Source organism: Capra hircus, chromosome 26 (assembly GCF_001704415.2).
Source record: "Capra hircus breed San Clemente chromosome 26, ASM170441v1, whole genome shotgun sequence".
Taxonomy (NCBI): Eukaryota; Metazoa; Chordata; class Mammalia; order Artiodactyla; family Bovidae; genus Capra; species Capra hircus.
Window position 1 is genome coordinate 20,404,241 of NC_030833.1, and position 288,358 is coordinate 20,692,598.

Consider the following 288,358-nt stretch of genomic DNA (forward strand, 5'->3'; position numbering starts at 1 on the left):
AAAAACTTGGATACACGCCCATGTTTGACTGAACCTCAAGCTCGCCACATCTGTCTGGTTGCAGACACCAGTCCTGGCTCCACTGCTTCCTAACTTGGTGGGGTCCTGGGCCCACCTTTCCATCTCTTTCTGTTTCTTCAGTTGTAGCAGGATGATTCTGTGACTGATTGGCAGTGCCTGTGATGGACACAGAGAATGACATGAAGAGAGGAATAATAACACTTGTGCTAGCCCCTGTCTGAGGGATTAACTTAAATTCCCCACTCCCACCTGTCCAGGCTGTAGCCATTAAACCTTTAAAATAAAAGGTCAGTTGTCTCACACAGGGGTCCAATAGGCTGTGCCCAGCACAGCCCCCTATACACTCCAGAATGGTTCAATCTCTATTCAGATCCCAGAGTGAGCTTCCTGCAAAATATACAGCAACAGCTCCCCACTCCCTCCAGCAACACACATGACCATTCAAATTCTGGACCCAACCTCCCCCCTATTCTCCTCGGCACACGACCTTTCATACCTCCTTGCGTCTGTACATGCTGTTCTCTCTGCCTGGATCTCATCTTCCTTTCTTCTTAGGCCTTAAGACCCAGCAATATGTCACCTTCTCTGTGAAGTGAGATCCCTCCAGACTGACTCAGCCCCTCCATCATCTGTTTGCCCACAGCTTTGTGTACAGTTCCTTGTTGCAGAAGCACACGTGTGAACAGACAACTCAAGAAAAGCATTTTGTAAACTGCAGAGGACTGACTACTGGGCAGCTCCTGGTTCCTGATGAATTAGTGAACTCCTCCAGTGGAGAAAATCACCCTCTTTGCTCCTCTCGGTCTAGAAGGCACTGGTTCCTCCTCTCCTCCTTAGAAATGTTTTCTGAAATAGATAAGCTCTGTCTCGAGCTCCAGTGGTACCAACTTCAGGCACTTCAAACCCTAAGTCCTGATGTTCTTTCATTCACGGCTGCCCCCAAGTGATTCAGAACAATCACGTGTCTCCTTGAGAAAGAAGGTTACACAGGGCCCCAAAGTGGGAGATGGCTGGATTTTTCCCATGTGAACGAGTGACACAAGATAGGAAAATAGAAATGGACAGAGGACTCCACCCCACGGCTGATTGGCCTCACTGAGCTAAAAAGGAGAACGGGGTTTTACGACCCAGGCAAGAACAACAATGAATTGGCTTGTGGGGAGGAAAAGAGATGGAATTTTCTTGAGCTAAAGGGACTAAAAATAGTGTGAGGTTTTCCAAGAGGCTGTCGTGGTACTTCAGGATGTGGCTACAAAGCATTTACTTCAACAGCAATTGGCAAGCTCAAAGCCAAGGCCATTCCCCGTGACAGTCACAGTGCTGGTGACAGGCTGCTCACTCAGCTCCAGGGACCAGCAAGAGCTACACCGCTCCCATCTCCCCATCTTCTCATGGGTGCTCCCCCTGGAATTCCCTCCCTTCTCCCCTACACTGAATATCATCCCCCCAAGCCCTGAGTTGCAGCCACTCCTCTGAGCGGCACTTCTCCAACATTTTCCACCAAAGCACCCCCCAGAGCAGAGAAGAAACTGTAATGGAAAGTTGGAGTGGGGAGGGGACGGAAAGCTGAGAATTGCCTGTCAAGGCCTCCACAAGCATGAAATTCCCTCCAAATCTGTTTTATCCTAAGAATGTACAAAAGAACTCACTCTTCAAAAACAAAAGAAAAATAGTCCAAGTTTCACTAAGTGTTTAAAAATCAATTTGTTCTCTGATCTCACAGTTATAGTGTCACCCCAGAAAGGAGAGCTGTGTTTACCTGTGACATCAAGAGCTCAGTGTGGCCCGTGTGTGGTACCCCACAGCGACAGAACAAGAGCCTTCACTGAGGACCTCAGCCTCAGCCCTCCTTCAGCCATTGAAGTAAATCATCCATCCAACTGTCCTTTCATCCATCTGTCCTTTCATCCATCCCTCCATCTGTCCTTTCATCCATCCCTCCATCTGTCCATTCATCCATCCCTCCATCTGTCCATTCATCCACCCATCCATTCTTCCATCCATCTATCCATCCATTCATTCGTTCAACAGGCCTTTACTAAGCTTGTTTTAAATGCCTAGAACTAGTGATGAAGCCAGGAGGGTCGCAGGCCTCCAGGAACTGTCTCATAGAAGAAACGTGAGATGAGGCATTTCACAGCTCTGTGACAAGTGTCCTACCAGGGAAAACCAGAGGTTTGGGGAACAGGGGGATAGGGATTGGAAAAGCCTTCATTCTAGGGAAAACACAAGCCAATCTGTGCCCCAGCCTAACAGCTGAGATCCACGTGTCCTTGGGAGTCAGTGAACCATTCCGTTTCCTGGCCTGTGAACTGGGTATAATAGCTTCACACGGTTTTCACCGGGACTAAATGAGTTATTCAGTGCAAAGCACTTCCTCCTAAGTGTTCAATAAATATGATATATTAAGCTGAGGCCAGAAGAATGGATGGAATTGGGCTCAGGGATGGGGCCGAGATAAAGGAGCAGGGAGAAAAAGAGTGTGTTCCAGACAGAGGGAACAACATGTTTAAGAACAAATATTCAATAAATATTTGAACTCATAAATTCTTTAAGGGAAGTGAGAGTAATACAATCTCCGTAAGCCACGTCCTTTATCTATTGTTCCCCAGAATGAGTGTTTACGTGTTAGCGTGAGTGTGAGTGTGAGAGTGTGTGTGAGTGTGTGTGTGTGAGTGTGTGAGTGTGTGTGTGTGTGTGTAGCTGGGTAGCACCACAGCCAGGCAGCCACAGGCCAGCCCACTGCATTTTTCTAACCAGGTCGTCAGATTCTTAGGGGCAGAGATTGAGTCTTCTCCTGAAGTCTCATAGCCCAGAGCCTTTAACTCCCCTGGTTTCTCAGTGTCCCTCTCTAACCCTGTTGGGGGCCCCCACCATTTCCCTAGTGACTGTTTAGAGGCCAGGGGCCTATTATGGTGGGGAAGGGAGTATGGATGCAAATAATGTGTTTGACTGATCACCACCTGCCCTCCTGCAAAAACAGATGAAGTTTGAAGGATCAGTAGGCAGCTTGAACTTAAATCCTGGGAAGTCTCTCCTCTGCCCCTTCATTCTGCTCCATCACCACCACTTCCATCCTGGGGAAAGGCCTTGGCCGAGAACACTAGAGAGAGCTCATGGATGACATGAGAAATACAGGCAGGGGGGCAAAGAGGCTTGGACTTTTGGTCAGAAGGCCTGGACTCCAGTCCCTGCTCTGTCAGCTGACCACCCTGTGACCTGGGGTGGGTCTCCTGGGACTCCAGTCCAGAGAGCACCCTGGGGTCCCACACAAACTGGTTAGGGGAGCAGGGGTATGCAGTAGGGAAACCAACCATTCTGGCTTTCCCAGGACCGAGGGATTCCCTGGGATTCAGGACTTGCCTGCCAAGGCCAGGAAAGTCTCAGACGCACGGGGATGAGATGGTCGCTCACAGCCTTGGTTCTCCCTCTTGTTGCGCCTCCTCCCCTCCCCAGACCCAAGTCACACGTCAGCACAGAGCGGCCTCTGAGCCCTCTGGCCCCACGGCTGACCCACGGGACCCTATCTATGCGGGAGGGAGGCAGAGGAGGAATGAGACTTCCGAGTTGCCTCCATCGGGTTTCCACAGGTTGGCGTCAGTCCATTGCTTGAGACGGGAGGGTGGGTAGATTCTCTTAGAGACTCAACGTACGACCAATCTAGTCTAGCCAGGTGACCGCAGCCCTGACATCAGGGAAGGCTGGTCCACGCCACTCTCCAGAGTCTTGGGGAGATGGGATTCATGACAACACCAGCTGGCACTGAGCCCTCTACTCCTCCCCACAAGAGCTTATTGGGCTCATCAATCTGAGGCTGACCCGGTTAGTCAATGCAGGGGCGAGAGGCTGCAGGGTGGTCTCAGCTGGGCCCCCACCCCACCACACCGGGAGCTCCAGGAGAGCCCCCCGGGCCTCTGCTCAGACCCGCACGGGCTGCCCTGCCGTGGAGATCACCGCAGGCACCCTGCCGCCCTATCGGAGAGACATGCTGTGTTTTCAATTACAGTCCCCGTTTCTTTCCTGGTTCGGGCTTGAATGCCAGGCTATATTAGGTCATGCCGAGCCGGCCCTGTTGTGCTTTCTCATTAGCCATATCACATCGTATTTTTAGGGGCAGCCAAGACTAAGACAATGCCAGAGGGCTGCTTTTCTTCCTGAGTCCCCAAACACTACCTCCATAAAAAGATTATACTGGGAGGTCTAAGGGGCCCCGTGGCTGCTGCTGCAGACATCAGAGGCACCGGCTCTGCGAAGAGAGGCAAGTGACTGGATGGACCAGAGGCAATGAGGGAAGTGGTCCCTCTGCCTGTCTTTTTGTCCACTTCAGCCACCTACCATTACCACCCTAAAGCCACGTGGAGTTCCCGGTTTCTCGTACCCTGGGACAAAAGGACAGAGATCCAAGACTCTCGTTAGGACAAGACTGCATTCCCCAGAGCAGCCTCTCCTGTTCCTCCCATCTTTTTGCAGACCCAGGGCACTGCAATGTGAGGTTCCCATACTCCAGGGTCTTCCCTGTCCCTCACCACTACTGCAGGAACATTAAAGCTTGCAAAGCGCTGCTTCCTCCATAGACTCATCTGACTTACCTGTGAGGGTGGTATTAGGATACCTATTTTACAGATGGGGAAACTGAGGCAGTGAAAAGGGAGGTGATGTGTCCAAGCCACAGAGGAGTAAGTAAAAGGGTTGGCCTCCACATGGCGCCAGGGGCTCGGCTAGGCTCAGAGCCAGACCCAGATACCCATTTTTGTCCACACACTGGAAACCAGGGAGGGCCATTGTTCCTCAGTTTCCTCTCCCTGAAGCTCACTGCCCACCTGCAGAGCGTGAGGGGGTCCCACAAGTGCCAGCACTCTCTACACCTCACTCCCAGCCCAGCTTCCTCGAGCCAGGACAGTCACCTTCCAGGGGGCTGAGGACCAGGGAAGCAGAGAGAAAGCAAGTCCCGCCTGTGAATTTCCACTTGTCTCTGCCCTCTGTCCCCATCCAGGCTTAGATCAGTCTCTCTCCCTCCTTACACACAGACACACACACACACGTGTGTATACAGACACGTCTGGGATCCAGCATCCGAGAGAACCCCATGCCATCTCAGGTTGGAGGGGGAGAGGCAAGCCTGTTCCTCCAGGGGACTTTGCAAGGAGCCAATGCGCAAGGCCAGAGGTGAGGGGTGGCCCCCAGGGAGGGTACAGTGGTCATCATGGGACCGAGATAATAGGAATGAAGGCCCATTTCAATGCAGCCGCTTTGAGAACAGGCTTCCCTGGTGGCTCGGATGGTGAAGAATCCACCTGCGATGCAGGAGACCCAGGTTCCATCCCTGGGTTGGGAAGATCCCTTGAAGGAAGACATGGCAACCACTCCAGTTTTCTTGCCTGGAGAATCCCCATGGACTGAGGAGTCTGCTGGGCTATAGTCCATGGGGCTGCAAAGAGCTGGACACACTGAGCGACCAAGCACAGCACACACAGCTTTGAGAACAGGGCTGGTGCCTTCAAGATTCCTTCATCCATGAGATCCTTAGGATAAGACTGCAGACAGAGAGCAGCAGGACCTCCTCCAGATGTGTTCCATGCTCTCTGAGCAAGCGGGGCCAAGGCAAACCATTTGCCCACAGCTCTTTGGCTTCCACTCCCTTCACATCAATCACAGGTCTGGGTCAGGACAGAAACCACCCAGCAGAGCTGGGTGCCCAGGGAAGGGCACCAGACCAGCAGGTCAGTCCACCTCGTGTAAGTGGCTGCAGTCACTTTTGCTTCCACCTCAAGCCATGAATCCAGGCTGACTCTTTCGAGGCACAGTGCAGCCCTGGGGCACCTAAACGCACACTGGACCACGGAGCAGGCGTTTAGCCTCCCTCTTTCACTGGCCACGACTTCCTCCCTCTTCTGGCTACTCCCCTCCCACACCCAACTTCTGCCCTCAGACTCTTCCTTCACATTCAGTGGCCACTCCCACCCCACAGAGAGCAAAGGCCCAGGACCAAAAGGCCCTACTAAACACCTTCTACATGCCGGGGCTGCGATAGATGCTGGGGGGGGAGAAGGATTTGCAGAAAACTGAAGCAAGTCTTAAGCCTACCCAGTGGTTTCAGGCTAGTTTGAGAGAAAGTAAAGGCTCAGAGACCCACCCCCTATGAAACCAAATAACAGGGCAAAACAAATATCCAGAATTCATCCCTGTACTTGGTGGAAGCAACACAGAAAAAGATCCTAAGTGAGAAAAAAACATGGAGGAATTTTAAGAGTTGGTGAGACCCCAGGATATCTAGGAAAGAAGAGAGGACTGTGGTTCCCAGACACTCCACTCCCTCTGGAATCAGCGTGTAGGGAACACAGGTCTGCAGACCCCAGTGTACGTGCTCTTGACCACAAGGCTTCTTCATTTTTCACTGGACTCACCTTCACACATTATTGGCACTTACAGGATTCATGCCCAATCACCGTTGCACAGTTTTGAAGGCTGATCATCTATAAAAATGTGAAAAGAGGCAGAACGTAAATGCAGAAAGTTGGAAACCCAAACGGCCCATGCTCTCAGCTCATATCGTTTCATTTTGCCAACTAGATCAAAGAAGAATATCCTCAAAACTCAACACACAAAAATATACACGCATTCCAACAACTTCAAAATCTTTTTCCTGGAAGGCTTACCCATGAAATAAATCACTGGGTGGCCATAGCTCCTGTTCAGAAACAGTCAGGATGTGGGTCATGAACTCAGTTGCCTTCAGTGCTGATGACTGGGTTGCAGCATTTGCTCAGCCAGGGAACTGTTATGAGAACACCTGCTCTGTCCTCTTTTATCAACACATGGAGAATAAGCTGGATCCTGGAAGCCCAGATTACCAGGAATCTTCCACCTCCTACCCTCAGCATAGAAGAATTCCAGGAATCAATGGATGATTGAAAGTTCCTCTTCACTCATCCAAGGAGCTGTGCCAACTCGTCTTATACATTCAACCTGTTGGCTCCCATAAAACAACAAACAACAAGTGGGTTATAGGCTTCCAACTTTCAGACAAGTTCAAAGAACTGATTAAGGCTATTGAAAACCAAAAGCAATGTTATCAACACAGTTTGGATTAGATAGCTGATCCTAACACAAGGACCAAGTGACACCCAATTAAAGAAGCAAAACAAATAAATGCCCTTCAAAGTCAGGCAATCAGGCAACCTTCGAAGACAGACAGAGAGAACATACTTGTGGACACAGTAGGGGAAGGAGAGGGTGGAGCAAACTGAGAGAGCAGCAGGAAACATACATATTACCATATGCAAAATAGAGAGCCAGGGGGAATTTGCTGTGTGATGCAGGGAGCTCAGCCCAGTGCTCCGTGACCACCTAGAGGCAGGGAATGGGAGGGAAGTTCAAGAGGGAGGAGACACATGTATTCCTGTGGCTGATTCATGCTGCTGCATGGCAGAAACCAGCACGATATTGTAAAGCAATTATCCTCCAATAAAGTTTTTTTTTTTTTGATGAGGTGACTTTGACCCAAAGGTCACAAGGCTGGCTCCATTAGGATTTTCTTGGTGGCAGGTGACAGAGAACCCAGTTGAGATTGGTTTAAATAAAAGCAAGGGAATTTAATTGCTTATGAAAAATTTTTTTAAGTCTGGAGGCAGATCTTACTTCATATTCATCTGGATTGAGGGCTAAACCGATGTCATCAAGATTCCATCCCTCTCAGACTCCACCATCTACCATAGCGAACCCAGGTGATAAGTGAACTCAGCCAGTCCCAACAATACTAGCAAAAGTCTTCTGTCTCTGATGGGTTCAGAGGTAGGACCATGACTACTGTGTTCTGAATATTTGCATCCACTCAAAATTTGTATGTTAAAATTCTAACCCCCAATATGATGGTATTCAGAGCTGGAGCATTTGGGAGGTGCTCAGGGCCGAAGAATTGATGCTTTTGAACTGTGGTGTTGGAGAAGACTCTTGAGAGTCCCTTGGATTGCAAGGAGATCCAACCAGTCCATTCTGAAGGAGATCAGCCCTGGGATTTCTTTGGAAGGAATGATGCTAAAGCTGAAACTCCAGTACTTTGGCCACCTCATGTGAAGAGTTGAGTCACTGGAAAAGGCCCTGATGCTGGGAGGGATTGGGGGCAGGAGGAGAAGGGGATGACTGAGGATGAGATGGCTGGATGGCATCACTGACTCGATGGACGTGAGTCTGAGTGAACTCCGGGAGTTGGTGATGGACAGGGAGGCCTGGCGTGCTGCGATTCATGGGGTCACAAAGAGTCGGACATGACTGAGTGACTGAACTGAACTGAACAGGGCATGAGAGCAGAGCCCTGATGAATGGCATTAGTGTTTCTCTAAAAAGGACCCTGAAGAGTTCTCTTGTCCCTTCTGCCCCAGGAGGATACAAGCCTTAAGCCCAGAAGAGAGTCCTCACCCAACCACGTTAGCCCCTGGATCTTGGGCCCTCTGGCCTCCAAGTCTGTGAGAAATAAGTTATTGTTGTTTACAAACAACTCAGTCTGTGGTGTCGCAGTCCACGTCACAGCAATGTGAAGGGACTAGGACAATGACGGTGATGTGCAGAAGGTCAAACAAACCCCAGGAAGGGCTCGGACTTGGAGTCTCACAAAAGGTACCCTACATCTACTGCCTCTCTCCACCTTGCTCCCATGGTCCTACACCCCTCCACTCCCCCACCATGGGAACTGCCCAGGTTCAGCGGTGCACATGAGCCCAGCAGAGAGTGAGTCACCCCTGTCAACATCCTAGTAAGGCCCCAGGGACTGGGTCAGGGAGGCATGCCCAAGACATTCTGCACATGTTTCTGGGACAGAGAGCAGGCATCACTGTCACTGAGTAAGTATCAACAAGAGAAGCCAAGACCCAGAGGACAACAGCATGTGCCCAAGCCGAAACAAAATGAATTGAGAGTCAGTGACCACGTTGGCTGCCAGGACAGCCAGCAGTCAGACACCAGGGCATAGGCAAGTGAGCTGCAGTGAGTGGTTCAGGACCAAGCCTGTGAACAGCGAGTACAGCCAGAGCTGCTTGTGGGTGAGCAAGCATGATGATAGGGAGGCCCAGATCCTGCCAGGTGCAGACTGCATGACAGAGAACCCAGAGCAGCTACTAATCCGGGCCCAGCGTGACCCAGACTTTGAGGCTTCCTCTCGCAGTCTCCATGGAGAGTGGCAGGGAGCAGCTGAGTCACCCAGAGAGCAAAGGCAAGGCTGGTGTCTCTACTGCACACACAAAAGACCATTGGGATGTGATTGGGAAGCACTGAACCATGTGAGCTGATCAGTTCTGAGCATTTTTCTGGTCCTTCCCTGCCAGGTCAGGGCCAGTCTTAATGAGCCGAGACCACCTTTTGTGTTTGGGCTAAAAGCTGGGGCAGGAAAACCTACCCCTACTAACTCCACTGTCCCGAGTACAGACAAACTTCTAGATCACCATTCTGTTTTAACCTGTCTAAAATGGGTAGTTAGGCTCAGCTAGTAAAGAATCCACATGCAACGCAGGAGACCCCGGTTCAATTCCTTGGTTGGGAAGACCCCCAAAGAAGGGATAGCCTACCCACTCCAGTATTCTTGGGCTTCCCTAGTGGCTCAGGCAGTAAAGAATCCGCCTGCAATGAGGGAGACCTGGGTTCAATCCCCAAGTTAAGAAGATCCCTTGGAGGAAAGCATGGCAACCCACTCCAGTATTCTTGTGTGGAGATCCCCATGGACAGAGGAGCCTAGTGAGCTACAGTCCATGGGGTTGCAAACAGTCGGACACGCCTGAGCAACCATGCACATAATGGTTATACACACACACACACACACACACATATATTTGCAGAATGAAATGGCTAGGCCACAGTACCCAGATATCTGATTCAGCAGTATCCAAGATGTCTCTGAAAAGGTGTTTGGTTTTTTTTTTAAGATAAGATTAACATTTAAATCAGTAGACTTTGAGTAAAGCAGACTACCATCCATAATGTGGGTGGGTCTCACCCATCGGCTAGAGCCTTAAGGGAAAAAGACTGACCTCCCCCAAGCAAGAGGGTACTTGGCCGGCAGACCACCTGCCAGGAGCCAGCACGGGAGATACCATCCATGACAAGGTCATGCGGAGAGGCCTGATGGGCAAGGCGAGTCAGGTCTCAAGGGGTCCTCTGTCTGAGCATCTACCCCAAAACCAAAATCTGTCTGTTTACTGTCTGCTATACTATACTCTTCTGACATAACAGGGGGCTATCCCCGAAAAAGTTAATTCAGAGCTCCAGTTAACAGTCTCCTGCATATAAAAAGAATGTCTCAGTTTAAACCCCTTTGATGACTTTCTAACTTATCTGACTGGTCTGCCCGGACTTTACGACTTGTGGATTGCTTACAGCCCCCAACCGTGAGAGGCACAAAGCTCAAAACATCTTAAAGATATAGAGCCTTTTAGAGTTAAGAATTAGTTGGTGAAGAGTTTGTTGAGTTAATGTTTGTCGCCAGGCCTCCATACCCTTTATCTTTTAGGCACCTGGGAGAATATTAATCAATGTAATCAGGATGCAGAAATAGGAATATAGTAGTTTTGATGTTAGCAATACTAGACTTTTGAGTTAATTAATTTTCTCTTTGTTATAAATCACTGTACTCCATTTCTTGTTATAAATTGTTGTATCCTTGCTATGTAAGAATGTAACTTTATTTGGTGCTTTCTGAGAGTGGCACCAGACTTTGGGAAGAACAACACTATTACCCTTATCAGAAAAGGGCCGTAAAATGTTAATTGGCCTTCTGGCCAGAAGATGATGTAAATCACCTAAGACTTGTATATACAACTAGGTATGCAGAGAGAAAGCCTGGTCTCGATAAGAGTCAGGGCAGTTGACACTGCATAATTTTGTATTATCCATTGATCTCTAAAATCAAGAGTATATAAGCCCTTTCCAGACAATAGAGGATGGGCCAGTCACTGGACTGGTTTCCCCCGTGTCTTTTCTTACTCTATTTTTTTGCTGAATTCCCATCTGGGGTGTGGAGGCTCGCCATGTATACTTACTTGCCCCGGCTTCTAAGATCCATGAAAGAGGGAGCCCAAGGCGGGGCACCCTCCGCTACTCAAACGGGCGCCGGTGGCCTAACGTAGATGGTGCAAATCTCTTGTCCTGAGGTTTTATTAGTTCTCCACGTAAACCAAGTTATTCAGCATCTTTTCTCCACTAAATTTTCCTACTATACTATTTCCTCTTAATTTCTTTTATATTTCTAAATAAATAAGTTTTTCCCGCCTACTCCATCTCCCCTTTGAATTACCCTGGATCCACCGGGCAGGACCCTGACAACCACCTGTGAACTCAAACTGCAGCTCTTCGATGGGCCTCCAGCCTGCCAGCCTACCCTATAGATATTGACCTTGCCAGCTTCCACAATTGTGTGAATCAGTTCTCTGAATTAATCTCCATAGATAGGCAGCTGTATTGTGCTTAGTCACTTCAGTCATGTCCAGCTCTTTGCCACCCCATGGTCTATAGCCCGCCAGGCTCCTCTGTCCATGGGATTCTCCATAGGTTGGAGTGGGTCGGCATGCCCTCCACCAGGGGATTGTCCCAACCCAGGGATCAAACCCAGGTCTCCTGCATTGCAGGCAGATTGTTTACCATCTGAGCCACCAGGGAAGACTAAGAATACTGGAATGCGTAGCCTATCCCTTCGCCAGGGGATCTTTCTGACGCACAAATCGAACTGGGGTCTCCTGCATTGCAGGCAGATTCTTTACCAGTTGAGCTACCAGAGAAGCCCATAGATAGGCAGATATATAGGTAAATTCAGATACAGAGACACACACATACAAACATCATACCGGTTCTCTGTGTCCGGAGAACCCCGACTCATACACCATCTCTCTGGGTTTAAAAGCTGAAACCCTTTTTCATATTCCCAAGCACTCATCCTACTGCCAAATGAGAAGTATATAGATATATAAAGACAAATGGATAGATAGACAGATAGATAGATAGATAGATAGATAGATAGATAGATAGATAGATATTGGGTTGGCTGAAAAGTTCATTTGGGGTTTTTTGTAAGATGTTATGGAAAAACCCCAATGAACTTTTTGGCCAATTGGTAGGTAGGTGGGTAGGTAGATAACAGATAGAAGAATGGCACCCACTCCAGTACTCTTGCCTGGAAAATCCCATGGATGGAGGAGCCTGGTAGGCTGCAGTCCATGGGGTTGCTAAGAGTTGGACACGACTGAGCGACTTCACTTTTACTTTTCACTTCCATGCATTGGAGAAGGAAATGACAACCCACTCCAGTATTCTTGCCTGGAGAATCCCAGGGATAGGGGAGTCTGGTGGGCTGCCATCTATGGGGTCGCATAGAGTCAGACATGACTGAAGCGACTTAGCAGCAGCAGCAGATAATATTAATAGAGAGAGAGATACAGTACTGCCCTCTGTGTCCTCCCATCACATCACACATCATTCACTCACTGTATCTGACAAATGATTACTGGGTACCTACTATGGGTTTCAGGTGCCGAAGATTCAGCAGATAACATAGCTCCTCCCCCTTTGGAACTTAAACTCTCAAACATATAAACCATGATAAACATGTAGAAATGAAATGATAGCCAGGCTGTGACATTATGGGGAAACGTAATATTTTACCCATTTCTCAGAGGACTGTGAGGTTCTGGAAAATGAAACATGTCCAAATTGATACAGACAGCCAGAGATGGAGCCACTGTGTAACTCCATGTCTAACACCAGTGTCCAAGTCCCTCTTATCCAGGTGCTGGAGAGGTTGGGAGAACTTTAGGTGAGGGGATGCTGAAAGAGGAGAGATCATTCCAAAAGCAAAATATCCACATTTCTCATGCTTTCCTCTTGGTTTATGTCTGAAACTCTTCTGACAAAAGTTCCCCCGTGAAGTGGGTACAGTAGAGTTGGTGAAGACACCAGTCTTTGGACCCAAGCCATCTGAGCAAGAAGAAAGAGTGGTAGAAAGATGCTCCCTCAGAGCCTTGGAGGATGGGCTGGGCTGAGGGCAAGCCCAGGAGCAGCCTCTCTGATTGGCAGCATGGTACCCTCCCCACATACCCCTACTGGCAACCTTCATGAGCAGGGAGGGATATCGAAAAGGAGTCAGATCTGAGGTTTAAGCCATGAAATAACTGTTGCCAAATCCCAGGTTCCTCCCACTACTAACGTTAAAGAGTGCTGGGGTGTAGCTTGGTTTTAATGTTTAGATGTGATTTTGCTAGGCAGCCAGGGAAGGATGGTGTGGTTTCCCACTTGTAGGAGAAGCAAAGTTATGGAGATAAGGGCAGAGTGCTATCATCAGAACACAGTAAACCAGCCTGGAGGGCAGCAAGGCAGGAAGGAGCACCAACCTGGCCACCAGGAGACTTCGGTTTCAGAGCTGCTTCAGGAGAAACCATCGTGGTCACTATGGATCTGGTCTGGGTCTTGAAGTTCGTCCAGTCCTACCCTCTTGCTCTAATAAAGAACACAAGGTCTTCCTTTCATCCGGCTGGAAAAAGAGAAAGCTAAGAGCCTGACATGTCAAATTACCATCACAAATCTCCCTAAAACAGTAGTTCACCACCCAAACCAGCCAGCCCAGCCCAGCTCAGCTTAGAGTAGCTTCACAAGCGAAAACAAGCCTCCAGCTTCCAAGCTGGAGCAGAAAAGACTGGCAGTATTGGTTTCTATGGGCTTCCCAGGTGGCACTGTTGGTAAAGAACCCACTTGTCAATGTAGAAGACGTAAGAGACAAGGGCTCAGTTCCTGGGTCAGGAAGATCCCCTGGAAGAGGGCATGACAACCCACTCTAGTATTCTTGCCTGGAGAATCCCATGGACAGAGGAGCCTGGTGGGTTATAGTCCATAGGGTTGCAAAGAGTGAGACATGACTGAAGCAATTTAGTACACACACATTTGCCTCAGCCCTACATGAGCACTGGCCTGGGCAATTGACTAAAATGCTAGCAACCATTATCTCCAAGTTACAGGTGGGGAAAACAAGGTTGGTCATCTGTTGAAGGTTAAAATCAAGGGGAGGTGCTGGAACCAGGATTATAATCAGATCTTCTGACTCCCAAGTCTTAACTTTAAAGTGTCCTTCTCAGAAATCCCAGCTGTTTCCTCCAAGACCCAGACTCGTTCTCTGGGAACTTCTGGGAGAGACAGGTCACTGGCAAATAATAAGCACATGTTGAAAGCGTAAGGACTAGATTCCAAGCAAATGATCAGGTATGGAGTATCACAGGGAGGGGTGCACAGGCGCCAAGAGTCTGCAGCTGAAAGTGCCTCATGGCAGGCAGAGTAGACAGGTTTGCCAAGCTACAGGTTTCCTGAACTTGCAAATAGAGGGCTTTTCTCCTGGAGTGGCCTGGTTAAGCCTAGTGCAGGAATGTGGTGGGGGCGAGTCCCAGATTTCTGGATTATCGAACCTTCTGATCCCAAGCAGAATCCACAGGGTGCTGAGGGCCTCCAACTCACATGCTCTCACATTGCCAATGAGCCTTTGGGGGCTCAGGGGACACACAGACCTCTATACTCATGGCCTCCACTAATCCTGATTGTGGTAAAGACAAGGCATGTGTGTGCGTGCAGTTGCTCAGTCCTGACTCTGCGAACCTATCGACCGTAGCCAACTAAGCTCCTCTGTCCATGGGATTCTCCAGGCAAGAATACTGGAGTGGGTTGCCATGCCCTCCTCCTCCAGTGGATCTTCCTGACCCAGGGATCAAACCTGCCTCTCTCACGTCTCCTGCATTGGCAGGCAGGTTCTTCACCACTAGCGCCACTTGGGAAGCCCCAGGCTGCTGAGGTTCAAATCACGTGGGGAGTCAGACCAGGTCCTATGACCAGATCTACAGCCCACCAAGATGGACTGAATTAACCCTTCAAGATGGTTTCATGTAATCAGAAACAGGAAGCTCTGCGCCTGGGACTCACCCTCTAGAGATGGAAACCCACAGAGGGTAGGGGCGGTGGCGTACAGTCTTTTGCCGGCGAAGACTTCTCCGATATCCCAGTGTCTGGGTCTGCACCATCTGCCAGTGCCTTCGGGTGACCTCAGGGGACGCAGGAGCCCTGGACTTTCCAAGCTCCTATCATCCCTTTGCTACTGCTCCTGAGACGACTCACCCCATCAGTCCCCACCCAGCAGCCAGAATATTGTTCCAAACGAAAACCCTCTGATCACTCTCATCCTCAGCTCCGAATCCCTCCAGAGGCTCTGCATTGCCCTCGAGATGAGTCTTTCCAAGTGGCTGTGTGGCCTGGTCCCAACCCTCTCCAGCCTCTTCACCTTCGGTCAGTCTCTCAGGACATACGGTCCAAGCAGGGTGGACTTCATTCAGTGACCTGAACAAATGGTGCCCCTCTCTCACCCCCAGCCCCTTTGCCAGACCTACCTGCCCATCCCTCTGTTCTCATCCAGCGGCCATTTGTTCTTGTTTAGTCATGAAGTCGTGTCCGACTCTGTGACCCCATAGACTATAACCTGCCAGGCTCCTCTGTCCATGGACTTCTCCAGATAACAACACTGGAGTGGGTTGCTGTTTTCTCCTCCAGGGGATCTTCCCAACCCAGGGATTGAACCTGTGTCTTCTAAATGGGCAGACAGATTCTTTACCTCGGAGCCACCGGGGAAGACTCCTCTGGGGCTAATGGCATGAAAAAGCATCCTGAAGGTGTGTATCTGTGAGCAGGAAGGCCAAGGGGTGCCCTCAGGTGCTGCTTAAGGAGCAGCCATGTCGCCAGTGTACCCAGGGCACAGATAGGGTCACTGACCTGGGCCAGTGCCCACCCCTCTTCACCGAAGCCCCAGTCTGCTGGTCATCACTGCCAGGCAGCCCAGTGTCTGCTTCTTGGCCACCTAAGCTGGGCCTCACAGGCATGAGGCCAGTCTAGAAAGCGTTGGTCAAAGGGTGCCTGGGGCTCTCTCTCACCGAATGGGCCAGCTGGTGGTGTGTGGGTCTGTGTGTCGGTGTGTGTGCCCAGTCTGATCTGCTCATAACAAGCCCAACACACACCCTCCCGCCCATGAGGTCTGCCCAGCGGCCCACAGAGCTGGCCATGGACACACTGAAGAAACGAGGTACTGGCCTCCCACCAACCTGTCTCCCCCAGAGTGGCATCGCTCAGCCTTTCTCAGATGGTGGGTTATGTGCCGGATGGTGCCCGCCTACCCCGTGCCTACTGCCTCTGCCGTTGCCCTCCTGCTCTGAGCCCGGGCCAGTGGCCAGTGCATGTGCCTGGGTTGAGGGCAGAGGAGGTGCTATCCCCCAGGCTCTCTCCATGCCCACTGGCTACAGTGACCCTGACCAAAGGCACCTTCCAGACATCCTCCCTGCAAACTGCAGCTCTAATATTTGAGTTGCAGCCTCTCCCCTCAGCCCCCTGACCCCTGGCAGCTCCAGGGTGTCACTGCCCATTGGTGCTTTAACCCTGATGTGCCTTGTACTGAGTGCCCTCTTAATCCCTCATCACTTACCTTCTCAGCGCACCATCTTGTTTTTCTCAGATGCAGATTCAAAGAGGGCCAAGTTCCTGCCCTTGAGCAGAACTGAAAGAGCCTGACAGGCCACTCCCAACTGGCCTTCCACACCCTCCTGAGCTCCCTGGGGTCAGACTCCCCTTCCACAGAGAACAGGACAGCGCTGCTAAGGAAACTGCAAAGAACCGCCTCTCCAGAACGGCCCACCCCTCCTCCCAGTCTCCTCCTCTGGCTCAGCTCCACTGCCTGGTAGGGGAGAGGGACTGCAGCATGGGGGTTGGGGTGGGGGGACACCTCACATCTGAGGCAAGAACAGGAGAGAGCAGACGCTTAAAACCCATCAACAGAAAAGTCTGGTGAGACCCCTTGGCCCAGCAAGATCCAACAAGTATTTCTGCAAACACCATTCACTGAGATGCTCCGTAAAAAAAAATGCAATTCTGCAGTCCAGGGAGTTTTGGAAACCTAACACACCATATCATCTCCTCTCGGAGAATCACAATCCACACTGGCATAGTCAAGGCTGAGAAGACCTAAAGAAAAAGTACCTGTTAAAGACTGCTTTTTGAAAAAAAAAAAAAGACTGCTTTTTGTCTTTGCTTTCTTTCTGGCCACACTGCACGTGGGATCTTAGTCCCCCTGACCAGGAATCAAAACCTTGCCCCTTGCATTGGAAGCATGGAGCCTTGACCACTGAACCCCCCAAGGAAGTCTCGAAAAGGTACCTAATAAAGGTCACTGAACCAGCATTTCATCAGCTATTAATAGATGATGTGGATGGATAGACAGAGAGGCTGAGGATAGATGGGAGATAGAGATAGAGATTAATTTTTATAGTTATATAAGTACAATGAAACACAGTTTTAAATAGCAGGGATCCAGACCAACCATTTTCATTTTATAAATGAAATCATGGGGGCTCAGAAAAGCTTTTACCCAAGGTCACACCACAGCACTAGAATCCAGGCCTCCTGATGCCTAGTCCAGGCTTTTTCCAACAGGCCTTGTTTCCTTTTTTTGCTTGACTCTAAACCCCAGGACTTCTGGTAATCAAAGAGATCGATTCTATTTTCAAGACAGACCCTGGTGTTTGTGATTAATCTCAGTGACTTCACAGGGCTTCCCTTGCAGGCATGCCCTCTGCTGAGGAAGGCGCCCTTTCCTGCATCCCAGACTCCAGGTCGACCATGGCGGGTGGCAGGGCCCAGGGCAGAGGCCTGCAGGTGAGGGTGACATTGAGCCCTGACACTGGATACTGGGTCCTGCCACCCTGGTGGTTCAGACAGTAAAGAATCTGCCTGCAGTGCGGGAGACCTGGATTCGATCTCTGGGTTGAGAAAATCCCCTGGAAGAGGGCATGACAACCCAACTCCAGTACTCCTGCCTGAAGAATCCCCATGGACAGAGGAGCCTGGTGGGCTACAGCCCATGGGGTTGCAAAGAGTCAGACACGACTGAGCAACTAAGCAAAAACAAAAACAAAATCTTTAACAGGTACTTTTTCTTTAGGTCTTCTCAGAGTCTTGGCTAGGCCAGTGTGGATTGTGATTCTCCGATTCACACACTCAGCTTGGGTTTGGGAAGTGGGCTTCTTGACAGGTGTTCCCAAATGGGAACAGACGTTTGACAGGACATCCACAGGGATGAAGTTGGAGACACAAAATCTGGGGACTGACTTAGTCCTTGGGGCATATATAGGCCTGGCACTGTTCCACAGGGCTCAGCTGCTAGAATCAGAGTTGCCTTCCCACCCATCCTCCCTAAGCCTAAGTCTTGGCATCTCTGACCTGCATCTTACTCCCTGAGCCCCCAGCTACAGCCATCTCTCCCACACCGCACATCCACAGCACAGAGGTGTGTGTGTGTGCACATGCTCACTCAGTTGTCCGATTCTTTGCAACCCTATGGACTATATCCTGCCAAGCTTCTCTGTTGATGGGATTTCTCCGGCAAGAACACTGGAGTGGGTAGCAATTTCCTCCTCCGGAGGAGCTTCCTGACCCAGGGATTGAACCCACGTCTCTTGCATTGGTAGGGGATTCTTTACCACTGAGTCACCAAGGAAGGAGCTGCCAGTGCCAGAGACCCGGGTTCAATCCTGGTCTGGGAAGATCCCCTGGAGGAGGAAATGGCAACCCACTCCAGTACCCTCGCTGCGGAGGATTCCATGGACAGAAGCGCCTGGTAGGCTATAGTCCATGAGGTCACAAAGAGTCAGACAAGACTTAGTGACTAAATACACACACACCAGGGAAAACCCTCCTCCAGCCCTTTAGCAGAGAAGAAATTGAACTGAGAGTTTCAGGAAAGACAGACCCCTGGGGCTTAGGCACAAAGGAGGCTGCCCTCCCCCAACTCCAGGCACTGGGTGGGAGTGAACCTGGCAAGACATGCTTCAGAGCCAAAGCCAGCGGCTTTTGGTGCCCCAACCAAAGTCATGTAAAATAGAAGACTTCACCACAAAAACAGACCCAAGGAATCAGGATCAGATATAGACAGGAAGCCCTAGACTGACAGGCTTATCTCCTCATCTTTAGACTGAGATCCTCAAATCCCCACCCCCACCCCAGACCTATTGGACTGTGGCTTGAGGCCCCTGCAGTGAACAGTGGTGCCTCCAGCATCCTAGCCTTGGCTCCAGCCCTCTCTCCCCTCCCTTCCCCAGGCCTCATCCACCTCTGGGGCCGCTCTGCCGCTGGGGTGGGGCGGGGAGGGCCTGCCCCACACTCCCCCTTTCTCAGAGAGCAGGGCCGCTTCCCTGAAGACAGAGCAGTAACATCGAGCAGTGTTTGTATCTGCCCCTGTGTCTGGGACACAGCCCAGTCTGGGGGCCTGTCGGGCTAGCCTATTGTCCAGCACTGCTTGCCTTTGGGGCAATGGGTGCCTTGAGCAAGCTGGGAGAGAGAAGGCTGCTGTTGGGGTAGAGAGCAGGGCACAGCCCCAGACCAGGCAGCCTTAATGCCTAAGGCTGTGGCTTCTGAAGCTCCAGGCAAGGGTCACTGGAGCCAAATGCCTGTCCATTGTCCTGTCTTCAGAGTCAGAGCATCTGATGCTGGAGGACACTCCCTCCCACCTCTAATAAAACCCCTCAGAAACATGGTCTTCCTCCTCCTAGGCCTCTCAAAGCCCAGATCCCTTCTAAGGGCTCTGCACCCTCCTACCCCTGCATACCTACCCTGACCCCTGTGTTGTGCTGTGCTTAGTCGCTCAGTCATCTCCGACTCTTTGAGACCTTGTGGACTGTAGCCTGCCAGGCTCCTCTGTCCATGGGGGATTCTCCAGGCAAGGATACTGGAGTGGGTTGCCATGCTCTCCTCCAGGGGATCTTCCCAACCCAGGGATCGAACCCAGGTCTCCTGCATTGCAAATGGATTCTTTATCGCTTGAGCCACCAGGGAAGCCCAAGAATACTAGAGTGGGTAGCCTATCCCTTCTCCACGGGATCTTCCCGACCCAGGAATCAAACTGGGGTCTCCTGCATTGCAGGCAGATTCTTTACCAGCTGAGCTATGAAGGAAGCCCACCCTCAACACACCCCCACCCCAAAAAAGTTAATAAGGAGATATTGCAGGTGCTGCCCAGGGGGAACACCTGGAGGTGAACTGATGATCTACTTCTGGGGCATCCAGAGCTGGGCTGCATGTGTGTTTTAAGTGGCTGGTCTTACAAACCCGTCTCCCCCCAGACTTGGACCTGTGGCTTGGGATTGCCCCTCAAACCCAGCTCCTGGGATGGTGACTCTCCTTCACCAGCACAGCCTTTTATAATACACACATGAGAACTCTTAATATTCCACTCTTGGTCAGTTGCTTCCAATAGAAGCTCACCCAGAGCTGTGGGACCCTGAGCAGGTCACTTCCTCTAAGAAGATGAGGGGTTAAATTCCTGGATTTCTAGACCCTTCCAGCTTCAAAGTGCCATCACCATAACCACAGGGCAAGGGTCTTAAACCCACCTAGACATAGGGACAGAACTCAATATTACAGGAATGCAACAGGAAGAATCCCAGCCTTTGGCCAGAGACAACTCAACTGATCAAATAATATGTGGTTCCGTTTAGGTTTATACCACAATTGCTTCATACACCATGCATGCATGCTAAGCTGCTTCAGTCGTGTCTGACTCTGTGCCCCTATGGATTGCAGCCCACCAGGCTCCTCTGTCCACAGGATTCTCCAGGCAAGAATCCTGGAGTGGATTGCCATGCCCTCTTCCAGGGGATCTTCCCAACCCAGGGACTGAACCCTTGTCTCGGGCATCTCCTGCATTGGCAGGTGGGTTATTTACCACTGGCATCACCTGGGAAGCCTATACCATACTATGGGCTATGTACCACATGTTGTATATTATTACATTGTTAGGTCTGGTACACATTTTGGAGTATATGGCATAATTTGTGCATCTACCACACTTGGGGGATGTATACATTTTGAGGAATAACACATGTAAGGGCATAGACGCTGCAGCACGCACAGACTTTGTGTGTATCTACACACTCGGAATATATCCAGTGCTCTGTAGATACAGCACACCTTCTGTAGAGACCCCACTGCTGGGAGCATTCTGCAAAGTGTTAGTGATAGAACTCCGGCAAAACTCTGGGGTGAAGAGTACAGACCCTAAGACCTGATCACCCTGCATGCAGTACACTCCCCCAACTGTGGTTAACCTTGAATAAATCTCTTGCCCTCTGAGACTCAGTTTTTTTTACCTGTTAAATGGGGATCATAACAGTCCCTACCCTCATGGGCTTTGGGGGACAATTAAATGAAACAGAGCTTATAACAGACTCACCATCGCATCTGGCAAAGAAGAAACAGATGATAAATGGCAGCTTTGTTACTGCTTGGCCTTTTAAAAGTGTTTTATAATGCATAAGTATTTTTTAATTTCAAATATACATAAATTCAGATGTTTCCAGAGTCTTAATGCTTTTGAAAACTCAGATAACAGACAGATCATTTAATTCATATTTATTTCACATTTGATCTGTAAACTTTTTGTTAAAAAAAATCCACTGTCATTAGCAACATGTGCTGACATTAATTTTTCTTTAGTGAAATATGAGCGCAGGCCTTAAAGAGTCTCTGTCTAAAACATCGGGCAACTTGGATGTAAACAAGGTCTCCGCCCTTCTCCCTTGACTTTGGGAGTTTATCAATGACTTGATCTCAACCAGAAAAACAGGGAGGAAAAATGGACAACACTTTGATACTTAAGAGCTCTTGGGGCAAGAACTGTACAGTTGGGCAGGCCCATTTGTCTCTTCACACTGTTTACTTTGGGCAAATTGTATCAGGTTTGCTTCTTCCACATAATTTCCACTTCTCCGTGTCTAAAAACAGCAGGTAAAAGATTTCCCACAGTCAGCACTCTGAAGGAGGGAGTGGTAACACATACATCCAAGATGGAAACATACATATTTTCCAAGCAGTGGCCCCAGAGGAAGGGAGGAAGGGGACACTGGAAAGAGAAGGTTTTAAAGTGCAGTACTGGAGTGAAAAAGGGTGCATCCGAGAATAATGGCTTTATACACAGGGCTGCTGCAAGGCAGAAAGGTTCATTTACTTCTGTCTTGATCCATCTTTGTAATATTTACATAGGACAAGGCAATTATGCTGTTAGGCACAGGGGTGGGGAAATGGACAGAAATGTTTTCCCCCTCAGGAAATCTCATCGCAAGTCCAGTCCCAAGGGACAGTCACCAGTTGCTGGTGAAAAGGACACAGAGAGGGTAATGACACCAGAAAAGGGCTCACTTTGCAAAGAGGCTCGCCCTGAACTAGACACAATGAGTCTGCCTGGAGAGCACCTCCAGTGGCCAGGATTCAAACATCAAAAGCCAAGAGACATTTGGGACCCCACCCCACCCCCAAGTACTATCAAAAATAGTGTATATTTACAAGGGGTGGGGGGACGGGAGGGCCTGCAGGGCTGCCCTGAGCATTTGTTTAAAAATAAGAGTTGGGGAAGGGGGAAAGCAATTAGCCAGGGCTGGGTAACCCCCACCCCCACCCCATCTGTTAACCCTTTGGGAGCCATCCATCCCCTCTGGGCTCTCGTGCTTGCTCTGAACGACTGTGACAGCTGGGCCCAGGGGAGGTGAAAATACTTTTAGGAAACAATACTGATTTGGGGCTGCCCAAGAACCCAGGAAGATGGCTCTGAGTGAGGAGCTGCCCTAACAATAATGAGGGGGTTGGAGTAGGGGTGTGGCCCTCCCAGCCAGTTCTTTTCTCAGGTAGGAGAGCGCAGATGCCCGCAAGAAGCGGCAGAGCTATCCTGGGGCCAAGAAACTAGGAACAGGCTGGTCCCGGGTTTTGGCAGGACCACGTAGACGCGCCCCCTGGGTCCCAGCTGCCTGCAGTCAGCGCAAGTCTGTTCTCCGGGAGCGGACTCCACACTCACACGATCCGCTTCCTGTCCCCCCGGCAGAGGATCTTCTTGAAGGCGCGGCGGAAGTCGTGATTGAAGATGGTGTATATGACCGGGTTCAGCGAGCTGTTGCAGTAGCCGAACCAGAAGAAGAACTTGAAGAGCGTGGGCGGCACGGAGCAGCCGATGGCCGTGAGCGTGTAGGTGAAGAAGAAGGGGAACCAGCACACCACGAACACGCCGATGACCACCGCCAGCACGAAGGTGAAGCGCTTCTCGCGGTTCTGCCGCCCGCGCCAGCGCGACGCCTTGGCGGCCCCGCCAGAGCGCTCCTCCGCGGGCCCCGCCGCGGGTGCCCCCGGCCCCGTCGCCCCCGGCCCGCGCCGCGGCAGGCTGTCCCCGGGCTTCACCTGGCTCGCCCGGGCCTTGCCCTTGGCCCGGGGCCCGCGCTCCGACCTGCGGGACCCCGGGGGCCGCTCAGCGTGCTCAGACGAGGAGCTCTCCTCTAGGTCCAGCGCGTCGGCGTCCGGCCGCCCTGCGGGCGCGGGCTCCCCCGGGGCACCATTGAGCTGCACCTGCAGAGACTCGACCTCGGCGCCCACGGGGCCCACGCCGCTGCGCTCCGGGCCCAAGCCGTTGGGCCTGCGCTCGGCGCCCCCTGGCAGCTCAGCGGCGGCGGCATCGGGCCCCCGGCGACTGGGCGGCACGCGGGTGCGGCGCTTGGCGATCTGGTAGATGCGCACGTAGACCAGGATCATGATCAGGCAGGGCGCGAAGAAGGAGCCGATGCTCGACGAGATGACGTACCACTTCTGGTCGTTGATCTCACAGCGCGGTTCGGCGGACGGCTGGCCACTCCTGCCTCTCTTCTTCTCGAAGGAAATGAGCGGGGGGAAGGAGATGACGGCCGAGATGACCCACACCGTGACGATAATGGCCTTGATGCGGCGCGGCGTGCGTTTCAGGTTGTACTCTATGGCCTGGGTGATGGACCAGTAACGATCCAGGCTGATGGCGCACAGGTGCACTATGGAAGACGTGCAGAAGAGCACGTCGAGCGCCAGGTAGATCTCACACCACGCCTTGCCGAAGTACCAGTAGCCCATGACCTCGTTGGCCAGCGAGAAAGGGATGACAAGCGTGGCCACCAGGATGTCCGCCGAAGCCAGAGACACCAGGAAGAGATTCTGGGGCGCCTTGAGCGCGCGGCTTGTGAACACAGCAATGATGACAAGCACGTTACCGAACACCGTGAACAGCATGAGCAGGCCGGCCAGGCACACCAGAGTCAGCGTCACCTGCAGGGAGTAGGGGGTGGCCCGGGCGCCGCCCCCCGGGGCCTCGGTCCCGTTCCAGCTCGCGTTGCCCGCGTCCGGCTGCAGGGAGCCCATGGGCGCGAAGCTGCCCTCGGCCAGCGGCTGCTCCTGGCGGAACATGAACGCGGGTGCCCACTCGCCTGGGCCTGCTGCCAGCTGCCTTCCGGCCCGGTGCCCGTGGGTCCTCCTCTTCCTCTCGCGCCCCGCTCGCCCCGCCGCACCTCACATGGAGAAGGGGCCTCAGGGAAGCCGGGCCCCGAGCTGGGGGACCGCTAGCGGCCCATGGGCCCGGCTCCCGCGAACCGCACCCGGTCCGCGCGCTTCGGGCGCTCGGGGTCGGTGCCTTCTCGCTCCCAGCTCCTAGATACAGCCAAGTTTTATTTCTAAGCGGCGGGAGAGAGTAGGTCTAACCGATGGGGAAAGAGATTTATTCTTCAAGAAGAGAGAACAAAAATCATCGGTGGCCTGATGACTTGGAAAGATAACAGGAAATTAAATATATCTGTTTATATATCTTTGACTCTTGAGCCTGAGCGAAAGCAAGAGGTCTTACCGTGTGCGGGGCCCGCCCCCAACCCAGGAGGCAGCCGAGGGGTGCTGATGCTGGCTTGGGGTCCTGCGTCTCTCTCCTTACATCTCCGAAGCGAACACCGACTCTCTCGCTTCCCCCAGACGCGGCGGGGCCGGCGGGGCCCGGGTTGGGGCCACGGTGCGGACTCTGCCGCCTCTCGGAGCGTCGCGGGACTTCCAAAGTTGAGTGCCCTGCTGGGGCTGGGGCGCAGCGCGCGGAGCTCGGAGGCGGCGGCGGCGGTGGCGGTGGGATGATGGGTGTGGGGGCCGCATGAAGGCGCCCCCGTCCTCAGGCAGACCCGGGCGGGTGGGCGATCGGCCCTCCAGGAGCCGAGACCGAGGCAGGAGGTCTCCTGGGCGTCGGCCCGGCGAGCTTCGGGCGCTGAGCGCTACGGGACAGGCTGGGGTCCGAAGGCAGCGTGAGTTTGGGGCAGGAGAGCAGGGCTGGGGAGAGAAAGGTGCTGGGGGTGGCCGGGCGGAGGCGCGCCGGCTGCTAGGCGTCTGCACTGAAGCCCGGGCCGCTGCTTCGCCGCCGCACTAGCCGTGGACTGGTTTTATAGCCCCAGGATCAAGCCGGCGTTGCTGAGCAGCCGGCGTCAGCCCCCACGTGGGAAACCGACCCTCCCCCGCCCCTTGCACCTCCCCTCCGCGGGTCTAGCGCCCTCGCCTAGCGCGGGACCCACTGGAACCCTGCCCCCTGGTGAGACGGGCCCTTTGGGGAGGTGGATACCCTGAGCGAGGGATTTAAAGGGCGTGCCCGGGGAGTGCCTGCTGGGAATTGGCCAAGCATCTCTGGGCGCGCCGAGCAGAACACATTGGGCACCCGGGAGTGGCCACATCGAGCTGAGTGGGACTTGGGAGGAAAGGGTGTTGAGGTCCCCCGGATGAATCGGGAGAAGCAATTACCGGTACAGGTCGCATCCGGAACAACCCCGCCCTGGGCCGGGCCACACTTTTTCTGCAAGTGCTCCGGACGGCGGGGCGAGTGGGGCTGGTGAAAGGAAGGCGCACGTTCAGATCCAACCCCTTTGGCGGAAAGGGAGGCACCCCACACACACACGCGCGGAGTGAGCTCCGCCAGAGTTAAGAGCTCCACTGTGGGGAGAAGCGGCCATTTGTGGTCCCAGCTGCAGAGCTGCTGCGAGACCCGAGCAGCCTGGGTCTGAACCGGCGCCCCCTAGACCACGGTGAGGAGGGGTCCTGGAGCGGAGGCGGCGCGCGGCGGCAGCGCGAGGGCGCACTGACACCTGCCGGCCGCACGCCGGCACCGCTGCGAGTCTACCCGCGGGCGCCCGGAGCCTACTCCCGCCCCTGAAACTGCCTTCTCTCATCTCAGGGCAAGTTTGGGTCCAAGCTCGGGGACAGAGAACCCAGATTTTTTATTGCACTTTGTCATGTTGCAGAAATCTTCCTAACGCATACACTCTTGTGTGGCTCCCTCTCCCCGGCGAGAGTGAGGCTTGGGCTGATGAAGACACATCAGGAAGAGGGCTCTGATGCCTGCAGAGCTGGCAGCCCACCCTGCCGATACAGGGCAACCCACGTTTCTCGCAGATCCCGGAGGCCTGGATCCTGCCTGACTGGTTGCTCTGCTCTGGTCTTCTCTGAACCATTGTGTCTTTGTTGAGGCCGAAAGCTAGACTTCGCCCCCCACCGCATCCGCATTTCAGATGCACGCACACCAGTCTTTCAGTAAGACGAGGATGCTGCCCAGAGAAAAGAGAATGTTTTCCACGTTCCCTCTGATAGGAATAGAATGGAGAGGGGGTGAGCGCAGTGTTCCTCTGCATGCTCGGTGTCCTGACATAGATTTTAACGGTTGCTAGAGTACCGGCTTGTGTTATCTGCACTTTTCAAATAAACAGTAGGCAGTTTAAGGGCAAGGCCCAGGAGGATGGGAACTGTCAGCAGGAGAGAGATGAGACCTAAAGAAAAGTTATCTTATTTAAGGGCCTACTAAACCAAAATACCTTATGTAGTCAATCAAGCTGGAAGTTCTAAGGATGGAACAGATTGCTTCTCTGCCCAGCAGGGTTCAGGCTCAGGACTGAGGACTAAATTAAGGACCTTGAGCATCAAGGCTGAGCATCACTTTCAACAGCAGCTGATGTCTACAGTCTCCGCCAGTGATACAGTAATCAGTGTGGTTGCTCTTGATGTAGATAGTCCTGAAGTCTGTGCTTTTCAAAGTATTTCACAGGTGTCCCCATGCAATCATCCTCCAACTGGATGATCTCCCTTTCCAGATTTAATTCTGGACATCAGCTGGTGTTGAAGGTGATGCTCAGCCTTGATGCTCAAGGTCCTTTCTAATCCCCTTTTCTGGAGCACCTGAAGAAAGTTAAGGCAATCTTTCCTCCCTCTGTTAAGTCCATTTTCCATCTTCTAACCAAGTCTCAGCTCTGCATCTCCTGAGAGAAGAGATATGGAGAGATTGCATGAGACTCAGTTGGAAATGTGGTCACACTCACCTCTGCACAGAAACTAGGAGCCCCAGACCTCAAGTATGAATGCTAAGAGAGACAAACATGAAAGCCCATGACAATCTGGGCTTCCCTGTGATGGTCACAGACCTTAGGGCCGGAGTTTTCATAGATCATCACCGCCTCTCTCCACACCAGCTGCTGACACACGTCTCCTTCCCATCTCATTTCAGGAGCAAAAAGGGAAATGAAAATAGAGGCCACAGGGCTTTCTTTTCTTGGAATCTCTGCTGCTAGCCTGTGTGTAACATCTCATGTCACATTCTCTAAATGCTTCCCAAACAGCCAGTCAGCAGGCAGTCAGCTTCTTAATTCCTGGGTTTGGAGTCTTTTTCTCCTAAAATGGAAACAGGCTTTTCAAGGAGCTAGGGTCTTAGAGTCCAATTCAGGACAATTATTAATAATAATGATAGCTGTCTTTTGTTGAGTTCCTAGTACACAACATGTCTAAGGCTAGCTACAGAGCCTCTTTATATGCAGAGTTCTTCCTCTTAACATATGTGTTTGTCTCTCTGTTGTGTTCAACTCTTTGCAACCCCATGAGCTGTAGCTCACCAGGCTCCTCTGTCCATGGAATTCTCCAGGCAAGAATACTGGAATGGGTTGCCGTTCCCTTCTCCAGGGGATCTTCCTAACCCAGGGATCAAACCTGGGTCTCCCACAGTGCAAGCAGATTGTCTGAGCCACCAGGATAACACATGTATCTATCACCAAAGGCTCTGGCTCCTTAGCTTGACACTCAGTGTTAGTATCTCTGAGCTTCAAAAGGCTATGTGGATGCTATTAGTTTTTTGATAGAAGATTTAGTGCTGTGCTTGCTGAGTGAGACAGCACTGAGCAGAGAGATATCCACAAAGACAATAATTTCTATCCAGGCCTGTATATCTGCATTGCTTGGGAAGGTGAAATAGACTTACTAGTGCTCCACCAAGGTAATTTTGATTCATCAGGGCTGTGATGGAATGCAGACTGTGTATTTTAACAAACCTCCTTGGGAGATGCTAACATGCACACTCAGTGAAGATTCACTGCTCTAAGTAATAAATAATAAATCTCATTGTGGGCAGGCGTGATGAGCAATTGCCTTGGGGGGGGGGGTGCATAAAGGTGGTGTCTAAGGAAGGGAGAGCTGCCAAGGATGGGCTCCAGATTAAGAATAACTGTCCTGGTTCTTCTGGGTCAGCTAGGAGGGTGTCATATTCTTCCAGGAACCAGAGGTGTCACAAACAGTTGAGAGCCACTGTAAAGATGGAAGTTGGCATTTCTGGCCTAAGGAGAAGTCACTCTAGGGCACACAAATGGAGGTCCACTATTATTTCTACTATTAATAAAAATACATACTACAGAGGATCTGAATAGACAATTTTCCAAAGACGGCATACAAAATGGGCAACAGGCACATGAAAAGATGTTCAACATCACTAATCATCAGAGAAATGCAAATCAAAACTACAGTGACTATCACCTTACACTGGTCAGAATGCCATTCTCAAAGTCTACAAACAATAAATGCTAGAGAGAATATCTAAAAAAGGGAATCTTCCTACACTGTTGGCGGGAATAGGAATTGGTACAACCACTATGGAGAACAGCAAGGAGGCTCCTTAAAAAGTTAAAATAGGACTACCATATGGCCTTGCAATCCCACTTCTGAGCATATATCTGGAGAAAAACCATAATTTGACAAGATAATGTACCCCAGTGTTCATTGCAGTGCTATTTACAATAGCCAGGACATGGAAACAACCTCAATGTCCATCAGCAGAGGAATGGACAAAGATGCGGTGCATATATACAGTGGACTATTACTCAGATGTAGAAAAGAGTGAAATAATGCCATTTGCAGAAACATGGATGGACCTAGAGATTATCATCCTAAGTGAAGTAAGTCAGGCAAAGGAAACAAACATCATTTGACATCACATATCACTTACATGTGGAATCTAATTTTTTTAATTATATAAATGAACTTATTTACAAAACAGAAACAGAAAAAAAAAAAAAAAAGCTTGTGGTTACCAAAGGGGGGAATGTGGGTGGGTGGGGGGGATAAATTATGTGTATTAACATACACATGTTACTATATATAACCAACAAGGACTTACTGTATAGCATAGGGAACACTATTCAGTATTCTGTAGAAACCTATATGGGAAAATAATTTGAAAAAGAATGAACATATGTATATATATAGCTGAATCACTATGCTATATACCTTAAACTAATACAACATGGCAAATAAACTATACTCCAATAAAATTTATATATACATTTATATATCCTATATGTATATATTACATATATGTTTAATATATAATTTACCATGATTTATCAGGTTGTATTGGTTTCAGGTATATGGCATAATGGGCTTCCCTGGTGGCTTAGACAATAAAGAATCCACCTGCAATGCAGAAGACCTGGGTCTGACCCCTGGGTCAGGAAGAGCCCCTGGAGAAGGAATGGCTACCCACTCGTGTTCTTGCCTGGAGAATGCCATGGACAGAGAAGCCTGGCGGGCTACAGTCCATGAGGTCGCAAAGAGTTGGACACGACTGAGCAACTAATACTTTCACTTTTTCATATAGCATAATGATTCGAGGCAGCATTATTTACAGTAGCCAAGATATGGACGCAACCTAAGTACCCATCAATAGCTGAATGGATAAAGAAGATCTTATATATATAATGGACTATTACTTATCCATAAAGAAATCTCGCGATTTGTGACAACACTGAGGGACCCTGAAGGTATTATGCTAAGTGAAATAAGTGAAAAATAAATTTTGCATGATTTCGCTTATAAGTTGAATCTAAAAAACAAATGTATAAACGTAACAGAAACAGAGTTATAGACACAGAGAAAAAACACGTGGTTGTCAAAGGGAAGGGGCTGGAGGAGGAGAAAAATAGATGAGGGAGATTTAGAGGTTCAGGCTTTCCAGCTACAAAATGATTCACTGGCATGAAATGTGTACAGTGTGGGGAATTTAGTGAAGAATAATGCAATATCTTTGTATAGTACATGGTAGCTAGATTTATTATGATCCTTTTGAAAAGTATAGAAATATTGAATCACCATGTTGTAAAACAGGAACTACCATAGCATTGTAGGTCAGTTATACTTAAAAAACAAACTCATAGGAAAAGAGATTAGAGTTGTGGTTACCAGAGATGGGGTAGAGAGAGAGAGATTGGATGAAGACATTTAGAAAGTACAAACTTCCAGTTATAAGATAAATAAGTACTAGGGATGTGCAACACGAGAAATATTGAATTGCTGTGAGTTATGTATGAAAGCTGCTGAGAGTGAAGCCTAACAGCGCTCCTCATAAGGAACATTTTTTTCTATTTCTTTAATTTTGTACCTGTATGAGATGATGGGTGTTCATCAGACTTATTGTGGTAATCTTTTCATGATGTATGTAAGTCAAATTATTGTGCTGTACATCTTAAATATATACAGTGCTATATATCAATTATATCTCAATAAAATTGGATCGATAAATACTGTTCATTAGCACTGACCCCATATCAGGCATAATGCTGAGCAGTTTATATACTCTATATTATTTTATGTAATTCCCAAGACCACCCTCTACTGTAGAGGTTATTATCTGCCTTGACAGATGGGGAAAATAAGGCTCGGAGAGGCTAAGCAGACAGCCTAGCTAACAGAGATCAGGATCGGACGTGGACCTTGCGTTTCCTGATTATAAGCCCAGTGAACTTCCTATGTCCCTTTCTGGGGACCTCACCCTCTACCACCCTGACAAAGCAGAGCCTGCAGAGGTTTATCAGACGTGAGAGCACCATTGGCCTGGCCCACCCTCCCTGTTTTCCTGTCCTCCCAGTTCATCTGTGGCTACTAGAGCAGGACAGTACAGGGCAAGACACGTTCCTTTGTCCCACCTCTGATGCCTGCGGTATTGGAGGAAGTGTCAGGCACACTGCATAAGACTGAGCATTCCCCAGCATGAGGGAGAGCTACCTGGCCGTGAAGCCTAGGAACAACTGGCCTCCCCTTGGTAGAATAAACTGCTCCTTCTCATAATACGTATTTTCTCCAGAGTTTGGGTGAGCCTTCATTGCCCAAGTTTACCTGTTCTAGTAAATGGCAACTCACTCCACTATTCTTGCCTGGAAAATCTCATGAACAGAGGAGCCTGGTGGGCTACAGTCCATGGGCTGCAAGAGTTGGACACAACTGAGAGACTAAACTTACCTACCTAGTAAGGGGAAAGTACTGTGCTGTTCATCTTGGCATTCCCATAGCATACCTAAAACAGGCTTTTTAACCATCAAATTTATGCAACCGACCCCTTGGGGATCCAACAGGACTCAGGAAGGACCTAGGCATTTACTTGTAGCTGGAACTTCCCTGATGGCTCAGATGGTAAAGCGTCTGCCTGCAATGCAGGAGACCTGGGTTCAATCCCTGGGTCAGGAAGATCCCCTGGAGAAGGCAATGGCACCCCACTCCAGTACTATTGCCTGGATAATCCCATGGATGGAGGAGCCTGGTAAGCTACAGTCCATGGGGTCGCAAAGAGTCGGACATGACTGAGCGACTTCACTTTCACTTTAACAAATATCCAAGTAATCCAGTAAATACCAAAATGTAAGACGCAGGAAGCGACAGTTAGAACTGGACATGGAACAACAGACTGGTTCCAAATAGGAAAAGGAGTATGTCAAGGCTGTATATTGTCACCCTGCTTATTTAACTTATATGCAGAGTACATCATGAGAAATGCTGGGCTGGAAGAAGCACAAGCTGGAATCAAGATTGCCAGGAGAAATATCAATAACCTCAGATATGCAGATGACATCACCGTTATGGCAGAAAGTGAAGAGGAACTAAAGAGCCTCTTGATAAAAGTGAAAGAGGAGAGTGAAAAAGTTGGCTTAAAGCTCAAGATTCAGAAAACGAAGATCATGGCATCTGGCCCCATCACCTCATGGGAAATAGATGGGGAAACAGTGGAAACAGTGTCAGACTTTATTTTGGGGGGCTCCAAAATCACTGTAGATGGTGATTGCAGCCATGAAATTAAAAGACGTTTACTCCTTGGAAGGAAAGTTATGACCAACCTAGATAGCACATTCAAAAGCAGAAATATTACTTTACCAAAAAAGGTCCATCTAGTCAAGGCTATGGTTTTTCCAGTAGTCATGTATGGATGTGAGAGTTGGACTGTGAAGAAAGCTGAGCACCGAAGAATTGATGCTTTTGAACTGTGGCATTGGAGAAGGCTCTTAAGAGTCCCTTGGACTTCAAGGAGATCCAACCAGTCCATCCTAAAGGAGATCAGTCCTAGGTGTTCATTGGAAGGACTGATGCTGAAGCTAAAACTCCAATATTTTGGCCACCTGATGCGAAGAGTTGACCCATTGGAAAAGACCCTGATGCTAGGAGGGATTGGGGGCAGGAGGAGAAGGGAACGACAGAGGATGAGATGGCTGGATGGCATCACTGACTCGATGGACGTGAGTCTGAGGGAACTCTGGGAGTTGCTGATGGACAGGGAGGCCTGGCGTGCTGCGATTCATGGGGTCACAAAAGAGTCAGACACGACTGAGCAACTGAACTGAACTGAACTGAACTGAAGATGTATTAGCATAGATATTTGATAAGTATTTGTATGATGAATGAAGGAAAGAAGTTGTGAATGAATGGATACAATTTAAAACTAAGTTACCCAAAATATAAGAAGTCCAGAAAATGGTGGCTAGATTCCAAAATAAGGATTTAGTTATCTTAACTAGTGCAAGATAAAAAAAACATAGATGCTCTCATTTTCTATCTCTAGCTCTACCTCCCTTTCTATCTATATTTTTTTCTGGAAAGGAACACATAAGTATTGGAAGATGACCTATTTATGACTACCAGCCAAGCAAATTACCAATACACGTAATTTAGCTTATACTAAATTATCTGTTTTTCCTGGAATTACATCTATAATTAAAGTGCCAGGTAACATTAAAATTCTTCTTGTGTGTGTGCACGTGTGTTCAGTCGTATCTGACTCTCTGCAACCCCGTGGACTGTAGCCCACCAGGCTCCTCTGTGGGATTTTCCAGGCATGAATACTGGAGTGGGTTGCCATTTCCTCCTCCAGGGGATCTTTCCAACCCAGGGATCGAACCTGCATCTCCCATGTCTCCTGTATTGCAGACAGATTCTTTACCACTGAGCCATGGGGGACTTCATCTAAAAAGAGCCAGAAAACTGGATTGGAGATGATATTAACAGCATATTACTATTTTTTGAAGACTAAGAAAAAACTACATCCTCCTTAGCTTGGACTCCTAGGCTCTCACTAATCAAAGTTCAGACACACAAACACAGGCCACACACCCATGCATATGGACTGTATGGGCACACACACTCACCCATCTGAACATGATGGACAGGTGGGGAACACAGTGTTCCCATTGCCACCCATGCCCCACACACAACTGGAACCAAATGCTGCGATCAGTTACTAACATCTGTCAAGTCACTAAATTGCTGACATGGTAGCGGGGAGGAGGGGCTGGCAGTCACTAGAAAAAAATCTATTGCTTCCTCTGAGATATTATTTAATTCTTCTACTTTCTTGCTGCCAGTGCTGGAGCTCTTTGCAAGCACATTGTTCCTGAAGGTGAATGGAATCCAAAAGAAAAGCATCACCTCCAAGAGTGTTGTTGGAAGGACTGGGCTTATTTACCACCTTCCATGTTTCTCATCACTGACTGTTAGATCTATCCTGCTATTCCCATGGAAACAAGTGTGAAGTCTGAGCATCACCTTCATCTTTTTTTTTCCCCCTAAGGTGCTAGCCCATCCTGCTTCCACCTGGAAGATGAAGCCAAGTGATTTCTGCCCCTAGTGGGCCTTCTGGCCAAGACCCAAGATAATAGTCTGTGCCAGGATCACCTCTATCTTAAGAATGCCCAAAAAGGTTTGGCTCTCATCTGGATCTTTGCTGCTGCCAACCCTGCAAGATAAATGTGCGTTTCCACTAAAACTTGACTGCTGAGGGTTGTGCACACACATGAAACTTACCACTACCTCCTGAGTTTTCCAGGTCAGTCCTCGCAAATAAGGGCTCTTTCACACCACATTCAGGTGCATTGTCTTGCCTGCTTTGTCCAAAAGCATAAGAAAAAGCACGCTTGAATCAGTTATGGCCAGTGATGGCTATTTATGGCACGTGGCTATTTATGGCACAACAGGTGAGCTAGAGCCTCTGGCCCTTGGGGATAATGGAGATATTTGTGACCAAACTTAATAACTTTTAAACTAACATTCACTAACCTAATTAAGTAAAGTGAATCAACCTTTCACATTTTCACAAAGAAACCATGGAAACCCCATGAACACACACATACACCACACACACACACACTGTTTAAAAGGTAATCTGGTCTTTCTGCTCCCTGGAAATGATTTCTTTTTTCCATTCTCCCTAGTTAATGATACCAGCAAAGCACAAGCTTTTCCCTCCTAAAGGGGCCCCTGCCTGCCAGCTCCAGGGAGTAAAGTCATTAGGAATTCAGGCTTTGGAGTAAGATAAACCTGGGCTCTGTTCCTACTTCTGTCATTTAATAACTGTATTAACTTACTTAACTTTCTGGACCTTGGTTTTCTCATACAGAAATGGGGAAAATAGTAATAAGCATCCCAGGCATGCTCTTAAGTGAATGTTTAATAAATGAATACCTGGAAAATATATAACACAATGTTCAGTATTTAATAGAGGTTTTGTTGCTGTTCAGTCACTAAGTCGTGTCTGACTCTTTGTGACCCCATGGACTGCAGCACACCAAGCTCCCTAGATGCTTGACATACACTAAGTGTATTTGTTTATTTGGCAAAACTTTCTCCTTTATTAACCTGATTCTTCCTCAGACAGATGCAACGATATTTGAAGATCTGCCCCTTAAATTTTGATAGTTAATACATTGGTGTGAAAAATAAGAATTAAAAACTAAATAAAAGTAGGAACATGTGACTTCACATTTTAACAGATATTTATTCCTTTTTGTGTATGTGAACAGCCAAGAATGGGGAGAAAGTCCCTTGCCTTAAGACTATACCAAACTGAAAAGCTTCTGCACAGCAAAGAAAGCCATCAACAAAATGAAAAAGCAACCTACAGAATAGGAGAATATATTTGCAAATCATATATCTGATAAGGGGCTAATATGCAAAATATATAAAGAACCCATACAACTCAATCACAAAAATTTAAATAAACACTCCATTTTTTTTTTAATGCACAAAGAGGATAAATAGACATCTTTCCAAAGAAGACATGCAGATGACCAACAAGTATGAGGAAAGGTGCTCAAAATCACTAGTCATCAGGGAAATGCAAATCAAAACTACAATGAGGTACCACCTCACACCTGTTATAATGGCTGTTATCAAAAAGAAAAGAAAGGGAACCTTGTGCACTGCTGATAGGAATGTAAACTAGTGCAGCCACTATGGGAAAAAGTATGAAGGTTCCTCAAAATATGAAAAATCGAACTGCATGTGATTCAGCAATGCTGCTTCTGAGTAAAACACTAGATGCACCCTCACATTCACTGCAGCATTATTTACAAAAGCAAGATATGGAAACAGTCTGTGTCCATCAATAGATCAATGGATTAAAAAAAAGTGGTATGTATATACGATGGACTACTACTCAGTCATAAAAAATGAAAGAAATCTTGCCATTTGTGACAACATGGATGGACCCTTACACCATTACACTAAGTAAAATATATCAGACAGAGAAAGACAAATACCATATGATCTCACATATTCATGTGGAATCTAAAGAAAACTCAAGCAAACAAACAAAAACCAAGTGCATAGATACAGAGAACAGATTGGTGGTTGCCAGATGTGAGGAATAAGGGGTGAACAAAACGGGTGAATGGGAAAAGGTACAAACTTTCAGTTAGAAAGTAAGTCAGTCATGATATGGAACTGGTACAAAAATAGAAATGTAGACCAATGGAGCAGGATAGAAAACCCAGAAAAAAACCCATGCACCTATGGTCAGTTAATCTGTGACAAAGGCAAGACTATACAATGTTGAAAAGACAGTCTTTTCAACAAATGATGGGAAAACTGGACAGCTACATGTGAAAAAAGAAAGAAAGAAAGAAATTAGATCATTCTTTAACATCATACATAAAAACAAGTTCAAAATGGATGAAAGACCTAAATGTGACACTGGACACTGTAAAATTCCTAGAGGAAAACATAGGCAGAACACTCTCTGATATAAATCAGAGCAATATTTTTTCAATCTGTCTCCCAGAAAAATGTAAATAAAAATAAACTAACAGGGCCTACTTAAACTCAGAAGCTTTTGCACAGCAAAGAAATAATAAACAAAATGAAAAGACACCTCACAGGTTGGGAGAAAATGATGCGACATACAAGGGATTAGCCTCCAAAATTTACAAACAGCTCAGGATGATTAGCTCATTTCACACGCGAGCAAGGTAATGCTCAAAATCCTTCAACCCAGGTTTCAGCAATATGTGGTGAACTGAGAAATTCCAGATGGTCAAGCTGGATTTAGAAAAGGCAGAGGAACCAGAGATCAAATTGCCAATATCTGTTGGATCATAGAAAAAGCAAGGGAATTCCAGAAAAGCATCTACTCTGTTTCATTGACTACACAAAAGCCTTTTGACTTTTCCAACAAACTGAAAAATTCTTAGAGATGGGAATACCAGACCATCTTACCTGCCTTTTGAGAAACCTGTATGCAGGTCAAGAAGCAACAGTCAGAACCAGACATGGAACAACAGACTGGTTGAAAATTGGTAAAGGAGTATGTCAAGGCTGTATATTGTCACTCTGCTTATTTAACTTATATGCAGAGTACATCATGTGACATGCCTGGTTAGATGAAGCACAAGCTGGAATCAAGATTGCCAAGAGAAATGTCAATTAACCTCAGATATGCGGATGATACCACCCTAATGACAGAAAGTGAAGAGGAACTAAAGAGTTTCCTGATGAAGGTCAAAGAGGAGAGTGAAAGAGTTGGCTTAAAACACAACATTAAAAAAACTAAGATCATGGCATCTGGTCCCATAACTTCATGGCAAATAAAAATGGAAACAGTGGCAGATCTTATTATCTTAGGCTCCAAGATCACTGTAGACTATGACTGCAGCCATGAAATTAAAGATGTTTGCTCCTTGGAAGAAAACCTATGACAAATCTAGACAATGTATTAAAAAGCAGAGACATCGCTTTGCCAACAAAGGTCCATACAGTCAAAGCTATGGATTTTCCAGTGGTCATGGATAGATGTGAGCTCCTGCTGCTGCTTCTAAGTCACTTCAGTCGTGTCCGACTCTGTGCGGCCCTGTAGACGGCAGCCCACCAGGCTCCTCTGTCGTTGGCATTATCCAGGCAAGAATACTGGAGTGGGTTGCCATTTCCTTCTCCAATGGATGTGACAGTTGGACCATAAAGAAGGCTGAGTACCGAAGAATTGATGTTTTCGAACTGTGATGCTGGAGAAGCCTCTTGAGAGTCCCTTGGATAGCAAGGAGATGAAACCAGTCAATCCTAAAGGAAAACAGTCCTGAATATTCATTGGAAGCACTGATGCTGAAGCTGAAGCTCCAATACTTTGGCCACCTGATGAGAAGAGCTGACTCATTGCAAAAGACCCTGATGCTGGGAAAGATTGAGGGCAGGAGGAGAAAGGGGCTACAGAAGATGAGATATTTGGATGGCATCATCAACTCAATGGACATGAGTTTGAGTAAACTCTGGGAGATAGTGAAGGAAAGGGAAGCCTGGCATGCTGTAGTCCAAGGGATCACGAGAGTCACACATGACTTGGCAACTCAACAATGCCTCTTTACTTCTGATAATTTTCCTTGCTCTCAAGTTTGCTTTGTCTGAAATTAATACAGCTACTCCAACTTTGATTAGTATTAGCATGGTGTATCTTTCTCCATCTTTTGCCTTTAATCTTTATGTATCTTGATATTTAGAGTGTGTTTCTTGTAGGCAACATATATTTGGTCTTTTTTAAATCTACTGTGACAATCGCTTTTCATTGGCAGTTGAAGTGATCATTGATATAGTTATATTAACATCTAACTTCATTACATTTTTTTTTGTCTTCCATGCCTTTTATGCTTTGAATGGAGCATTTTATGATTCCATATTCTCTTAAAATATAAAGCATATATTTAACTTTTTTTAGCTGTTGACCTACTGTTTGCAATATTTATTTACAACTAATCCAAGTTCCCTTTCAAACAATACAGATCACTTAATGGGTAAGGCAACTGCTTTATAATAGAGTATTTCCAATTCCTCTCTCTCATCCCTTATATATAATATTGCTGCCATTTCTCTTATCCATAATCTATAGTCTCCAAATATATTATTATTGGAACAATTATGTTAAATCAGTAAAGAAAAATGAAAGATTTTACCTTCATTTATTCCTTAATGCTCTTCCTTTGTGTAGATTGTTTCTGACCTATATTACTTTCCTTCTCCCTTAAGAATTTCTTTTAGTAATTCTTGCAAGGGAAGTACATTGGTGACAAATTCCCTAAATTTTAGTTTGTATAAAATCATTTCTTCTTTTGAAGGATAATTTCAGATACTACAGAACTCTCAGTGGTTTTTTTTTTTTTTCTTCCTCACAACACAAAGTATTTTACTCTACTCTCTTTTGAGAAATGCAAAAAAGCAAAATCACTGTCTGGGGAGGACTTACAAATAGCTGTGAAAAGAGAAGTGAAAAGCAAATGAGAAAAGGAAAGATATAAGCATCTGAATGCAGAATTCCAAAGAACAGCAAGGAGAGATAAGAAAGCCTTCCTCAGCAATCAATGCAAAGAAATAAGAAAACAACAGAATGGGAAAGACTAGAGATCTCTTCAAGAAAATTAGACATACCAAGGGAAAATTTCATGCAAAGATGGGCTCGATAAAGGACAGAAATGGTCTGGACCTAACAGAAGCAGAAGATATTAAGAAGAGGTGGCAAGAATACACAGAAGAACTGTACAAAAAAGATCTTCACAACCCAGAGAATCACGATGGTGTGATCACTCACCTAGAGCCAGACATCCTGGAATGTGAAGTCAAGTGGGCCTTAGAAAGCATCACTACAAACAAAGCTAGTGGAGGTGATGGAATTTCAGTTGAGCTATTTCAAATTCTGAAAGATGTGTGAAAAGAGCTGCACTTGATATGCCAGCAAATTTGGAAAACTCAGCAGTGGCCACAGGACTGGAAAAGGTCAGTTTTCATTCCAGTCCCGAAGGAAGGCAATGCCAAAGAATGCTCAAACTACCACACAATTGCACTCATCTCACATGCTAGTAAAGTAATGCTTAAAATTCTCCAAGCCAGACTTCAGCAATACGTGAACTGTGAACTTCCAGATGGTCAAGCCAGTTTTAGAAAAGGCAGAGGAACCAGAGATCAAATTGCCAACATCCGCTGGATCATGGGAAAAGCAAGAGAGTTCCAGAAAAACATCTATTTCTGCTTTATTGACTATGCCAAAGCCTTTGACTGTGTGGATCACAATAAATTGTGGAAAATTCTGAAAGAGATGGGAATACCAGACCACCTGACCTGCCTCTTGAGAAACATGTATGCAGGTCAGGAAGCAACAGTTAGAACTGAACACGGAATAGACTGGTTCGAAATAGGAAAAGGAGTATGTCCAAGGCTGTATATTGTCACCCTGCTTATTTAACTTATATGCAGAGTACATCATGAGAAAATGCTGGGCTGGAAGAAGCACAAGCTGGAATCAAGATTGCCAGGAGAAATATCAATAACCTCAGATATGCAGATGACACCACCCTTATGGCAGAAAGTGAAGAGAAACTAAAAGCCTCTTGATGAAAGTGAAAAGAGGAGAGTGAAAAAGTTGGCTTACAGCTCAAGATTCAAAAAACAAAGATCATGGCATCTGGTCCCATCACTTCACAGGAAATAGATGGGGAAACAGTGGAAAGAGTGTCAGGCTTTATTTTTCTGGGCTCCAAAATCACTGCAGATGGTGACTGCAGCCATGAAATTAAAAGACGTTTACTCCTTGGAAGGAAAGTTATGACCAACCTAGATAGCATATTCAAAAGCAGAGACAGTACTTTGTCAACAAAGGTCCAACTAGTCAAAGCTATGGTTTTTCCAGTGGTCATGTATGGATGTGAGTTGGACTGTGAAGAAAACTGAGCACCAAAGAATTAATGCCTTTGAACTGTGGTGTTGAAGACTCTTGAGTCCCTTGGACTTCAGGGAGATCCAACCTGTCTATCCTAAGGGAGATCAGTCCTGGGTGTTCTTTGGAAGGATTGATGCTAAAGCTGAAACTCCAGTACTTTGGCCACCTCATGCGAAGAGTTGGCTCATTGGAAAAGACTCTGATGCTGGGAGGGATTGGGGGCAGGAGGAAAAGGGGACGACAGAGGATGAGATGGCTGGATGGCATCACCAACTCGACGGATGTTGAGTCTGAGTGAACTCCGGTAGATGGTGATGGACAGGGAGGCCTGGCGTGCTGCGATTCATGGAGTCACAAAGAGGTGGACACGACTGAGCGACTGAACTGACTGAAATTTCCCTGCGATCTCAATACTCTGAGACAAATCTAGTAAGAGTTGTTTTGTTTCGCTTTGCATTTGTTGTTAGGACATAGTGAAAACTTCCAAGTTCCTTACATGCAGGACCAGAAAACAGAATTTTGGTTGTTTTTGTGTGTGTGTGTGTGTGCGTTTTATGGCATATATCAGCCTCTAATAGAAGTTTTACTATGTTCACCACTTGCCTTACTCCACTAGAACATGTTTCATTTACTGTGGTGTTTTTTTCACTAATATATCCTGCACCTACATCAGTGACTGGCATGTTAGTGAATACTCAAACATTTGCTGACTGAATGCCTACCATTTCTTCAAATCCAAGTCTAGGGTATAGAAAAACAAAGGAGCTTGAATATAGAATCCTCTGTCAACCACACCACAAAAAATAACTATAAGAACTTTAATTTGGATTTATACCTTGCAGGCTACCTGGTTCCAAATGGTCTTGGAAGCAAATGAAATGTGGTTGCAACACCTGTCACTCCATTATTCCCTTGGATTCAATTAAACTTATCAGGATGGCTAGCCAGGAAGCCACCTTTCTTAGTTATTACTCACAGAGCTCCAAGCATTCAGCTCTCAGAAAGCTAAATCTAGAAAGGGTAATGTGTTCACAGATAAGCATACATCACAAAGTCAACATGATTAAGAGTCAAAAGAACACTGTATTAGTAGAGGTAGTCCCTAGTTCCACTGCGGTATGTATTAGTTGACTTAACAACCTCTTTGGGTTTGGTTTATCTTTAAAATAGGTAATGTCTTACCTACCTGAAAGGGAATGGTCCACGTAATTTCTTTGAACCCCCAACTCTAAAGTCATTATTAATCCTTTATTTTGTCCAAAACAAATATTTTGTAATATTCACCTAAGATCAATATGAAAGATTACCTATACAAAAACAGTATCAGTTAAGTATATAAATTACACATTACAGACTTAAGACTGGTACTTGGCTTGTGGTTTGTATCCTACATTTGGTTTGAAAGGATAAGTGTGGGACTCAATCTAAATTATTCAAAATTCTGACTTACAATGTATGATTTTTCACATTAGTAGATTCTAATGGAGAAAAAAAATGTTTGATTTGGCTTTCTTACACATTATAGTAGGAAAAATACCAACTAAGAAGTTAGAAGACCCAGGCCCTAATTTCAATGTTGACCTGACACTCAATGTATAACTCATTTAATTAATTACCTTGTATATTCCTTCATCTTGAAAATAAAGATAATGGAGTCAGATTTACATAAAAGCTGAAGAGCAGCAAGGGAATAATGAAATTAGCTTACTTAACGTGACAGCAAACTGATCCTTACACCCAAGTATAACGACAACCAAGAAAGTGGGAAGCATGATTACCAGTGTTATTAAGATACAGAAGCTAAATCCTTAATAAAATTGAATCCTCAATAAAATTCATAGCCCATGGAATTGTAGTAATTCAAATTATTTCAAGATTCACTGCTGGAAAATCACAGCAGAGAAAAGTTATAAAATAACGGCCATGGCAGTTTGGTATAAGCAAAATCTTTTTGACGTTAAAATTTGCTTTAAAGATTTCCCTTGAAAGAATTATTTGTATGTTTTAAAATATTTTTAAAAGCTGGTGTTTGCTACCTGGTATTCAAGCTGGAGAAACGTAATCTTGACGAAGAGTGAGTGGGCTGTATGTGTAAGTGCACGTGTGGTATGCATATAAAATTTAAAAAGTAAACCCTAATACTCCTACATCTCACCTATGATAGCATCTAAAAATGTAATGACAAATTACATTTTTCATAAGACATAATTGGGAAAAGTAACATAGGCTGTTACTGTAGAAAACTACAAAAGTAGAAAAGCTTTGCTTTTTGTTTTCATCTGCAATCCAAATTAGGAGTTACTTAGAGTTCTTGACTGTACAGGGTTCAAGTTGACATCAAATATCAAAATGTGCAGATTTATTACTTATATCTACACTGATGTTCGTGGAAAGAAAAAGAAACCATCGAACATTTTGAGGGGAAATGGTAATCATTCCAAACCTAGGTTCATTCATAACTCCTTATGTTAATATTTTATTCTCTATAAAGCAGCCTATCAGTACTTTTTAAAAATGCAATTCGTGTTCTCAATTGCCTTAGGATAGCCTTAATTCAAGTAGTAACAGGAGGTGCTCTGGAGGTTGGAAAAATTGAACTCTCAATGAAATCAGCTATTAATTTTTTTTAAAGTAGATTACTCAAATAGGTGTGAAATTCATTAGACTGCAAGCACAAACGCAAAAATTTGTGTCTGTAGTGTGTGTTTGACAAGATATATGATAAACATTGCTTTGTGTCAAGAAACAGTGCTAGTTAAAAGGCATGGAACCTATAATAAATAAAAACATAACAGGGTTGAGTAAAACATAACCACCTTCCAAATCAAGGAAAAACCTGAGAACTTCTTTACAAATCAGTCACCTGCCTGAGTTAAAAGTGAACATAAAGTTCACTTCATTTATGTTTTCACCATTGTGCTTTCTCATATTCATAAATATGTGCTCACATACACATATATGTGACAAGTGTGATTGAGGAGTTAAATTTGTATTTTAATCTAAATTTAAATAACCACATGTGGTTGGTTAGTGGCACCTATTTTGGACAGTGCAGGGTCCTAGAAAAATAAGCATAGTAAGTAAAATGACACTGAAACAGAATACACTGAGAGGTTAGAAAAACTAAACTGAGTGAAATTGACTATTGTATTTCAAAAATACCATATTGTTTCCTTAACACTTTTACTACAGCTACTTCTCAATTTCTGCAAGTTCCTTCCTATCTGTGCAAAAATAATTACCACTTATGTGCTGGATCATGTTTCCAGGCCTGACTTCTAAGCATTAGATGTATCTTATTGCTTACTTGACATCTCCACTTAACATCCCACAGGTACTAAAACACATCTTCCCCTTACATCCAAACAAACTAAAAGAAATTAGCCCTCCTGCAAAGTTCCATAGTTTAGTAAACACAAGCAGGTACTTAAGTCAAAATCCTGGAAGTAACCTGTGATTCTCTAACCCACTTTTTCCAACCAATCATCAAGTCTTACTAACCTTTCTTCCTTAGATTTCCTTAAATGTTTCTTTCCATCCCCAATGCTACAATCCCAATCAAAGCCACTGTCATCTCATCCAGATTACTCAGCCAGCCTCCCATATGGCCGCTTGGCTCCTAGTTTTGATTCCCGCCAAAACCATTCTTCTCAAGGTAGTGAGTGATGTTTTAAAAACATGTATCAGAGAATGTTAAAAGATGACAGTTAGTCACATGGTACATGGGACTAATATTTATTGCCTTCCCCGATAAGTTTTCTTCAGCCAATTAAGTAGTTCCCACTGGGTAAGGTCTCTTTTACCCTTAGCATTTTCATTTTCATGAACATTTGAAAACATAATTTAATGTTCTTTAATAGCCAATGTTAAAACTTCTTCTAGGAATCCTATACTGTTTCTACCTTTTAATTACCAAGATATCTTAAAAACAGCATAGTTTTTTATGAAAGGTTACAAAACAGAACAAAAACTATTTTCTTCACAAAGGCTCAGAGAATGGGAGAATTACCTCATCGGTCAATGTCTTCACCACAAGCCAGTCTTCTTTACAAGATATATTCATTATATACTCTAATTGTTTTGTTTTTTAAAAAATCCCCCAAATCCTGTAGTTTTGGATTTTATACATAAATAATAAATATGAACAGTTAAATAACTATATTGAAGGTCACTATTACCATGAAAAATAATTTGCTGCATTTTTGTGCAGCTATTTTTGTATATCTTATACATGCCATATGCTTTACTAAAGTTTTCCAGAAGATTCAATGGTAGTGAAGAGTCATATATCTTAGCTGCACATTTTTGTGGTTCAATGACATTGCAAAGGCTGATTTCATGTCCAGCTTCAGTTAAACACAGGATTAGAACTTAAAAGATTCAACAGCAAAACATTTAAAAGTAAATTATTTATATTGAATACCTTACTACATAATGACTAAAAAAGTCAGAATTTTTATGTAGTCAAAATAAACAATATAATTCAGGTTGATTTTCTGAAGACTGTTTCTGCCTTTTAGCCTAGAATCATAACTCAGAATAGCCATGTATTTATCACAGCATAAACCATGTTAAATATCAGTGAAAGCTTGACCTTTACTAGAAGTCAAAATGGTTAAATATTGTTTTCAGGTATCATTTTTGTGTTCTATTCCTTGCAAACTATGTACTATGCAAATTATCATGTATTTAATTTAAAAAAATGTACAGATCTGATGTACAGATTAAAATAGAATCAAGAGACCATCATCATATAAAATACTTTGTTTCATAACTTTTTCTGAACTCTGTTAAAAATGAGTTTTGAGGTGAGATATGAGGTTCCAAATAGGAAAAGGAGTACGTCAAGGCTGTATATTGTCACCCTGCTTATTTAACTTCTATGCAGAGCACATCATGAGAAACGCTGGACTGGAAGAAACACAAGCTGGAATCAAGATTGCCAGGAGAAATGTCAATAACCTCAGATATGCAGATGACACCACCCTTATGGCAGAAAGTGAAGAGGAACTAAAAAGCCTCTTGATGAAAGTGAAAGACGAGAGTGAAAGAGTTGGCTTAAAGCTCAACGTTCAGAAAACGAAGATCATGGCATCCGGTCCCATCACTCCATGGGAAATAGATGGGGAAACAGTGGTAACAGTGTCAGACTTTATTTTGGGGGGCTCCAAAATCACTGCAGATGGTGACTGCAGCCATGAAATTAAAAGACGCTTACTCCTTGGAAGAAAAGTTATGACCAACCTAGATAGCATATTCAAAAGCAGAGACAGTACTTTGCCGACTAAGGTCCGTCTAGTCAAGGCTATGGTTTTTCCAGTGGTCATGTATGGATGTGAGAGTTGGACTGTGAAGAAGGCTGAGCGCCCAAGAATTGATGCTTTTGAACTGTGGTGTTGGAGAAGACTCTTGAGAGTCCCTTGGACTGCAAGGAGATCCAACCAGTCCATTCTAAAGGAGATCAACCTGGGGATTTCTTTGGAAGGATTGATGCTAAAGCTGAAACTCCAGTACTTTGGCCACCTCATGCGAAGAGTTGACTCATTGGAGAAGACTTTGATGCTGGGAGGGATTGAGGGCAGGAGGAGAAGGGGATGACCGAGGATGAGATGGCTGGATGGCATCACTGACTCGATGGATGTGAATCTGAGTGAACTCTGGGAGTTGGTGATGGACAGGGAGGCCTGGCGTACTGCAATTCATGGTGTCACAAAGAGTCAGACATGACTGAGCGACTGAACTGAACTGATAAAGACAAATATTAAAATAAATGTTTTGAGCCATATATGAAACATTCCCTTTGGTATTGGAATGAGGTTTTATGTGCTAGCTAGCTAGCTAGACTTATTGAAAAATAATTCCTACAAAATTGTGGAAAAAAATGATATAGATGACTCGTGCAAATGTTATTTGTATATTAAGCCTGATCAGAATGAAAGGTTAAATTCACCATATATATAATGCCAGAATGATAAAAAGTAAATAATACATGGAATCTAAATTATAATGGTAACTGATGAAGCATCTACAGATGCTGATTAATTAGATTTTTAGAGTAAGATCCTTTTTAAGGATCTTTTTAAGTACCTATAACAAACTGATTTTATTGTCATTAAAACATCATTTGTTAGGATTGTTAGGATGGAGCTCTAATAATTTGCATGAAGAGATCAAATCTCTCCACTCTCCCAACCTAGTGCCTTGTACAAATGGGGGAGGGGGGGCGGAATGCCCCTTCCTCAAGATTCTTTACTTCCATCTGTCAGAAATTTGACATAGTATCATGATTGTTAAAACAAGACACTTTACTGCCATCTGCTGAAAAACTGTCAGAATAAACATACAAATCTATGACATAACTAAATTCCCCTAACATGCAGCAGTGTTGTATGCTGCACAACATGCAACATTCATACTACTTTCAATAGTGGACACTATTCCTCCTACCAAACTTTAAAAGGCCTCAGTCTGAAATACTAGAAACTACTACCCAGTTGAAGTCTTGACCACAAACAGGTATTTATATTCAAAACAGTTTATATTTAGAATGTATACTATCAACAGGATAATACCAGGTGTGTAAAGAAAAAGTGTTTTAAAGGTACTAAGGACCAACCACAGTTCAAACCTTTTTTATATTTTAAAGTTAAAAATTAAACTCACAAATGTTTCCTTACTGTTGGCAGGTTTAAGAAGGCATTCTATTCAGTAACAAGTACTGATTATCTGTTTTATAAAATTATAATAATACTTTAATAAATAGTATTCAAGATACTCTTTTAGATATCAGATCAGTATCACAACTCTTACATATTTAAATTCTCAGAGATTTGATAATTAACCAAAGATTGTCAAGTGTATTCCAGTTACCCAAATTGGCTCTTAAAGGCTAAACTAACCAAAATAATAAGGCAAAAGTTTTAGCTAAAGATATGTGGTATATCTTCCCTGATGGCTCAGCAGGTAAAGAACTCGCCTGTCAATGCAGAAGACACAAGAGATGTGGGCTCAAATCCCTGGGTTGTGAAGATTCTCTGGAGGAGAAAATGGCAACCCGCTCCAGTATTCTTGCCTGGAAAACCTGACGGACAGAGAGCCTTTGATCTACATCCAAAGGGTCACAAAGAGTTCGACATAACTGAGTGATAATACATGGACTGGATGTGGTATATCATCTTATACCATCTTCCAGTATAAGCAAAAGGACATCTTTCTTCACAAGTTATTTAGTTAAATTTGAAAACTGTAAGAACGTATTCTTCTGCTTTTATGGGCTATGTCATTTGCTTTCATCTAATTTTTAATCATGCAAGAATAACCATATACCCTGGTTTTCCAGAGACATTTCTGATGTATGGTTATTGATAGTACCCCCTTTCCATTTCAAAGTGTCCCACTTTACACCCTTTAACCTTGACCCCTTCTTACTCATGCAAAATGACAAATTCTGCAAGCTGAAATCTGAACTCAATATGTATGAAGAGCTTAGCAATAACTGAGATGAAAAGCAGAAGTTACCAGAAAAGTTATCAGAGAAAGACTAGATAAATTATGATGTATAACAGTTTATCTATTTTAAATGATTCATTCATCTGAAATTGTCACAACATTGTTAACTAGCTATACCTCAATACAAAATTAAAAGTTTTAAATTCAGACTTTACAATGAGATAAATTACAAATATGCAAATATATTCATAGAGCTCATTCCAATTGCATCCAATTGCATCATCCACCTTTCAGTAAAAGTACAAATAAATATTTTATGTGTTTTTCCTCCTGCAAGAATTTCTATCATCTATTGTTTTCATTTGTATCCATCAAATCCATAAATTACTTAGCATCTCTCCCTTCTTTCTGTATGAAATAATCATTTGGGATTTTAAAAGTACTAAACTACCACAAAGGAATTTTTGACATTGTCACTGTCAGTTTGCTACTATCTATATTAACAAAAAGCAAAGTTTAGAGCAATATTTTTTTAAATGTAACATTCTATGACATTCTTTTATTTACTGAGCCTCACAGAGAGATCAAACCTAATTTCTTTCAAAGAAAGGACCATTGTTGGAGATGGCAATTAGTCCCACTGCAGTTTAGGAAATTACCAGCTTATATGTAGTCATTCAATAATATCCCGTATTATATTCAAACTATTTAAATATTAAATATCCTGACTGCACAAGGATAACTGGGAAATTAAGAGTCCATTTTAGCTTCATGTTAGAAGTAATGAAATCCACAAGCTCTCCAAGGTGACAGCCATTCATGTGACATACTTTATGCATCTTAAAAAAACTGTAATTCCTTAGCTATAGATGGTTTGTCTGTGACTTCTACATGTAGCGTTGTGATCACCTTGCATTTCTGTTATAAACTAACATAAATGAATATAGGGGAACAAAAATATTTCAAAAACTGTATCTATTTTCATTTTTAAGAAACAATACCCATTTTAAAAAAAAAGACATTCGGTTACTGCCTTTAAAGTTCAAGTTCCATTATCTTAAGATATAAACACACTTTGATATGAGATTTTTATAAAAACCACACATACACACAAGCTTCAGGTAGAGCTGTAATAAACAAATTCCTTTTATAAACACAATTTTAACTGAAAAGCCACAGTAGATGGAAAAAAAATAGAAGAAAGGATATTACCTGGTAAAATCCAGTGACATCTACAATAGTTTTACAGCACATTTAAGCATTCTACGGTTTTATATCTTTACCTGCCTTCCATTTCTTAGTTGCTCCTTAAAAAATTGCCAATTACGACTATAGGTTCAACTTCAAACTTAGTCCTGATTTTGAGTGCCAGGAAAAGCAAAACAACATTTCAAATTTCCACCTTAATGTTATAACCTCACTTCAAAAATGGTTTTATTTAAATTACAATGCCCATCTAAATAGAAAAAAAAAAAGAAAACCAAGCAGCAACATGTAATTATACATAATAGTTATTCCTTATATGGGAAGTGTTTTTTAGGATGGTATATCTAGAATGCACTTGCTCTGTGTCTCTTCAGTAATTAAATTGACTTAGACCAACACTATCAAAAGTAAGAGTACTGTAATAAGGGGCACACATTTACAATACTGCTAGCCTTAAAAGCAGTAAAGCAAAAGAAAATACACCAAATAGCACATGCATATCTCACAGAACTTCCACTGAACTATCAATGACTTTTATGCAATGTGCTCTTTTCTGTAACTGTATTAACAACTACCAAAAAAGGAAAGATGAGACTGAAATCAATGGTACTGAACTGAATTGTTTGAAGCCAGTGCCCCATTTGTGGGGAAAAGTGCATTTAATTCAGCAGCAATATAGCACAGTGTGAAGATATTGTGCTTAGACGCAGATATTCCAGAACTGAAAGATGTACAAGGCAAGTCAAGATATAAAACCATAGTACACTGTTAAATAACCTTGAAACATACATATTGCAGTGTTCAAAGAAAAACATTCATTTCATTGTACAAGGCTAGGGAGAAATCCTTAAAGTTACCTATCGTAGTTTATGATATAATAAATACATATCTATATAGCATTGTATATACATATATAGAATGTGTTTATGTGTGTTTATGTGTATCTTTTTCTTTTTTTGCCAAATTATTCTGTTAGTTTCTGTGGATCTGCGACTTTCAGGAATGAAAACTCCTTTGCACTACAAGATTCTGTTCCCCTAAGCTTCAGAAAAGATATTTATACTAGAAAAGGTATCAATACTTTCCCCCAACCCAAAGACTTACTTCAGACATTTTGCTTCACAATTGATCAGAGAAACACAATTAAAGGAATTCAAAATTTTTTGACTGTTATCTTTTCACTTTGCCAGTTGTTTCAACAAGCAGATATCTTTTAATATTTAAATCAGCTGATGCAAATTCTTTAGCAGAGGATATAAACAAGATTTTGCTGATCAAAACAGAGCAAATCAAAACCAAAAAAAAAAAAAATCCAGTGATTTACTCTGACTGTAAACAATATATAAAATTTAAATCTCAAATTTCAAAATAAGTTAAAAGAAAAATTCTACCTTCAGGGCCTGTAATACTAAAAAGATCTGACAACTGGTAAGGGGAAAATATATATGAAAAGTTCCAACAAAATTGCTTGCCCAGAATTTTTGCTAAGAAAAAGTATATCTAACTATACTACCTCTGGCCCTTAAATTTAATAATATCATAATTTGTTGGCAAATGTTTTAAGCAAACTGGCATATCATATTATACAACAGAAAAACATCCATCAAGTTCAGCAAAGAAAACTTATATAAGCTTTTTGTACAGAATTTAAAAAAATCTAAATGGCTATGATTCCTCTATTAGCAGAAACACATAAACATAGTCTTTATAAATCTGCCAAATATATCAATATCTACATAAATAGATACAGATATAGATATGAAACATTAATGGCAGTCTATTTTTGAACAGTGTGTGGGACCAGCAGATTTGTATCAGACCATGGCACGATATGGACCCTGCATCTTTAGGAACTGAATGATGAAAGAAGGACCCCCAGCAACAATCTGAGGTGGAAGATGGCTGAGTGGACAGTTCTCAATACTCATGATTGAAAGCTTGCTGCAAAGAGCCAGCTCAAAGGGAAGGCTATGCAGGTTGGGGTTGTCATTCAAATACAGTTCTTCTAGATTCTCCAGTGTACCTGTTATAAAAAATAATTTTAAAAAAATTAGCTATTATTTAAAAAGCTCAACTGAGCATGATCCTTATCCTGGGTTATCATGCATACTGAACACACAGTGCCTTTTACTCTCTTTTAGTTTTAAAACTCTCTACAACCATGGATCTCAAACTTTCCTTCTTATTGAAATAAACAAGAGAATTTTAAAAAGTGATATCCAGGTCACATGCTATTCCAATAAAAATCTCTTCCTTTATGTTTGGTTTTCAAGCTCAGTTTCTTTGAAAAAATATATACTATATCTCCAGAGACTCTGTTCAGGATAGCTTGGCATTCATGTATTTTAAATTCCAAAAATTATATAATCAACTTACATAGTAAGTGCTTATAATTACTCTCATGTTGAAGAAAATGTGATAATCTCTCTTAGTAATAAATTTCTCAAGTGAAAGGTTTTGTTACTTTGTATAAATCTTTTGCTAAGAGAGTTATTATATATTTGCCAGTAAGGCAAAAGTCAATTTATGTAATCTTTTAAAATTTTTCCTTAGACCATCTTAGGATACTCATACTTTACAGGCAAATAATCTCAAGCAATTGTATATGGCCAGCTGGATAAATACACTAGAAATAAGTAAATAAAGTTACTTTATGAGTTTCCAATTTTTAAATTTCAAAATTGTAATATTTGATAGTGGTATATAATAAAACTAATTAAAAAACAGTCACTAGATATTGGATTTGTTTACATTAAGATTTTATGTATTATTCAGAGCAACCTTACAGAAAGTTACTAGAATCCATATTTTATAGATAGGAACTTGAAGCTTAGGGAGGTTCTGTACCTTATTCAATCCAACAAAACCAGAAGCAAGTAGAGCCAGATTTTGAATTGGCTATTGTACTCCAAAACCATTCTTAACCACTAATCTGTAGTGCCTCTGAAACAGCATGGTATAGATGAGAGAATAACAAATGGGATTACTAATTTTAGTACTATGTGACTGTAACTGATTAAAACTCTCTGTAACATGAAGCAACTTGCACTGTGTAAAATTCAAGGTGTTCATATTGACAGTATGAAATAATGGATATGAAAACACTTGGAAAATTCTAAAGTAACTCAAATATTAACATTAATCAAATATTAATATCAATCCTAAAACCTCACAAGGGAAAGTTCTTTTGGCATAAGAAACTAATTTAATTCAAGCTTGTATAATTTTTAAATTTGGAAGAAAAAGAACTCCTCCAAATTAACGTTAAATCTACTGAAATACAAGTATGCTAAAACATTCTCAAATATTATGTTAAACTCAATTCCCCATGAGAAAACCTAATAAAAACTAACCAACTACTACTACTAATAGTGCTCTATAAAAAAAATCTTTAGCTTGATACATGTAATTTAAGTTGACAAAAATAGTAGATTTGTTTTATTCATCTGAAACACTGCTTGAACACATGTTCTAATAACTAATAAAAGCATGTTATAAGTACACAGTCAAATATCCAAAGGGTTCATACCAATTTCCTCAGGAAGATGAGTAAGTAGGTTCTCTCCAAGGCCTAGATGTGTAAGATTGGTAAGGTGACCAATGCCTCTGGGAAGAGTGGTCAGTTGGTTGTTTGTCAAGACTAATTTCTAAAAGGTTAACAAAATAAAAGACAGTTACATGTATGTTTCCTATAACTATAACTAATGTAAATTTTTTAAAAACTACATATACTAAACCAGCAAGAAAAATTTACAAGGAAATTAGATTGACTAATATTATACAGTAGTAGTGTAATACTAGTCACTCAGTCGTGTCTGACCCTCTGCAACCCCACAGACTGTAGCCCTCGAGGATTCTCTGTCCATGGGATTCTCCAGGCAAGAATACTGGAGTGGGTTGTATTCCTTTCTCCAGAGGATCTTCCCAACCCAGATATTGAACCTGAGTCTCCTGCATAGCAGGCAGATTCTTTACCGTCTGAGCTACATATTATATTAAAATCACTAAATAAGTTTTTCTTTCAAACACTATCATTTGTTAGGAAGACAAAAGCAGCTAGGTTACATGAACATAAAATTCAGTTCTAATAGGAAAATCTATTTGGTCCAAGAATAAAAAAATGTACAATTTGGAATGCATCCCCAAAACTTTAATTATATACCTATAAAATCATCAGAATGTTTTACCTGCAAATCCTTAAGATAAGCAATTTCATTTGGCAAGGATTCTAATTTGTTCTCCTCTAGATCCAATTCTCTTAACTTCCTAAGGTTTCCAAGGCCATGAGGAAGCTTCTTTAGAAGATTGTTTGATAATATTAAAACCTAAAGAGAAATTATTGATGTTTGACAACTCACAAAACAGAAATATATTATCATTGTGTGCCTTAAAATTAAGCAATGTTAATTTTCTAAACAGTGAATATTAAGGGTAATATCTAACTATATAACAAGACATTAAACTTACTATTTTAAAAAAAAATTACCATAGTTACTGGAAACAAAGTAGTTTAAGTCAAAACTAATGAAAGCAAAAGGAAAGAATTTAAACTAAATTACAAAAAATATGAAAATTATTAACTACTCAAACTAAGATTCATACAGATAATGGTATTTTGATACTGAATAGTTACAAATATCTATCTAATAGGAAACCAATTATTTATTCAAAACTCCTTACAAGCAAACCATCATTTAAGGTAATAACAACTGACCTCTAAATTGCCTATATCAATCCACTAGTTATTTGTAGTAAATTTATTACATTGCAGGGCATCCTACAGTATCTTGAATAAGGAGGGGAAAAAAGGTTGAAGAAGATACAGGTCTTCATTCTCAGAGAAGTTATAGTGGAGGGAGGTTAGGTAGGGAAACAATACTGAGTATGGGGATAGTGAGAAGAGTACTAATGGAAAGATCTAAGTAAGGTTCTAGCTAAATTTTTATGCCCACTTATTTCTTCCAAAGTTATACTACACACAATGAAGTAAATATATTCAATAAGACCAAGAAAATGACAATAGTAGCTATCACTGAGTTTACTACTATTTGCATGCATGTCTGCATGCTAAGTTGCTTCAGTTGTATCAGACTTTTTGTGACCCACTGGACTGCTACCCCCCAAGCTCCTTTGTCCATGGAGTCTCCAGGCAAGAATACCAGAATGGGTTGCCATGCCCTCCTCCAGGGTATCTCCCCAATCCAGGGATTGAACCCGTGTCCCCTATGTCTCTTGCACTGGCAGGTGGATTCTTTACTACTAACACCACATATTAAATGAAAAATGTGCATTATTGCATTTAGTCCTAATTACAATTTTATGTGGAGAAGGAAATGGCAACCCACTCCAATATTCTTGCCTGGAAAATCCCATGGATGGAGGAACGTGCCAGGCTACAGTCCATAGGGTCACAAAGAGTCAGACACAACTGAGCGACTTCATTAGCACTAGCACAATTCTGTGAGGAATATATTACTATCCCCATTACTTTCCCCAGCTGAGGAAACTGAAGCTTGGGTACATTAAATCCATATATAGTTAAAAGTGGAATTGTACCCAGATCTATTTGGCTTCAAAGTTCCTGCTATTAGCCATTACACCATACTTTTTCACCTTATTAAACACAATAATAAAAGAATAGAAAAATTAGAATTTTTTTAAAAACATGAGGACAATTTTAGAAATTTTACTATTAGTAAGTTTTTTCATCAAAAGAGTGAAAATGCTAGGGACTCAGAGGCAGGAGGAATCTTTGCCTGAGGAAGTAACAGGAAGATAGATCTTTGTTGTTGTTCAGTTGCTAAATTGTATCTGAGTATTTCCAACTCCATAGACTGCACTATCTTTAATTGTGAGAAATAATTTTAAAAGAAAAATTTTAAGGGGATGAGAAAAGAACATTCTAGATATTGGGAACAATAAAGGTACAGAGCTAGAAATATGCACACGTTGCCAACAAAGAAACCAATCAATTCAGTTAGTAAATAAGAGGAGGTGGGTAATTAGGATGAAAAGTAGGTCAGAATTATATGAAGGGTACTGAATGCCAATATGAGGAACCCAGAATTATTTTAGAGGACAATGGTATAGCATTCTTAGAAACAGAGTTAAGAAAAAAAATACAAAAGATGCTGCGCTTTACAGACCCTTTCTTTCAAAGATACTTTATAGTATTCAAACCGACCGACTTTAAGTGGGCAAGAGTAATTCAAAAGCACTGAGCCCAGATAAAAGTCAACACCTCATCATCCTAATACAGCTGCATGTTTAAGAGAGCACTACATTTCTTTTTTTAATTGACTGAATCTGGACTATTTATTTATGACCATTTCACGTGGCATACAGGACCTTAGTTCTCCAACCAGGGATCAAATCCACACCCTCTGCATTGGGAGCGAGGAGTTTGAACCACTGCACTGCTAGGGAAATCCTGAGAGCACTAACATTTCTAATCATGATCTTCAATTATGAAACTGTTTAATTGGAAACTTCATGAGTGAGCTAACTGTGGAAAAGTCTAATGAGTTCTAAATGCTCTTTTATACTCACCTCAAGAGAAACAAGACCAGACACATCCTCAGGGATCTTTGTGAGCTGATTGGTAGCTAAATTCAATTCTACCATACTGGTCCAAGTTCCAAAATCCAAGGGAAGTGATGTCAACTGATTGTCCTGACAGATAAAATGAAGCATTCAAGGTAAAAACCACAAAAACAAAGCTCCATATGTAACTCCCTATAGAAAGAGAATTCTTAAACAGAGAAACGACATTCCTTTTTTTAAATATCTTAATATAGAAAGAAAAAAAAAAGGAAAAAAAAAAAACTCAGCCTCCAAAATTTTCCACACAGTTAAGTTCAGTCACTAAGTCGTGTCCAATTTTCATGATGCCATGGGCTACAGCACGTCAGGCTTCCCTGTCCATCACCAACCCTGGAGCTCAAAATGATGCCCATCAAGTAGGTGATGCCATCCAACCATCTCATGCTCTGTCGTCTCCTTCTCCTCCTGCCTTCAATCGTTCCCAGCATCAGGGTCTTTTCCATGGAGTCAGTTCTTCACATCAGTTGGCCAAAGTACTGGAGTTTCAGCTTCAACACCAGTCCTTCCAATGAACACCTAGGACTAATCTCCTTTAGGATAGACTGGTTGGATCGCCTTGATGTCCAAGGGACTCTCAAGAGTCTTCTCCAACAACACAGTTCAAAAGCATCAATTCTTCAGCGCTCAGGTTTCTTCATAATCCAACTCTCACATCCATACATGACCAATGGAAAAACCACAGCCTTGATTAGATGGACCTTTGTTGACAAAGTAATGTCTCTGCTGTTTAATATGTTGTCTAGGTTGGTCCTAACTTTCCTTCCAAGGAGTAAGCGTTGTTTAATTTCATGGCTACAATCACCATCTGCAGTGATTTGGGAGCCCAAAAAAATAAAGTCAGCCACTGTTTCTACTGTTTCCCTATCTATCTGACATGAAGTGATGTGACCAGATGCCATGATCTTAGTTTTCTGAATGATGAGCTTTAAGCCAACTTTTTCACTCTCCACTTTCACTTTCATCAAGAGGCTCTTTAGCTCTTTACTTTCTGCCATAAGGGTGGTATCATCTGCATATCTGAGGTTATTGATATTTCTCCCAGCAATCTTGATTCCAGCTTGTGCTTCCTCCAGCCCAGCGTTTCTCATGATGTACTTTGTATATAAGTTAAATAAGCAGGGTGGCAATATACAGCCTTGACACTCTTTTTCCTATTTGGAACCAGTCTGTTGTTCCATGTCTAGTTCTAACTGGTGCTTCCTGACCTGCATACAGGTTTCCCAAGAGGCAGGTCAGGTGGTCTGGTATTTCGATCTCTTTCAGAATTTTCCACAGTTTGTTGTGATCCACACAGTCAAAGGCTTTGGCATAGTCAATAAAGCAGAAATAGATGTTTTTCTGGAACTCTCTTGCTTTTTCCATGATCCAGGAGATGTTGGCAATTTGATCTCTGGTCCCTCTGCCTTTTCTAAAACCAGCTTGAACATCAGGAAGTTCATGGTTCGCGTATTGCTGAAGCCTGGCCTGGAGAATTTTGAACATTACCTTACTAACGTGTGAGATGAGTGCAACTGTGTGGTAGTTTGAGCATTCTTTGGCATTGCCTTTCTTTGGGATTGGAATGAAAACTGACCTTTTCCAGTCCTGTGGCCACTGCTGAGTTTTCCAAATTTGCTGGCATACTGAGTGCAGCACTTTCACAGCATCATCTTTCAGGATTTGAAATAGCTCAACTGGAATTCCATCATCTCCACTAGCTTTGTTCATAGTGATGCTTTCTAAGGCCCACTTGACTTTACATTCCAGGATGTCTGGCTCTAGCTGAGTGTGAGTGATCACACCATCGTGATTATCTTGGTTGTGAAGATCTTTTTTGTACAGTTCTTCTGTACAAAATGATTCTTGCCACCTCTTCTTAATATCTTCTGCTTCTGTTAGGTCCCTACCATTTCTGCCCTTTATCGAGCCCATCTTTGCATGAAATGTTCCCTTGGTATCTCTAATTTTCTTGAAGAGATCTCTAGTCTTTCCCATTCTATTATTTTCCTCTATTTCTTTGCACTGATCACTGAGGAAGGCTTTCTTATCTCTTCTTGCTATTCTTTGGAACTCTGCATTCACCTGGGTATATCTTTCCTTTTCTCCTTTGCTTTTCACTTCTCTTCTTTTTACAGCTATTTGTAAGGCCTCCCCAGACAGCCATCTTGCTTTTTCACATTTCTTTTTCTTGGGGATGGTCTTGATCCCTGTCTCCTGTACAATGTCACGAACCTCTGTCCGTAGTTCTTCAGGCACTCTATCAGATCTAGTCCCTTAAATCCATTTCTCACTTCCACTGTATAGTCATAAGGGATTTGATTTAGGTCATACCTGAATGGTCTAGTGGTTTTCCCTCCTTTCTTTAATTTAAGTCTGAATTTGGCAATAAGGAGTTCATGACCTGAGCCACAGTCAGCTCCCAGTCTTGTTTTTGCTGACTGTATAGAGCTTCTCCATCTTTGGCTGCAAAGAATATAACCAATCTGATATTGGTGTTGACCATCTGGTGATGTCCATGTGTAGAGTCTTCTCTTGTGTTGTTGGAAGAGGGTGTTTGCTATGACCACTGCGTTCTCTTGGCAAAACTCTTATTAGCCTTTGCCCTGCTTCATTCTGTATTCCAAGGCCAAATTTGCCTGTTACTCCAGGTGTTTCTTGACTTCCTACTTTTGCATTCCAAGTCTATGCCCCAACCAGTAATGCTGAAGAAGCTGAAGTTGAACGGTTTTATGAAGACCTACAAGATCTTTTACAACTAACACCCAAAAAAAGATGTCCTCTTCATTATAGGGGACTGGAATGCCAAAGTAGGAAGTCAATTAAAAAAAAGTTTGTTCACTACAAATTAAATCGCTGGACAAGCCATTTTTCATTTCTTTATTCCTTTTGCAATAAAATTTATTTTCCTTACTACAAATGTGATTCATTCATGGTAGAGAATATAGATAAGCAACAAGAAACTAAAAATCACCCACTGGGAGAAAATATTTGCAAATCATATAACTGACAAAGCATTTACATCCAAAATATATAAAGAACCCCTGCAACTGAACAGTAAAAAAGAAAAACCCAAACAATGCAATTAAAAAATGAGCACAGCATCAGGAAGAAACAACTGCCCACTAAAAGTACTAGTTAAAGTAGTTATTTTCCCCTAATACAAATAGAGGCTTACCTTCATATTCAGCTTACTTAATACTTTTGCTCTGGAGAAAATTCCAAATGGGATTTTGTTGATTCGATTGTGTTCCATGTTGAGGGAATAGATAGTGGAAAATTGAGATGGACCACCTACTGGATATAACTGAAAGCAATTTCTAGCTAAGGTCAAACTATTCAGTTTCACAAGACTTGATAAAAGACTCTGTTAAAAACAAAAATGAAATAAGCATAAGAATTAGAACTATAACAACACTTACTCTGTAGAACATAGAGCAGCAGTACCAAACAAATGCCTGGGAGAGTCTTGCCGGTAACAAATGACAGAGCTGGTTGGGCCGGTTCTGTAATGCCTCATCCAGAAGGAAAGTCACTCACTACTCAGCTCTAGCTAATTGTTACCTTGCAGGGATGTGCAGCCAATGTAGTCAGATTTTCAGAATTTAGGAATAAACAGGTAATTCATTTACTGATATTAAATCTCCTTTTATTCTTTGGCTTTATTTAAAATACTCTACAGGGTAAAGATAATGTATCTGTGTGTAAGAGGTGTTTCACGAATGGCCAGTTTGAGGCCTCTCATACAGGACCTTACAGAGGACTGGTATCAGACAGTCCTGGGTCTGAGTCCTAACTCCATCACCTGCTGTGTAATCAGTGCTATCCAAGTCTTGGTTAAGTATCTATCTCTAAATTATTATTAAGATTAATATAATACCTGACACAGAATAAGGTATCATTTAGTAATTTAAATGTTCCTTTTAGGAATATTAAATTCAGAAGGTAACAATACTTTTTTTTATATTATGTAATACATTGCTTTTCCATACTGTAAATTTCTGAGGGAATATACATCTATCAAACAAGTATTCACTTAGCACATAACCCCATATTCCCTCCTACTTCAATCCCCCACCATGTAACCACAGTACTAGGTGTTTAGTATTATAAAAGGATCTCTACCATCAGGAAGACTAAATTCTATTTCAAGAAATAAAGCACACAGATAGGAAAAAGAAAATAATACACAACTCTATAAAATCAATAATAAACTATACAGAATAGGCTCTTGCTATTCAAAGTCTGGTTTAAGGAAGAGCAGCATCCGTATCCCCAGAGAGCCTGTTAGAAATGTGGACTCTTAGACCCCACCTCCACAGAATCGTAATATGAATCTTAAGATTTCCAGGTGATTTGTATGTTCATTAATGTTTGAGAAACATTGGTTCAGGCTATAAAAGTTTTAGATCCTGGCCCCATCTTTTAGTTGTTCATTACTTTGAGCAAGTTATCTCTCTGAACCTTTGTTCTATTCATTTGTAAGAGGATGATGTCTTGTTTTATAGGTTGTAGTAAAGATTTTTTAAATAAATAAATATATATATAAGTAACTTTATAAGTCACTTCTTTATTTAAATTCAAAGAAAAGGAGAAATACTGGAATAACTGGAAAAGCAGAAGACAGTTGAAAGTGAGTCAAATCTTAAAGGATGAAAAACCATTTTAAATACTCAGAGAAGCAGAGAACATTTTGGATTGCTGTAAGGCAGTTCTCCAACCTTTCCATTCTAAGGTCATACTGTGAAGCTTTGAGGTTGCTGACCGTTGCTGCAGAGTCAAACACATCTGGGTTCCCATCTTAGATCTTCTACTTACCAGCCTTGTAAGCTTCAGTGAATTAATTAATCAATATATCTCTCACTATATCCCCAGAAAAAAATATTTCAGGGTGACAAATTTGGCCAAAAACATGACTTCTCAAGTCTTATTTCTCTATTTGATGAGACCACTCCAATAATCAGTAGGATTACAGTGAAGATATAAATGAAATAATACATGTAAAGCTTCCAGCCTTATGCCTTGAGTGTATGTGCCTAAATTTATTAAGTTCCTTCTCCTTTCGTCTTTAGGTATCCATTAAAATTAGTCCATTTTCAGACAGTCTTCAAATGGAAAAGTATATAGTGATTCTGCCAGCTCCGATTTCAGCAATATAATGAGCCCCCTTTGAAAACCACTTTCCCGATTTTTCTTGCCAGCCTGAATATCTAAGTGCTGTTTAATGGTTTTTATTGTTTTTCTTGTTATTATAAATGCAGATAATTACACATTTGCATTAAGAATATGCTACTTCCAAAGCACATAGACTACTTTTAAATAAAACTTAATGCTTTCCAATGTTTGAACAAGGCCTATCAAGGATTTCATCCATAGTTCTCTATCTGAAAATGGGTATGTTTAAATATACACACACACCCCTTCTTCCATAGACAGACTGAAGAGAGCTGTCTTCTTTACAATTCTCCTATCAAAAATAAATCCTGACTTATTTCAGTCACAAAGTTATATGGAAGTACTCAGCTCATGTCTTTATCCTAAGATACCCAATAATTATGTTTCCCTTCAGTGACAATATGACTAGATATATAAATAAATATTAAAATTTCTCACTAGGTGAAACTTGGTATATACCTAGTCTTTACATTTAGACATAATGACATTGTAAAAGTGGTCAGTCTTACTTAAACTCATAAATCACACCCTAAAAGAATGCCAACAAGATCTAATTAATGTATTAATTATTTGCCTTATTATGGGATATGAATCACTGTTAGAAAAGAGGATGACATTAAACAGGAGAACTTCACCCATTTTCAAGTGAAGAATTACCATTATCACAGAAATTAAAAAACCTAAACAGTCTAGCTGTCAGGGCTTACAATCTGTGGATTCTATTCCTGATCCCAAATTACTACTTACTACTAACAATAGTGCTCTTTTGCCACAGGTGAGATAGTGTCACAGTAGTTTTAGTGAACTGGTCCAGACTAGAAACTATACAAGGTATTTTTAATTATTAGAAAAAATAGACTTTGCAAAGTTCAGTCAATCCATTAAGTCCACAATTCTACTCATGTTAGAATACTACAGTAAAATATGCTTGAATAACTACAAGCAAACTTACTAGTTGCTGGGTATGCTAAAACATACCTACTCTTTCTTTTTTGGAATGTTTTTATCTCAGCGATGGGATATATATCCACAGCTTACCCATTATTTAAGCAAACTCAATCATCAGATTATTTACCAAGCTGTAAAGACTGATTAATCTTCCCTTCATTATCTTACAGACTCGTAATTCACTTCTTACCTCTGGTAAAGTAGAAATGTTATTGTTCTCTAAATTTAATTCTTCAAGTGCACTGCATTTTGCCAATGATCTGGGTATTGCTGACAGTCTGTTATATCTCAGACCAAGACGACTTAAACTGGACAGATTTCCTATGAACATTAAAAAAAAAAAGGAATCTTTTTTAAAATCTGATAAGCCTGTCACTCTCCCAGGCTATCAAGCAATATTTATGAATTACTTTCAAGTACTATTTCAGCAAGATCCTTAACTTTTTGTACCAAGAAATGACACACTACACTCTACCAATTAGGATGAAACTGAAGCCACTTTTGTGTCCACCATCTTAGAGAAATAATGAAGTACACAGCTACAAGTCAATTTTTAAAATCAATTATTGAAAGTATTGGCACACTTAAATAAAATATTAACCTTTAGACAAGGCCCAGTTGAATAACATCAAAGTAATAAAGGATAATTACTTAAAATACAAGATGTACAATTATTTTGTGAGATCAGAAAGGTTCAATATTTTTCATGAGTTTAAGTATAAACAATCCAAAATTTCTCTAAAAAGTTGACTTGATGGTTAAAAATTTCTCAAAATAATTTTTTATGAACAAAAGTGAAAGCTATAGTCTCTCTTATTATCTAAGCATATTCAGCTGAGCATATTAGTCACTACTGAATACCTAAAATAAGCAGAGCAGAGAAGCAGACATTTTATACTTCTATAGCCAAGACCCATGGTAAGCTACATATAAGCTACATGGATGAATATGATGATATCTGCTATCACAGGTTTAAATCAAATTTAATTTTCAAAATAGCATAAATTCATTTGATACCAAAAAAGATAAGAATAATGAGAATTTAGTTCAATGTATTTGTTTTTTGTCATGGCTGGTTAATTTCTGATTCAACAATGCAATTGTTGCTATAACCTTTTTAGTTGGGCTAGGTTAAATGTTAGCCTCTAGTTTTAAATTCAACAGTATTACCAGTATTAGAAATTAAAAGGATACCTCATTTTATTATACTTTTCTTTATTGTGCTTCACTGATATTGTGTGTTTACATATCAAAGGTTTGTGGCAATCCTACTTTGAACAAATCTACTTGTGCCAATTTTCACAAAAGCATTTGTTCACTTAATGTCTCTGTGTCACATTTTAGTAATTCTCGCTATATTTTAAACTTCTTTGTTATTATTATACTTGTTTTGGAGATCTATGATCAGTGATCTTGGATGTTACTAGTGTAATTGTTTTGGGGTGCCATGAAATGCACTTATTTAAGATGGTGAACCTAACTGATAAATGCTATGTATATTCTTTATGCTCCACCAAACAGTTGCTTCCCTGTCTCTCTCCCTTTCCCCTGAAATACAACAATATTGAAATTAAGCCAATAATGACCCTACAGTGACTTCTAACCAAGTCAAAGTTAGAATTGCACGTCTTTCACTTTAAATCAAAAGCCAGAAATAACTGAAAGAAATCAAAAGAGCTACTCTATAACCTGAATGATACTTTATCAATGAAGTATTTTTAATTAAGGCATGCATAGTTTTTAGACAAAATGGTACTGCACACTTAATAGACTACAGTACTGTATAACATAACTTTTATATACACTGGCAAACAAAAAAATTTATGTGACACTTTACTCTGATAGTTGCTTTGTTGAAGTGGTCTGAGATGGAATCGACAGTATCTCCAAAGCAGGTCTGTATAGAAGTGGATGCCTGTGTCACACAACATTTTGGAGATAAATATTTTGGTGCCTTTCAGCTTTCAGTAACTGTCTTGATGTTTGTCAATTTCTTCAAATTTCTGCTTTGACTATTTTTCAGAAAATCATTGTATGAATAACTTTCTTAGATACAACATTACTCCAATACTTACAGAAAACATGTATTAGCCTACAGAATAAGTTAAGCCTTAAACCTAGCAGAGCAGTCACCTTGTCTCATATTCCTCATCTAGTTATATTCATTTGCATCTTTTCAGCCTGGTAGGCTGCAGTCCATGGGGTCGCTAAGAGTCGGACACGACTAAGCGACTTCATTTTCACTTTTCACTTTCATGTGTTGGAGAAGGAAATGGCAACCCACTCCAGTGTTCTTGCCTGGAGACTCCCAGGGACAGTGGAGCCTGGTGGGCTGCCGTCTATGGGGTCGCACAGAGTCGGAAGCAACTAAAGCGACTTAGCAGCAGCAGCAGCTCTTGCTGAAGAAAATAGTGATCAAAGTTGTAAGAAATGCCTAAATGGAGCTAATTTTTACCCTTTACATTTTTAATAGTTAGTTACTGATATCAAAAATACTCTGATAAGTCTATATACCGTAAGTCTAGCCAACTACAGCGTAAAAAAACCTTAGCAATCATTTCAATTCCTGCAATTAGAACTATTCCAGAGGTATGGTATACTCATTTTCATTACGTTCTTATAACAGTGTTTGGAAACTGGGTCAAGAGTTCACTAGTTATGATTAATTAAGATTCCAACAGGCAGAAAACTGAATTAAAAAGCAACAGTAAAAACAACCACTTAGAAAAGACAAAATTAACTTTGTCTTTACAGGGCTTCCTAAATTAAATAAGGATGCTTTACTAGTGTCTTTCTAATGACACTCCAGGGATATGTATCAATTTTGGAGGTGGGGGGAAACAAGCAGAGAACTGGATCAATTTCTAAAGTTCCAGAGAATTCAGAGATTAAAAATAAGTGCAAGAACATTATTATTTCTATCAGTGAACTATACATTGTAGTGTTAGTTGCTCAGTCGTGTCTGACTCTCTGCGACCCCATGGATTGTAGTCCACCAGGTCCTCTGTCCATGGAATTCTCCAGGTAAGAATACTGGAGTAGGCAGCCATTCCTTTCTCCACTATGACATTAAATGATACAAATATTACTTGGAAGTTGGGCTGGCAAAAAATAATCTGCTTTATGATAAAATTATAGTCAAGTTTCTAATAGCAAAAAATGGGGACAACCTTTATGTTCAAGAATTGATGCATAATTATTTAGATTGAAGACATCACAGTGTAATAGCAAAAACAAAGGATATTCTATATCTACGTGTCCCTGGGTAAGTTACTTAACTAAGTCTCCTCACCCATAAAGTGAGGATAATGTCAAATATCTGACAGGGTTGCTCTAATAATTAAATACAATGTGTGTAAGATACTTAGTACAATGACTGATATGAAATAGATACTCAAAAGATAATTTTATTCTATGGTACTACTATAGTCTGCTATATTCTGTACCTATTAAAATTATTCTACAAAAAACTTTCAAGATATGAAAGACTGTTATGACATTAAATGAAAAAAGTCAGATAACAAAATCATGTGTTTTGTATGATCTGTATGATTACATACACATGCAAAGAGTTTAGGTTATCTCTACATGATAGAAATAGATTAAATTTTTTCTTTGAACTTATCTAGAATTTCCCATAATTTTTTAATTTGAAAATGTTCTTCTGATAAAGAAAAATTCTGTAATTCTGAAGTCAGTTTAATTTTAAAAACTGTGATATCTTTATACCATCCTTTTATTGAATGAATAGTTTACATCATGGAGAAGCTTTATATTAACACAGAGGTAAGATGTTTGGACTGTGAGGCTCATTTTCTCCATACAGTGAGGATATGAGCTTATGAGCTAAGCTGTGGAGAAACAGAGCATGGTGGTTTGAAGTTTCAGATAGTCAACACCCCCCCCAAAAAAGGACAAGAGATAAAAAAGATACCCAAGCACACCAATAAGAACCATCTGAGAGTACTCAGCATGCACTTTAGCATAAGACACGCGAAGTGACTTAATGGCAGAGCTAGAATCAAACTCAACTGGCTCCTTATCAAGTAATCGTTTTTTGTGAATTTTATCAACCCTGATCCAGTGAACTTGTTTCCTCCTGACACAGAAGCATGATATGTTCATTCTTGCCTCCATGCTGTTTGATTGTCCTTGCTGTTAAGCTCATGGAATGCATTTTTATTCCATACTAAGTCCAGCATATTTGTTCATGAAGTTTTCTCTGGCCATTCTATCAAGATCTTATTGATCTCCCTATAAACTGGACACATGGCTACATTCTGTTTTCATTATACATTAGCATTTTAGTTACAATCTACATTGTTGGTTGTTTCATGGATTAGTTACTTTCCCCAATAGACTGAAAATCCTTTAAGTAAGGGAGCTTGCTATGCATTTCTACTGAAATTTGCACAGAATTTCAGTGCAAAGCACACACCAGGCTTTCATTCATGCTTTCTTATTAATTAAAGACGCTAAAATATTTCACTATTTGTCCTCCTTTCCATTAGGAACAAGGTGCAAAAACTCAAAATTATATGAGACTCATTAAAAGCTTTTTTTTTTTTTTACCCATTCTCAACTTATAAAATAGCATGTCTCCAAAACATAGATGTTAAGTGGACATCATTTTAAAGTACATAACAGATTTGCCTAGTCTACCTGACTAAAAATTAGTTCTTCTAAAAATATTCACTTTAATTTTTTCTGGGATACACAATGACTAAGCAGCCCATTTTTAGATATCAGAGAATGAACTCCTCTTATTGCACTCCTCTTATCCCACCAAATAAATTTTCAATTACAAAATACGTAAGTGTAACTTACTTTACTGCCCAGAAAACCATGGTGTGTAATCCAGTATGTACCTATTAAGATCCTTCTCTTAAGCTCTCACTTATACATATATAAATACAGGATTTTTTAAAATGTTTCTCTATTGGTCTTTATATAAATGGGATCATTTGGCACACTTTTCCTCCTAAATAACAAGTCATAGAAATATTTTCTTGTTGAGTAAATGCAGATATACTTCATTTAACCATTGTATCCTATGATATGTGTAATTATACCATTATCCAATCATCCCCCAATGGACAGCATTTGTTTCTAATACTTAAAAAGGAATTCTATAATGAACATCCTAATAGGTATCTGCGTGTACATGTGAAAATATTTCAGAAGTATCAAAAGATAGCTATATCTTAAATCTTATCAGACAGTGCCATTAGAGTATATCAATTTCATTCCCACCAAAACTGAAAGGCAGTCCCCATTAACTCACATCCATTCAAAATGGGGAAGGAGGGAGGGTATCAATATTTTATTCCTTGCCTATCCCATGCCCATGGCCACTACAAGACTGGTAAAGAGATGGAAATTTTCCCATAATCAGTGATAATGTCTGAGTACAAAGAATTTCAAAAATCTTCTGATAAAATTTTAATTTGCTATACCAAGTTGAAGATAAAAAAGGCACTCAATCTTAAAAAATAAATAGAAGAAGCTCATCTTGTCTCTCCTTCATACCACTGCTTTCCCTATGTAATAAAGCTGTTCCATGGTAATAAAATGGCTGAAGCATTCACCAAAAGGTCTATGAAATGCCTAAACTTCTTTTTCCCCCAGTGGGATTGAAGAGGATGAACTTTAAAAATTGTACTCTCTGAGAATATGCTATTCTGATGAAGCAATTAACATCTGCAAAGGACTTGTCACTTTCTTGAGAGCATGGTATGCTCAGAGTCATCCACATTTTGCCAAAATCCACTACTCTCAGCAAAATAAAAAAGGTAAAAAAAATTAATGATGAAATATCAACACTCTTTTATGCCAGGAAAAAAAAAAAAAAACAAACTTGACATCAGAAGTCTGGCATTTACTGTGATTCACCCCCTGCAGTGGTTTCAACTCTAGCCTCTTTCAGTAAGTGGTTTTAACCACAAAGTAAACTGCAACCTAGAAATCAAGCCACAGCTTGCCTTAATGTGACTTAGCCACTGTGACTAAGAAATAAAATCAATGTTGCCAACACTTATAAATGTAGGCTGATCACTGTCAATCACTGGCATTTAGCTTTCTAAGTGCTTAACTTTGACAGTAAGTTGCTCTGTGTTCTGAATATGACAGCTTGTTTTCTTATACTGTCAGACTGTTAAAATATGGAAACATTAAATTGCTACAAATTAAAATTAATGTTTTTAATTTCAGCAAAGGAAATCAGCATTTTTAGGTTAATTTAGTGTAACTTTTGAGTAAGACTTTAACTCAAACAGTCTTTATCTTATTTTAACAAAGTAGCAAAAAATCAGTAGAAAAGGCACCCAAGTTCTAACAATGAAATAATGTTAAAGGTACAATTTTTTTCCAGAAACATTAAACTGAGAAATTGAAAATAAACTTAAAAGTTATAAAAAATGTAAGACCAGGATCTCTAAAACTCTTAGAGGAAAACATAGACAAGACACTCATATAAATATCTGCAATATCCTCTTTGACCACCTCTTAGAGAAATGGAAACAAAACAAAAACAAGTGGGACTTAGTTAAACTTAAAAGCTTTTGCATAACAAAGGAAAGTATAACCAAGATGAAAAGACAACCCTCAGAATGGGAGAAAATAATAATAAATGAAACTAACAAAGGATTAATCTCCAAAATATACAAGCAGTTCATGCAGCCCTATGCCAGAAAAGCAAACAACCCAATCAAAGAGTAGGCAGAAGACCTAAGCACACATTTCTCCAACGAAGATATACAGATGGCCAACCAACACATGAAAAGATGCTCTACACTGCTCATTATTAAAGAAATTCAAATCAAAACTACAATGAGGTACCACATTACACTGGTCAGAATGGTCATCAAAAAAATCTACAAACAATAAATGCTGGAGAAGGTGTGGAGAAAAGGGAACCCTCTTGCACTGTTGGTGGGAATGTAAATTGATATAGTCACTATGGAGAACAGTGTGGATACTTCTTTAAATACTAAGAATAAAACTACCGTATGACCCAGCAATCCCAAATAGCCATATACACTGAGAAAATCATAACTGAAAAAGACACATATGCCTCAATGTTCACTGCAGCACTATTTATAATAACCAGGACATGGAAGCAACCTAGATATCACTGACAAATGAATAGATAAATGACAAATGAAATGGAATACTACTTAGCCATAAAAAGAAAAGTATTTGAGTCAGTTCTAGTGAAGTGGATGAACCTAGAGCCTATTATACAGACTGAAGTAAGTCAGAAAGAGAAAAACAAATTATTGTATATTAACACATACATATATGGAATCTAGAAAAAATAGTACCAATACACATATTTGTAGGGCAGGAATGGAGACGCAGACATAGAGAACAGACTTTGGACACAATGGAGTAAGGAGAAGGTGGGCCGAACTGAGAGAGTAGCACTGAAACATACACATTACCATATGTAAAACAGATTGTTGTGTAACACAGGGAGCTCAACATAGGACTCTGTGACAACCTAGAGGGGTGGGATGGGATGGGATGGAAGTTCAAGACGGAAGGGACATATGCATTTTTATGGCTAACTCATGTTGTGTGGTAAAAGCCAACACAATAGTGTAAAGCAATTATCCTCCAATTAAAAGTGAACTTATTAAAAAATATTCTTAAATATAAAAAACTCAAAGAATGCCACCATTAAAGAGAAAATTAGTAAAGTTGTTACATGTAAGTAGAGCTGTAATTTCCTAAAATCAATTACTAAAACTCTATTTGTTGATATAATCATAATTACTCTAACATTTCTTCAGAGCCCAGTGTAACAAAAGGCCTCTGTGAATTATTCTGTGCTCTAGCCTGGAAGGCAAAGTCTTCTTATAAATTTCTCTCACTTTGAAAAGAAACAGAAAATAAAAAATTTTTCCTATTACATACCCCCCCTCCCTGATTTCATAAAACCACTAGAGACCTCAGAAGGCTTTCAGTTCAGTCGCTCAGTCATGTCTGACTCTTTGTGAACCCATGAATCGCAGCACGCCAGGCCTCCCTGTCCATCACCAACTCCCGGAGTTCACTCAAACTCACGTCCCATCGAGTCCATGATGCCATCCAGCCATCTCATCCTCTGTCGCCCCCTTCTCCTCCTGCCCCCAATCCCTCCCAGCATCAGAGTCTTTTCCAATGAGTCAACTCTTTGCATGAGGTGGCCAAAGTATTGGAGTTTCAGCTTTAGCATCATTCCTTCCAATGAACACCCAGGACTGGTATCCTTTCGGATGGACTGGTTGGATCTCCTTGAAGTCCAAGGGACTCTCAAGAGTCTTCTCCAACACCACAGTTCAAAAGCATTAATTCTTTGGTGCTCAGCTTTCTTCACAGTCCAACTCTCACATCCATACACGACCACTGGAAAAACCACAGCCTTGACTAAATGGACCTTTGTTGGCAAAGTAATGTCTCTGCTTTTGAATATACTATCTAGGTTGGTCATAACTTTCCTTCCAAGGAGTAAGCGTCTTTTAATTTCATGGCTGTAATCAGCATCTGCAGTGATTTTGGAGCCCAGAAAAATAAAGTCTGACACTGTTTCCACTGTTTACCCATCTATTTCCCATGAAGTGATGGGACCAGATGCCATGATCTTCGTTTTCTGAATCTTGAGCTTTAAGCCAACTTTTTCACTCTCCTCTTTCACTTTCAAGAGGTTTTTTAGTTCCTCTTCACTTTCTGCCATAACGGTGGTATCATCTGCATATCTGGGGCTTTAAGACTCTAAATATGTTTTTGAGCACTCTTTTACTTAACCGCAATCAGCTGTGCCCCTCTCCCCAGTTCCTTCTGCCTCTTCTCCACAGCCTGAGTTGTCAGTAATCTTGGCACTGCCCAGCCTGAAAGTAAATGGCATTGCTTATTGTCAAGGAGTGACAGCTACTCTAGAAGTATTTATATCTTAAGCAAAAAAGAGAGTTAAAAATATCTGGATCTACTTGTGAGAAAAAAAAAAAAAAGGCAAATAATTAAAGCGATTTTTGGAAAAGTGACTGTACGGTGATAAAACATTTTATTTTCAATTGTAAATTCAGTGCAAGTTTCTTTGGTCCAGGGAAGAGAACAGGGCAACTCCTGTGGGACTAGCATCAACTCTCCAAGACAGGTGTTGGGTTTTTTGTTTGGTTTTCATTTTAAGTTATACTTTTCAACTAGTAAACCAGGGGGGGAAAAAAGGAAAGTATCAGCATTATACTCCAGCTAAGTTTGTCACTGAAGGTTTGGGGTGAATTGCTCTTCTCCAATAGATGACAGAGAGAATCTCAAAGGTCAATTATGACTGTTGAGATTTGTAACAGATCAAGACCTGCATGTTCAGATTTCTCATCAAATCTCAACCTTCTGCAATACAATCAAAATATGGGGGATGAGAGGGATGGAGAAAGGCAAAGAACTATCTTAATAAACACGGTATATGATAAATGACTATAATATTATAAAAACTTTCAACAAACAATACTTAACTCACTTTGCTATTACTTGGGATAACTGCTGTATTTAGTTTGCTGACAACTATCAAAGCATATTTATATTTATTATAAAAATTTATAAATGAGATATATAAATTTTTATTATCATTTATGTTTTAGTTCCTTTTGATTTCCAATACATATTTGTAATCTGACCATGTAGAGTATGTTAGAAGTGAGGCACTTGTATTTTTCTGATATAACATGTCAATTACTCGATTAATAATGAAGTCAAATGTTTTCATATTAACAAGCACACTTGAAATATAGAAGAATTACTTCTGACAGAAATTCAAAATTAAGAAAGCCAGGAGAAAGAATACATGGAGACGCTATCCTCTGTCAGAGGTAGTGAATCCAAAAGACCCTAGTCTTACTAACTGGATTGTTTTATCATCCTCTACAACTTATGCCTTCTCTATTTGCCAACACTAATTATTTCAGTACTTTATAACTGCACCCCCCCCATTGTTATTGAGCAAGATAGGGAAACCAATACATGCATAAAATATTAAATAATGAAATACTGTTAGAATATTTGAGAGTAAGAACAGGACCCTACAGGGCCTTTCTGGAACAGACCCCTCCCTCAAATCCTCTGCCAAAGTACCCAGATAATAGTATCTGATGCACATTTCCTGAGTCATTTCACAAATGCTAAGTTGGAGAAGACTCTTGAGAGTCCCTTGGACAGCTAGGAGATCAAACCAGTCCATCCTAAAGGAAATCAGTCCTGAATATTCATTGGAAAGACTGATGATGAAGCTGGAACCCCAATACTTTGGCCACCTGATGTGAAGAACTGACTTCTTGGAAAAGACCCTGGTGCTGGGAAAGACTGAAGGCAGGAGGAGAAGGGGACGACAGAGGATGAGATGGTTGGATGGCATCACCGACTCGATGGACATGAGTTTGAGCAAGCTTTGGGAGTTCATAATGGAAAGGGAAGCCTAGCATGCTGCAGTCCATGGGGTCACAAAGTGTCAGACACGACTGAGCAACTGAACTGAAGAACAGGACTGATTGATAACCATGCCCTTTATAGAACTTGATATATCCATTTGATTAGTTGAAAGAGTAGAGGAAATTATGTGTATATTTAGGAAAAAAAGTTCTAAGCAGAGAAACTGAGAAGTACAAAGACCCTGAGGCTGGAACTTGCCTGATATGCTCAAGGAACAATAAAGTATCTGCATCTACAGTATCTTAGGAAATACACAATAATTAAGCATCAATGAGAGAGATAAGGCCATAAATTTATAACATTTCAAGCATCTTTAATTTCAGTTGCCCTGATTTGCTAGAGTAAACAACCTTTACTTTTCTAAGACTGAGAAGCCTTTAATTTTATAAAAGAAGTCTCTTTTTAAAGTGCCTTTATGTGTCATTCACTGAAAAGTGATGTTAAAATGCGTTATTCTTTCTTTTCTCCTTTACTATCAAAATCAGTTTCTTGTTTAAAATAAGCAAACTTACATATTTCAACATAAGAACATACAACAAAGTAAACACATCAATAGGTGATTTATACTGAAGTAAAAATTAAACCTTTATTACTGAACTGGTTCAGAGTATCCCAAGGAAATGGGAACCTGAAAGATTAACACTTAGAAATATAGTAGAGTTCTTGAACTTTAGAAATAAAGAAATAACTCTTTGGGTGGCCAGAAACAAAGATTAAGTCATTATAATGAGGAAAAAACCAATTAGACTGCCTCATACTGTTGCATATTCAATTCCAGAAGACAAAAGAGCTACCTTTTAGGTCTCCTGAGATGCTCAAGGAAAGGAAGTTGAACCCAATGATTTTTATATCCATCAAAGAGTTCTTTAAATATAAAGGTTACAAACATACAAAAACTAGAAAACTACTGTTAGTAAGTCTTCCCTGGTGGCTCAGATGGTAAAGCGTCTGCCTACAATGTGGGAGACCCTGGTCTGATCCCTGGGTGGGGAAGATCCCCTGGAGAAGGAAATGGCAACCCACTACAGTACTCTAGCCTGGAAAATCGCATGGATGGAGAAGCCTGGTAGGCTACAGTCCATGGGGTTGCAAAGAGTCGGACAGGACTGAGTGACTTCACTTTCACTGTTTAGGAATGATTTCTGAGAAAATTACTGTAAGACTGACTTTAACCAACTAAGAAATAACTTGAACAACTATGGCAACAGCAAGCACTGTTGGTGAACAATTAAGACTAAACTAGAGACTGGCTTAACAAGATATACCATAAATGCTGCACATCCTAACAATATAACTAATAAAAATTGGGAGGAAAAAATGACCAAAAAGGGCTAGCAGTACAATAAATTCACTGACTACCTCATCCACATTACTCTACTCAACAAAAGTAGAATACATATTCAATTGCACATGGAATACTTATCAAGATAGACCATACACTGAGCCATAAGAAAAGTCTCAATATATTTACATGATTCAAGTCACACAAAGTATGTTCTCAACCACAATGAAATTAGAAATCAGAAACAGAGAGACCCCTGGAAAACCGTTAGAAGTTGGGAACTAAATAACAAACTTTTCAGTAACATATAGATCACAGAAAACAAAAGGGCAAATTAGAAAGTGTTTTGGACAAAACAAAAAATAAAACACAACATGTCAATTTGTGGGATGTTGTTAGTGGTACATAAGGGGAAATGTTATAGCACTAAATGGCTGGGAAAGATTGAGGGTGAGAGGAGAAGGGGATGACAGAGGATGAGATGATTGGATGGCATCACTGACTCAATGGACATGAATTTGAGTAAACTCTGGGAGTTGATGATGGACAGGGAGGCCTGCCGTGGTGCAGTCCCTGGGGTCACAAAGAGTCGGACATGACTGAGAGACTGAACTGAACTGAACTGAACTGACTCTATGATAAGAGAAGAAAGGTCTTAAATCAATAATCTCAATCTTCCACTATAAGAAACTAGGAAAAGGGCAAATAAAATCAAAGTAAGCAGACAAACAGGAATGAGAAAGGTCAAAGTGGAAATCAATGAAATAAAAACAAAGGGAAAAATAGAGTAAAATTAATAATTTGAGACAATCAATGAAACTGATAAAATTAATAAACCTTTAGCCAGACTGATTAGGAAAAGAGAGAAGATATAAATTGCCAATATCAGAAAAGAGAGAAATGGCATTACCACAGATTCTATAGACATTGAAATAATAAGCAAATGTTATGAACAATTTTATCCCCATTAAATGTGACAAATGAAATGAACACATTCTATGAAAGACACAAATGATCAAGTTTTCTCAAAAAGAAACAGATAACCTAAATAGCCCTATGTCTATCAAAAAAACTGAAATTGTTTAAAAAAAAAAATTCCAATAAAGAAAAATCCTGACTAGGTGGCTACATCAATGAACTTTATCAAATATTAAAGGAAGAAATACGCCAATTTTATACAAACTTTTCCAAAAACTGATGAGTAGGGAAAACTTCCCAACTTACCATATACAGTCAGCATTACTCTGAAACTGAAACTAGACAAAGGTTTTATAACATTACACACGAACATACTGTTTATTCTTGTTTAGCTGCTAAATCGTGATCAACTCTTTTGCAGCCCCATGGACTGCAGTTCTCCAGGCTCCGCTGTCCATGGGACTTCCCGTGTAAGAACACTGGAGTGGGTTGCCATTTCCTTCTCCAGGGGATCTTCCCAACCGAAGGATCAAACCTGAGTCCCCTGCACTGGCAGGTAGATTCTTTACTGCTGAGTCACCAGGGAAGCCCATATCGTTTATTAAAAATTAGTAAACTTAATTTTTAAAACTCCTACCAGAATGTACCTTTTTTCATTATTTCATCTTGGTAAGAAACTTCAATCTTATTATCCGGGTTTTTGTCAAGTTCAGGGAAACAGTATTAAATTATATTTTATAGCTTCATTGTCTTACCTCTATTCTCTTTCTAGAACTTCTAGTGCTGTCTCCCATGACTTTTTTCATTTATTTTGTGTTTTTCTGTCTTTTTGTTCTAGACTCGAGGGGACAAGAATCAGAAAGATACAGGTTCTAATGGCTAGCTATTATAACCTGAAGAGGTCTCAGATTAACTTTTCTGTGAATAGTTGTTATGTTACCAGAGACAGTCTACTGTAACATTTTTAAAAAATTCTGCTACAATTGCTTCTGCTTCAAGTAATGAAGCAGAAAGTAATTCAAGGTAATTCAAGCAAACTCTCCCATTGCAGAAAACTAAGAACACTTCTAAAACAAAAATCAGAAAACGAGCATGATAATGACTAGCAGTAACCAGGCTGGAAACCAGCTGGGAACCCAGAAACAAGCAAAGCACGGGAGATTTTTGTCCTAAGACCGGTCTCCTAAACAGAAGATGTAACTGGAAGGCAAAGGCATGTTTTGCCAAGAGTCAAAATCTAGAGCCTGCCAAGGGTGAAGAGTCTAGTAATCAGCATCAACTAGGACCCTACAGGGCTGCACCCTAGCATGAGGGGTCAATCAGAATTAAAACGGCCCTCCAATTACTCTGCAGTTTGCCTCTGAATCACTTGAGAGGACCAGAAAAATCACAAACCTCAGAACATGGATGGACTAAAGTGGTCACTCTAGGTACCTGAGAGAAGCAAATAAAAATTCTCTGGAGAAAGATAACATTATCATAGGCCTCATGCAATTTAGTAATAGAACCTTATAAAAATTCATTACTAAAATTACATAAACTAAGTACAGAATACTTTTTAAAATAAACCTAATAGTTTCCTCATACCACAGTGATAACTAAAAGCATCCAAAAATTTTTAAATTCCCTCTATTGTTTGTATAAATTTGGGGGCATTCAGAAATATAAACAAGAATTTATAAATACAGAACACATCAACTTTCTGTAGTTTGACTATGTTGTCAAAACACATTATGCATTTTGAGACATCTTTTCTTTTAATCCCTCAATATTACATATGAGCAAACTTTAAAATGTACTTGCCATGTTTTAAAAACTAAACAGCAATGATCTTATTTTTCAGTGTGGTCTATTTTAGCATAGAAGGGACCACACCCTACACAAGAGCATGCAACATTTCAGAAATAAGCAAAAACAGAAAACGCACCCATTCTGCAATTTAAGCACAGAGTTATAAAACATATACACGTTACTCAATATTCTATCTTGTTTACCATTTAACTGAGCTCATGTCCTAAAACTTATTTTCCTTTCCTAGAAGTGGAAATAAAAAATGATTTTAAAATACTATCTTTTAGAAGTTTTACCACTTCAACAATGCTGAATTTTAATCCTTTATTTATTGAAACAGATTTTAATGTCCAAGTAGCTAGAAATAATATTAACAGTATCTTCTTTCTTTTTTCATACCAATAGTATCTGGGAGGTCTAACAATTCATTGTGCTGCAAGTCAAGGTTGGTTATCTGTGTGCAGTTTCCAATCTCCTTTGGAAGGTGTTCAAGTTGATTGTGAGCTACATCCAGCGTAATGAGGTTACATAATTCACCTGTAAATTGATCAACATAAAAATGTAAGAATTTCTGGGAGATAAAACATTTTATATCATAACTATATTTTTTCTCACAAAGTAAAAGTTAAACAAAATCTGAAACTCTTCTTTGAAAATGGCATCTTACAAATACTGAACTATGTTGTACACCTGAAGCTAATATATGGTTTTATGTCAATTATACCTAAAGAAAAAAAGAAAATGACATCTGATAACATTAACATGTTGACTGTAAATCGTTATCAACCAATATTATATATTTTTAATTAACAAATTTAACCACATTTACATTTGTACATTCTATACTTCAGAAAGAGCTTACTAATTTTTAAATCAAATTCAAAATAATATCAGATAGATCTTAATTTGAGGGTCACCTTACCTCAAAATATATATGCTTTCAAATATGCATGTGTTCTGATGTTATATAAATATGTAAAGTGAGAGTCAGAAATCAAAAACTGCTTCTTAATTTTACTCCAAAAGGATACATATTTTTCTCCTCATTCTGTCTGAAAGGACTGTATGGGCAATTTAGATTATTCTTAACGTTTTTCTGTCTTCAAAAACTTATTTATAAAAGCTCGATTGGCTCTCTCATCATTTTTCCTTTTTTGGAGGGGTGAAGTTGGAAATACTGAGCAAGTAAATGTGGGAGTTGGACTGTGAAGAAGGCTGAGCGCTGAAGAATTGATGCTTTGAATTGTGGTGTTGGAGAAGACTCTTGAGAGTCCCTTGGACTGCAAGGAGATCCAACCAGTCCATTCTGAAGGAGATAAGCCCTGGGTGTTCTTTGGAAGGAATGATGCTAAAGCTGTAACTCCGTACTTTGGCCACCTCATGCGAAGAGTTGACTCACTGGAAAAGACTCTGATGCTGGGAGGGATTGGGGGCAGGAGGAGAAGGGGACGACAGAGGATGAGATGGCTGGATGGCATCACTGACTCGGTGGACGTGAGTCTGAGTGAACTCCGGGAGTTGGTGATGCACAGGCAGGCCTGGCGTGCTGCGATTCATGGGGTCGCAAAGAGTCGGACACGACTGAGCGACTGAACTGAACTGCTGCTGCTAAGTCGCTTCAGTTGTGTCCGACTCTGTGCGACCCCATAGACGGCAGCCTGCCAGGCTCCCCCATTCCTGGGATTCTCCAGGCAAGAACATTGGAGTGGGTTGCCATTTCCTTCTCCAGTGCATGAAAGTGAAAAGTGAAAGTGAAGTCGCTCAGTTGTGTCCGACTCTTCGCGACCCCATGGACTGCAGCCTACCAGGCTCCTCCGTCCATGGGATTTTCCAGGCAAGAGTACTGGAGTGGGGTGCCATTGCCTTCTCCAGAACTGAACTAAAGAGAAGTAAATAAAGTGCATAAAACTAAAAAATGGGTGTAGGGCATATTACTGTCACATCCTAAGCAACAAAGAAAAAACAGATTAACTAGATTTCAAAATTGAAAACTTATGTGTATAAAGGACACTATCAAGAGAATGAAAAGGCAACCCATAGAATAGGGGGAAATATTGACAAATCATGTATCTGGGAAGGGATTAACAGCCCAAATGTATAAGGAGCTTCCATAATTCAACAGCAACCAAAAAAAACAATTTAAAAGTGGGTAAAGAAACTGAACATTTTCCCAAAGATATGCAAATGAACAATAAACACATGAAAGCTGTTCAACATCACTAATCATTTAAAAATGCAAATCAGTTACATGAGGTACTACTTTACACCCCTGAAGATGGCTGTAAACAAAAGCAAACAACAAAACAAAACAATGTTGGCAAGGATATGGAAAAATTGGAATCCTTGTGCTTTACCCCCAGGAGTCCCACTGCAGGTTCTCAGAGTGAAGATAAAAGTCCCCTCCTATTCTCACCTAGGCATATCATATTCAAAATCATATACAGAAAATCAAAGATAAAATTTTGAAGGAAGACAGAGGCCGGGGAGGCAGGGGGAACTTTACCTATATAGGAACAAGGTAAATACACTGGACTTCTCTTCAGTAATGATGCAGGCAAGAAGAAAATGGAATGGAATACTTACAAAGTGATGAGAGGAAAAAAAAAAATCACCAACCTAAAAGTTTGTACCCAATGAAATTATCCTTCAAAGTAAAGGAGAAATAAAGACCTCCTTAGATAAACAGAAATGAGGGAATCTGTCACCAATAGACCGGTGTTTCAAGAAATATTAAAATAAGTTCTTCAGAAAGAGGGAAAATGATGTAAGTCAGAAACTTAGCTCTACACAGAGAAAAGAACAATAGAGAAGGAATAAGATAAAATAAAATCTTTTATATTCTTAAACTCTTAATTGATCTAACAGATAACAGTTTCTTAAAAGTATGAAGAGCAACAATATACTGGGTAACTATACATTAAGGATAAATGAAATGAATGACAGCAGTGTTATAAGGGACAGGAGAGAAGAACTGGGAATATTCTGTTATAAGCAACCACACTGAGTGGTATAGTGTTATTTGATGGTGGACTTATATTAGCTGTAAATTTACACCACAAACTCCAGGGCAATCACAAACATACATACATACAAGCAAAAAAATAATAATAATAATACAAGTATAAATGATATGCTAAGGAGAGAAAAAATGAAATAATACAAAATGCTCAATTAAACCCAGATAATGCAGAAAAATGATTTAAGACAAAAAAAAAATAGAGAACAAGTTATAGAAAACAGTTCCAAATATGGCTGGTATCAATCCAACTAAATCAATAAACGCTTTTAATATGAAAGTGAATGCAAGACAGAGACTATCAGAGGGGACTTAAGAAATAAGACCCTGCCCCCCAGCCCCACTGAACAGTACAGTCTTTTAAAAACCTACTTTACAGACACAGGTGGATTAAGAATAAAGGGATAGATAAATACAATGTTAATGTTAATCAAAAGAGAGCTGAAATATTTACACAAATTTCAGACAAAGCCAACTTCAAAGCAAGGAAAATTATCAGAGATACAGAAAGCATTAATGATAAACAGAACAATTCTCTAATAAAAAAGAAAAAAAAGTCTTTAATTGTAAGCAGCTGTTTATCTCCTCCGCATATTGTGTAGTACCTAGTACACAGCACTATGTTAACTGAAAGAATAAATGATAACGGGGGAAAATAAAATTTAGATGCTAATACTCTTCATGCCACAAGTAACAAATGTTTTCTGTATTTGCCACAACTTTTCTAGTAATACTCAAAGTTGTTTCAATTCCTATGAAAGGAACTCCTACTACTTTCAAGGAAGATGCACAAATTCAAGTATATGAGAGTCCCAGCAAATAAATAAAGCAAGTTGAGAGGAGACTATGGCTAACTATAGCTTATATGAAACAGATATGATTCAACTCAGCTCAATGACTGCTATATTACAGGACTCCTCAAACTCAATACTGAAATATTCTAGACCAGATAATTCTTTGCTGTAGAAAGGTGTCCTGTGCATCAGCAGCATGCCTCATCTTTTTAGCCAAAAGATGCCAAGAGCACCTCCCCACCAGTCATGACAATCATCTAGACATTAACAAATGTCCTTTGTTGTGTAACATTGCCAAAACTGCCCCAGGCTATCACTGCAATGTTGCGATGAGAAATACTATCAATCCTCAAATGAATGCATTCACTCAAATACTGTCCAATCCTCACACCTTTCAAAAAAAAACCTAGAAATTTATATTTCCATATAAAATCTAATGTTCAAATACTAACAACTAATTTTTAGGTTAAAACAGAACAAAACACTGCGTTATCAAACATATCTGTGGACTTTTTTTTTTTTTTAACAGTATTCAGGATACCAGTTTGATACCCATGAACACAGAAGCAGATGAATTACCAGTATCTTATGACAGGAACTTACATATGACTATCTAACATTAAACTAAAAAATAACTGTTTTTTAAATGCAGAATATAATTACTTTGATTCAAATTAAGTTAAATCCTTTTTGATTTATGTAAATCACCATCCATATGATAACGAATTATTTTGAGCATATATTCTCTCCAGAAAATCATCCTCTAACAATACAACACTGCAACATCAGGAAATCATGTTAACTCTGATACATTAAGGAGAGTGTCATCTACTAATACTTTTTTCTTACAATCTAGTAATTATGGTTTTGAAAATGCTTAAAACTCAGGAAATATGATTTAATTTTTTAACAGCATCAGCACACAAAAATAACCTGATTTTTAAGTTTGATCTGTTAGTCCATGAACTACAATAAACTCATGAGTAAATTATATATATTGCTGAGTTAAATTTGAAACTTATTTTTAGATTTTCCCCAAAACCCATGTATACATTTTAAGACATGAAAAACATTTTCCCTTTGGAACTGAATTTTTTTCAGTCCAATGAAAAAGATCTAAAAAACTTCAGGGACGTTTATAATAAAAGACAGCTTCCAGGAAAATCTAAAATATTTTCAAAACTAATCCAAAATGTCCTATTAAATGTACAAAACATTTTTAGTGTGGGGGAAAAAAAGAAGCTTAAGATCTCTCTTCTTTAGAGCAACACTCATAACTGCTCAAGCTTTTTTTCTTCATATGCAAATAGTCAGAAACATCTGACAATTCTGAATATATGATAAACTCTGCACTAATCAATACTGTGCCAGGATAAGACCTTGTGTTACAATTCAGAAAAGACAGGATATTAAATATTGAAGGAGTTCATAAAATACTTTCATACTATTTATTATTTCTATATTATGTCCAGTTATCTAGTACTTCTAAACATTTATTTTACTATATATGATCCAAATTGCCGGGAGCCAGCATGGGGAATCCCGCCCATGGCAAACGTCATGAGGAAGAGGGCCTGGCAAAAAGCAAAGGCTGAGATCAGGCTTCAGGGGTACCCCTGGATTTTCCTGAGCATCTACCCCAAAAACCAGAGTCTGCCTGCTTTATTGTACTGTGCTCTCCACTCTTCCGACATAACAGGGGGCTATCCCTGACCACCTTTCTCTGGAAAGAGTTAACTTAGCACCCCAGTTAACAGTCTCCTACAGATAAAAGGAGTGTCTCAGCTCAAACCCCTCTGATGGAGGGGGAGGGAGAGAGAGAGAGAGAGAGAGAGAGGGAGGGAGAGGGGGAGAGAGGGAGAGAGAGAGAGGGAGGGAGGGAGAGAAGAGGCACGCAGCTTAAAGCATCTTAAAGATACAGAGCCTTTTCTAAAAAGCTAAAAATTATACTGGTGATGGGTTTTCATTGTTGAGTCAATGACTGCTGCCAGGCCTCCATATTCTTTATCTTTTAGGCACCTGGAGGATATTAATCAATGTAATTGGGATATAGAAAAAGGAATATAGTAGTTTTGATGTTAGCAATACTAGACTTTTGAGTTAGTGAACTTTCTCTGTTATAAATCACTGTACTCCTCTTTCCTTGTTATAAATTGTTGTGTCCTTGCTATATAAGAATGTAACCTTAATTAGTGCCTTCTGAGAGTGTCACCAGACTTTAGTAAGAACAACACTTTTAAGGCAAATAAGTTTTCTGGTTGACAGACCCTTATCAGAAAAGGGCCATAAAATGTTAATAGGCCTCCTGGCCAGAAGATGATGTAAATCACCTAAGACTTGTGTACACAGCTAGGTATACAGAGAGAAAGCCTGGTCTCGATAAGAGTCAGGGCTGCTGATGCTGCATAACTTTGTATTATCCATTGATCTCTACGTACAACCAAAAGCATAAAAAGCTTTCCCAGACAATAAAGGATGGACCAGTTTCTCAGACCAGCTTCTTGAACGGGTTTTCTTGGAAATCTGGCTCCCCCCGTGTAGACTCTCTCTCTTTCTCCCTCTCCCTCCCTCTCCTTTGCAGGCTGATCCCTTCGAACAGGGAGGCTCACCTAGTCTATTTATTTGCCCTGGCCTCTAAGACCCACCTGAGAGGGAGCCCGAGGCGGGGCACCCTCCGATATTCAAGCAGGCGCCGGCGGCCTAACATAGACGGTGCAAGTTCCTTGCGTGGAACTTTACTGGTTTTCCACGTAAACCAAGTTATTCAGCATCTTTTCTCCACTAATTTTCCTACTACATTATTCTTTCCTAATCTCTCTGTATATTTCTAAATAAATAAGTTTCTCTTCGCCGACTCCATCCCCGCTTCAAATTCCCTGGATCCACCAGGGCTGGACCCCGGCATCAAATATTACTTTAAAAATATAAATTCATTTCAGACGGTTCTGAAGAATAATAATCAATATCTTAACAGTGACTTGTCTCTGGCTAAGTTTAAAAGTGGTTTTTCTTTTCTACTTTATATATTTGTATTTTGTGATTTTTCAATGTTTTTGTACATCTTTTAATCTAAAGAGGAAAGTGGAGAGGGGGACAGATTCAAGACATAAAATGAGCAGTCTCTCCTACACTATACATGAAGAGCAGTTTTCAAACCATAAATAGAAGTTTCCTGGCTGTGGAGCAAATGTACCTTTTAGTGAAAATGAATGCACCATGTTATCATATTGATGACACCAGCCATTAATAAGAAACATTTTATGACTCACATTCCATACTTACTAAGCAATTTTTTTAACTTTGACTTCCTACAGAGAGAACATAGACTTCATTGATTCACTCTACAAATGTTTATTAAGCACCTACTGTGTGTTAGACACTATTCTAGGAATTGAAGACACAATCAGGAAAAAGAGGGACAAGGCAAGAAAAAAGTTTGCTGCCCTCAGCGAACTTGTATTTTAATAAGGAAAAATAAACAATATATAACCAAGGTGAGGGTATAAGGAGAAGGAAAGATATACCAATTTGAATGCAGAGTACCAAAGAACAGCAAGGAGAGATAAGAAAGCCTTCCTCAGCAACCAATGAAAAGAAATAAAGGAAAACAACAGAATGGGAAAGACTAGAGATCTCTTCAAGAAAGTTAAGAGATACCAAGGGAGCATTTCATGCAAAGATGGGCTCAATAAAGGGCAGAAATGGTAGGGACCTAATAGAAGCAGAAGATATTAAGAAGAGGTGGCAAGAATACACAGAAGAACTGTACAAAAAAGATCTTCACGACCCAGATAATCACAATAGTGTGATCACTCACACTCAGCTAGAGCCAGACATCCTGGAATGTGAAGTCAATTGGGCCTTAGGAAGCATCACTACAAACAAAGCTAGCGGAGGTGATGGAATTCCAGTTGAGCTATTTCAAATCTTGAAAGATGATGCTATGAAAGTGCTGCACTCAATATGTCGGCAAATTTGGAAAACTCAGCAGTGGCCACAGGACTGGAAAAGGTCAGTTTTCATTCCAATCCCAAAGAAAGGCAATGCCAAAGAATGCTCAAACTACCACACAATTGCACTCATCTCACACACTAGTAAAGTAATGCTCAAAATTTTCCAACCAGGCTTCAGCAATATGTTAACCGTGGACTTCTAGATGTTCAAGTTGGTTTTAGAAAAGGCAGAGGAACCAGAGATCAAATTGCCAACATCCGCTGGATCATCGAAAGAGCAAGAGAGTTCCAGAAAAACATCTATTACTGCTTTATTGACTATGTCAAAGCCTTTGACTGTGTGGATCACCACAAACTGTGGAAAATTCTGAAAGAGATGGGAATACCAGACCACCTGTCCTGCCTCTTGAGAATCCTGCATGCCGGTCAGGAAGCACCAGTTAGAACTGGACATGGAACAACAGACTGGTTCCAAATAGGAAAAGGAGTACGTCAAGGCTGTATATTGTCACCCTGCTTATTTAACTTATATGTAGAGTGCATCATGAGAAACACTGGGCTGGAAGAAGCACAAGCTAGAATCAAGATTGCTGGGAGAATTATCAATAACCTCAGATACGCAGATGATACTAACCTTATGGCAGAAAGTGAAGAACTAAAGAGCCTCTTGATGAAAGTAAAAGAGGAGAGTGAAGAAGTCGGCTTAAAGCTCAAGATTCAGAAAACGAAGATCATGGCATCTGGTCCCATCACTTCATGGGAAATAGATGGGGAAACAGTAGAAACAGTGGCTGACTTTATTTTTTGGAGCTCCAAAATCACTGCAGATGGTGATTGCAGCCATGAAATTAAAAGACGCTTACTCCTTGGAAGGAAAGTTATGACCAACCTAGACAGCATATTAAAAAGCAGAGACATTACTTTGTCAACAAAGGTCCATCTAGTGTCAAGGCTATGGTGTTTCCAGTGGTCATGTATGGATGTAAGAGTTGGACTATAAAACAGCTGAGCACCGAAGAACTGATGCTTTTGAACTGTGGTGTTGGAGAAGACTCTTGAGAGTCCCTTGGACTGCAAGGAGATCCAACTAGTCAATCCTAAAGGAAATTGGTCCTAAATATTCATTGGGAGGACTGATATTGAAGCTGAAACTCCAATACTTTGGCCACCTGATGTGAAGAGCTGACTCATTGGAAAAGACCCTGATGCTGGGAAAGATTGAGGGCAGGAGGAGAAGGGGACAACAGAGGATGAGATGGTTGGATGGCATCACCGACTTAATGGACGAGTTTGGGGGAACTCCAGGAACTGGTGATGGACAGGAAGGCCTGGCGTGCTGTGGTTCATGGGGTTGCAAAGAGTGGGACACGACTGAACAACTGAAATGAACTGAATTGAGGATGTATAAAAGCTATAAAAGAAAATAAAGCAATGGAAAGAGTCTGATGGTGGGAAGGAGAGATCAGAGGTATTGATAGTAAGCAGAAAAGGAAAATAATCCCAATGGAGTAGCATTTGAATATACACACCTGAATAATGGAAGAGGAAAGAAACAATGGAAATATCTGGGGGAAGCTGAGTGAACAGCGAATACAAAGACTCTGAGGCAAGAAAGTAGATCAAAACCCAACAGAAAGCCAATGTAATTGGAATAATGAGTAACGAAGGAAGTGATAGATGAAGTAGCCCAGAGTCAGATTTATTTAGTCTTGTGGGCTAAGGTAGCAACTTCAACTTTGATTAAGGAAACAGTGGTGTCAGTATTAACAGTAGGGTTTTCTTTGTTTGTTGGAGCAATTTCAGGTTTACAGGAAAACTGCAAATTAAGTACAGAGTTCTTATATACCACCTTCCCCATAGTTTCCACTATTACTAACATCCAACATTGTGCATTACAGTTGATGAACCAACATTTATAGATTATCAACTAAAAGTCCGTATTTTACACTGACATCCATCCACTCTTTGTGTTGTCCAGTTCTGTAGATTCTGGTAAATGCATAATAGCCTGTACCCATGATTATAGTATCATATATAAGTTTTACTGACCTAAAAATAAAAATCTTCAGTGTTTCACTACTCATTGATCTGACTCTCCTGTACTAGGGCCCCGGCAACTACTGATCTTTTACTTCTGCCTTTTCCAGAATGTTGTATAGTTAGAATCACACGATACACAGCTTTTCCAGATTAATTTCTTTCATTCAGAAATATGCATTTCGTTTACCACTGAACAAGATTCCATTGTATGGGTATACCACTTTATTATTCACGTATTTATTGAAGCATATCTTGGTTACTTACAATTTTTAGCAATTATGAATAGAACAACTAAAAATATTTTGTGTACAGTTTTTTGCATGGACGTAAGAGAAGGCAATGGCACCCCACTCCAGTACTCTTGCCTGGAAAATCCCATGCACAGAGGAGCCTGGTAGGCTGCAGTCCACGGGGTCACTAAGTCGGGCACGACTGAGCAACTTCACTTTCACGTTTCACTTTCATGCACTGGAGAAGGAAATGGCAACCCACTCCAGTGTTCTTGCCTGGAGAATCCCAGGAATGGGGGAGCCTGGTGGGCAGCCATCTATGGGGTCGCACAGAGTCGGACACAGCAGTGACTTAGCAGCAAGTTTAACTCATTTGGGTAAAGATAAGCATGACTGATAGATTTTATGGTAAGACTGTGTTCAGCTTTGCAAGAAACTGCCACTGTCTTCCAAAGTGGCTGTACTCATTTGCATTCCAACAGTAATAAATGAAGTTTGAACCAGGATTTGCTATTGTCCAGCCCAAAACAATGGAATAAAATTGTGGTATATTCACACTGTGGAATATTATACAGTGGTGAAAAATAGTAACCTCTAACTACATATACCAATATGATAGCTTAGTGAGGAACTGTAAACCTGTTTCTGTTGTTGTTGTTCAGTTGCTCAATTGTGTCCAACTCATTGTGACTCCATGGACTAGAGCATGCAGGCTTCCCTGTCCTTCACTATCTCCCAGAGTTTGTTCAAACTGTCCAATGAGTCCATAATGCAATTCAATAATCTCATCCTCTCTCATCCCTTCTGCTCCTGTCCTTGATCTTTCCCAGCATCATGGTTTTTACCAATGAGTTGGCTCTTAACTTGGAGTTAAGATTGGAGTTAACTTGGAGTTAAGTTAATATTGGAGTTTCACTTCAGCATCAGTCCTTCCAATGAATATTCAGGGTTGACTTCCTGTAGGATTGACAGGTTGAACTTCTTGCATTCCAAGGGACTCTCAAAAATCTTCTCCAGCATCACAATTTGAAAGCATCGATTCTTCGGTACTCAGCCTTCTTTACGGTTCAACTCTCATATCCATACATGACTACTGGCAAAACCATAGCTCTGACTCAGTTCAGTTGTGTCCGACTCTTTACAACCCCGTGGACTGAAGCACACCAGGCTTCCTTGTCCATCACCAACTCCTGGAGCTTGCTCAAACTCATGTCCATCGAGTCAGTGATGCCATCCACCCATCTATCCTCTGTTGTCCCCTTCTCCTGCTGCCCTCAGTCTTTCCCACGATCAGGGGCTTTTCCAATGAGTCAGTTCTTTGCATCAGGTGGCCAGAGTAATGCAGCTTCAGCTTCAGTATCACCCTTCCAATGAATATTCAGGGTTGATTTCCTTTAGGATGGACTGGTTTGATCTCCTTGAAATCCAAGGGACTCTCAAGAGTCTTCTCCAACACCACAGTTCAAAACCATCAACTCTTCAGCACTCAGCTTTCTATATGGTCCAACTCTCACATCCATACATGACTAGTGGAAAAACAATAGCTTTGAAAATACAGACCTTTGTTGGGAAAGTAATCTCTCTGCTTTTTAATATGCTGTGTAGGTTGGTCATAACTTTTCTTCCAAGAAGCAAGCATCTTTTAATTTCACGGCTTCAGACACCATCTGCAGTGATTTTGGAGCCCCAAAATATAAAGTCTGTCACTGTTTCCATTGTTACCCCATCTATTTGCCATGATGTTATGGGACCAGATGCCATGATCTTCATTTTCTGAATCTTGAGCTTTAAGCCTACTTTTTCACTCTCCTCTTTCACTTTCATCAAGAGGCTCTTTAGTTCTTCTTCACTTTCTGCCATAAGGGTGGTGTCTTCTGCATATCTGAGGTTATGATACTTCTCCAGGAAATCTTGATTCCAGCTTGTGCTACAACCAGCCTTGCATTTCACATGATGTAGTCTGCATTTAAGTTAAATAAGCAGGGTGACAATATACAGTCTTGATGTACTCCTTTCCCAATTTGAAACCAGCGTGTTGTTCCATGTCCAGTTCTAACTGTTGTTTCTTGGTCTGCATACAGATTACTCAGAAAGCAGGGGAGGTGGTCTGGTATTCCCATCTCTTTCAGAATTTTCCAGTTTGCTGTGATCCACATAGTCAAAGGCTCTAGTGTAGTCAATGAAGCAGAAGTAGATGCTTTTCTGGAATTCTTTTTTCTATGATCCAGGAGATGTTGGTAATTTGATCTCCGATTCCTCTGCCTTTTCTAAACCCAGCTTGTACATCTAAAAGTTCTCAGTTCACGCACTGTTGCAGCCTAGCATGGAGAATTTTGAGCATTGTAGTGTGTGAGATGAGTGCAATTGTGCAGTAGTTTGAACATTCTTTGGTATTGCCTTTCTTTGGGGTTGGAATAAAAACTGACCTTTTCCAGTCTTGTGGCCACTGCTGAGTTTTCCAAATTTGCTGGCATATTGATTGCAGCATTTTAACAGCATCATCTTTTAGTACTTGAAATAGCTCAACTGGAATTTCATCATCTCCACTAGCTTTGTTCGTAATGATGCTTCCTAAGGATCACTTGCCTTCACACTCCAGGATTTCTGGCTTTAGGTGAGTAATCACACCACTGTGGTTACTGGCGTCATGAAGATCTTTTTTGTATAGTTCTTCTGTGTATTCTTGCCACCTCTTAATATCTTCTGCTTCTGTTAGGTCCATACCATTTTTATCCTTTATTGTGCCCATCTTTGCATGAAATGTTCCCTTAGTATCTCTAATTTTCTTGATGAGATCTCTAGACATTTCCATTCTATTGTTTTCCTCTATTTCTTTGCACTGTGCACTTAAGAAGGCTTTCTTATCTCTCCTTGCTATTCTTTGGAACTCTGCATTCAGATGGGTATATCTTTCCTCTTCACTTGCCTTTCACTTCTCTTCCTTTCTCAGCTATTTGTAAGGCCTCCTCAGACAGCCATTTTGCCTTTTTGCATTTCTTCTTCTTGAGGATGGTTTGATCACTGTGTCCTGTAGTATGTCACAAACCTCCATCCATAGTTCTTCAGGCACTCTATGAAACTGAATCCCTTGAATCTATTTGTCACTTCCACTCTACAATCATAAGGGATTTGATTTACATCATACCTGAATGGCCTGGTGGTTTTCCTTACTTTCTTCAATTTAAGCCTGTTTTTTGCAAGAAGGAGTTCATGATCTGAGCCACAGTCAGCTCCTGGTCTTTTTTTGTGCTGTCTGTATGGAGCTTCTCCATCTTCAGCAGCAAAGAATATAATCCATCTGATTTTGGTATTGACCATCTGGTTATGTCCATGTGTAGAGTCATCTCTTGTGTTGTTGGTAAGAGGGTGTTTGCTATGACTAATGAGTTCTCTTGGCAAAACTCTGTTAGCCTTTGCTCTGCTTCATTTTGTACTCCAAAGCCAAACTTGCCTATTACTCCAGGTATCTCTTGACTTCCTACTTTTGCATTCCAGTCCCCAGTGATGAAAAGGACTTTTTTTTTTTTTTGGTTTAGTTCTAGAAGGTCTTGTAGGTCTTCATAGAACCATTCAAATTCACCTTCTTCAGCATAGTGGTTGGGGCATAGACTTGGATTGCTATGATATTGAATGGTTTGCCTTGGAAACAAATTCTGTCATCTTTGAGATTGCACCCAAGTACTACATTTAGGACTGTTGCTGACTATGAGGGCTACTCCACTTCTTCTAAGGGATTCTTGCCCACAGTAGTAGACACAATGATCTGAATTAAATTTGCCCATTCCAGTCAATTTTAGTTCACTAATTCCTAAAATGTCAATGTTCACTCTTGCCATCTCCTGTTTGACCACTTCCAATTTACCGTGATTCATGGACCTAACATTCCAGATTCCTATAATATTGTTCTTTACAGCATTGGACTTTACTTCCATCACCAGCCACATATACAACTGGGTTTTGTTTTCACTTTGGCTCAGCCTCTTCATTCTTTCTGGAGCTATTTCTCCACTCTTCTCCAGTAGCAGTATTCCAGATGCAAAAGGCAGTGGGACACATTGCCTCTCATTTCCAGAACTTGGACAGTTAAAATATTCATCAAACAGACAGGCAATTTTTGGAGGAAAAAGGTTTTACCTCCCTTCTCGAGACTGTAAGTATTGACAATTAAAATGCTTAAATAAGGAATTCTTGAGCATTACTGAGAAAATTAAATTTGTGGGGTTTAACCAGTAACAAAGAAACATTATTATACAAACATGTGAATACACTATGAGCCTAAAACACAACAGAAAATAAACTATTACTACAAGAGCATTAAGTCAGTCAGTCAGACAAGATTCCTGTGTGCACATTTTCTTTACCAGACATAATACTAGACACTAAAGGCACAAAGACACTGCAATACACTAAATGCCTGTTTCGTGAAATTAAAAATTAGTAGGAGACTACATGTGATTTGAGGACAGCTACAGAGGGTCCTGTTTATTAAATTTCAACATTAAAGAGTCTTTCTTTTGGATCTTCAAGACCAAGGGAAGATACAAGGCAAGATGAGAGAGAAGACCTGGAACCTTCAATACCAAACTAAGGAATCTGGATCTTTTTGATCAACTAATAAAACAAAATTTAAAGATTCTGAATAATGCATGATAATCAGAATGCTATTCTAAAAAAACTATTTACTCATAGATTTGAAAGGATGGATAGCTTAGGAAGCACAGTCTATTAGGAAACTACTGTAACTAGCTCACATGAAATAATATGAGGGTCTATACAAAATCAATAGTAGTAGAATGAACACGAGGGCTATCTCCTACTAGGAGAGCTATTAAGAGAGATAGAAAAAGCAGTATGAATGAAATAAGACAAGTAATTATCAAACTACATATGGTAAAGCCCATATACAAATTGTTGGAAACCAGAAATAAAGAAAAATATTAAAACTATACAGAGTAAAAAAGACTTTACAAACAAACAAATATAACAGAAAAACTCTTGTCAGAAACCAGGCAAGCCAAGGGGAAAAAAAAAAAAAATAGGGAAAGCAGAGCTATCTTAAAAATAATTAATAAAAAAGAAAATATGCCAAACTAGAATTTTGTAACAGGAAAAAAAACTATTAAAAATGAAAACAAAATAAAGGCTTTCAGACACACAGAAGCATAAAAAATTCAATCAGAGTAGACCTGGGCTACAATATACATTAAAAGAAGTTCTTTGGGCAAAAAGAAAATACCAAATAGAGATTCAGATCTACTCAAAGAATGAAAAGCACTAGAGGGAATAAACACATGGGCAAATATCAAAATTTTTCAGCATTTTTAGTCTCTTTAAAAGATAACAAAAAAGGATGATGACACATCAAAAGGCACAGGAACCAATTAACACAGAGTTCACAATAACCAAAGACGGAATAATTTGAGCAACAAAACGGTAAAGAATAATATTGGATTGAAACCCACAGAATAAAGGAGTCCAGACTGATATAATTAACTGAATAAATAAATGGGGGAGAAAGGACAGCTCTTCTTTATAGAATTTCAATTAATAAATACAAAAGAAACAAGGGAAATTTTAAAAAATCATCATTCAGTTCAGTTGCTCACTCGTGTCCGACTCTTTGTGACCCCATGAACCGCAGCACGCCAGGCCTCCCTGTCCGTGACCAACTCCTGGAGTTTAGAGAATATAGTAATAATTGCTTCAGGGAAGATCTACCAATGAAAGCTAAAATTTATAAACAAAAGGTGAGGGAGAAACAAGATACTGACATAGTCCAAAATCGGTACTTCCCAAGGTAGTTATTAATTTAAAGGAAAAAATTATTAACTTCAAAGTGGAGCAGCATAGCAGAAACCACCATAACCAAGTGGTTTAGGTCAAAATTACCAGTAATGACACATATCAACATCATGTATCTCTTGATATGATTCAATGGGAAAGGTATACAATCACTTCTATGGTATTCTTGACAAAATCTCATAACTTTAAACTAGTTATGACAAAAATATACCAACAAAAAATGAGTTATATAAAGTATCCCATCTGTATACTTCAAATGTAGCCAGTATTAAGTTATGGATATGTACTGTAAATGCTAGACTAGTTAAGAAGGCATGAAATGAGGGGGAAAGGAAAAGTAACAAATGGCACAAAAAGAACATAGCGAGATGACAGATTTTAACCAACTACATTGATAACTATATTAAATACAATGGTCTCAGTTCAGTTCAGTCGCTCAGTCATGTCCGACTCTTTGTGAACCCATGAATCGCAGCACGCCAGGCCTCCCTGTCCATCACCAACTCCCGGAGTTCACCCAAACTCATGTCCATCAAGTCACTGATGCCATCCAGCCATCTCATCCTCTGTCGTCCCCTTCTCCTCCTGCCCCCAATCCCTCCCAGCATCAAAGTCTTTTCCAATGAGCCAACTCTTCACATCAGGTGGCCAAAGTATTGGAGTTTCAGCTTTAGCATCAGTCCTTCCAATGAACACCCAGGACTGGTATCCTTTAGGATGGACTGGCTGGATCTCCTTGCAGTCCAAGGGACTCTCAAGAGTCTTCTCCAACACCACAGTTCAAAACCATCAATTCTTCAGCACTCAGCTTTCTTCACAGTCCAACTCTGACATCCATACATGACCACTGGAAAAACCATAGCCTTGACTAGACGGACCTTTGTTGGCAATGTAATGTCTCTGCTTTTGAATATGCTATCTAGGTTGGTCACAACTTTTCTTCCAAGGAGTAAGCGTCTTTTAATTTCACGGCTGTAATCAGCATCTGCAGTGATTTTGGAGCCCAAAAGAATAAAGTCTGACACTGTTTCCACTGTTTACCCATCTATTTCCCATGAAGTGATGGGACCAGATGCCATGATCTTCGTTTTCTGAATCTTGAGCTTTAAGCCTACTTTTTCACTCTCCTCTTTCACTTTCATCAAGAGGCTTTTTAGTGCTTCTTCACTTTCTGCCATAAGGGTGGTATTATCTGCATATCTGAGGTGATTGATATTTCTCCCGGCAATCTTGATTCCAGCTTGTGCTTCTTCCAGCCCAGCATTTCTCATGATGTACTCTGCCTATAAGTTAAATAAGCAGGGGGACAATATACAGCCTTGATGTACTCCTTTTCCTATTTGGAACCAGTCTGGTGTTCCATGTCCAGTTCTAACTGTTGCTTCCTGACCTGCGTATACATTTCTCAAGAGACAGGTCAGGTGGTTTGGTATTCCCATCCCTTTCAGAATTTTTCACAGTTTATCGTGATCCACACAGTCAAAGGCTTTGGCATAGTCAATAAAACAGAAATATATGTTTTCCTGGAACTCTCTTCCTTTCTAAACCCTTCAATTAAGGCAAAAACTGTGAGACAGGATAGAACAAAGACCTAGCCATATGCTGCCTACAATAAACCATTTTAAATATATATGAAGACAAAAAGTTAAAAGGCAAGAAGGGATATGGCTATATCAATATCAAATAAAAATAGAATTCAGAAAAAGAGATACTACTAGAAATATTACCAGTGATAAAGAAAAATGTTTCAAAGCGCATAAATTGCTCATTAGAAAAAGAATCTTAAGCATATAAACAATTAATAAAGTTTCAAAGTACAAGAATAGGATAACAGCACTAATGGGAGAAAAAAACAATAATATCTCTAATGGGAGAAAAAATTCTACTATTATATAGTTGGGTATTTCAATACTTATTTCTTACTAACTGAAGAACAAAGTAGACAGAAAATTGATAACGGTATGGAAAAAATGAATATCATCATCAATCAATTTGACCTTGCTCCAAAATAACAGCAAAATGCATCTTCTTTTCAACTACACATAGAACACTTACCAAGACAGACGATATTTTATAAATCAATAACAAAAAATAGGTAAGTCCCCACTGGTCCTAGTGGTTGCTGCTGCTGCTGCTGCTAAGTCACTTCAGTCGTGTCCAACCCTGCGCGACCCCATAGACGGCAGCCCATCAGACTCTATATTTTCATTGCTGAGGGCGCAAGTTAGATCCCGGCTCAGGGAACTAGGATCCCACAAGCTGCATGGCATAGCCAGAAAGTTAAATGGAAACGTCTCTGAAATACTTGAAAACTGAACAATGCCCTGCTAAATAATCCATGGGTTAGAGAATAATAAGAGATATTTGGAAAATATTTTGAACTAAATAATAAGGAAAATACAACATATCAAAATTTATGTGATGCTGCTAAAATAGCACTTGCAGGGGAGGTTCACAGCTATCAACACTTACATAATGAAAGGAAGAAAGGAATGAAATCAATCTAACAATTTAAGACAAAGGACATATTAAACCTATAGTAATAGGAAACAAGATAATTAAGCATAGGAAACAAAAAAAAAAGGGAAGATAATAGAGAAAGAAATCAAAAGCAGCTTTTTAAAAAAAAAAACAATAAAAGCAATATCAGGAATGAATGAGAGACATAATAATACATATTTCAAATTTCAAAAGTATAATAAGGAACTAAATGAACTTTAATTCAAAAACTTTAATGCCAAAAAATTTTACAAATCAAAAGACAAATGCTCTGACAGATTTCAAACTACCAAAATTCAACTAAGAAGAAACAAAAAACCCAAATAACTTTCCATTAACTTGCCATTTAAAACCTTTCTACAAAGAAAACCGTCCCAGATTACAAGACTCTTAAATTCTTCTAAACATTTCAAAGAAGTAAAAGTTAGTCACTCAGACTCTGCAACTTCATGGACTACATCCTGCCAGGCTCCTCTGTCTATGGGTTTCTCCAGGCAAGAATACTGGAGTGGGTAACCACTTCCTTCTCCAGGGGATCTTTCCAACCCAGGGATCAAACCTGGGTCTCCCGCATTGCAGTTGGATTATTTACCATCTGAATCATTTGAAAACATAATACTAATTCTATACAAACTCCTCCAGAATATAAAAGAGGAACTCCTCCCAACTCATTCCACAGTATGAAGCCAGAGTTGCCCTGATAGCAAACCATTACAAAAAAGAGAAAGGGAAAAAAGGAAATTACAGATCAATATCCATGAGAAGTACAGATGCAAAAATCTTCAAGATTTAGTCAATTAAATCTAGCAACATACAAGAAGACCCTATTAAAATGTATCTAACAGGCACTCAAATGTTGGTGAATAAATAACTTAGGTTTATTTCATAAGTTGTGGCTTACCCTATATTATCATTTGACTCATTAAGGACATGACTGAGTGACTGAACTGAACTAAAGGACATTTACATTTTTAAATTAACTCTTGTTCCTGAACTTATAGGGTCATTTTTCAAGCATTCAGAGCAATAAAAACCAAATTAAGTCTTACTAAAATACATGTGCAAAACAACACAATTAACAAGGGCTGGACATTTTTATTACACAATCTTGAACAGATTTAGGGACTTATATCAGAATACACATTATTTTATTTGTATAAATTTGTCTTATAGGCCTAATTCTCCCTTTCACTCTAAAGAAAATTTTAGTAATTCTTCTAAGCAAGTGCTTCTGTAACTAAGCAACACAGTCTGTATTCTTTCAATGGCTAGCATGCTATCATTAGAGCACAAAGATTGCCCCCTTCCCTACACCACAGCAGAGTGGGAAGTCAAACGCTTCCTCTGGTTCAATCAGATGGTTCAAGCGCTGTTTTTTCCCCTCTGTTATCTCCTCCTTTAGCAATAATAATAACTTTTCCAGGTTTCAGGTGTTTATATGAAACATCTGACAATCTGACAATGGCACCCCACTCCAGTACTCTTGCCTGGGAAATTCCATGGACAGCGGAGCCTGGTAGGCTACAGTCCATGGGGTTGCGAAGTGTCGACCCAACTGAGCGACATCACTTTCACTTTTCACTTTCATGCACTGGAGAAATGGCAACCCACTCTAGTATTCTTGCCTGGAGAATCCCAGGGACAGAGGAGCCTGGTGGGCTGCCTTCTATGGGGTCGCACAGAGTCAGACATGACTGACGCGACTTAGCAACAGCAGCAGCAACTAAGTTAACAGTTCATTTCCAGGTCTGTAAGGTTTCTTGCTGATTTCCAGTGAAAAAAAGTTATTTATTAACAACTATGAATTCCCTTTCCTGATTTCTCTTGCCTGCCAAACTAAGTTACTCATTAGCACTTGTACAAAACAGTCAAATGAGATCATTAAATAAGGTTACCTGGACCATGAAAGCAACTGCAGCACCCCTGAGAATCCTGAGAGAATTTCAAGAATTTTAGGAACGAAGGGTCACAATTTGAGTTAATATTAAAAAGTGGGTAATAGTGTTGGGCTTCATTAAACTCACTTCAAGCCACATTTATTGAAAGTATTGGTCGCTCGGTCATGTCCGACTCTTTGCAACCCCGTGGACTGTAGCCTGCCAGGGACCTTTCTCCATGGAATTCTCCAGGCAAGAATACTGGAGGGGATAACCATTCCCTTCTCCAAGATATCTTCCCAACCCAGGGATCAAAACTGAGTCTCCTGCATTGCAGGCAGACTCTACCATCTGAGCCACCAAGGAAGTCCTTCAACATTTATTGAAAGCCTACCGTTTATTATCTATAAAAATTTACAGAAAATTACATAATAGGGAATTAAAATCTCTAAGGTCTCTTCAATTTTTTAAAAAAACTGATTCTTAGTATTTATATATTGATTATACACATATATACATTTATTATACATTACTTGACATAAAATATAACTGCAGTACTATAGTATAAACAGTAGAAAACTGACTTTGTTTTCAATAAGTGTTAATGGAGTCATATGGGTTAAAAAATTGCTATTTCTTTTTTTTTTTTAATTTTAATTTTTACTTTTACTTTACAATACTGTATTGGTTTTGCCATTCGTTGACATGAAAAAATTGCTATTTCTAATTTCTCATATATCTGAATGCTGTGAGTTTTTCAAATGGGTAAAAATGATCTGGGTTCTCAAAAAGCATGTATAACAGCAGATCATTCTCAAAGACAATTTACCCACCCAAACTGTGTACAATGCAAATGACCTAGCACTTCACTGAACAGAAAATATAGGATGAACAGTTTTTTTTAAAAAAAGACTCCCTCTAACTCAGCTATTTTATAAAGAATAATGAATAGGAGGAAGCTTTAAAGAGAAGAAATTTTAAAACTATCCTTTTAATTCACTGAAGGAAAAGTTCTAGAAATACTGAATCAATGTCTAGTGTGTGCTTTTAGTCACATCCAACTCTGTGACCCTCTGGACTGTGGCCCACCAGGCTCCTCTATCAATGGGATTTTTCAGATGAGAATACTGGAATGGGTTGCCATTTCCTTCTCCAAGGGATATTCCCGACCAAGGGATCAAACCCGGGTCTCCTGCATTGCAGGCAGATTCTTTATGCACTGAGCCATGGGGGAACTCCTATAGTATTATTAGTAAGAGACAAAGATGGAATTTATTTCTGGTTTCAAAGAGTAATCACTTCCTTTCTAGAAGAATAAAACCCTTTAAAACTTCATTGTTCAGAATTTCCTGAACTAAAGTGACCAATTATTCAAAATGAAAACCTGATAACCTTTACTCTAATTTACTGAAACAAAAAAAATTTAAAAAGCACATCTCTAACATGAAACTCAAAGGAACCAGGCAGGGAAGAGGATGGGGTAAGAGAGTGGTTATTTATTGTTTTCCCTCTGAAAATATGACTTCTTGAGTGTCCTGGTGTTCAGTGAGGAGTCTTTTTCAAGATTAAAAATGGTGAAAGGAGATGTGGGCAGGAAGAATGATATACTGATCTAAAAGAGAAAGCAATGCCTAAGGTTTCCATCTATCTATTTAACACAAAAAGATAGTACATTTACTTTATCTGTCCACGCCTTATCATACAAAAGGAAAAAAGTAAATTCAGTATCACCAAATGAAGAGTTTTCCTGACTACTCTCTAATATATTATGATCTTCATATCTTTCAGTATCCTTTCACTGTTTTATGCCAATGTTCACCCACGTGAATATGCATCATTGGTATCAAATCACATGGCATTAATAAAGATGCCATTAATACTTAATGGTATTCAGTTTTTAACAGAGCTGCTAAATTCCAAATATGCTATTTAAACTAAATACTACTACGCTATGTTTCACAAATTTCAAAATTCTCATGTTTATCAAATATACTGCTGAACAAACCAGATGGCATCAATCAAGGTTTTTATTCTCATAAAAACAAAGAATAAGCACCATATATATACACACATACATAAAATAATGTAGAGCTAAACTTCTAAAAATGGAAGTTTAACAAATGGTAATTAGTATATATAATGAATATAATGAACCATAAATTCTCTAGTTATGAGCTTCAACAGTAAGTCAGATTACATTAAAGATGTAGAACTTTTCAAAATGTCAAATTCCATTTCATTTGATCTTGGTGCATGAGTCTTTTTAATAAGCACGCTTAAAAGAGCTCAGAATTTACGGAGTAGTGGGGGGTGTTTTAATTTAAAAAGCAGTAAAGCAAGATCTGCATCACAGAAAACAGTTATTTCTGTCTTGCCTTTGAAACAAAAGATAGCTTTCAAAAATTAAAAACAAATCAATAATCACAGAACTATAAATAAAAAACATATGAGATACCACTTCACATTCACAGAATGGCTACATTAAAATAGCTAACACAAGTGTTGAGGATGTAGAGGAATTGGAACCCTCATACTCTGCTGATGGAAATGTAAGATGGTGCAGTAACTTAAGAAAACAGTCTAGTAGTTCCTCAAAAGATTAAACATAGAGTTACTATATGACTCAGTAATTCCTCTTCTAGGTATAAACCCAAGAGAAATGAAAACAAATGTCTATACAAAAACTTGTATACAATGTTCATAGTTAATTTTATTCCTAACAGTCAAAAGGTGAAAGCAACCAAAATGTTCAACAACTGATGAGTAGATAAATAAAATGTGGTATAATATACAATGGAATATTACTCAGCAATAAAATGGAACAATATATTGATAGATGCTACAGTCTGGATGAATTTTGAAAACATTTTGCTAAGTGAAAGAAACCACTCACCAAAGACTATATATTTTATTATTCCAATTATTAGAACTGGAGAATTCCATGGACAGAGGAGCCTGGCAGGCTACAGTCCACAGGATCACAAAGAGTCGGACATGACTGAAGTGACTTAGCATGCACACGCCACAATAGGCAAATCTACAGAAACAGAAAATAGATTAATGCTTGAATAGGTCTAAGGGATTGGAAGAAAACAGGGCTGGGGTGGGGTGATTGCCGAAGAGTAGAGTTCTCTCCAGAGTAATGAAAATGTCCTGTAATTGTTTGTGATAGTGAACAACTCTGTGAACACGCTAAAAAACCACTAAATTGTATTCTTCAAATGCATTAATCATATGGCATGTAAATTATATCTGAATTAAGCTATTAATGTGTCAACATGAAAGCAAATTTGGAAAACAGCAGTGGCCACAGGATTGGAGGTCAGTTTTCATTCCAATCCAAAAGAAGGGCAATACCAAAGAATGTTCAAACCACCATACAATTGCACTCATTTCACATGCTAATAAGATTATGCTCAAAATCCTTCAAGCTAAGCTTCTGCAGTACATGAACTGAGAACTTCCAGATGTACAAGCTGGATTTAGAAAAGGTAGAGGAACCAGAGATCAAATTGCCAACATCTGTTGGATCATAGAAAAAGCAAGGAATTCCAGAAAAACATCCACTTCTGCTTCACAAACTAAAGCTTTCACTGTGTGGATCACAACTATAAAAAAATTCTTAAAGACATGTGAATACCAGACCACCGTATATGTCTCCTGAGAAACCTATATGAAGGTCAAGAAGCAACAGAACCAGAGGTGGAACTATGGACTGGTCCAAACTGGGAAAGGAGTGTGGCAAGGCTGTATATTGTCACCCTGCTTATTTAACTTATATGCAGAGTACATCATGGGAAATGCTGAGCTGGATGTATCCCAAGCTGGAATACCTCCAGGAGAAATATCAACAACCTCAGATATGCAGATGATACCACTCTAATGGCAGAAAGCAAAGAGTTACCAAAGATCCTCTTGAGGGTGAAAGAGTAGTGAAAAGGCTGCCTTAAAACTCAACATTCAAAAAACTAAGATCATGGCATCTGGTTCCAACACTTCATGGCAAATAGAAGGGGAAAAAGTGGAAAGCAGTGACAGATTTTATTTTCTTGGGCTACAAAAATCACTGCAGATGGTGACTGCAGCCACAAAATTAAAAGATGCTTGCTCCTTGGCAGGAAAGCTATGACAAAGCTAGACAGCACACTAAAAGCAGAGACATCACTTTGCTGACAAAGATCCATATGATCAACGCTATGATTTTTCCACAGTCATGTACGGATGTGATCACTGGACCATAAAGAAGGCTAAACACTGATGAACTAATGGTTTCCAATTGTGGTGCTAGAGAAGATTCCTGAATCCCTTGGACTGCAAGAGGATCAAACCAGCTAATCCTAAAGGAAATCAACCCTGAATATTCATTGGAAGGACTGATGCTGAAGCTGAAGCTCCAATACTTTGGCCACCTGAGGCGAAGAGCTGACTCAACTGGGAAAGACCCTGATGCTGGGAAATACTGAGGGCAGGGGAAGGAGGGCACAACAGAGGATGAGGTGGCTGGATGGCATCACCAACTCAATGGACATAACTCCAGGAAATAGTGAAGGACAGGGAAGCCTGGTGTGCTGCAGTCCATGAGGTTGCAAAGTCAGATGGCATCCACTTTTAGACACTGGAAGTAGTACAGTGAGACCTAGAGTCAAACTGTGACTTTGCCAACTTCTTACCATATGACCTTTAGTAAATTATCTAATCTCACTAAATTTTCAGTTCCTTTTGCAGTACAATAAGAGACAAGTACTTATTTCATTGGATTACTATAAGAATTTAATGAGATAACAGATATAAAGTTACATGTAAAAAATAGTGTATGTTATACGACATACTGTGCTCAAACAACAGCTATTCTTATTACAATTATTTTATTTTCACTAGACCTTTATTTTCTTGTTCCCATAAGGAAATACATAATGCAGACTTCTGCAAGGTTTGTCCCAAATCCACGCATCTAAGTTAAACCTTATAAATTTTAATTCCTTATAAGAAATATTACTTTATTTTTTAAAGCAATTTACTTTCTATCTGATGCCTTGCCTGGAATATAAATGACATTTATGAAGTTACTATTTTTATAGAACTACAGAAATTAAAAGACCACAAAATTCAATGTCACTAATGGTTGGGGGGGGGTACTCATTAAAAAACAAATTCAGTGTGTTTATTTTTAAAACTGCACATTCAGAAATAAAGGTCCAAAGATTAGGCAGCCACAAAAATCAACCTTCTAATTAAATAAAAATTGCCAATAAATACATTATAGTAAAAATGTTTTAGCCATATGCTTAAAAACAAAGTGAAGTAAATTTAGGGAAGTCCTATGAAATAATTTCCTGTTTAAGAAATGAATGTTCTTAATTCCCAGCTAATTTGATAACATTTCTACAGAAAGTCCTTAATGAAAAACTCTCATATGAATGAAAGTCAACATTTTAGAATGAAGTGTAACATGCACAAACCAACACTAAGTACAAAGACAGTAAATAACATTTTATATTTCTACCTAAAAATTCAGCATTACATTCCCCCAAAACTTATAATTCTATTCTACAATGAATCACATAAACAGGTCAAATTTTGATCGAATCGAGTACAGAATCAAAAGTCATTCAACAATCACATTCCTATCTGAAAACATGGGAAGGAGCCTTTCCATTCAAATTTTCAGGAATATTTTAATATCTCATAAGAGTGTCACACTTTATAAATCATTGCTTGAGAAAACTGATCATGGATTTCCAAAAATATTTAATTAAACCAAAATTGAATTAAGATTTTAAGTGTCTGGTTAGAGCTAAATATAATAGAACACCATACCTAAAATATAAATTACATTTTTTTCAAAGCTAAACAAAAATTTTTTAAATGCCCACAGAGTATTATATCTCTACAAAGGTGCACAGCCTAAAAACAAAGTTTCTTTTATCTCTCATGATAAGACAAACACTTAAGGCAACAATATATTTAACTAACCTGTTTTATTCAGAATAAATCTTTCACCCACAAAAAAAGAAACTTATCTTTAAAAGTTACATACTCAATTTTTATGTCAATTTTTTGAACTCGCATAAAAAGGGCCTACAAAGACAACACCTTTATCAATTTCTCAAATCTGGTAAATCAACAGTTTACTATATTCCAAAAGTTGCTGAAAATTTTTTTTTAATAAAAATATCAAACAAGTAACTTTTTGCTGACTTGTTTACACATCTGTATTTCCTATTTTTTATCCTACTATCCATTCTTTTAAAAGCATTCCCCCTTTTTTTAGTACATATAGCTTTAGGTGTAAAAATAATAAAAGCTATCAAAATACTAAGTGTTGACATTAACTGTAGCTGCCTCTGTACTTTCCTGTATCCTTAGATTGTTTTTAATGAACATGTAAGTACTTTCAAAATGAAAAAATTTTTTCAACTTGCTTACCACCCAGCTTTTTCACAAGAGTCTTATATACCAATCTTTTGCGGTAAATTAGGTAGAAAAGAGATGTGAATTTAAACAAACATTTTCAGGTAAAAAGAAGAATGTCAGAAAATGGGAAAACATAGCCTTAAAACATCTTACATAATGCTATCTGTAAATACTTTAAAAGCAGGTGGTAACAACTAAAAACTTTGGCAAAAGTTTTTATCTGCTTCAAATTTACTATTTCCCAATGAAAATGAAAGTAGATTAGTTTTGTGTGGAAAAGGCCCAATTGCATTTACATTCTAAGTCATTTTCTAGGTCTATAAAATGATCTCAAACCATGTACTATTAATATCACAAAACCGATTAAAGCAAGCTAAAGACAGAACTTAGAAACTAACTAGTTTTTGTTTTTTTTAGGCAAGTTATTAGAGACACTTTCTGATACGGAAAAGAACTCAACAAAACTATTTAGCATAATAAATGCTATAAATAATAAAAGTAATGCAAGGCCTCTTACCAATTTCAGCAGGTAGTTGTTTGATTTTGTTCTCTCGAATGCTAAGCATGCTGAGTTTTGACAGGTTTTTGATGTCTTTTTCCACAGTAGTTATACGATTAAAGCGAAGGTAAAGAGTGGTGAGAGAATCTAGCCTATACACCACTGAAGGAATTTCTCTCAGTTTATTATGCCGTAAATCAAGCATCCGGAGCTTCTTCAAGTTATCGAGAGAGTCAGGCAAACTGGTAAGTGAATTTTCACTTAGAGCCAGTGTCATGAGATTTACTAGACAGCCCACTTCCGCTGGGAGAGACTGTAATTTGTTGCTATATAAATAAAGTTCTGTTAATTGAGTCAACTCCTTGATTGATGATGGCAATATGTGTATAGACCTCTTGGATAAGTCCAAACGCATTGAGTTCTCTTCCCGGCATTTGTTGAGCTCTTTAATCACCTCTGCATTGCTAGATTTTTTTCTAGTCCCAGGTGCTGGATTTGGCCGTTTGATCGTATTATCAACCGAAAAAGCCACTCCTGGCTGGGCAGCACTGGAGTCCTTCTTTCCATCTTTGGCATCTTTCCCTTTGGTCTTAGGTTCTTTTTCTTTGCTCTCTTTTCCAAAACCTCCAGAGGCTTTTGCCTCCTTTTCTCTTTCCTTGGCTGATGGTGCTTTGGGATCTTTCTCTTTAGAGTCTTTTTCTTTTCCTAAACTACTACTCATGGTGACTCAAGCTAGGGCAAAAACTACATGAACTCCTTTTATTTACCAACAAAAGAAATTCAAAGGTGAAGAGACAAAGATCCTACACAGTCAAAAAAGGTGTTGGCTTGAAGAAGTAATCTCCATCTGTTACATGCTGGATCTAAAACCGCTATGCCCATTTCTGACAACTCATTCCAACTGGTAAAATGGTGCTGGTCAATCAATGATTCATTAGAATTCCTGAAATATAATACAGAGAGAGTATTAAATTACTTTAGGTTATAATTTATATTAAGTAAATTGGTGCTGCAAACAATCTTACTGACAATTTTGTTATATTCCTATGATTTGAAACAGTAAATAAATATTTATTGAACACCTTCTACTTTGCAAAACCCATTAAAAAACTATAAAAATTAATAAAACAGACTCTAACTTTGAAGAATTTACAATCTAACAGGAAAAGGTAAGATAGGAACAAGTAATCAAACTGCAAAATTCTAAAGTGATGAAACATGGGAGAAATCACCACAGCAGCTAATGCCTAAGTGCTTTCTATGAGCAAGCATCACTGCAAGGAATTTACAAACATTAACTCTATATCAGCCCTGAGATAAATCCTTATCCCTATCTTACACACAGGGACAACTGAGGCACAGAAATATCTTTAAATAACCAGCTTTGCGATCTTGGCAAAGTAATGGAACTAAGATTCCAAAATGGTGGTACACTGCCTATATGCCTAACTAACACAGTAAAACTGCTGTATCTGCAGCTAATTAACAAATAGTTTCAAGCAAAAGAAAAGACTTGAAAGGCAATAATGACAGAATGGAGAGCAGTGGAGTAAAGGAACAAAATTGAGATACATATGGAAAACAGCAAATACATCGGGAAAGGGGCTCTAAGGACCCCTTTTGAGAAACAATAACAGAGCAATCTCCATGAAGCCTATTCTAGGAACTGAAAAGGTAGCTTTTTCAGTTGACAGTGAGAAGGATTAAGGGTTCTTAGAAATAGAAACAGTTCACTGGTAAAAATGACTGACCAAAATGACCCACAAAGGTTGAAAATACAAGGGGAGACAACATTAGGCTAATAAGATCTATTCTTGGCATAAGACTAGACTAATGATCATCACATTTAATAATTATTTACTTAGAAAAACATATCAATAAGCCATATATACTAAATATATTCCCTAGTCTTACCTTAAATGCATATGTGAAAGCTTTACAATACTGAATCTTAAATTACAATAAAAGACTTCTGATTCCATACAAGTTAGAATAATAATTCCATACAAGGTAGAAAAGTATTCTGTTTTTCACATTAATTGTAACTTAAAACCCTGACAAAACACATGAAGCAACTAGAAGAATATTCTGAAAGGTAGATGAAAGACGACAGACTGGTTAGTAAAAGACAGGGAAGCCTGGAGGGCTGCAGTCCAAGGGGTTGCAAAGAGTTAGACATGACTTGGTGACTGAACAAGAAGAACTAAAGAACAAATGGAGATAAATACAATAAGTGAAATAAAAAATACACTAGAAGGAATCTACAGCTGAATAATTGAAGAAGAACAGATAAGGGACATGGAAGACAGAATGGTGGAAATCACTGCCATGGAAAAGAAAAAATAAGAATAAAAAGAAATGAAGACAGTCTGAGAGACCTCTGGACAACATTAAATGCACCAACATTCACATTATAGGGGTCCCAGAAGGAGAATAGAGAGAGAATGAATCTGAGAAAATATCTGAAGAGATAATAGCTGAAAACATCCCTTACATAAGAAAGGATACAGTCACCCAAGTCCAGGAAGCTCAGAGAGTCTCAGGCAGAATAAACCCAAGGAAGAACATGCCAAGACACATAGTAATTAAAGGGGAAAAAAAAAAAGCAACAAGGGAAACATGATAAATAACATACAAGTGAATTCCCATATGGTTATCAGCTGATTTCTCAGCAAAACTCTGCAGGCCCAAGGGGAGTGGCATGACATATTTAAAGTGATGAAAAGGAAAAACCTACAACCAAGAATATGCTAGGAGTTCCCTGGTGGTCCAGTGGCTAAGACTCTGTAATCCCAGTGCAGGGACCCAGGTTCAATCCCTGGTCAAGGATCTAGACCCCACCTGTCACCACTAAAGATCTTACTAAGATGTGATACAGCCAAACAAATTAAAAAAAAAAAAAAAAAAAGAATACTCTACCCATCAAGGCTCTCAGTCAGATGTGACAGAGACATCAAATGTTTTACATTTTACAGACAAGCAAAAGCTAACCAGCACCACCAGACCAGCTTTGCAACAAATGATAAAGGAACTTTTCTAGGTGGGAAACAGACCAGCAAACTTAAAACAACCTTGCACATATGTTAGACTGCTATATCAAAACTGCATGGGAAAAACAAATCCCAAAACTACGATAAACAGACAAAAAAGAAAAAGCAGTCCAAACACACTAAAAATGGTCATCAAACTGAAAGAGAAGAGAAAAGAGGAAGGGAAGAAAAAAGGCCTATTGAAAACAAACCCAAAAAAGTAAGAAAATGTTAATAAGAAAACCTTTTTTAAGAAAATGGTAATAATTTTTTTAATAGACTTAATTAAGAACTGTATGGTAATAAGAATAGTATGGAGGTTCCTAAAACTAAAAATAGAGCTACCATAAGATCCTACAACCCCACTCTTGGGCATGCATTAGAATCCAAAAAGACACATCCACCCCTATTTCAGTACTGTTTACAACAGCCAAGACATGGAAGAAACCTGTGTTCGACGACAGAGGACTGGATAAAGAAGATGTGGTATATATAATACAATGGAATATTACTCAGCCATTAAAAAGAATGAAATAATGCCACTTGCAGCAGCAAACATGGATGGATCCAGAAACTGAGTGAATTAAGTCAGAAGGAGAAAGTGAAATATGCTATCACTTCTATGCAGAATCTAAAAACATGATACAAATAAACTTATTTACAAAACAGAAACCGGCTCATGGAGAACTTATGGTTACCAGGGAAGAGTGGTAGAAAGAGACAGCTAGGGAGTTTAGGATTGACACATACATACAGTTATATTTAAAACAGATAACTAACAAGAATCTACTCTGCTCAATATTATGTAACAACCTAAACAGGAAAGAGTAGCTATACATCTATATGTATAACTGAATCACTCTGCTGTACTCCTGAAACTAATACAACATTTTCAGCCACTATATTCCAATCAATATAAAATAAAAAGTTTAAAAAGACAGAAAACATATAAATTGCAGAATGATAAAGAATGGTTCCATCTGTATAATGTTTCAATACATACAAATTAATACATATGGCTTGTGAACACATTTATCATACCATGGACAGTCTTGTCTTTTTTCTTTTTAAAAATATTTTTGACTTTGAACCAATATTATACCTCTTCTCATAGTTTTAATTTGTATTTCTTGACATTCATTTTCAAATGTTTATTGGGCCTTTGTATTTCTACTTGTGCAAATTCTTTAATTCTTTGCCAAAAAAAACATACATTTAGACACAAAAAGGATTGAGAAACATCAAATTCAGGATGGTGGTTTCTAAGCTGTGGTTCCAAGGTGGCTTCTAAGTTGCAGTTGTAAAGACAAGTAAGTAGAACACTAACCCAATGTTTGACAAGTGGATTTCAGTAGAGTCCAAAGTTATGTTTTCATTTTGAAGCAAATGGGCAAATGAACTCTGAGTCCTCTTCTGGCTGTATGAAAGATTTAGAAAGCCATCTTCTTCTAGTTATTAAAAGAATATTTATTTAACAAACAATGAGAAACAATACCTATCAAATTGATTAAAAACTAAAAAAAGAACTGTGCTGGTGAGGACACAGAGACACTTAGACTCTCATAGACTGCTGATGGGCATACAATCCAGTAGACTTTGAAAATGTGGCTTCTTCATAATATGATTAATTTGGCATCTTTTGCTTGAATAAAAATATAAATGTATGTGAGTTACAAATCTGTGTAATAACACAGAAAAAAATTAAAAGAATACACCCTCAAACTGTTCATTTAACTGCTTACCTCTCTCTCTGGAAAAAGATACTGGTTGATGAGAGAGAGACAAGAAAAGGAAATGCCAGGGAATGAGGTAAAGAAATTGAAGTTGAGATCAAATCATAAAGGGCCATGGATACTGAGCTTGAGTTTGGACTCTGCCACAAATTCTTCATCTAGGATCTTACACATATCACATGGAGAACACTGATGAAACAGATATGCACTTTGAGCCCGACTTATCAGGAAAGGAACTTATGTATCTACATCTGTCCCAGTATAGCAAATCTGTTATCAAGTCTTCAGTTAAACCCTTTCCCAAAAAGCAGATCTCCACTGCCTCTGCTTTTACCTGCCCAGTCCTAATGGTACAAGACTTGCTACCTCTGTTCAGATAGGTTGAGAAATTTATAAACTACTATCACACGATTATATTTGATTTCCAAAGTAACCATCTGTTAAGCAGGCACCCCAGGAGTGTTACTCTCATTAACAGATGAGTTAACTAAGGTTTATGGAAGTTAAATTATCTGCCCAACAGCATGGTGTGAGTCTGACAATAATAACACTAGAGGTAGCAGCAGATGATGTTTATTTAGTACTTACTACTTGTCAGGCACAGTGCTAAATGCTTTTAGCTCTTATCTCATGAAGTCCTTGCAACAATTCTGAGGCAGATTAACGTCCATTTATAGATAAGGAAACGAAGGCTCAAGAGTAATCAAACAACTTGTCAAAGATCACAGAGACCATAATTGACTAAGTCACAAGGCTAACACAGTTCCAACTCCAAAACCCATGTCATAACCACTATACTATTTCAGAATACACTAAAGGGTTATACATAACCATGTAAATAATCGGGATTGACACAGGAATCAAGGAAAATTTTTAACAGAGCAAGATTTTAAAAGGTAGGAATGCTTTCTATAGTCTGAACAAATGCTAAATTAAAAAACCCAATACAGAAAATCTAAATATCTTTACAAAATTATTCTCCCTCCATATAGATCACACTAGTAGTTTATTAAGAAATCTGAGCAATTGAGAAATTTCTGAGCAAATGAGAAATTTCTTCCAATAATGTATTATTATATGCCTAAATACATAATTCATATAACTTTCAACAAGTTCAATTATTTTCTACTGAGTGGTATCTTCCTGAAAAGTATGATAAAAAGAATATATTTTATAAATTAATTTTAATTCAGTACCTTACAGTTTAACTCTACAACCAATTAGCTCCACTTTTCCATTAATAGAATATATGAATGTTTCAATAACTGACCACTAGAAAGTGATAACACAGCTCAACTTAGAAAAGAGCCTAACTCATACATCTGTGGCCCATGCACTAATTATTAAAAACTAGTACTGACTAGTCCCTTCTAGTAACAGTGTCACAGGATCCAGCAATCCCACTCCTGGGCATGTATCAGGAGAAAACCATAATTCAAAAAGATACACATACCCCGATGTTCACTGCAGCACTATTCATGCTAGTCAGGTCATGGAAACAATTTAAATGTCCATCAACATAGAAGATGTAATACACAGCACACAATGGAATACTACTCAGTCATAGAAAAGATTGAAAAATGCCATTTGCAGTGACATGGACAGAACTAGATAGTGAGTGAAGAAAATCAAAGGCAAACAGCACATGATACTGTCTACATGTGGAACCTTAAAAAAAATGTACAAATGAACCTATTTAGAAAACAGAAATAGAGTCACAGATATAGAAAGCAAACTTATATTTACCAAGAGGGAAGTGGGGGAGGGATAAATTGGGAGGTTGGGAGTGACATCTACACACTACTATATATAAAATAGATAACTAAAAAGAGTCTACTGCATAGCGCAGGGACCTCTACTCAATACTCTGTAATGATGTATATGGGAATAGAATCTTAACAGTGAATATATGTGTACATATAATTGATTCACTTTGCTGTACAGGAGAAATTTATAGAGTATTTTAAAGCAACCATACTCCAATACAAAATTTAAAAAGAGTACATGCTTATTTTCTAACTATTTATCTCCTGCCTAGGACAAAGAGAATTATTCCCATAAGTGAGGGGGGGGGAACTGGATGTTCAGAGACTTGAGGAGTTCTAGCTATATTAAATTTGACTCGCCTTATAACCTAACTCAGTCTCTATCCTGTATTCTAATGTTAAATGTACATATCTGCTAGCTAATTTCTGATCTAAAGGAATTTGGTTAAAAGTACTATTGAAAAACATAGATTTTTTGCATGATACAGGATGCCCGGGGCTGGTGCACTGGGATGACCCAGAGGGATGGTATGGGGAGGGATGTGAGAGGGGGGTTCAGGATGGGGAACACGTGTATGTATACCTACGGCGGATTCATGTTGATGTATGGCAAAACCAATACAATATTGTAAAGTGAAAAAAAGAAAAACATAGATTTTAAAGGGGGAAACTATTGTACTTCAAGGATTCAAAGAGAATTCTTTGACAATTTACACAAACTCACTGCTACCTAAAAACAAACAGGAGGAGGGACTCAGTGGCAAAAACAGTAGATCAACTGTAAAGAGTCTTCAAGGACAAAAACATACGACCAAGAATTAATACTGAGTTCTAACAATATAGTTCAGTATAAAAACAGGTAAATATTATTAAACATGTAAGAACTGAAGGATTATTGTTCCTATGAATTGCTCTTGAAGAAAACACTAGTTAATATAATTCAAACATCCAAAAGATTAACAGAAAAACTATGACCTCCTGGGCCTCAGTGCCACCCACCAATGGGCTAACACCAAGTCTGGGACCCTGAGACCCCACAATCAGAGACTCCAGGACCCAGCTCTACCTACCAGGAGGCTGGCACTAGCACCAGGACTCAGGCTTACCTACTGATGGACAGCACAAGCCCCAAGATCCTCTGGGCCTCAGCCCCACTCACCAGTGGGCCAACATCAGTTCCAGAACTATTGTGGCCTCACAGCCAGTCTGTAAAGATTCAGCCCACCCACTGGCAGGCCAGCACCACGACAGGACTCCTCTGTCCATGGAGCCAAATGTGCCAGCACCCAGCCTTACCTACCAGCTGCCAGTAGCCTCCACAAAAAGTGGAGCCTGGCAACCAACCAGGCCAGCCACATCTCAGTGTACCCACAGAAGGTAGCCCACCACAACACAAAGGCCAAAAGAACTCACACAGAGGACATTTTTGGAACTTAAATCTCTGGTGACTACAGAGGAGTGTGCTATGGGGACCTATAAGACATTTTCTATATAAGGCCACTATTCCAAGATCAGGAAATGTAACCAACCTATTGAATAAATAGACACAAAAGCAGGAACCTGGGATTCCCTGGTGGCTCAGTGGTAAAGAGTGTGCCTGCAATGCAGGAGATACAGGAGAAACAGGTTCGATCCCCCCAGTCAGGAAGATCCCCTGGAGAAGGAAATGGCAACTCACTCCAGTATTCCTGCAAGGACAATCCCATGGACAGAGGAGCCTGACAGGCTACAGTCCATGGGGTCACAAAGAGTCAGAGACAATTGAGCACAAAAACAGGCAAAATGAGGGGGAACATGTTAAAACCCCAGAAGAACTAAATGAAGATAAGGAATCTACCCGATAAAGAGTACACGGTAATGAGATGTTCAAAGAACTTGGGAGAAGGAATAAACACAGTGAGATTTAACAAAGAGTTAAAAATATGAAGGGCAACCAAACAGAGATGAAGAATACCATAAATGAAATAAATACATTAGAAGGAAACAACAGCAGATTAGATGATGAAAAGGAAAAAACGAGTGAGCTAAAAACAACAACGAAAATCACTACAGCTGAAAAGAAAAAAGAATAAAAAGAAATACTGACAGTCTAAGAAACCTCTAGGACAACATCAGCATACTAACATTCACATACAGAGATCCCAGAAATGTGTATGGGGTGGGGGTGGCGGGGGGATGGGAGGGACAAAGAGAACATATCTGAGGACAAAACAGTTGGCTACTTCCCTAACCTAGGGAAGGAAACAAGATACCCAGGTCCAGAAAGCATAGAATTCTAAACAGGATCACTCAAAAGAGGACCACATCAAAGATATCAAAGATACCTGGTAATTAAAATAGCAAAAGAGATAAAGGGATATTAAAAGTAGCAAGGGGAAAGCAACAAGTTATACACATAAAACTACCAGCTGTTTTTCAACAGAAACTCCACAGACCAGAAGAGAAAGAAAGGCATGATACATTTTAAAAAATGAAAGAAAAAAATCTACAATCAAGAATACTCTCCTGAGCAAGGCTTTCATTCAGATTTGGAGGAAAGAGCAAAAGTTTTACAGGTCAGCACAACCTAAAAGAGTTCAATACCACAACCAGTTTTGTAAGAAATGTTAAACCAAAGGCCACAACTAGAAATATGAAAATTACAAAAGGAAAAGTCTCATTGGTAAAGGAAAATAGATAACAGACTGATAAACCATGTCAGTTCATTTCAGTTGCTCAGTTGTGTCTGACTCTTTGCGACCCCATGAATCGCAGCACACCAGGCTTCCCTGTCCATCACCAACTCCAGGAGTTTACTCAAACTCATGTCCATCGAGTTGGTGATGCCATCCAGCCATCTCATCCTCTGTCGTCCCCTTCTCCTCCTGCCCCCAATCCCTCCCAGCATCAGAGTCTTTTCCAATGAGCCAACTCTTCGCATGAGGTGGCCAAAGTATTGGAGTTTCAGCTTTAGCATCAGTCCTTCCAATGAACACCCAGGACTAATCTCCCTTAGGATGGACTGGTTGGATCTCCTTGAAGTCCAAGGGACTCTCAAGAGTCTTCTCCAACACCACAGTTCAAAAGCATCAATTCTTTGGCGCTCAGCTTTCTTCACAGTCCAACTCTCATATCCATACATGACCACTGGGAAAACCATAGCCTTAACTAGACGGACTTTTGTTAGCAAAGTAATGTCTCTGCTTTTGAATATGCTATCTAGGATGGTCATAACTTTCCTTCCAAGGAGTAAGCATCTTTTAATCATGGCTTCAGTCACCATCTGCAGTGATTTTGGAGCCCAGAAAAATAAAGCCTGACACTCTTTCCACTGTTTCCCCATCTATTTGCCATGAAGTGATGGGACCAGATGCCATGATCTTCGTTTTCTGAATGTTGAGCTTTAAGCAAACTTTTTCACTCTCCTCTTTCACTTTCATCAAGAGGCTCTTTAGTTCGTCTTCACTTTCTGCCATAAGGGTGGTGTCATCTGCATATCTGAGGTTATTGGTATTTCTCCCGGCAATCTTGATTCCAGCTTGTGCTTCTTCCAGCCAGTGTTTCTCATGATGTACTCTGCATATAAGTTAAATAAGCAGGGTGACAATATACAGCCTTGACGTACTCCTTTTCCTATTTGGAACCAGTCTGTTGTTCCATGTCCAGTTCTAACTGTTGCTTCCTGGCCTGCATATAGGTTTCTCAAGAGGCAGGTCAGGTGGTCTGGTATGCCCATCTCTTGAAGAATTTTCCACAGTTTAAAAGACAAAAGTAGTAAATATAATCTGCTACAGCTTGGCTGGGAAGTTCTGATTCATCCACCATAGTCCCCAGACATTGCTCCTTTGGATTTCTATTAATTTAGGCCTTTACAAATTCTCTTAATGGAAAAAACTTCAATTTCCTAGAAGACTGTAAAAGGCACCTGAATAGTTCTTTGCTCAAAAGGATAAAAAGTTTTGGGAAGATGGAATTATGAAGTTGCCTGAAAAAAGGCAGAAAATAGGGGAACAAAAATCATGAATATGTTGTTCTGTAAAGTTCTTGGTGAAAATGAAAAATATATCATTTACTTAAAAACTAAAAAAAAACTTTTTAGCCAACCCAATATATAGAGAACATTCCATCCGTGAGCAGCAGAATAAGCATTCTTTTCAAGCACATATGGAACATTCTCCAGGATAGACTATAAGCTAGGCCACAAGAAAAAGTCAGTAAATTTAGGAAGACTAAAATTATATCAAGCAACTTTTACAATCACAAGGTTGTGAGAAAAGAAATCAACAAGGGGAAAAAACTACACAAATACGTGGAGGCTGAACACACTAAACATCAGTGGATTACTGAAGAAATCAAGGCAAAATTTTTTAAAAAAGAAAAGAAACAGATAAATGAAAATACACTGAACCAACATCTATGGGACATAGCAAATGCACTAAGAGGGAAACAGTGATACAAGCGTATCTCAGGCTGCATTAAGAATCTCAAACAACCTAACCTTACACTTGAAGGAATTAGAAAAAGAAAAAATAACAAAACCCATTGTCTGGTGGCTCAGAAATGGTAAAGAATCTGCCTGCAATGCATGAGACCCAGGTTCAATCCCTGGGTCAGGAAGATCCCCTGGAGAAGGGAATGGCAACCCACTCCAGCATTCTTGCCTCAAGAATCCCATGGACAGGCAAGCCTCGCTGGCTACAGTCCATGGGATTCCAAAGAGTCAGACGTAACTGATCAATTAATACATATTTACTCACTTAATGTCAGCAGAAGCAAAGAAATCATAAAGATCAGAGCAAAAATACATGAAACAGAGACTAAAAAGCAAAAAAAAAAAAAAAAAAGGCAATGGAAAAGATCAATGAAACTAAAAGTGAGTTCTTTGAAGAGATAAACAAAGTTGCTAAACCTTTAAGCAGACTCATCAGAGAGGGCCCAAATAAATAAAATAAAAAATGGAAAAGACATTATAACCAACACCACAAAAACAAATGATCACAAGAGATTACTATGAATAATCATATGGTAATAAAATGGACAACACAGGAAAAAAAGGACAAATTCCTAGAAATGTATAATCTCTCACAACTGAATCAAGGAGAAACAGAAAATATGAACAGACTAATTATCAGGAATGATATCAAATCAGTAATCAAAAAATCCTCAACCAACAAAAGTCCAGAATCAGACAGCTTCATAGATGAGTATTACCAAATATTAGAGCTTCCTTGGTGGCTCAAATGGTAAAGAATCACCTGCACTGCAGGAGACCCAGGTTTAAGCCTTGGGTTGGGAAGATCTCCTGCAGAAGGGCATGGCTACCTACTCTAGTATTCTTGCCTGGAGAATTCCATGGACAGGGGAGCCTGGTGGGCTACAGTTCATGGGGTCACAAAGAGTCAGAGACGACTGAGTGACTAATACTTTCACTTTCACAACACTTTATGCTGCTTTATACCTTTAAGTATACCTCAAAAGTTATAGCTTAATCTGTATTTTAATCTCTTTGGTATAAAAGATGAGGAAATAAGCATAAAGCTATAATAAACACAGATGAACAAAACACACGCATTAAAGGAAAAAGTCTGATATTAGATCACAGAATAGAATAAAACTGTGCATACTACATTCACCCTCATCCTGCCCAAATGTGAAAGGATGAAATTGAAATACATGCAGATTCTGTATGTTCAAAATGACACAGGGATTATATCGGCACTAGGATATTCACCATAGAACTATATGTAAACAACAATATATTCAAATAACCTAAATGCCCATCACCAAGGCCATGGTTATATACATTATTTTTTACTCAATGAAATACTTTGTAATTACTAAGAAAAATGGTCAACAACCATGTACTGGTAGAACACAATTGAGACAGTAAAGCTTTCGGGGTAATAGTTAGAACTCCGTAGACAGACTGCTGGAATTCAATTTCCAGTTCCCCAACTACCTAGCATTTTACTTAAAGTGTCTATGCCTCAGTTAATCTCTTTGTAAGAGGAGGATAAAATAATACTACATACCTCTCAAGATGTGGCATGAAGACTGTGATGAAGATTAGTAATAAGTACTAAAATGCTTATTAAAACAGGCTCTAGAACATACAAAGCACTGCAAAAATATTATATTAATTATAAGTAAGTGAGAAAACCCCAAGTGTAGAACAGCATATTGTGCTATTTATGGGAAAATATAAATATATGCTTATATGTACAAAATACAGAGGTACACACAAAACTGATAGTGGTTTTGTAGGAAAGAAATACTAGGCAGAAGTCTCAGAGTAGGAGAAATATTTGCTGCATATGTCTGTATCTTTTGGACTCTGTATCATAAGCATATATTGACCAGACAGAAATCAGTACTTAAATTACCCTTAAAAATCTTAAGGAATCTAAGATAACTGAACACAGTGCCATTTTTTTTTATTAGTTCTTTGACCACTATGCCTAAGGTACATTTACTCAGATCTAAGGTTACAAACAGCAAACTCTCAGAGACAAATGTACTTCTTCAAAGTATCTATGAAAGCTCAGATATTTAATATGTTACTGTATAATATACAAAAGGAATTTATATTTAGAGACAACATTACAAATACAAACGTCAAAAAAGTGTTCAAAGAAATGTGCATATAAATACCAAACATTAGAAATAACTTACATGCACATCAACAGTGTCAATAAATTATGGTGCCACACGATAGAGTATCAGACATTTATAATGATAAGCATACACACATAAATTTAGGTATAAAATTACAATTTTGCACATAAATGAACAGTAAATTATGGACTCTTCAAAGTTCCCTGGACTGCAAGATCAAACCAGTCAATCCTAAAGGAAATCAACCCTGAACATTCATTGGAAGGCCTGTTGTTGTAGCTCCAATACTTTGTCCACCTGATGCGAAGAGCCAACTGCAAAAGATCTGGATGCTGGGAAAGACTGAAGGCAAAAGGAGAAGGGGGCAGTGAAAACAAGATGGTTAGATAGCATCACTGACTCAAACAGACATGAATTTGAGCAAACTCTGGGAGACAGTGAAGGACACATGGGGTCAGAAAGAGTCAGACACAACTTAGCAACTGAACAACACCAACAACAAACTATGGACTCTTTCTACACAAGAACACAGATATCCTTCATTCCTTTTCATTGTTATAATTTGTGGTATGACTACACCATAATTTACTTAATCATTTTCTTATCAACTGACATTTAGGTTATTTCTATTTGCCTTCTGGGGGGGTGGGTAGCACAAATAATGCTTCACTGAACATAAATCTTCATATACAGGAACCAGTATTTCCATAAGGCAGGGTCCTGAAAGCAGAACTGTTCAGTCAAAACTAAAGTGCATTTGAAATATGTATGCTAGTGTTAGCTGCTCAGTCATGTCCAACTCTTTGCAACCCTTTGGACCATAGCCCACCAGGCTCTTCTGTCCATAGATTTTTTTCAGCAAGAATACTAGAGTGGGTTGCTATTCCCTTCTCCCGGGGATCTTCCCAATCCAAGAACTGAACCCTGGTATCCTGCATTGCAGACAGATTCTTTACCGGCTGAGCCACCAGAGAAGCACTAAAATATGTATAAGTAGTTCTAAACCATCTTCTTCCAAAGAGAATGCATAAATCTACACTCTTTCAATCTTGACAATCATTATTCTTTCTCATTTTTATCAATCTGATATATGAAAAATGACATATTATCTAATCTGTATTTCTTTGATTAGTGATGGTGAAGAAATCTTTCCATTCTTCCACTGTTTGTGGTATTCAGGCAAAATACAGACTATAGCTACATTATGTATAATACTCATCATGGTTTTAATTTTTCTTAATTTGCCAATATTTAATCATTGGAGGAGAAGGAAATGGCAACCCACTCCAGTATTCTTGCCTGGAGAATCCCAGGGATGGAGAAGTCTGGTGGGCTGCCATCTATGGGGTCACACAGAGTCAGACACGACTGAAGTGACTTAGCAGCAGTAGCAATCACTGGAAGTTTCACTTACAAATTCAGACTACTACTTCTCATTTTAAAAAAATTTTTAAATGTGGGTATCACTGGGTCAACATTTATTAATGACAAAAACCAACTAGTGGTGAACAGAAGTTGTGCCCACACAGTGCTCTCCAACTCAACAATCTCATATATAATCCCTACTGAGTTCACTCATTTATGTTACCTGCCTGATCTCTTGCAGGAATTTAAGTTTAGCATTCCACTACTATTGAGTTACTTGACTATATACTAGTTATGAGAATTCTTCCTATGAAGGATATATGTGTGTGTGTGTGTGTGTGTGTGTGTGTGTGCACATATAGGTAATTATATATACAAAGTATTTCTTGTCTCAATTTTTTAACTTAATGATATTGTTCATATACACATAATATATAAAAATCGTAAAGTCTTAATCAAATGATAGCAATGTTTATCCTTGGTTATAAGAATGGCTTTCACTTTTATTTATCTTTGTATCATTTTTTAAAATATATACAAGAAGAATTCCCTCCTTTTATAATCAGTGAGAGGGGAAAGAAAAAGCTATGTTCATTTTGAAACAGAGGATGATAGTTCGGTTATGTTCACTTTTAAACTGACAAAGAAAACTCTAACATACAATACTAGAGGAGGGCGACATAATAATCAAACCCATTTAAATTAGTCCACAATAGTTCATGAGGAACCAAATACAGCCAATACTTCAGATCTGAACTGTAATGTACACTGCTCTTACAAGAGATATTCAAAAGTGCCTGGAGTGATCTGATTCATATTGAAGTTATAAAACCAAATTTCTGAATACTGGCAGTTCAGAAACCAGCTTTTTCTTCAAATATGAATATTTCAATTTTTATAAATATAAAAACTATAGTTTCATTCAGTCAACATTTAAAATATACTAAATGCCATGAACTGCATAAGGTGCCAAGTATGCAACCATGTAATAAAGCATATTATCCTTACCTGTAAGCTAACAAACAAGTGTAAAGGCAAAAACTGTGGTAAGAACTGTTGAAGCACAAAGGCACTTAAGAGCCTCGGAAAGGCTTCTTCTTAAAGAGACAACACCTAAGAAGAGATCAACTATAAGAGTGAGAGAGGGCCAGGAATCCTAAAGTCATACTGACTCCTCTCTCTCCTTCATCTTTCATATCCTAACAATCACTAAATCCTACTGGTTCTTCCCATAAAATTACACCTGACTCTTCAACTTCTCTTCATTCTCAATGCCACTACCCTGAGCCAGGTACACTGAACATTCTCCTGTAATAGCTTTGTAACTGGTCTCAAGCATCCACTCCCAACCTTATTCTTATTCTAATCACTACATTGTAATTAAAGTAATCTTTCAAATACTCAGGGATTTCCTGGTGGTTCAAATGGTAAAGAGTCTGCCTGCAATGTGGGAGACCCAGGTTCCATCCCTGGGTCAGGAAGATTTACTGGAGAAGGAAAGGCAACCCACTCCCGTTATTCTTGCCTGGAAAATCCCATGGATGAAGGAACCCGGCAAGCTATAGTCTATAGGGTCGCAAAGAGGTGAACATGACTGAGCGACTTCACTTTCTTTCTTTCTTTTCAAATACTCAAATCTAATCGACCAACTGTCCAAATTAAAACACCTGGATGGGAAAGGGGGTGGTCTCACAAACATAACCCTCAAGATAAAATCCAAAATTCTTAGCAATAATTCTCAAGCCTTTCATGATCTGGCCCCTGACTTCAGCCACAATTCCAACATTCCCCACCTTGTCCTCTAGTCACATACACTTCTTTCCAATCCCCCGAGTTCTGCTAGCTCTTGTCCCTAAGACTTTACAGGAGCTATTTCATTTGATCATAAACCAGCATAAAATGATCTCAGTTCGTTTTCAAGGCAAACCATTCATATTACAGTAATACAAGTCTACGCCCCAACCACTATGCCAAAGATGAATTGGAACAGTTCTATGAAGACCTACAAGATCTTCTAGAACTAAAACAAACAAACAAAAAAAAAAAGTGTCCTTTTCATCATGGGGACTAGAATGCAAAAGTAGGAAGTCAAGAGATAACTGGAGTAACAGGCAAGTTTGGCTTTGGCATACAAAATGAAGCAGGGCAATGGCTAACAGAGTTTTGCCAAGATAACGCATTGGTCATAGCAAACATGCTCTTCCAACAACACAATAGACAACTCTACACACGGACATCACCAGATGGTCAATACCAAAATCAGATGGATTATATTCTTTGCTGCTGAAGATGGAGAAGCTCCAAACAGTCAGCACAAAAAAAGACCAGGAGCTGACTGTGGCTCAGATCATGAACTCCTTCTTGCAAAAAACAGGCTTAAATTGAAGAAAGTAAGGAAAACCACCAGGCCATTCAGGTATGATGTAAATCAAATCCCTTATGATTATACAGTGGAAGTGACAAACAGATTCAAATAGATTACATTTGATAGAGTGCCTGAAGAACTATGGATGGAAGTTTGTGACACTCTACAGGAGGCAGTGATCAAACAATCCCCAAGAAGAAATGCAAAAAGGCAAAATGGCTGTCTGAGGAGGCCTTACAAATAGCTGAGAAAGGAAGAGAAGCGAAAGGCAAGTGAAGAGGAAAGATATATCCATCTGAATGCAAAGTTCCAAAGAATAGCAAGGAGAGATAAGAAAGCCTTCTTAAATGAACTATGCAAAGAAACAGAGGAAAACAATAGAATGGAAAAGTCTAGAGATCTCATCAAGAAAATCAAAGATACCAAGGGAACATTTCATACAAAGATGGGCACAATAAAGGATAGAAACGGTATGGACCTAATAGAAGATATTACAAAGAGGTGGCAGAACTGTACAAAAAAGGTCTTAATGACCCGATAACCATCACGGTATGGTCACTCATCTAGAGCCAGACATCCTGGAGTGGGCCTTAGGAAGCATTACTATAAACAATGCTAGCGGAGATGATGGAATTCCAGCTGAGCTATTTCAAATCCTAAAAAACAATGCTGTTAAAGTGCTGCACTCAATATGCCAGCAAATTTGGAAAACTCACCAGTGGTCACAGGACTGGAAAAGGTTACTGCAATGCCAAAGAATGTTCAAACTACCTCACAATTGCACTCATTTCACATGCTAGCAAGGTCATGCTCAAAATCCTTCAAGCTAAGCTTCAACAGTACATGAACAGAGAATTTTGCACGTGTACAAGCTGGATTTAGAAAAGGCAGAGGAACCAGAGATCACACTGCCAACATCTGTTGGATCATAAAAAAAAGCAAGAGAATTCCAGAAAAACTTCTACTTCTGTTCCATGGACTATGCTAAAGCCTTTGACTGTGTGGATCACAACAAATTGTGGAAAATTCTGAAAGAGATGGGAATACCAGACCACCTGACCTGCGTCCTGCGAAACCTGTATGCAGTTCAAAAAGCAATAGTCAGAATTAGACATGGAAAAATGGACTAGTTCAAAACTGGGAAAGGAGTATGTAAGGGCTGTATATTGTCACTCTGCTTATTTAACTTATATGCAGAGTACATAATGGAAAATGCTGGGCTGGAGGAAGCGCAAGCAAGCTGGAATCAAGATTGCCAGGAGAAATATCAATAACCTCAGATATGCAGATGACACCACCCTTATGGCACAAAGCAAAGAAGAACTAAAGAGCCTCTTGATGAAAGAGAAAGAGGAGAGTGAAAAAGTTGGCTTACAACTCAACATTCAGAAAACTAAGATCATGGCATCTGGTGCCATCAGTTCATGGCAAATAGATGGGGAAACAATGGAAACAGTGACAGACTTTATTTTCTTGGGCTCCAAAATCACTGTGGATGGTGACAGCAGCCATGAAACTAAAAGTTACTTGCTCTTTGGAAGAAAAACTATGATAAACCTAGACAGTATATTTATAAAGTATAAAATATTTTATATATTTATATTTATCAGCATATTTATATTTATCACTTTGCTGACAAAAGTCCTTCTAGTCAAACCTATGGTTTCTCCAGTAGTCATGTACAGATGTGACAGTTGGACCATAAAGAACGCTGAGCGATGAAGAATTGAGGCTTTCAAACTGTCATGTTGGAGAAGACTCTTGAAGCATGCCTTGGACAGCAAGGAGACCAAATCAGTCCATCCTAAAGGAAATCAGTCCTGAATATGGTTTGCAAGGATTGATGCTGAAGCTCCAATGCTTTGGCCACCTGATGCGAGGAGCTGACTCACTGGAAAAGACTCTGATGCTGGGTAAGACTGAGGGCAGGAGAAGGGGGTGACAGAGGATGAGACGGCTGGATGGCATCATCGACTCAACGAACATGGGGTTGAGCAAACTCAGGGAGATAGCGAAGGGCAGGGAAACCTGGTGTGCTATACAGTCCATGGGGCTGCAAAGAGTCGGACATGACTGAGCAACTGAACAACAATACAAACAAGTTTACAGTTCTTCACTGAGCTAGCTCCATGCACCCTTCAGATCTCAGTTTAAAGATCAGGGGAGTCCTTCCTGACTATTCAAAAGCATTTCTGAATACTGTCTCCCCTCTCTGTGCTCCCACTTAAAACTTCCCCTATCAGAGTATTTTTCACACTGTATCATACTTGTCAGATTAGCTATTTCACTCCCTCATTTAAAGCAGTGGGAAAACAGGGAGCTTACTGTCTTTTTCACAGTTTTATTCCAATAGTTATAAAATAATACCTAACAGTTTAATTTATTGAAAGAATTGTTGAGTATTTGTTAACTTGGGCTTTATCTACCCTACTAAATAGCAGCCTTCCTACAATTTTACTCTAAAGTACTTTACAACTTCAAAAGCACTATGAACTTTTTATTAAGCACACAATAGGCATGTAGTAAACACTTGCTGAAACCAGTTGAATAAGCAAAGACAAAAATCTTGTCTCATTGCATATTCCCCTATACTCAACTTCAAATTAAATCACTCAGATTTTTTAATGAATAACTAAAATGACAAGATTTCAACTATTTTCCTTTGTTTATAAAGATCTGAAATGCTCCTTATATTCTTTTACTAGTTGAAAGAAATAAACTGCTCTCCCCTCCAAATCACATAAAGCTATGCATTTTTGTAATTCTAGTTAAAAACGGAATCTTCAAAACTGGAAGACCGAAGATTGAGAAAGTACCCAAAATTAACATGTTCAAAGGAACGTTACTGTTCAGAGAGAAATGGAAAAACACTGTCTTAAGCAGCATGAATGAACATGATGCAAGAATTAATTTTTATGTAGGCTAAAGAAATAGCTCTAAATAAATTGTTCTATATTAGTCCATGTTAATTAGAATCAAGGCAAGAGTGCACAACTCATAGCATCTCTAAATTCATTTTCCCCCCTTTTCTAAAGAGGCAAGGTGCAATAGTTTGGACTAACATGCACGGAAACTAAATTTTATATAGTAACAAATACATGAGAGTTTTTCAAGAAATCTGGTGTTCCTTCTTATGGGAAAGCACAGATTTATTATGTAATTTTGATTCTGAGCAAACAAAAGTTTTGAGCAAAGAACTGAAAATCTGTTTACTCAACCTAAAAGTCAAGCCATAATTGAGATTACAGCTCTCTTGTACAACACTTCACTATATACATAAATTGTTAAGATTCTCCAGCAAAATAAAAGGAAGAGGTGGGATAGGGGGAATTCAAATGTCTCAATATAACTAAGATATAATAATAAATGTCATATCTTGATCAAACTTAATCTGAAAAGTTCTTAGGCCACACAGTCTTAAAAAAAAAAAAAAAAGATTTGTGAATATTTGCTTTAACAGCCTTTCTTTCCCAGGAGCTCAAAACATGTCACACAGAACCTAAGTATTCTCAAAGGACACTTACTCTTTAACATGGGCTAATTGGCAATAAATCAAAAAGTTGGTTACCTAATTATCAGTGTAAAGCAAACGAGATAAAATGTAATTGCTATCTTAGGTTATATGCACTAAGGTGACTACAGTACTTTAAAAGTATTTTCAACTTAGAATTTGATTTTCAGTACTTTTAAGCTAAAAATTAATCTCACTTAATTGCTTTTTGTGTGTATAAAACCACACATTTCTTCACTAGATCTTATCTGATCATAAAGTCTGTCCATTACTCATTCTATAAACTATCAGAAACTGTCAGGAAAAAAATATAAACAAAAATAAATTTACCACACACAGCAAGATTAAAGGAGTGTGGTCTCAAGGCAGGTATATTACATTTAAGAGTCAGTATTTAATAAGTTGCCTTTATTATAAAACAAAGTTTTTTCTCATATTCCTATAGCTCACTTTTTAGACTATTCAGATGAAGACCAGTATGCTCAGTTATTTATCTATTCATCCTAACAGCTGTTAAAACAGGATTTACATTTGGGGGCCTTAATAATATAATCTCATTATCTCTGTATTACATTTTAAAAAATACCCCAAAGCAAAAGTCTTCCTCATACAAGATCAAAAGAAAAATATGGAACAGTCAAGCCCAATTTAACTTAAGGTTAATAAAGATTTTCTCCCATAAGAACCTACTCTAAATATGGAAAGGCAGCCCGTGCTTATAGATTTGAATATATATTAAAAAAAAATTTTTTTTTTTGCAATTTAACATATTAAATCTAACCTGTTCCCAACTGGTTAGATGTACTATTAACTACTGTATGACTATAACTGCAAAATATGAGTCCCACATAGTTTACAAAAGCTTTAATGTAAAAAATTCTTACATCATAAAAATGTAAATCATTTAGTAATTTGCAGGTAGCAATTGATTTATTATTTAAATTATGCCAGAAAAAAAAAAAAAACATTATTTGGCCATACTTAATTTCAATTACTCTCAGAAGCAACTCAAATATTATCAAACTTAGTTATAAAAGCTGGGTAATGATATGGTCAGAAAAAAGATGTGTCAATTAAGAAATTATTTGTTATTTTTACACATGATCTACCTTTGTGGATTATTCATTCTCAAAGAATTTGAACATAATGGGCATCCCTGGTGGCTCAGCTGGTAAAGAATCTACCTGCAATGCAGGAGACCCTGGTTTAAATCTTGGGTCGGGAAGATCCCCTGGAGAAGGGATAGGTTACAACTTCAATTATATGAAACTTAATTTTAACTTTCTTTGATAAAACAAAAATCTTCAAGATCTTACTACAGGGTCATTATAAAAGTATCAATTAGCATAATGTGTGTGTGTGTGTAAATATCAGGTATAAGTGAGCTCCAACTGAAAAGAGGCCAGATAAGTTTATTTTTGCATGTAGACAATTAGTCATGCATTAAAGCATTACTCACAGAGCTAACTCTATAAAAATTACATAGCTGACTTTAAAAGCAAATTTATTAAGTCCTTCCTTTCTCATATCACAAAATCTTTAAACTGAAACATTTAACTCTAAAATCCATTTGTCTGATAATAATTAGCATAGATCAACTCAGTATCTTTTTTAATTAACAAAATAAGCTGGTAAAAAGTATGTTTTATAAAATGCCTTGACAGTATACTATCCTGAATAATGGATATAAACTAGTTTCATACTTTACAGTTAGTTTCTAATCAGTTTCAGTATCTATTTCTCACAGTCTGATACAATGCTGCAACAGTAGGGTTGCACAACATTCTGGGGGAAATGTATAAAATTATTTACATTGAAATACTTAGTCCTGTACACAAGCATCATGACAATTTCACAAGAGTTGTCAACTTTTTAAATAAAAATATTAATAAATTTTAATAGAATTAACTGTTTGTTTCAAAAACTGTGACTCCATTTTAAAGAATCATTGTTCTCAAGTCCCAAAACAATTTTTGCTTTTCATGCCTTATCTGCAACCTAAAACATTAACTGATTTATGTCACTGACTCACCCATTGACCATCATTATATTTGATCATCTTTAGGTCTTTCCTGCCCAATCCAAAGCCCAACACAGTCTCACGTTCTGGACCTTCAATACACTTTGTTCTTGTCCTAAATACTCATGTTCTGTGTGTACTACTATAAGCTATTATATAACAGGAGGTGGGATAAATTAAAGAATACTGCAGCACTATAAGCCATTTAGCATGCTGAGTTTCCACAGTTGCTTAGTGGGTGTTCTGAAACTAGGCCATATTTCTAGTATTAAGAATTTCAAATCCCTACTTCCAAAGTACAGAAATAAATGTTTTCAAAATTAAATCATAAAACCTTACTATTTTAAGCTGCCTGGTATATAAGTATCCCATTTCTATGACTTTAAAACTGTAATTAACACATGGTAGATAAACCAATATTTGTTTTAGCAACAAAATAAGGAATAACCAGCTCTTTTACCTATCCTTATATAGTCAGAGAACACAATCGATTACAAAACTAAGACAATAAATTTATGTGAACCACAACTAAAGCCCTTTAAGTGAAATATCAAATTCTTTATCCCAGAAGACATAAAAAGAACAAAGCTGAATTAAAAATAATATACTTCAGGTCATCCAAGATGCAACATTCTACAGACTTCTAAAACAAGTAATTATGACCTCCAATCTAATTTTTCCAGTCTAGGTTACCAAAAAGGCCAAAAATTAACAAGAAAACTTACTGTTTAAGGACTTCCCTCATAGCTCGGTTGGTAAAGAATCTGCCTGCAATGCAGAAGACCCAAGTTCAATTCCTGGGTAGGAAAGATCCTCTGGAGAAGGAAATGGCAACCCACTCCAGTATTCTCGCCTGGAGAATCCCATGGACAGAGGAGCCTGGCAGGCTACAGTCCATGGGATCACAAAAGTCAGACACGACTTAGCAACTAAACCACTACTCTCTTCAACAGTTTAAAAGTTGCTTTATGTCATTCTGTCATATCATTGCAACAGGTATGTTTTCATTCAAAACTGATAAACATGTTGTTACTCAGTTTTACATATTTCGTACCTCAGTACACAAAGAAACACATGGTGGGTATAAAAACTTTTAAGGCAGTAATAATATACTGCACTGAATCAGGACTTTCGATTATTTTCTTCAACGTAATTTTACTTAATCAATACTTATAATATCTACTATGTTTCATCTCATTAAGCAAATCTTCCCAATAACAAAAGGCTAACATTAAAACTTGTTATCATTTTAGATGGAAACCTTTCTGAAATATAATATCTGCTCCTGTGTCATTATCAAAATTTACCAACAGCAACTAATACCTTTGTCATGACCTTACATCATCATTTTTGCTATACTATTCTACATATAAAATAAATGGCATCTTAAAAGATTTTAAGTATTTATCACATTAATTTGCCTTATACTGATATTTTTTAATGTCTTACGTCTGCTTTTTAAGTACTTTACCCTTGCTCTTATTTTCTACTTTCATAAGGCCTCTAGGAGTACCCTAGTCCTTTCTACATTTGGCTACCAAACTTTAAAATAATTGTACATTATAAAATTTTAAAGATCCCTCAATTAAGGCCTAGGGGGTTCTAAGAGCAGAAAATGTGTTTAAGAGCAAAAGCACTATGACATCTTTGTCCTTTTTGGCCTGTTTGTTTGGGGGCCCTAGACAAATTTTCTATTAGAAGCCTTACAAGGTAGACATTGTGTACTGGAGAAATGGTAGTAAAGAGCACAGAAATACTTGATGTTCATCATGAAGCTTACAGTAATGCAAAAAAGACAAAGACATTAAACACATCATTACAAAAATGATGAGTATTATAAAAAGGAAATAACAGGTGAGAGACCTTAAAACAGGAGAATCTAACTAGAGATCAAAGGCTTCCCCAAAGATGTGATATTGGGGTTTGACCAGCAATTAGGAGGTTAGCCAGGTTAAGAGAGCATGGGGTTGTATCCAAGATGACACCAGAAAGTTTTAGTTTCCTAAAAGATAACCTTGAGATAAGTGAGATGTTATAACATTTATATGGGAATTGCTAAAATGTGAAACATTTAAAAAGGAATTTCTCAGATTTCTATAATGAAAATAACAGAAAGGATTGCTGTGCTTAGTGGCTCAGTCATGTCCGACTCTTTGTGATCCCCATGGACTATAATCTGCCATTCTCTTCTGTCCATGGGGATTTTCTAGGTAAGAATTCTGAAGTGGGTTGTCATGCCCTCCTCCAGAGGATCTTTCCAACCGAGAGATCAAATCCAGGCCTCCCACATTGCAGGCAGATTCTTTACTGTCTGAGCCACCAGGGAAGCTCAACCAACAATACTGGAGTGTGTAGCCTATCCCTTCTCCAGGGGATCTTCCTGACCCAGGAATAGAACTGGGGTCTCCCGTACTGCAGGCAGATTCTTTACCAGCAGAGCTATCAAGGAAGCCCCAACAGGAAGGACTGAAAAAAAGCCAAGTATGAGAATTTTTAAAATGGGAAACTACGGCACCCTGGGAGAGCTGAAGAGCCTTCATTTCATCCTCAAGTAAGTATTAAATCATACTGCATGAAAAATTACTTTTTAATAGTCAAGTTCAGAGAACTTTTAAATCTTAAAAAACTTTTAAAGGCATATAAAAACTTCTAGCAGGCTACCAGGATATAACTACTGATCATACAGTCTGAATTTTAAGCAAAGACTGGCACTCTGAATAAGTATGGCAAGAGGCTATTTTTAATGTTCTCAGAAGAGTGCATTTTAAATATCTGCAAAATAACTCACCATGAGTTCTAAGAAAGGAAATTCATAAATGTTACTCTTAACATGATACATGACGGCTGAGAAAAATATATTTAAGTATGATATGAGAAAAATATATTTAAATATGATTTTGAAACATTTTATCATTATCCAAGTTCCATGCTTCAGAATTATTTCATGTTAGGCTGATATGTTCTTCTTCTATTTAACCATGAAAATATACTTAGTTAAAAATTTTAAATAATAATTTGGAGCAGATTCCTAACATTAATGCAGATCCACAGTTCAAGCCTCAAATTAAATGAGGCACAAAAGGCATACAACCTCTAAAAATAATAACTTTAATGAAAGCCTACTGTATCACTTAAAATATTAACATTAGGTCATAGATGGACTCCAAATTGTTATTCCCTGCAATTCTCCAAATGGACCTTAACATCTCTAACTTCTATGCTTTTTCTACCCTCCATCCAACTTATTCCTCAAGATAATTCAGGTTGTATCCTTCAGTAAGCACTGTTGATTATACATGCAGTCTGAATTAATCCATCTGAGTTCTTCGTGTATACTGCTACCAAAGCACTTGTCACACTACAAAACAATTCACTACTGTTTGTCCCCTTCATGCAACAAACCATGAACTTACTGAAAGCAGGAAACAGCACCTTTATCTCTGTGCCTTCACAGACCGGGACACACAGCATTCAGGAGAAGGTCTGTGACATTAGTGAGTGTGAAACCAGTCAGAAACACTCACACAACAAAATTCAAAGGTTAATTAAAAACTATCTGCAAAACTGTGAAAGTCCTGAAGGCAGTGTTGTACAACACAAAACTGGAAACAGAGAAAGCCCAAATTTAACTGATGAAATTAACTCCAAATTCTAGACATCATCCATGTCAGAACACATCATTTCTACCTACAAGGCATTAGAAAAACTAAAAGAAAAATATTTATCTGTCAATGGTGAAATTACTTAACTAAACTTGCAAGATTTATAAATTGGGGGCAAATAAGATGCTTAAATTGTGTGTTCACAGTGCTATGAACATTAGAAAATAGACAACCCAAAATATTTCAGAGTAGTCTTTCACATAGGAACAAATCATACCCTCTTTTAATGTTTTAGCTTCAAGCAGTATGTTCACTATTTCCAATAAAAGAAACTTTAACCTTTTCTAGCATGAACTACTTTCTGTGACCAGTTACGATATTTACAAAAGTTGGAATGAGATACATAGTGTGAAATAATCTAATTAGTTCTTTAAATCTTGATAATGGGAACATCATACTTTCTCAAAAAGCACATATGTTAGCAACATCTCAAAAGCTGAAGAGCCCTCTGCAATTAGAATATGCTTTTCATACATTAGAACTTTGATTTGCTGAGTTAAAGATGATGTGCTAAAAAACTGGGAACCAGGAGAAAATGCCAAAGAAGAAACATTATGTTAAAATAATGCAACTACATATTTTAGAACATGAATCAGTTTCTTAGACTTACCCATGTTCTTTTCTACCTGCACTGGTTGACAATTACATTTCAGAGCACTCCAATACTTGAAGCACACTATAGGCCAACTTGTGACAGAAATTTTAATATTTTAAAAGTCAGGGTTGATAGTAAAATACAAAATTTAACAGAAAAAAATATTTCCAGAAAGATATATAGTACACAACCTTGATACAATGTAAAATTCAGAAGACAAGAATAGCAAACCTGACCTATATATGCCTAATACGAAATATGTAATGCAGGAAATACAAGTCAAATAATAAGCAAAAATAGCAACAAATTTATTTGCAGTACTCCTTTTTCAAGTATCCCATAGAAGTACTTTATCATTCTGCTGCTAAATTACAGCCCATTTCTAATTCATCTATAACAAAGTATTTACGAATTCCCCAAGGATCTTATTAGGAAATAAGTTTCCTCTCCTAATTGATATCTTATAATCCAGTTCAAGAATACCTTCACTAAGCCCAAGTTATAGAACCTCAGAACTCACTGAAGGACAGGAGTCAACTTGTTTTTCTTTTGTTGTTTTTTATTGTTTTGAGAGTGTTTTGGTCTTGTGATTTTTTTAAATTACTATTAAGCATTTATTCTATGCTTTTTCATTCATGAAAAATACACAAACGAAGAGTGAACTGAATCCTATGAAGATATAGTCTTTCATTTAATCTTCAACCTCCAAAGAAATTCATCCTTATATCTGCATGCCCAGGTTAGTGTATATTTTTCAGTTTAAAAAAAAAAACCACAACAGATTCTGGTATTCTTTTCTCATATGATATTTAAAATCTAAAAACTATTTAAACTGTTTAAAGAATACAAGTCTTACAGAAATATTAAATTACACAACAAATATTGATAATACAGCATATTTTTAAAACAAATATGACTGCAATTTAACTGCCTGGATAACAAGGAATTTCAATTTTCACGCTTGCCCTCAAAATCCATACAGGTAAAGCAAGGCAAAAAAAATATACCAGCAGTTATTCAGAAGCCATCTTTGGGAGCATTCCACCTAGAATTCCAGTTTATTATCTCTCTTGAATATGGGAGAAGCCCTCTCCCAAGTCACTGAAGAAACAAAAAAAAATTCAAAAAGTGTAATTCCAGCCAGCATAACAAAAGAATTTATGATTTTAGTGTTCTGTTTGAAAAGTGAAATGTTTCAAATTTCTGACTGGTTTCTAGTTCACAAGTTGCTGTGTCTTACTTGTTACCATTATCCAAACAGTTCTGATCAACTTTCTGAATATGGTAGCTTAAAAACTCAAAAAAACAAAGCACCTCAGCTGCAAATTATTAACGTATTTCTTAACATCATTCTTTAATCCATTACCATTCATAACAAATAAAAGAGAAAATTCTTAAAAACAGCTGAAAAATTGTATCAACAATCAGAAATCAGAAAACAAATGCCAACCTGAGACCAATGTGTTTTTTAAAAACTTAACAAATGCTGGGAAAAACTAGTAACCTTAGAGATAGGCCATGTCCGTTATTTCCAAACTGGCATTTCAAGAATATAGTTTTATATGTCAGCTTTATGTTACATTTAAACCATTAGACAAAGCCTTTATTTCTCTGTGGTTTATTTTAAAATGCATATGCATAATTAAAACTTTTACAGTGTGCCTGAGGTCCAAATTAGTATTTAAAATATTATCATATTCAGTCTAAGATCCTTATGTAGGTAGGGAATGGTCATTTACATAATTATTCCTAATAATTCTTGTCACTGTCACACAGAAAACATAAACACTTAACAAATTCAAACTATGAACTGTAAGCTTGGTGAATGTCACAAATTGTACTCAATAGCTAAATCTCCTCAAATACATAGTAACAAACAGTTACAAGGGCTACAAGCATGTAAAGGCGAGGGTAGAGATTAGCAACTAATAAACTGAGGTCTTTAAGCCAATCTTTCAGGGTTGATGCTGTAAAAAATACTTGGTGACACAAGTGTACTCTAAGATTCTGAAAACCTAACAAAAAATAGTTTTAGATACAACTATCCATTACTCCTGAGTACTGAGTAACGAGAAAGTGCTGACATTTACGAAGAAGTGTACAACACTGCACAGGTGTAAGCTTAGATATAGACTGGTGGTGGTACTTATCATGAGGGAGGCAAATACTATGCAGTCCACATCTGCAACACAATTTTGCTTCAGCATCCCTAGAGACTTAGAAAACATTTTTTGGGTAGATTGCAAAATATTGCTTCCTCTTTTATTCTCATCACCCCCATTATAGATACAAAGCAACAGACAAGAAAATCAAATCACCAACTGAAAGGGCTGAAAGCTTAAACACACACAGACACACACACAAAAGCATCCTCTTTCCAACTATATTCATTTCACCTGTTTGTAGAGCCACACTAACACAATTACACAAACCCTCTGATGATTTTTGAGGAAAAAAAAAAAAGAAAGGAAGGCAACTAATGGCTTGGAGTCATTCTTCTACCTAAAAGAGAGGAGGGAGGTGGTACAAAACAATGGATACTGAGGGGCTGGGGGAAGATCGTTTTGTCCCGAAGCCTCTAGCATTGGGGGGCGGGGGGTGGGGGGAAGGCGGGGAGAAGAGTACTTTTCCTCTACCCCTAAAAGCCTCCGCGGAAAAAGGTTGCCATTAGGCATGTCCAACAGAGCACTCTTGGATGCCTACAACTCGCTTCACCAAGCAACACACCCAAAGCCGACTCACCACTCTTCACGGAACCGAGACGGTGAGCGCGGTGGGCTTTGGGGAAGGGGCGAGGAAAGACTCCACCCCTATCACTACCGCTGCGCCAAGGCCCCCGCCAACGATTCGCACGCCCACGGGGCGCCCCGCAGCCTGGGCCCGGTGACCCCAGGAGCCTAGTGGAGCGAGACTATCCTCCGGGCGGCCCCGGCCCCGGCCCTTGCGCCGGTTAGTCCTCGCCCGGGTGCTGTCCCGGCCGCCCGCCCGCCCGCCGCCACCGCAGGCCCGGCCCCAGGACACTGTCAGCCGGCCGGCTCGCTCTCGGTGCTCGGCTGCGGGCCCCACAGGAGAGTCAGGTCCCAGGGCCCGGGCCTCCCGGCGACAGCACCCAGGAAAACGGCGGCGGCGGCGCCTCCTAGGGCCCCGGCACCTCGGGCCTCGCCCCGGCCCCGCCGGCTCGCGCCTGTCAGGACGCGCGGGGCCTCCCCCTACCGACCGACCGCCCGACGGACAGGAAGGAAGGCAAGAAGAACCGGCCAACAGGCACCCTCCCGCCTCGGCGGCCCCTGGTTACCGTCAGGAGCCCGGACTTCGCCATCCTCCCCTCGCTCGCCCTCCTTCCTCCTCCTCCTTGGAAGCGACGCTGCCCAACCGCCGCCCCCCGCCCGCCCCTCCCCCACTCGCCCCGCCCCGCCCCGCCCGCGCCTCCACACACTCTCGCTCCTACCGCCCCGCCCCACCTCTCGAGTGCAGGCCCGTCAATCGCCGGGGAAGAGAAACAGGCGGGGCCAGGGCCGCCAACGCTGCCCAATCAGACAGACGCACTGTCGCCAGCGACGCTACCCAATCAGAGTGAGGTACTGGCGCCAGCTTCCCCCTCTGCGCCCTTTTTCTTTCCTCTGCTCCTGGACGCCCTCTCTCCCGCCCACAGGGCGCCGCTGGCTAGCTGGGCCACAGAGAGAGCCTCCAGCAGGGTAGAGCGACAACTCTCAAGCGGAAGTTACTGTTGACGCTAAGGCAGCCATAACGGATAATGGCAACGGGAGTTTCCTGGCCTCCCGTCTCCTGTGTGACGTAGTTTTCCCTTCGCCCAGACTCACAGTTGCCCTGGGCAACAGTTGAGCCGTCAGGGAAGAGAAGCATCTGTAAGTAGGCCCAAAAAAGGACCAAAGGTGACCAGACATCCATGTAAAACAAGTTAATTCCTATTCCTAACTACCTTCCCGGTTGCGGGGTTAGAGAGAGCAGGTTTCCCGGCCCTTATTTTGCTGGGACGTCTGGTCACTTACCTAGGTGGACAGGAGTTTAGAGCTCCGAAAATCCCTGTCTTGCCCGGAAGTTGCATTTGACACTTCTGAATGGGGTCATGGCAGAAGGATGGGAATAGCTTGCGCCCCCCTTGCCCCAGGGAATACCCATTCTGACAGAAGTCGAGAAGTGAGGTGAGTGTCCCTTGGTTCCGACCCGTGGGTCAGATCCGAGCGGGCCCCAGGGCCCTGGGAGACCGAGAGTCCCGGAGGAGAGCAAAGCTCAGAGTCGCTTCCGTTGGAAGAAGGTTTTTTTTCCGGGCTGGCCAGGCGGCGGCCCGCCCTCCCTCCGCCCCTTTGAGGCTCCCTGTGGGGCGAGGCCGCTCAACCGGCTCCCCTCGCCTAGCTGCAGCAAGTCGGGACGGGAGGGGCCTGGGCGGAGCCCCTAACTCTGGCCAAGTGAAGCTCCTGACCACGCCCCCGCAAATTCTGTTAAGTACTTTCACCCCCTGACCTTTGAGGATGGAGAATGCTGGAACTTGAGGAAATCGTTTTACGTTCCCAGCTACAAAGGAAAAAGATGGTTACCCACCACCGCGGCAACACCTTTAAGTCTTATTTCCCCACTTCCTGTCTTCAGATTCTGAATTTTCTCCCTTTGTTTCTCTGGTGAGAGTTTGTAAGCACTGACTGCCATTCTGAAAGAAGGTATACTGTCCTAATCCTGCAAGTCTACGGTATATTAAACAATTTAATGTTTGTGAATATTCGTATCGGGTTAGTTTTATATGACTCTTTACCACACGTGTCTCACATTTATCTCATATAGTTCCTTCTGTAGGTTTGAGTGAACACCTGTCAGTCATCTTCGTAATACCGCGTTGGATACCTAAAGCTGCGAGGGGAAAAGAGAAATCAGGAGAACTTTCAGGTAAACTGAAAATTGTTTATATCCACGCTAGTCAACGACAAGGGTGCACACCTACATTCTTTGCTGAATTTTTTTTCATATTCTTAGTACTCATTTTCCAGCCAAATTGATTATTCTTGTTTCTAACAAGATTAACCACTGAAGCACCAACCTTTTGTGATTCTGTATCCCTGTCCTAGTAACCTTGGAGATTTGTGTCCAGATTTTCCCCAGAAGGAAGTAATTTCCTCTGAGCTTACCCAGCATTTTTTGAACCTCTTTTATGACAACCATTGTTTTATGTAACAGCTGCTTGTGTTCTTAGCTTCTCTGCCTTGCGTGCGTGCTAAGTTGCTTCAGTTGTGTCCAACTCTTTGTGACTGTATGGACTATAGCCGGCCAGGCTCTTGTGTCCAGGCGAAAATACTGGAGTGGATTGCAATGCCCTCCTCCAGGGGATCTTCCCAACCTAGGGATCAGACTCAGATCTCCTGCATTGGCAGGCGAGTTCTTGACCACCAGTGCCACCTAGAAAGCCCAGTTTACTCCTAAATAGAATGGTTTGTATCAGATTTATCAGGCTATTATTTTACCCTGCACATGATATTATTTTGATAAATACTGAAAGATAGAATATCAGGTATCTCCTGGATGCCCAGTATGCTTGCCAGCAGCTTTGGTTTTAGGGAATTTCGGTTTATCAGAATTTCAGCATAGTTCCTTCTACTCAACGCAATTCCTTCCCCCAATATTTTATCAAAGAAATATTCATACATTAAAAGTTTAAAGAATGCAACAAACATTCATATACCTGTCACCTAGCTCCAACAGTTGTTAACATTGTGCCATATTCATTTCTTCTCGCACACTTTTTGTCATTGAGACATTTGGAAAAAGGTTGCAGATGCCTGTTGTTAAGTAGACATCTCTAAAATTCCCAACACGTATTTCCTAAGAATTCTAAAGTTCTCCTGGAAAACATATTATTATCACAGTTAAGGAAGTTAATTCTGTAGTCTTTAGAATCCAGTCTGTATGTACATATGTTTTCCCATTTGACCCAAAAATGTCTTCTATACCTTCTCCTTGCAAAAAAACAAAACTCAAGATCCAGTCATGGTTTATATACTGTATTTCAGTATTATAACTATTTAGCCTTAACCTAGAACAGGCCCCCATTTTTTCTTCCCATGTGACATTGTCATTTTGAAAAGTTCAGGCCAGGGGTCTTTCTGACTGTCTCTTTTTTCCTATTTCCTGTACATCAGAAGTTGGTCTGGAGGCGTGCTTACATTCAATTTAACTTTTTTTGCAAGACTACTTCAAAGTAAGAAAATTAAAAGTTTTCATCCTTTTCCAATCGTGATTGCTGCAGCTGCTAAATCACTTCAGTCATGTCCGACTCCTTGTGACCCCATAGACAGCAGCCCACCAGGCTCCCCCATCCCTGGGATTCTCCAGGAAAGAATAGTGGAGTGGGTTGCCATTTCCTTCTCCAATGCATGAAAGTGAAAAGTGAAAGTGAAGTCACTCAGTCGTGTTTGTTTGACTCCTGGTGACCCCATGGAGTGCAACTTATCAGGTCCGTGGGATTTTCCAGGCAAGAGTACTGGAGTGGGTTGCCATTACCTTCTCCGCCAGTTATGATTAAATCTTCCCAAATGCAGCTACTCTTACCCATACCATGAGCTGCTCATTAAATCCATGCCAGTTCTCAGCATACGACTTTCTATCATGTCCTACAAAGAACAGTTTAGCATTTAATCCTCCTGTCTGTGTAGATTGTGTTAGTACCCTGCACTGGCAACATAGACTGTCTCAGTTCAGTTCAATTCAGTCGCTCAGTTGTGTACGACTGTTTGCAACCCCATGGACTGCAGCACACCAGGCTTCCCTGTCCACCACCAACTCCTGGAGCTTGCTCAAACTCATGTCCATCGAGTCAGTGATGCCATCCAATGTAGAGTGTATTAGTACCCTGCACTGGCAACGTAGACTGTCTATCTTTTAATAAATCATTGCTGCTACTTTGCCTTCACTTGGAACTGATGCAATGTCATCTACAGCAGAGTGTACTGATGTCAGCATAGTTTCATGAGTTTGATCTGGCACCCCAAGGACTGTTGATGAAAGGTGTGTGGGCCCTGCAGTTCAAATACAGATGAATCTTGATGTTATCAAAGCAGATACTGAGGCAAGTACTGGCCATATGACTGCATTCCAGTTTCAGCAGTGTTATTTTTCTCCCTGAAATTCTTCTGCAAGTCTTAATTGGTCCTGGTGTTTCTGTGATAGCTTGTTGGTAGCATTCGTCAGAGCCTATTAAAAATTGCAAAATCAAGATTATACTTAGCACTTAGTACATGAAGAACATTCTGTGTTCAGTGGATATATAGATGTCTGTTCATAATCACAAGAGGAAAACTCCCAGGATGGCCAAGCTTTTGTACTCTTCCTTTTCTAGACTTACAGTTGATCATGAAAGATAAGCAGAAGGAAGAAAATTCTCTGAGAGGGGAGACACTCTTAGATTGATACAGAATATTTTTAGTCTTCACATTAGAATTTAAGTAATGCACTCCATCAATCACTTTTTTTGTATTCTAGATTCAAGTAAACCTTAAATAATATACTAATTAAGACTACAGATGTTAGAATCAGACCTGGGTTTCGGGAACAGGGATATTCATTAGCTGATGACTTTGAACAGTTTACTCACTCTGTTTATCATCTGTTACATAGAAGTGTAAAACCTCAGGATTGTTGAACAGAGTGAGTCAAACACACATAAAATGCATTAGCATATTGTGTAGCACATGGTATGTAGTCAGTGTATGGTAGTTATTATTGGTAACTTCTAAAGCAGTCCAATGTGAGTATATTGTTGGCATTAAATATTTATTGATTGAATGAATGAATCTAAGACAATGGTTCTCCAACTTTAATGTGGAGAACTTAAAAATTAGAGATTCTAATTCAGTGAATCTGGGGAAGGCTCCCGAAAAATCTATATTGTTAATAATCATCCAGGAGATTTTGATAAGGTGATCCAAGGGTCAGGCTTTCAGAAACACTGAGTAAAGTATCAAACAATTCTTTATTTCCCTTTCTTTGCATACTATTGAAGTAGCTACATATCTCTGATGATGAGAATATAAAAGATACCTTTTTTTAAAAAGGCTTAACCCTTTTTTAAAGTGTTAATAGGTAATGTTTTTAGGACTACTTTTAGTACTGGATTTTGAAAAAGCAAAAATTATTAGTAAAAGGCATTTTGCATGAGTAGGACATGACATTTTCTACTAACATAACAGTAGTGTCTGCTCCTGGAGAGTAACAGAACCAAAGGCATCATCCAACTTCACTCATGAAGAGCAGTTCCTGTTCTTAGGCCTAGGCACATTCCAGAAGGTAGACTCTGCACATATTATTCACATGAGTCTGGGTTAATTAGCTAAACTGAACATGTTGCAACATTTTTCTACTAGCAGATGCCAGATAGCAAAACAGAGTAGAATCTACTGTAGTTTCCAACTACATGACATATAATGTTATTTGGCATCTCCCCTTGAACATTGTCAATCCAAATTAAGCACTCTGCCAGCACGTGGTCAATCACTTGAGTGAGAGAGAGCATTACTACTTTGTATCTGCTGGAAGACACCTTATTTGGGGGCTCCCTCTCACCTTTTTCTCATGCTCATTTACATTTGGAAATCTAATATGTGTTTGAAAATTTATCTATCAGTCAATCACACAAGTCTTGATTCAGACAAAAGACAAATTTTTTCATTTTTGTTCCTGCCATTCCTCCCACCCCCATCAACAACCTGCAGTAAGTATTCAGACCCTGAGCTCTTCCTGTGTGCTAGGGCTGGTTAATGGCTTTATATGAATTATGTCATTTAATAAGGCATCTAAAGTCGGTGCTATTATAAACTTTATTTTTAGAGATAAAACTGAAGTTTAGAAAATTAAATAATTTGTTTAAATGACTAATTTGACTCCAGACCCTTCTCTCAACTTCTACACTCTCCTCATCTCTTTTTACCACCACTCTACCACTATTTACCATCTTTCCATATCCTTGTTAGGTCATTATATCCACTCCCATAGCTTATACTACTGTGCAGCCACCTGTCTAGGCCTCCAGTCTTTTTTACCTTCCACACTCATTGGGTCAGAACCTAATTCATAGTCTTTGCCCTTCCCTCCTAGCTTGTCCCTCATATCTCTCCTCAACTTGAATTGATACCTGCGCCATGTACTCAGGCATGTTAGCTTAAAATCTCAGCCATCCTTGATCATTTTCTTATCACCCAAAGTGGTATTGGCGAATGGCGGAGGAGACTTGAATTTCAACTTTTTTTTTAAATTAATTTAGTTATTTTTAATATAAATTTATTTATTTTAATTGGAGGCTAATTACTTTACAGTATTGTATTGGTTTTGCCATACATGAACATGAATCTGCCACAGGTGTACACATGTTCCCCATCCTGAACCCCCTTCCCACCTCTCTCCCCACCCAAATCTCAACTTGTTATATCTTTGAATACCTCAAGTATGTTCTCCTCATACTGTTCAGTATTGCTGATTTTGTCCATTCCTCATCATCCTACCTAAATAATTAATAGCTTCCTTACTAATTGCCTTGCCTCTAGTGTCTCTTCTGTTTTTCCTTTTTGTCTAGAATATGTGTCTCAAAAAAAAAAAATCATATGTCATATTTCTACTCAAAGCCATCCAGTTAGCTCTCTCCCGTTTATAAAGTTCAAACTCCACGGCATGCCATTCAAGGCTGAACATGAACTGGCCTCCACCTGGTTGATCCCATGATATGTGCACTGTATATACATCGTAATCTAGCCATTCCTCCAAGTTTTTTTTCAAATGCTTCTTTCTTTGAGCACATTGTTCACTTTATCTGGAACACCCTCCCTTTGCTACACAGCCACTTTGGATAGTAAATCCCCATTCATCCTGGAACTAGTTCCAATGTCATGTGTAATAATTATTCCTCAGAGATCACCACTTTCACCTGTCCAGAGCCAAGTTATTCATGGTTTTGGTTTCTTAAGGCACAATAGATATGTTTTTATTAAAGTATGTTGCATTGAATTGTACTTGTTTATTTACATGTCTCTTTCCCCATCTCACCTCCCCCAGATTCCTCAAGGAGAACAGGTTCTTATCTACTATATGTAGATAAGTTTAGCTGTTCCCACGTTTAGCTGTGATTGGTACATTATAGACAATTAGTATGTTGTTCAAAGAAAAAAATCTGGATAGGCTAGGTACATAGGATCGAAAACTTCTTAATTTTACATTTATTTTCCATTCTAAAGGAATAATTTCCTTGTCACCAAATAGAGCATACTTTCCTACTCCAGTCTTTTTTAAAATTTATTTTATTGAAGTATAGTTGATTTACAATGTTGTGTTAATTTCTGCTGTACAGCAAAGTGACTCACTTATATATGTATATACATTCTTTTTCATATTCTTTTCTATTTTGCTTTATCACAGGACACTGAATATAGTTCCCTATGCTACACAGTAGGGCCTTGTTGTTTATCCATTCTTTGCATCTGGTAACCCCAAACTCCCAGTCTGTCCTTCCCCCGTCCCACTTCCCCCTTGGCAAGCACAAGTATGGTCTGTGTGTGTGTGTCTGTGTGTTTCATAAATAAGTTCATTTGTGTCGTATTTTAAATTCCACATATAAGTGATATATGGTACCTGTCTTTCTCTTTCTGACTTCACTTAGTATGATCATCTCTAGTTGTGTTCATGTTGCTGCAGATGACATTATTTCATTTGTTTTTGTGACTGAGTAGTAGTCTATTATATATACATACCACAACTTCTTTATCCATTCATCTGGTGATGGCCATTTAGATTGTTTCCATGTCTTGGCTATTGTGAATAGTGCTGCTATGGACATAGGGGTAAATATGCTGAAAATTTTGTCCTCTGCAACTTATCATAAGTTTAAACTTAGTATAACAATTTATATGTCTATCTGGAAATGTGTAAAAGAGTACCTAATTTTTCTGCCTAGCTTTTCAAAATCTCTTTGGTGGTTATGCAAGGATAAAATTTGAGGACCACTAATATACACTCTTAAGTTTCAGAAGGACACTCTAGTGCTCTTGTCCGGTCCTACTGCCATGATTTAGTTTGGTTGTCATAGTAAATCTAGGTTGGTCCTCAGACTAAATCACCCTAGAGATTTTTAACTTGTCTAAGTTCTATGACTAATTTATGCCATCAATATGGGTATGATTGACTTAACTAATCCTGCCTAGACCTACTGCTGCTACTGCTGCTGCTGCGACCCCATAGACAGCAGCCCACCAGGCTCCCCTGTCCCTGGGATTCTCCAGGCAAGAACTCTGGAGTGGGTTGCCATTTCTTTCTCCAATGCATGAAAGTGAAAAGTGAAAGTGAAGTCGCTCAGTCGTGTCCAACTCCTGGCGACCCCATGGACTGCAGCCCACCAGCCTCCTCCATCCATGGGATTTTCCAGGCAAAAGTACTGGAGTGGGGTGCCATTGCCTAGACCTAAGTGCCTTTCGATTTTCACTCAACTTAGTAAAACAACTTAGTAAAATTTTTCATGACAAAGATTTGGTTTCCCTCTGAGTTCTTCTACATTAATTTTAGACATCTAGCTCAAATGGCTACAGCAGGTTTGCTTCTTTTATCATGATTTGAAATGCATTATCCATCAAAATCATTATTTGTGGGGAAAATTACAAAGTGAAGAAACTGGAGGAGAAGGAAGCAACAGATTCTTTTCTAATTACCCGGACCAGAAACTTCAAAAATTGAATGACACTGTATTCTCTCAGCATTAAAAGTTTGCATTCTGTTAGTGTAGGAATTTTAACTTTTGCAGTTTAATGTTTTGTCTTAGAAATATGCCTTGACAGTCTATATCATTTTAAAATCTGTCAGAGTGGTCCATTGTATGGTTTTTCCATAATTTATTTGACCTATGACATATGCCTGAACACAGGATCCTAATGTACATTCTTACTCTTTTATACAAAGAAATAGAGGAAAACAATAGAATGGGAAAGTCTAGAGATCTCTTCAAGAAAATTAGAGTACCAAGGGAACATTTCATGCGAAGTTGGGCTGGATAAAGGGCAGAAATGGTATGGACCTAACAGAAGCAGAAGATATTAAGAAGAGGTGGCAAGAATACACAGAAGAACTATACAAAAAAGGTCTTCATGACCCAGATTATCACAATGGTGTGATCACTCACCTAGAGCCAGACATCCTGGAATGTGAAGTCAAGTGGGCCTTAGGAAGCATCACTAGAAACAAAGCTAGTGGAGGTGATGGAATTCCATCTGAGCTGTTTCAAGTCCTAAAAGATGGTTCTGTGAAACTGGTGCACTCAATATGCCAGCAAATTTGGAAAACTCAGCAGTGACCACAGGACTGGAAAGGTCCATTTTCATTCCAATCCCAAAGAAAGGCAATGCCAAAGAATGCTCAAACTACTGCACAATTGCACTCATCTCACATGCTAGCAAAGTGATGCTCAAAATTCTCCAAGCCAGGCTTCAACAGTACGTGAACCGTGAACTTCAGATGTTCAAGCTGGATTTAGAAAAGGCAAAGGAACCAGAGATCAAATTGCCAACATCCGTTGGATCATCAAAAGAGCAAGAGAGTTCCAGAAAAACATCTACTTCTGGTTTATTGACTATGCCAAAGCCTTTGACTGTGAATCACAACAAACTGTGGAAAATTCTTAAAGAGATGGGAATGCCAGACCACCTGACCTGCCTCCTGAGAAATCTGTACGGAGGTCAAGAAGCAACAGTTAGAACTGGATATGGAACAACAGACTGGTTCCAAATAGGAAAAGGAGTATGTCAAGGCTGTATATTGTCCCCCTGCTTATTTAATTTATATGCAAAGTACATCATGAGAAATGCTGGACTGGATGAAGCACAAGCTGGAATCAAGATTGCCAGGAGAAATATCAATAACCTCAGATATGCAGATAACAGCACACTTATGGCAGAAAGCAAAGAACTATAGAATCTCTTAATGAAAGTGAAAGGGAAGAGTGAAAGAGTTGGCTTAAAGCTCAACATTCAGAAAACGAAGATCATGGCATCTGGTGCCATCACTTCATGGCAAATAGATGGGGAAACAGTGGAAACAGTGACAGACTTTATTTTGGGGGGCTCCAAAATCACTGCAGATGGTGACTGAAGCCATGAAATTAAAAGACGCTTGCTCCTTGGAAGAAAAGTTATGACCAACCTAGATAGCATATTCAAAAGCAGAGACATTACTTTGCCAACAAAGTCCGTCTTGTCACAACTATGGTTTGTCCAGTAGTCATGTATGGATGTGAGAGTTGGACTATAAAGAAAGCTGAGTGCCAAAGAATTGATGCTTTTGAACTGTGGTGTTGGAGAAGACTCTTGAGAAACCTTGGACAACAAGGGGATCCAACCAGTCTATCCTAAAGGAAATCAGTGCTGAATATTCATTGGAAGGACTGATGCTGAAGCTGCAACTCCAGTCCTTTAGCCACCTGAAATGAAGAACTGACTCATTTGAAAAGACCCTGATGCTGGGGAAGACTGAAGGCAGGAGGAGAAGGGGACGACAGAGGATGAGATGGTTGGATGGCGTCACCGACTCAATGGACATGAGTTTGAGCAAGCTCCGGGAGTTGGTGATGGACAGGGAAGCCTGGCGTGCTGTAGTCCACAGGGTCACAAAGAGTCAGACATGACTGAGCGGCTAAACTGAACTGAACGCTTTTATCTTTACACACATGCTTTGTTTCTTTAGGGATCACTACTAGTAGTAGAATATTTGGGTCAAAGAAAATATACATATTTGGTTTTCGTAGCTACTACAAAATATTTAAGGATACTACAAATTATCCCTCTAAAAATGCTGTACTGACAAACCTGCTCACCAATAGGGAGTGCCCATTCCCCTATATGTTCCCTAACTGTGGATACTATCAGGCATTTTTATTTTTTTGCAATCTCAAAAAGCATAACACACACACCCTAAAATGAGACCACAATGATTTTCACTTTATGAGGTCATAATGATTTTCCTATTTAAAGTATAACCACCACAACCCCCAGCACTCCTAAATCCCCTTAAAAATGATTTTCACTTTATGAGGTCATAATGATTTTCCTATTTAAAGTATAACCACCACAACCCCCAGCACTCCTAAATCCCCTTAAACTATTTTAGTTTCTGTAACACGACCTGCTAATAGCATTGTTATTTGTTTTTCTCCCTATACACTAGACCGTAAGAGCAAAAGGTTTTTTTTTCTCTTTTATTCACTAATGAATGGTTCCTGGCACATGGTGGACACTCACATATTTATTGAGTTGAATGACGTGACACTTGTATAATATACATGAATTTCATCCATAGCTGGTATGTTTCTTTTTTGGGCCTATCTGTCCCTGGTATTACACACATCTTACCTTACCAATTAGAAATTACCCTTTGGGGTAGCCACACTCCGTAGGGTCCATTACACCAGGCAAAACACTCATGTTTGGCTATTAGCAGGCTACCTGGAGAAGGATGAAAATGCTCCTTCCCACTCTGGGCTCCCTGGGCAGTTGATTATCATGACACTGTAGGCTTGGCAGTGCCAGCCAACCAACCAGTACCTTGCTTATTTTAGCCCTTCCCTTCCTGTTTCTCTCCTGCCAATGCCTAGGGGAACCTCGGAACAAGAATCAGCTCCAGCAAAGTAGACACTCCACCCAGGCAAGTGACGCCACTGATCTTCCCCACACCAGGTCCAACCCACTCCCTACCGTGCCTTTGGCTCCACACCCTTTCCAGTAACAATGGCAGCTTAATCAGAGAACTAAGGTTTTGTAGAGCACCAAGCTTCATTGTTTTCTTCAAGCTAGATTTTGGATGTGAGAGGTATAGAGAAGAGAAAGCAAAAGATAGTGATTAAATTATGAGTAACTAGAGTTGCTACTCTAAAACAGCTAAGATTTAAGTATTTGTTCATCCACCATTTTAGCATTTTGGTGATTAAAAAAATTGGTGATATAAAAACTTGTAGATGCTATGCACTTCCTTCACATTTGTCAACATTTATAATGTCTGTCCTCCCTTTCAGTAGGATATCATGTCAGATTTGCACCAAATAAAGGCTTAAGGAATATTTTCATTGTACTATCTTTGAGAGGTAAAGTGTTTCTTATATTCACGCTAATCAGAGATCTGCAATGTTTTTGCCCTTCAACATAACCTGGAAAAAGAAATGATCACTGGTTACCACTGGCAGGCCTAAGTAACAGGAAGGAAAGAATGTGTCAGAAGGAGAAGCAGCTGTGCATTGAACTGTGAACTGCATTTATCTCAGATTCTAGGTAGTGTGATGTGTTGCTTTATTCCTGGTCCATTCCCTACTTCATCTTCCTTCCCAGACAGAGCAGAATAGGGGTAAGTTTTGATGACAGTTCTGGAAAGCAGATAGAGCTTTCTCAGGAACTTAAGATCTTTCAGAATAGGAATTTGAACAAGAAGGGGAAAAGGCTTGGTGGATGGAGAGAAGGAAGCTTTTATTAAGAATGTCAAAATAGTGGTAATGGGAATAAGACCAGCAGCAGCTTCACTTTATTAAAACTAATTTGCAGTGGGTGATAAAGGCAGGCACCAAGCCAGCATCATCACATTATAGATAATAAATCTTTCTTCTGTGGTGGTATTGTGAAAGATATACAGTAAGTTGCATCAGTGTGGCAAAAATCACAAAATGGGTGGGACTGTCTAGAGAAGCTTCTGTATTTGGAAGGGGATCATGCTAAAAATTACAGTCCAGAATACCTTGAACATACTAATACATAGCATGGCATAAACTGGGATGTAACACTGGAAACATGTCACTAGCCAGAGATGACATATACACTGGGATCTGCATAACAAAATACTCAGGTGAGGGTATTCACTGGCACTTCAGCATATAGTATTGATGCATGTGTATTAGAGGAAAATAGTAAACTGAAAGCACACCTCACTTCTGGTATTCAGAAGCCAGTTTCACCTGTTTGTGTGGCTTCCTTACAAATCGCAGTTGTGTGGCCAGTAACTGATCCTTAAGTTGCTTTTGGTCATTAAAGCAAAGGAATTAAAGCAGAAATTGGTTGTTAGCTATTGAAAGAAGTGTGAATGTTAGGCAGTATTTGCATAGTACTGCCTTCTTTCCCTAACAGCCTGGCATAGGCCACCTCCCAAATGATCTTGGCTTTCAACATCATCTACCACTCAGGAGATGCTATCAGCTGCATATAAATCCTTTTGTTTTCCCTCGGCTGCACAGATACCTACTAGATAACTAGTTACCTTTGCCTGAAAAACTTAAGCCCTACCAATTTTCACTAAGGGGAAAAATTTGGAACATGCAGCCTTCCAGTTACCACCACCACTGATGAACGAAAGTTGATGAGGTCTGCATGCTTATATGAACTATCTCAACCTTGTTTCAATGGAAAGACTCACAGGTAATTAAAAGAAAAATTATGCAAGGATAGTTCATTTTCTATACACATTGTGACTTCTTAAACTACAACGGAAATATCTCAAGTAACATGCTTTGGGAATTCATTCTTGAATAATATTTGTTTTCTCATTGAAGGACGAGACTGTATCCAACACTTCAGATATGGCAGAAACGAAGTCGATGTTCCGGGAAGTTCTTCCAAAACAAGGTATCTAAATCACATACTTTGGTCGTAGAATATTATTGTGCAAACTAAAGCAGCAATGCTTTAGTCGTTCAGTTGTGTCTGAGTCTCTTGCAACCCCATGGACTAGCCTGCCAAACTTCTCTGTCCATGGGATTTTCCAAGCAAGGATACTAGAGTGGGTTGCCATTTCCTTCTCCAATATTCTACATGTAACAGTGTCATATAGCAGACTCAATAGCTAGACATCTTGTAGCCATTTTGTGTTATATATATATATATCACAGATACTCTCCACTTTTGCTATGCTTGTGTCATGAGTAGTTTGTAAAGGAGTAATCCATTGCTTTTTTGCCCCCAGTAAAATGATGTAACATGATGGTTTGTTTCTTAAATGTAGAAATCCTATTATTCTCAAGATTGGCAATAACAATAAATTTAGTGACAAAAGTAGCACCATAATACTAAGGTCTGAAAGTGAGGGAAAAGAAACCTTTATCAAACAATGTAACAAAAGCTGAAGGTTCAAGGTAAACATTCAGTAATTTGAATATTCATGTTAATACCATACCTTACTAGGTACTTGATTTTCCATTTCTTTAATTGAAGTATATAGTTGGTTTACAACTACACAAGTGTATAGTAAGTTTTATATACAAGTTATACATACATATTTAATTGCCTTGTTTTTTTTTTCAGATTATTTTCTCTTATAGGTTATTACAAAATACTTAGTATAGTTCCAGGTGGTATATAGTAGGTTCCTGTAGGTCCTTTTTGTTTATATGTTATATTGTAAGTTTGTTTTCTATGTCTTTTTGGTCTTTTTCTGTTTTATATTTAAAAGTTCATTCATATCTTTTTTTTTTTTAGATTCCACATATAAATGATATCTTTTTCTGACTTACTCCTCTTAGTATGGTCCATCCATGTTGCTGTAAATGGCATTATTTCAGTCTTCTTCATGTTAATATTACACACACACAGTCTTCTTTATCCATCTGTAAGTGGACATTTAGGGTGCCTCCATGTGTTAGCCAGAGAAGGCAATGGCACTCCACTCCAGTACTCTTGCCCGGAAAATCCCATGGATGGAGGAGCCTGGTAGGCTGCAGTGGGGTTGCAAAGAGTCAGACACGACTGAGTGACTTCACTTTCACTTTTCACTTTCATGCATTGGAGAAGGAAATGGCAACCCACTCGTTTTCTTGCTTGGAGAATCCCAGGGACGGTGGAGCCCAGCGGGCTGCCGTCTATGGGGTCGCAGAGTCGGACATGACTGAAGCGACTTAGCAACAGCAGCAGCACCCATGTGTTAGCTATTGTAAATAGTGCTGCAATTCAGACACATGCCTAGGATTGGGATTGCAGAACCATGTGGCTAACTCTATTTTTAGTTCCTTAAGGAACCTCCATACTGTCCTCCATAGTGGCTGCACAAATTTGCATTCCCACAAACAGTGTAGGTAGAAATCTATAACTTGTATATAAAACTTGCTATACACTTGTATAGTTGCTTCCATGGTGGCTCACCTGGTAAAAAATCCGCCTGCAATGTGGGAGACCTGGGTTCCATCCCTGGATTGGGAAGATCCCCTGGAGAAGGGAAAGGCTACGCACTACAGTATTCTGGCCTAGAGAATTCCATAGACTGTGTAGTCCATGGGGTTGCAGAGTGGGACGCTACTGAGCGACTTTCACTTTCAACAGTGTAGGAGGCTTCTCTTTTCTCCACACCCTCTCCAGCTTTTATTATTTGTAGATTTTTTGATGGTGGCCATTCTGATTGGTGTGAGGTGATACCTCATTGTAGTTTTGTTTCTCGAATTAGTTTCATTGTCTTTTGGCCATCTCTTTTTTTAGAGAAATGTCTACTTAGATCTTCTGCCCATTTTTTGATTGGGTTTTTATATTGAGCTGTATTAGCTATTTGTATATTTTGAAAATTAATCACGTTAGTCACATCATTTGCAAACATTTTCTCCCATTCTATAGGTTGTTCTTTAGTTTATGGTTTCCTTTGCTGTGCAAAAGCTTTTGAGTTTAATTAGGTCCCATTTGTGTACTTTTATTTCCATTACTCTAGGAAATGTATTCCTCTGCTGTTTCACTTTCTATTAATTTCTATTTTTATGTATATGGAAGGTTATGTTCCTTGACTTTGGAGAAGTAACCCTCTGTAGGGGATGTCCTGTGTGTCCCACCCAGCCTTACACTCTCGTTACCCAATGGTCCAGGGACCAGCTTGTCCGAGGGAAGGTTCTGATGCTTGTGAATTCAGTTCCCAGGCTGCTAGATGCTAGTTTTCTTGCTTCTGGAGTCTACCCCCTGGTGGTTGACCCTGGTCCAGAGGCTTGTGCAGGCTTCCTGGTGGAAAGGGCCTATGCTTACCAACACTATTGGGTAGAGCTCAGTCTTGGTTCTCTGATGGGCAGTGGTAGTGCCATATCAAGGGGCGTGACTAGAGGTGACTGTGGGCTCAGGAAGTCTTTAAGCAGTCTGATGGCGGAGAGGGGATGTTCCTGCTTTGTTGTTTGGCCTAAGGGGTCCCAGCACTGGAGCCTACGGGCTGTTGGGTGGTAGGTCGTGGTGCCAAATGGCAGCCTCTAGGAGAGCTCATGCCAGTGACTGTTCCCTAGTGTCTCCACTACCAGTGTCCTTGTCCTCACAGTGAGCCAGTCACCCCACATCTCCCCAGCAGACCCTCTTCAGACCAGCAGGTCTGACCCACGAACCTATGAAGTCACTGCACTTTTGCCCTGGGTCCCAGTGCATGCACGCCCGTGTGTGTGTCCTCCAGGAGTGGAGCTGCTGTTTCCCCCAGTCCTGTGGCACTCCTGCACTCAAGCCCCACTGGACTACAAAGCCAAGTGCTCTGGGGGCTGTTCCTCCTGATGCCAGACCCCCAGGCTGGGGAGCCTGATGTGGGACTCAGTCCTATGAGAAAACTTCCACAATATAATTGTTCTCCAGTTTGTGGGTCACCACCTGACGGGTATGGGATTTGATTATATTGTGAGTGTGCCCTTCCTACCATCTCATTGGGTTTCTTCATGTCTTTGGATGTATCAACAGAATATCTTTTTTGGTAGGTTTACGTCTTTTTTATTGACGGTTGGTCAGCATTCAGTTGTGACTCTGGTGGGCTTCTACCCTGCCATCTTGTCCCCCTAAGTATTTTTATGTATGTTTTATTTCCTTTTTTTTAAATTCAACATCTGACACAAGAAGTTATGTCCCATGGCAACTTATAATTTTAGGTTGAAAATTCAAAACCTTTCTCATGAACTTCCTAGTATTAAATGATGCTTTTATATTTTTATATTAAAGATATGTTACAAGGATAACTATAAGAAGAGATTTTAAATGATAATGTATTAAATTTTTAAACTGCAAATCCAAACTACCAAACAGCTGTATTTATCTCACTCTGATTTTTATTTCTTTTTAAACTTAGGGCAGTTGTATGTAGAAGATATAACCACAATGGTGCTATGTAAACCCAAACTTTTACCATTAAAATCTCTGACTCTGGAAAAACTGGAGAAAATGCAGCAAGCAGCACAGGATACAATTCGCCAACAGGAAATGACAGAAAAGGAACAGAAAATAACTCACTGAACAGCGGCAAGTAACTCGCTGAATGATAACTAGCACTTCTACGGAACACCCTACACCTTTCTATTAACAAGGGCTGAAAATAATCTGCATCTATATGCTGAAAACAGTATGTATTAATAAAACAGACAGTATCCCTATACAAAAACCTGATTACTAAAATTTGGATTGTGAATTTAAACACTGGTTTGTATTGAATATAAGCAATTTTAAAACTTTGAACCCAAATTGTGTTTTATTTTTAACCCAAGTTTTTTAAACTACAAATTACTGTTCACCATTCCTATCAGTTTTCTAGATAACATTCTTAGTTAGGCACAGTGAGTAAATGCAACTTCTACAGTCATCCTGTACATGGTTTTAAAAACTGAACTAAGCTTTTTAATTATATTGACTTTAAGGACTTACCTTGCCACCTTTGTCTTCCAGATATCAAAACATAATCAAAACCCTAAAAATGGAAATTAATAAGGACTTGAAAGAGCCCATGAAGTAAAATGAACATAAATTTGGAAGTTTTATTTCTAAAAGACTGTAGCTAGACCTGTAATGTGTATATTCCTAGGAAAACCTGTAAATTCTGAATATAATTCTTGGTTGGTTTGCTGCAGTTGGTAATAGACAGTTTAAATCACTATGGACCTTGAAGCCTTGCTGAGTAATTAGGCTCTGCAAAAGAGGTTAGAAATGTGATCTTCCCTTAGATAACTGTTATCAGTAACAGTTACCATACACTGACTAAATGTGAAACTTTTGAGTCTTTGAAGAATAATTTTTATAAACACAAGCACTACTAGGTAATAGAACTTAATGATGAAAGGTATATACGTTTAGAACTTTCATTAAGTTCTATCAAAAACAAGGAAGTATGTAAGTATTTCCCAAGTATAATATTAAAATAATTTATTTACTACTGTACTCTGGTTTTAAAAGTTTGCCAGGAGCAAAGTTTAACTAGGTTCAAATATGCTCTTTTATATGATTTAAAATTTGCTGTGGGAAATAAGATTTTTTAAAGATCTTAAATAAATGCACTCCAAATAAAGAATCAACACTGCTTCACATGTTTTATTTTGTCATACATTCTTCTAGAACTGGGTTCATTTTTCCAGTTTTGTAGAAAAATAGATGTTCCAGCCACCATTTACTTAATGTCTTTAAGACCAAGCAATATGTTCCCTGGAAAGATGAATAAGTCTCACAACTAGCTCATTTTTAAAAAATTCTTTAAAACAAAGAAATAACTTTTTTAACTCCCAAAGCACAGTATTTCAACAGCAGCAGCCAACATGGGGTTTTAGCAGCTTAACTTGACCCCCTAAATAAAGCTTTGTATAAACCAGTGATTTTACTACAAAAACACTGTCCTTGAAAGAAAGGAGTGGCAGTCAGACATCAATGCAAAACTTGGAATGATTAGGTCATAAACATGGCACTTACAAAAGGTAGCTTATGAGAATATCCCACTTAAGAAGTGGTTACTTTTCTGTCCCTCCTTTACACCCTCAAATTAAAAAAAAAAGAAAAGAAAAAAACACTTCCTTTAAAAATTTCAGACATGCCTTGTACCCAAAACAAGTGCTTAAAAAAAAAAAACCCTGTGCTAACAACTCTTACAATTCAGATATACATATTTTTTATAACATCTAAGACTGCAAGAGTTCTTTATTCAGTAGCTCTCTGGTTTAAGACGACCTCCATCTCCTTCACTTACAAAACGTTTTCTACCCCTGTAATGAAAAGAACAAAAACAGGTAAACAATATACAAGTTTTGACTGTAGTCAATTAAAATAATTTAAAACTGCATCTTTTTTTGTCATTAACTTTTGAATAGTTTGTCATTTAAATTTTAAAAAGTCAGCATGCCTAAGTCTTTTGAAAAGACCTTACTGGTTACATATCCTAGAACATATCAAATGAACTACTTAATTTGAGCATTTTTTAGTTAAACAAAAGCTCAATTATTGAAATAAGTTCACTGTTCAAATGAAGTCATGTAAGGAAAAAAAAAAACAAATATGGCAAACATTTTGCTGTTTGGAAATTTAATACAAACACACGTCAAAATTATTGTGGGTTTGGTTCCAGACTGCCATAATAAAGCGAATCACATGAGTTTTTTGGTATCCCACTGCATATAATATTTACATAATACTGTGGCCTATTAAGTGTGCAGTATCATTATGTCTAAAAACCAATGTACATATAATAATTTAAAAATACTTTATTGAAGAAAAATGCTAACCATCATCCAAACTTTTAACAAGTCTAATCTTTTTGCAAGTTGAGGGTTAGAAATACTCTGAGAACTACCAAACTGTGACACACAGACATAAAGTGAGCAAATGCTGTTTGGGAAAATGGCACCAACAGACTTGTCAATGCAGGGTTGTCACAAACCTTCAGTTTGTTTTAAAAAAAAAAAAACAGTATCTGCAAAGCACAATAAAATGAGACATGCCTGTATTTATTTCTACTATGTTATTAATATTATTTGAAAGCTAAACACTGAACCAAATAGGAAACACCAACATGATTGGGAATTATGAAAACTAGAGCTATAGAACCTATCAAAATATCTATGTTTTAAAATGGTTTTTAATTTTTTCTCAGATACAGAAGAGCCATAACCTGAATGTGGAAAAACAGTCAATTTAATTCCTGTATATACCCCATTTTGAACTTTCTGCCATTTCAAACTCAAGATGCCTTCCTCTATAATAGGTAACCACACAACTAGCTACATGTAGTAATAACAGCTCAAGACGAACAGTCACAGCAGCTGAAAACAGTAAGTGCTCAACAGAGCTTGGGCAGAATTGGTCCTTATTTCTTCTCTGACCCTAGACCAATATGCACAGGCATTCAAGGTCACACACAAATGTGCACTTGGCCCAAATAAGCAAAAAAACAGAGGATAAAAAGTTAAAGTTGTATGGAATTCACAGAAAGTTTAGACATCTCTCCAAATGATCCTTGAAAGTAAAGCCTAGTTAAGACTAGTTAAGACTAGTTAAGACTTTTGAATAGAGGCTGAAAAAAGTCAAAGTTTAGTTGCTCAGTTGTGTCCAACTCTCTGCGACCCCATGGACTTGTAGCCCACCAGGCTCCTCTGTCCATGGGATTTTCCAGGCAAGGAATGGGTTGCCATTTTCCTCTCCAGGGGATCTTCCCAACCCACGGATCAAACCCAGGCCTGCATTGCAGGCAGACACTTTACCGTCTGAGCTACCAAAGGACAGTGCCAAAGTGTTGACTCCTTTTCATATTAAGGGGTATTTACAAAAGGGTTATGTATTGCAGCTATATTTTCCTGAACATAAAGGCTTCGTACTATAATATTAGGAAATCAAGGGTAGAAATGAAGCAGCAAGTAGCAAAAAGCCTTGCCAAAGTTGACAGTTTATACTGACGTACACCACTTTGCACATTAGTATATAAATGATGCCATCACCAAGTAGAAATATACATTTTCAGACATTTTTATCAAAGCCATTAAAATGTATCTCCACCATTATATTGTCCTTCTCAATGGCTTCTGAACTTTGTAAGCAAAGGACAGCCTTAAGCATTTTTTTGACATTTCTCACAATGCACTTACATAAAAGTATGCAAAGTTTGAAATTTCTTCAAAAAAAATTACAAAAATTTAAAATATACATAAAGGAGACCCACACAGTACGTTTTTTCTTTGTTTTAGTCTCTTCATGTCCAACTCTTGCAACCCCATGGACTGTAGCCTCCCAGATTCCTCTGTCCATGGGATATACCAGGCAAGAATACTGGAGTGGGTAGCCATTCCCTTCTCCAGGGATGTTCCTGACCAAGGATCAAACCCGCGTCTCCTGCATTGCAGGAGATTCTTTACCACTGAGTCACCTGGGAAGCCCAAACAAGAAGTTTAGCTATTACTAAACTTTTATATCTATTACAATATAAACTTAAGCTTTAACAATAACAAAAAATCCATCAACTCCTAAAGAGTGTGATGCTAGTAGCACATATACCTCCAAAGAATCACACACACACACTTTCTAGAAAAGTAAAATGCAATCAGCCCCAATTCTCTATTCTGTGAAGGATCAAAAGGAACCTACATAAAGAATAGGAATGAGCACAGACCTTTAAAGCCGGAAAAAGTCTGGATCTATCCTTGGCTTCTACTATGTGTAACCTTAGAAAAGGTACATTACACTGTCATAAGCCTCAATTTTTTCATCTTACTGGTAATATCTACTCTGAAATATTTAAACTACTCAACAGAGTCTAAGACACACGTTTTGTTCCACAAAATTAGCTACTTTCCAGTGAACTGGGGCTTCATGAGATAGTCCTATACAGATTTACGAGAACAAAAGCTTCATGCTTGCTTCTCCATAGATTCAGATGATTTTCCACTCATGAGTAACTAAAGGGAAGATACTATTATTTTTCAGATAGAATGACAGAAAATTAGCTTAACCTTAAGCACCTCAGTCAGTATTTGATGTTGAGAAAGTAAATAAAGTACCTTGAAGGACAAAGATCTCTGAGTTGTTTGGAAATTATTCCAGCCTGAAAACAATCTTCCACAAATCGCTCAAGCACAGAGTATGAATGTGGGACATCCAGATTAATGTCTGGAATTTCATTGTAAATTCTCTCATAACCCTAGAACAATGAAGTTATATACAGAATTGTTAGCCCATATAAAATACATAATGCATATAACCCATCACTGTTATCAAGCTATATTTAAGTCCAAGAGTTCGTATTAATTAGACTGAAGTCAGTTCTGAACCTTGAAAAGTACAAAGAGTTAAGTACATTTGTTACAGAATATTTAAAACTATTCTCTCAAAAGAGTTTCCAGCAGACAGTGGACGTTGGATACATTTCTCCATCTGCTATAATACATTTACTACATTTTAAAAAAATAAAAGGCAAATAACCTTACCAACATTTTAATAACAATGCATACAATAAAATAGGAATAAATCAAGTACTTTTGTTAAGTTTGTTTCTCTCTGCTACTGCTGCTAAGTCGCTTCAGTCGCATCCAACTCTTGTGCAACCCCATAGATAGTAGCCCACCAGGCTCCCCCATCCCTGGGATTCTCCAGGCAAGAACACTGCAATGGGTTGCCATTTCCTTCTCCAATGCATGAAAGTGAAAAGTGAAACTGAAGTCACTTAGTCATGTCCGACTCTTAGATATAACCAAATTATCATATCTTAGAACTGTTAAGGAAGAACATACACACACACATTTTTAAAATTTAGATTTTAAAAAAAGCTGACATATTTACTACTTCCCAGGAAATGGCTGTAAGAGGTTCAAGCATAAACAGTATCATTAAAAAATATAGAAAAAGGCATAACATTACTAAATAAACCAGAAAGTTTCATTGAAACTTCAGTCTGTATTCAAGCATACAAAACTTAAGATAGCAGGCTAAACATGGTTCAAAATGTTATACTTACTCTTTTCATTTGGTCTAGAGTAATGGTAGAAGATTTCCAAAGAGATTTTAATAAATCCAAAATCATCTTAAATGTACTTTCTCCAGTTGACTCTAAAACCATTACAATGGCCTAAAAATTGAATAAATGATTGAATTATTGCTCATTTTCATATAAGAAACTACTCCTAAAATCTATCAGATCTCTTTTCTCTAATATGTAACCATAATCATTAAAAATTATAGAACTCTCCCTTAATACTGTAATTTTTTTTAAATGTGTATTAGAAGCATTAAGTCTCCGTGGTGCAAAAGGGAACACAATAATTCTCTTTAGAATGCCAAAGTAATCTTACTTCGTATACAAGCTCATGGTGAAAATGAGGTACTTCCAGTTCCTTAAGGCAATGTTCAGCTTCAGAAATGTCTCCAGACAGTAAATACTCTTTCAGCAGCATATCAATCTATCAGATTTAAGAATTGAGATGTGTTAGTTCTTGATTTTTGAAAAATTCTGCTTTGCCTGAAGGATTTATTTACCCTCATCTCAATATATTACATAGTAAATAAGTAGGTCACAAACAGTTGTCTAGTAGTCTTGACATAACAGAATTTTTTCACAACTGAAAAGCAAATCATAAAGGGAATAATGCAGTGTTCTGGTATGCTTTGATAATTACTGAGACTGACAAGTAGACATGTGTATGGCCTAAGCTGTGATCATGCTTCAATGCTCCCTGTAAAAAAAGAAGTCACTTTAAATACCACTAGAGGGCACTAACTGAAATCTCAAAATGACTTTTTGAAGTGCACAAACTTATTTCCACCAGGATGACCTTAATACTGCAGTGGGAGCCAAAAAATGAGAGATAATAGGGCTTTACTAGACAGAGCAAAGATGCTCTAAACACCGTTCTCTTTCCTCTAAAACTGAAGTTTTGAGGCCCATGATTTAAAACATTCCTTAGCAATTCTGCTTCCAGTTACAGCTAAGGAGGTCAAGTCCTGACTCTGTTTAAAGTCACACAAGAATATCTATGGCTCCAGAAAAAAAGAGGATAAAGTTTTTCAGCACAAGAACTTCAACTAAGAATGTTCTCCCCTATACACTGCCTGTTAAAATTATCTGCACCTAGCAGACACTCAAATGAATGTTAGCTGACTGAATAAAATAATCTTATTTACATATCTTCTACTTCCAAATTCTACAACATATTTCCGTAAAAAATAAAATCTGATCAACAGAATACAGATTGATGAATAATTCCTATTATGCTCTAGGAAAATAAATATTTAAAGCATGGAACTTTTAACTTTGCTATATAAAGTATTTAAATGTTTCCCATTTGGTTCCATGCATTTTGAGAATGATAAATACACGTATATATTTCTAAAAGTCCTCTCTGTCCAACTCATCCTTCCATATAAAATAAATGAATATCCAAATATTGTCAACCTCAAACTCATATATTAGTAGTTTTATTTCAGTTTTTATGTTGACTAATTTTTGTTGAGATAATTCACATACCATTAGTTTGGCAGTTTCTCAAAATACTAACTTTGACAAGCATTATCATCTGAGCAATGTTGTCTTTCAGTCCATAAACATGGGATATTTTTCTACTTATTTAAACCTTATTTCAATAGTGTTTTATCATTTTTAGTGCAGAAGACTTGCACTTCTTTTGTTAAATTTATTCCTTTATATTTAATTTTATGCTATTATAAATGTAATTGTTTAATTTCATTTCAAATCATTCATTCATTGCTAGCATACAGATGATCTACAATTAAATTCTGTATGCAGATCTTATATCCTGCAACCACGGTGAATTCTTTTATAATAGTTTGGTATTTTTGTTTTTTTGATGATCCACTTGAATTTTCTGTACGCAGATTATGTCACCTGGGAATACAGAAAGTTTTACTTTTGTCACATAAAAACACTACACTCAAAAATCAGAAGCACATGTACTATATAAATCTTCTAATTTTCTTTAAAATCCTCAAAGAAGAAGAGTAAAACATTTTTGGTTTCTTAATATAGAGTATCATCTTGCTGCCAGAAAAAAAATCCATAGCGAGTAATCTGGTATTAATGCAAAAATCAATTACTTTTTCTTTTAAAGTATGCATTTGTTGCCATTCAGTTGCTCAGTCATGTCTGATGCTTTGCGACCCCATGGACTGCAGCACGCCAGGCTTTCCTGTCCTTCAACATCTCCCGGAGCTTGCTCAAACCCATGTCCATCGAGTCGGTGATGCCATCCAACCATCTTGTCCTCTCGTTCCTTTCTCTTCCTGCCTTCAATCTTTCCCAGCATCAGGGTCTTTTTCAATGAGTCAGCTCTTCACATCAGGTGACCAAAGGATTGGAGCTTCAGCTTCAGTCCTTCCAATGAATATTCAGGACTGATCTCCTTTAGGATGGACTGGTTGGATCTCCTTGCAGTCCAAGGGACTCTCAAGAGTCTTCTCCAACACCACAATTCAAAAGCATCAATTCTTCAGCACTCAGCTTTCTTTATTTTTTTTATGGTCCAACTCTCACAGGTAGTGAACTTCCTTACAAAAATTCTACCACTCTGATCTACTCTAGTGTTCATAATGCATAACAAAATCTGAGATCATCCACTTTCAAACTGCAGTTATAAAAATGGACATTTAGTGAATAACTACAAAATAGAAACTCTTACTTCAACAGTTTGAAAGTTTTTAAATACCAAGGAAAGACTTTAGGTATTCCGCTAAGGTTCCCATATAGCTTTCTTCACGAAGCCACTTTAACTTAACACAATCTTATTTTTAAGTGAGGGGAACAGTAAAAATTTAATGATTATATGATCAGTATAATTTATAGCAAAAGGGCATAAAGCCATATATATAAGGATTATTCAACTTTTCACTTGCAAGACTGAACTTAATTTTTGTCCATAAAAGCTAGAGGGCATGTTTATTTCCCTAAAGAATATATATAAATTAAAGATAATACCCCATAGTTACCTCTTTAACAAGGTGATTAACAGACTGCTGCCCACCTCCAGAGCCCCAAACACTGTCTTTGCGCTTTCCACCTTTAGACATACTCAGGAGCACAGTAGCCTTGTCCAGAGCAGCTCTACAAAAACAGTTAATTTTGACATATGAACACTTGAGATTGACCAAATTATGGATAAAGTCCGGGGAACAGGCAGGCCTGTATGCACTAAAAGCTTTTGCGTTATAAAAGCAACGTAAAGTTAAGAAGTCTCTTAAACTATTTTTCAAAATAAAAAGCTGGAGAAAAAAAGTTGCTTTTCATATTAATATTCTCTCACACACTTATTTCCATTTCCTAGTCAACAGAACTCTGTTATTACAAAATAACTGATCTACACTGAGAAGGAACATTTCACCTAAAATGAACTTTTGTATAAATTCATACTTTCCCACCAAGGCAATCATTACACTATGACCTGAAATAGTTCCAGAAAATGAAAACCTAAGACATGGCTAAGTCCAAATCTAAGTTCTAGGAAGTTATGAAAAATTATAGACCATAATTCTCAAATAACACATTTAGCTTATAGTTATGCTAAAGAACAAAAGTGAGAAACATTATTTCCTAAGATTTCCATGGCAAATAAATATAAAATTGAAAATATGGCTCTTTTGTTAATGTCCATCTTATTAGAAGATTAAATAATTACAGAATATTAAAACCTGAAGGGACCTTAAAGAACATTCTAAATCCCATCCTTTCATTTTATAAATAAGGAAACTGAGGCAGAAAGAAAAGTAGCTTGACATAAAGGTAGGTAATAATTTAGCTAAAACTCTGCATATACTATATATGCAGAAATATATAATGCAGAACTTCTGCATTATAATGCTGTCTTCTTTCTGTTCTATTGTATCAAGAAACTCTCAATTTTAATTACACATAAATGACAAATAGATATCCACAATGTCTGATTAATTCAAGTGTCATTTCAACAGAATCCTGCAGAACTTTTCCCCTATTTTGAAAGTTTTTTTTTTAATTTTTTTACTTTACAATACTGTATTGGTTTTGCCATACATTGACATGAATCCACCACAGGTGGATTCTAAGTAGAAAAATTAATTTACTTACCTAGCCTGTACACAATCTACAGTTCCTTTGTAACTATCAATATAGGTATTACATAATATTCCATCTCCAACAGCTCTAGCAATAAACTGGCCCACCAACTATAGTAAGGAAAAAAAAAAGAGCCATATAAAAAATCTAAAACCTTTATAGGATACAATTTCTAAATACATAAATGATGAAGACTGGTTGAACTACACAGTCAATACCTAAGACATGCTGGAATATTCAGAAAATATCATTTAGCACCTACTAGTTATGCTTGGCATACACTCCACACATCTTAACCTTCAATTTAAGTGCCATGAGGCATAAAACATATGTTTTCCTCACTACTGAATCCCCAACCTTGCACACTGCCTGAAGCATAGCATACATGATCAAAAGTATTTGCCAAGTCAATGACTTAACAGTCAAGAGAAACCACTCTTTTGGGGGGAAAAAAAACTTGGACTATGGTCTCTCAAAAACCTGTTTTAGTAAAAGAGTTTATCTGAGGGGGTAAAAGTGTGTAGAAATATTCATGTGAACATGAAAGCATGTTCACAGCATTATTTCTTATAACACTGGAAACAACTGAGTGTCTAACAATAATTGTGGTGTTAAACAGTATATATGTAAGATGGGTACACTATATGGACAAATATGTTTACCGCATTTTTATGAGTGTAAGAAAAATTAGGTTTATGAAGTAGCATATACACCATGATTCCACTTTGTTTAAAAACAAAAAAGGTAAAAATGTACAAAAATTATACACTGACATACATCCACAAAAAGTAGAATGGAAAATTTAATACCAAAATGCTAACAGTTAACAGTGGCTATTTTTGCTCACCTTTCTTTCTTTTGGCTTTTCCTTATTTTTCAAAATTTCTACAATGACTATTGGGTACAGTTTATTTTTTCAAGTATTGGTACTGGTATAAAAAAAAAGTTCATGTTTGAATCACCGTTCAGTATTAGCACAGACTACTTACTGTTTGTCACAGGAAAGAAAACAGAAACAGCATTTAGGTTAACCTACCTATACTCTATTCCTAAATTAATGTTTAAGTAAAGTGCTCCTACCTTGCTTTAAAACTTTGGTCAGGTAAATAGCAACGATTTCACACGTTTTCAATTTCAAACCAGAAAGTCATATTATAGTGTCAGCATGTATTAAATCTAATAAAAGTAAAAGGCTTTGAGGACAGAATCTAAACAAAAGCACACATAAAGTCATGAATTTTCTAATTATCTCCCTACAAAGCTATAAAAGGGAACAATCTTATTTATGATTATTTTCATAACATTAGTGAAGCAAACTCAATCCTCAATTATAACAATCTACATTTTTAAAAGATCCTAGGTCATGAAACAGCTCAACTACACGTAATAAAGAATATAGAGATAGCAAAAAAAATATGACCAAAAAACTACAGAGACCATGGTAGAGAAAGTAGCATATAAAATTACAGGGATGAGAACTACACTGGGGGAGTGGAAAGAGCTAAGGAAAAATACATTAAAATATTAGAGCACTGTTGTTGTGTGACAGGGAATATGGGCCAGTTTTTCCCTCTTTCGTCTAATAAAATTTCCTAGGAGCAGGTGTTAGTTCTATAAATGCAAGCAAAGCAGATGGAGAATGAACAAAAAGAAGAATGAACCCAAAGAAGAATTTTACAAACCTGCGGTGCTCTAGGAGTATCCAGTGCTAATTCAGGTAGGTCTTTCAACAATTTATCAAATGATTTTTCTACATCATTTGTGCTCATTACTGTCCCACAAAGATCGGAAAGAAGTTTAGATGTCATTTCTCTGTGACTGGCTTTTCCCTCCAACGCTAAGGACACTGCCAGCACTGGTACTCCACTTTTCATTTCTCCAAGATTTAAATCTCTTAGCATTTCCTACTCAAAAAAAAAAAAAAAAGGATGTCATTGCCTATAGTTTAATTTTATTTTGGAAAAAAAAAATCAAAACTTTATCCATATATCCTCTCTCCTTGTTTCGAAATAATCAGAGAAGCAGTCACATTTTGGTGAATAAGTTTTTATTACTTAATTCAAAAAACCAACTCTTTGAGGGAGGTATCATCATTATATTCACCCTATTCAAAGCACAGAAAAATGTATTTGCTGAAGATTCCCAAAGGAGTGACAAAGTAGGAAGCAGAATATAGGCAGTATGACCAAAGAAGCTACGTTGCAACTCAGTTACATACAGTGATGACTAATAACAAGGATACCAGGTACGTTACTCAGAGTAACCAGTTAGTTACTGATACTTACTCTGAGTAACCTAACTGGTGTCCTTGTTAATAGTCTCTCCCCCTCCATCTCATCTCCCTGGGGTGCACTTGAACAACTCATTGACTTTAAACATGATACTCCTTCCTGGAAAACTCCTTCCAGGACTACTTCTTCCTAGAAAACCCGCTTCAACCATCTTAGCCTGGCAAACTCCTAACCATCCTCAGATGGTTCAAGATAATCTATCACCCTCCATCTTTTGCTTCCATAGCACTCACCTCACAGTACTACTCAGTTAATTGAGTATACCGCTGGTCCCATGCTAGGTAGGTAACAAGATTTCAAGTCCCTACCCTCATGGGACTTTGGTAAACTTTTCCTCTATAACATTCTAATAATCCGTGTATGTATCATTTCCTTCGCTTGACCGAGCTTCAAAAAGGCAGGAATCACCATTATAAATACCTCCACATGGTATCCACTGATCAAATATTTGTTTTATATTCAAATCCTACAAAAATGCAAAGCTATCAAACCTCATATTACGAGACAAACCAAGAAAGCCCAGTCTGAATTAAAAGAATCTAAATTATAAGTCTTCTACAGAGACACAATTTTATTACTTTACGTCAATAATACTAAACGAGAGCAATTTTATTTTACCCTTCGAGATTTACTTTATGAACAATTCATAACAACAAATGTCCTCATGCAAATTATGCTTCAAAAACACAGTTGTTCTCTTGATTTCTGTATGCATTCTTTTCTAAATCTTTATTTACATTTGTGTTCATTTTTGGACAAAGTACAAGGATAAATTTTATTCTAGTCCTAAGCATTGAAATGAATATCAAAGAAAGTGGAACTGAAGTATTTTTAACTGAGACCCCTGAGGAGGTTTTAGAAGGTCCATAAACGCCTTGAAATTGTTAAAATTATATTTTAAATACTATCAATTATGGAAATGTTATAATTACAACAATTATTAAAATACTATGTTGTGCCGTTTTTCATAGAAGCAAATGGCCCATAGTCCTCATCAGATCCCAAACAGGTTAAGAATGGTAATTAAAATTTTATTCCATTTCTTAGTTAAAATTTCATTTATGTATTAAAAAATGCTTAGTCTTTTCCAGTGATCCAAAATCATCCTGGATATGATGTTTTGCTTTTAACAGTGTTTGTTCTCCTATATTAAAAAAGTTACACTTGCAACTTTAAACCTACCGCAACTTCATTAGTATCTCCATGCTCAAAATATTCCTGTATAATTGGTGTCAGAGTCTTTTCAAATGCCATTTCATCCAAAGGCAAAACTACAGTTTCATAAACACAGTTCTCCTGGAAAGGGAAGAGGAAGAGTGTTACAAATTAAAGAACAAAATATTCAGATAAACTGAAATTGTTTCATAATTTTGTACTCCAACTGCTTAGTAATACCTTATTTGGAACAAGAAAAAAAACATGCTACATGCTTTGATCAGTTACATAATATAAAAACAGAAATCTATGTCACTGTTCTTTTATAAAATCTGAATATAATAAATCAAAATATAGATCAGAACCACTAACCACAGCAAATATATGACTTGCTCCTGATCCCCCCCATAGCTTGTTTATTTTTTCTCTCAAAAAAACAATAATACTTCAGTGACCAAAAAACTTTATGATGGCTATTATATCTAGTATTTTCATTAAAATGTCATTTAAAAAAAAAAAAAAACAGTGGGAACCAAAGCCTTTATGATTAGTACTACAAAATGTAAGCCTTCATGAGTCCAGAAAATCTCTAAGAAAAAGCACTATTCAACTGAAATTTCAAAACAAATAAGAAGTCCAAAAATCTTCTAACCCTGTCTTCAGCAAAAAAAGTCCTGAAGTGTTTGCCTGCAACATGTGACTGGCTTCATCTAACAACAAACACTTTCAAGTTTATACAATAAAATTAGAATATTTAGCAAACATTTTACAGTACTTGAATCCTACTGATTTTAAAACATATTTTTTCATGTTCTCTTAGAAATATTTCCATGTCCAAATATTAAATTCAAAAATCAAGTGAAAATTACATATACATTACTCAGTTAACTTGGTTTTCTAATCCAAAATTAACCTAATAGTCTGAAAGTACTGAATATACATACGATTTAGATATATATACGAATGGATGTAACGTGTACACACTTATATACACACTCATATACATATTATATAATCATGCAGATAATCACACATATAAATAAAATTATATGTATATGAATAATACAAATATAGAATAGATGATTTGACCAATATATGAGTATGCTACAAACATGAGGTCAAAAGAGTCTGCAAGTCTTCTAAGCACATATCACAAAAAGTATCACCCTCATACCTGGTCATCATCATAGTTGGGATCTCTCACATCTACCTCCTCCACATCATATACCTGTCCAGGGGTGCCCCAGACACCTTTGCCTCCAGCACCACCTGAAAAAGTTTAGAATTGAGAAAGGAAACAGATTAATGTCCACAGTTCATAAATTTTAATTGAAATCTGAAATAGTTCTAGATGTTCAGGTGTTAATTAAGGAGCAGTTAAAAAACTGTATTTTAATTTTTATGCCAGTTTTTTTTTTTGCCAGTTGAGAATTATACGGTAAACTTTTTTTTCAGATCACTGCTTTTCCAGTAATGATTAGATATATTTATAACCTAGTTCCAAAACACCAAGTTGAAACAGCTCACAAAGTTAAAACTGAAAAGCCAGATGCTTTAAAATAAAAGTAAAAAACAAACAAACACAAAAATAGCTGTAACGGTAACCTCAAGGCAGCTGATAACAACTGGGCTCTAAATTCTGACATTTCTTGGGAACAACAAAAAGAAATACACTGATTTAGTTAAGAGATGACATAGAAAACTCAACAACAGAGAAATTATTCAACAAAGAAGTATGGTGACCACCATCAAATGTTTTAAAGTCAAATTCTCTTTAGATATTCATGTGCGTGTGCTCAGTCGTGTCCGACTGCAACTCTCTAAGCCCACCAGTAACAAATACTTTACAGCCAGAAATATATTACAAATAACTGATTTCTATTTAAGCATTAACCGAACTAATCATTTCTATTTTTCTACCAATAAATAGATCAGCAGAAGTTTAACAATTCCAACTTTCAAAGTTGCTTTACTAAATAAATGTATTGAAATGTTTTTATAAGGCTCAATATGTTGCAATATTTTAAAAGAACTTTATCACCCATGGCGGGGAGCATTATTTACACATTGAGTATAATTCTTACCACCAGAGCAAAAACAAATCTGGTAGTTAGGTTTCATTCTGATCCAGCCAATGGTTGCAGAGTCATTCAACAACAACTTTTGACAAGGTACAAAAACTTTACAAGAATCCTAGGCCATAATTTGATGCTTCCACCATTTAGATGCAAGTGAAATCTCCAAACTGCATCAAAATTCTACCACAGACAGCGGCTAACAAGACCCCTCAAGTCAACAATCATGTAAGTACCTACCCTTGGAGTCACTACTCCAGGCCCTGGAGATACAGCAGTAAAACAATATCAGTACCCGAAATAAACAGAACTAAAAAGAAGTTAGAAACAGATCTACAAAAGTATTAAAATTCTGACCCTGATATTACGAGTCAAATTGTATTTATCACATATTCTTAACAAGACATAATTAATTAGATTCATTAGATAATAGGTATGATGAATTTCTGACCCTACTTCAAGCAGAATTAGAGAATACATGCCCAAGTCATAACCGTGAAAATGATTTTGCTGGAAATATGAGACAAAGTTCTGCTTAAGATAGCTAAACCTAAACAAACAAGCAAAAAGGCTCAATCTAAAGAGTGGGGTGATCCTTGAATTATTACTATGTAAAAATACATACAAACCATAAAGCCTTACATTATCATTGCTTAAATTCCTCTCTTTCTTAGAACAATAAATTGCAGTACAAGAATCAGAAAGCATCTCTTCCTTTTATTTCTTTGTATAAGATATATACCAACCTTTCTTTGGTAATCCTCGTCCTTTCCCAGATCTAGATCGCCTATCCAGCAACCTTCCCTTTGGACTGGTTGGTGCAGTTACTCCACATCTAAGGCCTTCACTTCCATTATCACTGACGGAATCACCTCTGCCGGAGTCCCGGGATGAGTTTTTCCGCAGCCGCCTTTTCGCCCTGGCATTAATCCTAGCTTCATTAATGGAAGACGCCGAAATCCAATTTCCATTTATCTCATTCTTTATTTCCTCAGTCCCAGCATTTTCTTCATCACCAGAAAAGAGAGAGTCACTTAAATTATCTGGATCTTAAAAACAAAACGAAGGAAAAAAAGAAATCTAAGTAAGCATTTTAACTATTGCTATACCAGCTACAGTCATAAGTTAGATTAGGTTGAATCATATGAAATTATCATTTTTATATGTAGCAGTCACATATTGGCAATTTCATAGGCTCAATCTAATAAACGACAATTAACCAACAGTTAGAACCAGACATGGAAAAGGGACTGGCTCAAAATTGGAGGAGGAGTACATCAAAGGTGTATATTGTCACCCTACTTATTTAACATTATGCGAAATGCCAGGCACGAGCTGGAATCAAGACTGCCGGGAGAAATACCAATAACCTCAGATATGCAGATGATGCCACCCTTATGGCAAAAAGCAAGAGGAACTAAAGAGCTGGCTTAAAACTCAACATTCAAAAAAACTAATTTCATGGCATCCAGTCTCATCACTTCATGGCAAATACATGGGAAACAATGGAAACAGTGACAGACTTTATTTTCTTGGGCTCCAAAATCACTGTGGACACCAACTACAGCCATAAAATTAAAAGATACTTGCTCCTTCGAAGAAAAGCTTCTTGACAAACCAAGGCAGTGTATTAAAAAGCAGAGACATTGCTGACAAAGGTCCATCTAGTCAAAGCTATGGCTTTTCCAGTGGTCATGTATGGATGTGAGAGTTGGACCACAAGGAAAGCTGAGTGCCGAAGAACTGATGCTTTTGAACTGTGGTGTTGGAGAAGACTCTTGAGAGCCCTTGGACAACAAGCAGGTCAAACCAGTCAATCCTAAAGGAGATAAGTCCTAAATATTCTTGGAAGGACTAGATGCTGAAGCTGAAGCTCCAATACTCTAGCCACCTGATGAGAAGAACCTACTCACTGGAAAAGACCCTGATGCTGGGGAAGACTGAAGGCAGGAGGAGAAGGGGACAACAGAGGACAAGATGGTTAGATGGCATCACCGACTTGATGGACATGAGTTTGAGTAAACTCCGGGAGTTGGTGATGGAAAGGGAAGCCTGGCGGGCTGCAGTCCATGGGGGCTGCAGAGTTGGACACAACTGACTGACTGAGCTGAACTGAACTGAAACAGGATTATTCTTCACAGTATCATGGAAAGTAAACGAAGGCATTGAATGTTAATGAACAATGTTTACAGAAAGTGTGTTATCTCATGTGTTTATATCATAAAACTTGTGTTAATATAAACACAAACATAAAACCTTTGAAACTTTTATGAGCTAAGACAGTCAAGCAGCTGGAGATAGAAAAGACTAAGGCTCTTGAGAGAGGGGAGATAAACTTTTAAAGAATGCCTATTATTTACCAAGCTCTAGGCTGGGCATTTTGTCATTTACCCACAAGTTTGAGAGCTATTTATTGCATCATTTATACAGACAAGGAAACTAAGGATAAGAGTATTTAAATAACTTGCTAAACATCTCATGATTAATTATGGCCACTTAGAAAATACTACTAATGCAAAAAGGTTGAAAGGCATTTTGCAAATAAGTGATCATTTGTGATTATTGAGCCAAACTGCTGATTCATCACTGCTTTCAAAGCCATTATCTCAAAGTTCTAATTCATTTCTCTAAATCTGACTCACATTTACTTAGCACTCTCTGAATATCGTCTAGCCTATATAAAATTTGCACATTATCCCCTGAAACACAGCAATGTATTCACAGTTCCCAATCGTCTTCTGTTTAAAATGTCATCGTCTCTGCTTTGTCCAGTTACCAAAGTCCTTTAGGACATACAGCTCAAGTCGTACTTCCTCCATGAAAACTTTTCTAACAATTTTAGGCACAGTAACACTCACATATTGCTCATTTACCACCTCACGAAATCACTTTATTTCTTTTTATATACCAGTCGTGCTTTTCCAAATAAGTCATAAGGCTCAAAAGAGGAACCATGTCTATACTATATATTTTTGTAACTGCAGCACCTAGCAGAGTATCCTTCACGCTCTCTAACGTCAATGGGGATCAAATGACATGGAAACAATTGGCTTTACTCTGAAAACTTTTCAAGGCTCAGAAAGTTAGTGAATTAGTTATCCCTGGGCCTGAGTTTTGCTCATTATGGCTAACTCAACTCAGAGCCGAATTCCTTTTCAAAGGTCTTGCTAGGTTGCTTCAGTCATGTCCAACTCTTTGTGACCCTAGGGACTGTAGCCTGCCAGACTCCTCTGTCCATGGGATTCTCCAGGCAAGAATACTGGAGTGGGTTACCACAGGAGATCTTCCCAAGCCAAGGATCGAACTTGTGTCTCTTATGTCTCCTGCATTGTCTCCTGTATTAACAGGCAGGTTCTTTACCACTAGTGCCACCTAGAAAGCCTTTCAAATGTCTTCAGTTGCATCCAACTCTTTGCAACCCCATGGAGTGCAGCACATCAGGCCTCCCTGTCCATCACCAACTCCTGAAGCTTGCTCAAATGTCTTAGGAAATTCCCAAGTGTAACTAAGATGTGTCAAATCTATATGCATGGGCTTTCAAATGTGTAAGGTAATATGTAGAAACTAAAGATTTTTTAAATCAACCTATAAAGAGAACCACAGGTGTGTTAAAATCTTTACAATTCTTGAAAAAAAGTATAACAGGCACAAATCCTGTGGTAATCACAAAACGAAAGCATTAAGAAGCACCAAACTACTTGAGCAGTCTCATAAATAGTCTCCTGCCCTGAATCTTCAAACCATTCTCCAAACTGCATGGAGACTGATCTTCTCCCACTGATAACCCTTTGAAGGTATTCCTATTGGGTCAAAATCAAGTGTAAACTCATTACCTTGTAATGTTAGGTCCTTTTTGATCCTGTCCCAATCACTGGAATAGCTGCTGACCACTCCCACATTCGAATGGTCAAGGCTTAGATTTGATATCATAGGTAGACTTGGCATAATTTGTTTGCAGAGGAATACTGAATATATTATAAAAAATAGAAAGTATCAAGAGACCAGCTAAGAAAACGTTGCTGTAGTCAGTCACAAACTAACTGAAAAGGGCAAGGGTAATAACTCTGAGATAAATAAAAAGGTTAACACTTTTAAAGACAAAATAAAGGGCTTTCAAACAGAATTTTAAAAATAAACAGTATTTCAAAAGTTTAGACTAGGAAAGGAAGCCAGTGCTAGCAGGGTCACTTTGGGACATCATCATAACCACCAGACCTAAACTACTAAGACTATTAGTAGTAAAAGTAGCAGTAGCCATAGAAGTTGTATACTTCTTCTATCATTACCATCAGTATTGTACCTACTACATAGCAGGTCACAAGTACTTTACCTACATGGTCTATAATTCAAACAAAGCTCTACAATGAAGCTGTTTATCCTCATTTTCCAGAAAGACGTTTCACTGAAAAGTTACATACCTAAAAAGGACTGTGGATAAGATTCAAACTCACATTGAATCTTAAGATGACTGTTAACTCTAGAAAATGTAAAGCTAGAGTGCAGCAAAGTGGTGACAGCTAAAGAAACAGGGAATGAGGGAATACAAAGAAGAAAAAAAATAAGAGGAAGGAGAAGGAAAGATCAGAGATCAGACAAGCTAGACGGTGTTTCACATAAGAATGGATGACCGAAGCAAACATTAAACACCTATCTCTAACATACTGCTTTCATTATTCAACAATTGAGGTGAGCCACCAAACTCAACCAGAAGATGAAGGCCTCTCTTAGAAATATAACAATGCATTAAAATGTCCCTCAGAGTACTAAAGTATTCAATTTAATCATATTTCCTACACTTGAGTTTCTTCAACTATTTTAATATCCTTTCAAATATACATTTATGTATCTTGAGCAGTAGATATATCTAGGTATATTTTATATATTAAGTATTATAATTTTAACCCATTTTTATTTTTACATCAATTGCTCTTTTATATTTTGCTATATACTTACCTGAGTTTTGGGGTTCCATAACCAAGAAAAAGAAATTCAAAAAAGCAAAATGGCTGTCTGGGGAGGCCTTACAAATAGCTGTGAAAAGAAGAGAAGCAAAAAGCAAAGGAGAAAAGGAAAGATATACCAATTTGAATGCAGAGTTCCAAAGAATAGCAAGGAGAGATAAGAAAGGCTTCCTCAGCCATCAATGCAAAGAAATAGAGGAAAACAACAGAATGGGAAAGACTAGAGATCTCTTCAAGAAAATTAGACATACCAAGGGAACATTTCATGCAAAGATGGGCTCAATAAAGGGCAGAAATGGTAGGGACCTAACAGAAACAGAAGATATTAAGAAGAGGTGGCAAGAATACACAGAAGAACTGTACAAAAAAGAGCTTCACCACCCAGATAATCACGATGGTGTGATCACTCACCTAGAGCCAGACATCCTGGAATGTGAAGTCAAGTGGGCCTTAGGAAGTATCACTACAAACAAAGCTAGTGGAGGTGATGGAATTCCAGTTGAGCTATTTCAAATCCTAAAAGATGACGCTGTAAAAGTGCTACACTCAATATGCCAGCATATTTGGAAAACTCAGCAGTGGCCACAGGACAGGAAAAGGTCAGTTTTCATTCCAGTCCCAAAAAAAGGCAATGCCAAAGAATGCTCAAACTACCGCACAACTGTACTCATCTCACACACCAGTAAAGTAATGCTCAAAATTCTCCAAGCCAGGCTTCAGCAATACGTGAACCGTGAACTTCCAGATGTTCAAGCTGGTTTTAGAAATGGGGTCACAAAGAGTCAGACACAACTGAACGACTGAACTGAACCACTAATGATCTGACTTTAAGAAAACCCAAGTTTAAAAGATAAAAAAAACCTTGAGTACGGAATGTGGTGACTTCAAAGTCATTTTCTACTGTGTACTAAATTCTTCTTTCTGAATTCTCTAACATCTCAATAACCAACCCAGCATACATTACACCACAGTACCAGACAATCACACTTTCAATTACTAGTCCACTGAATTATGTTATTATATTTAACAATATAAACACATTTTCATTTGTGATACACATAATACACGCTATGGGCATGTGCTATGACACACATGCACAGTATCTCACTTAATCCCAGTAATAAACCTTTAAAGCGGGTTATTTATAATTTCAGCTTTACATATGAATAAACTGAAGGTCAAAGCACATAACCTACTTCCCCAAAGTAACATAGCTGGTAAAAGTAGAAGCTGGAATTAATACACTAGTCTAACATAGACTGTTACAGGTTAAATTGACTGCAAAAGCCTGTCTAAGGCTCATCCAAGTAGTGAAGTATTTAAGAAGTACAGAGCAGAGACACTAAGAACAAGATTAGAAATAAAACTTGTTACAATTAGAAAACAGTATAAAACTTAGAGCTGTGCTACCTAATAAATAATGCAAGTCAAAGATCTAATTTTAAAATTCCTAATATCCCTATTAAAAACTAAAAAGGAATAATTGAAATTTATTTTAATATATTTTATTTAATGTAATAGATCCATTTTATTATTTCAGCATGTAACCAATAGAAAAAGTTTTACACCTACAATACATCTGAACAGATATGTCAGTTTAAGAGCTGAGTAGTCATATGTGGCTACTGGCTATCATACTAGACAGTACAGAGAAGAAACAATTATCCATCTGTGAAACATATTCTTAAATTTTATCATTACTATTCCCACCTCAATGAAGCAGGGACATAAGACCCACTTACAATGCTAAAAAACAAGTATTCATAGAGCCATTGTATATAGTGGCACCAAAATAATCATTAATTATTGTAGTAATTTTTTTCAACAATAATTTTCTAGCACACTTAAAATGGCAAAGAAGCTTCAACTTCAAAGTGTGAATTCAGATCACTATATAATTGGACAAAACAGTGAATCAAAATCATTGAAAAATGAAGCTATAATATCAAAAAATGAAATATGCTAAACATTCAATTCCATGGAGATTTTTTCAGTATTAATCATAAAGCAAAGAATTACCTAAAATGTACCAACATGAAAAGTTCTTGCTACTGACAATATTTCATAATCCTAATGAGCTCTCTACAAAGATTATCCTGAAACATATACACATTTTAAGTGATCTAAAGTTATTTAGATCTAAAGTTATTTTGGACATCTATTCTACAAAATCATTTTTACAATAATGTACTACTGAAGCATCACAGAAAATTGGGGGAAATACAGTTAATTTATAATAAATTATTAGTTAGGAAAGAGAGCGATGATACCAATAATAGTTTATATTATAGAAACCACTAACTAGCACATATGAAAATAGTAATGATCAGGTTCACTATTCTTCTCCCATCTACACCATAGAGTTTATTATAAATACTGGAGAATAAATGTATGAAATGTGAAAGGACACACAGAAAAATACATATGATGAATTTCATAAAAATAAGAATCACCAACTTGATTTTTAAAATAATATGACCTGGTTTCTTATAGCATGAGTTAAGATGGTTTTTAAAGTAAAGATGTTTTCATAAAATTTGTAATGGCCTAAAACTTGCTCACAATAGTCAAGATTCAAGATAATTACTTACCTGTAGGGTTTACATTCAGTATCTGCTCATTTTCTACATCCATTGTTCCTTAATTTCACTTGCACTGATTAAGTTACCAAATGAAACTCTTCCTTTGGGACGGATTTCTTTAAAAAGAAAAAAAAATGAAAAACTTCAACATCTTCCAAACTCACATAATTAAGGTCCATTTAATTTACTTACTCCAGCTGTTTAAAAAAAAAAAATCACCACATAATTCCATTTTTTTTAAGAGTTCACTTTACTTCCCCTAATTAACATTTGGTTTCAATCTTCTTGATAAGTTTACCTGTGTCCAAAAAAATAAAAAAAGTCCATATGTCTGGATGTGGCAAAGCACCCTTGTAACTTGGAATTAAAAGATATATTTGCTAAACATGCTTATTTCAAGTTAAAGTAGATACATATTCCAAATTTTTAAAAAATACCAGGCCTCATAATTAATCTGCTACATCTAGATACTGAATAGTTTGTTGCCAATTAACTATAAGGACTAATACTTTAAAATGCAAATAACACAGTTTTGGTTTAAAAAAAAAGACAGGATTATCTTATTTTTCACACTAAAACATATCTGAAAGCAGATAAATCTGCCATTTCATCACTGAGGCACCTATAATTACTGCTACAAAGAAATTTTTTAAATTATTATTTTCTATGAGACCATTATTTTTAGACTCTGAAAAACTCATTCCTTTTAAAAATCTTACCTATTTCAGAAAAGAGTAAGTACAATTACATTAGCACCTCAATATTTTAGATCTTGATTTCAAAATGGTTTGAATATTACTAATGCTGGAAGGTCCTAGTTGATGAAATCAGTTACCTTTTATTTAGACAATTAATTTAGCAATAAAAATCCACTGTTTGAAAAAAGACTATCAAAATACATTCTCATGAAAATTATCACCAGAAGGTATAACCAAATACAATTTTATAATCTCTCTGGAAATATTTTTTAAATAGTAATTTAGAGTACTTAAGTATCTGTTTAGAAGTAACGTAAGTTAGATATGTCATTCAGGTCATTTATAATCATTTCACCAGCAGTGTGCCCTTTTCTAAAGATATGTGTGTTAGTCACTCAGCTGTGTCCAACTCTTTATGACCCCATATATTGGGGCCCACCAGGCTCCTCTGTCCATGGGATTTTCCAGGCAAGGATACCAGAGTGGGTTGCCATTTCCTTCTCCAGGGGAGCTTCCTGACCCACGGATCAAACCAGGTCTCCCGCATTGCAGGCAGACTCTTTACCATCTGGGTTACTAGGGAAGTCTAGTGACTTTTTAAAGATAAAATGCACAAATTAAAGAGAATGACTAATAAACTAATTACAAAAAAGCATTTCATTTTCATGTAACATAACCTACTGTTAGTTGTCATTTTAGAAAAATGATATGCCTCCTGCCACTCAAAGGAAAAACTGACTTTTACATTTCTTAACATACACCATTTTAACATCTTGTAAGTTGTACAGCCCTTTCCTTCAGGAAAGGGTATTATTTTGTGAAACAAAAACGCATACCTTACGCAAAAATTTTAAGTTTCTTAATGTGGCATAATCCTTAGGCTACTGAGATGCTACTGAGATGTTTCAGAAGTTAAGAAAATGGTGAAATCACTCTCATTCTATTCAGAAGAAACAGAAATATGGATTGTATATAAATATCCTTCAGTATCATAACTCCTACCAACTTCAGATTTAGGGGGAAAAATGAACCTCAGAAATATGTACATAAAGATAAATGAACAAAAAGAGTTCGTAAACCTAAACATTAGTGTCCTCCATGGCTGAAAATGCCAAATCTATTTCATTTTAGTAAATGAATCACATGTTTTAGAAAGAGAAAATGTTACATGATATGAGTGTGAGATTTTTTAACTAGAGTTAATTTTAAAAATCTTCTTCAATCTTGATACAAACATAATCTTCAAGAGGACACTTTCGGCAGAACTTAGCTAATAAAGTATAACTGATGTTTAAAAAGCCTCTTATAATTCAAAAACAATTTTACATGCGTTATTTCATGCACCACTCAGAAGAATCTTGAGGTAGGAACTCCACTGTCAAACAACTAAACAGAATCAGAGAAAGTGCTCATTGGAAGAATCAGGATTAGAACCCTGACCTTCTGAATCCACTTCTGTGTGCACAAGCTCAATACAAGATTTTAATAACCCACAGAAGATTCTTTAGAGTTACCAGAAAGAAGCTTATTAGAACACACACTTCTGCTGTCATATCAAAATTTTAAATACTGCTTTTCTAACACTAAAAATAATATCTAAATTATTACACAAAAGACACTCAGTTGGACAAAGAACATTATCAGGTAATGACTATAGTTCATCAAATTTGTTTTTATTAAATAACTGTAACAACAACAAAAAGCCCTGTCTCGGTCTTCTGGCAATGATTAACACATTCAAGAACTCAGGGACACTTGATAACAACACAGATGTTTTAGAAGAATTTACAGAAAGATAAAGATAAGTCCCGTGTTACTACTGTCTTCAAAGTAATGAGCTTCCAGTTACTTAACAATCCGTAAGATTTTTGCCACAAACTTGAGACAAATGTAAAGCAAAAAAAAAAAAAAAAATCTAAACTCCACATTCTTCACACAAAACTAGAAAATTTTCAATAAAGCTGAGACAAAAAAGGCTGAAATTAAAGTTTTCATTTATCCATTGTGTTTCACAGAAGCATACAAGCAGAAGCATCAATTTCCAAGACATTCCCAAAAAGATCCTCACTTTCCCATCCTACTTCCCCTAAAAAAATCTATTTCCTGAAATATACCTCATAAACCCCTTCGACTTTCTTTTGAAGTTTAGGCCATATGTTAACTAGAAAAGTACTTGTATTCACTTCAGGTCTACAATCACTGCTAACTAGCCACTTAAAATCAGCTAAAAGCACTCGACCACAATGATGCAAAAATGAGGGAAAACAGCAAAATGTCATTTATTTTTACACTCTTAGCTACTTACACTCTTAACTACTTTTCCTTTCTCATTACTACAACAGAAAACCCAACCAAAATAAAATTCAAAGACGCCTGCTAAGATATTAAGGAGTTTAATAAATCTATAAAAAAGGGAAGTTAAGAGCATATGGTGGTGGCAGTTTAGTCGCTAAATTGTGTCCAACTCTTGCAACCCCATGAACTGTACTTCCAGGCTCCTCTGTCCATAGGATTTTCCAGGCAAGAATACTGGAGTGGGTTGCCATTTCCTTCTCCAAGGGATCTTCCGGGGCCAGGAATGGAACCAGCATCTCCTGCACTGGCAAGCGGATTCTTCACCACTGAGCCGCCAGGAAAGCTCAAAGGCATAAATACCAATAAGTAAATTTACAACGTATCTGTAATGATCCTTTAAAAAGTGAGTGGTGAGTTCCTAAAAAGCCTTACGTTAGCAAGAATGCCAAAAGTCTAATTTAACAAGGGAAATGCAGGGAGAAACAGGCGGTGACATTTTCCCCCCTCAGAGGAAGGTGCATTTTTAGTCATTTTACTTCTCTGTCAGTATCTCACAACTGCTAGCTACGCAGTCAGTTCTCACTAGGGCCAGGGGAGACAGGCGATTTTGACTTCCGAAGGCAGTTCTGAAGCTCTTGTAAAGCAAACAAACCAAAAAAGCCTCCCCGCATACACCGCAGCATCAAATAGACAAATGCAGCAGACACAGCACACGTTACACAGAAAGGGGGCTCCCTCTCTGCCTTTGTTTTCCCCGGGAGATTTCATTTAAACTAAACAAGCGACCCTATACCCAACCTGAGGCGCGCCGAAGTTCTCGCAGGGCCGCGGCGGCGGGCACGTGGCCGCCTCCCAGCAGTCCCTCCCGCTGTGGCCCGGCCCGCTTCTCCGCCGCGCAGGCCTGGGCTCCTGCAGCCCCCCAGGCCAGGCCGACCCCCGCGTGGTGCTGGACGCGGGCGGGCTGCCGGGCCCGGGCTCCGGTGGGCCGGGTCGGGGAACGCCGGGCCGCATCTTCAGCGCGGGCCCCCAAGGAGGCCAGGAGGGCGCATACCTTCCTCACAGGATTTCAGTCGGGCCAGAAACCCGCCTCCCGACGCCCATCCCCAGAGGAAAAAGAAAAGTCGGCCTTCTGGTGGGCGAGGAGCCCCTCGACGGCGAGAGCCCCGCGCGCCCCGCTAAGCCTGGAGGGGGTCCAAGAGGGGGCGGGCCCGTGCCGCCACGCTCCCAGCCGAGGCCAGAGGAGGGCATCGGGGCCGGTTCTCCGCAGCCCAGGGCGTTGGGGCGGACGCGGCTCGGCCTGCCGAGCTCCGAGGAGGCGGCGGACGCCGGCCCCGCCGGCCCGACCCGGCCTCGGCCGCCGCCTCCACGACCCCCCGCCCCCCTCCCCCAACGAGCGGCTGCCTCTGAAGATAGGGGCTGTGGGAGAGGGCACAGTCCTCCCGAGCGCGCGGGCCGGGCCGCCGCTACTGACCCCTCAGGCCGCCGCCGTCGCCGCCGCTGTTGCTCGCCCAGGTCCCTGGTCAGCCGGCCCCGACCCGGCACCTCAGCGTCTGTCGCTGCCTCCGAGCGTCTCTGACCCCTCTCGCTCTGTTTGTTTTTGTTTTGTTCTACCCAGTAACACGGGGGCGACAGGGCGCCGTTTATTGGCCAATCCGAGGAGGTCTTCTGGCCAATCGTAGCGATGGAGCTGGCGCTGCGGAGGGAAAAGGAGGGAAGTGAAACGTGGAAAGCTGGGCAAGGGCGCGGGAGGACGCATGCGCATCATGCTTTGGGGCCTGGCTGGTGGGGAGCCGAGTAGAGTGGCCGGGGAGGTTGAGGGCGGGGCGGGGAGGTTGAGGGCGGGGCGGGGAGGTTGAGGGCGGGGCGGGGAGGTTGAGGGCGGGGCGGGGAGGTTGAGGGCGGGGCGGGGAGGTTGAGGGCGGGGCGGGGAGGTTGGGGGGCGGGGCGGGGAGGTTGAGGGGGGGACGGGGAGGTTGAGGGGGGGCGGGGAGGTTGAGGGGGGGCGGGGAGGTTGAGGGAGGGGCGGGGAGTTGGGGGGAGGTTGCTGTTGGGAGGCCCGGCTGGAGGGAAGCGAGGACGGAAAGGAAAGGCCTCAGATTGCAGGCACCCATCCTCCTTCCACGCCGGTCAGCACCCTCGGCTGAAGCAAAGGCTTTGGGCTTCCTGAGGGTCCCGGCCTCCATTTCCCGACGCTCCTCAGGGGAATACTCTTAACTTCTCTAATTCCTTCTCCCGCTGGCCCCTGCTTACTCCTTAGCTCCTACTGTGTGCAAACCCCATGCTAAGAATATTAGTGAATGCTCTCAATCCTTTGAGGTAGAAATCACTCACATTTCATAGATGAGAAAACAGACTCAAAAACTCTTGAAGTCCCTTTGCTAAATGTGACTACTCGGGTTCCTGGGATTCAAACTCACACGTTTCAGGCTCCAAGGTTGAGGTTTTCAACCATGGCTATAATTTCATTATTGAAACTTTGGCCTCCGGGGGCTGTTCCTGCATCTTTTCCTCCTGTCTAGGTTCTCTTTGGCTAGTGTTTTCCTCACATCCTCCCTAGCTTCCCTGTTACCTGAGACAACCACCAGAACTTTCTGCTGTCTCTTATCCTCTCGGGAGAGGACTCAGCCAGGATCTGCGGCCAGATTTTCCAATTATCTGATGTGCAACACCTCAAGGGTGTCCATAGCGTCTTTGGAACCAAATTGCATCCTCCCCTACCAGCAAGCTCCTTCTCCTAGCTTACCTCTTTCTGCCAGTCACCCTGCCTGGAAATCATTTGTAACACACACAATACAAAAACATTTTTCACAGCTTCCGGCTACCTGCTTGGAGCATCACCTCAGCCAGGGGCGTTCATGGCCCCTTGGCTATGACGTCAAGACTTTTTAGTCATGTCTCTCCACACCACTCCCAGTCCACACACACACAAACACGCACACACAGACACCACCCACTGGAACCCACTTGGACCGCTCTCTGTTGCATATGTTTTGATATGATCTTCCAGTCCCCTGATTCTTCACATTTTGGGCTTGTTGTACCTATAGAGACACTGCTCACGTTCTACCTGGCATTTTATCTGAGTCTCTCTTATTCCCCATTAGCCTTTCACCTGGTTGAGAGTGAGACCTGTTATTCATCTGTTATTGTTGTAGGGCTTAAAAAAATGTCCTGCACATTTACTGTAACAGTGCAATAAGTCCGACTTGATCCAGGTTCACAAAGGTTCTCAGCAGTTGGTGCTCATGCTCACCTCCTGGCATGGCCAGGCTCTGAATTAGCTTTACCAGTCACTTTAAAAGCGAAGCTTCATGATCAAAAGTCAATTTCATTTTGTTGTTTTCTCCCATCACCTGCAACTGTCTTCATTCCCTTCTCTGACAGAGCACCTCTGTCCTCCGCTGAGCACTGACTGCTGGCTCTTTTCTTTCATCCATCCTGCTCTTTCTGCTCAGTTTCTCTTTTTCTGACTCTTGCAGATTCTTTCATTTCTTCTTTTAACATATAACCTATGGCACACACAGGCTGCAATAGGGAAGCACCCCAAGAACTGAAATAACGAAAGAGTAGGATATGATACCTATTTTTAAAAGCATCTAAAACAACCTCTATCTTCAAGCAAATTACCCTTAAAAGGACCTATTGTAAAGTGTTCGCATTCTTTTTACCTATTATCTCAAAGGCTACCCATGATGCCTGGCATCCCAGGACCCATGTTAGGGAATGCTCTGTTGTTGGATGTGATTGATCAGTTTGGACCAGGCAGTCAGTTACAGGGTTCTAGTCCTAGCTCTCCTCACTAGCTACATGTAAGAACTTCAGCCCCTCTCAGAACCTCTGTTTTTTCACCAATAAAGTTCGGAAATTGGCCTCAGTTACGAGTTCCCAGGATATTTTCCAAAGAGCCTGAATTTTGTGGAACTTTAATGAATTTTTTTTTTAAACGGAGGAGGGATTATTACATAATTAAGTTGACTTGAAAATCAATTGCTTAAATAAAGCTAAAACTGGTTTTGGGTTTTTTGTTTTGTTTGTTGCACCAACTCTCCTCTGTATCTTTCAGAAGCCTAGGTCCCTTGAGAATCTTGAGGGGCTAGGGTAGGAAGTTCAGTAACATTTTTCTGACTGACTTAAACCCAGAACAAAAGTAACAGAATCAGTGTTAGAAACCAGTTCGAAATATACAGATGACAGCCTCTATCATCAACATTCCTCCCAGCTGTTTTGAACACTGGCTGCTTATGTCTTTACTAAACACTTTAAAAGAATTAAAAAACAGAAGAATAAGCTGAAAAATGAAAAAGCACCAACCAAGCACTGCCAAATCAATCCTCAGATATTTACTGTGTGCTAATTCTATGAAAAGCACAGAGCTGATCCAGGTGTGTTCTTGGCAAAAGGCACCTACATTAGGGTAGGTGATATCTGAAACGTAGAGCTGCCCAAGTTCTTGGACCGCTATGTACCTTTTCATTTTACATTATAATTGCTCACAAACTGACTTTTCCATTTCCTAAAGCCCTGTTCCTAGGGTTTCTATTAACTTGGCTGCTGAATGAGAGAAAAGGAGAGAGAGCCCTTCCCTGTAATTCATTCTCTCCAGAATGATGGAATTACAACTTTCATTTCTCTTAAGAATGACCCATTGCAGGAGCTTAAGAGATGAAGGGTCACTGCTACCGCTGGGGATGAGATAACTCTTCAGAGGTGGCCACAGAAACTCTGGGCTGTGTGGTCAGTTAGACATTATGTACTTTGTCTTCCCCAGACCCTTCATGTTTAAGCGCTAGTTGATACCTGCTGCTGCTGCTGCTGCTGCTAAGTCGCTTCAGTTGTGTCCGACTCTGTGTGACCCCATAGATGGCAGCCCACCAGGCTCCCCTGTCCCTGGGATTCTCCAGGCAAGAACACTGGAGTGGGTTGCCATGTCCTTCTCCAATGCATGAAAGTGAAAAGTGAAAGTGAAGTCACTCAGTGTTATCTGACTCTTAGTGACCCCATGGACTGCAGCCTACCAGGCTCCTCCATCCATGGGATTTTCCAGGCAAGAGTACTGGAGTGGGGTGCTATTGCCTTCTCCCAGTTGATACCTAGAGAGGCACAAAGAGTGTTTACTTTGTTAAGGTGTATGGGGGTGGGATGAGGGTGGTTTCTAGTTTTTGCCTCTTAAGACAAGCTATTGACTGTGTCCATAGCTAGCTGCGTTGCTTTGGTTGTTTCACTTCCCCTCTGGGCTGATGAAATGTCTCGATTTCTTGCACTGTAAAGGAGTTGGCCCTGCAGGGACTCTTGAAAGAGCTATTTTGCTTCTGATACCCCATGATACTGGGCAAGGCACTAAGATGGCACCTCTGGGATTCTGGTAGTTGAGGGGACAAGTGATGAGAGGGTTTGCTGTGGTGGCAGGGGAGATTACTACCAGATTTGAACAGAGGTACTATCATTCTCAACCCAGGGCTTTCTCTGAATGCAACACTCAGATAATATCACCTCCCTCCATTCCAAAGCCAGTGTAGGGTTTGGAGTGCTAATGAGTTAATGTGGATAAATTACTTAGAAAGGTACAGATGCTAGGCAAAAGATAAGCACCTCAGATTACTGCTATTGCCTGTAGAACACTCTAAGGCCTTTTTATTCACTGAGCAAAGCCCCATTTGAGAACACAAGTTTCTTAGTAAGCAGTGTTCATGCCAGTAAATGAGATCAAGAAGAAGCCACCCCTCTTTGGGCACTACGAGAGGCCTTTGCCCACTTCCTTCCAAAGAACTTTCAGACACTACTGTCACTCACAACAACTTTATCTGCTTGAACTGACATCTTGCCTCGTATTCAGTCAAACCAAAAACTGAATTCCAGGAATTCCTGTAAGGCACTGAGTTGTTCTTTAGCACAAATGGTAAAAGACATGAAAAACGTTCTCTGAAGAAAGAGAGAGCTGCAAAAAGAATCCTAATGATGACAGTAGCTGACATTTAACACTTACCAAGCACTCTCACCCCCTCCCTGTGAAGTCCACAAGCACGTATCACTCTCTCTGCTTTACAGATGAGGAAAATGAGACTTGATTAGATCACTGGTAACCACGGGAATTCATATTTTATCCTGAAAAGAAATTGGGGGATATCTAATCCAAACCCTTTGTTTTACAAATGGAGAAACAGAGAACCAGAGAAGTTAAGTGAGTTGCTCAAATCAACACACCTAGTTAGTGGCAGAGCCAGAGTGCAAATGAAGTCCTAGGGTCTCGACCTTGCACAGGCAGGGAACATGTTGACAGGAAGAGTCCAGACCTTCTGGCATTCGGTCCTGGCCTGCATTATCTCTGCCACTCAACTCTGAGTCTCATGGATATAAGTTAAATACATGAACGCATGTCTGGTTCCCAGAGCCTCATATGAATCCGTTTTGAAGATGTGGGCTTTCTGGAAGTGAGGAAAGAAGGTACTAACATAGGGCCTGGGAGGCTTTGGATGACGTTCAGAAGCTGTTCTTGGGGGCATTTTCAAGAATCTGTTTCCTAGAGTAAACAGTATAGGTCATGTGAAGCATGGCACGAAGAAGTAGATGCAGTCGTTAAAAATAGTGTGTACCAAGAAAGGCTAATGAGGTTTTACTTCCCCATTTCAAGTTCTGAGGGGTTTTCTTGGTGCATTTGTCATTTGTGTTCTTCCCCTATCCCCACCAGATCACCTCTGCTACCTGAGGATTTAGAAATAAGCAAAATTAGGGTCAAGGAACTCCAGCAGATCATTTTTCCCAAAGAGCCCATAAATTGTAACACATCTCCTGCATCTGGCCTGAGTTGTAAACTCATGAAAACTGCGGCTCCTCAGAGTTGTGCAATTATGGTACCATTCAGCCCAGTGCTTCCAGTGCTTTCTACAAACTGCCACACCCTGCATCAAATTAATTGTGTTGGGCCAGAGCAAAGAAGAAGTTCTCCAGTTGTGTCTCTGGAGCTTTTTTTTTTTCATTCTTCTGGAGCATTGGGTCCTCGGCTAAGCTCTGCACTTTTTGGAGTTCATCTCTTCTCCAGTAAGCTCTGAGTACACGTAAACTGCCATTACGTACCCCGCCAGTCTGTATCTGCACAGTTGCTGCTTGCCACCCAAAGCAGGCCCAAGGAGTCTGACTTGGAAATGATGTGGACTGTGTGCTAGGAAATAAGAGGAGCGATCATGGGTTATGATTATGAGAGCCTGATCTATAGAGAAACACAACCAGGAAAGGCTTGAGGGGGTGGAGAGCAGGCTGAAGAGGTCAGTGCTGGACAGAGGGAAGCATACCAAGAAAAGGAAGTTAATGAAGAAAGGAAGTTAATAATCAAACTTCTATCTATTGGGGAGGTAAAAAGAAAGTAGTGGAAAATAAGAAAAGAATGGGGGTGAGCCAAGAGATATACTGCTTTTTATTATGAAATGTTTATGATAAAGTGAAGTTAACCCCATGGACGGTCAGAGACAGATGAATATCCTGGGAGATGGCCTGGTGAGGCCAACTTTCTCAGAATACAGATGAGAGAACTGAGGTCTGGAAAGAGGAAGAGCTCTGGCTCCAGGCATGTTATAGAGAGCCACCCCATCCCTCCTCCTGTATGAGCTGGCTCCCTTTCCCCATGTGGGTCTATGCAGTGCCTTGGCCTTCAGCCCTCACTCTTCCTCCATTCCTCCATCCCTCACTTCCTTCCTTCCCTCCATCCTTCTTCCATCCCTCCCCCTCTCTCCTTCTCTTTCTTCCTTCTTCCCTTTCTCCTTTCTTTCTTTCTTTCCAGAAAGGGCAGTTTCAGAATGAAAAACAAGGACTGACATTTTAAAGCAGCTCCAGGAAATCCCCCAATTCTGCATTTAACACAACGTGATTGGCAGCCCTCCAGCACAACTGACAAAGCCAGCATGCCAACAGGGACTAGCAGGAAACAAGGCACCCTCTAAGAACCAAGAACTCCAAAGAAAGAAAGAAAAATAACTCCTGACAGGGCCACTTAAAATCTGACCACCGTTTCTTGTTTTGTGTATATGCGCGTTCATGGTGTGTGTTTTGTTTCTAGAAAGCTCTCTTTGAGGGCAACGAATCTAGGTCAGTGATTTATTGATAAGCCTCAAAGGGTGCACAAATATGTCAAAAATGTATGCAAGTTTTATGATGAATATGTATTTTCTGACCCAAGGGGTCTGTAATTTCATTCATAATAAGACCCCCAGAAGAGTCATGTCCCAGAAAAGATCAAGAACTTCTGGAACACAGCATACTGCTAATTTTAGGCTCATCTTCAGAGTGGACGCTCCACCAAGAAATGCCTCTGGCCTCTCCTTGGTATGTCAAACCAGGTGCAGAATCCAAGTGCCTTCGCAGTAACCACAATAGGGAAATAAGTCAAAATCATGGTGGTTCTGGAGATAACAGTTGTCCTAAAAAGAGCTGGAATGACATTTTAGGACATCCTAATAGTCACTCCAGTCAGATATGACAGTACCCTTCATTTTGTTGACCTCGATAAGTCATATATATAAACAGAAATCAAACCAATATTGCAAAGCAATCATCAATAAATTAAAAATAAATATTAAAAAAAACCCTGAGCCTCCTAAACAAAGGCCATAGCTCCCATATCCATGAATTTATCTTTTAAGAACTCTTGAAATTATTCAAGAGAGGAAGCAGTAGGTGTTGTCTCTCAAAATATGTTCCACATATGTTCCAACACAGAAGCATTCTAGGATGAAGTAACTTGGAGAAAACTCCTGATCATCTGCCCTGTTGTAGGATCACCATAAGCAATGGTTTTCTAAAGATTCTGAAAAATCCTAGCAGAAGTAAGCTCATTTCATTTTCTTCAGCCCAATGTTTGCTGACCTTGCTTGACCATGGCACTCTTTTTTTTTTTTTTTTACATAATATCTATTCAGATTTTATGAAATGTACCCTGAAAAGTAGTGACATGGTAGCATGGGATCTGAGATAGAAGGCTGGAAGCCTGGATTACAGTCCTAGATCTGCTACTCACTGGATGGGGCCACTTGAGAGCTCTAAAGGTGTAGAGCTTCAAAGGTCTCCCAGATTCTTTCCTGAGCTATGATCTATACAGTATGATATCTTGGTTTCTGCATATAGCTATTTTCTACAATTATGCATATTTCATCCAGGAGACTATTCAGTAGTACCTGCTACCCTATAAGCCGCAGTCTCTTAAGAATCCTTTGAAGAGAGAACGTAAATTTCTAAGCACTAGACAGGATGGAACCACACTGCCAAGTAGGGGCAGCTTTGTCACTGTGATGAGTGCATGGGGAAAGCTCAAAGCCCTACACCTTAGTAAACACAAAGGCAACAGACAGGAGACTCTGTATGTTTGATGGGGCTGCTGTTTTGGAAACTGCACAACCTCTTTGAAGCCACCAAGGATTTTACTAAGCATGACCTTAAAAGCAAATGCCTCTTTTCAAAGGACCAAAGTTATTCCCATAGGCATTATTATCCTCTGGGAGAATCCCCTTCTTAGAGAAAAGGAGTGCTGACTCCAGCTCCCTTTCAAAGGTGTTTAACAACCTGATGGCAAGCTTTCCCATGGAGTACTAGAGGCCTGGGAACACTAAGTACTACCTGTGAAGGTCTTGGACTCTTGCACAATCAGTGGAGAATTAGCCCAAGGTGACGCATTAAGACTACGTGTGTCTTCTGCATCCGAGGCACAGGAAGTTCTATAAAACTTTTGCAGGCATAACATAGGGAAGATGTCATAAAAAGCAGGAGCCCCAGGCTGCAGGGAACAGGGCCAGAAATACGCTGGAACTTGTTCCACAGAAGGGCTTTCCCCAGCCACCACCATGGCAGTGTATGTATCCTTTTATCCAGGTGGGGCCACATGTTCAGGCAGGCTGTGCTATGCGCATCTTCTTGCCTCAGATAGAGAATCTTAAATCTCTCTCAATACCCTTTTGCTCCTTGGTGCCCCGTGAAATTTAAACAATTTAGCAAAGCATACCCACATCTTCCCAGTTGAGAACACACTGCCTTGTCTTTAAAAGGCTGGGATCAACAAATGGAGAACTATACAGCTATATAAAAGAACAGGGACAGTCTCTATATACTCCAGTGGAAAATTCTCTAAGACTGCATTAGGTACAGATCAATGTTAATATATGCCACTTTATCTTACAACAAAGAGGAACAAGTAAGAATATTTATTGACTTGTTTGTATTTATGTAAAGAAAGGATATACCAGAGATGAATATAACTGTTTACATCTGTGAGGACTAAGGGGAGATGAGATATACTGGGTCCAGGATGGGACAAGGTTTTTCAGCATATACCAGTTTTGTTATTGTTGTTGTTTAGTTGCTAAGTCATTTCTAACCCTTTTGCAACCCCACAGGTAACTGTAGCCTGTCAAGCTCCACGGTCCATGGGATTTTCCAGGCAAGAATACTGGAATGTGTTGCCATTTCCTTCTCCAGGGAATATTCCCGACCCAGGGACTGAACCCAGGTCTCCTACATTGCAGGCAGATTTTTTTTTTACCATTGAGCCACCTGAGAAGCCCCATAACTGCTTATGTGTCCACATGCATGCGTGTTAACTAAGTCACTTCAGTTGTGTCCAATTCTTTGCGACCCTATGGACCGTAACCTGCCAGGCTCCTCTATCCATGGGATTATCCAGGCAAGAAACTAGAGTGGGTTACCATGCCTTCCTCCAGGGCATCTTCCTGATCCAGGGACTAAACCCATGTCTCTTATGTCTCCTGCATCGGCAAGTGGGTTCTTTACCACTAGCACCACTGGGAAGCCATATATTTTATATTTTATACTCCAGTAATTTTTGGATGTATTATAAAGTATAACAGCTTAGGTTTTGGAATTAACAGAACTAGGTTCAAATATTAGCTCTTGTGTTTTCCAGTTTTGAGCAAGTTACTCATCTCTGATCCTCAGTTTCCTCACCTATAAGGTCACCTGAATCATACAGTATCTATTGCATTAGGCTTCTGTTCAAAACTGTTTGTAAAGTACTCAGCAGGATGCCTGATATATTGTAAATACCTAATTAATAATAACACTGTGGTTGCTGTTAATATTACTAGTACTTATTGAATTCTGACTGATCTTTCTGACTTGGATAAAACATGAGAAGTTTTGCCCAGGTCAGGGCAGAGTGAAGTGTTTCTTTCTCCATCATTCCCACAATAAGCCTTTCTGGTCTCATGCTGGTCTCCCAGGCTCAGCTTTTTGTTTTCTCATTGGCTCTCCAGTAGTCTGTGAGCTCCTGAGAGTCCTAAACCCTGCTCCTGCATCAGGCACAGAATAGGGGATTGTCAATAAACGTCTGGAACTAATACAGTTTCGATTTTCTGTATGAGAGCCAGTCTGAGGCTGCCGGTGGGAGTTTCACTTCCTGGTCTGACCCAGCAGATGTCTGCCTGTCACTCTCTGGGTCTGCAGGAAGTTGCTGGGAGAATAAACGGCAACAAGCTGCCTTCAGAACTCACAGCTGAAGCCTGGCTGTGCTGAAAACGTGCCAAGGAGGGGAACTGTGGCGATTGGAGGGGCTTCCAGGAGCTGCAGGAAACCGGAGCTCTCCCGGGAGAGCTGGATGCGGGCAGAACGTGCAGAAGAACACTCCAGCTGTCCCGGGAACGTGCTGACCCGATGGGCTGAGCCAGGGGTGATGTTTCTGCCTCAGCGCAGGGGCTGGGCCCAACAGCCCCTGAGCTATTTCTGCTCTCAATGATTTGGCTTCACTGGGGAGAGCATGGTGCAGAGGAAGAGCCGACAAAAATAAAACCTGAGTGTTGAAGTGCTCGCAGGAAGTTTGTGGGTCTGCGAGCCAGAGCAGAGCATAGGTGTTCAAGTGACACACCACATGAAAGCTGCCTGAAGACCAGCCCATACAACAACACCCTGCCTCTTTCAGGAGTCAGGTTGATAACACCTACTGTAGTCAGGCCGATCGGGGTCTAGAGCTGGCCTCTGCCACTACTGATGGCTGACCTTAGACAGGAGGCCTCTCTGAGCCTCATCTTCCTTATCTGGGACGCTTTTGGAGACTTAATCCAAAAATATATGCTAAAGGATTAAGCCTTTATGTAATAAATATGTTTCCTTCCTTCATCTGTTAAGCACTATTAAAGGTGAAGGACAAGGTCTTCAGTAAGAAGGTGAAATTTTACTGCAGAGGTTACACACGTACTACACACAGCATACGCGTACTACATACATACCTTACATACATACACACCACACGCACCTATACATACCATGTACACATACTATATACACTGTGCTAGTCATTCAGTTGTGTCCAACTCATTGCGACCCCATGGACTATAGCCTGCCAGGCTCCTCTGTCCATGGGGATTCTCTAGGCAAGAATACTGGGGAGAGTCGCCATGCCCTCCTCCCTATATGCACTACACACATATACACCACAGATACCTATACACACCATGTACATATACTATATACACTACACACATACACACACCACACACACCTATACACACCATGTATACAAACCACACACATACACATCACACACCACACACATACTCCTGCCAAGTTTAAAACCTTCATGAATCAACAACTCTAAACTTTACAGCTCTTCTGTTGGCTGCTCCCTAATTGGAAACAGATTGTCTTCTTCCCCCACCCAGCTGTTTCTGGGGCAGAGTTCCTCTAAATGTGGGTCTACTCATGGTGATTCCGTTTTCCTTTTCTCAGTCAACAGTCATTTGACACCACTACCCAGGTGTTCTCCACAGCTCTATCCTTTCATTAGTTCATAAACCTGGGAACTGAGGGAATGCTTACAAAACTTCATAGCCTTTACCACGGGTGCCTGAGCATACTTCATGATGTCAGTCCTCACCACAGCCAGCAAAATACTTCTATTATCCCTTCACACAGCAGATAAGAAAATTGAGGCTCAGAAAGATTTAAAAAATAGTCCAAGGCCTTCCAAGCAGTAAGAGGCAAGATTTGAACCTAAGGACCGGTTAGCCTGAGCTGTTCCCACTGCCCAGTGCAGCCTGGCAACACAAAACCCAGCTGGAGCCCTCTAGGAGTTCCTTCTCCGCAGCCCTGATATCACCCAGGCTGTTTCTCTCCCAAGTTTCTATTTGGGTTCCTGTTGGCCCCAGCTCCCTCTGTCCCCCTCTGCCCTCCTCCCTCTTGGGAGCCTCAGGCTTTGCCTTCTTGGAGCAGAGCCCTGCAGGCAGCAGGGCCTCTATTTCCCCTTTTCCCATCAGCACAGCCAATGCAAACTTCTCACTGGGAAACACTGCACCCTCGGGACAAAGGCTCTGTGTGATGTTCTAGTACCTGCCTGTCGGGTCTTCTGTGAAAAGACCCATCTGGGGTGGCTGGGCTGCCAGGCCTGGGACAGGCAAAGTTCATTAACAGCTTCTCCAGCCACAGAGCTCAGGCTGGACTGGAGCCGCATACTGCCTGCCTCACTGCTTACACCCTCCCTGGCCTTGGTCAGCCAGAGCCCATTTCTGGGAAAGCAGCAGGACATCTGGGTGTTTGGGGGGGCTGAAGCTGGGGCCCTATTCACAACAGAAAATAGATTTTGGAGTCAGGCAGCCCCAGGTGTAAATCCCAAATCTGCCTCCCTCTAGCTGTCTCACTTTGAGAAATTGGCTTCTGCTGGCTGAACCTCAGCTCTCTCAGCTATAAATGAAATGAAAACTATCCACCATCCCTAGCCCAGTACTTGGATCTCTAAAATGCAAGGGAGGGACTTCTCTGGTGGTCCAGCGGTTAAGACTTCCAATGCACAAGGCTTGGGTTCTATCCCTGGTTGGGGAACTATGATCCCACATGCCCAATGGCATAGCCAAAATTAATGAAAATAAAATTGTTAAATTTTAGAAATTAAATGCAAGGGAAGGATTGGGCCTTGAGATTTTTGTCTAAAATGCTCTCCACCAAGCTAGGTGGGAGGTGTCCTTTCTGCTCATGGGACACTGGGAAATTTGAAGCATTGCTGTGTCTCTCAAGCTGAGCTCAGCCATCGAGGAGAGTGTTTGGTTTAATTCAACAATTTTTACTGAGCACCCCACAACATCCTGTACCGTTTTAAGAACTCAGGGTACAAAGATAAGCATAGGCCCTGCCCTTAAGGGTTTCATAGACTAGACCAGCAGGAGTGATAAGACCCATAAAAACAAGTATAATATGCAGTGGAAAGTGATAAGTATGCTAGGAGGGGTACAGATAAAAGACAATGAAGGTGGAGAGCAGAAAGAGGGTGATTCTAGGCTGGGAGGGAGATAAAGGTGTGGCCAGTCCATGAAGGGTCTTGAGTGATAGTTTGCACTTTATGGGGCGAGGCTGTTGACTAGGGCAGGGAGCAGATCAGGGTCATGATGACTGGAGAGTTAGTCCTCTACCACCTGGAATACCAGACTGTGGAATTTCTAAAGAGAAAGGCTCAGGTTCTACCATTTTTTACAAGGGCTTTATTTCCTTCGTGAAGTATTGGGTTGGCCAAAAAGTTCATTTGGATTTTTCCATACTACCTTATGGAAAAACCTAAAGGAATATTTTGGCCAACCCAAAAGTTCAGGATTTGCATACAATGTACAGGGGCCCAAAGCTGCCCCTTGTTCCTGTTCTTGCATGTTGCCCGGCCCCATGCCCCTCTTTCCTCTGTGGCATCTCACCGAGCCACCTCTCTGCATGAAAGACGTGAGGATGAGGCCTGTGGGGCAAGAGGCCGGCACCCAGCTCTGAGGAGTGGTCTTGGCTCCACAGACAAAGCGTCCTGGGACCTTTGCTATCCTGCCAGTTTGCTTTGGCTCAGCTCACCACCTCCTGGGAGGCAGTTGGCCTGTAGAGGAAAGAATGTGTCACAGAGTTACAATTGGCTAAAGCTGCCTGAGAAGTGTGTGTGTGTGTGTATGTGTGCACGCACTCAGGACTACGTGTTTTGCTGATTGCAATCTGGGTCAGTACTGTGCGGCCTTTAGCACATCGCTATCTACAGACGATAAGGTGGAACCACCCCGGGCAGGACCCAGCAGCGCTCAACTAGCCCTCGAGATGTAAACACAGCTGTTTGCCAGGCTCTCGTTTCTAATCATGAAGGGGCCTACGTCAATAGCAGAAGGGATCCAGGTAGATCATAGGTTTGGTTAAGCCTCCCAGAGAAGCAAGGGTCTGCAGCTGGCCCAACCTACCAGTGGAAAACACAGAAGACACAATGATGAATTCCGCCCCCGCTGAGCTCCTGCCACTTGGCTCATCAAGGGGAGCGCGTCCAGAGCTGGGCCTGACAGGGCCATGGAGCTGAGGAAAACATCCTGGTTTTAGCGCGTGTTCTGTCACTCAGCTACCACCGTGACCTTGACCAAGTCACCTTGTCTCTGTGGCATTTGTCTCCTCATCTGTAAAGTGGGACTAATGCTTTCATCAACGTGAATACCAGGAAGAAAATCCTAAAGGCTTCTGAATAATCAAAAGAAGTTAATCCATCTGTCAGTCTACCTCATATTCTTTACTCCGAGAAGAGCTTACCTTAGCTCTTCTCTTGAAACCTCTGTTTTCTCATAATAAGAATATGCTTGGTTTTCTGACTTCCTGGCTGACCACAAATGACAAACGATTGATTAGCAGGGAGTTGGGTCTGCTAAACATAGGAACTGACGACTGACGTCATAACACAAAAGGCAACCAAGAAGGCAAAGAAGGAGAAAAAAGCTGTTGAGCAAAAACAAGATCTTTAAAAGTAACCCAACCCATGTATTAATAGCACTCAAGCAAACATGTTTACACATGTCAGCAGCTCTGAAGGCCATCATGTCTAAGAGCCTATTGTGATAACTGACCCTTCAAGGACTTTTCAAGGAAATTTCAAAAGACTGCGCTGTATTTCTACTGTTAGCAAGGCAGGGCTTTATAGAATATTATTTTAGAAAAAATTTCCTTGCAAATGTTTTAAATAAATAATGCTTGGATGCTTAAAGGGGAAATTTTCCAATATCCTGAACAATTAGACACTGCCCAACCAAGGGGACGGTGAGGGGTAATCCCTTGGTTTTGAATTGTTTTTGAAGGCTGGCTGTCTAGGAATGATACTAATTATCATACTTGTTGATGAGTTGGCCTGGAATGTATTGGGTTGGCCAAAAATTTCATTGGTGTTTTTGTACCATCTTGTGCAAAAACTGGAATGAACTTTTTGGCCAAGTCAATAAATTTATTTTGCCTTGGCTATTGTCTAGAGGGTGGACTTTTCCCAAGACATGTGGCCAGCCTACTGTGGAAGGAGAGAGGGAGGAACCAGGAAATAAAGTTTCTGTCCAGAAGAAGCAGCCTTTTCAATGAGCCAGCCTATTGTCTTCACATCTGTATGACACTGTGGGCTCACAGAAAAATGTAATTAATTGAGCTGCACCATCTGCTGCTGGTCAGGCTCCATGATAGCTGCATGAGAAGGACGGCCACCCAAGAAACATGGGGCCGTCCCTCAAGAAGCTTATATACTTGTGGCTTTTCAAGGATGGGGCCTAGGTCCATGTGAAGTGTTGGCTTAACAGCACTCTTCTTGACATCTGTTTCTTTAAATACATTTTGGTGCACAAATAATAATTGTTCATGTAGCAAAACAAAAAAATACAGATGAGAAGAGAGAAAAATTAAAAGCCTCTTCAACCCAATCACACAAAAATAACCAATATTAATATTTGTATTAACAACCAGCATTAACAAGCTGTAGAATTGTTCATATAAATGAGTACATGAATAGGATCATACTGTACACAGGGCTTTTTTACTCAAAAAATTATGGGTCCCTTAATGCATTCAGGGCTTCCCTTGTAGCTCAATTGGTAAAGAATCTGCCTGCAATTCAGGAGACCTGGGTTCAATTCCTGGTTTAGGAAGATCCCATGGAAAAGGAAATGGCAACCAACTCCAGTATTCTTGCCTGGAGAATCCCATGGACAGAGGATCCTGGCAAGCTATAGCCCATGGGGTCGCAAGAGTTGAGCACAAGTGAGCAAATAAACCACCACAATGCATTCAGAGTGCTGAGAGGAACAGTCTCAGAAACATAGCATCTATGCTGGGAACATAAAATTCCTCATCTACTCTAAACAGAAATTCCTGAAATATTAAAGATACAAATGTAAATGAGTAAAGCCATAATAGCATTATAAGAAAACAGAGTAGACTAATTATGTAACATGAGGATGGGGAAAACTTCTTAAGCAAGACAGGAAACCCAGAAGCCAGAAAAAAGCTAACACGTGTGAATACTGAAACATTTAAAACTCCTACAGGAAGAAAGTCAGCATAAAGCTTAAAAACAAATAGCAGACTTGAGTAAAATATTTGCAGCAGTTAACAGACAGAAGATTAACATCCCTAATGTCAAAGACTTTTGGCTCCTCAGTACCTGTTCCAAGGGCCCTACCTCTGCCCATAGGTGCTTCAAAATAAAGTGTTTTTCTTCTGATCAATGGATGTCCATACTTAATGGACAAAGAGTGCCTCCAAGAAAGACATCCAAACAGAAAAATGGGCAAAAAATATAAGCAAAGAATTTACTGAAGAAAGGTAGATGGCCAATAAACATAAAAAGATGTTCAACTTCACTGCTGTCCAAAAATGCACATAAAAAAAAAAATGAATAGAACCCCTACACATTGCAAGGATCTGTAGAAGTGAATACTCTCATCCACTGTGCTGCTGCTGCTTCTGCTAAGTCGCTTCAGTCGTGTCCGACTCTGTGCGACCCCATGGACGGCAGCCCACCAGGCTCCCCCGTCCCTGGGATTCTCCAGGCAAGCACACCGTGCAAATCTGCGCAACTTTGGGAGGAAGGTGGTTTGGTAGAATCTTGTGTAAGTGTGTGAGTCGTGGACCTAAAGAGGCTTCCACAGCCATAAGAAGAAAGAAATTCTGGACCTAAAGGAAGGAGTGAGTCTGGGCTCAGCCTCCCAAGAGGACAATCCCTATGTCTTTGCTGTCTTCAGGAACCCTGAGTCGACAGAGGCTGAGGCACCCGGCTTAGCCACGCTCTGTGGAGGAAAGAGCTCTCAGCACAGGCCACTTTGCTCCGGACGTGGGTCACCTCCTTGTTTTTCATCTGCTGGTGATGCTTTTGGCTAAACTCTCTGGCCTCTTGCCTGAACCAATAGGACAGAGCAGCATTATCCTGGTTGCTTTTCCTGGCTTGGCTTCTCCCCTGCTGGTCTCAGGGTGCTCACCCGACCCTGCCTTCCTCACACACCCTTCCGGAGCTTCTCAGAGCTCTTCTGGGCAGGCATGCCCTGGCCAAGGTGACCCACTGACAAGCTGACACATTTAACACTCCAGAGTTGTTAGTTGTCACTTTGACTTATCATCCTATAGACAGGCACACTGGGGCTGGTGAATTTCCAGTGACTCGACTCTATATTGTCAGTTCCTTGAGAGCAGGAACCAAGATGGCTTTGAACACCAATTCTGTACACTCAGGACCTGGTACATAGAAGGCCCCCAGGAGACCTTGTTGACTGAATGAAAACTGGATGAATCAGTTTAAACTCCCTTCTCCCCCGCCACATGTAACAGTTTAAAATCAGCCTGACATAGCAGATAATCCACTTGAGCAGCCCTCAGAAAACTTGTTCTGCAAAGGGTTAGAGAGTAAATAGTTTAGACTTTTGCAGGCAAGAGGCAAACTCAAGACTATTATCCATCTTGTAAAAAGCAAAAGAAAAATTAAATTTCCATGACATTTTTGTTGATGAAGTTCAAAATATAATAATAATAATACAGCTTTTTAAAAAAATAGTACAGGGCCCCCAGTGTGAAGAATAAAATTCTTTTTTTGAGGAATAACATGGCAGTTAATTTGGGGTTCGGAGTTAATGTCCTCCTTCTTCAAAAGCTACTGCAAATATTCATCTGCTAAAGATAATATGTAATGAGATAGTATGTATTTCATTTTCGAAAACGAAAGTTGAATTTCGTATCATTTTCACAGGTCATAAAATAGTACTGTTTTTACTTTGTTTTCAGTGATGCTCAGCTCACAGGCAATACAGAAAGAAGCAGTGGGGTAGGTCTGGCTTCAGGCTGTAGTTTAACTCCTGCACTTGAGGTTAAGACAGAGGAGGCTGCTTTCATTCTCTCTCTTACCTCAGGCTCCAAATCCTCCATTTTCTAAACCCCGGGGTTTCTAAGACACTTTCACTCTTTTCTTCCTCAAAGAACTCACAGACTGAGCCTGGCAACTCCCCAGAAAGGGGTTCCAGAAGTTTCGTTATTGCCCAAGGGCCCCAGCATCGCGGACTGAAGTCAGGGCGGCCACAGGCCCTTCCTTTTCTAAGGCTGGCATTAGTTCCTTGCCAACCACACACAAAGCCGCTGGGATGGGCTTGCTTGCGCTGCTTCTCCAGCCCAAACCACAGAGAGAAGGGACGCCTCAGCCGCGGCTGGACTAATGGGAAACAGTTGTGCTCACCCAGCCCTGTTCACAGAGGGAACACATTCAGATGCCTAACATCTGCTTGTATCCTGAAAAAATGTTATCATTTGAAAAAGACAACTGACCACAGCCCCAAATTCAGGGCTAGCAAAACAGCATCAACAATGCAGTAACAGGACCTGACTTTTTGTCCATGCAGAGAGTACCAAGGAGAATCAGGGATTTGTGAAAGCATCAGTCGACTGACTCATGGATTTATTCAACAGATAATTTTTTTAGGGTCTACTATGTGCCTGGCACTGTATTAGACCCTGACATAGTGCAGGAAATAAAACTTGACATGGTTTCTACTCTCATGGAGTTTACAGTATTGTTCAATGGCATTTGCTAAAGTCTGGTTATTTTGTGGCATATCACTAAGCATCCTTTGAATTGAAATGATTGAATTGAAATGAAACAATGTAAAATTGTTCAGGAAAGAAGGAATTAAGTCAAGTCCACCAGATTACTTTATTGGAGGACTCAGAACCTTTGGTATGCAGATTCCCATTGAGAATCTCCAAAAGAGAGATATATACAATGCAGCCTTCCCAATCTTATTTAACTATGGCATCTTTTTGGTGAATTGCATCTTGTGGCACCAGCCAAATGGAGCACAGTTTGGAAAGCATGGCTCTTAGCACTGCTGGGTTTGGCCATGTAGGCTGTGCACTGAACAGCTTCAGTGGGACCACTCACACAGACTACCAGTTATGGTGCCCTGGAGTTCTGTGGCAACGGACCTGATCTCTGTAACTACAGGGCAAGGCATGGGTAAGACAGGTTTCATACAGCTAACACTCAGCTATCTGCCACTTGGCTCTTTCTTACAGAACAGGCCAGAGACAGCGCTCAGCAGCTGGGAAAACAGACAGAGCTGTAAAGAGAGCCTTAGGGAAGGTTGAAGCACAACATTCATTCCTGTGAGTATCTGGGTAGAAATAAATCAGCAGAATGAATTAAAAAAAAAAACAAAAACCATACCAACGTACAATACAGTGACGCATAGAACTCTTGAGGATATAAAGAAGACCCTCAAAGCTTCCAGAGGGGGAGAAAAAAATCAGGTAACAAAGGCACAATTATTAAAATGGTATGGGTTTAAAATGGATAACCAACAAGGACCTACTGTATAGCACACGGAACTCTGCTCAATGCTATATGGCAGCCTGGATGGGAGGGGAGTTTGGAGAATGGATACATATATGCATGTATGGCTCATACATGTATGGCTGAGTTCCTTCTCTGTTCAGCTGAAACTATCACAGTATTGTTAATCAGCTGTACCCCAATACAAAATAAAAAGTTAAAAAAATAAATAAATGAAATATGACACTATTCCAGGCCCCTCCCCCCAACAAAAAGCAACACCGGGAACTAGGAGACAATGCAGCAATGCTTTCAATATTCCAAATCAAATGAATATGTTTTTTCACCCAGACATCTCTACCTAGCCAGATTCCAGATCAATACTGAGAGTAGAATAAAGACATTTCAAGGGTTGAAAAGTCTCTGAACTACTATTACCCATGACTTTCAGGAATTATTTGAATACATGCTCTACTGAAAACAAAAGTTAATAAACAAAGAAAGAGAAAGGCATGGGCTCCAGGAAAGAAGAGATGCCACTCAGAAGAGATCCAAAGAAAATCTACAGTGATGGCAGTGACAGTCTAAGGATGACAGCTACATGGTAAGTCTGAGGATAACTGGTTCCAACTGAAACTGACCGGAAGTAGTAGGGGGCGGTCCTACAGAGAAGATCCAGGCAATAAGAAAAGAAATGAACCAAAAGACTGCTGAGCATGTGGATAATTATATTTACAGAACTAGGTTCAAAGGAAACTAATAACAACAACAACAAAAGAGATAATTATTAGCTAAAAAATAAAGTGTAAAAAAGACCATGTGATCACAGCGTGCTGCTTGACACGAGTGATTCATATCTATTTAGCTATAACAATAAACACGCAAATACCAATTTAGAATGCGAGAAAGGGAGGTAAGAAAGGGGTAGCGTAAGCAAGCTAAAATTTTCCTCTACCATATCAAGACGTCAGTGGGGAATGTGTAAAACTCATTCATCAGGAGTGAATGCATTTTAGGCATATATTTAGAAACATGGAGGAAAATATCAGAAGAAATAGCTGAAACAGTGGGGAGTGGTTAGAAGCTGGTTGTAGGTTGTGGAAGGGTAAGCAGGCAACACAGGGAACTGCCATTTCTTTAATAAGCCTTTTAGGGCCATTTGATTTTTGTGTACGTTAAACGTATACATTACTTTGGTTTTGTAAAACATGGTAGGCTAACTAGGTTGTCACTGGCTAAGCGGCTTACACTATTTTTCAGTTTCAACACTTGCCCGATTAAAATTCATGGATTAATGAAATGACAAATCACTGTAGGTCCTGGATCTTTGGGACTCCTAGGGAACACTACAAACTCTGAATGTCAAACTCGAGAAGAATAAGCGTTTATTGCCTCAGTACTTCAAGTGCTACCCACAGACCAGGGGTACGGGTTATCACCTGGGAACTTATTAAAATTGAACAATCTCAGGTATCTTCTCAGACCTATTGCATCTTAAAAGATCCCTGAGTGATTCATATGCACATTAAAGTTTGTACTGGGACGACCAACGATAGTGTCGGGGTAAATGAAGTGGGGGCAGGTATACAGGCCAACGATAAAGTCATTGGTGATAGATCAAGAGTATAATGTGGGAGACGTTCTAAGGGTTCCTTGCCTTTAGAGGTCCTACCCCACATTCTAACAATCCCACAACAAGACAAAATATATACATCTACATACAAGATGGGTTGACTTACAGGAGACTGGTTGCCATATGTCACGTTTTGTAGGCATTTAAAAATTAAACATGTATCAGTTAAAATCAACAAAAAGTACAATGTCTAGAGGGCATCCAGGTTAGGCAAGAGCCAAGATGGTACTTATAAAACTTTAAGGGGCTTTCCTGATGGCTCACTTGTTAAGAACTGGCTTGCAACACAGCAGAGGCAGGAAACAAGGGTTCGATCCCCGGATCAGGAAGATCCCCTGGAGGAGGAAATGGCAACCCACTCCAGTATTCTTGCCTGGAGAATCCCAAGGACAGAGGAGCTGGTGGGCTACAGCCCATGAGTTTGCAAAGAGTCAGACGCAAGTGAGCGACTACGCATGAGCAAGGACAGAGAACCCTGGACCAGCTTCTCAGACAGACGGGGCTGTTGTCAGCACCCTTGACTGCCAGTGACAGAACCCCAACTCAGTCAGACTGAAACAAAGAAAATAATTTACTGCCTTTCATAACTCCTTGAGGGTAGCTGGCACCTGGGATTTGGTCCAAATGTCTGTGTATATCTGGATTCTGACTTCGTATCTCAGTCTTGCTTGGCTTCCTTTTCAGATAGCTTCTTGCCACATAATGACGAAAGGATAGCTGGCTGCCTAAGCTAGTAAATAGTAGTTCTAACAACTCTTTAAAATAACTGAAGAACCTAAAGAATCTTTTTAATGTACACCATAGCTGCCAATACTTAACTATAGTAAAAAATATATATATATAACAGAACAAAATTTAAATATGTATAATTACTTCATTTAAAATAACAATAATAAACCTACTCCATATTAGCATAAATAACATATTTCTTTGAGAAAATTATGGTTTCCAGAACAAAGATTATTTACTAAGTGTTCTTGTTTTACATTTTTGTAAATCTCCCTAATCTTAGGGTTAACAGAAGAAAACTGACTGTGCATTATCTACTTCTGAATTGAATTTGCTACAATATATTGTTTTCATTGAAGTATTTAAAGAAAATTTGGCCTCACAAAGACTTAGGTAGAAAAGGGAGGAACATTTTAATAACTTTTTCAGGTAATTGTGGCTATGCTTCTTTGATACTACACTGAAATTTAAAAATGGTAGTGTCTTTTTAAAAAATACATACACATGCAAGTTTATGATATAATTTTCCTCTCTATTGGCTGGTTATATCCATCCATTTATGATTCTTTCAGGGTTAGCCTAGAGCTAGAGCAGGCATCCTTAAATTAGTGTTTCCCACACAACACATTTTCACCCATTTCCCAGACAATGCAAGGACCTTAGAACATTCTAACTCCATCTACCCTCTTCCTGATTCATGTACTATTGTGTCCTATATTTTAATTTTCTCTCTGTATCTTAAACACTAGTTGTATGGTTTTATACAACCAAGATTCATTTGCATTTATTCATATTTCCCTGCAAGGAGATCCGACCAGTCCATTCTGAAGGAGATCAGCCCTGGGATTTCTTTGGAAGGAATGATGCTAAAGCTGAAACTCCAGTACTTTGGCCACCTCATGCGAAGAGTTGACTCATTGGAAAAGACTTTGATGCTGGGAGGGATTGGGGGCAGGAGAAGAAGGGGACGACCGAGGATGAGATGGCTGGATGTCATCACTGACTCCATGAACACGAGTCTGATTGAACTCCAGGAGTTGGTGACGGACAGGGAGTCTTGGCGTGCTGCAATTCATGGGGTCGCAAAGAGTCAGACATGACTGAGCGACTGAACTGAACTGACTGATTGTCCTTCTTTCCTTCCTGAATATCCAGGATTCCATCTGGGACCACTTTCCTTCTGCCTGAAGCTTCCCCTTGTATTTATTTTTATATTTGAACCATTCAAATGGTTCAAAATTCAAAAGAAGATGAGTGTTCTATGATAGATGTCTCTCTCCCCCATCTATGTGTACACAGAGCATTACTTGAAAGGATACACAACAAATTGAGAGGAGTGGCTTGTCCGTGTGGTCTGAAACATCTGTGATGATAATATATCAATACAAAAATGATAGTTTCATTAAAGGTCATTGCAATGTGAAACCTAAAACCATATCTGTGGGGACTTCCCTGGCAGTCTAGTGGTTAATACTTCACCTTCCAATGTAGGGGGTGTGGGTTCGACCCCTGGTCAGGGAACTAAGATCCCATGTGCCTTACAGCCAAAAAACCAAAACATAAAACAAGAACTATTGTAACAAATTCAATAGACTTTAAAAAATGGTCCCCATCAAAAAAAAAAATCTTTAAAAAATAAAATAAAACCAGATCAATGAACTTTTCACACTCTGTTACATTAAAATCCGTTGGTCTATGCTGAGTTTTGAATGGATCTTTTATTCATTCATGTTTTTACATCATGGATTTGTCATTGGAAAAGTATCAGTTCAACTGAGTTTTGCAGATCTTCTAATGTTGACCCATATCCTTACACAATATTCCCAAATCACATTCTTTAATATCACCACCAATCACATCAGGAGCCTTGAAACACTGGGAGCTAATAAGCTCACGGTAGAGAATACGACTTTCCAAAACTCCAATTTTTGCTTTAAAATTCAAATATTATCATCATCAACAGCAAAACCATCACTTGTTTTCCTTGAAACAGCAAGCTCACTCCTTTCATTTTTATGGAAATGTCTGCCAAATACCAAGTCTGAATAACCGTAGTTTGCCAGTCATTCTTTTCAGGTAAGATGGTAATCCATGAAATAAGCAGCTGGCTCAGCTCATGGCTCAAACAATCACATGAGTATTTTTCTTGAGACAATCACAGTTTTTTTGTTACACAGTTGAAAGTACTTTACGTACAATAGAAATGCTTCACGCACCTTCCAGAAACAAATTTCAAGGCCAGATGAAATGTGCTTAGCCAAGGAAAACACCTGTGAAGGCAAATGGGGAGGGAGTTGGAGAAGTAAGGAGATCCTTTGACCATGATGCTAGTCTAACCACAGGGGAAGAGGAAGGGAAGCAAAAAGGATCAGGCCAGATAAATCTTGGACTGCAGTGTAGTTCAACAAAAGTTCAGCCAGGCCAGTGGGGTGTCCTCAAGCCCAAATCACCCAAGACAGGAGTCCCACGTTTCTCAAGAATGAACCTGCATTAGTACTTCCGTCTTGGTCAACCATCGGCTGGGAGCAGACCGAGAGAAGCAAGGCCTTGGCACAGCAGATGCTCCCTCCCCCAGCTGATCTGAGTGGCACATTTTTACAGCCGCCACGTGGCTCTGCTCAGTTGCGTGCAACTCTGTGAGACCCCGTGGATGGTAGCCTGGCAGGCTCCACTGTCCATGGGATTCTCCAGGCAAGAATACTGGAGTGGGTTGCCATTTCCTCCTCCAGGGGATCTTCCTGACCCAGGGATCAAACCCATTTCTGCTGCATCTCCTGCATTGGCAGGCAGATTCTTTACCATTATGCCACCTAGGAAGCCCGATTACCGCATGGTTTATACGTACCTTTCATTTCATCACAAGACGTCCTCACAATATTATAAAGATGTGTACCCAAGAGTTGAAGTTGAATAAAATTGATATTTTTTACTGCTTTATCATGACATTTCTTAAGTGAAACTGACCTTTATTTTCCTGCAAGTGTGTGGCAATGAAGAATACATTCAATTTGGAGTCACTGCCTCGATTCATTCCAAGGTGGCAGTAGTTTTACCCCACTATTGCTTTTGCACTGATACTGCAAACGTCAACATACCAAAAAAGGCATGTGAAATCTCAGTATCATTACAAAAACAGTTTTGATCTCATAGATTCCTTGAAAAGACCTTGGGGATACCTAAGGAACTGCAGGTCACACTAGGAGAACCAGTGACTTATAGCTAACAACCCCAGAATTAGAATGTGTTGGTGAGGGGAAGTTGCTGTTATTCTGTTTCGTTTGGTGTGGTTCTGGCAAAAGCCACAGGGAAGATTTTAATGTTCCCATTTGGGTCATGCTTCTCTACCTGAATCAATCACTGCGAAGAGGAAAATGAGGCACTTTCACTGGCTAGGCCTGTATTATGTAAGCAGTTCTCTGAGAAGGATGAGACAGATCCATCCAATGGATGGGAGGGGTTCCCATAAAAAGGAGTGGTTCTCTTTAGGGCAGGGATACTGCATGGTCAAACCAGCCCACTATAGAGTTCAACTGGGCAAAGAAATTGGCAATAAGTGTGTGGGCTACGAGACTTGGCCTGTTCCAGGGGAATCTGATGCCAGCATCAGAAGAGAAGAGATCAAAGCTGAGGTGAAGGTTCCCAGGCAGGAACCCAGCCCCTGAGGGTACCCAGCTCCTACAGCCAGTTTGGCAGCTTCTAATTTAGCCCAACAGGCAGGGCCAGGTGACCATAGCTCAGGTTTGGTCAGATTGCACGTGTGTTTAAAAGGGCAGATGTCTCATTCTGTGTCTCCCTTCAATGATGCTGGAGCTGTGACTATTGTAAGTTTGCTATCTTGGTCAGCAACAAGAACCAGAGGAACCAGAGATTAAATTGCTAATATCCGTTGGATCATAGAAAAAGCAAGAGAGTTCCAGAAAAACATCTACTTCTGCTTCATTGACTATGCTAAAGCCTTTGACTATGTGGATCACAACAAACTGGCAAATTCTTTAAGAGATGGAAATACCAGACCACCTCACCTGCCTCCTGAGAAACGTGTATGCAGGTCAAGAAGCAACAGTTAGAATCAGACATGGAACAACGGACTGGTTCCAAATTGGGAAAGGAGTATGTCAAGGCTGTATATTGATACCCTGCTTATTTAACTTATATGGAGAGTACCTCATGAGAAATGCCAGACTGGATGAAGCACAAGCTGGAATCATGATTGCCGGGAGAAATATCAATAACCTCATATATGATAGTTGACACTACCCTTTTGGCAGAAAGCGAAGAGGAACTAAAAAGCCTCTTGATGAAGGTGAAAGTGGAGAGTGAAAAAGCTGGTTTAAAACTCAACATTCAAAAACGAAGATCATGGCATACGATCCCATCACTTCATGGCAAATAGATGGGGAAACAATGGAAACAGTGAGAGACTTTATCTTTTGGGGGCTCCAAAATCACTGCAGACGAAACAACAACAACAATCTTTGTCAGGCTTGATTCAAAAATGAGAACCCAGTGGGCTCTCAGGGGTCAGATGGGGGAGCAAGGCAGTGGGGACTCAGATGTTAGAAGGTGGGGATGGAGAAGAACCATCTAGACTGATCATAGGTCTGTGGAAGTCATGCCACACAAGACATCGCGTTTCTGAAATGGCATTTGCTCAAATGCAGGTCTACCTGTCTAGGCGGTTTCACATTTACCATTTCATACTCTGCCTGTGCTACTTGTTTATCCTCAGAATTATTGAGAATTATTCCTCTCCTTGGAGGAAAAACTGTGACAAACCTAGAAAGAGTACTAAAACGCAGAGACATCACTTGCTGACAAAGGTCCATATAGCCAAAGCTATGGTTTTTCTAGTAGCTGTGTACGAATGTGAGAGTTGGACCATAAAGAAGGCTGAGAACGAAAGAACTGATGCTTTCAAACTGTGGTGCTGAAGAAGACTCTTGAGAGTTCTTTGGACAGCAATATCAAACCAGTTGATCTAAAGGAAATCAGTCCTGAATATTCACTAGAAAGACTGATGCTGAAGCTGAAACTCCAATACTTTGGCTACTTGATGCAAAGAGCCAACTCATTGGAAAAGTCTCTGATGCTGGGAAAGATTGAGGGCAGAAGGAGAACGGGATGACAGAGAATGAGATGGTTGGATGGCATCACTGTCCCAGTGGACATGAGTTTGAGCAATCCCTGGGAGATGGTGAAGGGCAGAGAAGCCTGGCATGCTGCAGTCTATGGAGTCACAAAGAGTCAGACATGATTTAGTGACTGAACAACAAATAACAAATCAGGGTTCAGTTCAGTTCAGTCGCTCAGTCGTGTCCGACTCTTTGCGACCCCATGAATCGCAGCACGCCAGGCCTCCCTGTCCATCACCAACTCCCGGAGTTCACTCAGACTCACGTCCATCAAGTCAGTGATGCCATCCAGCCATCTCATCCTCTGTTGTCCCCTTCTCCTCCTGCCCCCAATCCCTCCCAGCGTCAGAGTCTTTTCCAGTGAGTCAGCTCTTCGCATGAGGTGGCCAAAGTACTGGAGTTTCAGCTTTAGCATCATTCCTTCCAAAGAAAGAAATCAGGGTTATAGGTGATCAATTCAACTACTCAGCTCTGGTGACCAATGCTTCCCTCTCGAAAGACTCCCTTACTCGAGTCTCCTCGATGTCATGTTCTCCTGGGTTTCCTCCTAATTCTCTGGCTGCTTTTTCTCAGACTCCTTTGCACATCTCTTCCACAACGGTATCTTTGGGGGCTCTGCCACAAAACCTTTATTCTGTGTAGGCAATGTGATCTGTCCCTGTGCTGTCAATTATGGCCACATTTCTTTCTTAAAACTGCTATAAAACTACCCCCTCATCCCTTCAGCAGACACAAACACGTTCTTTGTGTCCTAAGGCCCCATCTATACTTTCCTCAAGGGCCTGGGATAATCAGAGCAATTGGTACGCTGCTGGCACAAAGGCCATCATAAACCCACACATGCACAGGAGGACTGACATCAGGTCATCTGGCCATCCGGTTGTTCAGACTTGGGGAGGGGGGTGTGTCTGTCTGTCTGTCTATCTATCCATCTGTCAGATTGTTGCTTAGATGAAAAAATGTATAGGAGAGGACCTAACTGCAGCCCTTTGAGAATACGTGATGGCTCCATAAAATAGAATTGAGTAAATGGGTTCCTGTTATGCCAGGCACACGTAGTAAGTGTGAAGGTTATAAGGGTGAAAAGGTCAATGTTCTTTCCAGGGATGGGTTAGGGTTGGGGGACTAATATTTACATGACTGTAGTCAGAACAAATTTAAGAGCCTAACACTGTCTAGTCCTAGCATGTTGTCGCATTGTAAAGAATCGTAAGTAAAACTAGGTCATTCATGAACTTTAATAGAACAGTTTTTCACATTTTAACATTCCTGAAGTCAGGCTGCATCTAACAAATGATTTGATAAGGATACCTGTGTTAGGGTTTAATTGGCCGAGTTTATTCTTTCCTAGTTGCACAAAAAAATAAAATGCAGAGTTGACGCTGTCTTATGGAGAAGGCAATGGCACCCACTCCAGTACTCTTGCCTGGAAAATCCCATGGATGGAGGAGGCTGGTAGGCTGCAGTCCATGGGGTTGTGAAGAGTCGGACATGACTGAGCAACTTCCCTTTCACTTTTCACTTTCATGCAGTGGAGGAGGAAATGGCAATCCACTCCAGTGTTCTTGCCTGGAGAATCCCAGGGATGGGGGAGCCTGGTGGGCTGCCGTCTATGGGGTCGCACAGATTCGGACATGACTGAAGTGACTTAGCAGCAGTAGATAAGATGAAAAATATTATTTGGGTCTCTCAGAGAAATTTGAAGTCAAATTTGTCACCTATAGCAACATGTCCCCAAATTCCTGCTTTCTTTTGGTCTCCAATTATCTAACCCCTTAGCTACCCAGAAGCCTCTTTTTCCATCTTGAACTCTTTACTCTCCACCAAAACATGACAAAACCTCCCTGACATCACCCCCAGAAAGAGGGTATCCTCTTTCTTCCTCTCCCTCTTGCTCTCTGTCCCTCCCTCCCCTCTTCTGAGAGTCAACCTCAGTCATATTCAAAGGACATCACCCCACTCCTCGGCTTCTTCCCCAACCTAACAGTTTGACCTGTTTTTTTGTTTGTTTGTTTTTAATAAGCAAGAGCGGGAGGGACAAATGCTTGGCAGTTAGAATTTTCTTTAGCAAGGAAAGGGAAAGGCAAAGAGGCTTTGACTAATCCCATAGAAATAATTCTTGGACCGGGAACAAGAGAACAAGCAGATCACAATGTGGGTTAAAACAGAGCGGGGTGCACCCGGCCATGGCCAGGGGAAGGATTGGAGTGCTACCTAACACGGGCCGTCCTGGGGAGGCTCAGATTTTAAAACCTCCAAGCTCGTCCAGAAGCTTCATATACATGTATCCTTGCATGGATACATGCAGGCAGGCACAAACACATGTACACATACACACGTGTGTTTAAATAACAGGCTGAGGCCTTTCTGTCCCACCTCACAAAGCCCTGGGAGGGACGAAGGTGGGGTCAGGATGATCATCTGCTTTCCTGGGTTGAAAAGGCCCAGGGAGGGAGACCAGGAGCTGGGGACCCTACTCCTCCCTACCCAGCCCAAATAAAATCTAACTACAAAAGGCTGGACAATGTACTAGAAGAGCATTATCCACTCAGTGGGAAAGGCCTCTGAGCTCTGGGGAGATGCGCAGCTGAAGGAGCAAGGGTGGGTGGGAAGTGGCCTCTGGGAAGGAGATCATGCTTCCTTAAGACCTCAGAAAACACAAGGGACAAGCTAGAAGGCTGATCGGCAGTGGAGGAGGGTAGGAGGGGACCCCACTTTGGCCACCTAGCTGAACCCTTGTGTGTGGGTTCTCAGCTTCAAGCTTCCCAGCAGCCACCCAGAGTCTCGGGGTTCCTGTGGCCAGAGAAGGACCTTTGGAAAAACTTAGGCGGCCCATGATGATGAGAGCAGAATGCAGCCAAGCTGACTGGCTCCCACCTCCCCGAGCTGAATGTTTCTGCTGTGCTAAGATCAGACAGGGTGCTGAGCATGTCCCACTCTTCCTAGAGCTCTGGGGAGTGGGAGTATAAATAAGAAAGGGAGAGGCTGCAGAAGTCAAGATGGAGTTGGAGAAGTTGAGTGTCAACACAGGTGGAGCCCAAGTCTTATCTGATCTGCAAATCCCACTCCTACAGAGTCACCCTGGCCTGTGCAGCCTAGGAATTGCCCAAAGCCTGCCCAGAGCTCTGGCCTGTGGGAAAAGTCAGGAAAGCTTTACTTAGGAGGTGGACTGGTAGGACCTTAGGTAGGTGAGAAGGAGGAGCCCTGAGACTCTCCCAAACCCTGGAATGAGCCCAGGGGGTTGGAGCTGGGCCCATGGTGATCTTCTCTGCCCCTGATCTCTGCTGATTCCTGGCTGCAGGGTGTGTGTGTGTGTAGCTGGGAACAGGTCAGGTTTAATTATTAATCATCTGACCAGACTAATCAGCCTAGAGCAATGTCTCTCTCTTCCGGGGCTGTGAAATCCCCACTCACTAGCCCAAGCCCCCAGCACCTCCCAGATGCTAGGAGAGAAGAGTGTGAGGAGCTTCCCTGCAGCCCCTGGGTCTTCAGGAGGCCTTAATTAGGTGTGGGCACCAGGCAGGCAGGTGTGGTTTCTACAGTGCAGGGTGAACCGAGGCCATCCACCCCATGTTGACACAAGCGTCATAAACTGAGCTTTGTTCCCAGCTCTGCCCAGGAAGGTCCCTGAGAGATGGGTGGGCCTGGCGAGGTGGGTATGCAGTGAGGACAGATAGGTTTGGAGAGGGCATGCCCCTGGGACCCAGAGAGGTGAAGCTGGCATAGGAAGCCGGTCTGTGTCTGCAGAAGAATCTGACCATTGAAAGGCCAAGCTTCGAGCCACACAAGCAGGGTCTGTGACCCCAACCATCAGAGACACCTTCCAGTCCTCAGTGGGTGGGAACCTGGAAGGGAAAGATGGGCAGGGCCAAGGCGGGGAGGTGGGGAGATGCTCCCTAGCACCTCTCTGAGAATACAGTCCTGTTCCTGCAGCCAGCTGGTGGCTGGATAGAGACCTGGAGCTTGGGCCTCTGCGGCTGCAGCCAGGCCTAGAGATGGGGAGGGGGCTGCTTCGTCCTTCAGGCACTGGTACCCGTTCTGTGCAGGCGCAGGGGAGTAGAACATGCTTCCTGCCCTGTAGACTCAATGGTTAATGTAAGACCAACCTGTAAACAGATCACAAGGCAGCCTGATAAGGGCTATATAGAGAGGCCTCTGTGTGGGGCTGGGGGTGGAAATGGTGTGCTGGGACACAGTGTGGGAGCAGAAACACCTGCAGGGAGAACAAAGAGGGTCAAGGAAGGCTTCATAATGGAGGTAACGCTTACTTAGAAGGAACGTTAAAGAAAGTCTGGTTCCCAAGCAGAGAGAAAGAAGGGCATCCAGGCAGTGGGAGACCATGTGCAAAACTGAGGGGCTGAGATGGGCCCTAAATAGGACCCAATCAGCATTGAGCAAGGCTGGACCACAAGTGGGAGCTGCGGGGGTGAGAAAGCAAAGTGGGTGGTGCTGAGGGAAGCAGTGCGTAGGTTCAGCTAATGGCACCCTGAGGCATGTGAAGATGGAGACCACAGAGGCCAGGACAACACAGGTGCCAGCCTGCCCCACGGATGCACCTGCGTCTGCTCCTGAGAGGAACTTGTCCTCTGCAGACGGCGGACTGCCCCGGGGTGGGGAGTGGGGGACGGAAGGATGCTCACGAGACCAGAAGTCCCGGCAGGCTTGCGGAACGCAGCACTGGGGCTGTGGGAAGCCCAGGGACGGAAGTGACCACTACCCCCGTCCTGTGACTGACTGAGTCCCGCTCTTGCCGCACTTTCCCTCCAACAGCCTCAGGCAAGCGCAAGGCACACATCAAGTGCAGATGGAGAGACTGAAGTGGCAGAAGGTCACCTTGTCCAAGACTGAGTGAGTTCCTTGTGGATCTGACATAGGGGCTCAAGGCCCTGAGGCCCAGAACTGGAAAGTTCTCTCCTCCAACCTTGTGGATGGCGAGAGTGACCCCTGTCACAGGGAGCCCTCTGCTCCTCTCCTCCCCTGGGCCAGTCCTCCCCAGGCAGGTTTGGGGTGGTTTCCAGGCTCAGCCTGAGGAAATCAATGCTTCCCAGTCCACTGGGGTTCTCTCCTGGCTGATGTCAGCCCATGGGGGACCCCAGAGAGTACCTGCCCTTGAGATTTTCCCAGAATTCAGATCGACCCACCCAGAGCACTCTGTTCTCAGGTGGGTGTGCTGAGCAGTCAGATGGCTATGATGACAGCCTCCTGGTCCTATGGACCTGGCTCCTGGAAGCTCAAATAACGAGAGAAATTTGAAAAGTTTGGGGGAGGGGATTAAAACACACCAACTCAAGCCAGCATACTGGCTCAGGTGAGTTAGGCAGGCAGAGAAAAGGTCAGGTCTTTAGACAATAGGAGGCATTACTGTGACATCAGAGACAATTTCACATGGACCAGGGACCATACTAACATCCCCTCCAGAGCATTCTGCACTATCTTCTCTGACTTTGGGCTGCCAGCTACCTAAGGATATTCTCCAAGCCTCTTAGCACAACATCACGTATAGTCCCAAAAAGGAGTTCTTCTACAATTTGGAATCAAGTAGAATGATTTCCCCAGATTAACTGGCATGCTCTCTTGATTCTAACAGGAAGAGCTGAGCAGGGGAGCTTGCTTCCTCTTTTTGCCTTGGCTCCCAGGATGCTCCCAGTCACATTTCATGTTAATTCACCACCACTGTCTCGGCCCTTCCTACTCACCTACTTGCTGCCTCCAGGTTTCCTCAATCCTCACTTCAAAAGTTTCCGTTGGCTTAATCTGGCCGCACATGGCCTGTGTTGTATATTAACTCAATTCCTTGTTGTTAGGAGGTGGCAGGTAAATAAACAATGAAGTTTCACTCAGGAAAGAAGGGTTAAAAGTGCAAAGTCTGGTCTGGATCTAGGGCCCATGGGAAATTTCCTTTTGATCACACACTTATACCCCTAAATTCCCCAAGAACACAAAACGAGGTGCTCTTTTCCCCTCCCCAGAGGAGCAGGAACAATCCCCTGGCTCACCCCTAGATCCAGCTCCTAGGGTGAAACCTCCTGAGTGAGCGGAGAAAGAAACTGTGTTGCTTTGGCAACTTCAGCCTTCCTGCTTGTTTTCCTACCCTGTGGTGGGTGGAGACCTTTGTTTAGCTACAGTCTAAGGAGGGAAGTGTTGAGGTCAGTTTCAGAATTTAACAATCAGGATCAGTCATAAACTCCTGAGTCTAGCTAAATCCAGCTCTCTAATCCTCCTTACTCCACTGTTTCTGGCAGACCCAGGATCTAGACGTTTTAGCAAGAAGCAGGAACAAGAGAAGACCCCAACCCTGAGACAGGCACTAGAGAATAGTGGTTAAAATCATGGTTTGAGAGTCACATGGACCTGGATTTGAATCCCAACTCTGCCACTCACTAGCTGTCCCTGGGCAAACCATTTTCACCTTTGAGCTTCATTTTCACCTTTGAGCCTCATTTTCCCTGTCTGTAAAATGGGAGAAAAATGGCGCCTGTCTCTCAGCATTGTAAAGAGGCCAAGAAACTGTATCCCTACAGAGTACACGCAGAGTGTGACATGCACTTAATAATCTGTAGGGCTAATATCAGTATTAATGGTGGCTCATGGAGCACAGGAGAGGGTGTGTGAACCCCAGGTTTCCTCACGAGCAGTGACATGGCCCTGGAGAATGCCCCTGCTCCCCGTGACTCAGCCTCCTCTAAAGGTCTGCTGACTGCACAGCTCTCTGCCCTTAGGGGCTAGCATATCACCGGGAGTCTTGATAATTACAATGCCTTCAACCATTAACGAGGATAAAGAGACCATTGGAAGACTTTTGCCTAACCATGGTAAATATGAATCCAACTAAAAAAAATCCTGACGTGCCCCAAACCCAGTCTGACAACCACCCCCTACCACCACCAGCCCCCACCATCTCCATCTGCTACGGTCAGACTGTCTCCTCCCCTGTATGTCCCCTGTCTTCAAGCCTTTTCCGCACTGGAGTCTCCCATACCTTCAATGGTCTCCATTCACATCTGTTCTGCCCTTCCCCCCAGCAAAATAAACGTCCCTTCTCTTCCAGGAGCTGCTGGGGAAGTCCCCGGTTGACAGCTAGGGCAGCGTTTTTCCAAGCGAGGAACAAACTCCACCTGCACTGAATCACTCATGAGGCTCCACTAAGACGCAAATGCCTTCCCGTGACCCAGTGAGGCAGAATCTCCACCGGGGGTGGGGGGTGGGCTGGGGAGGCAGGAGTCTCTAGTTCCAACAAGCTCCCCAGGTGATTCAGATACACACAAAGCACAAAAATCAGCGATTTTTCTTGAGTCCTTGCCAATTGCAGAAGTCCAGCTCGGACTAGATATAGAAAATTCATGAAATAATTCAGCTGAAAGAAACTACACTCCTCATGTGTGCCCAGTTAGGACCACCCTTAAGGCAAATCACTTCCCCGTCTGGGCCTCAGTTTTCTCACCTGTAAAAGGAAGGTCAGGGCTTGGGGCGGGGGGGGGGGGGGGCGGCGGTCCCTGGGGCCATCCTGTTCTAACACGCTTGGAAATCCACTTGGGTTAGGCTGCTTTGGAGGGCCAGCCTGGTGGAAAAGGAGAATGGGGACCTGTTGGGGATGAGCACAGAGGTCCTGTCCCTGCCTAGGTAGACAGTTGTTGATGTGAGAGGGGCACAGAGATCTCAGGTCAGATGGGGGTCAAGGTCAGTATCTAAGTGGCCTGGCCTCCAGGGACTGTGAGGAGCAACTCGAGCATCTGGGCCATGGCAGAATCAGGCCGAAGAGTCTGGCACTGACCCCTGGGGAGAAGAGGGAGCCCCGAGAGCGGGTCTGAATGTCAGGGCCCAGGCCCAGGTGACTGGCTCAGGACTAGGCTTCGGGCCCTTAGGAACACAAGAAAGCAAATGATGAGCCTCTGGCTTGGCAGGGAACTCAGCTCAGGGGGCCTTCCTGGCAGGATGGCTCTGTTGCACAGCTCCGGGGCGGTGGGGTGGGGAGTGTGTCTTATAGAAGACAACGTACTGCCCCCTGGAGTTGTGCCACATGAAGGGACTGGGAGCAGGTACTGGGGCACCCTAGCCGCCCTGGATCCTGAACTTAGGGCAGCAGGACGAGTCCAGGCCCACCGGCTGCCTTGGCCCACAAGGGTACGGCTGACACTGGTAGGGAAGGATGTTTCCCCACCCCTCCTGGTTGGGAACTGGAGGCCTGAGCTCAGCCCTGGATGGCCACAATAGGTCGGGGGGTGGGGAGGAGGTGGGCAGCAACAGGCTGGATGGGAACTTTCCTCAGATCTACACATCTGCACCCACTAATTACAGGCAGCCCCACTCACTTTGCCCTCTGGGGCTGGACTGCCCTGCCGCTCCCGTGACTCAGGAACACTGCCAACAGGAGGGGAGGGCCCTGAGAAGATTCCAAGCCATTCAAAGGACTTGCTAACCGGTCCCAGGAGATTAGCATTGTTTTGCTAGAAGAAACAGTTGAGAAAGAACTTAAGAACCACTGAAAATTGGAGGGTTGTTCTGAATCCCCAAACAGCAAAGATTCAGGGCTGCACAGCATAGCAGTTGCTTTCACCAGCAACGACGTTAGCCCAGAAACAATCAGGGAGGTGATTAATACCATCACCCGCCCTTGCACCCAAGGAAACGGGACTTCAGAAGTCCCAAGGCTGAAAGGACCCAAGCCAGGAGCTGACCTCCTTACAGGGACAGCACTTCCAGAAACAGCCTGACTCTGGTGCAGGACAACAGAATTCGGCCACTAGACAACCTGAGAGCAGTGAGACGGGCCACAGGGTTAGAAGCAGCCAAGAGAATTTTCTATCCAACTCTTTTGGCCTGGGGAATAGCAGCTCCCCATGTTCCTAGAATCAGCCCTCTTGGAGCTTCACCCATGAGAAGCTCTGATTGCCCCCCCCAGAGTTCCAAGTGGAACCTCTTGCATCTTGTTTTTTCAACTCTTCAGAAACATTCTAGATTTAGATGGACTGAATCCCAACCTCCACACTCTGATTATCCTTTGGCCAAACACTTAGGGATCCCAGTGTAACAGATGACGACTCACTCACAAGCTTTCAAATTCTCTTTATTAAAAATCTTTTTTTGTTTTTCCTTTTGTAAAAACAAACACTTGAGGTCAATTATACAGATCAGGAAAAGTGACGATTAATTGGACACACTCAACAAATTCCAATACTTTACAAGTTCAAACTTAAATCAACTAATGGTTTTCTTTTTCTCACAAGCTCAATAATCAAACTCTGGTCCAGTTCAAGTATAATCTAACAGATCACAGCCTCAGACTGTCAAGAGAAACCTTGATACTAATGGCTGCTGCTCACACCAAGTGTACCAAATTCTTCGGGAATACGCTGCGGATATACTTTATTTCAGGTGTTTACAATAAAAAGTACACAGGCCTTTTGTTATATTAATGCAGGGGACGAGTAAATGTGCCGCTCAAGACAGCAGCTGCTGTTGAACAACCTTTCCAGGGAGACATTTTGAAATGGTTAACAAACACTGAAGAAAAGCTTTAAAAAAAAAAAATCAATATTTTCCTGGTTGCTTTCAATACTGCATTGTGTATGACACACGTACAAATAAAAAGTGCAAATTATAGAGTGGGTGAAACTATGCCAATGGAATTGTATAAAAATAAATAAAAATAAATATATATATACACACAAATATAGGACCTTGGATGACTTTTTAAATTAATTTTAAAATGTTCTTATTAAACTCAAAGAGCTTCTTCTCTCTCCTTCCCAGGGCTGTTCTCCAGCTTTAAAATATAGGGAAGTTCGATCTATCAGTAAGAGCGCCATTAAATTACTAGGGAATATGGCTGTTTGAACAGACATCCAAGTTTCCATGGAAACACTGCTTGGTAGGGGGGTGGTGAGCTGGTGGGGTCAGCTTCCACTATGCTGGGAGAAAAGACTGCCAGCTTCTCTAAAAATGCAGTTTTAGGCTTTAGGTTTTTCCCAGCAAGGTTCAGAGAGTTGGCCCCTGACTTCCCACCAGTGGGAAGAAAGACATAGGGTGAAAGTTTCCGAGAAATGGGGGAAGCCGGTTTCTAGAATACCAGGTAAAAACCAGAGAAGGCAGCCAGGGGAACAGGTCTGGGCTGAGTCACTGTTTTCAAACTCTACTCTCTTTGAGACACTCACCTTTCTGAGGCCCACAGCTGCCTGATGCCAAGTTCAGATTTCCCACTGCCTGCAGCCTCCCTCTACACCTGTTCAAGCTGGTCTGTTTGAAGCTTGCCTGAACTCCTCTCTCTCACAGGTCCCCAGCGGTTCTCTCCTTGCAGATGCCACCTGCCCCCAGGTTTACACATGATCCTTGTGTTCTATTTTCCCTTCCTTTCTGAGGCTTAATTTTCTCACTGATCAGATGTCAGTGTGGAACTTAAATAATCCATCTCTCTACCTACTGCTTTTAGTGCAGAGGACAGAAAACAGAATATACAGTATAGTCTTATCTACCATTAAAAGAAAAAAAAAGCAAAACAGTAAAATAAAACAAGCAATCTTGTCCTAGCCTACCTATTTGTGGTCAGGAATAGAACTAACAGGAACCCTCTTCTAGGAGCTGCCTCCGGGCAAGTGTCTCACTTGAGGAAGCAGCCCCAGGCTCCCTTCTGACCTTCTCAAGGGTTTCTCCAGGACTCAATTGAGCCTCATTTTCCCCAGCACCTTTTCCCAAACCCTCCCAATGAACCTCAGCCTAGACTCCCGCAGCCTGTCCTGTCCAAGAACCTGAAGGCATAGACCTTCAGTACCCACAGCCCGATGGGAAGGAGCTCTGCGCCTCGTAACATTTAATATCAAAGTCTGCACATGGGGTAAACTCTGAGAGGCCTTTGGCCTTCTGCCCAATTGGAAAGGGTACCTGGCAACCCTCAATGCTCCTTGGTCCTGCAGCCTTCCCTCTCCTTAGCTGCCCCCGCCTCTAAGAGACCATTTAAAAACCATCCCACTGTGAGGCTGCTGGTACCCAGTGTGCAGGCACCAAAGGACGAGTCAAGGATGGATGCCTCTTCCTTGTTTTGGTGTCTCTCAAGCCAACCATGCATGTCTGCGAGGCCAGTCTTCAACAGAAGTCTTGACCTTCTAATGTTTTAGCTGGAGGGGGAAGATGCTTCTGTTTTCATTTTTATTTAAAGTGAATCTAGACCAGACTCAATATCCAGAGAAGAACAAACCCTGGCATCTCCTGAAATCAACAGGAGGGAAATGATCAGAGCTTCCAAAATAAAGGGCTCTTTCCCTCCTTAAATTTTAAGGCTTGAATCTGGTGGGCTTCTAGAACAATGGAGAGGACAAAAGAGTTATGAAAATCAGGGCTTTTCAAAAAGGTGGTTGAGCTGGAGGAGCTCCCAGCTTCTGCCTGCTGGTGGTCCAAGGCTTCCCCACTCCAGGACTGTAGGATCCAACTCAGCTCCCCCACCCCACACACACAGGATGCCAAGCAGAGACATGGTTCTCGACCCAGGAGTCTCCATGAAATTTTTTTTTTTTTGAGGACTCAGCCTGGCTTGACCTATCCTATCCCACCAAGAATTGGAACACTGTGAAAATCCCTGAGAAGTTGGATTTTATCGGCACAGAAGGAGGGAGTGAGAGATGGAGAGGAAGAGAGACAAGCAAATTGAAAAACTGTTTGAAGGAAACACGAGTCACTGGACACGCCGGGGTGAAGGCTCCGAGCGGGAGGCGCTCCGGGCCTTTCGTGAGTCTCTGCAGACCGACTCAGGCACCGCCGTGGGCTCCCTGGTCTTCCTTCCTCTCTGGCAGGAAGGCCCCACTTCTCAGGCCCTCCTCTCCCCCTTCAAGCAGCGGTGTCAGAGCTTCTTCCTTTCAAAGTTTGGCACGATTCCGCTGTCCTGGGGCCGTGGGCTGCCCGCCCTCTCCGTCTCTTTCAGGCCCTCCTCGGCCAGCTGGGACAAGTACTTCTGTGGTGTAAAGAGGGGCAGAGTGGGGAGGGAGAAAGACAGTGGTGAGCCGAGGGGAGAGGAAGGGGCTGTGTGCCTGGCCCCCCTCTCCTCTCCTCTTGCCCCCCTGGGGTGGGACCCCTCTTCTCCCTCCCCAGATCCTTCCAGGGCCCCGGGACCCAGGCTGAGTGATGAGCTCCACCCTCTTTGTGTTAGTTTACAAATGATTCCTGGAGAAATGTAGGGAAGTGCAGATCCTAACAGCAAACACATCCATAGCCCTTATCCCAGATCCAGCGCTAACTGCTTTTCTTCTATAAACTCATTTAATCCTCACAACAACTCTACTCATTGTCCAGAATGAGCCCTAGGATCCAGGCAGCACGTCTACATGTAAAAGGCAGAGGAAAGAGAGGGAGGCTGGAAGGGCAAGGAGGGGAGCAGCTCTGTCCCATACCTACTGTGAAAGAAAAAATGCATCCCGACATCTGAGACTCCGCAGACAGGCTGGGGGAGCCGCCTGTACCCCACCTCAGGGCACCCATGTTCCCATTGGCTCCCCAAGTCCAACTCGGTGAGCCTGTCAGGCTGCTCCTGAGGTTCTGGATTCAATGCGGTGAGAGAACCAGAAGATGCCCTAGGCCCCAGGTGGATGTCCTCTGATGGCTGAGGCAGCCCAGGGGAGTGCAAGGAGTGCTGGATTAAGAATCAGCAGGGTTGAGTCCCCCACAACGGTCAAGTGTGTGGGCTTTGCCATCACATGACCTGGGTTCAAAGGCTGGCTCTCAGCCGGCAAGTTCCTCAATATCTTTGGCATCTGTTAAGTATGAGTAATACAGTAACCACTGCACAAGGTTGCTGCGACATCCCAGAGAGGTACCATAAAGCATCAAACATAGAGACTGGCATGGAATAAACACCTAGCAATGTCATAGGCATGAACCATCAATTACTCAATCGCTATCCTATTCCTGGACATTCAGGCTGTTTCCAAAAATGTTGGCAATAAGTTATACATTTATTATAATATTAACTGCAATAAGTGTCCTTGTACATATTTAGATATTGGTGAATTTATTTCTGTAGGTTAGATTTCTGTAAATGGGATGGTAGGATCCTAGGCTATATATATTGGGTTGGCCAAAAAGTCAATGCCGCCTTGATCGTAACTGGCACTGACTGTCTGATTCTGTGAAAGTCACTCATCTTCTAGCCTCAGACCCTAAACTGTTGAATGGAAGGATGATATCTTCCTCCTTCTTCATCCAGGGGTGAATCTGAGGGTCAGACCCGATGATGTGGGAGAGGTGATGGAGTCGACCTGGTGTCTCTAGGAGAGCCTGGTTGGCTTTGAGAGGTGGGTGAGACTGATGGAGAGAGGCAGACCGTGGATTCCAGGGGATCAGGCTGCTGATGGAGGACTGGGTTGCTCCTCCACCTCGTCTCACGGAAGGCAAGTGGGTGGGTGTGTCGGGTATCGGACCTGGGGCTGAGCGTGCGTCTAGTTTTCCCACCTAGCACCTACTCCACTTGCTGTTTTGACCACCTGCTGTGGCTTCTCTCAGAGCACGAGAGAACAGCAGGACTGCAGACAGAAAATGAAGATTCCTACCACCCCATCGCCAGGAGCAACCCCGGCCCCCGCCTCACAGCCTCACGGGTGCTAGAATTACAAGCTGCCTGACAGGTGTTAGCCAGCACCGGCCACTCCCGTCTGAATTCTTCCCTTTTCGCACATGTAACATGGAGTGGGGGCGGGATGGGTGCATCTGTGTGGACAGAGACAGTCTGTCAAGGCCACTGGCAGAAACCCTATCTGGGACACCTGTGATTGAGGCTCCCAGCTCCCCGACAGGTGCACCGCGGAAAGCTGAACTGCAGTTGGCGGGTGTAAGGGACTTAGCCAGCGTCTGGACCTGACAGGTCTGGGACCACAGGAGTGGCTGTGGCCTGCTACAGGGAGGCGAGTCTGCCTGGGGGTTTGGCCCAGAGGCCCAAAACTCAGTGAAGTCTGTTGCCCTGCAAAAAGCAGAGGGTTTAGAATTCAAGGACCTGGGAGTCTGCATTCTTCCAACCTTCCTGGGTGACCCTGAGCTGTGTGTCTCCTTGAGGGTTATGCAGTCCAGCCGAGAAGACTGGATGAGAAGGTTCTCATGTTGAGGTATCATAATCTGCTGGAAAGACTTTAAAATGCAGACTCCCGGGCCCCACGCTAGAGACAATGAATAAGCAAATATAGGGTAGGTCTAGGAAGCCACATTTTAAAAAGATTCCAACTGAAGACCAGGGTTTGGGAAAATCAGGATGATCTTCAAGACCCACATATGTTTTTTCCCCACATATGAACAGTTCTGAAATTGAGATGTATTTTCCAGTTGATGGAGCCTCACCATTTAATCTGTAGCATTTTTTTTCATGTTGGTACCAAAAAATAGTGTTGTGTCTTACAACTGATGGCACCTTAGATTGGATGAAATACGGTATATAGAATATTTTTTATATGTCACAGTTAATATACAAAGAAACACACTTATTTTTTGCTTATCTACTACTCTAGAATGGAAGGTCCATGAGGGCAGGGGTTATTATCTGCTTTTTTTGTTGTTGTATCCCCAGTGTCTAGTCCCAGATGCTACGTCTTTAATAACAGCTGCAGTATGAACAGACATTTCAGTAGAACATAACAGTGACTTTTATTCTAGTCAAACATGGATACTAGCACAGGAGAAGAGAAACAGAAATATCTGTATCTGAAATGTCCAGGTCTTGTGAAAAGGGATCAGCTCCAACCATGGGCTAGGTGAATACTAAAAAGTCATTCAGTCTAGAGGGAGAGCCAGTTGCCAAAAATATCCAACCCAAATAGAATGTTTTGTATTAACGTGGAGACAGATGCTCTGAGAGCATAAGGCAGGCAGCCACCATGTGGAGAAGTCTGGTGGAATCAGGATTCAGACCACAGAATGAGTTTTCCATGTGATGGAAGGAGATATAACCTCCCAGAACCTTAGCCCAGGGATTGCCCCTCCTGGGCGCTAGGCAAGGAAGACCAACGGTTACCTGTAAGTTCCGGTAATGGACGGCACTGCGGCAGTGAGTCATCTTCGCCATCTCTTCACTCGTGTAGAACAGCCCACACAGCTTGCAATAAAAGCCGGTCCTGGGCACCACGAACTCAACCCCTGCAGAAGGATTGGGGGACGGACAGGTAGGCAGTTTAGGAAGGTGGAGGGAGGCCCCTGGGGTCCAGACAGCAGTCAGGGTGAAACAGGAGCAACGCGATCCAGCCCTGGCTTGCTATTGGCTTAGGCTGGTTACCCAACTTCTCCAAGCCTCATTTTCCTCATTTACAAAACTGGCACGAAGGAAACAGCATCAGCTTCATTCACAGGCAGCGTGATGAAGTGTGATGGAGTGCTGGGAAATCACATGCTTTGCAACTGCCTTCCAGAAGTAGGTTCAGGCTCTACTAACATCAGTCTGCTTCCTGGGAAAGGAGGAGTAAGGAGGTTTCTTACATTTCACTGGGTGGATTTCCTTTCTCCATACTGTACGTCTCTCTGCAGCTGCTGTGGCCAAGACTCTGGAAGAACACTCATTTTTGTTTGCTTATTTTACAATTATGTTCACTAAAAAGAATTTTTTAAAGATAAAAGTGAGGAAAAATCACTCGGAGTCATTCCAATCAAAATATTTTCTTCTACACTATCTATATATAGAGCCCTTTGTGGGGTGGAAGAGGACATTTTTAATGACACCCTAAGTATAATTCTGTTTCCTCCCTTTTTCATGTGATGAGCTATCATAAACATTTTTCCGTCTTCCTCCAGTCTTAAATCTTAGCCATTCGTTAGCAGCATTTTATTTATGATGTGTTAAATAGAAGTTCCAGAATTTGGGGAGTTCCTTTGATTCCGAGGAAAGGAAACAGTGGGCCAACAGCCAGAGAAATGACGGCATCACAGCCCAGAGGATTCATCTTTGAAGGGGGACAGTGGTTGCTCCAGCCTACACCATGGTGTTTTGGGGTCACAGTTGTCCTCTTGAGGACACAGCAGAGTGGAGAGCCCAGGTCTGAGAAGGTGCTAAGACCAGAGGCTAAGAATCTGTGTAGCTTGGGGAGAGCTGGCTGAATATCTCCTGGGCCTTCTGACTGAGGCACCAGCTAGAAAGCAGGGCTGAGGGCCGCGGAGATCAGGACACGCTGTGGAGCTAAAGGAGCGGGGCTGGCCACTCGGGACACACAGACGCGCCACTCCCGGCCCTGCGCGCTCTCAGGCTGAGGCTGCTGGGTACTGACCCTTCCGCTGTGCTTTGGTGCTGCCCATATGGTGAGCTCTGCTGCGGATGGAGGGATGGTCAGAGAGCTGGCTCCAGTGGGTGTCAGGGACAGTGGAGCTGGGAGCCACACACGAGGCCAGGGCAGCCTCTTACAGAGAGGGGGACAGGCCAGGTCTCCGCCAAGGCCCTGCGTGTGACCACAAGCCCAGGCCTTCCTTCACTTTCCTTATTCTGCCTCTAGAGACAGGGCTAATCACACAGGAGACCCTGTCATAGAGGAGCAGCTTAGACTTCTAATTAAAACCTTTCCCCCAACACTCACCCCGCCCCTCCTCCCGCCTCATTTCACAAAAGCCACTTATCAGCCTGGAAGGACGGGCCTGGAGGAAGGAGGGAGCCTGGGAGGCCTGCCTGCGGCCTGCCTTGACGGATGGCTCCTCTGTGTGTGTGTGTGTGTGTGTGCGTGTTGGTGGTGGGGAGTGGACTGGCTGGCCGGTTCTAACTGCCACGTAGCAAGCCTGCCTGCCGTGCCCTCAGCAATCTCCAGTGAGGTCCTTGGGTGAGGGGCCCAGTTGCCCTGCAGGAGGCCTAGTGGCCTCCCAACCTCACTGCAAAGGATGTGAACGGGCTGGCTTTGCCTGTGGGTGGCCGTCCCGCCCCTCCACCTCCCCCAGGCCCTGGCTCCTGGCTGCTGCTAGCAAACAGAGCATGAAGCAAGGCCCGCCTTTCTACTCTGTGCCTGCGAAATACTTCTCCCTTTTGCTGCTGCTCCACAGGGAGCAGAGGCCCCCACTGGACAAGAGAAGAGCAACCAGAAAAGGGGAAGCACCCCCCACCCCCGAGGCACAGACGCAGGCAGGGGATCAGAGCCTCTCCCTGAGTCCAGACCTCGTAGGGACGGCCAACTGGGTAAAACCAAGAAAGAAGCCTTGCGTTTTCTGTGCAGATCCCACGAGGCCTCCAGAATCCGCCATGTTTCCGAAGAGGCCTTCAAAGCTCTGTCCTGGGTGCCCCCAAAAGGGTTGCAGCTGCCTCAGAAGACACAGAACGTGAAGCAGACCTGAGCTGGCAGCTGTGGCCCATTTCAGCCCCAGCAGTGGGCATGGCTACCATCTGTAGTGTTTGGGGTGAGATTTCACTTGAACAAAGGCTTCTACTGCCAAAAAACAAAAAAGTTGGAAGCCACAGTATACTGGAGAGAAAACAGAATTTGGAGTCAGACCTAGCTCTTTGACTCACACTGTGTGACCTCAGGTATGTGTGCTAACCTCTCTGAGATCAGTTTCCTTGTCTGTGAAACAGGAATACTAATACAATAAATTGTGTAATGGGGAAGCACATGTCATTTTGCCTAGGGCTCAACAAACATTAGTTCTTTATTAAACTGTTTATCAAAAAACAATAGCAGACATGTGTGAGGCTTTTCTCCGCAGAAGCCTTCTGGCCCTCCAGCCTTTCACCAGAGCTGCCTGGAGAACCCGGGCTCCACGGCTGGGCAGCAGCTCTCTTCAAGGCCCCCACCGGCCTCCAGGGCTACTCAGGCAGTACCAAGTGGTCAGAGATAGTGTTGAGGAGGGAGAAGCTGGGGCAAAATCCCCAAACGCCTGGGAACTCACCCTTGAGTAACCAGAAGTTGCCCGGGCACTTAGAATGCCAACACAGCCTCAGGACACCTCTGGAACGTGAGGGCCCGGGGAAGCACAGCGTGAAGAAAACACAGCCCCGGACCCAGAGAGTTCTGTAGCAACCTGGTCCTCCCATTTTTCAGCCTCTATTAAGTACCGTAATTAAAGTAACATCTGCCTTCTAATAATAGCTCCTGCCATGGGTAATTACAGCCCTGTCATCCCAGCACAGCCTGTGATGGGTGGAGAGGGGGAGCTTGCGTTTTGTAGGCTTCCCTTTGGTTCTGGGAGGAGCTCAAGGCCTTGGCAGGCTCACGCTGTCTGGGGTCCCCCAGAGCTGGCTTGAACCCACGGAGCTGCCCTTCCCTACCCCCGTGCCCAGCCCAACCCCTAAGCAGCAGGACTTTGCCTCACCTCTCCTCCTCATTCTACCTCCCTGTGCTCCACAGGGACCAAGCCTGAGCTGTCCCCACTCCCTAGAAAGTCTCTTTGCAGTAGTGATAAACCATGGAGGGTGACGGGTTATGCACCCCCAGTGAGAGAAAGCAGAGTAGGTCTCAAAAATTATTCCATAAATGAATAATGATTTCCCTGGTGGCTCAGACAGTAAAGAATCTGCCTGCAATGCAGGATACCCGGGTTCAATCCCTGGGTCAGGAAGATTCCCTGCAGAAGGGAATGGCTAACCACTCCAGTATTCTTGCCTGGAGAATCCCATGGACAGAGGAGCCTGGCGGGCTACAGTCCATGGGGTCGCAAAGTCAGACGTGACTGAGTGACTTTGAGAGAGAGAGAGAAAGAAACAAATAATAACAATAGACAACTCATAATAAGTACCTCCTACTGCAAGAGACTGAGACCTTACAAGTACTCATTCATCTAATCCTCAGAATAACCCTACATGGTAGGTGACTACTACCATCCCGGATTTATAGATGAAGAAAGCCAGGGAGAGAGAGGGAGAGAGAGGTTAAATCAGCAGCTCTTTGTCCCCCAGCCAGCTGGGATTTGAACCCAGGGAGTCAGATTCCACACTCTGTGCTCTTAACCACTGCACCAAAATTGCCTTTCCTTCCACTGTGCTGCCTGAATGGCAGGGCAGCCAGGTCTCCAATAAGGATTCTCTCAGTTCTGACCTGAGTCTACTGTGTACTTTCGGGCAATAAGGGGCTTCCTTGGTGGTTCAGCGGTAAAGAACCCACCTGCCAATGCAGGAGAGTTAGGTTAGATCCCTGGGTCAGGAAGATCCCCTGGAGAAGGTAATGGCAACCCACTCCAATATTCTTGCCTGGGAAATCCCATGGACAGGGGAGCCTGGCGGGCCATAGTCCATGGGGTCACAAAAGAATCAGACATGACTTAGCAACTAAAACACAAAAACAACACTGGTAATAAGTCTCTGGGCTTCAGTTTCCTTACCTGGAAAATGCAGAAAAGTATCATATGGCCCTCACCTCCACTGAGATTAAAGAAACAACAGGTCTCAAAGCCAATCGGAGACTATCATCAAGCATAAAAGTACAGTCTGTAATAGCCCCAAACCAGAAAAACCCAAATGCTCATCAACAGCTGAATGAATAAACAAAATGTGATCTACCCAAACCACAGTGCAATACTCAACAATAGACAGAAACCAATTATCCATACACCCAACAATTGGGATGAATCTCAGAATAACTGTTGAGTGAAATAAACCAGGCAACAAGAGTACATACTGTACAATTCCCTTTCTAGAAAATTCTAGAATGCAAACTAGTATTTTGTGACAGGAAGGAGGGCAGTGGCTACCTGGAGACTGGGGTTGGGAGGGAGGGGTAACGAAGGAGTATCAGGAAATACAGGGGCGATGAGTACGTTCACTGTCTTGCTTGCAGTGATGGCGCACAGGTGTATATGTGTCAAAATTCAGGTTTTATGTGTACTTCATTAACCTCAATCATACGGCCGTTTTAAAAAAAATAAAATGAGCTACCATTTTCCTCCAATTGGTTGGTAAAGATTAAAAACTGATAAGATCCAAAGCTGGCAAGGATGTGGAGAAACCGTACTCTCACGTGAGGTAGTGCTGAACACTGGTATAATCTTTCTGGAGGGCAATTTAGTGGCAATTTTGAAAATTTGAAATGCAAAGATACATGGACACGCCCCTCTCCCCTGGGCTAGCATGCCATCCAACAGAAACTGGCTCACGCCAAGGTGGCAGCACGTGCGGAAGGTGGCAGGGTGCACAGGCAGCGAGAGCACGGTGCTAGGAGGCAGGGGGCTGTTCATTAGCTCTGTAACCCTGCATCTCACCCTGAATCCCTGGTGGCTCAGTGGCAAAGAAACTGCCTGAAAGACAGGAGACATGGGTTCGATTCCTGGGTCGGGAAGATCCCCTGGAGGAGAAAATGGCAACCCACTCCAGTATTCTTGCCTGGGAAATCCCATGGACGGAGGGGCCTGGCAGGCTGCAGTCTGTGGGGGCACAAGAGTCAGACACGACGTAGCGACTAAACCACCACCATCTCATTTCTTACCTGTAAAAGAGGGCTGAAAATATTACCAACCCCATAGGTGTTTTCCAAGTTCAATGGTAAATGAAAAAAATAAAAAGTCTAACTTTTATAGCATTTAAATTAATAATTTAAAATTTTGATAAATAATGTTACTTTGTACTTTCTCACTTATATTAGTCTTTTATTCTTGGCTGCTTAACATTTCTAACATTGGATATCTTACTTAATTTTATATTACAATCCTTAGAAGTAAATATGTAAGAGAAAGCCATTATTGACTTTAAAGATGGGAAAACAGGAATAAGTTTGTGAAATAGTATACCTGACAGGAAAAACATTTCCTGATAAGAAAAACACGTCTCTTTGCTCTGGCTCCCAGGGCAGTGCCATTCAAATATATAATACTTTTGGAATGTAAGAATATATTCTGTAGAAATACGTGAAATGTTTGGTTACCGATCAGTGCTAAACTATGATGGAAATCATATTCTACCTAGTATTGTTGTCAATCTAATTTTTAATGGAAAAAAAATTAAAGATATTCTGAATGTTCACCAGTAGAGAGATGGATCGGTAATGTATGGTACAGCTTTTAAGATAAAATATTTGCAGTAGTTAAGAAGAATGCATTTGATATGAAGAGAGCTCTAAGATCCACTGTTAAGGTATAAAAGCAAACTGCATAACATTGTGTGTACAGTTTGATCTGTTTTTGTGGGAGAAAAACTATCCATGGGTATGACTGTGGCCACCTTTGGAGAGGGGGAGAGACTGGGGAGAAGAAGAGAAACAACATTTAATGTTTACTTTACATGGGTTATAAATTTGTTGTAAAAAATCTTTCACACTTTTTATAATAAAAATAAAAATAAGACATGAATTATAAAGTAGCAGAATTTATTCTTAATTTCTGCCTGTGTGTGTCATACAGAGTCCAAGTTCCTGGATGCCAAGAGACTTGTGTTCCCTTTCTCAGTACCCCTGTGCCCCGAGTGCCTCACGCAGTGCCACAATATCCGGGAAGGGCTGCTGACTGTCTGGCACCTTTGTCCTGAAAGGCAGCCTTTGCAAGTATTTTCCAGAACCCAGGGCCTTCTTGCAATCATCTCAGTTCATTCTAAGGTCAGTACCTATTTCCTTTTTTTTTTTTTTAATTTTTGTCCTGGGGCATGCTGGATGCTATGTAGTAAACTCCTTTTTTTTTTTTTTAAAAAAAAAAAGGAAGTTTGCTCTTTGCATCTGACTAAATGGCACACTGGAGGACAGAAAAAAATAAGGGATTTTTATACAGCAGATGAAAAGGAAAAAAGAAAACTTGATGGAAAGTGTGAGCCTCATGCTGACTAGCTCCTTTGGGGCTCATCGTTGTTAATGAAGGACCTGCCATGCTGCGCTTAGTCGCGTCATGGGCTATCGTGCCATGCTTCTCTGTCCATGGGGATTCTCCAGGTGAGAATACTGAAGTGGGCAGCCTATCCCTTCTCCAGGGGACCTTCCCAACCCAGGGATTGAACCCAAGTCTCCCACGTTGCAGGTGGATTCTTTACCAGCTGAGCTACCAACTCATAAATGCTGGAGAGGGTAGCCTGTCCCTTCTCCGGGGGAACCTCCCGACCTAGGAATTGAACTGGGGTCTCCTGCGTTGTAGGTGGATTTTTACCAGCTGAGCTCCCAAGGAAGCTGAAGGACCTGCTGTAAGTGGAAAAAAAATTCCTGGTTATGACTTGTCTGAGGACATGCAGTCACCAACATGGGAAGGACAGGGACCCAGGGACCCCTTTATCCACTACAGAGTGCGTTCTCAGTTGCTCAGTCATGTCCAACTCTTTATAACCATATGGACTGTCCGTGGGATTTTTCTGTCAAGAATACTGGAGTGGGTTGCCATTTCCTCCTCCAGGGGATCTTCCTGATCTAGAGATTGAACCCACGTCTCCTGCATTTCCTGCATTGGCTGGTGGATTCTTTTACCTGTGAGCCACCTGGGAAGCCCCTAAATACAGTCTATTCAGTATCATTGCCTCAGAGAAGCTAGTCCCTCAAAGAGGGAAAAAAAAAAAGCAGCGTTGTTTGGAGAAGTGCTGGGGCCAGGAGGGCATTTCTGTTGACTCTGTGGCGGCTGGTGGGCCGCCACTACCCGGGCTGAATAAGGGCTGTGCGGTTAGGAATGAAACATTTCCTGACAGGAAAAACAAGTCTCTTTGCTCTGGCTCCTAGGGCAGTGCCGTTCAAAGTCTGGCCCCATGAGCTATCTTGGTCTACTATGGGAGACTGAAATTGCAAGAAACTTTAAAGCTGCAGGTTAATCTGGGTGATTGCATCAGACATTAATACTACAACAAAATGACAAACAGCCTTCTCAAGCTCTTAAACATTATTACAGAACTATTGTCCCCTGGAACTGAATTCTCAGGAAGGACTGAGTATCTCACCCACCTAGAGGAATGCTAAGTTCACTGAACACATCCTCTGGTTCCCAGGAAGGCAAAGAAAGGGGCTGTTTTAGCTCCACTTCAGCGTCTTCAAGTGACCTCACGTCCAGAGATTTCATTTCCGAGTACCTGGAGTTTTCTGCAAAACATGAGCCGGGACAGAATACCAATGAACACAACCTGCCTCCAAGAATCCCTGAAATCCTGCTCCTTGCACTGTGTGATGGGAAATGGTCCTGGGGCTGCTTAATAACATGAGACTAGGGCCAGGGCTGCTAATTAGAACCAAAGTGCTAGAATAAAGAGCTTTTACGGCTGCCAAAAGAACGCCACACACAAGAAAACTAGGCGAATCTTGGCATGGGCTCTGTGGGGGATGGGCCTCTGATACCTTCGGTTGGAATGATCCACCCCCGTGCCCCCGACTCAGTATCACTCCATTTCTGCGGGCAGAAGAATCACTGAAGTGCAAAAATTGTGCTGACATCCACAGGAGCACCGAGGCGGGAAGAAGAGGCAATGCCATTCTCACCCCAAGCCTATTGAGCAGTGTTATTAAATATGAACTCCAAACACTGGGGAAGCCAATGAGCCATGAACACCAGTGCATGTCAAGACCTATACTGCAACACAGAGGAGGTTCAATCCGAGCAAGGTGAACGGCACTCGCTCCTCCTTTATTCTTGCCTTCTCTAGACACAGCCCAGGCCTCAGCATTGCTCTAGCAACAAGGCAGCTCACAGCAGAGTTTCCATGGAGGCTCAGATCCATACAGGTGAAAAAGAGCTCAGGTCAGCTTGACATGGAGGGAAGCCCAGACCCCCCGCGCACCAACCAGTTTGTGCCAACTACAGAGCACTGAGCTGAAATATTTATTTTTAAGCCCTTCCTCTCTATTTTCTGCCTTGGACTCTTATCCCCACACTTCCTTCAAACTCTGGAATGCCACAGGCTTTCTGCAAAATGAATTTCTAGCTATTTTCACTGGGAGAACATGGAGGGCCACACCTCCCCCCTTCCCCCCACAGCTCTTGCTGGATCTTAGTTTCCACTTGGCAGAGAGGACCGGGCTTAGCCTATTTTAAACTCTGTCTTCATGATGTCATAGTGCCAGGCACAGACACAACATCACCTCCAATGGAGGTGGAGGAGATCCCGAGATAAGTCGGGTTTCACCATCAGATCCTGGAGAAAAGTGGGTCTGAGATGGTGAGAAGGGAAACCAGCCAGGCCCTTTTGTGAGCCCATTGTTCTGCCCTCTGCCCATTCCTTTCTCTCCTTTCTTGCCCTCAGAAGCTCTGCGCCCTCACTCAGGCCTCACAGAAGTAACTGCCTGGGTGGTCCTCTGTGGCTCAGGCAGGAAAGGCTGCTTGCTGATCCCCAGGAACCAAAGCGCCTTTGATAACCCCAAACACTTGCTAATTTAGTTGTCGGAGTTCATCTGGGCTCCTGTCAAGGCAAAGAAGTACGTCCCATCTGAGTCTGCTTTTCAGAAAATGTGTGGTCTCCTACCCAACGTCCCCTACCTAAAAGCTAAGAGCTAACCACTGCCTCAAAGCTCTAGCAGTTTAACCAGGCTTTTCAGCTTGCCTCCTGCACCAGCTTTCACGCCGGCTGAACCCTGACTTGTGTTAGTTCCAGCCTGCACTTGCTCACACACTGCTCCAGGGAAGCAGTGGTCGGATCAACCCAACCACACAGAAAAAGGGAGGAAAAAGGGAGGTAGTTACCCGGGGTCGACGCTCCTTGGCAAGCCTGGCTTTGGAGGTCGGTTTCAGTGGGGGGGCCGGCTTTCTCCTCCAGGGTGCTGTCTTCACCAGCCCCATCTTCGGGGGTCCCCCTGGCCTTGCAGTCATCGAGAAACGGGCCGGGCTGCCAGGCCCTCTCCTCTGCTGGCTTGGGGGAAGACATTTGCAGAAGTGGAGGGGCCTGACGAACATCTGAGCTCTCTCCTCCCTTTGCGGGCTTCTCGTAGCAATCTGAGCCCTCCAGGGAGAGGCCTGTCTCGCATTCAGCTGGCTTCCGCTCAGCATCCAGATTTAGGCCAGGCATCTCCACGTCCATGTCACTGGGACAGCCCATGGAAGCAGAAGGCAGTTCTTCGGGTGACTTGAGGCTGATTTCCGCAGCCCCATTCCCGATGGTCTTGACTCCCTCCTTGGCGAAGCCTTTGGTAAAGTCCAGGTCTAAGGCAGTTGTCACACAGGGACATACTTCTGAACAGATTTTGTCCTTCTGGTCTATGGGCACAATCTCCTCTAGTTCTGGGATGTCTGGTTCCATGATAAAATCTTCTTCCTCCCCTACCTCATCCACTGTCACCAGCTCCTCCATGTTCGTGGGGTACCAGCTCTCACCCTCAGCCTCACTTCCACTCTCCGAATCCTGCTCCTGAATAAAAATGCAGATGGAGGTCAGAGGGTGGCTGAGACCTGGTTCTTAGTATCTAACCAGAAGAGGGTGCAAATCTTGACCACAGGACCCCTCAAACCGAAAGATGCTGTGCAATCTTACTGCCACCTGGGTAATTAGGAGCTGTAAACCATTCAATCTCTCATCATTGATTTATCCCTAGGATGAGCCTCAAAATAACACAGGAGTTGGAGTAAGCCCTTAATGTTTAACCTACCAAGTGGCACAAAGAATCTCAACTCCTGGTACATAACAGGTATTCAATAAAAAGATTGGGGTTTTTTGTTTGTTTTGTTTTCAGCTGTGGGTAGCTTACATTTTTACTTGGTATTATGGCTTAGAGGTGCTTCTGCATCATAGAATCTACATCTCTACCATAACTGTTAATGCCCATGTAGGATTCCAGTCAAAGTTATTTAGCCTACTTCCTATTGTGAAGCACTCTATGGTGGTGCTTAGCCGCTCAGTTGTGTCTGACTCTTTGTGATGCCATGGACTATAGCCGATGGGATTCTCCAGGCAATAATACTGGGGTGGGTAGCCATTCCCTTCTCCAGAGGATCTTTCTGACCCAGGGATCAAACCCTGGGTCCCCTGCATTGCAGACAGATTCTTTAACCTCTGAGCCATGCTCCACATACTTCCTATTAATGGATAATCATCTCTGCTCATCTTTTTATGATTAATTTCTAGAAACTTTATTTTTTTAAGTTTTGAGATAGCTTTTGAATGAATGAGTAAGTTATAAGCTCTAAACGCATCAACTTGCTTGCAGGGCATCACTAAATGTAATTGCAGCGAAGCCCTTACAAGGTCCCCCCTAAACACCCTCTCCCAGCAAGGGTACAGCCCTCCACAGCCACAGTTCACACTTGGCTCCTCCCGAGACTTTCCCCTCATGTCCCCAGCAGCCCAGGGGCCCGGCAGCCAGATTTAGGAGATCAGCTTCCAGCCAGTGATACTCATCTCCCTGCCTCTTCTGACTGGAAAGGCATGAAGCTGGCCACGCTCCAAGGACATTTCTTTCTGCTGTGGCAGCCCCAGCCCTGTGACTGGGTTTTTCATTTTAATTAAGTAAAGTAATCTTTACAAGCACAGTAGATGTTTGGTTAATCCAAGCATCAGAGGCTACTGAGGTCAGGGTCCCAGCCTGAGTACCCAAAGCCCCCTTCTGCCTGCAGCCCTTCCCCAGGACCTGCCTATTTTGGGAGTCTGGCTCTGTAGCCTGGAGTCTTTCGCAGGCACATGCTTTCTCTTATGAGCACAGCCAAGTTACTGAAGATGGAGACAGAGCCCAGGCAGGTGGTAAAGATCTCTTCAATAAAGACTGTGCAAAGATCGCAGGTGAAGCCGTTGCTCCAGACAGTGCTGGCTTCATTCATGGATCCACTGCTGCGGTCTCAGACACATGCCATGCCGCAAGCAGGTCATCCCCAGGCAGCACTGGAAGCCCTATGACTTGAGGAGGCCTGTGACTTGGGGTCCCAGAGCCGTTGTGCCGGTGCGGCTACACTGCCAGCATCTGGCACAAACTTTACCTTCCTCGCTCTTCTGTTTTCTGTATCGGAGGATTCTGTTTCCTTCTCTTGTCTGCCCACTGATGGGGGATTCTCTTCCATGCTATCCTGTTCCTCTTTTCCAGCCTTAGCAAAGGAAGCACAGAACAAACCAAATCAATAGTGAACAGTGACAGAGGGCACACCAGGAGAAAAAGAACGTTACTGAGAACAGCTAATGATGCCAGATGCATGTCACACACATCACATCCTTTATCCTCACAAAATCCCTTGGAGGCAGGTGCTGTTATTGTCTTTTTACAGATGGGGACACTGAGGCTCAGAGAGGTTAAGTAACTTGCTCGAGGCACAGACAAATGGAGGCAGAGAGATGTTTCACTAATGTTTTCCCTGAGGACTTTAGGGAGACAGAAGTTCCTGGTAAACTGGATACTTTTTGCAGCCGTGATATCTGTAGACAGGGTGAACAAAGGGGAAAAGGGGAATCTGACCCTGGGGTTCATAACCATCATGGTGACGTCTACCAACAGATCTGTATTAAAAAATCACTTTCAGGCCACTTAGGGTTAGGAAGGGTGCTGTCATCCAATCAGGGCCCCGTCATCTCACTTTTGACTTATCTCCGTCCTAGAGTTATTGCCCCAGCTAGCAATCCTTTCCTACCTTCCTTCCTCCCATCCCTTCCCTCAGATTAAGTCCCTCATGCTAGCACTCATGTCTGGGATAGTGAACAACTGAAGCAGGTGTTTGCTTTGAGAATTAGGGTCTCTGATCTGCCTTTAAAACAGGGGTCAGCCAACTCCCATCCTCAAGCCAAATCTGACCCAGGGCTTCTTTTCTGTGCGGTCTGTGAACTAACAATGCTTCTCACGTCTCTAAACAGTTGCATGCTAAATGATGATACAAGTACCTACATAATATCCTCAATTTAGCCTACTTGCCCACATGGCCGAAAATAATTACTCTCTGTTTTTGTTTGTAGAAAAACGTTTGCCAACCCCCATTTTAGAAGCTTGCGGAGGATATTCTCCCATGACTTAAACTTTGGCCACCAAACCAATGAGTGTTCCCGGATGTTCTTGGGAGCAAGCTGCATTTTCTCGACAACTCTGGCTGAAGTTGGCTCAAAGTAAACCACTCTCACTCTGATTTCTTACGAGCAGACACGCCTCTCTTTGCTGACAAGGAGCCAGCCTGGCTGGGAGCTCAGGGCTGACGGGTTTAACTAGATATGACCGGACAGGGAAAGACAGTTGAAATCCTCAAGTCTTTGCTCTTTCCAGTGTTTGCAGCAGAATCTCTGCTCTAGCCTTCTGAGCTGACCTGAGCTCAAAGCAGCTCCAAATGCCTTTCCAGCCCTCAGAACCCAGAGCTTCTACCAACAGGGGGCCACTTTTCTTCATTTTCTGTCTTCCTGAATAAATTACCCACCGCCCTCCCTTGTCAAAATAAACAGCCCATACCCTTCCCAGGCAGTTCCTACAGCCACACATCCAAATCAACACAGTAAAGAGGCTCCCTCCAGTTCTAGCTGGGAGAGGCACGGACAACCTGGCCTCTGAAAACCCGCTTGCCAGAAGGACCCCCTGCCCTTCATCCCTGCAGGCAAAGGCGACACCGTGGTGCCTTTCAGGGCATCCCTAGACCTGGGACCACTTCCAGGTGACAGCAGCTTATGGGGAACAGACAAAGGCAACCAGTGTACTCGCGCCCCACCCCATCCCCACCCACCAGGTCAGGGAGCAAAGTATTAGGTCCTGACTATTGCAGGCAGCGCTGTCACCACAGGGCTGGGGTCACTGCTAAACCACCTACTAACTGGTCTCCCCCTTCTGCTCGGCAGCCTCCTCCCAAGTGTATTCTCCCCAAGGTCCTTGGGAATGATGATTCCAAAATGTAACAACAATTATATCGTGCCTGCACCTTCCTGTCTGAATGCTTCATTTCCTTCCCCTAGAACTTAGGATAAAGACAAAACCCCTCAACCTGCCTGTAAGGCTCTGCATAAGCAGTCCCTCGTTGACACATCGGCCTCACCTCCCACCGTTCTATCCCTGGCTCTCTCTGCTCCAGCAACACTGGTCTCTAGCCACAGGGCCTTTGCACATGATATTCCCTCTGTCTGTTCTCTTTCCTTTTGACCCAGTAAATACCCACCATTCCTTTCAGACTCAACAGGCACATCCTAACCCAGGAAAGCCTCTGGCTTGTTAAAGATACTGATAGCACTGCATCCTCCACCTCCTTAACACTTAACACTCATACCCATCTGTTCAATGAAGGGATTATTTGATGAGCATGTTTTTCAAGAGACCATGAGCTCCGTGCAATCAAGAGTCATTTTAGCTTTGACTCACAGCTGCAGCCCTAGTGCTAGGTGCTCCATGACTACGAGCATGGAGACTGGTAGGAGAGGGTGAAGTGAGTAACGAGTACACACCTGCCACCCAGCATGCGTGGCGCTCTCTCTAGGCTTTGAACTGAGCATGCGTTCTTTAGATATTTCTCTCTCCTGTGGATCATTTATACTGGGGGCCGTATTCTGGGGACCCCTGGGGCTCCATCTGACCTACAGACATGTTTCGTTTTACATAGTTTCTAAAACGTGGGAAATTGCATACCGATATCTGCATCTGGACTTTGGTCTTGCTCTAAGAAAAGGGAAATCAGACACAGGGTACGTATGCCTGTGTGGCAGCCATAGAGTGGACCTGTGACATGGCTGACCCAATATACAGGCATTTCCTCCCTGGTCCCCCACATTCCCAGTTCTTCTCTCTGGCTTCAGTCATGCTACCTGGTCTGTGTCACCAGTCTGATTTCCCTGCTCTAGGCATCTGGGTTTGTAAACCTGGGTGCCCCCGCCAGGAAAAGTGGACGAGAGCCTCTTTCCCATGCTGTCCTATTCACTGCCTGGTCTTCTTTCGTTTTCTTCTGGTCTCATGGTCAGGGCAGAGCCTCACGTCTGGCTGTGGCCTCCCACAAACACTGAGAAGTGCATACGATGGCTTTGTCAGCACGGGCACTCCCTTCAGACTCTCCCAGGGTTTCCCATGAGCACAATCTTGTTAAAAGTCTTACAGCAGCCTTGTGATCACACCCATTTCACAAACGAGAAAACTGAGGCCAAGAAGAACAGGGTGTGACCTAGTTCTCAGAAGCCAGGCTTCTGCCTCCAGAGTCTGGACTCAATCATTCATTCCTTTTACAAATACTTACTGAACGCCCACTCTGTGCCAAACCCTAATCCAGGAATTAGAGGGGACGGGCAGTGACACAAATTCCTGCCCTCACTGAGCTCACAAGGGGGTTGGGGTGGGGGAGGGCTGGGAGGGAGAGCAGACCCTATACAGAATAAAGACGTTAGGAGATAGATTGGAAGGAGACAGATGCCCCTAAGAAAAAGGAAGCAGGGAAGGATGAGAAGTGGGTTGGGATGTTGTGATTTTATGCGGTGACCAAGAATAAACTTTGGAGATTGTGACAATGAATAAAGACACAGGAGCCGAAGAGGGAGCCATGTGGACGTCAGCAGGGGAGGGGCTCCCAGGCAGGGGAATGCCCTGTGGTGGGCATTTGCGTATCATAAGAAAGGCAGGGACCCTGTCCTTAGCCTTCATCCCCCAAGTTCAGTTGCTGCCTGTTCTCTGGCTCCTGGGGCACCCCTGTAGACTCTAGGCTGTTCTCAAGATGGTCATGAGAGTTTAACATCAGTGGGTCACAAGGAGGACTGAAGTCCTGCAGCAGATGATGAGCTCTGGATGAGGCATTTGGATGGAAGGTGCCAGCCAACTGCTGAGTGTTTTTACTCCAATGGAAGGAAACACAATGTCTGGAGAAACACACCAAGCCCTGGGCACCCAGTATAATTTAGTGGGTGGTGGTGGCTTCTCCTTTACCACCTCTCATCAAAGCCCAACACTGGTGGATGCTTTTGGCAGGAGAAAGGACGGAGCAGACCAAAGGTCTAATCTACCCTGGCAGAGTGTGTGGGTGCAAACACCTCAGGGCCGCTCCACCCTGGACAAACAGACAAAATCCAACAGAAGGCCTCTGCATCAAGTCCTTGCCGAACTTCCAGTGAAGGCAGGAGGGTGCGGTGGGACTTGAAGCCAGATCACCTGAGTGTCATTCCAGTTCCATTTCCAACCATGTGTCCTTGAGCAACTAACTTAAGCTCTCTGGGCCTCAGCTGCCTCATCCACAGTAATAATAATATTATTACTAGTATTTCTTCGTAGGGTTGCTGCGAGGATTAAATGAGTTGAGATGACATGGTTAGCACAGCGCCTGGCACAGAGTACACATTCAGTAAGTATTTCATTCATTCCATAAATGTTCATTATCCTTATTAGTCTTCTCCCCTGGGACCTGCCTCTCCTTACCTGGGGGAAAGGGATTCCATCCTTACCTCATTCTCTGCTATCCTTTCTTTTCTGTCATCAGCTCCTTCCTGGTCTCGATCAGGTCTCTTGGCTCTGTTTTTCTCACTCTGTTTGGACTTGGTGCCCTTGGGCTCCAGTCCGTCTTCCCTGCGCGAGTCGTCGGTGTGGGGGTGCCTGCCTTCTCGCAGCCTGGCCTCATCTTTCTTCCTGGACCTCCCCGGGGCATCCTGCTGCAGCTTCAGGTACTTGTCCGATTTGCCCTTGGACTCTTTCCGGTGGTAGCCATCTTCTCGGCTTTTGTAGCCCGACGCGGAATGGAGCGGGTTGGGGGACCCAGACCTCGGGTGCTTTTCTCTGTAGCCCCTCCCCGCTTCCAGTCGCTCCTCTAACTCGGCTTTGTCTAGTTGCCGGGGGTAGTGCTTGCGATCATGCGCCCACGTGTCCGTCCTATCCCTCTTGTCCTCCCCGTTCTCCCTCCAAGACGCTGGGCCTCGCTCTTCCTCCCTCCTGGCATAGGGAGAGTGCTCCCAGGAGTCCCGGCCGTTGCCCCAGTCGGCCCGGGAGGGGCCCGGGGGGCTGTGAGAAGAGCTGCAGGAGGTGAAGCTCGGAGTGTGGGACCTCGGGGACAGCGACCGGCTCACTGGACTTCGAGATCGTGGCCTTTCTGGGCCGTACCTGTGAGGGGGTGGCAAAGGAGCCGCTTTAGAATCTGCAGCACCCACAGGTCCCCCCACCCCGGCCAGATACACCCCATCTCTGCAATAGAGCCACGGAGCACGTGACCCCACCCGGCCATGCGCTCTTACCACCACTGTGCAGAGCCCCCAGAGTGGTCCAGGAGCAAGCTCTGCCTCCCTCCGCCCTCAGGGAGGGATTTTCCCTGGGCGCAATGCTGGCTGCCCTCTGCTTCTTTCCTCATAATGCTCCTGGAGTGGGGATGAATAATTGGGCTGGTTTGGCTCAGCCACATCTCCTCTTGGAAATGAGCTTCACTCAGGCAGCAGGAGACTGTCCCAGGGAAGGGAGGGGAGTTTGGGGTCCAGCAAGGTTGCTCTGGTCCAGCCTGGTGGAAGAGGCTGCCTAACCTTGGGTTCAGTCAGACGACCTCTTGTCTAGGAGACTGAAGTCACCCCTACACCTGGCCTCCACCGAAGTAAAGGCCACCTCTTGGCCTCCATTTTTCTAGGAAGGCATTTGGGGTTGGAAGAGTCCTTAGAGCTCTGACCTGCTCATGTATCAGATGATGAAACAGAAATCCGGAAGAGGACCTGAGCCTATCTAGGGTTCAGAGCAAGGCTTCCTGGTCACCTGCCCTCGGGACTCTACCACAGAACTGCAGGGGCAGCTGCAGCTTCACGTGTGTCTTTAAAAAACTCAAACAGCCACAATATTTGAAAAACAAAAATCCCAACCCTGGAGTGGGGATGAATAATTGGGCTGGTTTGCAAACAAAGATAGACACAAACACACACATATACACACACACGGTTGTTATTAAACAGGTCAGTTGAGTCATCCACCCAATATTCTAAAAGGATGGGGAACTTCCATTTGGTTTCCAAATACAGGAAAACCACGCGGTCCTCACTGACCAGGGGACAAGAGATGTGGCTCCCTGGGACCAGCTTTGACCTCCTCTCGGGATACAGCCTGGGCCGGGCCCTCTGCAGCAAGGTTAGAGCGCCACCTGTGGCAGCTCTGGGTGAAAAACACAGAATGAGCAGGCCCGCTGCTGCTCCTGCTGTTCTGCACAGTGGCCCCCGCAGGGACCATCTTCACTCTGCGGGGTGGTGACAGGGGTGACCTTGCAGCCTCAGCCTGGCAGAGTCACAGCTTCAGTTGGGAGAGATGAGTCAGAAAACCAAATGCACTCAGTGTTGAGTGAGTGACCGGTCAAGTCACAGACGTTTCTGCACCTACATTCAGCTCAAGAAAAATCAGAAGACATACACATACACATACCACACTCAGAGCCCACATACACCCACACCACACATATCACACACACACACACAGACCCATAGATATACCACACGTACAACACACATGCACCCACACCACACACAACACACACGAGACACCACACATATCACACACACACAGACCCCATAGATATACCACACGTACAACACACATGTACCACACCACACACACACACCACTCCACACATATCAAACACACATACAACACAACACACACAATACAACCATATAACACAGACAAAATACACACACTGCACATAACCATACATACATACAACATACCACATATGCAATAGAACCACATAACACAAAGCGAACACAACACACATACACCGCACACACTCTCAGGCTGTTTTAGCAGAGTGTACCCTTGCCCCTAAGAGTCATATATCAGCAGACCCTCTCCTATATGCCTTTCCAACAAAGGAGGAGCAGCTGAGAGGAAGCTGAGCATCTTGAATTTTTCTGAGGTTTAACCTGAGCACTCGACTGGACTCGCATATTCCCTCGGACACAAAGAAGTATAATGCCCAGAAAAAGCTGATGGACAGGATGAGGCAAGGGCAGGGCACAGAATGACTCAAGTACCCCAAGAAAGGGGAGGATGTTCCAATGACCCAGAATCTGCCCTGAGACCAAGGCCGGGCCTCACCTTTCTGCTTCCCGGAACATGTCCTTCTCCCTCTGGGAATGGATGTCCTGGATGATGGCAGCCACGGTCTTCCCAGGTTTCTAGGCAAAGTCAGAGGGTCACTGTCAGACCTGAGAAGGCCTTGCAAACACCAGAGGGAAGCAGCTAGGACTTGGGTTCATTGCCCCATCCACCAAAGGGGGGAAAGAGCCTTCTTAGGGGGAGACAGTTTAATCCAGAGGATGAGAAGTATGAGCATAATGCTGAACAGTGCGGGGCTGACTGGTCCAGGGCACATGGCATCCATGAAGCTGGGAAGGAAGAAGTCTGAGGCTCACTCTCCAGGTGCAGGCGGAAAGCAGCATTTGTTACTACCCACCTCCCACCTCCCTCCAAAATAAAAGAAAATATCTAATATGTGAAAGGAACAAAAGGAAAGAGGGAGGGAGGGGAAGAGGTGTTACAACTTAGAAAGAGACTTGAAGATCAGAGAATGCAGCCCCCACATTTTACATCTGAGGAAACTGAGACCCAGAGACATCAAGGCAGAGTTCTGCCTGGCACAGCTCCAGTCACCAGCCACGCTGTGCTCTAGGGTGACCTCTGGAGTTGTGCTGGGTTAAGGAACACATTTACAGAGATGGTTGCTGCTGCTGCTGCTAAGTCGCTTCAGTTGTATCCGACTCTGTGCGGCCCCACAGACGGCAGCCCTCCAGGTTCCCCCGTCCCTGGGATTCTCCAGGCCAGAACACTGGAGTGGGTTGCCATTTCCTTCTCCAATGCAGGAAAGTGAAAGTGAAGTCACTCAGTCGTGTCCTACTCTTAGCGACCCCATGGACTGCAGCCTACCAGGCTCCTCCACCCATGGGATTCTCCAGGCAAGAGTACTGGAGTGTGGTGCCATTGCCTTCTACTTGACAACCGGCATTTTAACTCCAAGGTCCCTTCCATGCCCCCACGCTTCCAGCAGCTCCTGACTACAGCATGGTTCTTTTAGTGGGTCATTTAGTGCTAAATGGAAGTCTGCAAGGTGGGCAGTGCAGGCTAGGCCAGGTTTCACAGTTGAGGATACAAGCACCCAAGGCTCCACCCTTCTAGAAGTCACCATATGGTGACTGTGCCAGGACAGGACCAAGCCCAGCCCCCAAATCCCAACCAAAGCCTAGAGTGGCATTTCCTAACGCTAGAGTGGACAAATAAGAAAACAATAAAAATAAATGGTTAAAAATGAAATTTAGGGGCACAGAAGGATGGAAGCATTTTGCGAAAGACTACAGAGAATTCGTCCGTTCAATTAAAATGGATGGAGCAGGGTAAATTTATGCTTTGTGATTTATATCCCCAAAATTGTTGTTGTTGTTCAGTTGCTAAGTCATGTCCAACTTTTTGCAACCCCATGGACTGCATCACATCAGCCTCCTCCGTCCTCCACTATCTCCTGGAGTTTGCTCAAATTCACGACCATTGAATTGCAGATGCTATTTAACCATCTCATCCTCTGCCATCCCTACAATACTGATGTTTAAAAAAGACTTAAAAGCCCTCAGTCTATAATGTCAATTTTTGATAAAGAATTTTCTTAGGAAATGTAATTAACTGTTCTTTATATCCTTATTTTTCCCCCTCCTATATATTGGGTTGGCCAAAAAGTGTGTTTAAATGCAAATAAACTTTTTGGCCAACCCAACAATTAATGTGAAATCTTAGAGCCTATATGGATGTCAGGTATCATCAAACACCTCATCTTATAGGTGTGAGACCCAGGGCCAAAGATACGAAGTGAGCTCCATGATGAGCTGGATGCGTAGACACTGATCTGTGTTACTGCTGCCATTGAGGGTTGTGCTGAGGAATAATAAAGGGAGGAGAGAATTAAGGAGGAGCCTCCTGTGGTTTCAGAGGAGAGGTCAGAGCTAGGACTTAGGGAAGGGAGGTAAAATGGCATTGAAACATGTATAATATCATATAAGAAACGAATCACCAGTCTAGGTTCAATGCAGGATACAGGATGCTTGGGGCTGGTGCACTGGGATGACCCAGAGAGATGGTGTGAGGAGGGAGGTGGGAGGGGGGTTCAGGATGGGGAACATGTGTACACCCATGGCAGATACATGTTGCTGTATGGCAAAACCAACACAGTATTGTAAAATAAAGTAAAATTTAAAAAAAAAAGAGAAAGTTTCTTAATAATAATAAGAAAAAAATGTTCAAGTCAGGGAAGGATCGCTTGTCAACTTGAAACACGAGAGAAGAGAAGAGAAGTCAGTGATCGCTACCACTGTGGCTATGAAGGAGGAGGGGGTGGTCAAAAGCCAGACCATCCCTATTCAATAAAACGCTCAGGAACTAGCACAGGTCAGCATACCCACCAAGAGCAGGCCTCGCAGTTTTGGCAAATGATCCCTTTCATCTGACCATAGCTATAAAGGTGTGGCCCCTCTATAAGCCTATGGAAGTGTCACCTATGAGTAACCAGATCATCCAGCCCCTGCACAGGCAACTAGCAACCTAACTGCTTAGACTGGACCAGAAGCCAGCAACCCAAGGCCAAGCAAGGGAAGGAGCTGGGGCTGTGGGCCTGCATGGAGAAGAAGGCTCTTGCCAGGGTGCCTCCTTCTACACCACTGCAGACACCTGTCCTCCTGCCTGGGTTGCTGGTAAAACGAGAAGGTTGATCTGAACCCACTGAGTGGCCTTCTTCCTGCCTGCCCCCTTCTTGGACCACAAAGTGAAAGTTGCCTCCTGCATCATCACAGGAGAGGCCAGCCTGGGATGGTTGGTCCTTAGGAGACCCGCAGCATCACTGCCTCCACGTGGGCCAGCCTGGGAAAGCCCGTGAGAACCATCAAGACCAAGAGCAGGGATGTGGGACAAGATCTGCTGGCACCAGGCAGGCCCAAATCTGTCCTCACCCTGCCAAGCTGGAACAGCCCAAGGTTAATGAATGTGCCCCCACACCAGGTGAAATGTACCATGGCAACTTTTGACAGCATCCAAATTCCCTGAGGGGTCTGGATGAGGGACCTTCTGTAGCAAAAAGCGTCCCCAGGGTCCTCAATACCTTTCTTCTGCCTTCTGGAACCTCAAGTCCTCTTGATTGTCCCTCTAGTCCGGATCCAGAAAAGCATGGGGTAAGAGGAGGGGCCTGGTCAGGGAGCAGCTGAGGTTCTATAGGTTACCCAGGGCAGCATCGGGGTGGGCTTGAGACCCTCAGGGAGGGGCAGGTCAGGCCAGTGGCACAGCCAGAGGCATTCAAGGAGCTCTCGGACCCTACTGACCTCCATCATCACAGACAACAGCCCCTCGGGCCCTCCTCTTTCTGGATGCCTTGCTGATGATGGGGCAGAGCTGGCCAGTCAGGTACCACAGATAAAAACATCCTCAATGGCCCAATGCAATCCCTTGGGGGTCAGAGAGGTGCTTCTAGAGTTCTCTGGGGGCTAGAAGAGCCTCTTCTGGGCTTAAATATTTCCTTGCCCTTATTTTCTCAACCACAGAACAGCTTTGTGAGGCCACTGTCAGCCCAGCGCCCCCTGAATTTGCTTTTATTCAGGTGGCATGGCTGGGTGAAGCAGGGAATGGGCTTGTTGACCAGCAGTAGCACTGGGCCCCTCATGGAATGATGAGTTTCATGGCACGATGACTGGCTGGAGAGATGGAGGGATGGGTTGCAGAGAAAGGCCACAACAATCTGCAAATACTATATGCTGGAGATGGCGGTCACAGGCACCGTGACTCCCCGCTCCAAGGACTGGAGGTCAGTTCCTCTTGCCTGGAAAATCCCATGGATGGAGGAGCCTGGTGGGCTGCAGTCCATGGGGTCGCCAAGAGTCGGACACGACTGAGCGACTTCACTTTCACTTTTATACATTGGAGAAGGAAATGGCAGCCCACTCCAGTGTTCTTGCTTGGAGAATCCCAGGGATGGGGGAGCCTGGTGGGCTGCCGTCTATGGGGTCGCACAGAGTCGGACACGACTGAAGTGACTTAGCAGCAGCAGCAGCACTGGGCCCCCCATGGAATGATTGAGTTTCATGGCACGATGACTGGCTGGAGAGTTGGAGGGATGGGTTGCAGAGAAAGGCCACAACAATCTGCAAATACTATATGCTGGAGATGGCGGTCACAGGCACCATGACTCCCCGCTCCAAGGACTGGAGGTCAGTTCCTCTATTTTAAGTGATAATTCCAAACTATTGGCACTCTCTGGCCCAAACACCCTGCCAGCTGCCATCTGAGGAGTCAGAAGTGGCCAAAGGCTTTCAAATAACAGAATCAACTTTTCACAACTCTAAGAAAATCCTCTCTCAACCTTCCTCTTCAGGCCTGGCCTCATTATCGTGTGGTTAAAGGTATAAAGGAAGCAGGTAAAAGAAAGCCATAATCACTGCAGAGGAGTGGAAAAAGAAGAGGATGGAGTAGGTGTGTGATGATGTTTGGATACACCTTTTTATTGCAGAATACTTCAAACACACACAGAAGTGCACAGGATGGTATATTAACACACACCCCAACGGTGAATCCATTTCCACTGTCAACCAGCCCCCAGGGGACCATTTACAATGCTCTCTGTCAACACATCTTGCTGCTTTAAAGCAAGAGTGAGATTCCAAGCCCCATACAGTCCCAGGGAAGTATGATCTCACAGGGAGTCTCCGTGGATGGAGAATCTCCACCCAGGAAGAGCAGCCCAGCCCTGCTGCCAGCTGGCAGGGTCACCTGGGGTCATGGCTTGTTGCCTGTGGGAGACTCACCTTCTCCACCTATAAAGGTGAGATAATGAGGCCCACCTGGCATCCACTGAGAGCCTCGGGGCAGAGAGTGCTGTCCTGATAAAGGCCACAGAGTGCTGGGCCAGCGTAAAAGAAGCCGCTAGAGAGTTTCGTGCCTCCTAACCCCTCCTGGGCTGTTTCATTTGTCTCAAGAACCTTAGGAAGATGCTGACACCTTGCAGATGAGCCCTGAACTTGTCACAGCCACATACTGTCACAGCATCCCTGATTATTTCTGTATCACTGTGCTTTCCAGACTCTACCTCTCACCCACCTCCTGCCTGGAGGCCCCCTCTCTGTTTAGTTGCCTCATCCTTCAAGGCTCTACTCAGGAATCTCTCCCCTTCTTGACACAACCAAGTCATAGTGCCTTTTGCCACTGATCTTCTGGGAACTTGGAACAGATGCACTCAGGTTTAAATCATGAGATTAGCTTCTCTGCCAGTGAGATAGCAAACTTTCCCCCAAGTGAGGACCTCTCGCATGCTCACTGTTACCCTTGGCACTACATCTTACATGGAAAAGACCCTCAGTCATCATTTACTGATTTATTCTCCTTAACCAAGAGATCATGGATCACTCACAAGACTGCTTCCCAGGGCCAAAGACCATCTCTGTGCGTAGGAGGCTGGCAAGACCAATGGCTCTGAAAACAGGCCCACGGTTCCCAAACCACCCGGGAGCCTCAGTCACGCCCCAGTCTACCTGGTGAGAGTCTCTGGGCAAGAGGACTTTGAATAATCAGTCTTCTCATGCAGGTCTGCAGGAAGGAAAACACTCACTTTTTATCATTCTTTCAGATTTTCTCACTCATTTCACACATTTGTAGGACACCTATTGTGTGAAAGTTTCTGTCCCAAATGCCCTGAGGAACAGAATCTCGGCCACAAAGAGTGAGACAAGATTACCGACATGAGGAAATATTTGAGAGGAGAGGAGAAATGCCTTAAAATAAAAATCTCTCCTTCTTCCTCCTCCACTTTGTCTGGTGAGCAAAAGGTAAAATTACAGGAGAAAGACCAATCAAAGTCTCCCCGACCTCTGCAAGCCCAGGTGGGGCCCCACGTGGTGGCCCTTTGGCCCAGAGACGTATATGGACACAATGACTTGCTGTCTGCCTCCCCAGGAACCATCCCCTGTCCCCAGCCTGCTCCCAGGATGCAGGTGACATGGTCTGACCAATCACACCACAGCTACGAGGACTGGCTCAGGGAAGCGCATGTATCAGAGGGACTTCCCTGGTATCACTAGGAAAACTCTGGCTTTCTCTCGGTGAAGGAAAATGGGAGGCTGAGGAGCCAAAGATGCTGGAGTCACTGAAGCCATCACACCACGTAGAGGAGAGAGCCGGGGGCTGTCGGGGCCCAGCCCAGGGAGACCCCAGCAACAAGGCCAAGGGAACAGAAACCAAGTCCAAATGATAGCACTTGGGTCCTGAATCCAGCCATGCCTGCAACCCAGGGCTACTCTTGTTTTTTTCAGTTCCATGAGCCAATAAATTCTTTTATTTATATTAGCCAGTATGCTTTAATGGAGATAAAAGAAGGGCTTGGACTTGCAGAGGAAGTCCAAGCTGATTCATGTCAACATGGGGACCATAATACACCCGTTACTATGTAATTGAAACATGCTCTAAGATGCTTTCACGTAGAGGCAGTGTGACTACTTGGGGAGCACAAAATCCTCGCTAAAGGTCAGGATCCACCTGTTCTGGCCACTTAGAGTGTGCTACAAGGACCAGAAACATTGACGTCTCCTGGGAGTGTGTGAGAAATGCAGAACCACAGCCCTGACCCAGACCTACTGAATCAGAAATTTCAACAAGATCCACAAGGCATGTGTACGCACACTGAAGTTTGAGAAGCTCTGTTAGAATACTATCTCTGCAGCTTAATGACTGGATGACTACAAGCAAATTATCTGATTTCTCTTTTTTTCACATGGACAACGGAGATCATAAAAACACAATAAGGAGACGCACACAGAGTGCAAAACCAAAACAGCCCTAAGATACAATCATGACTCTTCCAGTAACTGTGATTTCAGGCCAGTTACCAAACTTCTATGAGGCTCAGTTTCCTTGTCTGTAGAACTGATAATAATACCTGTCCGACAGGACTGATGTCAGGATCACAGTAGATAATATCTTAAAGTGCTTGGCACACTACTTGACCCAGGACTCAATTAAAGGCACATAGTCTCATTATTATTGTTGTACTATTTTAATTACTGTTATTATCCACCCTACACACGTCACAGGGGAGGGTGATTGTGAGACTCAAGAAGACCACGTGTGAAAAAAAAAATGCTTAAAACGAAAGAACACAGGTATATAGTCCTTTACTGATCTGGAACCTGAGGTACACAGAGGTTAAGCAATTTGTCCAAGGTCATCAAAGCAGGAAGGGGTAGAGGCTAGGCTGGTGCTACCACCCTCCAATCTGCTGTAGGTCACATGGTTGCTGATGGTTCTATTTATGTGCTCTTCCTCCCACCAGCCTGTGAGCGCCTCTACAGACCTGCTGCCACCATATTCATGGCCCAGTTCCCACTCACAATGAGCACTCAGTGAACATTAGCTGAATGCAAACTTTGATCATCTGACCCATTTAACCCATAGTTTTTGCACCACCACAAAAGACCTCCCTTGATAAGGGACCTCGGTGCCTTGGTACTTTAAGAAGCAGAGGACTGCAGTTAATCCTAACTAGAGCCTTATGACAACATCTCATTTGGAGACCAAAGCTCCACTATGAATTCAGTGCAGAAATTCAATTCTAGCCCCCAGGGCAGAATCAGGGAGAACAAGAACTTCGGGTACAGAATAGGGCAGGATCTTTTACTTCTCTGAGAAAAGCAACAGGCTTTCATGAGCTGGGAAAAGAATGCCAGGTTCTGCCTGAAGCTGAATTGTTGGCAAAGGAACTTCAGAAGCAATAATGCAAGCAAAGCAAAATTAGGACTTTGGCAACTGGTTGATGTATTACCAATCTACATATGTAGACTTGTCAGAATGCTTGTCCTAGCTAGAAACAGCTGCTAACCCTTTGTGTTCTGATTTGAGCCTTGAAGGCTGATTAAGGGCTGCAAGTCTTGAGCAAAATGGACCCTCAGTAAATGTGGAATGAGCTGAAGTGAACCAGAAAATCCCTATTAAATAAGACAGTAGAAAGTACAAAATAAAAAGTTAGATTTAACCACAAATATGGCATTAATTACAACAAATCCAAATGGACTCAGTGCTCCAGTCAAGAGAACTCCTGCAAACCAATAGGAAGATACAATCTAAAACAAATGCATGGGCAAATGACTTTAAAATTTCCTACCAGAGAAGATCTAGGTGGAATAACCAACAAACACATGCAAAATTGCTCAGCCTCAATTAATACGCAAAATAAAAAATAAAGCCATGATAAACCATCACACTTTTCCCCAGAGGGGCAAAAAAGTTGCACAAGACGAAGAATTAGCAAGAAGCGGAGCTGATGAAAACTCTCAGACACTACTGGTAGGAATGTGGCTGCTGCTGCTGCTGCTGCTAAGTCACTTCAGTCGTGTCCGACTCTGTGCGACCCCACAGACGGCAGCCCTCCAGGCTCCCCCGTCCCTGGGATTCTCCAGGCAAGAACACTGGAATGGGTTGCCATTTCCTTCTCCAATGAGTGAAAGTGAAAAGTGAAAGTGAAGTCGCTCAGTCGTGTCCGACTCTTGGCGACCCCATGGACTGCAGCCTACCAGGCTCCTCCATCCATGGGATTTTCCAGGCAAGAGTACTGGAGTGGGGTGCCATTGCCTTCTCCGAAGAGGAATGCTATCATCCAGCAAAGCTGAGGGTAAGCATGCCTGGTGATCCAGCAATTCTAGGTGCATAGTTCCCCTAATTGTACACTCGTGTAACATGGGTACTGAAATAACATGTTAGAAAATGTTCACAGTAGCTCTGTCCCTACTGCCCTAAAACTGGAAATAACCAAAATGTCCATCAACAGTGGAATGGATAAACAAATCTATACTCATACAATGGAAATTTGCATAGCAGTGAAAATAGATACACCCAACATAGATGGCATAATGTTGAATGAAAGAATACAGTATGATTCCATTCACAAAAAACGCAACAATAGGCAAAACTAAACTACAGTGTTAAGGAAGGCATGGAGAGGAAGTAAATAATAAATGGAAAAGCAAGGAAATGATTAGAGTCAGGAAAGTGGAAAGAAGAGTTAACATAAAAAGGGACTCATGGGAGTTTCTGGGTGCTGTCTGTGTCCCATTTCTTGACTTTGGTGGTGGTTTTACGGGGTTATGGAAGTTCACCATCATTACTTTTTCAGCTGTACAATACAAAATCAGTATTTTTTTTTTTTTTGGTTATACTTTACAATAAAACAAAAAAGAAAGGAAAAAAGAAAGGTAGAACAAGCTAAAACAAAGACAAAAGCCCTGTCTGCAATGATCTCAGTTCAATCCTGAGTTTGGACGATGGCCAGCTCAGTCATGTGCTGCTTAGAAGAATTACCATGGACCTTAAGGCATAAATGGGGGCTTCGTGGTGGCTCAGCTGGTAAAGAATCTGCCTGCAATTTGGGAAACCTGGGTTCCATCCCTGGGTTGGGAAGAGTCCCTGGAGAAAGGAATGGCTACTGAAACCAGTATTCTGGCCTGGAGAATTCCATGGACTGTAAAGTCCACGGGGTTGCAAACAGTCAGACATGGCTGAGTGACTTTCACTTAAGGCATAAATACAGAGGATGGAGGAAAGAATAAAAGATCAAGAGGTCACAGAGGAAGAAAAAGCAACTGAAAACCTGTCTAAGTAGAGAAGGAGGTTACATTCAGAGGTTTATGCCTGGAACTCTAACCTCTGAAAAAGCAACCACCTTTCCCTCTTGCTTTATCTTTTAAGATTTCCCTTAAAATTGTTCTTGGGTCCCAGGTAGGTAGCCATCCTGTCTCAAGCACCCCTTTGCGTCCTGTCCTTACCTCAGTGAGCACGTTTCTTGCCATGTTAGAATGGGTTTGCCTTCCCATGTGATATCCTCAAAGGCAGTGGATACTTTTTGGATCTTTTTGTCTCCTTCCCACCAGCACTCAGGCCAGTGGCTGACAAGGAGACACTCAGCTGATGTTTGCTGAACAACTGAATGAAGGAGAGGGTGCTTTACCTTCAGCTGCAATTCCTTGTATCTCTTGGACATCCGAATAAGCAATTTCTCACCATTGATCATGGCAGATTTTTCTTGGTAATACTGGACCATGGCCTGGGCAGCCTCTGTGTAAGCCATCTCTAAAAAGGCCTAGGAAAGAAAGGAGGAATAGACATTGGACTTGACTTGAATGGTCTTAAAGGAAATTCCATACAAGGTGTGACTCCATGTATATAAAGTTCAAGAACAGGCAGAACAAATTGATGCTGGTAAAAGTTAGAGTTGAGTTTCCCTTGGGGTTGGGGGTGGATACTGATTAGGAAGGGAAATGAGGAAACCTTCTGGGATTCTGGAAATGTTCTCTATCTGTTATGTGCACAGTAATCCCTAGTGGCTCAGATGGTAAAGAATCTGCCTGCAGTGCAGGAGGGCTGGGTTTAATCCCTGGGTTGGGAAGATCCCCTGGAGGAGGACATGGCAACTCATTCCAGTGTTCATGCCTGGAGACTCCCATGAACAGAGGAGCCTGACAGGCTACAATCCATGGGGTCGCAAGAGTCAGACACAACTTAACGACTAAACCACCACCAACACATGTAAAAGGGCTTCTCTGATGGCTCAGGGGTAAAGAATCTGCCTGCAATACAGGAGACACAGGAGATATGGGTTTGATTCCTGGGTCGGGAAGATCCACTGGAGATGGAAATGGCAACCCACTCCAGTAGTCTTGCCTGAAAAAATGGACAGAGGACATGGACAGAGGAGCCTGGTGGGTTACAGTCTAACAGATTGCAAGGGTTGGACACAACTGAGTAACTGAGTACACACATGTAAAAAATGAATGGAGTTGTACACTTAAGACTGTGGCCTCTCCAGTGGCTCAGATGCCAAAGAATCTGCCTGCAAAGCAAGTGACCCAGGTACGATCCCTGGGTCAGGAAGATCCCCTGGAGAAAGGAATGGCCACCCACTCCAGTATCCTTGCCTGGAGAATCCCATGGACAAAGGAACCTAGCAGGCTACAGTCCATGGGGTCATGAAGAGTCGGACACAACTGAGTGACTAAGCACTCACACACACTTAAGATTAGTGCATTTTAGAGTATGTGTTTTATACCTCAATAAAAAGGAAAAAACTTCAATACAAGGAAAAGAGCTCTCTTTGATCCCATCTGTTCAAAGAGACCTATTTATTAACTTTAGCGAAAGAGCTCATTATAAGATGGCCCCTCTCCTGATCTCCATGGTTACCAAACATTATTCTTAATTACGTACGTCCATCTGTGGCTACAACATGCCACAGGAGCCCCTTGGGTTGGGAGGGTCCATTAACCCACAGTTCCCCGAGAGGAGGGACTGAGTCTGTTGCACAAGTGACCTTGGGCTGATCCCTGCAAAACTTGCTGGCCAGTGGTGCCAATGGCAGGAGACAGACACAAGTCCTGGGTATCTGAGCTCTCAATTTCTTAGCAAAGAAAGAAATACTCTAAGAACACTGGGGGTTTCTGAGGCTTGAAGGAAGGCCATGTCTTTGTGAGCTGGAGAGAGAGGAAACAGTTATGTTTCCACAGTATTTCTCCTCTTTAACTATTCTAATAAAAACCTTTACAAAGAAACGGGCTTTTCCACTCAATTGATGATACAGGGAGTTTCTACATAGACATTTTTTTTTGGCCACACTAAGCAGCTTGCAGGATTTTAGATCTCTGATCAGGGATTGAACCTAGGCCATACCAGTGAAAGCCAGAATCCTAACCACTAGACCACCAGTGAACTCCCTGCACAGACTGTTTTGACTGACCTGTCAGTTTGCCCCAGGAGCTGCAGTGACAGATTGGTCACTGTTATTGTATCTTAGATTCGATGGGTTTGTATTAATACCATAATCATGATGCAACGAACTGGTCAATTGACCAGTGACTGATCAACGCAACTTCTCAATGTCAGTGCTGAGAAGGAAACATGGTCTGTGACCAGGGAGCCCTCACTGCGAGCCCTCACCTCCCATGTCCTTGAACTGCGTGGGCTAAACAAGCTCATCCCCTCCACTTCCCTCAAATTTGCTTTTGAATTTCAGTCATGCCTTTCTCTGTGGCTGTCACAGTCCATGGCAGAAGGGTGGGAGACCAAGAAGTCAGGGTTCTTTACAGTTTTATTTCAAAATCTACCACTCAGCTTTCTAAGTGCCTCTTTTTTAAATGTTTTATTTTTATACACTTTTTAAAGATTACTTTCCATTTACAGTTATGACACAACATTGGCTCCATAGTCTGTGTCATATAATCCACCCTGAGCCTATGTTACACCCAACAGTTTGTACCTCCCGCTGGTCCACTTACAGTGCCCCTACCCCCGCCCCATTAGTAACCACTAGTTGTTTCTCTATATTTATGAGTCTGCTTCTTTCATATTATACGCACTAGTTTGTTGTATATTTTAGATTCTACAATATAAGCTCTATCTGTCTGACTCTAAGTGCCTCATTCTTCACGCCAACATTTTAGCACCTCTAGCTTTCACCTGTCACATGGGAATAAAATGAACCCAGGGAATCTCACTGCATTTATGTTGCAAGCTGAATTTTGGAAATTTGCCCAAAATAGAATTCTGAGAAGGAGGAATGAAGAGACTACACAAGTAGTCTAAGCCCAAGTTGATGCAGGAAGACCCCTGATGATCCAAGGTGGCTTTGATTTTCCAAAGTTCGTGCCTTACTTAAGAAAAGAATTTCTCCTGTGCCTGTTTCTTTGATTCCTAAAGTTAAAATAGTCATTAGAAATAAAAGACTAAATGTTCTTACTTCTGACCAGTCTCTGTATAAATTCCTCTCCAGACTTTAGAAATGAAGACAAACAGAACCCCCAAAGACTCAATCCACATGGGCTGAGGGTTCTTAGTTCCTGAGATTCACCATGCACCCATCAATTCCCACCTACTCTCCTGCTACGAGAGCCAAGGGCCTTGGATGTCAACACCAAGGATCAGTGAAAATACCTCTTCCCGGTCAGTTGTTGGCTGGCTCAAAATCCACATGCCATCAGAGATGAGAAACGTAGAAGGTGAGAAAGACTAGCATTAGCTCAGGGGGTGGGTAATATAGTGAAAAGACTCGAGTCCCTGGATTTCTGTTTTAGGAACCATCTAGCTTTTCTATGCTAAGGAACACTTTATTCCAAAACACATCCTCACCTCTAGGTAACTTGCAAAGGCCTGGGCCCATCACAAGAAGGGTAAAGTGAAACCAGAGGAAACGAAACACCACCACCGATGACGGAACTCTCGGTGCTGCACCAGCAGGAGGCCAGCTGTGCATTACCCCTTTATGCTACGAACAGCTTCTTTTAAAAAAAAAAAAAAATTATATAGTTCCCTTCCACCAGTGTGCGGTTTATCCGGTACGTACCAGTGTGAATGTGCCGAGACTTACCTGATTAGTCGACTTCATGAGGATGTAATTAGTGACCTTGCCAAACGGCAGCCCCAGGTTAATGACGTCATTCTCTGTGCAGCTTCCCTCCGGCAGGTTGCAGATGTGGACCACGCGGCCGGTGCCTGTCTTCCGCTGGGCAAACTAACGGGAACAAAGACCCGCGGTTGGTCTTCAAAAGACATTTCCTTCCTGCCCTCTATCCCAGATGCTCCTAACGGCTATCTCCCCCACCCAAATAATGACTGCAAAACTAAAATTTACAAAATAAATGCAGAAAAAGAATCCATTCGCAGACACATATGAAACATTGATTTTATGCCATCTCTACACAGAAGTTCATAACATTTTTAATGAGCAATCATATCCAGGCTTGATAAAGAGACTGGGAAATGGGCATATCCATACATTGCTGGTAGGAAGTTATATATCGACAATCTTTTGAGAATATACTTTGGAAATATTGGATAAAGCTTAAAATATATAGGGTTTGCCCAAAGTTTCCTTTCAGTTTTTCCATACGATGCTATGGACACTTTTTGGCCAACTCAATATATAGCCCAGGATCCTACAATCCCACTTTTGGAAATCTTACCTACAGAAATATATTCACCAATATGCAAATACATACAAGGACTTTTATTACAGTTAGCTTATTATAATAAATTTACAACTTATTGCCAAAACTTTTGGAAATAGCCTGAATGTCCAAGAATAGGATAATGACTGAGTGATTGATGGTTCACACATATGATGGAAAACTATGCAGCCATGAAGAGGAAGTGGTATATGAGTTGATCAGGACAAAATTTTTAAGACACATCAAGTAAAAAACAGTTGCCAAGTATAGATGTAGTATAATACTATTCTTCTAAAACAAAACAAAAACCCAAAAATGTATGAGAAAAAGATGAAGCAAGTGTTGTAAAATCTTGATAATTATTGGAACTGGGGGATCAGTACATATGGGTTAACTACACTCATTTCTGCTGTTTTGTATGTTTTAAATTTTTCACAACGGAAACATTTTAAAGGATATCAGCACAGAGAGAGAAACACAGGGGAGGGTGCATATCAGCCTGTCAGTACTGGTTATCTTGAAAGAGCAGAACTGCAAGGGATAAGGGGAGAGACGTTTAACCTGTTTCTTATATACCTCGTATTATTTGACTTATAATTTTTTTAAAAAACCCAATTTAAAAAAAAGAACATGAAAGGACTGGTGAACCTAATACATACACAGAGACGTTCATAGCAACAATCTTTGGGTTAGGACAGTGGCTTTCAAAACTTTGTTAGCCCTGAAATCCTTTCTTCAAACAAAACCTTGCCCACCAGCCCAACATATTCAACAACTAAAGAGGAGCTGCTTTAGACAAACCTTATGGTCCAACACCCTGCTGCCACCCTCCATCCAACAGTCCCAAAGGCGCCTCTAAGGAACACAGTTCAGAAACAAAGACCTGGGCCTAATCACAGCTCTTGGAGGGAGGAAGTGTGTCTGTTTGGTCTGTGCAAACTTTAATCAGCCTGGAGTCTCCAGGAGGTTCAAGAATTAGTACCCATAAGCCAACCTAAAGTGGAAGAGAAGGATGCAATTTTCGAAACCCATACTAATAGCATAGCCCATATTTGCATAATCACCATCTTCTGTGATAAAGTGAACTTCAACATCTAATTACATTTGTTGTAGGTCCTACTCAGCTATGGTAATACAATGGGGAAGTCTGAGGTCTCATCCCTAACAGGGTCTAATACTTGGGTAATTCTACCAAGAAAAGTCTTCATTTTTCTCATCTGGGCTGAGGACAATTAGAGTCTGTCAAGAATTTCCTTGGATGGTTCAGCCCTGAATTGGAGAAACCCATGTGCCTCTTTCAGACCTCCCTCTCTGCAGTGTCCAGAGGTCAAGCATTTCCCAAAGGGGGACAGTCTTCCGTGCCTGGCCCGGGTGGCTCCCAGAGCATGTGCGTGCCTCCCTAAGGTGCAAAAAGAGCTCTCCATAAGCTGGGAGGCTTTGACTGTGAGCTGGCTCAGAAGAACTGTGTCCTTCTCCAGAGGTGATGGGAGGAGAGCTAAGAGGCAGGATCTTTGCCTCTCATTAGGGCGAGGGGGCCACACCAAGATGTCGACCCAGTTGAGCTCTTGGGCTGGGCAAAGTTGCCAATCCTCTGTGTTCATCAACAAAAGGGCTGAGGCTGGGTGCTCTGCCGGCTTCTCTTAGCTGGGCACATTTCTGTCCACGTGACTGCTGTGGTCGGCTCGGGCTCATGTTTGCTCAGACCACAGGGCAGACACGCAGGGAGGTTCTGGGCCCCTCCAGCTCCTTGCCTGTCCTGTTGCCTAGTGACCGGGCATGAGGGCCAGCGCCTCCCCGATTGTCTCCTGCAGATTAAAAGAGCAATTCAAGAGGCTTTTATCTGAGGGTTAGTGCAGCAACTGCTGCTAAGGGCAGAGCCTGCCTCTGAAAAATAAACACCTTCACTGCTGCAGGTCACCCAAGAACAAGATGAAGTCATGCTGCAGACAGATTACAAAGATGCCAAAATAAATGGGTCTCAATTAAGGTTTTCATTTAAATTTAAAAAGTACATTGCAGCAACATGGATGGACCTAGAGACTATCACACTAAGTGAAGTAAGTCAGAGAAAGACAAACATCCCATCACTTATATGTGGAATCTACACAAATGATACAAAGGAACTTATTCACAAAACAGAAATAGACTCACAGACATGGAGAACAAACTTATGACAACCAAAGTGGAAAGTGGTGAAGGGATAAATAAGGAGTTTGAGATTAACAGATTTTTATTTAAAAAAAAAATCAGTAGATAAAAATCAAGAACCTACTATATGGCACAGGGAACTATATTCAATATCTTAACCTATAATGCTTGGGGCTGGTGCACTGGGATGACCCAGAGAGATGCTATGGGGAGAGAGGTGGGAGGGGGCTTCAAGATTGGGAACTCATGTACACCTGTGGCAGATTCATGTCAATGTATGGCAAAACCAATACAGTATTGTAAAGTAAAAAGAAAAAAGAAAAAGTCTGGAAAAGAATATATATATATTATATATACTTATATATTATATATAATATATATAAAACAATCACTTTGCTGTACACCTGACACTAATACTACACTGTAAATCAATTGCACCTCAATGAAAAGTTGTTCATTTTGAAAAAAATTTAAAAATAAAGTACCTATTTACATACTTTAAAAAAGTACATTTCATGGATGTACCCTCTGCACTGGGAGGCAGAGTCTTAACCACTGGATCACCGGGGAAGTCCTTAGAAATATTTTCTACGTGTTGTGCTCTTTTGCAAATATTCAATTTAAGATAGCTCAGCCTACAGTCTGTGAGTGATCTAAAATATCTTAGGTTCAAAATCATATTTGATTCATAAAGGGCATAGAGTTATATGTATAATCACTCTAGTCCATCCTTAAACAGTTCATATAAAACATGGCTATTATTTGCCTTATGTCCCATAGGAGATCTAAATGATGAGGAAGGAAGGGAGGATATGGTCCAGGTGGTACTTCTAAAGTCTGCTCACCAGGATCACAGACAACCCTGAGTGCCCTGGAGCAGGCAGCACAATGTTCTACATTTATTCCCTACCTGGGTTCTCTAAGAAGCCCAAGTCCTGAAGGGTCTTTGAAAGGATGGTTACTTTTGACATTTAAAAAAACCCAAGTTGAAATCATACTTTGAGTTTCTTTACTAATAAGGAAACCTTTGATTAGATCTCTAGGCTGATGAGAAAGGGTGACTCCTGTATCTGCTTTAAATTAATAAAAACAGGTAACTAGTTAATTACTCACTAAACTCACCAATATAAGTACTTTGGCAAATAGTACTTTGCCAAACATAAAATGCAGGACAGGGGCTGCTTGAGGTAGGAGTGAATAATTTAAAAGGGTCTGGGCTGTAAAAACTGCAAGACTTTCTGATGTAGTCAAAAAAAAAAGAACCCTGAACTTGGAAGACAGAGGACTGGATTTCAGACCCAGCTCAGCTACCGATTAGGGGCATGACAAGGACAAACTGGCTTTCCTTTTGGGGCCTGAGTTCCCCAGTGTCTGGTATGAGGGAGTTAGTCTATATGTCTCAAGTCAGATGTAAAATAGCCATGCTTATGTGGCTCAGCGTTCTAAAATTCCACTCGTCTCAGAACCCTTGCCAAGCTAAACCCTAAGATCCAGGATAATGATAAGTTTCCCGAACTGTGCTGGGCAAACACAGGAAACCTGCATCTCTCCACCCCCTGACCCAGTGAATGTAATGCCTGTCTTTCTACTCTGTGTGATCAGCCATTTCAGCACGCCATTTCACATGCACAAGGACAGTCATCATTCAGACAGTCCTGTCTGTGTTGGTCTTGGTCTCCTCTTTACAGAACTGAAGGTAAGCTCCAAGCAGGGAGCACCTTGCCAAGGTGTCTGCCCCCCTGAATGACTGTGCCCTCTGAAGGAACGAGAGGAGTTGAGCTCATACACTGAGATAACTAAACACACACACAGGGGCCTGCTACCACCCTGAGGACAGACACATCAGCTATGGGCCTCTGACCTCCAGGCACTAGGGCCAGGGCAGTAGGAGCATCAAGACAGACCTGGGTCTGCTCTCCAGTGTTCCTGCTCTCCAGTGACGACCACGAGCAAGGGACTGACCTTCTCCAAGCTGATTTTGCTTCTCTATAAAACAGGGAAAATAAAAACTGACTCCATAGGACAAAAATGCCACTATGTATTACTATATAAAGTGTCTTCATGCAAAGCCTGGTGTCAGCAAGCTTCTGTAAATAAATACTTGCTCCTTTCTTTCCTGTGACAGTTCAAGAATGTGCTGGGCTTCCCGGGTGGCGCTAGTGGTAAACAATCTACCTGCAAATGAAACAGACATGAGAGACAGATGCGGGTTCGATCCTGGGTCAGGAAGATCTCCTGGAGGAGAGCATGGCAACCCACTCTAGGATTCTTGCCTAGGAAATCCCATGGACAGAGGAGCCTGGCAAGCTACAGTCCATTGGATTGCAAAGAGCTGGACACGACTGAAGCAACTTATTATGCACACACGTGATGCTACTGGACAGGGGAAAAAAAATGTAACTGTACTATGATGATGTAAGAGAATGTCTGTGCTCTTAGGAAATTCATGCTGATGTAGTCATGGGTGAAGAGGTACAGTGACACCAATAGTTCAGGAGAAACATGCATACGGATCATTGAATGGATGGACGGACAGATGGATGGAAGGACAGATGATACAGAGAGACAGAGAGGCACAAAGAAAGAACGATAGAGTAAATCAGCCAAAATGTAAAAATGTAGTAAAAAAAATCTAAGTAAAAGGTATATGGGGGTTCTTATATCGTTCTTGCAACTTTTCCATAAGTCTAAATTAAATTAAAATTTGAAATTACAAAAATAAATTTAAAAAGATATGCTGTGGGGCAGAGCAGCAGCTAGACTTAGAATCGTGAGCCTGGTGTTGATGGGCTCTGCTAACGTCCCACCCACAAATGCTCTCCCGGGAGGCACACAGGCGACAGGTGCATTTGAAACTTTCTGGTCCAAGGTCAAGTCTCTAAGAGAGCTAAGGTGTCTGGGTGGTAACTGAAGTCTGCATTACTAAGCTGGGGGGACAATCATCTATCACCAGCCCAGGAGATGCTTCAATCAGTTCACAAGCTAGCATGAGATGGCACGCCCCCACCTGTAATCAGGGCCCTGGGTACATTTTCATCCGTTGGAGCCACTCATTTAAAACCGGATGCTGCTTCTGGATTTCCCCGGTGGTTCAGTGTTTAAGAATCCACCTGCCAATGCAGGGGACATGGGTTCGATCCCTGGTGGGGGAAGATTCCATGTGCCTCAGGGCAACTAAACCCATGTGCAGCAACTACTGAGCTTGCGCTCTTGAGTCCACGAGACTCAACCGCCAAGCCTGCGCTCTAGAGCACACGAGCCTCAACCGCCGAACCTGCGCTCTAGAGCCCACGAGCCTCAACCGCCGAGCCTGCGCTCTAGAGCCCACGAGCCTCAACCACTGAGCCCCACATGCTGCAACTACTGAAGTCTGTGCTCTGCCACAAGAGAAGCCACCGCAATAAGAGCCCCGCACATCACAACAATAGTAGAGTAGCCCCCACTCACAGCAGCTAGGGAAAGCCCATGCACAGAAAGGAAGACCTAGCACAGCCATAAATAAATAAAGCAAGACCAGACACTGCTTCTAATGGTTCATGCGACCGGGTCTAAGGCCTCTCCAGTTCCTCGCAGATCTTTTATGGATGGGTGGAAATGTGAGCAGACTTGTGTAGGAAGAGTCTGAGACCTTTCAATGCCCTCTGATGCAAGAGGGAACAGACTTCGAAGATGAGTTCAAAGAACAGACCCAGTTTCAATAATTCACAGAGCTGTCATAAAAATGTGGCTCTGGGCAAGAGGCCCCCAGGGTGAGAGAAGTCTCTCAATCTGCTTTAAAGAGTTACAGTCTAGAGTCGCTCTTCAATAAACCATTTTCTCTGCTCCAGCCTCATCTCCTCTAGGTGTGACCTAATTTCACCTGGCACACAGTTTATAGGCCTCTGCTGGGTTTGTGCTAAACATAACTGAGGACAGACACAGGGAAAATGTTTATTTCTCGTGGGGTTGATTTGAACATACCATGCAGATAGTGAAAAAGCCAAGTCCCTCTATAGACAATACAACATGATCTGATTTTCCCCCAAGTATACACTTACAGTAAGTTAATTTGCACAGGTACACTAGCTAGAGACAGACAGTGAGAGCTGAAGACATTTACCTTTAGTTTTCGCTACAGGGTTGGATTTTCTATTTTGTATACTTCTGTTACTGTTTAACATTTACATCATTTTACTATTTTTGCAGCAACAAAAAAATTCAGATTTATAAGCAAAAAAGAAAAAAAAAAGGCTCATGCGAGCCTTCTGCGTCTTCATTCTTTGCTCTCTTCGAAAACGCACAAGGTGAGCCTTGCCAAGGGGACAAGAGCAAGGATAGAGCTGGAATGGTGGAGGAGGGGAAGGGTATTTGCCACATCGGTTACTACTCTTCATGGTCTATGGGGGGTCAGGAGACCAGGGTGCTCTGAGCCAAGGACCTAAGAGGCCAGGGTGGAGAGACAGTTGTTCTAGAAACAGCCAGCAATCTGAGGGGCAACCTATGGCTTAAACCTCTGGCTTCTCACAACATTTCTATTTCCCTGTGCCTCAGTTTCTTTATTTACACGCGCTTTCTGGTGAGCAAGGTTCTAGTGGGAAAGAAACCATAAAAACAATGCATATCGTCCCCAGCCAGGGAAGCCCCATCTGAGGCACTAGCACTAAATAAACTCTAAGGTGTCTCTGAAAACTGCAAAGTGACTTTATGGGGACAGTCAGCAGGCAAAGTGCATCTCAGGCAGGCACAAGAAGACTATTTACAGGCTGAGAAGGCCCCTCTGGCCCCCTGCAGAAACCTGATTACTCTGTTTATGACGACTCAGGCAGCCAAGGATAAAGCGCCTCTGCTCCCTCACACGGCAGGAGCTTAAGTGAAAGTGAATACCCTTCTCCCGGGAGGGATCCTGGAGTTGGAGGGGAGGGGCCAGGGCCAGGCACAAATCACCCACCCTCAGCAGAGCACACAACTGTCACTTCAGTGCCCCATCTCTGTCAGAAATAAACACGGAAAGGCTTGCATTTCTACCAAATTGAGATAAGTGCAAATTCAGCCAGTAGACAGGTTGTGTGGTCATTTTAGATTTTGTGGCAGTTCAGATACCCCCTGAAGCCTCCGTCACGCCATGGAACCCCGTGTGGCTGTTCCCTGCTTAAAAACAGGGGGCTTTAGAAGGAAGAGGGCTTCCCTGGTGGCTCAAATGGTAAAGAATCTGCCGGCAGTGCACGAGACCCAGGTTCTTTGCCTGGGTCAGGAAGATCCCTCAAAGAAGCGAATGGCTACCCACTCCAGTGCTCTTGCCTGGAGAATTCCAAGGACAGTGAAGCCTGGTGGGCTATAGCCCATGGTGTCGCAAAGAGTTGGACATGACTGAGTGATTAAAACACACACTTTTTAGAAGAAGAACTGTTCTCTGCTCCACAAACAATAGTGACGTGACAGTGGCCAAGTCCTGGTGGTTCCCGCTTTTACTCAAAACGTGTTTCTGAAAAGATGTATGTTAAGCGGAATCAGGCAGAAACAGCCCGGCACTCAACTGGAAAACACTTCTGGAGGAAAAGGCACGAAAGCCTTCATGGGTCTCTATGGGGGCAGGAAGCGGGGAAAGTGGGAGGAATTTCAGTGTCCTCTTTAAATATTTCTTTTCTGCTTGAGTTTTCACAAAAAGCATACATTATGTAAGCAGGAAACACGGTAGAAGTGTATATGCAAAAGGAGCTCTCTAGGCATTCACGGAGCCTGAAAAAAGCACCCTTGGGTAACAGATTAACCACCCCTTGGTGTATCTGCTTATCTTTGGAGACCAGCAACTGCAGACAGAAAAAGAATCAATAATTCCTCTGAGAGACTCTAGGACTACTTAAAGGAGCCTCGCAGAGTATTTTTCAGTAGTGGATTCATCAACTCATTTCTCGGCTTGTCTTCACAAGTCAGTATTTTTGGATTTTAGGTTTTTCTAAAGAAACACACCTACATTTGACTGCATTTGTCAGAAACAGCAACAAGAGGACCAACAGGATGAACCGGCACTGACGCTGCAGGGACCAGCTGGAGCAAACTCTGTCCTTGTCCCCCGAATATCCTTGGGAACCTCACGTGACCAAAGAGACTTTACAACTTACAACGACAAAATCAGTCAGATGACACCTCTTTGCCTCCACTGAGCATGTACAAATGCCTCCAAACGTCTGGGTTCATCTTGGGAAACCCTGTCACGGTGCCGAAGAATTCGGCTGCCAGGTCTGACAGCCTCTTCACCTTTTGCTCCACGGCAGCTGCTGACTGAGGCCCAAGGAGACCTCATCACCCCCAAGACAGCCTGAGAGCCTGCTAAGCAACTTGTGGAGTGGAAGCTGGGGAGGGGCAGGGGAGAACGTACTAAGGACAGAATCATCATGATGGAGAGACCTCAGAAATGAGCAGGAGGGCTTAGCGGTTAAAAGTGAGGCTTCTAGAGCCAGGTCCCCTGAGTTCAAATCCCACAGCTGCCCTTTACCAGCTGGGTGACCTTAGGCAGGGAATTTAGTCTCTCTGTGCCTCGGTTCCTCACCTCATAGGGTTGTCTAGGGGATTAAATGAGTTAATACATACAAAAATGCTAAGAAAGTATTGAGCACCATATAATAACAGCTATTGTGATTATCATCTGACTATGTCTGGACTTTTCATCACCTTTTTGCTGCCACAGCACAGAAAGCAAAATGTTTCTTGTGTTGCTTCTCAGGCTCAAGCCAGATGAACGCCCCATCTCTAGGCGTCCAGAGGAAGCTGTACTTACAAATGATCACGAGTCAGCACATTGCTGGTGTCTGCCCCCTGCCTGGGTAAAGCCCTTCCGTGGGAACTCTCAGCTTCTCAGGGGGAGTAGACGGGACTAGAGGGATTCCCAGACAGAAGGAATGCTGACCCTGAGACCAGGCCCTGGTCACGCGGCCAGGAGACAGAGTGCAGGTTTATCTGGCCATAGCACGGGTTTCCCCACAGCAGGTTAAATGGACTTGTGCTCAATGCCAGCCATTATTACTGCTCACATGCTGCACGGTTCACTAATCCTTGTCACCGACATGGTCTCTGACCTTCACAAGGGCAGCACAACACTGGTCTGCCCTGAGCCTCACGCCCATCTTACCACTCAGACCACCGAATCAGAAGACAGTGCTCAAATGGCCACAAAGATGCTCCGAAGTCAGTGGCATCATCAGAAGGCTCACAAGCTGAAATGGAAACCCAACTCCAAAAGTCATTATCAGGGGAGTATTTGCCCCACTTGAGGAAAAGGAGTCTCCCAGAAATACAGTGACTTGTCTGAGGCCACACAGCAGCGGGCTCCAGACCTGGGACTTGAACTTGGGCTCTGGCCCTGCGGTTCACTGGTCGGGGCCGGAGGACGTGGCTAAGGCACAGGCCGACACATAAGTGTTCTGCCCTTCTCTCCTCGCCCCACTCAGCCCCCGCCCCTTTATAAAGGGCTCATCTGACACAGTCTCTCTTTCCTGTGTCCAGATCCCTGGCCCACCTGCCCCCCAGTCCTGCCTCCCCCATCTGGGTCACAGCCCTTTCTGCTCAGTGCTGGGGTCTCAGAGTGGGCAGAGAGCTGGCTCCATGGTCCACAGTGTGGGCAACAGGCCCTGGGGTGGGAGCCGGGCCAGAGTTGCCAGCGCCTGCATCGGACACGAGGTCATGGAATCCAGGGTCTGACTCAAAGACAAATGACAGGTTCACTGAATTCACCCTCTCTCCTGGGACTGACCCAAAGCTGCTGCTGACCAGGCGTGGCTTTCCATCTGAAGACTGCACAGAGAAACCACAACGTTCTCTCTCACCAAAACATGGGCTGCAGACAGGGGCGCCCCCTTGAAGCACTTCTCCCCGAAACACAAACAAACAGAAATTGCGGTCCAAGCAGGCCTCGCTTCTCATCATGAACTTCCTCACCTCCCCACTCATTCAGCACCCAGGGTCTAAACCTAAACATCTCAGCTTGCTCTTCCCAAGCTTTGCTCTGATGCCCTGATGCATGGAGAGGATGGCATGTGGGGAGACTGGCTCTTCTGAGCTGGAGAAGAAAGAGCCTGCAGCTCTCACATGACAAACTGGAAAAAAAAAACAAAAACAAACCCACAGATTCAGGCAAAACCACACAGACACTTGCCCTCAAGCAGGGTTCGGTCAAATGCAGAGGATGAGGTGGTTAGATAGCATCACTGACTCAATAGACATGAATTTGAGTAAATTCTGGGAGACACTGGAGGACAGAGGAGGCTGGTGTATTATAGTTCACAGAGTCACAAAGAGCCAGACACGACCTAGCGACTGAACAACAACAAATTCGCTTTATGGGGGCCTCTGTGGCTCAACCCCTTCCACGCATTTCCCAGGGAGGAAAGGAAGCTGGGTAGTTCCTGGGAGACCAGGCTACATGGAGTGGGAGAAGCAAGTGGGGAGAGCAAGTTGTCACAATTGGTGGGAAAAAGAGGGATGAGCCCTTAGAGCTTCGGGACCAAAGTGCACACTGTAGAGAAGAAGGAACACAAACACGACTAAAAAAGGCGTGATGCAGATGTCACCGTTTCCCCAAGGAGCCAAAAATAACCCCTTACTTTTCAAGCACATCTTCTCTTTCTGTTCAAGTTTCAGAATTGAAACTTGAAGGAAACGGTCCACTTCATTAAATGTCAAAGTGCTAGAAAACACACAACACACACACACACGCACACGCGCACACACACACACACACACACACACACACACACCCTCAAACTTGTTTTTTTTCTAAACCAGGACCGAATGCTAGAAAGTCTTTGAGTGCTTTCAATTGGAAGAAATTAAGTCAGATTTTTAATCTGTGTGTGTCAACCCCAGTTGGACTGAATTAAACAACGTTGACCTCTGCTTTCCTGCCCGTCACTAAGCGCCATCTGTACCTGCTTCACCCAGCCTTCTCTGCACCTCTACACCCAGGCAGAGAAGGTGGTAAAAATGCTTCGATGATGACAAGTGACAACGGAGAAAACGCTTCTGTACTCACATTTGTCCCTGGGGAAGCTGAAGGGAATGCGGGACTCGACTGAGTAAACGACCTCGCAGGAATGGTCGCGTATGACGTTCCAAGATTTGAGGTGTAATCTAAATGGTAAATTACACAAAATCGAGTGAAAACCCAGTCATTTCCTTGACCTTCAGAAGTCCTTGTTTATAGATATGTGCAAGAGTCATTGCCTCCCCCCCATTTAAAAATAAAAATGACTTTTTGGCCAAATGTTCTTTTTAAAAATAATTATAGTTAGCTTTTCTTTCTTGAAATAAATCATTAAAAAGAAATTTTTAAAAGTTGTAAGGCAAACATAATAATAAATAACTGGGTTAACCCCTATCCCCCAAATGTCATTATCAGGACAGAAGCGGGAAGGGAAAAAGTGAAAATTCCCTTTTAATATAGTGATTAGTGATTAGCATGATTACACTTCTGAGTGTGCTGATAACCAGCAAAGCTTTAGGTCTAAAACATGTAGAAAACATCAAAGAGCCCAGAGAGCAAGTCCAACGCCTCTTAGCATCTTGGAATCCGTTTGCTTTACAGATGTCCAAGGAGGGCTCATCGGGGACACTTGGTTAGTAAAGATGAGGCACAAGAAGCCTTTGGGAGGGGGTTCCCTGGCAGTCCGGCTGTTAAGGCTTCGCCTTCCAATGCAGGGGGGTTTGGGTTCAAGCCCTGGTTGAGGAGCTAACATCCCAAAAAACCGAAACATAAGAAGAAGCAGTATTGTAACAAATTTAACGAAGACTTTAAAAATGGTCCACATCAAAAAAAAAAAAATCTTAAAAAAAAGAAAGAAAAGAAGCCTTTGGGAAACTGCTTTCTGCTTCAAGCTGCTGACCCATGGGCCCCTCCTCACCTTCTGTCCCAGCGGGGTTGTAAACAGCTGCGCTGTTGGGAGAGGCACACAGAGTTCCCTCTGCTGGACCGAGGACACACCGCACACCAGCGCTGGAGGGGGTGAGAAGGGGGAACCGGTTACTCAATAGGCTAGACAAAGAATGTGACTCAGAAATTTCACTAAGACACTCAGACCCCAAAGAGGAGAAAATAAATGTTCAAACCAAAACCTGTACACAAATGTTCACAGCAGCCCTATTCATAACAGCCCAAAGGTAGATCAGAAGTTGAATGTTTTTATATATGTGAATATTATTCAACCATATAAAGGCTGCATATGCTACAATGTGGGTTGCACTGAAAATATTAGGTGAAGTGAAAAAAGCCACAAAAGGTCACATATTATGAGTCTAATTATATAAAATGTCTAGAAGAACCATATCCATGGAGATAGAAAGCAGATTAGTGGTCCCCAGGGGCTGGGGGTGGGGAAGGGGATGTGCAGTGACTACCTAATGGGTATGGGTTTCCCTGGGAGTGATGAAAATGTGGAACTAGAGAGTCATCCTATTTACACAACTTTGTGAATGTGTTAAGTACCACTGAACTGTATACTTTAACATGGTTACTATGGTGAATCTTATGTGAATTTTACCATAATAAAATGATGGGGAACCAGAAAAGAAATGATTTTTTAAAATCAATTTTTAAAATTGTGTTAAATAACCTAAAACTAAGATCATGGCATCCGGTCCCATCACTTCATGGGAAATAGATGGAGAAACAGTGAAAACAGTGGCTGACTTTATGTTTTTAGGCTCCAAAATCACTGCAGATGCTGAATGCAGCCATGAAATTAAAAGACGCTTACTCCTTGGAAGGAAAGTTATGACCAACCTAGACAGCATATTAAAAAGCAGAGACATTACTTTGCAACAAAGGTCCGTCTAGTCAAGACTATGGTGTTTCCAGTAGTCATGTATGGATGTGAGAGTTGGACCATACAGAAAGCTGAGTGCAGAAGAATTGATGCTTTTGAACTGTGGTGTTGGAGAAGACTCTTGAGAGTCCCTTGGACTGCAAGGAGATCCAACCAGTCCATCCTAAAGGAGATCAGTCCTGGGTGTTCATTGGAAGGACTGATGTTTAAGCTGAAACTTCAATACTTTGGCCACCTAATGCGAAGAGTTGACTCACTGGAAAAGACCCTGATGCTAGGAAGGATTGAAGGCAGGAGGAGAAGGGAACAACAGAGGATGAAATGGTTGGATGGCATCACTGACTCAATTGACATGAGTTTGGGTAAATTCTGGGAGTTGGTGATGGACAGGGAGCCCTGGTGTGCTGTGGTTCATGGAGTTGCAAAGAGCCAGACACGACTGAGCCACTGAATTGAACTGAACTGAACCTAAAACTTACTGTCTTAACCATTTTTAAGTGTACAGTTCAGTAACATTAACTACATTCACATTGTTTGGCCACCATTACCACCATTCAGCTCCAGAACTCTATCTTATAAAACTGAAATTCTCTACCCATTCACTACTAACCCCCCAAATCCCTCTTCCAGCCCTGGCAGCCTCCATTCTATTTTATGTCTCCATGAATCTGAGTTCTCTCCTTGTAAGTGGAATCATACAGTGTTTGTCCTTTTGTGACTGGCTTATCTCACTTAGCATAACCTCCACCCATGTTGTTGCACATGTAAGAAATCCCTTCCTTTTGAAGGCTGAACGATATTCCACCGTAAACCTAGACCACATGTGTTCATCTATTCATCTAGCCTGGACATTTAGGTTGCTTCCTACCTTTTGGTTATTGTGAATAAGAGAGGCCTTTTGAATGAGCTCATCTCTAAATGCTTAACCCTATCTTCTATTCTACTTCCCCGGGCCAGAGCTCCTCTCTTCTGTGTGGGTGTTTACAACACCCTCAACATCGGTCTCCAGGTGTCTGCCTTTGCCCCCTACCACCTGAATTCTCAGCACGGCGGCTGGGGTCCCAATCAATGAAGCCAGAGCACACCCCTCATCTGCTCAGCCCTCCAGGGCTCCAACTGCACTCAGATCAAAAGTAAAAGTCTTCTCGAGGAGCCAAAGTGCTCAGGATGGGGGCCCACGACTTCACTGGCTCTTCCCCCCAGGTAGTCTGCGCTACTCACACTGATGCTGCTGAGCGTCCCTGGACCACACCAGGGTCTTCAAAGTTGCTATTCCTTCTGTTGGCAGTGCTGGTCCCGCAGGCAGTCATGGCTCATTCCACACCCTCCTGGTATGTCTTCAGTGAGGTCTCCCTGCCACCAGCCCCTATGAGTGAACGCACACACACATACGTACACACACACACACACACACTCACTCTCACTCTCTCTCTCTCTCTCTGCCCTGATGCTGTTTTCTGTTTTCTCTTTAGCATTTACCACCAAAGATGCTACTGGGTTGGCCAAAAAGTTCATTTGGGTTCTTCTGTATGATGTCATGGAAAAACTCGAAAGAACTTTTTCGCCACCCCAACACATACCTCACTAGCGTGTCATCTGTCACCCCTCATCATTAAGTATAAGCTCCTTGAGCACAGGGTTGGCTTGTTTTGTCCTCTGTTTTCCCAGCAAGAATGGTACAAAGCACATAGTATGAGCTCGATGAAGGCTTGCTGAGCACATGCAAGGACCTGTCCTCCTGGACAGCACTTACTTTTCAGAGAAGAGCAGGCATTTCTGAGCATGTAGTTTCCCTTTTACATGCAGCTCCCAGTCCTAGGCCAGAAGGAGAGAAAAATGACCGAAGTAGAACTGACTCCACGGGAAGGCAATGGATGAGTGCGGGCTTCGTCCTAAACACAGGGAGCACAGAGCACCCAGTTGCTGGACAAACCCCGCACGTGCATCTCCCGCCCTTCCTCCCCCACCATCCAGGCTCCTCCCTCCCCGCTCCAGCCGCCCTACTCAGCCCTCACCCCACCAGCATCCACCTGCATGTCCCAAGTCTATCTCAGACAGGAGCCTAGAGTCTGATTCCCTCTTCCCCTGTCAGTGGGCCCTTGGTCCCACCGATGCATTTCTATAGGAGAAGCTGGCAGGTGGAAAACCCTAGAAAAGGCTCAATCCTCCATCACCTCCCATATTAGCCAGACCCCCTCCAGAAAAGGGAGGTGAGAAGGTATGTCCCACTGGAGTGACTAGGATGCATCTGGATGACATGACCCAGCAGAGGTGAAAGACACACTGTGGTGGAACGCCTGCTAAACAGGGATTATTGTGCTCTGCAGACAGGACAAGAGACAAGAGGCTGTACAGCTCAGTGCTTAAGAGGCACAGGCTCTGGGAGGGTCAGACCCATGTCTGAATCTCCACTCCACCACTTTCTGACTATGGGGTCCTGGACAAATCATTTCATCTCTCTGGGCCTCAGTCTTTGCATCTGAAAAATGGGTATAATAATAGTGTCTCTCTTGGAGAGTTATTGCTGACACAGACAAAGAATATGCTAACTGTAATTATTATTGCTTTGGACTATTTTACTACATCAGCAACACATTTTAGGGGGAAATTTATACTACCATGGGCTTTTGTTTGCAGGGGCTCAAAGCACTTTCCAACCGCTGGAAAAGTGTCATGAGGCTCTACCTCCGTTCTGCAGACGGAGAAGCTGAGGCCCTTCTATAATAATCTGTCTAGGTCCCATCTGAGAATGACTTTCTTGTCTGACTCAAAATTCTGCTAAGTTTTTCTCCATTTGTACTCTGTACAATGTATGTTGTCAAGGAACATAGACTCTCAGGCATCCTGGTGCTCTACAGAGAAAAGCCCTTTTCAAGGAGGCAGAGGCTCTAATTCTTGAGTCCCTTTTCCATAACCCAGGCTGGGTCCCTTGATCCCCTCTCACCTTGACTCTCTCATCTGTAAATACAAGACTCTCTTACTTGCCTTAAAGCAAGAGATTGGCCCTGATACATTTCTGAAATTCCTGCTGGTTCTAATACCAAGGATTTTAATCAAGGGTAGCTATGGCAAGGTCCTGTCACCCATCCCCCAAGTGTCACAGTTCCTGGCCTATGAACAGCAAGGGTTGGGTTGTGGTGGCCGGCTCCCCCAGGCTCCAGCTGGAGCTCCAAGCAGGTCTCAGATGACTCACCTTCAGATCAAACACCTTCTTATCACAGATGCTACAGACGTGCGGCAGGTGGAGGGGGGCCACACCATGAAAGTCATTCAGCTCATGCGCTTGCAGGGGCCGCAGGGACAGCACTGCCTGCTCCTCCTTGGCCCGCCTCCGGGCTCCGCTGAAGCCCTGTTTGCTGTTGTTGAGCCGACCCCCAAAGGAAGGAGGGGTCCTGTCTGGTGTGGGCTCCTCGGGGTCATACAGCTCATAGGGCTGGCCGGGAGGTGGGGGCCATAGGCTGGGGGCCGCCGCAAGATCAGGCTTGCTCTGGCCAGAGAACCCATGGGCGCTCTCCCACTGGCTGTTTGGACCCTGCAGCAGGGGACCCACCTCGCCTTTCAAGGCCCCGGCTGGCTCAGACACAAATCCACCTGCCACCTGCGACCCTTGGGCACTGGGTCCGTAGAAGTCCTTGGGAAAGGCAGCCTGGCCATCTTGCCCTGAGTGGCTATAGCGCCCTTCGTAGGTCACGCTGCCCGAGGTAGCAGCCGAGGCTGGCAGGAAGCCAGGCTGACCGTCGGTTTCAGAGCCATATGCCTGGCCAGAGTTGGCTTTGCCATATTCGTAGAACCCTGCAGCAGTGGGTGCGGGCCCAGTCTTTCCAAGGCCCAGGATGACCGCTGGCTGGGCGGGGGTCTGAGGCATGAAGGGGTGCATCACCATGGCATTGGGGGGCTGGCTGGGAAGGCTCACCGTGGGCCCTGGGCCTCGCGTCTGGCCAGGGGGTGAGAAGGCAAGTGCATTAGAGGGAAAGCGGGTGCTGGGCACGGTGGCTGTGTGTTGGGGCACCCCGGTGTGGCCGTGGGGGCCGCTGATCATGGATGGATGCCGCAGCTGGTTGAAGAGAGGCTGGGACATGGCCACTTTGGAGAGGACTTGGTTGAGGACCGTGGCGGCCGCGGTGTTGTTGGTGACGGCTGTCTGTGCCAGCTTCAACCGGTGGAGGGTGAGCTGAGCCTGCAGCTGGGCCAGCTGGAGGCTGGCAGGCGAAGGAAGCAGCGGGTTCGGGTTACTGACCGAGAACGGGGTCTTGTCCAGGAGCTTGGCGGCACTGCGAGGAGACAAAGGGCTAGATGCACGGCTGCTTTCCACCTGGTAGGCGACGGGCTGCTTGTTTGCTGTCTGTGGTCCCCCCTCCCATACAAACAAGACCTCCCACACAGGCCCCACATATGCTCCAGTCTGCAAAAACCTGTGCTCATACACATCAGTGAAATAACCTTTTAAATTCCAATAGGTGGCTCAGCTGGTAAAGAATCTGCCTGCAGTACAGGAGACCCAGGTTCAATCCCTGGGTCAGGAAGATCCCCTGGAGAAGGGAATGGCTACCCACTCCATTATTCTCGCCTGGGAAAAGCCCTGGCAGAGGAGCCTGGTGGGTTATAGTCCACAGGGTGGCAAAGACACGACTGAGCGACTAATACACACAGAAAAATTCTTATAAGGTATAATCTTCAAACTCACTGGTAATCAAAGAGATAAAGTTAAACCATTAGAAACAAGTATTTGCTGACCAAAGTAGCAAATACACACACACAGAAATGACAGCACTCAGTGCCGGTGAAATATAGTGGAATGGACACAAGATAATTTAAACTCGTGCAACTTTGCCCAAAGGTAGTCTGGCAACAGGCGCTCATTACAGCCATATTCTTCGACCCAATAATTCAATCCTATAAATATGCCCTAAGAAAACAAGCTAAAATGCAGACAAAACTTGATACGCAAAGATGTTTAAAAAAACTACATTATTTAAGAGTCCAGTGTTGAAAGTTACAAATATCCGATAACAGCAGGGAGGTGAGTTTTAAAGCAAGTAAATTATAATACATTGGCAGAATGAAATGTTCAGTAAGCATTCACTACTGGTGCAAGAATTTCCATTGTGTTATGCAATATTTAAGACATTCAAAGAAGTCTTCCCATCATCAAGTTTAAGATAGAAGATATTCCACCACACTAAGTCCTCCTTGGGCATCTGCTCTCTCCATCCTCACCCCATCTTCATCATTGCCAGTGACAGACATCATCTTGAATTTGGTCAGGTCATACTTTACAAAGAAAAAAAATGGTGACAAGAGAAAATCCATCTACTCTAATGTTAAGTGAAAAAGGAGTCTTCAAAATTACACATAGAATGAACTGTGTGTGTATATATTTGTGCCAAACACATTTTTATCCTTGTCCTCATTTCACATCCAAAAGCAACAAGACTCATGTGCCCTTCAGTCCATTCTCAAACCCAACTAGCAAAAGAAATTTAAAAAAATTACAAGGGAAGAACCTGAATTTTCGATTATAGGCGGTGGTGGACTCTCACAGAATCTTATTGCGGGGGTATCTGTCTGACACGTGCCTTTCACTGACTTCTATTGGTTGGTTATGGTATTTTCTAGACCAAAAGTCAGGACCTGTGAACTGGAAAGGGAACAGACATTCCCTTTCATGGTATATGTGGTTACCGTTGTCAGGGCCGTTTTATAAGACCCTATATTTCCTGGTCTTAAACTCCCCTTCTGGGGAGTGAGTGCGATCAGGAAATGTGTTCGGGATGTTGATAAACTGGAATTCTCAGGACCTCTTAATGGGAAGAATGGAACTGTGCAATTGAGAGTGGGGTTGTCGTGGACAGACCTGGCTATACATTCAGCATGCCTACGGAAGTGTGGAGGCAAAACTGAAAAGTTGGGACCGTTTAACAAGGTGTCCACTGTTTAACAAGGCTTTGTACAGCGCAAGTCTGATGACAGTGAAACAAAGGGGAAGGGCCAGAGGGTAGGCATAGGCAAGGAGAGAGAGAGGTGGTTGGCATGTCACACCTCTCCCACTTTGGATTGGTGCTCTGTACTGGTCTGAGAGAATGAGCACAGGCAGGCTGGGGAGGCAGGTGAGGGGGAGAGGTTCTTCACATTTACTGCGACGCCATGTGCCCGGCGCTTGTCTGTGCTGTCTCCCTGGACCTCTCCATGAGTCCTATGGGGTGGGTGGTGTTATGTGCTGTGCTAAGTCACTGCAGCTGTGTTCTAGGCTTTGCGATCCTATGGACTGTAGCCCGCCAGGCTCCTCTGTCCATGAGATTCTCCAGGCAAGAATACTGGGTTGCCATGCCCTCCTCCAGGGGAATCTTCCCAACCCAGGGATCGAACTCAGGTCTCCCACATTGCAGGCAGATTCTTTACCATCTGAGTCATCAGGGAAGCCCAAGAATACTAGAATGGGTTGCCATTTCCTTCTCCAGGGGATCTTCCCGATCCAGGGATTGAACCCACATCTCTTAGGTCTCCTGCGCTGGCAGGCTTTTTTTTTTTTTACCACTAGCACCACTTGGGGAGCCGGGGGGTAGGTAACTTCATCCCAATTTTGCAGGGCAAGAACCTATAGCTCAGAGAGACTAGGTGACCTACTTAACAAATGCCCATTGTTGGTGAGTACAAACCAAGGAGTCAGGCTTTCCAAAGAAGAGAAAGGGCACAGCTCTCTTCATGGGCTGCTTCACTGTTTTGTCCAGGGTTCTCAGAACATTAGGCACCCCCACACTCAAATTCAAGCACAAAACACATCTCAGAGCCAGACGAAAACAGATCTGGCTTACTCTTTCTCATTCTATGAGAAATCAAGTATTTGCTGTAAGTCATTAAAGAGACAGGATGTTCCCCCAGCCAGCAGCCTTGCTGTGCTCTAAGGACAGAACAGGCTGGTTGCATGTTAAGACACTGCAGGGTTGCGGCGAGAGGTCGAGGTTAAAATCGGTGACAGACCTCTTCTCCTGTGGGTAGTTGTGCTGGTTGCAGCCAAGCCTTGGTGGCCCCACTGTGGCTCAGGCACACATCATGACAGCAGCAGAGTTGGGGAGGTACTGTCTACGCAGGCGAGAATGTGAAAGGCACAGGAGGATGGGGTAGAGGCTGGTGATAGATTTCTACTTGTGTAGTATTAAGCAGCTGAGCTTTAGAGGAGCAATTAAGCTTAACTCAAAACCCTGCCCACACAGGGCCAACCCTTCCTACCAGGTCTGTACCCGATGCAGCCTGTCTTTGCTAACAAGGCGATAATGAGGTGCCAACTTGGTTTCCATGACGAGAGTAAGACAAGGTTGGTTTTGTTTTTCCCAGAGAAGTCAGCTGTATTTTCTAAAACTGTGTTCTGGGCTGGAGGGAGCTCTCGCTGGAGATTCCCCTTTGCCTCTGAAAGGACATGTGGGGAAGAGCTGTCTTTCCAACAGGGAGAGCCAACCTCGCTGGGTATTTGTAGGTCAGCCATGGGAAACGAGTGCTTTCCTGAGGATGGCCCAGGTTACAGAAGTCTACCTATTCACATGCAGCAGAAATTAAGAAGACCGACTAGATTTTCTTCTCGACTTCCGCTTTGCCTGGTAAATTGGTCCCCAACTTGAATCAACCTTGAGTAGAAGTGGTTTCATAAGTATCATCAGAATCAGATACCCTTTTGAACCAAAGACCCTTGGATGAAAAAGAAATGACACACCATCCTACTTTTAAAAAGTCTTAAAGTTCTCAGCCTATCAGAGTTAGTAACTCAGAATTCAGGTGCAGGGCCTTCTCTGGTGATCCAGTGGTTAAGACTCTGTGTTCCTACTGCAGGGGACACAGGTTCGATCCCTGGTTGGGGACTAAGATCCTGCAGGCCACGAGGTGTAGCCAAAACAAACTGCAAATAAAAATAAATTAAAAAATAAAATTCGGGTGTGTATGACAATCAAACTTCTGAGCCAAAAATTGGGGCACGTGGTCTGAAACCCTGAAGGACAGAACTGATGTCACCCTCCTGTCTTCCTCCCACCTCAGTTTGTCACTATCGCATCACTGCCCTGTATTGAAAGTAACTGCTTGTGTGCCTTTCACCCTCCATTAGACATAAGCTCCACCAGGGAAGGGAGCATTTCTCAGAGATTCTCGCATTTTCTAGGCACACTTGCTTAAACTTGGTGGCCACTTGGTGACGGCCATGAACAGAATGAAGAAGGAAGATAATGGATGAATTAAAGGAAGGAGAATCTAAATATAGGCAGAAAGCAAATGGATTTTGCTGTTGTATACAGCTTGAACTTCACTCAGGTACAGAGTCACCAGAGCAGGAGTTCCAATACACTCTCTCCCTGTCCAAATCTAGGTTTGTGTGCTTGTTTTTTTCAAATGAAGTGTTTTTTTATTTTTATTTATTTGGCTGTGCTATGTGGCATGCAGAATCTTAGTTCCCTGACCAGGGATCAAACCCATGCCCTCTGGAGCGGAAATGTGTTGTCTCAACCACTGGGCCAGCAGGGAAGTCCCCGAATCTACATTTTGAAGTCAAATGGACAATCCCTGTGGTAGGCTGAATAACGAACCATCCCAAATATCTCTACACCCTAATCCCCAGAAGCTGTGAATCTTACCTAACATAGTAAAGGGGACTCTGCAGGTGTGATTAAATTAAGAGTCTTGAGATGAGAGGTTATCCTGGATTATCTGAGCTGGCCCAATGTAATCACAGCAGTCCTTATAAAACAGAGGCAGGAGGGCTAGAGCCAGAGAGAGAAGATATAAGGATGGAAGCAGAGTCAGAGAGAGGAGATGCTATGCTGCTGGCTTCGAAGACAGAGGAAGGGGCCATGAGCCAATGAAGTGCCAAGTGGTCTCTAGAAATTGGAAAGGGCAAGGAAATAAAACTTCCCCTAGAGGCTCCAGTAGAAACCAGCCCTGCTGACACCTTGACTTTGGTCCCGTGAGACTGACTTTGGACCTCCGACTCTCAGAAGTGTAAGCAATTTGTATTGTTGGAAGCTACAAATTTGTGGTAACACGTTACAGACACAATAGGAAATTAAAACAATCCACCAAGAAAGTGAGCTGCAAAAGAGGCTTCCACACAGAGAGGCGGGGGTGGGGATGGGGACATTGGCTGGATTTGTTGGTATGAACGCTTGCCACAGCAGTCCTGGGGAGTACAGCCATCTGACCCAGGATCTGAAGACCCTCTGGGAACTTAGCCAGGAGCCAAAACAACACAGAGGTCTCTTCCTTTTCCAAGTCAGATTTCTCTAAACAGCTGGAGCAATGGCACCCTGGGAAAGCTTAGAACTGCAGACCCTTAGGGAGACTCATCTACCCCTCTTGTCAACAAAGAAAGTGACTTGCCCAAAGCCACACAAAACCCATCTAATCAGAACCCAGAGCTTTCAAGCCAGCTTCTAGAGGCTGACAGAACAGCCTTGCCTCCAAAAGTCTGAAGTTTCAGAACTATTTCATCACCAAATCATCATCTCCATCCATATTTCTCTGTGGTCCTCCTCTTTGTTCAGTGAGATGCTGACTCCCTCCCATAGGCAAGGCACTTGCTGAGCCCTGGAGAGAGGTGGAGGTGCAGGCCTTTCTGGAACCCGTCAGCTCCAGTGATGGCAGCAAGGACGCCCTCTTGTCTGGGGGGTGGGTGGGGAGAGCGGTTCTATGCCTCTGCCACACCCTCTCTTCAGTGTTGTGCAGCAGCTCTGTGTATAGTCACATGGTCAAACCCGAGATCCGGGGAGGGAGGGAGAGCAGCGCAGTCAGGCACAGAACCTGGGCACCTGGCACAGAGCTAGAACGCCTACCACACAGCCCCACGGAGGGCCGGTCCACTCTCGGCACAGCCACTCGGGTTCATTCAGGCCTCGACAAGGCTCACTGTCCCCAGAGCTGAGGTTTCCTTTCCTTTCCAGAGCCATTCATTGTAACAAAGAACTCACAGTGCACAATTAACATCCAAAACTTTGGCTCCCTACTCACTTGGAAGGTTGGTTGTTTCTCCCAATGAAAGCAGCATTTCTCTCATTAATTTAAAAAATAAAATACAATGTAAAGGAGAAAAGTTTCCTTTATAAGCTTGGAGATTTAGGAGCTCCAGATGAAAACTGTTTCTGATGATTTAATTCCATACTGCCGAAAGGATGTGCAACATATTGCATCTCCCAAGGCAGCCAACAGCTGTCTCCAACACTCACTCTTTGCCCCAAAGCTCTTCCACATTTTATGCTGAGTACCCACAGGATGTGATGATGGATTAACATTTGAGCACAATAACTGAGGCACTCTTTCCTCAGTTCAGGTCGGGGTGCTGGAAATTCAGCAAAATTTCAGTAAATTTTGTGACATAATCCATTCTGTTCTGAAAGGAAAGGATAGTGTTCAGGACACAGGGGCTGCAGAGCCTCTGCTCTGAAACAAATTCCAGCAGAGGGGTCAACAGGATATGGACGAGCTCTATTCAACCAGAATGGATTGAGCACCTATTATGTGCCAGGCAAAGTTGCTAGAGATGGAAAAAGACAAACGTCTTGAGACCACAGGGGAGACAGATCAGTGAATATTCCCACGGAGGTAAGCACAAAACAGCAAGGCAGGCAAGGAAGTGGTTCAAGCCTCAGATGTCTCAGAGCAATGTAACAAATGAAACAAAAGACCAACTCAAGGGCTGTCCCTGAACTCTGAACAAAACCTTTGAAACAGTCTGGCTTTATTAATCCACCCACATGTGCAAAGGCGCATCAGCTGTTGGTGAAAGGCAGTTGTAGGGTGAGTTATAGTCAGAGACCAGCTTCCAAGTACCTGTTACTGGTGGTGTGATGGGAGAAGTGAAGTGAAGGGTTGGTGGCTCAGTCGTGTCCGACTCTGCGACCCCCTGGACTGTAGCCCACCAGGCTCCTCTGTCCATGGAATTCTACCGGCAAGAATACTAGAGTGGGTTGCCATGCCCTTCTCCAAGGGATCTTCCCGACTCAAGGATCAAATCCGGTCTCCTGCATTGCAAGCAGACTCTTTACTGTCTGAGCCCTCAGGGAAGCCACAAGTGAATTGCTGTAGAGGAAAACAAGCCCTGGGTGGGCTCGAACCACCAACCTTTTGGTTAACAGCTGAATGTATGCGCTAATCAATTATGCCACAGAGACATATGATGGGGGGAAATCGCTTAATTTTTTCCAACCCTCAGAATTTTCTCATTTATAAAATGGGAATCGTAATGTCTACCTAATATGATCCAGCCAGTCAGAGCCCCCAGCCACCGTGACTGACTCAGGAACGGACACTCCCAGATGCTACTGGAGCCATTAAGAGACAGGCCCTCGTCACCTTGTCAGGCCATGCCTGGGTTGCTAAACTGGCTGAATTTAAGCTACCGCTTAAGGAGAGGCTGCCTGAGAATAAAGCTAACCCACAGACACTGGCCTGGAGATGGGCCAGTCCACTCTGGGAGTCACCGTGAGCCGGCTTCCCCTGAACCTGCTTGGACTTTTCTTTCCATGAACCAATGCATTTCCTTTAGGTGCTTAATAAAAATAATAAGGTAAAAAGAAAAGCAGCCTACTAGAACCATCTGCAAGGAATCTGGCTGGTTCCCTCCATGGTCCCACATCAAATCAAGAGTCCCCTGTCACTCCCCAGCTTCCTCAGCTGGAGGCGAGGGGTCACTCAAGGAAGGTTCGGGCGGTCACTTTGGTGTGAGTATCTGTTGACCAAAGAGACCTGTTTCCTGGAGATTCAGGAAGCAGAATGCTCCCCCGTCCTGGGGGAGCCCTGCACTGTGATCACGAAGTGTGAATAGAGTACCAGGAGAGAGTCCCCACAAGAGGAGGGACCCAACTTCCTACAGGTTTGGAGATCCAATGCTGACCACGCAGGTGCTCCTGTGAGAGGGGACAGAATGTCTTGGCCCTCACCTGGGAGAGTTTCTAAGCAACGCCTTTCAATTCTCAGCACCTAACAAGCCAATTTTGCTGTACTGAGAACTGGCTTTATTATGCCAGACACTCATTATCCCCCAGGAGAAAAAGTTCTTTATTACAGATACAGTTCTCTGGTCTCCTTTCACTTGGAGGGGAGGGGAGTGTACAATGAGTACATATTGGGCTGTGGGCTGCCCTTTACGAACTGGGGTAGGAACCAAGGGATCCAGCCCTAACTCAGCGCTTATCAGCTGCGTCACAGTGAGCAACAGACTCTCTGAGCCTCAGAGTCCTCAACCATGAAAAAAGAAGTTACATTCTTTCCTCATTTACATCATGAGGGCTGATTTGGGGTTCAGTAAGGAGTTGTCAGAATGCTCTGTAAATTATTTGGCACTTACAGATGTAAAGGCATGGCACTGGCCAGAGATTATTGGAAAGAGAACATCTTTTGTGTGATCACAACATATTCCTTTTCAGAAAATGTTCCTTTATAGAGGAAGTGATATTTGTCACTCATATCCACGGAGATAACCTCGTTGCCACTAGGATTCAGGGTAGAAAGAGGTAAAACTGATTCAGCCATATTAATGGAGTGCATGTTGGGGTGTACCAAGGGCTGAACCATACCAGGGGCTTCCCTGATAGCTCAGTTGGTAAAGAATTCACTTGCAGTGCAGGAGACACCGATTCGATTCCTGGGTCGGGAAGATCGTCTGGAAAAGGGATAGGCTACCCACTCCAGTATTCCTGGGCTTCCCTGGTGGCTCAGCTGGTAAAGAATCCGCCTGCAACGCAGGAGACCTGGGTTCAGTCCCTGGGTCGGGAAGATCATCTGGAGAAGGGAAAGGCTATCCACTCTAGTACTCTGGCCTGGAGAATTCCATGAACTGTATAATCCATGGGGTCACAAACAGCTGGACACGACTGAGCGACTTTCACTTTCAACCATACCAATGTGATTGCGCTCTGCATCGCATATGGCGGGTAGGGATGTAAAGAGCATTGCCCAGAGGCTAAGGGCACAGGTTTCAGAGTTTGTAACAACTTGGATATGAATTTCAGTTTGCCACATATCAGCTAGTGACTGTGGGCAAATATTTATTCTCTCTCAGCCTCAGTTCTCATTGTTAAAGTAAAGATGGTTATGTCTAAGCTATAGGTTTGTTCTGAGAGTTAAATGACAGGGTAGACATAAACTGTTCTCCACAGCTCCTACATACAGTGAGCAGCCACTAAACCAACACAGCAGAGACCAGCACCACTACTAATCTTCTTACCACTGTTGTTACCATAACTCATGTTACTATCATCACCAGCACGATAGTCATCATCAGGGCAAATGCCAGGTGAGCTCTGCCAAGGCAGAGAGGACGAATCTTCCTTAGAGACAGATAGAGATAGATAAAACATACAGAGATGTAAACACTGAGGAAAAAAAAGAATTTACAAAGTAAATGCAGACGTGTGCTGAGAGAGGAATAGCAGGCGGGGGGACTGAGACCTGGAGAAAACACAGAGAGTTAATCACAGCTGCTTGGTGAACTGGATAAGTAGTCAACAATAGATTTAAAAGCCGTAAAACAACACAAGGACGCAGCTGAAGTGTAGTGGTACAAATGTGTGTGAACTCACACCAAGTTTTTCCCTGGTAATGTTCGTCCATCCAGAAGTAGAAGCCAAGAACTGAAGTCCAGAGGACAGCAGTACCTTTGTCAACCAGACCAGTCACATTTTCAGTCAGCACCATACCTTGCACAATAAACAATCAGGAATTTAAATTCACTTCCAGTTCAACTCATCTCCCTTTCCAGGCCACAATGAATATGCCATTTCTTCTTAAGTGCTAAGATACAAAATATAATCCAGACGAGAGAGTTCACGACAAGAGAATGTTTTCCCAGGTTTGCTCACAGCTTACAGAGCAACCAAATCAAATCAAGAGCAGTGGTCAGGGTCAGGGACAGGCTTCCTGGGAGTGGAACCTCAAATCACAAGCTCTCAACTCTGCTATAACATTCTTAGAAGCTAGGTCAGGATGTGACCCTTGGGAACAGCCCCTAAATGTCAGGTTACAAAGATGACAATGATGATGGGACCACAGTAATATTGGGGCGGAATTCCAAACTGCAACTAATTATCACAAACGTAAGAGCAAGAGATCTCAGAGGTCATTGAGTTTAACCCACTCATTCTACAGAGGAAAAAAGTGAAGCCTAAAGTAGTTGGTATATATGTAAGTTAACCCAATAACACAGCTAGAGAGAGGAGAGCTGAGGCTGGAACCCAGTCTTCATCCTCACTCTTTGGGGCTGATGCACACTGTGGTGGATGCATCCCCATCAACATGCATCAGGGGAGTCTTCTTTGTGGGAGAAGAGTGAGATCACACACTTTTTTGATAGTGCTGCCTTCCTGGTAACAATAGGGCTCCTGGATTATCACTCGAGAGGCCTCTGTGACTAATTCTGAGATGACTGGGTCCATGCTGGCATTATCCTGTGTTTGGGTTTTAGCCATGACATTATCGTGTGATGATTCATATCACCATGACACATTCAAATAGCAATCATAATCCTATTATCTCTCTTTTGTTTTGTGATTTTCAGTTGGAGTGTTAATAGATGTTTTCACCTCATTAGCTACCTGACCTCCAGGACAGTTACATGATTAGGTAAACGCAGTAGGACCATTTCTAGTTTATAGTAAGAAGACTTGACTGAGACCAAAAAAGGTCAGATGAAATCATATGAGGGCATCCAGCAAATAAGGGACTTAGCTGGGACTTGAATGAGGGTCTTTTTACGTACAACCAGTACCCTATCCCCGGTTTACACATTCATTAAAGGGAGCTTATAAAACCACATTCCTGTATCTATTTCCTTGAGTCCATTTTTTTTTGGGGGGGGGGTGTTGTTTGTTTAAAGTTACTAAAATATAAAGCTATTTCCTTTATTTTGTGCTTTTCCCCCCAAATTCTCATAGTGTTTCATTTTATTTTTTCCAGCTTTAAAGGTATATAACTAACATACGGGGCTTCCCTGGTGGCTCAGATGGTAAAGAATCTGCCGGCAATGCAGAAGACCCAGGTTCAAATTAACATACAACGTTCTACAAGTTTAGGTGCACATGTAATGATCCGATATATGTATATGACATGAAGTGATCATCACAATAAGTTTAGCTAACACAGTCAGGATGTGATTTTAAATAACACATTTGATAGCAAATCACCAGCCTTTTGGTCCACTGTACTCAGTACCACTTTAATCAGTCAGATTAAAATTCTCGGAACCTGGGGGACATGTAGTCTCAAAGGTGCAGCTAGCGATTTTGTAACTGACAAGAGAGGGCCTGCCTGTCCTGCCAGAGTTATTAGAAGTGCTTGAACTGTGAAAAAGAGAACTGATAATGCAGCAGAAGCAGAGAAATGAATACACATCCTGCTAGAGTCATAACAGGAAAAGACTTCAAGCAAAGAGAGAATGAATGTCAACTGAACCACCAAGAACTAGATACTAGCTTTGTTTTGTCTTTTCTTTCCTTTGTACCAAATTTCTTTCTTCTTTAAAATATCCTTTCTTTTATGAAATGATGGTATTGTAGGTGGTAATTTATTTTTCACATTAGTATTTGTTTTGAATTTTAAAACCACAAAAATCTAAAGAACATAACAAATACTTATTAGTTCATTGCTCATCAATCAAAATTAACAAATACTACCATTACAGTCATTTTAAGCCCAAGTATTTTTATCAAAAAAATAAAATTATACAGACAAAACTGACATCCCTTTGAGACTGCCCAGTCTAATTCCACCTTTATCTCCCCCAATAACGTCCACATGTGATTTGTGTATCTATTTACCTATATATATGTTTGTTTACCTATCTATATCTAGAAAAATTATAGAAGAGACTTTTTCTATATCTGCATGAGCTTACAGAACAGCACATAAGACTGGTTTCAACAATATTTCTCTTAAAGAAACAAATATGTATTCCTTCAAGTTTCTTTTTACACACTGAAAATTGAAAGCAGCATGATACAGTGAAAAACTTGGTGAGCTAGAAATCAGAAGATCCAGGCCTGGACCTGCAGTTACTATTTACTTCCGGTGGGATTATGTATCAATCAATGTCCTCTTTTTTTTTTTTTTGGTAAAATGAGAAAGCTGGATGAAAGGATCTCCAAGGTCTCTTCCACCTTTGAAATCTGATGACTCTAAGGTTTAATCTCCTCATCTGTCAAATGGGGATAACAACGTCTGCCTTACTAACTTATAAAGATCAAACATCATGTGCAGGTGTTCCGCAAAGCAGTGATGATAATAATAATATTAGTTGAATAATAATGAATAATAATTATCACTAATACTACACACTAAAATTAAGCTATTTTTTAGCTTCTGAGAATATTTTTGAGAAACTATTGATACACTACTGTTGTTACATATAACTTGGTTTAGACTGACATGTTGCAGTCCAGGCAGCATGAAATAATTTAATTTCTTCTAACTGCTTTCTTGGGCAGGCAGTTCTGCACAAGGACAAGCTCTCAACTCTACCCTGAAGACTGAGTAAATGAAATATCAAAAGTGCCTTGCCATAAGATGCTGTCTTCTACAAAGCATTCCATAGACAGCACCAGGCTTCCACAGTAAAATGAAGCTCAAAGTAGTTTGGGTCTGGAGTTGGTTTGCCCGAGACATAATTCTTCAGGAAATGCATGCAGAATTTCACTCATTTTGTGAAGGATGAAATTGAGGGGGTAATTTGACTTATAGGGGTTAGGAGAGATCTTTCTGTTTTCTCAGTGACATAAGATATGGTGACCTCTCAACCCACTAACTCTTCTGCGGAACATCAGGGTCTTTGAGATGGAAAAACAAGCTGTTTGAAATGTATATTTAAAGGAATTCCCTGGCAATCCAGTTTTAGGACTCTGGGCTTTCACTGCCATGACCCAGGTTCAATCCCTGATCAAGGAACTAAGATTCTGCAAAGCCAGGGCACGTCCAAAAAAAGAAAAAAAAAAAATTGAAATGCATTTTTAAAAACTGTTAAACAAGTTCTCTAAGCAGCCAAATTATAATGTTTCTACATGCAAATGAAATGTTTAGGGGTTTATAGGTCACTAGCCCCAGTGAAGAACAGTGTGCACATAAACATGAACGCCTTTGCATATACCGCTTTCTCCTGGACCACCTCCTCCCTACTCCCCCTCACCTGGATAACCACCATCCTTCAACATGCAGCTCACATGGCACCTCCTCCAGGCAGCCCTCTCTGACTTCTGCCCCCATCCAGTGTGTACTGGTGTTTCCTCTGTCATCCCCCATAATGCCCTGCAGTTCTATTAAGCCTCAATTACACTCCGTTCTAACTCCTACCACCCTCACTAATAATTATCCACTCAATCACTCATCTAATGTCCTCATCTAATACCCCACGGTCATTTTGAAAGCAGTAATTATGCATCCATTTCATGCCATAGAGCCTGGCACACAGTAGGTGTGTGGAACCAATAAGCACATCCATACTTGTACACACCTGCTCCGTGTGTATGCGTGCAGACATAATAGCTGTGTATCACATTCTCAATTTGTTTCCTGGCTAAGTGTTCCATGTACGCTGCTACAAGGCTTTGAAGATGAAGCTCCGTGGAGAATGTGGATTAGACTCAGTCTTTGAACACTGTCAAAATTATGCAAATAACCACCATCCACATCAAGGATAGAATTCTAAAATATTCAACAAACAGACTTGTTGCCACATTTTTCCTTTTAACTAAATCTGAAGAAAATGCAATTTCAGTGTGCCATCTGAGAAGCTATGTGTCTAATCTAGACGATTCTGAGATGAAACACATGCTCCAGGAATGGTCCCTATGTTTGCTAAATTTTACTTTCAGTTTATATCACTGATTTTTTCTTGTACAAAGAGGATTATAAAATTCAAGTTAATATTAAATCACAATAAAAGTTTAATTTTAAAGAATTTAAATTCTCACTCAATAAAGCTGGTCCTTTCCTAGAATTGCCTGACTGTTACCCTGGACATTTTAATCAGTGTAATTTAAGCTAAATACTAGGAGTCCCTATGAAACCGAAGAGGTGTTGTGGGGTATTTAGGGAGGAGGCCAAGAGAGACAGTTTTTGTTGGTAAGTCAAGCGACTTCTTGGACAGGCTCTGCCATGAATAATTGTACATCTTATTGCAATCAATTCGCCCTGCAGACCTCAGTTTTCTCATCTGTGAAATGGGAGGGTCAAATGAGACAACATTTAAAGCTCCTTTATGTTTTGTGATTTTAGGATGGTGGGTATTTTCCTAAAGCTGTTACTCATGATACACAGAAAAGTGAGGATGATCTGGCCACGGTGTAGACAGATTTTGGCCCAGAGAAATCTGAGTTTCTAGCCTCTATGCTTCTCTAGTCCTGGGTAACTTCAGGGGCACTTAACCTCTGTTTAACAGATATGTCTGTAAAATGGCAAAGTGAAACCAGAGCAGTGATTTTCAGGTGTTGGGGGAAGGGGCATCAGGAAAGCTTCAAAACACAAATGCTGGGCTCAGCCCCAGTTTCTATCTTAGGAGGTCTGAGTTGGGACCTGAGAATTTGTGTTTCTAACAAGTCCGGGTGGTAACTGATGCTGCACTTTCAGAACCACTGAACTAGACAAGCTTGAATTGACCTTTCAACTCTAAGAATCTATGGTGGTGGGTTATAAAGAATTTAGTAACAGTTGTATTTTTTTAGGAGCCACTTCTATCTACTAATTGTGCAGTATCCCAGGAAGGGGCTTCCTTTTCCATGGGGTTTTAGACATTGCAAAAATGTGGTTATTCTTATATCTAACTTCCTTTAAGAGATTCAGTCGGTATGTTCAACAACATTTGACCTCCTGGAATCAAAATGTTCAAGGTTCACAAACCTCAGGTAATTTAGTAGATTGACTGGCTCAGTGTTATGTTATCTTTGTTGACTAGGAAGAAAGCATACCTCCATTTACACTGAGTTCAATGATGCAGAGGACAGAGGAGTCAGACTCCAGTATGTCAAAAGTTCTTTAGTCAAGCAACATCATCATTATGAGAAAGCCTACCTTCCAAACTCACCCTAGACTTAAAGTTTTTGATAAAATCATCTGTATCACTAGATTTCAATGGTATAGCAATAACACGGGGTGTTTTTTAGAATACTGATACTTGGGCCCCATTTCCAGAGATTCCTTTTCACCCTAGGCATTGGGATTTTTAATAGCTACCCGGGGAGGTTTCAGAGGAATCGGAAACAAAGTTTGAGATTCACCAATGTCTAAAGGAATAGTATCAATCTGTTCTTCTTTACCTTGATCCCCACAGGCCATTTTTGTCACTACAAACAACGTGACCATGTGTCTTAAATTGCACTTATGAATAAACACTGAAGTTTTTATAAGCTCACAAAGGGTCACAAACACAGTGGGCAATCGATCAATATTTCGTAGCTAGACTGAAGTATCTTTCACACAATTAAAAAAATATTTTTGTGGCAAGACTTGTCCCAAAGTATATAAATAATGTTTGCTGTAGGAAGCTGGGTGAGGTTTGCTGGCGTACGACTCTTGCTTTTTAAATGATAAGCACCTTGAAGATATCATCCACATCCTAAAATCTTTCAAATTCCTGAGTGTCTGTCTGGCTCGGTGCCGGGCAAATTAGAGGCGGTGAACAAACACTTATTCAACTCACTTGGATTTACGATTGTCTCTAAGCCCATGGGAACGGAGACCTTAGCAGAATATGCTAAGTGATTCATTGTGGAGTATGAGATATATATTTCCTTGTGCTCTGGGAATTTAATTCTTCTAAATTCCTTAGAGTAAATGAGAGTATTATGGATGGGACTTTATAAATACACCATATAACTATTTGTTTGAAAAAATGGAGGGAAGTTTCTGGTGCCTTAAAAAACCTTTCTGACTACAGCCGACAAAACACAGGTACCACCCAAGGCAGAGAATATTCTATGTAGGTGACTTCTGAGTTTTGACTCTGTTTTACAAAGCTGTGGTCCTATGAAAGTTGCGAAAGACAAAAAGCAACAGCAGAGAGACAGGTCCATCTCGGTTACATGTGTGCGTGCCCTTGTAGCCATTTTCTCAGATCACCACAAATTAAACCTGTGGTTCAGATCCAAGCAAGACTGAGAACTGCCTTGGCTGAGGCAAGTAAGAATGGTTAAAACCCAATGGCTGGCTTTTCACTCAAAACTGTTCTCCAGCCCTTCTCCCTGCCACCCCATCCATTGCTAATTAGGGGAAGCCAAGGCTTGACATGTACACAGTCCTCTATGGTAAAATTGATTATTATATTACTCTGGAAAATAAGGAAGTCATTTTGTTCAAAATATCAAATTCCACAAAATCATACGTGGCAGCTGTTAGTGTATGTGTGTGGGGGAGGGGTGAGTGTGTGAAAATATTAACCCTCTCCCCTTCAGTTTTCTGACATCTTGACAAAAAAGTGCACAAAAAGAAAGGAGGAAAAAAAAAAAAAGATTCCAATGCATGTAAGGCAGAAGCCAATAGTAAAGCTAACATCTGGATTTTTTTAAGGTTAAAAAAATTCCCACGATGTAAGACACATCATACACACCATTTAACCAGAGTGTGGATTTGCTCTGACACACAAGCAGAGGACCAGTATTCCTCTCTCAAATGTGTCTAAGGGACTTTTAATTGCATCAGATGAAGAAATGAGGTGAGTCATGTTTGGCTGTGCTTGAGCCTGCCAACAGATCATCACATCCATGTCCCACTATGTCCCTTGAACCTCAGGACATAAGTTTATGTACTTGCTTGGGGACTGTTAATATAGTTTTGCTTTGTAATTTAAAGATATCTAAAGTTGCTGAAATGCTTATCACAGCTCCTGCAGAGGTGCTCAGAAGCGACTTGTGAGCATGCTTTTCTGGCAAAACACCCCTGCTCGGGAATCCTAACACCGCACTCCCCTCCGGTTCATGAGTCTGACTCTGCACTCAACAGACACGGGACATTTCAAATGCCTTAAAGTTCATTTTCCATCATCGACAAGTTCCAGCAATGAACACAACAAACCTCCACCGTCGGAGACCCTCATAATTCATAAGGTTTCGGGATTTCGAAAATGTCCCCTTCCATTCCCTCCGATCTGGTGACAACGCAATCTGTTTTCCCGTAGCCACGCGACTTTTCTCAATAAAAGAGTTTAGTAACCAGCGTAAAAAGAGCATCTAGACTTCCTTGACGTTGGGATCGCTGATTTCACTGGGGTCATGAGGAGCTGTTTTAGGTCACATGTTACCCCTGCCGTTATGAATCATTTATTACAACTTTTTTAAACAGAAGGGGGTGGGGATCCACACAAATCGCATACTCATGCACAAATGCTTAGCGCCAAGAACATGGTCAGAAGTGCTGCCCGGACTAGAGAATTAAAAAAAAAAAAAACCAAACCCTTGATTTCCCGCTTGGGCTGGGGAAAGGTAGGATGACGTCATGCAACCTTACCTTTCTGAAAAAGACCAGGGCTCCTGGCATGGAAGGCTCACCTGAGGCCACCGAAGCCGGGAGTCATTTTGGGTGTCGCGCGTGTGCCTCCCTAGAAAATTCCAATGACATTCTACCAGCTTTCCGCATGCCAATCATGACAAGCGTCCGCTTAGACTCTCCCGAGTCTGGGAAGGGGGCAGAGGAGGGGGGACGTGAGCAAAGGAGCCAGCGAAAGAGAAGGAGCACCCCGGGCACCGCACACCCGGCTGGAAGCAGAGTCACATGCCGCCAGGAGCCATTCCTGTGGCATTACACATGCTGAGTGTAAATGGCAAACAATATCAGTCGATGTTTATACCACATGTTCTCAGCCTCTTCACATATCAATGCCCAGGCCAGCTCTACGCAGACAGGACGCCTAAGACCACTTCTGAAGGAGGGAGTCTGGTGCTAATCATGAGGCCATTTTTAATAAAATTCCGAAGCCTTCAGTTCTGGTTTACTTTCCTATTTTTTGTGGGTGGTGGTGATGAGAGTGCTCTGTTTATTTGCTTGTTTTTGACTCTGGGTCTGGTCCTGAAGAACCCCAAAAGGACCCCATAATGACGCTTAGCAATGCAGCCGCCTCAGACAGCGTGGTCACACTGACTTCCAACCCACAAACCTCCTGATTGGCTGGCCTCTCTTTTTAAAACTTTTGTGAAGCAACAGGAGATGGAGTGAAGTGACTCATCATTTCACCATCCCAAGTTGTAACTGCAACATTTTTCAGCAGGAAGAACCGGCTGTCTTCTGCTATAAGCAAGGGCCCGTAACTGGAGGTGAATGTCCCCCAGGGTACACTGTAGACATTTTGTTTCAGAATTGGGAGCACTACTGGGATCTACTGGGCAGAGGCCAGTGATGCTGCTAAAATCCTACAATGCTCAGGACAGACCCCCCAAAAAAAGACTACCAGTCCAAGATGGCAATAGTGCTGGCAGCTGAGAAAATATCCCACAGCTAAGTACCTCTAAAAGTCTTGCAAAAATGACACCAAAAGCGGGGCGGGGGGGCGGGGGGGGCAGGGGGGGAGGGGTGGCGAAGGAAGGAAGGAAGAAAAGAGAACAAAGGCAAGAAGCCCCTCTCTGTGAGGCACTGACCGGAGACCACGTCCCCTGATGGACCTGGCCTGATTTACAGTTTAATTACTTAGGAAGTTGCTCACTTGTCTCCCCAGGAGTCACCATTCTCCTGCCACTTTTCCTCCTCTTCTCTTTATAATACTTAATCAAACTAAGTAAACCTCATGACTTTTGAAGTCAAATGCTGCTGTGTGCAGATGCCTCGTTGCCAGGTTAAACAGAGCTGCCATCGCCCCTTTGTCCTGTCTGGACCATCTGATGTTCATCTGCGATGCCCAGAATCCTATATAATCCCTGCTCAAAACTATTCAGGAGGGTAGGCGTTTTACAAGGTAAACCCTTCCCAAAAGAGCTTAGAAAGGCTGAGGTATGAAAGCTCATGGCGTTCTATTTGCCTGAGACTCCTAGGTGGGGATCGGGAGCGGGGGGCGATGGTCACCAGCTTCGGGGAGGCTCTTCTCCACACACTCAGGGTGTGACGTTCCTGCAGCCACTGGCAAGTCGAAGTGAAGGCCACTCTTGCCTGCCTGAACAGGTGCCCACCAGAGGCCGGTCCACCGCCCACTTGCCCACTGAGCTCCCTGAGCCCGAGGGCTCCTTCTTCCTAATTTAGTCATAGTCCACAGGCTGCCCCAGGCGCCCTGGCTCTCTGCCGCCCACTCAGTCACAGACACCTAAAGGCGCCAGTCCCAGATCCTGACGCACAGGATCCGGCCAGCCTGGCTGCAGCCACATTTCTGCTCAGGCCTGGGCCCCTCCCACGATCAACTAGTCCTCCTCAAGGCGCGAGGTGACGCCACATTTTGCCCTTCCTCTGTCTCTTGTCTCATCTTATTACACTCGGGACTTGCTTAGGATAAGGGTTACTACAGAGTGCTCCACCACACACAGATCTAAGGCTCTGCCTTTCTCCTGCCACCAAGCCAGCACTGACGAGTGGATGGGAAGGGCTCAGGGGCTCTGGGCTGGAAGAAGCAGGAGGCAATTCTGTCCCAGATGAAATGCTGCTGTTTATTCTGAGACTATGAGCTCCTTGAGGTAACACGATGGAAGGGGATCATTTGGCCTCTGCTCCAGGAGCGACATCCCAAAGCAGGCGGTGTAGTTACCCTCAGTGGAGGTGGGGGAGGGGGCTATTCACAGTATGACACACTCGGCAGGCATATACAGCCCAAGGGTGAATGGTGAAGGCAGCGGAAGATTAGGAATAGGGAGGTGGGAGCATTGGTTCACGGCCCCAGTTTCATCACTGACTCAGCGTGTGGCCGCCAGCCCCTGCAGAGTCCTCAGAGCTCAAAACATCCAAGTGCTAAGCACACAGGAACTTAAGGGCATAACATGTGGCCATGCAAA

General features: G+C 42.2%; 5 protein-coding genes across 15 annotated transcripts; 1 reads left to right on the forward strand and 4 right to left on the reverse strand.

The window, feature by feature from the left end:
- On the reverse strand, nt 21,458-24,400 carry ADRA2A (adrenoceptor alpha 2A). The gene has a single exon (XM_018041717.1). The coding sequence runs from the start codon at nt 24,310-24,312 to the stop codon at nt 22,906-22,908; it is 1,407 nt and encodes a 468-aa protein (XP_017897206.1). The 5' UTR covers nt 24,313-24,400; the 3' UTR covers nt 21,458-22,905.
- On the reverse strand, nt 49,025-134,144 carry SHOC2 (SHOC2, leucine rich repeat scaffold protein). Of its 4 annotated transcripts, none has more exons than XM_005698466.3 (9): nt 134,046-134,144; nt 103,414-104,338; nt 76,671-76,808; nt 62,007-62,137; nt 58,872-59,060; nt 55,664-55,786; nt 53,302-53,439; nt 52,644-52,761; nt 49,025-51,137 (listed from the first exon to the last, which is right to left on the reverse strand). In XM_005698466.3, the coding sequence occupies exons 2-9, from the start codon at nt 104,114-104,116 to the stop codon at nt 50,929-50,931; spliced, it is 1,749 nt and encodes a 582-aa protein (XP_005698523.1). In that variant the 5' UTR covers nt 104,117-104,338; nt 134,046-134,144; the 3' UTR covers nt 49,025-50,928. The 4 variants fall into 4 exon arrangements, with proteins under 4 accessions (XP_005698523.1, XP_017896764.1, XP_017896765.1 ...); XM_018041275.1 differs by lacking the exon at nt 134,046-134,144 and adding an exon at nt 133,331-133,415; XM_018041276.1 differs by lacking the exon at nt 134,046-134,144 and adding an exon at nt 132,778-132,965.
- On the forward strand, nt 133,766-151,792 carry BBIP1 (BBSome interacting protein 1). 7 transcript variants are annotated; one of them, XM_018041282.1, is made up of 5 exons: nt 133,766-133,901; nt 134,833-134,934; nt 144,656-144,705; nt 146,591-146,663; nt 150,097-151,792. In XM_018041282.1, exons 4-5 carry the CDS (start codon nt 146,618-146,620, stop codon nt 150,258-150,260), a joined length of 210 nt encoding a protein of 69 aa, XP_017896771.1. In that variant the 5' UTR covers nt 133,766-133,901; nt 134,833-134,934; nt 144,656-144,705; nt 146,591-146,617; the 3' UTR covers nt 150,261-151,792. The 7 variants fall into 7 exon arrangements, with proteins under 7 accessions (XP_017896771.1, XP_013830692.1, XP_017896769.1 ...); XM_013975238.2 differs by lacking the exon at nt 144,656-144,705 and having other exon boundaries at nt 133,772-133,901; XM_018041280.1 differs by lacking the exon at nt 144,656-144,705 and having other exon boundaries at nt 133,773-133,901; nt 134,845-134,934.
- PDCD4 (programmed cell death 4 (neoplastic transformation inhibitor)) lies at nt 151,301-177,548 on the reverse strand. Of its 2 annotated transcripts, XM_018041277.1 has the most exons (13): nt 177,330-177,548; nt 172,875-172,981; nt 169,156-169,287; nt 166,069-166,371; nt 164,422-164,516; nt 163,275-163,388; nt 161,484-161,705; nt 159,814-159,911; nt 158,703-158,817; nt 156,056-156,163; nt 155,722-155,832; nt 154,769-154,908; nt 151,301-151,987 (listed from the first exon to the last, which is right to left on the reverse strand). In XM_018041277.1, exons 2-13 carry the CDS (start codon nt 172,915-172,917, stop codon nt 151,927-151,929), a joined length of 1,542 nt encoding a protein of 513 aa, XP_017896766.1. In that variant the 5' UTR covers nt 172,918-172,981; nt 177,330-177,548; the 3' UTR covers nt 151,301-151,926. The 2 variants fall into 2 exon arrangements, with proteins under 2 accessions (XP_017896766.1, XP_017896767.1); XM_018041278.1 differs by lacking the exon at nt 169,156-169,287 and having other exon boundaries at nt 151,308-151,987; nt 177,330-177,541.
- On the reverse strand, nt 212,944-269,693 carry RBM20 (RNA binding motif protein 20). The gene is made up of 14 exons (XM_018041108.1): nt 269,661-269,693; nt 267,637-268,845; nt 266,197-266,258; nt 263,523-263,614; nt 262,655-262,752; nt 250,923-251,066; nt 247,515-247,646; nt 237,599-237,678; nt 234,991-235,639; nt 230,601-230,705; nt 228,381-229,041; nt 226,655-226,789; nt 218,875-218,996; nt 212,944-215,835 (listed from the first exon to the last, which is right to left on the reverse strand). Exons 1-14 carry the CDS (start codon nt 269,691-269,693, stop codon nt 215,725-215,727), a joined length of 3,633 nt encoding a protein of 1,210 aa, XP_017896597.1. The 3' UTR covers nt 212,944-215,724.

What these genes read in the sequence shown, in the direction of transcription:
- ADRA2A (XM_018041717.1), bottom strand. Translation starts at nt 24,312, where the DNA reads ATGTTCCGCCAGGAGCAGCCGCTGGCCGAGGGCAGCTTCGCGCCCATG.
- SHOC2 (XM_005698466.3), bottom strand. Translation starts at nt 104,116, where the DNA reads ATGAGTAGTAGTTTAGGAAAAGAAAAAGACTCTAAAGAGAAAGATCCC. An exon ending in ACATTTCTACTTTACCAGAG is followed by an intron (nt 59,061 to 62,006) that starts GTAAGAAGTGAA and finishes TGTTTTTAACAG; the next exon opens with AGTCTTTTATCAAGTCTTGT. An exon ending in TCATCTTCCTGAGGAAATTG is followed by an intron (nt 51,138 to 52,643) that starts GTATGAACCCTT and finishes TTTTTATAACAG; the next exon opens with GTACACTGGAGAATCTAGAA.
- BBIP1 (XM_018041282.1), top strand. Translation starts at nt 146,618, where the DNA reads ATGGCAGAAACGAAGTCGATGTTCCGGGAAGTTCTTCCAAAACAAG. An exon ending in GGAAGTTCTTCCAAAACAAG is followed by an intron (nt 146,664 to 150,096) that starts GTATCTAAATCA and finishes TTTTAAACTTAG; the next exon opens with GGCAGTTGTATGTAGAAGAT.
- PDCD4 (XM_018041277.1), bottom strand. Translation starts at nt 172,917, where the DNA reads ATGGATGTAGAAAATGAGCAGATACTGAATGTAAACCCTACAG. An exon ending in ACTGAATGTAAACCCTACAG is followed by an intron (nt 169,288 to 172,874) that starts GTAAGTAATTAT and finishes TAATATATTCAG; the next exon opens with TATTCCTCTGCAAACAAATT. An exon ending in TTAATCACCTTGTTAAAGAG is followed by an intron (nt 156,164 to 158,702) that starts GTAACTATGGGG and finishes TAAATCTGATAG; the next exon opens with ATTGATATGCTGCTGAAAGA.
- RBM20 (XM_018041108.1), bottom strand. Translation starts at nt 269,693, where the DNA reads ATGATGTCTGTCACTGGCAATGATGAAGATGGG. An exon ending in TCATGAAGTCGACTAATCAG is followed by an intron (nt 247,647 to 250,922) that starts GTAAGTCTCGGC and finishes TTTCTTTCCTAG; the next exon opens with GCCTTTTTAGAGATGGCTTA. An exon ending in ATGTTCCGGGAAGCAGAAAG is followed by an intron (nt 235,640 to 237,598) that starts GTGAGGCCCGGC and finishes ACCCCCTCACAG; the next exon opens with GTACGGCCCAGAAAGGCCAC.